The sequence below is a fragment of the Lonchura striata genome, chromosome 4 (assembly GCF_050655825.1).
Source record: "Lonchura striata isolate lonStrDom1 chromosome 4, ASM5065582v1, whole genome shotgun sequence".
Classification (NCBI taxonomy): domain Eukaryota; kingdom Metazoa; phylum Chordata; class Aves; order Passeriformes; family Estrildidae; genus Lonchura; species Lonchura striata.
The window spans coordinates 6128122-6354801 of NC_140706.1; the positions used below are offsets into that span (position 1 = coordinate 6128122).

At 44.4% G+C, this 226680-nt stretch overlaps 6 protein-coding genes, 2 long non-coding RNA genes and 1 other non-coding gene across 25 annotated transcripts; 3 read left to right on the forward strand and 6 right to left on the reverse strand.

The window, feature by feature from the left end:
- Positions 1–343: 343 nt before the first annotated feature.
- On the reverse strand, positions 344–2862 carry MRPL35 (mitochondrial ribosomal protein L35). The gene is made up of 4 exons (XM_021535636.4): positions 2814–2862; positions 2551–2701; positions 937–1081; positions 344–699 (listed from the first exon to the last, which is right to left on the reverse strand). Exons 1-4 carry the CDS (start codon positions 2845–2847, stop codon positions 511–513), a joined length of 519 nt encoding a protein of 172 aa, XP_021391311.4. The 5' UTR covers positions 2848–2862; the 3' UTR covers positions 344–510.
- Positions 2863–4753: 1891 nt separating this feature from the next.
- Positions 4754–25463, forward strand: IMMT (inner membrane mitochondrial protein). Of its 4 annotated transcripts, XM_021535721.4 has the most exons (15): positions 4754–4865; positions 9638–9714; positions 10081–10270; positions 11601–11721; positions 13860–13940; positions 15011–15112; positions 15662–15798; positions 16814–16917; positions 18809–18944; positions 19947–20076; positions 21538–21552; positions 22545–22768; positions 23573–23704; positions 24088–24217; positions 24506–25463. In XM_021535721.4, exons 1-15 carry the CDS (start codon positions 4821–4823, stop codon positions 25111–25113), a joined length of 2232 nt encoding a protein of 743 aa, XP_021391396.2. In that variant the 5' UTR covers positions 4754–4820; the 3' UTR covers positions 25114–25463. The 4 variants fall into 4 exon arrangements, with proteins under 4 accessions (XP_021391396.2, XP_085433618.1, XP_021391397.1 ...); XM_085577492.1 differs by lacking the exon at positions 21538–21552; XM_021535722.3 differs by lacking the exon at positions 13860–13940.
- A 338-nt stretch (positions 25464–25801) lies between these two features.
- On the reverse strand, positions 25802–43435 carry PTCD3 (pentatricopeptide repeat domain 3). Its single transcript, XM_021535720.2, has 24 exons — positions 43303–43435; positions 41484–41533; positions 40793–40832; positions 39752–39797; positions 38997–39065; positions 38457–38561; positions 37960–38083; positions 37160–37278; positions 36690–36763; positions 36300–36387; positions 36152–36212; positions 35786–35868; positions 34969–35113; positions 34304–34354; positions 33384–33467; positions 32430–32458; positions 32053–32156; positions 31299–31377; positions 31117–31207; positions 30368–30453; positions 29142–29290; positions 28242–28283; positions 27192–27350; positions 25802–26487 (listed from the first exon to the last, which is right to left on the reverse strand). Exons 1-24 carry the CDS (start codon positions 43398–43400, stop codon positions 26409–26411), a joined length of 2055 nt encoding a protein of 684 aa, XP_021391395.2. The 5' UTR covers positions 43401–43435; the 3' UTR covers positions 25802–26408.
- Positions 35936–36077, reverse strand: LOC116183626 (small nucleolar RNA SNORD94). Its single transcript, XR_004148288.1, has one exon. It is a non-coding gene; the product is annotated as a small nucleolar RNA SNORD94 (small nucleolar RNA).
- Positions 43436–43469: 34 nt separating the features above from the next.
- On the forward strand, positions 43470–72683 carry POLR1A (RNA polymerase I subunit A). Its single transcript, XM_021535719.3, has 34 exons — positions 43470–43677; positions 44139–44343; positions 45384–45533; positions 45614–45721; positions 46639–46724; positions 46821–46930; positions 48460–48546; positions 49245–49347; positions 49774–49933; positions 50855–51028; positions 51194–51316; positions 52075–52302; positions 53236–53490; positions 53836–54027; positions 54453–54596; positions 55038–55221; positions 56453–56535; positions 56648–56806; positions 57137–57235; positions 58083–58235; positions 58422–58504; positions 59251–59416; positions 59899–60120; positions 61190–61404; positions 62033–62200; positions 62865–63000; positions 63740–63897; positions 64360–64474; positions 65088–65204; positions 65955–66236; positions 66821–67021; positions 67754–67871; positions 69038–69202; positions 71699–72683. Exons 1-34 carry the CDS (start codon positions 43601–43603, stop codon positions 71797–71799), a joined length of 5127 nt encoding a protein of 1708 aa, XP_021391394.2. The 5' UTR covers positions 43470–43600; the 3' UTR covers positions 71800–72683.
- An 11533-nt stretch (positions 72684–84216) lies between these two features.
- LOC146767507 (uncharacterized) lies at positions 84217–90289 on the reverse strand. Of its 2 annotated transcripts, XR_014954612.1 has the most exons (3): positions 85588–90285; positions 85193–85391; positions 84217–84991 (listed from the first exon to the last, which is right to left on the reverse strand). It is a non-coding gene; the product is annotated as an uncharacterized LOC146767507 (long non-coding RNA). The 2 variants fall into 2 exon arrangements; XR_014954611.1 differs by having other exon boundaries at positions 85193–90289.
- Positions 90290–90335: 46 nt separating this feature from the next.
- Positions 90336–120512, forward strand: ST3GAL5 (ST3 beta-galactoside alpha-2,3-sialyltransferase 5). 12 transcript variants are annotated; one of them, XM_077782698.2, is made up of 7 exons: positions 90343–90556; positions 109075–109186; positions 110895–111009; positions 112763–113106; positions 114502–114688; positions 116596–116754; positions 117897–120512. In XM_077782698.2, exons 2-7 carry the CDS (start codon positions 109077–109079, stop codon positions 118158–118160), a joined length of 1179 nt encoding a protein of 392 aa, XP_077638824.2. In that variant the 5' UTR covers positions 90343–90556; positions 109075–109076; the 3' UTR covers positions 118161–120512. The 12 variants fall into 12 exon arrangements, with proteins under 12 accessions (XP_085433625.1, XP_077638824.2, XP_077638825.2 ...); XM_077782699.2 differs by having other exon boundaries at positions 90352–90556; positions 109075–109196; XM_085577494.1 differs by lacking the exon at positions 90343–90556 and adding an exon at positions 90661–90682.
- Positions 120513–122428: 1916 nt separating this feature from the next.
- LOC146767508 (uncharacterized) lies at positions 122429–130634 on the reverse strand. The gene is made up of 2 exons (XR_014954610.1): positions 127108–130634; positions 122429–126954 (listed from the first exon to the last, which is right to left on the reverse strand). It is a non-coding gene; the product is annotated as an uncharacterized LOC146767508 (long non-coding RNA).
- A 41493-nt stretch (positions 130635–172127) lies between these two features.
- Positions 172128–196567, reverse strand: ATOH8 (atonal bHLH transcription factor 8). Of its 2 annotated transcripts, none has more exons than XR_014954614.1 (3): positions 195907–196567; positions 181651–181759; positions 172128–173759 (listed from the first exon to the last, which is right to left on the reverse strand). XR_014954614.1 is itself a non-coding variant. In XM_021535705.4 (3 exons), the coding sequence occupies exons 1-3, from the start codon at positions 196327–196329 to the stop codon at positions 173754–173756; spliced, it is 621 nt and encodes a 206-aa protein (XP_021391380.2). In that variant the 5' UTR covers positions 196330–196344; the 3' UTR covers positions 172128–173753. The 2 variants fall into 2 exon arrangements, 1 of the variants encoding a protein (XP_021391380.2); XM_021535705.4 differs by having other exon boundaries at positions 181651–181842; positions 195907–196344.
- Positions 196568–226680: the final 30113 nt, after the last annotated feature.

Consider the following 226680-nt stretch of genomic DNA (forward strand, 5'->3'; position numbering starts at 1 on the left):
TGGTTTGGGTTTTTTTTCCCCTACACTTTCTAGCATGGACACAAGGCAAGTGTGTTATTGTGACAGGCAACAATGCTAAGATGGACCCTGTCTCCTTTTTTCTGTTCCCTAGAAGACTCCATTCAGTGAGCTACCACTTAGTATGGATACAGAAAAATAGATTCTGGGGTTATTTACACATATTTATTTAAAAAAAAAATAGGATTAAGTATGTTGAATTATTCCTTTTTAGTGCTGTTTAGTGTATTCCTCCATGACAGACAATCACAGGAAACCACCAGACATCAGAATGTGTGGGTGACCAGCCTGACCTCTGCTAAGTAAAACAAACAGCAGATGAAGATAAATTTGAGTATTCCTTTATTGTGGGCATTGATTCCCATAACTCTGCTCAGATGATACGTACATGTTTATTTAAAAAAGCACAGGCAGTACAGATGTATGGTCCAAAACCCAGACCATGCCACAGGACTGCTGCCCCTTTCCCAGAGATGTGCAAACCCAAGATTTCTACACACGGAGATTCGTGCGGTCGTGGTACTTCTGATAGGGGTCATCAACGTACCAGTTCCTTCTTTTCCAGAAGGAAGTGGTCATTTTATCCAGGAGCTTACACTGTGTCCTCGTGCACAACACCAACTCCCTCAAACGCTTCTTCTGGGCAGCTGATTTCTTCCACAGCCTCTTCTTATAACCTGACTGTTAGGAGAAAACACACACAGAAAAATCCCCTTTCTTAGCAGGTCACTGCAAATACACAAACACAGCCACACTGCTCAGCAAACCTGGATAAATCCCTCCTCTTTCAGGAAAATGGGAGTCTCTCTACAGAGCTTGTCTAACTTCCACACCAGCCACTGCCCTCCAAGTGAAGGAAAACAATTTCACTTTATTCTGACTGTAAAGAACAGGCTCTCATTATCTAAAAAATCTCACCATTCTCCTAACCCAGAGGCCGTTGTGCAGCCGGAGAAACCTCTTGACCACAGATTTCACACTTTTCCTCTTTCCCTTCCGTGCGCTGCAGTAGGTGAGGGTCCTCACTGGCTGCTGGAGTAAACTTGGAAGTAGAGGTGTGACACTAAAAAAAACCAAACCAACCCAAAAACGGAGAGGGAATCAGAACAGTAATGAAACACCTTTTTCTAAAAGAAATCACTGCCTTTATCTCACACAGAGAGATCAGCAGAGCTGTGGCTTGTTTGAAGGGTAAAAATGACTCTAATATTACAGCACAGCACCCAATGGGTGCAGAATACCAATGTCAAGGCTGGACTCTTGTCAAAATTCAGCTCAAACTTATTATTCCACACAGAGAACCTTTTTTTTAATCTACTAAAAGCAGTCAAACAATCAGAAGCCAATATTCAGCTGTTACTTGGATTCAGAAATTACTTTTATAATATTAATCACAAAATAGTTTGAGTTGGAAGGGACCTCATAAATCATCTAGTCCAAAATCCATCAGGAGCAAGAGAATCAGTAGTGATTGCAAGATTAAGTGTAAAATACAGCTGCAAAGAATATCCTAATTTAACCCCTGCTTCAAGCATTAATGGTGACTGAAGTGGGAGGCTCTGGGGCTAGACACACACCCACTGCAAAGGTGCCCAAGAGTGTCAGACTGAAGTTTATATATAATACATGTGTTTGTATGTCTGTCTATCTATATAATCTCTGTATGTATTTTATATATATATATATATATATATATATATATATATATATAAATATATATACAAAAGGGTAATGGGGTCAGTCTCTTTTCCCAAGAAATGAACAACAGGACAAGAGAAATTTTTCCCAGGGGAGGTTTGGATTGACTCTAAGGAAAACTTTCTTCACAGAAGGAGCTGTCAAGTCCTGAACAGGCTGCCAAGGGCAATGGACAAGTCACCATCCCTGGACGAATGTAAAACCTGTGCAGATGTGGCACTTGAGGACATGATTTAGTGCTGGGTTAAGGGTTGGACTTGATGATCTTAGAGTTCTTTTCCAACCTATGATTCTACAATATTCATATATATATATGGAGAAATTTCAACATATACACTACACATATTGCATATTACACTATATTATATAACATGTATTGCATATAATACTACATAATTATATAATACTGCATATTATATTATGACATATAACATAGACTATACTAACAACACAATATTAATACACATGATTATAAATTGTATGTGTTATAGGATACATAATACATTCACAGTATATTGCACATAAGTAGTGAATAAAAGATATATTCCTAAATGTATTTATGTATAAATCTATTTTAATATAAAACATATTTATACATAAATACATTTAGGAATGTATATCGTTATATATAGTTATATATATATACATATACTCGAAATGTATAGTATTTAAAATTATTTCGATTTATCTGAAACAACATAATACATCTAAAACATGAAAGGTATACAAATAAAGATATATATTAGGTACATATATATAAGCTATATAGAGAGAAACTCCCCCATATATATCTGAAACCCCTTTTAAGGGTTTTTAGCGCGGGAGAAGCCGCACCTGCTGAGCACCGAGCGTGTCCCTGCGCGGGGCCGGTTCTCGCTGAGCACCCGCGGGGTCCAGAGCGGGGCCGGGGCCGGTCCGTGCCCCGCGCACCGGGCGGAGGGGCCGCCGAGCGGCAGCGCTCGGGGGATACAGCGCCGCAGGATCCCTGTGGGGACACGGGAGAGCCTCAGCACAAACGTCCCAGCCAGACAGCCCCGGCCCCGACACCGACACCGACACCGCCCCGGTACCGACCCCGACCCCGCCCCGGTACCGACCCGCCAGGGCCCCGCGCGCCGCCGCCGCCGCCATGGCCACGCTGCGCCGGGCGGGGCCGCGCCGCGTCCCGCCCACGGGGACTGCGGCCGCCGCGGGGCCGGGATCCGCCCCGGCATCCGCCCGGATTGGGGATCCCGCACCCCAACCGGGATCCGCCCCGCATTCGGGATCCCGCACCCCAACCGGGATCCGCCCGGATTGGGGATCCCGCACCCCAACCGGGATCCGCCCCGCATTCGGGATCCCGCCCCCGAACCGGGATCCGCCCCGCATTCGGGATCCCGCCCCCGAACCGGGATCCCGCAGCGGAGCCGGGGTCGCTCGCCCGAGGGTATCCCGCACCCGAGCCGGCATCCCTCACAGCCCCAGAGTCCTCCTCGTCCGCCCCGCTCCTTCCCCCGCGCTCCCGTCACCTTTAGTGACCGGCACACACCGTTGAAGCCACTAAAGTGCCCTGGAAACGCGCCAGGTGGATTTAGCTCAGTGTTTTTACTGGTTTATTCTCACTTTTTTTTTCTTTTTTACTGGTTTATTCTCACTTTTTTATCTTCAGAAGCCTGGTCGGACTGGTTGAAGGATGAGATAAAAATGGCTTCTGAGTGCTCTGAGCGAGAGAAGGTTTATGAGCGAGCTGTGAAAGGTTACAGCTGTAAATTGTTGATAAATGCTTTAGAATGTGCCGTGTTACACTCAGACTGGGGGACGGGAGCGTCTCTCTCCCAAGGCTGAGCAGCCTCGGGGAGAGCTGAGAGGAGACCTCGTCCATACGCGTTAGTATCCGAAATTCTTCGTACACGGTCGGCGCTCGGAGCAGGGAGCGGCTCTGCTCGGTAGGGTAAGAGGGAACGGGCAGAGGCGGGTGCCCCAAGTGTCACCGGAACACGCGGAGTAACTCCGCAGCGCAGTGACCGCGCGCTTGGGGCACTCCCCAGACGCCGTGTGGAGCCTCCCTCACTGGGGACATGTGAGAACCCCAGCCTTGTTTTGGGGCCACATGTGGTGGTGAAATTCCTCCTCTAACCCGTGTTTTCAAAGAAAAACTCCGCAGGCTTAGCTGTTTGGTCTTAAGGCAGTTTATTGCTAGTTATTTAACAGATTATGTTCTTGGACTGTAGCTATTTGATCAGCGGCTTGGGTAGAGGCACACACACACCTTGACATCCTTTCTGTCTGCTGTTTTTTTCGTTTTTCTCTCCGCCTAGGGTTGCTGCTATCTTTTATAAGATATATTATGTATAACATGTTTACAATTATTTTCCAATACCTACTACCTACGTTACCAAGTGTTTTTCTACTTTAAACCAATCTGTGAGTGCCAACATTACTAAGAACATGGAGGTAAGGAAGAAGAAGGAAGAAGGATGGGTTTAGCCTACTTTCCTCCATCTTAGAACTTTTGACCCCTATGTATAAAGTGAAAACCCTCCTGTACATGTGTTAAAACCCCCCTGTATAGTACTAAAAAAATTTTCCTTCTACTTTGTAACTACTTTTACTATACTATCTAACCTTTTGTGACTGCTTGTTCTACCTCTAAAGTTGGTAATTCATTCCATGGCTTAAACTCAAAATCACAGTTGTTTTTCAGTTGTCTGCTAGGGTTTAGAATGCTTCTGACCAAGGCTTGGAACCTCTAAAAATGTCTGAGAGACATTTTGAGTTCCCACAGGGACATTCCAGCGCTGTCTGGCTGCAGTCCTGTGCCGCGTGCTGCGCTTTGGACCGACTGTGCCCCCATCCCACCTGACCCATTCTGTCATTTTCATTTAATTTAATTTAATTTTATTCTGTCCCGGCCCCCGACAGTCCCGGGAGCGCGCGCGGGCCCCGCCCCGCCGGCGTCGCGCGGCCCGTGCCCGCCCTCCCATTGGCCACGCGAGACCCGTCACGCGCGGCCGCCCCCTGGCGGGGCGGGAGCGCCCGCGCAGGCGCAGTGGCCGCCGAAGGGGGGGAACGGAGGCGGCGCCGGCAGGACCCGCGCACGGCGCCTTCCCGCGGGCCGCGCCATGCTGCGGGCGTGCCGCCGAGCGGGGCTCGCCGCGGCCAAGCAGGTGAGCTTTCCCCGGGGGAGCACCGCGACCCGCTCCCTCTGTGATCAGCGGTGCGGCCGGGCCAGGCCTGCGGAGCGGGGCAGTCCCTGTGACCGCGGCTCGGCGCGCGCTGAATGACTCCGCACGCGCGGGCCGCGATTGGCCGCGCAGCCTCTGACGGACGGCCGCGACCGCCAGCGGAGGCGGGGGGGCGGGCGCTGCTCGTTGCTATGTACTACCAGTCCCAGCGTGCACCGCGGCAGGGCAGCGCGGGACTGGATGCGGCGCCGCCGCAAGGCACGGCGGGAGTGTTAGTCCTTAGCGGGATGGCGGGGAGCAGCGTTGCTTGCTGGGGGCTGTAGTCTCGGCCGCCATGGCCGCGCCGGGCCCGCAGCTCCGCTCCGCCGCTCCCGGCCCGCACCCCGGGGCAGCGCCGGGAGCCGCGGGCGCGTTCCGGGGGCCGGGGGGGCTCGGTGGGGACGCGCACGGCCCGCCGGCCCCGCGCGGACGGGCGGCGGGCGCGCTCCCCGGCGGGAAGGACGTGACCTTGCCTTCCCCGGCGCGCCCGGCCGCCACGAGGGTCGGACCGGCCCCGGGGTGTGACACGAGTGGTGTCAGCGCTCGTGTGCAAGGGGATCCTTCTGTCCCCACGGTGGGACACAACTCGCGATGCCCAGGGCAGAAATGCCTGTGGGACTCGTGCTTTTTACCCTGGACCTTTGCCTCTGCTTATCAGCAGAGATAAGAACGGTGGTGTGCTCTGGAGCCTTTTTAAAGCAGTAAGCCAACTTTAGGAAGCCACAGGGATTTATAGGTGCGGGCGACTCCTTTACCGAGGCTCCAAGTTGTATTTCAGCTGGCTGATAAGAAATAAGCTGATTAGATCACTTTTGTGTCCTGCTTTCCATCCCAGCGTTCACTACCCTGTGTTCACACGATTTAGCAAAGGAGTAGCTGTAGGTTCTTCCCTCTAAAGCTCCAGCCTTTCCTACTGCAGCAGCTTCATTTCCTCTGCTGCTCTGCAGGGCTGGAGAGTCCTTTGGTCACCTGATGCCCGCTCTGGGTTTGCCTGCCTGTGGAAAGTTTCATCTGGAAGTTGAGAAGACAGAAACCAGGCTTTGGCAGATATTTATCACTTGCGCCTATTTGCATTGTGCTCAGCCTTTAGCAGAATGTGTCTGGAATGACTGTACAGCTCCAGAGCAGCCAGGGTGGTGCTTTGCAGCTGGAAGTTGGTCATCAGGCTATAAATATTTGGTGGAAGAGTCACAGAATGGTTTGGATTGGAAAGGACCTTAAGACTTTCTCATTCCAAACTCCCTGCCTTGGGCTGGGACACCTTCCACTATCCCAGGTTACTGCCAGCTCTGTCCAGCCTGGACATGGACATTTCCAGGGACAGGACATCCACAGATTCTCTGGACAACACCACACCACCCTCACAGGGGAGCATTTATCCATGAGAACTGTGCAAACACAGACATGCCACAGCACTCTCTGAAGATTTTTATCTGTACCAGGGAGCTTGTGGTGGAGACTGGGAAAACTTCATTCATTCTTTCTTTCCCTCTTTCCTGTTATTCATTTTTCCTACTTTTATTCTTTCTGTCAGCTCTTTATTCATTCTTTCCTATTGTGAGCTCTGTATGTGGAGCATCACTAAACTTGTAACAAGTAAATTGAAGAGGATTTGAGAGAAGGGGATCTTCATCACTTTCAGAAATGTTTTCTGCTTACATGTGCAGTGCTGCAGAGAGATTTTGCTCTTGTAGTATCTTTGAAGTTTGTTGTGAAAATAAGCAGGGCTTTTAGTAAAAGTATGTGATATTTGGCAGAAGTCTTGAATGATGGAAAATTGGAGTTCTGTGGTCAGATGTTCTTGTTGTACCTGGTCTCTGTCTTAATGAAGAAAAACTTCTCTGAAGCTTCTGGTTAGCTCTTTCTGTTGAAGTGCACAAATCCCACATTACAGAAATTCTGGATCAGGATGCTTGAGCCTCAGAGAGGTTGAGCTGGAACTGAATGAGCAGAGGATGATGTGTCCTGGCCATGGTTATTTGAAGTTACACATAAAGTATAAACCTGCAAGGCAAATTTAATTTGTTTAATGAAGTTCTGCCATGCTGTTCTTGCTCTGAGCGCTGTGCCAGAGTGAGCTCACATGGATATCCTTAAATGTCCTTAAATCACTGGGACTCATTAACCAGAGTAAAGGTGTGATGTGCCCTGCAGAGTGACTCTTGTGGTGATTAAATAGTAGGTAATGAATGCAAGATAATAGGTATTTAAGAAGTTGAATGAAACAGATATAATTTAGAGCTGCTGGAGGAGGAGGAGGAAGAAGTAGAAACAGCTGCCCTACAGTGCCCTTGCTGTAGGCATCCTTGCTGCGTCCATGCTGCCTCATCCAAAGAATTTGCTGTCTTCTGCAGGACAGAAAGTGGTTTGTTTCTGCCTTTTGAAGGGCACAGCAAAGCACATGTGATTAATTTCTCCAAAATTCTTTGAGGCATTATTACAAATAGATGACAGGGGTCTGAAAATTTACAAAGTCCTGGAAATTTTGCAAAGGGGAGATTAGAAACTACCTGATAATCTCCATATTATGGTGGTACAGCAAATAAAAGTAATGTTATTATGGTGGCCAAGAGAGAGCAATACTTCTTTAAAAATGATGTTTTAAAAAATCAGTGATTTTTGGAGGTCTTAGTGTATCTGGATGTGAGGGAGGAAAAAACTGGGCTTCTGTTCATAAAACATGGGTACCTACAGATTTTCATTTGCTGCTTCACTGGCCAGCTGTGGAAATTTGTTGCAGTGACTTGAAAGATGGAGTTGGTGAGGGCTTGTTTTGGGTTTAATTACTGCTACCTGTGTGAGAGTCCCAGTGCCAGAGATGGAGGGCCTGTGTTTTGGTTCCTCTCATCTTGATGAAAAATAAATAAAAGTGAGCATTTGGCTAATTCTAGAACAGTCCAGCTTGGAAGAGATCTCTAAAGATCATCTGGACTAAAATCATTAATCCCTCCAAAAAACCCCTCTTGGTTGTATAAAGCATAAATGCTGAGCTAAGAGAAGCAGGTGTTCTCTGTCTTGGTGATTCCCTGAGCACAGCCTGATCCTGAGGGCAGGGACTGATGTTTGCTGAAGGTGTGGAGCCACATGGGTCCAGTGTTGTTTGCCATCACCAGGTGTGAGTAGGGGTTTTAGCCAACAGGGACAGGGCTGAGCTGGTCCAGAGGGCAAGTCCAGCCCGAGCAAGGATGTGGGAGTGACAGTGGTGCAGGGTGGGATCACCTCCAGAAAGCCTGGCCAGGAGCTCAGAAGTGATGGCTTATTTCCAGGGGAGCACCAGCAAAATACTTAATCCTAAAGTGTTGGAAGGGACTGGAATTTCAGTCTGAATTGATGCATAGAAAATCAGGGTCTTTTCTCATTTTATTGGATTGCGTTGTATGCATAATACTGGATTATTTGCTCCTCCTGTGCTTCATGGTGTAATGGGGACATACTGAGAGTCAAGTTTTGTTATGTTCAAAAATTGGTAACAAAATTATTTGCGAGGCTTTTCTTAGTGAGATTCCCCTTGAAAGGACCGTTGACGCTTCAGGAAATGCTCCTGGGCCAGTCAAGTCAGAAAATCAAAAATGCTACAGAATATATTTATTATTTTGTTGCCCTTTCTGTCCATCACAATCCAGAAAACCACCCACAGGGAGGGCTCCTGGAGGTCTCAGGGGCAAGAAGAGCATGCTTCCTCTTGCTGTACATGTGCTCCTGCTGCTAATTAAAAATGTTTTGGCTGCCTTTGTGGAAAGAATAAGAATGCAGTGTTCCTGCCTTTTCCTGTCTGTGCTGTTGGACAGGGATAGGACCTAAACCACAAGAGTTGTGCATGTTATTGCCATGTGCAAAAGGAAATAGAGAAACTTGTCTTTTGGGGTTATGTTGTAGTAAAACATCTCCCAGTTTTTTTCTTTTTTAAAGAAAAAATTCCCTCTTGGGCAAAATACCTCAGCTGTGGGAAAAGTTCTTTTTGTGCCTTGTGCTTGGATTTCTCATGAGTCCTGTATTTCCCTGTTAGTAATTCCCATGTGGAGAAAAAACCTCTGAGGCCAACAGTGTGTTTTTTTCTCTAAGCTTAGAGTAGCTTAACCAGTCCTTCAGAGAAGATAAAAATCTTGGTAATGTGGATATTGTTAAGTAGAACATAATAAAATATCACTCTTCATATACTAATTTAATTTATATTATAATCTGATGTCTGTCTGGAAAGTGTACATGTTATTAATTCTTTTAAAGTTGTGGTCTTGGAAGCTTTGGAAGCTTAAGGAGAATTGTGTGTATATCTTAAGAATTAAAAGTAGTTTTAAGCATTTAAACAGCTATTGTTGTGTTCTGCCCCACTCACACTGAGCCATTCTAGTGTGTGAAATTGAAATACATCTGAAACTAACCCAGTTGTACTGACCAGCACATAAATCAGCAAAATAAATGCAGAAAGAAGCTGGGGTACGGCTTTGTTCCTTCTCATTTTTCACATTTTCAATTCATTTTTCAAAGAATTTAATGACTTCTTAAAAAGCCCTGAACCTGGGAGCTGGAACCTGGAAGCTGCCCATGGGAAAGCTCTCCATGTGTTCACAGAAGAGTCCAGCATCGCTGTTGTAGTGCCCTCTCAGCTTTCCTGCAGACACACTGAGGCTGTGGCAGAGGAGCCAGTCAGCCCAGTCCTGCTGTTGAGAGGGAGGGAGATGCCCCAGTGTTCCCACTGACCCTGCCTCTCCCCACAGAACAGTCGGAGTGTGAGAGCCTCCCTCCGTCCGTCGCGCCTGTACCGCGGATATGCCACCCACTCCGGGGAGTCCGGGTACGTAGCGGGCTCTGGGGGTGGAACTGGTTCTGCTGGTGCATTGACCAGCAGGGAGTCTGCTCCTTGATTCACATGACAGCAGCCTCCTGGCAGTGGGATTCAGTCAGATTTAGATGGAGAAAATGAAGGTGGTCAGTATGTATCATAGAAGTTGTGGGGTGGCATCTTACCTTTGAGTTAGTTACTGACCAGTGGTGTACCAGGCTGAAGGTGATTTAAAGCAAGTCCTGGGTTTGAGGTCCTGGAACAGAGTGGTGGTACCCAGCTGTAAGCTGAAGACTCACAAACTGTTTGATGTTTGTAATGTAATTAATTAATTAATTTATATAATTTACATCCCTTTCACTCATCTTTCCTCCTCAGTGTTTCCGTGGGCAAAATCATTGGTGCGGGTCTGCTGTTTGTGGGTGGAGGGATAGGTGGAACCGTCCTGTATGCCAGCTATGACAGACAGTTCCGGGAGAGCGTGGAGAAGGCCATTCCCTACTCTGACAAACTCTTCGAGATGGCACTTGGCCCTGCACCTGCCAGCACACCAGTGTCAAAGAAACCAGTGAGTGTTGCCCATCCACCCCCACACATCCATGTCTCTGTTCTTTACAGAGAGTGTCTGCACTTAGGTTTCAAATTCTGATTAATTTTGCTTTGTGCTAAGAATTCCTTTAATTAAAGTTTAAGAATTATGAACTCAGTTCCTACTTGGTGCTGCAAAAGTGGTGCTTGTATGTTTCCCATTACCTACCATCTCATTATTGTGGTGTGTGGGTTGTAAAACTTGTTTTTATTTACACTAAAATAATCTAATAGAATCCCAACTCAGAAATAAAATGGGGAGAGAGAGGCAGGTGACAGGCTGGAATTTAACTGCTTTACTAGAGGCTTAGTATAGTTAGTGGTATAGCAGAATTACAAAACTTACTCTAAATGGACGTATTTTAAAGAAGACTGAGAACATTCTTGAATAAGTCAAGATTTGAATGGTACAGAGCCAGGCATAAGCATCATTCTTTGAAATCTTAGTGGCACTGCCCTGGAGAAGGGAAAATCTGATACTGCCTTTGGCACAGCTCAGAGGAAATTGAAACCTGGAAGTTTCTCTGCTCCTCCATGTGAAAGGAAACACTTCCCAGTAATCAGGAATACTGAAAATCTGCTCTGGCTATGTTTTTTTTTTTCCGCTTTTAGAAGCCGTTTGACCTTCAGGAAATTTAAAATATTTTAAATTTAATTTTAAGAAAGCTGTTCTTAATGAGTGGGGGAATATCAGTCAACAAAGTTTTCTCTCTTGTTTTAGCTACAGTTTATGTGATCATCCAAGCCCTTGGTGCCTCCCAGGCACCAGGGAATTTTGCAAACCAGGTTGATCAGCAGAGTTATCAACTCCCCAGTCATGGCTCTAACTCAGATGGTTTTGTTTTTACCTTGTGGCTTTCCACAATGGATATTAAGGGATTAATATAATGAAATGTCACAATACTCTGTGTTTGAGTGTTTATGTGCCCCAACCACCAGCATCTGAAACCTTTCAAAAGGAAATCAGTGGAGTCAAACTTAGAGTTTCTGCATTCAACACACTCAGAAGTGCTTGGAATATTTGGGGCAGGAAACTATTTGTTTTTTATGTATAATTTAATAAATATTTGTTTATAGTGAAAGCTGCCACAATTCTACCTCCAGTTTTTGGAGAGGAGAAAATCATAAAAATTCCTTCTGAATTAAAAATCAAGTCAAGGGGTTAGATAGCTGTTTTAATTTACACTTTGAAGCTGAGATTTATGGTACAGACACCTGGATATGGGAAAGTTCTTTTCTATTATACTGGAATCGGTGAAATCCAAGCTGTTTGAAAAACTGATGGTATCTCTTATTTCTGACTTTTCAAGATACATCAAGGTCCACTGAAGATCTCATCTGTAGCAGAAGTAATGAAAGAGTCTAAACAGCCTGTTCCCAAATCCCAGATAGGCAAACCAGAAGGTGCTGCTCCTACAGAGGAAAAAGGAGGTAAGTTTATAGAGTGTCAAGAAGAAAATGGTCTAATGATATCCTGTGTCATATATGTCAGAGTAGATTAAAATTGCCCTTTGAATGGTTGAAGGTAAATTTTGTAATTTCTTGAATTTTTTCTTTCCAAGTCATAACATTTGCATGAAGTGGTTTTAGCTTCCCCCCCCCCCTATTTTTAAGGAAATAGATTTAATTTAGAGGATATATGGAATCTGAGATAAATAATTACTAACCTGCATAGTTTAGGTGTGAAACTCAGCAGGAAGAGAACTTCAGGTGCTGGACTCTGAGGCTAACATTAGCACAAGATCCTTAATTTTGGATAATTACTGGGCTACTGTAAAGCCAGATCAAATGGGACTTGTTTAGAGAGGAGCACTTGTGATGTCTTTTTACATTTATCTCTAATGGCTCTGTGTTTGTGTAACTAATATCTTGTTGCTGTTTATCCAGGAAATCATCTTCTTCTGGAAATAATAACATCTGTATCCAATTAATATTTTTCTACAGAGGAAAAATATTGTCTTGCAGCCCTGTTAATGTATTATAGCACTTAGCATGGAATTGTTTGGAAGAGAACTTAAAAATCATCTAATTTCAACCCCCTGCTAAGGGCAAGGACACTTTCCACTAGACCCAAAAGGTCCATCCAAACTGGCCTTGAGCACTTCCAGGGATGGGGCAGCCACAATTTCTCTGGGCAACCTGGTCCAGTGCCTCACTACCCTCAAAATAAAGAATTTCTTCCTAATATCTAATCTAAGCCTGCCCTTTGTCAGTGTGAAGCCCTTCCTCCTTGTCCCCTTGCAGAAGACCATCTCCAGCTCTCATGTACCCCTTGTACGTGTCCCTGGAGCCTTCTCTTCTCCATGCTGAACCTCCCAAGCTCTCCTAGCCTGTCTCCATAGCAGAGGGACTCCAGCCCTCTGTGTATCTTCATGGCCTCCTCTGGACTTGTTCCAACACATCCATGTCCCCCTTGTGTGGGGGCCTAGAGGTGGATGCAGCACTGCAGGTGGGGCCTCACCAGAGCAGAGTAGAGGGGCAGAATCACCTCCCTTGACTTGCTGCCCACACTGCTGGGGATCCAGCCAGGGCACAGGGGGTTTCTGGACTGCCTGTGCACATGACAAGGTCATGTTGAACCTCTCATCCACCAGCATCCCAAAGTCCTTCTCCTGCGGGCTGTTCTTGATCCATTCTCCCCTCAGCCCGTATTTGTGCTTGGACTTGCCCTGACCCAAGTGCAGGATGTTCCACTTGATGTTGATGAACTTGATGAGGCTCACACGCTGCCACCTCTTGAGCCTGTCCAAGTCCCTGTGGATGAACATCCCTTCCCTCCTTCCCTCAGCTGTGTGACTGCACAGCTCAGCTGGATGTCATCAGCAAACCTGCTGAGGGTGCATCAATCCCAGTGCCCAGGTCACTGACAAAGATGTTAAACAGTCCTGGTCCCAGCAGTGACCTTGAGGAACACACTTACCACTGGTGTCCATTGGACATTGAGCCACTGACCACAACTCTTAGAGTACAACCATCCAGCCAGTGCCTTACCTACAGAGTGGTGCATCCATCAGATCCATGTCTCGCCAATTTAGAGATAAGGATGTCATGCAAGACAGTGGCAAATGCTTTCTGAAATCCAGGGAGATGTCACTTGCTCATCTCTTATTCAGCAATGCTGCTCCCTCACTGGAGGGCCTTTTCTACTGTGTCATCCTGCTCAGGCAGCCTGCAGCAGACCCCCAATGCAATGTCACCTATCCCTGCTCTCCCTTTAATCCTGACCCATAAACTCTTGGTTGGATCCTCATCCACTTCCATGCAGAGTTCCATGCACTCCACTTGGTCATTGACAAAGAGGGTGATTGCACTCCCAGTCTGTCCTGCCAGGCCTCCCTAAAGAGCCTTCATCCTTCCAGCACTCCAGTCACCAGTTGCCATCCCACCATGTCTCCATGAAGTGAAGTTCCCTTTTCCTGGGCCCCCTCTCCCAGCAGCTTTGGTTTAAGCCCCTCCTCCCCAGCTCAGCAGGCCCCTGGCTGAAGATGCTCTGGCCCGTCCTTCTCTGGCAGATGGAGCCCATGTCCCCAGCTGTACTAACTGGTGTGTTCTGCAACTGTGTTTAACAGCAGGCAAGGCTGCAGCACAGATCATCTCTGCAACAGGGGTAGCTGTGTCGGTGCCAGCTCCGGGGATACAGACTGAAGAAGGTGAAAAATTCACGTGAATACAATGAAGAAAACCCAAATCCTCTAGCTTCATGTGCATGCATTCTTGCTTCTGTGTTGGTACTTGTCAGTGTTGAACATTGTGAGTTTCTGTGCCTTGTGCAGAAAATTTCCATCATCTGTTACTAGATTTTGGACACGGTGAGAGCTGCAGATGCCTGGGACAGGTATAGGTGTGAGCACAAGAGCAAAGCCTGCCTTTGTGCTGAACTGAACTTGCACATTCCTGTTTGCCTCTGCTCTTGGTGGTTTTGTAATTGCTGTTCAGTAGAGCAGCTCTGCCCAGGGACAAGTGAAGAAACTGTGTTTATTGTTAAACTCAGCTAGAGACACCAGCCTTGAGATAATGGTGTCTTCCAGATGAGATTAGCTTACATTTACTCTAGTTAAGAGCACATTTCATAGAAAGTATGCCAGGGTTAAGTACATGCTGCAGAGTAACATCAGCATTATTCAGAGGTGGCCTGATAGGTTTTGTTGCAGCTTGAGGCCGAGAGCTCTGGGCTGTCTCCTCAGTTCAGATGCAACTTGCTCTTGATCTTGAGAGTGTTTGTTGGGTCAATTCTCATTTCTAAAGGCATTTTAAGTGGCTGTAGGCAAGGGAATTGAACGTAATTGTGACCCACTGTAGCCTTCTCACTCATCCTTCATTGTTTAGTTTGGGCTCTGTAAGCATGCCAGAGGAGAACTGAGAAAAAGTGAGAACAGAGATTCACTTGAAATTTAACCTTGGCTCCATAAGTGTTTCTCACTTCTTGCTTTACCTTTGACTTCTGAGTCTTGTGTAATTTTGTAACTAGACAGTGGAAAATCTCCAAATGCATGTGAGGTGTCCATGCTCTTGTCTGTAAGTTGTGAGACTGGCTTTGTACTTAGGAATATAAAGATTCTTCAGGTAGTTCCAGCATGGCTTTGAGCAGAAGTCAGATCTACAAAGTGATGCCAACTATAAAAATCAATTTTGGTAAAGTTACTTCCCTACAAGTAACCTCTGTACACTAATTTGGAGTCTCCACTTAAGCAGTTTGACACTTTTTTTGGCTTCTGAATAGGTAAACAACAGGAAGGTTCCTATGCTGTAAAAGAACGGCCACCAGAAGAAGTTGCAGCCCGGCTTGCCCAGCAAGACAAAGAGGAGCAAGAGAAGGTGTCAGGTGAGTCCACACTGTCACTGTTCCTGTGTGTGTTGCATGGGACAGAACTGTGGAATTACATTGGCTTTATAGTCCTAAGCTCCTTACACACCTCTTGGATGTGGGAGTGACAGTGAAGCAGTGGAGTTGGCAGTGGGAGTGGTGGTGAAGCTTCTTCCACCCACTCATAAATAACTGAGAATTGAAGAATTATGGAAAAATTGAGGTTGGAATAGACTTCAACGTTCAAGGAAGATAGGAAAATTTGTTTCCAGAACCATGAGAACAAATGAACATGGGATATGCCTGCACCCCCCTGCAGTTCTATGGGAGAGGTCTTCCACTGGGTGGTGTTTTGCTGTAGGTGCAGAGTTGCACATTAATACCCCTCCTCTAAATGAGAGCATTTTGGTGATTTTCTGTAGATTGCTGTTTAAAACTGTTTGAAATTCCCAAACTGACCAGCCCTTTTAGATAATAGAAAATAATATGACATATAGAGGCTGTACTGTGTTATTTTACTGATTAGAAAGTTCTTTTCTTTATTGTTTAATTAACTTTTTTTTCCAGCCCTTGCAGCAACTCTAGAAGGAGCCCTAAACACAACTGCTCGTGTAACCCTTCAGGCTATCACTGCTCAGGAGTCAGCTGTGCAAGCAGTGAATGCTCATTCCCAAATACTGAAGGAGGCCATGGACGATTCTGAGGTAAATTGGACAAGTGCTGTGGTTTTTTTCTTTGTGTTCAGCAAAACTTCAATCTGAATTAAAATAAATTTGGAATCCTTTCTTGCAATGCCTTTACATTTATCACAGTTTTAACTTATCTTTCCACTTATGAAATGTGGTATAGTCAAACAATACAGTGGTTTCAATTTTGAATTTTGTTGTTTGGGGTTTTTTCCCAACTCCTCTATTTTCTTTTAGGAAGAAGAAAATTCAAGTTAATACATGAATAGTTTTCTTACTGTATTTTAATTAGTTTTATTTTAATTCCTAAGACTTTTTTTACCTAGTTAAGATCATGCTGTCCACACCAATAATTCCATTCAACTTTTTCCGTTTTGCCAACATCCTCTTGCTAGATTGTTTGTTTCTTGTCAGAAAATAGGAAGGGGATGAGGGGCTGTACAAGTGATAACATTTGTGGTGTGCTCATGCCAGGGTTTGTGTGGGTCTGCCATGGTCCATTCAGTTCTGGAGCAGAGATAAAATTCAGTTGGTAATCAATTAGCAGGGACATGGGCAAACACCAAGCACTCAAGACTTTACCTAGTAGTTAGTAAAATGACTGCCTTAAGAGGTTGCTTTTAAGCTTAATTACTAGGCTTAATTTAAAATCAACCAACTTTAAAGTATTATGGTTCTCTAAGTATTATCTTGAAAGCAATTTTAAAGTATTAAAGTACTGTAATATATGTGGAGATTTCCCCACTATAGGCTGTGCACCATAGTGATTGTCATGTAAGCTCTTCTGGGTGAATAAAGGTCTGTGGCTCAGGGGAAAAAAAAAAAACAAACATTAAGAATCAAACAAAACCAAAACAAAATGTTGGAAGATAAACATCCCTTGTAAAACTTCCAGCTGTGCTGTTGAAAAACACAAGAATGGTGCTCAGTTTGAGGGAAATGTTCAGCAATGTGTGAATCTCTGCAGGCTTCCACTCTGGGGTAGCTCTTGTTCAGTGATTGTAATGCTCTGATGAGGAGTCTGTGCTTCCAGGAGGCTGGGGGGAAGAAATCCTCCCAGTGGCGCACGCTGGAGGAGGCGCTGAAGGACCGCAGGAGAGCCGTGGATGAAGCTGCTGACGCCCTTCTGAAAGCCAAGTGAGCTGCTGGATTTAAGTCTTGGAGTTAATAAGTTACATTGCTCATCTGAGGGCTGGCAAACACCAGATGAGTTTCTAGAAAGTATGGAGTCGCCTGTGTTCATATTGAATGATCTATTTGCACCAGATCAAAAGATGGTTTAGTACTCATTAGCATGAGCATTTTAATTTAGCATGTGCCTTGTGCACAAAGTCCTCCCTGTACCAGAGAGTCTGAAACAGTCCTGTTCTTTTTAAGAACTTACTTATCTCCTTACTACTAATATAGAGTGTTGGTAAGTTCAAGTAAGATGAAAAGAAAAAAATCCACAGTCCTTTTAGTATTATTGTTGAATAATTTTGTTAATAATAAACCTATTGTAAGGACTTCAGCCTGGAGAAGAGAAAGCTCTGGGGAGACCTTCAAGCACCCCAGCACCTAAAGGGGATACAGGAGACCTGGGGAGGGACTTTTTACAAAGGCAGAACAAGGGGGAATGGCTTCAGTTGACAGGGGCCAGATTTAGATTGGATGTTAGAAAGAAATTCTTCCCTGTGAGGGTGGTGAGGCCCTGGCACAGGTTGCTCAGAGAAGATGTGGCTGCCCCATCCCTGGAAGTGTTCTAGGCCAGGTTGGATGGGGCTCTGAGTGACCTGTTCCAGTGGAAAGTGTCCCTGTCTATGGCAGGGGGTGGAATGAGATGATCTCTGAAGTCCCCTCCAACCCAAACTGTTTGAGGATGAGTCCATGACTTCACTATGTATTGAGTTAGCAACATCACCAGCTTCTTTTAGTTGTAATGAAAAAAATGAAACCTTGCAGTATCCTTTGGTAGTTCCCTGTGTCCACAGAATTGCTTTTAAGCAATTTGATTTTTACTGAGCACATGCCTAAGAAGAACTTGAATTCTGAATGGCAGCACTGCTCATACCCCGGGGTCTGTATGACCAGTGTTGATGTGCCCTGAGTGTGGTCTATGGGCACCGAAATAACAGAAACAAAATGACAAACAGTGTCTCAAACATGCCCTTGTAGTGAGGTTGGAAATAAATTTGAAAACCCTTTGATGCTTCTAAGGCTGAGAGGGCAACATCATCCTTGAAGCTGCATGGTTGCTATCACATTATAAACTTCCCTTATCTTTGATGTTGCTGGGCTGACTAAAATTAGTGGGAGATGTAATTGAGGTTTCATTGTAAAAACAAAGCTAATGCAAACCCCACATGCAGCAGCTTTCATTCTCTATTGCTCTACTGGATATCTTTATTTATTTTCTTAATTTACTTATTATAAAGCTTGTTTCTTATTCTAATGAGGTCATTGGAAACCTCCACTGGTTTGAATGGAATTGGAAAAGGAACATTTTTGCACTTTTTCCTTGATTTCCAATTGTGCTAGAGGAAAGCATTTCTTTCCTAATTACAAAAAAACATAATCTATCTTTACAGAGCTCTATAAATTCTCTCCCATCCTCATTAATCTCCACCAGTCATCATGTCCAAAACACTTCTGCAAGAGTAAGCCATCTATATTAAAAATGTTTCCTTGCTGCTGTTACATGCTGGAAATGTCTGCTGTATAACTCTAACCTATTTTTAATCTCTAATGCTAGTTTTACTAATACTAACTCCTTTCAGTGAACTTCCATCTTCCCTCCAGCTAAATCCTGAATACTAATTGCAGTATAAATAATTCTCATTTTACATGGAATAGCCACACTGACATCTTTAGGTTTCAGGCTTTGGGAAAAAAAGTAATCCTTAGTCAAAGCATCTTAGAGTTGGTAGATAGGAAGCACCACTAGAGTTACGCAGTAGTTGTCCCTGTGAATACCAACAACAGAAAGTAAATTTTCTTTGGAGTGATAAGCCCTGTTTGTGTTACATTTAGCAGCTGCTTCTCTTTTCAGAGAGGAGTTAGAGAAGACGAAGGGTGTCATCGAGAGGGCCAAGAAGTCTCAGCTGGCAGGAGCCAAACCTCACATTGTTGCTGCAGAAGAAAATCTCCATCATATGATTGTGGACTTGGACAATGTGGTGAAAAAGGTAAAGCTTCCTCAGACTGTTTATAACTGCCTCTAGAGCAGGGACTCCTTGGCAGCTTGTGCAGACCACCCATTCCCAAATCCTCTGTAGGGAGTGAGATATTTCATAGAATCACAGAATATGCTGAGTTGGAAGGGACATATCATGATCATTGAGTCCAACTCCTGGTCCTGCACAGGACACCCCAAGATCTGTGTGAGAGTATTGTCTCTGTCCGTGTGCCTGAGAGTGTTCAAACACTTCTTGAGCTCAGACAGGCTCAGTGCTGTGACCACTTCCAGTGCATTGTGAATTGTTAATCCATCCTCTGTTAGCTGTACTCAGGCTTTGAGCTGGTTATACTGTCAATAATCAGACATGGCAAGATCTTCATGAGAACTTGAACTCTGTCTTGAAAGAGGCTGCAGTGGCTTGATGGTGCCAGTCCTTTATGTTGGCAACTTGTAATTCTTCCCGTTTGATTCCAAGGTAATTTACCACAATTTAGGCAGGAGTACAACATGTGGTAATGACTTGGTGGTGAATCACTTTGCTGTTCAAACGACTGGGAAAGAAATGTAAAGGTGAAGTTTAACTCCCTTTGCAGGACAGCTAGTAATTAATCAGGTGTGTTTGGAGTGAATATAGCCTGATAGTGGGAACATCAGAACTCACTGAGGATGCAGCAATCACAGGCATCACTTACTAGGCCTGTATGATGGCTGTGAGCAGAGAAAAGGAGCTGGAGATGTTTAAGATATAAACTGAATTCAAGGTACTCTTGGTCCTGTCCAGGCTAAATACTGGCTGTGTAGTTACAGTGAGGCAAAATTGATTAGTTATAGTTCCAGCAAATAATTACTGTGTAAGAGAGGTTTAATTTGTGCTCTCCCAGCTGAGTTTGACTTGTTTGGGCTGGGCCTTGATATGTGCCAATATCCCAGGGCTTGGTTTTAAATTTTATGTGCCTTCAATTTCAATCCTTGCCTTGAAAACAAATTGATCTCACCCTTGTTTGTTCAGGTTCAGGCAGCACAGTCTGAGGCCAAGATCGTGGCTCAGTACCATGAGCTGGTGGCCAAAGCCAGAGAGGAGTTCCAGAAGGAGCTGGACAGCATCACCCCTGACGTGAAGCCTGGCTGGAAGGGGATGAGTAAGTCTCTCACTGGAGAGGGGTTACCTTGTGCTTGTTGCACTGTGGTTTGTAGTGCATGGCACTCCATGTCCACTTTTCAAATTTTCACAGTATTTGGTTGGTCTGAAGTGAAAGTGATTTCACAACTAAAATAATCTAAAGCAGGTGTTATGAAGAGAATTAGTCCTATCTGTGCTGTATGGGAAGTATCACAAAACATAGCTCTTGTGTGATAAATATCATATTGGTTGTATGAACATCTCTTCCCTCCCTGATATTTCAGGAAGGGAGCCAGGTCATTCCAGATTTCAATCAAATATGATGTTAATCAGTAATCAAATAGTTGGTTGACTCTGTGATTAGAAGTATTATAAAACACCATTGTCACAGGGTGATAAAAAACTTCCTAAGTTTTTCTACATCATCACTGAAATGGAGAAGTTTCATTGCTTATACCCTGCCTGCCCCAGTACATTTCATTTCTGAACTAAACTGACACAGTAACACACCTAGCAACAGCCAGTGCTGCACAAAAGCAGTGAACAGTCAGCTCAGCCCCAGTAATGCTCCCTGCACCCTCCTTGCCACAGGTGCCCTTGCTCACTTTAGCTGCTTTCATTTTAAAGACAAGCAGAGTTGCAGGAGGTGGATTGTGTGTGTTCACCATTACTGTGGATGAGCTCCTGCAAGAACCCATGTGTCCATGGAACAATTACTGTCTGTGGTAGTTCAAAAAATTAATTCCCTAAAACCCGCAGATTTCCACATATTTTCAATCAGGGTCTAATATAAATGTATCAAGTGATCTCTGACTTCTCTAGCTGATGTGTTCAGAGGCAGCTGTTAAGGCTTTATTTCCAAGTTACAGATTATTTTATAGAAGTAATAACCATCACTTGAAAAAATTGGTGTCAGTATTGTCTTAATATTTTTTTTGAAGTATACAATGCAGAATTACAACAGATTTTCTTAATGCTACTTTATGCTTTAGGAATGTGGGCCATAGTCCACAAAATAATTTTCCTGGCTAAATGAACACACCAGACTTTTGGAATGTCAGTTTTCATTTAAAAAACAGCCAACCCTACACCCAGTATATATGGGGTCCCTGACTCTCACTGCCACTGGGAATTTGTTTCTTGACCAACTGCTTCTGTTTGTAAGACCCTAGAAATGGCTAAAATTTCCAGTGTCCTGTTGCACTTTCCTACTTCAGACTTCTGTTCCTTGCTTTGGCTGAATTCAAGTGTCCATCTGTGGGTTTCCAAGGGTGGTTTTAGTGGTTTAATAGTGTCTTGGGCTTCATCTTGCCAGTATTACAGAAACTTTTATACTCCACATACTGTTCTTCCTGAATTCCTAAGGACTTGGTCTCATGTTTTAGGCACTGTAGATAAGCTTAGTTTTCTATTTTACTTTTGCATGACAGCCTTGCTGTAGTGAATGTGCATTAACTTTTCCAACTTCTTTTTATTGCAGAAATAACTGACTTAGGTGAGTTACTGTCATTTGTTCTTGTCCCTTGAAAGTTATTTCTTCTCTTTGTCCTTTTTTATGTTTGTGTGGGGCATGGTTTTAAGTTACAGGCAGTTAACAAAGGGTGAAATGTGGCATTCCTAGAACATTTCAGGCTGAGGTATGCTTTGGGTTGCACACTTGGCTCAAACCACAAACTGATTTTTGTAGCACTGCTACGTCCAACAGCTGAGCTCAGTGCTGCTGCTCAGCTTTCCCACTGGACAATGAGCACCACTGCTCCAAGTCCTCCTGTGCCAGTTCTTTGTCCACTCAACAGCAAGGTGACTGAAGGACTGTGCAAACTTGCTTGCTTGACACCCTTCAGGAATCCTTTCCCAAGTAGTCCCAGCTTTCCAGACAGATGATTTAGCTGGCAGCCAGTGCAAAATGAGCTGCAGCATTTTATAAAGCCCTTCTCAGGTCACCAAATGCTACAGGGCTAGCTTGGGTCCTCCTGTTCCAGGTATCATGTGGTTGTGAATTGTTCTGCCCTCTGAGTAGCCAAACCTGAAAGGTACTATCTGGGGTAAGGAATCTGATTAGGAACAGTTCATCTGGAGAGCTGTTGAAGAGAAAATGTAATTCTGTCTGTCCCTCACAGTGACATTCCCTGCTGCTCTGTGTGCTGGCAGAGGGGAAAATATGTGGTGGTGTAAAAACCGGGAAATGACAGAGCTGTTGACAGTCTCTGAGTGCGACACGGATATTGAAGTGTAAATTACAGCTGGGAATAATTCGGAAGAAACCAAGATAATTTCTCTCCTGGAATGAAAATACAGTTCAGAAAGTGGTCTCAGGTGGGCATTAGCACAAGTCAAGGGCTTGAAGTGCTCAGAGACCTTCCCTAGAACAAGCTCTCTGGTCAATAACCCCTTGGAGCCCCAGAGCACTCGAGTGGGAGGCGGGGGGGCACTGTAGCAGCTTCCCTGAGGTTCCCATCCCCTCCTCATGCCCTGCGTTCCCTTCAGCCGGGCAGTTGTCCACGGATGACCTGAACTCCCTGATCGCGCACGCGCACCGCCGCATCGACCAGCTGAACCGGGAGCTGGCGGAGCAGCGCGTCCGGGAGCAGCAGCACATCGAGTCCGCCCTGGAGAAGCAGAAACTTGAAGATAAAAAAGCGTTTGAGGCAGCAGTGGCCAAAGCGCTGGAGCGTCACAAAAATGAGATTGAATTAGAACAGGAGAGGAAGGTAAAGTGGCCTAAAGCACCTGGTTTAATCTTTGGCTCAAAAGGAAGGTAGAAGAGTTAATGGAAGAGGCCAGATGTAGTGGGAGACTTCACATGGGTGACCCCCAGGCTAAACGTGAAAAGGAGATGTTGAGCAAGGAAATTGCTGCAAAGTTAGAATGGTAAAATCTTACAGGGAACGACTTTGTGAAGTTACTTGGCTCCTGTTGGAAATAGGATTACTGTGTCAAAATAAATCCTAGAATGATTTGGGTTAGAAGGGGCCTTCAAGATCACCTTGTTCCAGCCTCCTGCCATGGGCAGGGACCGCTTCCACAAGACCAGGTTGCTCCAAGCCAGCGTGATCTGGGAAAGGGGTTGGGGCAGCAGTTTCTCTGGGCAGTCTGTGCCAGTGCCTCACTACCCTGAGAATTTCAGTGTTTGATCTGACTTTGTGTGGCCCATTATAGAGCTACACTGGGAAAAGGTAAAGTCTTTTGGGTTTGGAAGCTCATTTATAAACCAGCTTCCAAGTGTTTGAGTGTTTAATTTGACATGTTACTGTATTTTTTATATACTACTTTGGTAGCTGCACTAAGTGCCTACTGAGTAACCAGCAGTTACTCACATGGTGAACCACAAATCTATTCCTTAACATCTCTAGGAAAAGGCTCAGCTGTAAAACTGGGCCTCAGCAGGTCTTTAAGATGAAATACAGGCGCTTTCAGTGCCTCTGCTCTGACATGTACCCTCAGTAGTCACACTGTGACAGTGTGTGACAAGCAGCTGAGCAGTGGTGGTGCATTACATCCTCGTGTGTGTGCAGGTGGAAGAGGTGCGGGAGGTGATGGAGAGCGAAATGCGGACCCAGCTCCGGCGCCAGGCTGCTGCCCACACCGACCACCTCAGAGACGTCCTGAAGATCCAGGAACAGGATCTAAAGATGGAATTTGAGCAGGTAAGGGAGAGGAGTCCCCAGGGGAATTAAAGAGATATTTAAACCCCTGCAAAGCACATGTTTTGTATAAGTGTCCTGAGCCGTGTTCCAGGGGATTGAAATGGGGGCTGGGGAGGGAAGCAGGCTTACCTCGAGGTGCTATAGAGTGCCTCAATGTGTAGGTTTTATTCAGACTGGTCTGAAAAGCTTTTGCTGTAAGTGACAAATTTTTGACACAAGTGCAGTAACTGCTAAATTCACCCCAATAAGGTTTCTTTCTGATATATTGTATTTACTGTATACATTGGCCCTAACAAGGACAACAGATTTAGAGAAATGTGTCTTAAAAATAAGGTAAATACTATTAACCAGCTGTGTCTGTTACTTGTATTGCACTGTTTCAGAACCTATCGGAGAAGCTCAGCGAACAGGAGATACAGTTCAGACGCCTTACTCAGGAACAGCTTGACAACTTCACCTTGGATATAAACACTGCCTATGCTAGGCTGAAGGGAATTGAGCAAGCAGTCGAGAGTGAGCACTGAATTCCTCATTAAGGACTAAAACTGTGTTCCCCAAAGGCCCCTTGGCCAAACTTGGGCATCTAAACCCAGGCTTAGGCACACAGCTCACACTGCTGAGCACAGATGAGCAAGTCTGAGGTGGTTTTCAGGCTCTGAACTGTGGGACAAACTTGCTTTAGAGCACGTGCTGATGGGGTGGCTGCTTTGGAAAGCAGAGGGTAGAAAGGGATGGCTGTTGCTGCTTGTTCTCAAAGCCACGTGTGTCCAACTGAAAGCCCCTTCTCGGCTTCCCTTGCAGGTCACGCAGTGGCAGAAGAGGAGGCCAGGAAGGCCCATCAGCTGTGGCTTTCCGTGGAAGCGCTCAAATACTGCATGAGATCAGGCACGGGGGACAGCCCCACGGAGCCCCTGGGGAGCGCGGTGAAGGCCATCAAAGCCAGCTGCGCCGACAACGCCTTCACGGAAGCCTTAACGGCAGCGCTCCCGCAGGAGTCCCTGACGCGGGGCGTGTACAACGAGGAGGCCCTCAGAGCACGGTTCTACACTGTCCAAAAACTGGCAAAACGAGTGGCCATGATCGACGAGACCAGGAACAGCCTGTACCAATACTTCCTGTCCTACCTGCAGTCGCTGCTGCTCTTCCACCCTCAGCAGCTGAAGCCACCGGCTGAGCTCAGCCCCGACGACCTCGACACGTTTAAGTTACTGTCTTACGCTTCCTACTGCATCGAACACGGAGATCTGGAGCTGGCGGCCAAATTTGTCAACCAGTTACGAGGAGAGTCGAGGAGGGTGGCACACGAGTGGCTCACGGAAGCGCGCATGACCCTAGAAACCAGACAGATTGTGGATATCTTGACAGCATATGCCAGTGCTGTGGGGTTGGGAACAACTCAAGTGGAGTGAGCTAGGATTGGAGCTTTGGAGGCAGTTCAGCTGTTCTGTGCCAGAGAGAAATCCCATGATCTCCTGAGGGTTCAAACAGAGCTGTTGGCAGGGGCTGGAAGCAGTAAATCAAAGCACGGGTACCGTCTTGTTTCCTTGCACTGTATTTAATTTCACCATCTGTTGTATTTTTGTTGGTTTTGAGTTGTCATGACAAACAACTTCAGGAAGCTTCCCTACAATTTGTGTAAGAATTAATGTTCCCCCATCTTACCAACTGGGCTTGTGATCGAACCAAAATAATGTTTGTAACCTGCCATTAATCATTTGCCACTTTGTCAGCTGAATAAAACAAGACTTCAACCACTTGCTCCTGCTGTTTAAGTCTCCTGTTTAAAACATCAACTATAGCTGGGCAGTACAAAACTCAGTCTTCATGACCTGAAAAGTTAAAACTCTAATTTACTTCTTTCAAGAAGCAAGAAAGCAAGAATTCACCGACGTGATTAATTTATACAGCATTAAAAAAAAAAAAAATGAACCCAGCTTTAAGTACAGGATATGTACAAAACTGGTGTAAGAGCAGATCCTGTCCTGGATTTCTGCCCTGGTAGGTTTCTTGTCAGAGCTGCTCTGCTGTAGTTCTAGAATACCAGGTATTTCTAGCAGAAAGGTAAACTTTGGTTCAACCACAGTTTTGGCTCAAGGATTATGAGAATACAGCCAGCTTTAATGTCAGCCATTTATTAGAGACAGTCTCCAGCTGTACAAAGTGTAATTTAACATCTACACTCCAACACCTATCCCAAAACACCAAAAGGATGAGGAATAACACCACAGGTGCTGAGTACTGCATTACTTCAGTGTTTATATACAGAGTAAACTCAACATTTAAGTAGTTCAGCAAAGTTAGATGGAAAGGAGTTACATTTGGTGCAGGGTGGACTGACAGGAGGCCCACAAGAAGTCTTGAAGATGTGAAAGTCTTGTGCCTGCTTGAGCAGCCTCCAGGGTGCACAGCACCCCTCTCCCCTCAGTGATGCTGTTTATCAGGAGCCAGCTCTTGCAGGGTGCTGGGAGGAGACCTGGAGTGGCCAACGCTATGTCCCACGTTACTGACAAGATTTAACAGCTTCCAGCTGGCACGTGAGGATGGTGTCTTGCCAAGCAGGTCCTGTATCAGAACACTGAGCATTCATCAGTGCTGCAGCGCCTCCCAGAAGCCACTCCTTCAGTAATTCCACTCCTTCCAAAGCCTCCTGGTATCATGGCAACAGTTGCTCCCAATTTTCCCCAGAGGAAGGGAAGAGGGACAGCTACTCACGGTCGCTGTCACTACTGTCACTGTCACTATCGCTGCTGTCACCATCCCACTTGATACTCTCCAGTGCCTTCCTGTGATGTCAAAGAGATCAGTCATCAGTCACCTGTTGTGACTTCTGCTTGAAAAGAGAGATCCCGAAACACAAGGCAAAACAGAACATTTATGGGCTGTCTAATGCCTACTGTCCTCAAAGGACAAGTGCACCCAGCATTTGGTGGGAGCACATCCTCTTGGAAAAGCCAACTCCTTCAGCTCTCCTCTGAGTGCTGAGCCAGCTGTCAGGGTGCTGGGCTTGTATTTATTCCCTTGGAGCACCTGTGTCTCCAAATTGTGGTCCCTCAAGCCCCGATCACCATCTGAGGATCATCTGGGCTTGGCTCCAGCAGTGCAGTGAGAGGTGTCCACAAGCCTCAGAACCTGGCAGCCACATGCAGGGCCATCCTGTACCACCCCCTGCTTTCACTGGGCTGCAGCAGTGTCTTCAGGCAGCCAGACCCAGCTAGGAAATGACTCTGGGAAAGGAAGACGACAGCAGGACTGAGCAGTGGATAAGGCTAACCCCACCATGGAAAATTCCCTTCCCTCCTAGGTGGGATGGATACAGCATGGAACCAAAAACGGAGGGGCCATTTCAGTCCTGGAGTCAGCAGACCAGCACATCACTCTGAAGCCAGTTGTCTGCTCCTTTGTCAGAGAAGCCTTTCCAAAGGCACTGCCCCTCCAAGACCCTGTCTACTGTACCCCTTCAGCAGAAACATGAAACATTCCAACTTACTTCTGTGTTTCAGAGAGTTCAAATTCCTCCTCCGTTCTGCTTTTCAGCCTTTGAGATAAAGGAAGCCCAAGGGATGCTGCCAGCTTTACCATCTTAATTGCCTCATCTGGGCAATTGGTTTGCTTAGCACAGTTCAAGAACTCGTCCATCACCTTGTCACTGCAAAGGCAAATGGTGACTGTTCTCAGGGTCACAGGAGAGGTGCCCATTAATTTATAGCCCATGCTTTCAAGAGGGAGAGCAGGTGACATTTTCAGATCAACCAGTTTGTCTTGCTCCTGCCAGGAACTCCACCTCTGGTAGAGGGAAGGCTTTGTGGCAAGTTTGGGAACTTCTGTCCCAGCAGAAGAGAGCAGGCACAGAGTGCCACTAGGTGTGTAAGCCTTTGGTATCACACACCCTTCATGGTGTTCCCTGGGGCAAGCTCCAACTTCATTTAAAAAAATCCCACACCTAAACAAAACCCATTTCTATTCCTTATAAGTTGTGTTCTACTTCAAACAGTACCCTCCTCCAGAATCCCAAGACAAGCAAGCTGGTGTAGCCTAACAGGGAACCACCTAAGATTTAGCATTTGACTTGATAAACTTGTCTTCAGAAATCCAGGTACTTCTGAAACACCTGTGCTTGGTTAAGAGCATACAGGAATATTTCTGAGCATGTGGGAAATGAGATGTTTGTCAGTCCTGCTCAGACTGATTTGCACAGCTGAGTTCATCAGTGGCACTGCTCTCCATGGCCCAGAGCTTCAGACACCAACCACTTCACTCCCTCCCACTTTGCCCTTTCAACGTGTTTGAAACATGTATTCCAAGACAGAAAGCTCTTGGAATATTCTCCACTGGATAAACAAACAGCCATGCTCACAGGGACACACAGACATTCATGTTCTGGAAATAAATGGACCACTAGTATCAGTTACAACTGGAGGTTGGACTACCTGTCCTTTAAAAGTCCCTTCCATCCCAAACTATTCCTTCATCCCATAACAGAAATTCAGGGTCTTAGCCAAAGGGGAGATTCAGTCACTGAAGAACTAAACATACTTACGTGGGAATCCTGTTGATTTTCTGGAAATGTTCCATCATGTTCCTATTCAAAAGAAAACAAAAGAACAATTTTAAAACCACATGTAACAGGAACAGACAGATACTCAACCTCTTGGATGAGCCTCCACTGAAACACAGGTAAGCTCAAATTCATGAAACAATCTTCCCCATAGATCTCATGCTGTATCCTTGGAAAGGCAAGCTGTACCAGCTAACTTCACCGATTAGTTTAACACAAAGCATCTTAAACTCCTGCAGTAAACGGGAAATGTAGCTGGTGGCAACTGCCCTTGAAAATACTACATATTTTTAGTATTTTAAGAGATTCCTTTCTTGTTACTTCTTTGTTCCAAATGAATCACTGTACACTGAGCATCTGTATTTAACAGAAAATTGCTCAGAACCTTAAATCAGAGGCTAGATATTTTAACCTGTACCTCAAGTTTAGAGTATGTAGGACAGTAAATTCTAGCTATTAGAGTTCTAAAAATAGTCTATTTACAGTTTTAACTAGGGCTGCTGCTAATTAAAATTTTAATTAAACTAATTAATCTCTTGATCAGTTTGAATTCCAAAGAGTTCTAAAATAAAAAATGGCAAGTTGTGAGCACTCAGCAGTGCTCAGGGAAGTGATTGTCAGACCACACTTTGCCATAAGCAGCTGTACAAAGCTTTACACCAGATACTACATTGGTTTCTAAACCATTTTTAAGACAGACAGCTGTAACTTGGTGTCAAGAAGGAACAATAACAAGGAAACCCATCACATTCCCTGCAGGCTTTATCCCCTCCCTTTGTCTGCACTGGCATTCCAAGGGATAGGTCATTAGCTTTTGCTTTCTGTGACTAAACCTTGAGCTGCAGTGTCAGCAATCCCAGAGCTCAGCGAGCCCACACCTACCAGGCATCCTGGGTTCTCCCAGCCCTGGAAAACAGCACCACGACATGGCCCAGAGCACTCCCTGTCCACTCCAGGGGGACCTGCCCTGGCCCAGCAGGCTCATGGACAGCTTTGATTTCTTCTGCACACTTGGCAAATGCCAGCTGAATCTGTGAAAACATTGCACTATGAAGAACAAAACCTCTGAAATTAACAGAAGCTTTTCAGTGCCATTTCTCCTGCAGCTCCGCTAGGTTTGCTCTGTATGTGATTTATATTTGTAAGTTAGCAGTTGTTACACTGGGAGACAAATCTGTCACTTCTGTCAGGACAGCTGTCCCCACTAGGCAAGGTCCAAGGTGGCTTTGCAGGCACAGCTCTATTCACCTTCAACACCCTTCAGCTTGAGAAAGCAACTACTGCAACAAAATCATTGGCAAAAATTCCTCAATTCTTCCATGTTCTTCCCAGAGCACATGGGCTGGTTGGGCTGCATTACTTCTCCAAACCCTGGTAGGAAAGGATCCTGCTTCGTTAATATGAGGTTTCTTTATAGGTTGAGCACAGTCCAAAGGGTTAGCAGGCCTGGATAAGCTCACATGGATCTGGAAATCTGCACTGGGAGATGCACTGGAACTGGATCTCTAGGACTGACCAGGGATACAGCATTTACCGACAGTCTGGGGAAACACCACTACTTGCTACTGAGCTTCTGTGCTGATTTTGGCTGGGACAGAGTGAAGTTTCTTCAGTTTCTTCTTTCTTACTATGGGGCTGTGTTTTGTATTTAAGGCAGGAAGTATGTTGATAACACAGGGAAATTTTTGTTATTGCTGGGCAGTGCTTAAAGAGCATCAAGGCTCCCTGACCAGGGAGTGAGCTGGGGGTTCACAAGGTGTGTGGTACAACAAGGAGTTGGGAGGGGACACCTCTCGGACAGCTGACCCCAAATGCCCAAGGGATATTTCAGACCACAGGATGTCATGCTCAGGAGATAAAGCTGGGGAAAGGAGGATTGGGGGATTCATTTGGAGTGATGGTGTTTGACTTCCCAAGTAACTATTATACATGAGCTTTCCAGGAGCCTGGCTTTCCTAGGCATGGCTGAACACCTGCCTTTGATGGGAAATGGTAACTGAACCTGAGCTCTGCCCTTTTACTGTCCCAGTTCCCTCCACCATCTCACACGGGAGGAGTGAGCAAGCAGCCGTGTGGGGGCTCAGCTGTTCATGGATCAGCTTCCTTACCTCACTGGGGTGCTGGTCCCTGCTCATCAAAGACAAGAACTCTTCCAGCAAGTCTTGTCTCCTGCTAAACCCCAGCTGTTTCACATCTGTTTAGAGAAAGGCAGTAGTTGGTATGTGTGACCAGTACCCCTGTTCCCAAATCCTGGTGATATGGTCTGCACAATTTAACAAGGCAGAACCTTTCTCTGTGACTGAGCAGGTCACATTTAGTTCCCTTTCTTTCCCCTCAGTATCAGGTCCTGTGCACCAAATACATGAACTGATCTGATTTCTTCTTCCCTCCCCTGCTGGTCTCAAGATTTCTGGGTGACAGCCCAACTTACTCTCCTTGATAATGGCCTTCAATGTCCCCAACACTGACTAACCAGGTGGTGGTGATGACCCTGTCACAGAGCAGGGAGGGAACAACACACAGAGCACTGTCTGTAACATCAAACACCAGTCCTCAGGGGGAACATGGACCTGAACTGCTGCTGGATAGTGAGGCCTGCAACCCCCCCTACCCAGACACCCCCACCACCATCTGCTGAGGATTAAGGAATCTTCATATTCTTTCTGGTTTTTTGGGGGCTAGATTAAATATTAACCAAGGATCTGCAGAGAGTCCAGTGATTCAATACCAAAGGAAAGCACTGCACCTTATCATGGCTACTCCAAGCAATGGGAAGTTTCCAAACTAGTTTCAACTCTGCACTGCTCCTGGCATTTGTCAGACAAACTGCCTGTGAAGCCATGTAGCCATCACTGACCTTCCCAGACTGAAGGGATCATTTCCAACTGGTTGGCTGCATCCAGTGCTTGAAGGAGGTCCAGTATATTTTTAGGAGTTGGATAGAAGAGCTGATGAAGGAAGATAATAATTTCAGTCACCCGTGACTCCTCCATTTCTCCATAGAAAAGCTCTGCAACTCTCACCCTGGTATACACTTACTGAAGATGACATTTCTTTGTACCACTTCAACACCACTTCAATTTGTTCCATCATGCACAACAACGAAAAGAATTTTGACCTGCAGAGAAAAAAACCCATCCTAATTCAGTGATGGTTAGATCAAGCAAACTATAGAAGTACCAGCAAATGATGGTGTGCTGATCAGATTTATATTGCAGATCAAGGACATTTAGCTGATTGCCACACTCCATGCAATCAGAAAAGCAGCAGGATTTCTTAAGACAACTTAATGCTGACACTACATTATAGGCAGAACTAATTAGACCACTCTGTTTTAAAATACATGAACAAAGCAATCTTCCTGCCTGATGCCAGTTTCAAGGTACCTCAATCTGTCTCAAATGCAGCTTTTGGATATAAAAACTGAACTAAATTAACCATGTTACTTGTGCAAGTTCACAAGACAAGGCTGAGTATTTGATCCAGTGCACTGTCTAGGAAAACATCCTTACACTAAGAAATTATGGTGTTTTGTTATTACCTCCAAAGCTGCCATGCCAGGTACACAAAAGAATGCTAGAACCCACAACTGCTTGTTCTCGGCGTTGGATGGGTGTTTAAGACACTGGATTTCAGTTCAAAGGCCACACACTGAAAATAACTCCTAAGCAATCACTGTTCTCATGAACAATCTAATTCCCAAACTGGACACACGATAACCAGCTGGTGCTCAATGTCTGAATCCTAGTTTGTATTGAAGCTGACAACAACACACAACCTCCACTTCACTCACCAATAGCCATTTGACCGATCCACATCCAAGAATTTCCAGTTGTCTCCCTTCTCCAGGGCTTTATTTAACTGATAGGCAAGCTTGATATCCTTCAGATCACAGCACTGCAACAAACCAGTCAGATTTGAAAGCCATTACCAAATGTGACTCACAAAAGTCACAGAGGTACATGCATGTATCACAGGCATGCAAATTACCAATTAGGGAGGAGTCAGGCAAAGACTGCAGAATTATGGCAGTAAGGAAAAGGTGATGAGAGCAGATGAAAATGGGAGATACTGAAAGCTAAACCTTGTGACAGGATGTAAACTCACAGGCAATTCTCCAACACCTGGAGAAGCTCAAAGGAATTCTGATGGCGAGGAAGAGGCACTTACCACTTGCATGGCGGTGGTAAAAAAGTTGGCTGAAAGGAAGCAAACATAAGTCTGTTAACTTCTAGCTTCCAAGGAGACATAACCCAGCTCATTAACCCACCCGCCCGGAGGATGGATGAGGTATGTTCAATTAGAAACTCAAATCTGTAGCTCCGTTTTACAGTATAGCAGAGCTCTTCACTTTTTTGGTAGCCCTTGGTGTGGGGCATGAGTTGGGTGGGGATTTTTACACACTTCTAGCAACAACTCAGAGCACTGACAGTTTAACACATCTAGCAGGACAGAAGCGAAGGAGGGGTATAACATTCTGACTATTTCCAGGAATCCTTCCAAAGACAAAAAAGAAATGTGATGAAGAGTGGCTTTCAACACTCCATTAACACCAGGTTGTCCAGAGACCTTTCTTTGCCAAACTCATCTTCAGCTGGAAGCTGCATCTGCTTCCAAACCTACAGAAAGGCTTATGAACTTCCCAGGGCAAAGCTGTGGACATACAGATGGCAGAAAGAGCCAGTAACACATGGGACATTCAGGATATTTCCCTCCTAAAGACTCACACTTCTGTTTCCCATGAAGCTTTAATTAATGAAATTTTCTGAACAGGACTAGGAAGAACTAAATTAGGAAAATTCACACCACACCTACAACAAAAACCTGCCATTCACCTGATGTGCATCATTTCATCAAACTGCTCCTCCTTAAACTGCTCTTGTAAATAACCCTAGGACTTTTTATCACATGGACTTAAAATGCTCATTCACACAATCTACACACCTACTTTCACACAGAAGCCAGTGCAGCAATGCACAGCACAGTTCCCAGCACTGGAATTTGCCATTTGTCTCCAGAAATATCAGCAGGGACTGAGAGAAGCAAGCTACATGCATTTATCCTAGCCTAGTAAAACTACCTGACATTCACAGGTGCCTTTTCACATAAGCTTGAAGTCCTTACCATCATCAGGATCCTGAGCAGTGAAATTTCGATTTTCAACCTCATTTAGCACCTCAGAGATGATGTCTGATGATGGAGCATCAACTGTAGTAAAAAGAGACAAAAAACATCACATCTTAGTCATGCCAAGCAGTTCCTTGTGAAGAGCATCAGTCTGCAAATACAGTATGAAATTCAGAACAAGCAACTTAATTTTAAACAAATGTAATTCCCTTGGTGCTCCACACCAGCTGCAATTTAATTTGCTCTAAAATTTGTCCTGCTATTTCCAGATTTCCACATCAGCAGGGCAGATTCAGAAAGATAAAAGTACTTTCCAGCAAGGAATCAAACAGGCCTGGAAGTTTGTCTGTTAGAAGGTTGCACTAGAAAAAGCGAAGTACTTATACTTTATATAATATACTTTTAAAGTATATTATATAATTTGTCTTTTTATATAAGCAAGCATTTAAAAGGGGTAAAACCAAAACTAAACCCCCAAACTCCAGAGCCAAACTCCAGAGCAATCCCTTTACATTTCTTAAAACACAAGGACTACAGTTATGGCTACTTTGCCTATTCTCTTCCTATAACCAAAAGTCTGTGAGCATGGGATCTTAAACAGTTTGGTTCCTGCCTTCTAACACAATTATTTTTCATGACACCTCTAACACACAGAAGAACTGTTGCAGGAAAACAAACTCCCTGTGAGTGGCACAATATGAAATCACACACACTGTGGTCAGACCCAGCCTCCACAGTGACTAAGTAGCATTTGCTCCCTGTAGGAGGTTATCTCTTTTTTTCACCCAAGCAGAATCAGGCAGCACAGGGATCACTCAGATCACACCCATTAAAGGTTGTCCTTCAATCCATAAGTGAGCTGCCTTCACCCATCACATGTGAAAACCATCAAAGCAGCTGCTACAGGAGGCACGTACCGCCTTTGTAATGCACGGAGAGGAGATGTTCATAGGATGCAAGGCTGGGCTCTGGAAAGCAAAAGCACTGCAGTTACTGCAACATTGCTGGCTGAGCTTTGGCCACTGCTCTAATTCACACGCTGCTCCTCCAGTCAGGCAGCATGCATACATTTATTCTAATATCTCTCCCCACCCACCCTAATGCTGGACCAGACCTCAGCTACACACGCCTGGGAGAGGCAATATCCAACACTGGACCACCAGCTGGAGCATCCTATTTCTATGGGGGAGCCACCAAACTTCCCTGCTCTAGAGTAAAATCAGAAACACTTCATAGCTAGTTTCCCTTTTGCTCATGAATGTAACCTTTAGCCTATCAACAAGCATGTTACTGGGGCAAAGCACAGCCCACAGGACATCAATTCTGCAGATATTCTCTGTTTCTGCAATACTTATTTGGAAGAAAAAAAATCATCATCTAGATGAAAATCTTTTTTCTGTAGAGATGTAGAGCTATAGACCTGAACTGGCTTAGGTGGCTTGTGAAGTACATCTCCCCTGGAGTCAGGGAATCACCACCACCATGTTGTGTGGTGCTGAACTCCTGCGTTAACTGTTCTGTTCTGGAGGTGGCACTGGAATATCATAAGCACTGCATATAATAAATGCTTTGCTTCTCTTACCTATATCAAGTGCTTCCATTTCCTTTAATACAAATAAAGACATAGTTCTGCCCACACCACCACATCTTCTCAGACTCTTCAGTACAGAATTAAAAGTTAGCAGAGTTGGTTGCACTTTCTGTTGAGCCATGTGAGTCAGGAGGTCCTTAAAACAAAATTCCCAAATTCTTAAGTGCTTCACATGTTATGGATCACAGTTCAGCTTTCAGGTGGGTTATACATACATTTCCTTAACCTACGCCTTCTCATCCTCTTCAAGTGAACAACTCTGCTTTAATGAATTATTTCATCAGTACTATCTAATTTTTAATGACCAAAACCCAAGGCTACATTACATCAGAATAAATCTTGGAGAATGGTTTCTAAAACATAATGGAAATTTTTTACAATTACATAATATTTTTCCTTACTGATGTGTCATTAAAAATCAAAATTCAATTTCTGTCACAACACCATGAATTAAAATTCAAAGAGTTTTTATCTAAAATTTTTAATTTACTTTATCTCCCAGCAGTAATTTCCCCTATTACTTTCTGTCCAGGCAGTTCCTGGATCAGGTATTTTCTCACAAGGCAAATCACTCTGCAAAGGAAAGGCTGGATTTTTCACATTTGCAACTCCTCCATAGTTACCTTTTCTGTTTAAACTACTATATTTCGTTTACAGCAGAGATTAGTGTCTGGGGACAAAGTTCTTACTTTTGGTCTTCAACAACTGCAAAACTTTACTAATAAGGCAGACCCTTATTAGACCATTATTAATGATAAGAGCCCATACTCTTATCACTTCCCCACCTCTTTTGTTCTATCCTCCTTACCTTGGTTAATTCCCATCTTTCTACGAACCTCTCCTTTAGATATGGGACTGCTCTGATCAGTGCATTGAAAGTGTGCACATCAGCTGGAAAATGTAAGATAATCCATTTTAAATGACAATTTATAGCCTAGAGGAAACAGTTTGTTCTAGCATGGCTCAGTTTCTGGCAAAGTCTCATGCAAACCTGTTTCCAGTGAGCCAGCCACACGCCAGCTGCTCTGGAATTCCCAGTTTGCATTCAGCTCCCATGATCCAGCTGAGGTCCGTACCCCTGCGCCAATCATCACTGCCATGAACAAACACTCCTGTGCCCAAAAGGGGCTTTCTCTACTCAGGAGACCCCAAAGTACAGCCAGGAGACACTCACCCTTGTGCCTTTCATTCAGCAAGTCTATGTACATGTCATAAGCTTTAGAATAAGCCCCGTGCTGCAAAAACACAAAAATAAACAACCTCTGACTACGTGAGATCTCAAAAGCTGAAGAAAACCCCTCAGCAGTGAGGAATAACTTTACCTTCACCATCCCACGGATCATTGTGCAGTAAGAGTGTGCATTCCTCTCTGGGATTATCTTAAATATCCTTTCAGCATGGTTATTCTCCCTAGAACCAGTGAACAAGAACCAATTAAAAGATACTCTTAGGAGAAGGATTCAACATGCAGACCAAAATAAGGGCTGTACCTCCAAAGACTACTTTCACATCTTACAATTGTGATACTTGAAAGTATTCTACAATCACCTACTAGATTTCCATGAACACTTTAAAAGATCAGCAAGCACAGCTTTATTTAACAAGTAACATTGGTGAGTATGGGCTGCTAAAAGACTTGGCAGTCTGCTCTACAACAACATTACAAGTGCACAACCCATGGAATATGGGAACATAGGCAACATTTTCTATACCTCCATCTGGGGCCAGATGACCGTGAACCTCTTTGAAATTGTCTCTTTGGAGCTTTCTGTTCTGAAGCATTCACCTGGAGAGATTTTCGCAAAAAGAAGTTTCTCAGTCTTAAATTATGATTTAATATCAAATGACACGATTTGCTAACAAAACTGAAGTTCAGCAGCATGGACCAAAGGTGTTTTTAAATGGGTTATATATGAATAATTTCTATCATAACAGTCAGGAAGTGATGAATAGATTGAGAATAATGCTTATGTTATAAACATATTAACATCTTTACACAAACTACTGTTGCTACTGGATCAGTCATGGATTTTTATAACAGAAATATCTCCTGGGAATGTTGACTGCATCTGATCCACCTCATGGCATCTCCCATGCAGACAGCACAAAAATCTTGATGTCACCTTGATATACTCCCACTATGTATGAAATAAATAAATAGAAATCAACAAGTTTTCCATACCCCTGGTTCTTCCAAATCCTCTTTTTCTTCCGGCTCTTTTTCAGGAGTAGGTTCACCATCTCCATAGAAGCATAACAAATCTAAAAGGCTGTTTGTGGTCTCTAGAGACACAGGGGTACCTTTAGAAAATGAGAATTTATGACAGTCAGAGAAAGAGAAGAGCTCATCACTCTACAGGCCATGTAGAAAACCTCTGATAGAAAACCTTTGTAGAAACCCTCTGAACACCACTTTGCTCTCTCCAACACAAAGACATTCTCAAGCAAGTCCCTAACCCTGCTGTGACACCAGTACTGCCACAAACCCAATCATCACAAGAGACAATTTTAACACTGTCTTTTAACTAGAGTATGTTTTTCTACTGAGGCCACTTAAAAGGTAAGAGTTTTCCTGATCAAGTAGAAGGAAGTGACAGCTGTCAGCCAGAACTGTGAAGCAGCACAAGCCCAACACAGCATCTGAAATTTCTAGTGCTTTTCATAACTCTTCCTGGGATACACCCTGCTGTAAAGAACACTTTGAATACTTCTGTTGATTTTTAATGTTTCATAGTAAGTGAAACATGCAATCTGCTTCCTCTTCAAGAAGCCAATTGCTCTCCTTATCACCAAAGTGACATGTCAGACAAGCAGTGGCTAAGATTCTCCAGTAATTCTAGAGAACCACTTCATTAGACCACAGTCAGTTGTGAAAGAAGCAATAATCACAAAATTATCTCCACAGTCTGTGCTAGTTACTGAAGTATTTTTGGCACAATTTAAGTAGAGCTCCTCCACAGAACCTGGCAGGTGACCACATACCTGCCTGCAGAAGCTGATCAAACATGTCCACAGACTCTTTCACCATTCTGAGATGGATGCGCTCCCTTAGAGCCTCCTCGCTCATTCCTTCGGTCTGAGGTGTGAGAGACTCGGGCATCAGGCACTAAAAGCAAACAGTGGAAGCTGGTCTCAAGTTCAAACCTTCTCTAGACATCCTTACTCTTTACCCAATACACTGCTTGCAGCCCAATAACAGCACTCCTCTGGTGATGAGAGACCACATACATCATCATCCCTCACTTTGTGCCACGAAGCAACACCTAAAAACCACTGCTTTTCTTACTTTTATGTCAAGAACCTGACATGATACTGAACTCCCAAGGAAAAATGTCCACTACAAAAACATAATGGAAACACGGTACTGCATTCATACTGTCTGCAAAACAGTTTAAATAGTTACTTTTATCTTAGTTTTGGACCAGTTGATTTCACTGACAAAGCACAAATACAATGAAAACAAAGAGCAAAAATCTTACTGGTATGTTGGGCTCTGCAAAAGTCTTGTCAAAATACTGAGGAAAGTTCTTTATGATGTATTTTGCAGCATTTTTCCCAGACTCCTTTGACAATGAATACAGACGCTGCATAGAAATGAGACAGAACAAGATGAAGAAATACACAAATTACAAGGCTGAGAATTGGAAGAAACATTTTAACAATGAACATTCTGATGGGATCAAATTATACTCATGTAATTTTCAACTTATTAGAATCACAGGGACAACATTCCAGATAAACATTGTGGTATTTATACCAGTATAAGAATCTCTATTCTTTAAATGCCCTTGTATTTTACTTCGTTACTGAGTCAAGGGACACAGTTCAGACATCTGAAATGCTACACTACTACCTCAAGCTCAAAACCATGTAATTTTAGAGAGAAGAGAAAATTCTGAAAGCAATCTGATACCTCATTTTCTTTTGGAATCAAAACCAGGCTTCAGTTAGGTAAGAGTATTCACAGTCTAGACAAAGGCAGGAGGGAAGCTATGAAGGATGTGAAAGGAAATACCTACAGAATTAGCTGCATTTCTTGGCATCAGGAAAGGGTCATCCTGGAACATGTAATGAGCAGCAGTAGGATCCTGTAGAAAGAAAAGCCCAGCAATGAAAAGTTTATAATTATGGGCACAACCACAACACACTGCCTCATGGAACTTAAGGCACAATGAATTCTTCCATCATAACCATCACCAATGCATATTTTACAGAAGATCCTCTTGTTCAAAAAGGCTTAGCCTGTTTGAGTATAGTTTTCCATTTTACACACACATTTGCAGGCTAATATGGTGACAAAAAGGGTCCTTCCTATAATAGATCAATCAGAAAGTGCCCTGCAAAGTAGGACTCCAGTGTAACAGTCTTGGGAAGCTGATGGGACTTGGCAAATTTTGATTCAATTCCCAGAATTCAGGGATTTAAGAACAGAATCACAGCATTTCCAGGTTTTGCCCAGCAAGAGCAGACACTCGTTGCCTTTCTGGACTGAGATTGGGAAGGACATTCTGGACAAGCTGAAGGAACTTGCTGCCCATGTTAGTGAAAGCCTTCCCAAGGCACTGCAGCTTTCTCTGGTAACTGCAGCTCTCTCTTAGCACATGAATGAGACTTTAAACACACAGCAAAACACCCTGAGCCGAAGGGAAAACCCTGATGTGAGACTTTCATCTCCCATTTATGGCCAAAGTAGAAATTAAAGGCCTCCTGAGCACAAGGGCATTGCACAAAATGGAACCCCTGACCCATCCCCATGGCCCACAGAACCACTCACCCTGTTCACAGTAGAAGCCAAGGTCTGGAGCACTGCGAGCTTATCCCTAAGCACAAAGGAGTTTGATTAATACTCAGCTGCAGACTTTGAATGCTCTGCTTGTTTGGAGAACAAGCACAGGATCATCCTACCCACAAGGATTTTCAGTTCTAGGAAACAATGTTTTTGCTGCACTAAGAAAACAGCACATCTCACAAAAAAAGAGAGAAAATGCAAAAATTGCCTCAATTCTTAAACAACCCCAGGAATAAAAAAAAAATTGAAGAAAACCAGAAAAGCATATGTGTTTACAGCTATTACTCCTGCCCTTATAATACATTACCAAAGAAAGATCATAGAGATGAGACACAAAAATAATTCTTTGGAATGCTGCTCCTAGAGCATCTCCAGGGAATAAATACATTAACTTGCTCAACAAGACATGTCTTTACAAGAACAAATAGACCACACCAAAAGCAGGTATCTCACAGGACTCCTGTGCCTTTGCAACCTTTAAGACTTTGGTTGTTTCAAGCAAACAAGGAAAGGCCAGTGAAAGTGTTTAGATGAAGATGGCCTTATTTTAGCTTTACATTCTGACACCATTTGACCACAAACTTAATTTTTGCTATACAGTTATGCAATTCCATCTTAAGTCTCCCAACAAAATAGGTTTTGTTCAGTTGTGTCATTTTTAAGCAGGATTTATTCCCTCAGTTATCAATGATCAAGTTTTATTTTGCTGAAGAAACACATTCACATGCAAACAGCCAAATGAACTTGGTTTTACAAATCTTTAGCAAAGAAATAGAACCATGCTTAAAAATGCAGTTATTTCAAGTGCTTTTAAAAAAAATGTCAGGAATACAGTGTACATAATCTGAAGAGAGAGTAAGAATCAAGAATATTCACAGAGCTCCAAATCAGCAGGAAAACCCTGGTGGGATATTGCATCAAGGAATACACAAACCTCAACTTCTTTTTTCAGCTTTGGTGGACAGACTACATTTAGCTGTCTAATATTTTCTTTTCCAAGTGAAGATTCCAAAAGTAAACACTCACCATGTTTTCCTTCGGGGGAGCACAATTTCTTCTTGAGTTACTGTGAGAAACAATATTAAAATGATCATTAGAAACAAAGAGATGCCCAAAGAAAATTCTGACCCCATAAGTTGTAGCAAGGTGGGGTCAATCCTTCTCACAAGTAATAAATGATAGAACAAAGTACAAATGGCCTCAAGTTGCACAAGGTGAAGTTTAGATCAGATATTAGGAAGAAATTTCTTCACTGAAAGGCTTGTCAAGCATTGGAACAGGGGAGTGGTGGGGTCCCCATCCCTGGAGGTTGATGTGGCACTTGGGGACGTGGTTTAGAGGTGCCTTGGCAGTGCTGGGTTAAGAGCTGGACTCCACTAACTCAGAGGTCTTTAACAATCCCAGCAATTCTATGATTCTACAAGAATTGATGAGTTAAGCTGATCCAGCTGAAAGTACTAAAACAAGAATATTAAAACCACAGTCTAACATAGGCTCATGGAGCTGCACAATTCAGTTCATGCTCTTGGAGCATGGAGCTGATGGGTGATGAGGGAAGGAATCAAGATAATCCAGGAAACTTATGCACAATGAAGACAAGGAGAGAGAAAATCCAAGGAGGGGAAAGAGGGTGTTTACATCATCTTTATCTCCTGACACACTGTGTTGTTTGGAGATCAAAATCATCTGCAAGGAACCAGTAATGAAGACATCTTACCTTGTGAATTGTCCACAGTCTTCCCAAGAGCAGGACTACTTGAAGAGCTCCTATAAGCAATCAGGGGTTTGAATTAATGGCAGTTACATTAATACAGTAAAAGCAAAAATTCCATACTACAGGTTAGAATTAACTAAAATATTAGAGGGAATTGGAGTGCATTGGAGTAACTGGCAATATTGCACTTTTACTAACTCCAAATTATTACCATAAAACTTATACTTGATGCTTCTCTTAAGGCCCTTGTTTAAAGAGACAAGAGGTTATATGTGAAAAATTACAGAACAAAAAAAAAAACCTGTGTTTACTTAATATTGGGATATAATGCTTTTAAAGTAGTTTTCATGAACTAGTGCATCTTACAAAGAAAATCACAGACATAAATCAGAAAATACCTTTTTATGCTTTAGAGATAGAATCAGACTGAAAATAGCACTTTAAAAAAACCCCAAAACTTTAGACATGACTAGTGCTCACATAAGAGAAAACCCAGAGTAATGATGCAGGTGAATCAGCCCTGGTGAGTTGCAGATGCCCAGATGTCTCTACAGAGGTGCAGAATCTCCTGACAAAACCACAGCTGCAGCACACATGGACTCACCGTGCTGAGTACCACAAAGCAGCTGCTTTGTGCTCACTGCTTCAAGTCTTCCTCACCACTGTGCACATTTTACTGCCTTTAACAGAAACTAAGGCTCATGTTAAAATACTTGTGCTTGTTTTGCTCTTGAAGCAACCTAACAGTAAAGCTTTACTGCAACTCTGGCCTCCAGTGCCTCCACACTGACCTTAACCCTGAGGGAGAGGCCGTTAAGGTGCAGCTCTGTGCTTTACTGTGGCACTGCACAATTTTGCCATCTCAAAAATGAGTAACACTTACCCAGTAAAGTGAGACCTTTTCATTTGAGACAGCCCCTAAACTAAACCATGGCATAGAATCTTGGAATGTTAAGGCGTCGGAAGAAACCTTTAAGATCTTGTTCCACCTCTGCTGCCATGGGCAGGGACACCTTCCACTGGACCAGGTTGCTCCAAGCCCCATCCAGCCTGCCCTCGTACACTGACAGGGTTGGGGCATCCACAGCTTCGCTAAGAACCTGTGACAGTGTCTCACCACCCCTACAATAAAAAATTCCTTCCCAATAGCTAATCTAATCTAAACTTTTTTCCTTTTCCGATCTGTACGCACTAATCCTTGTTATTCCTGGTGAAAGGTCCCACTCTGGCTCCTTGGCAGGCCCCCTTCAGACACTGGAAGCCAGTCACGGGGTCTATAAGCAAAATTCCCTTCTCCAGGCTCAACAGCCCCAGCTTCCTCAGCCTTCCTAGATTTTCGCGAGACTCCGTTCAGGAATCGCTTAAACGCTCGGACTCTTTGCCGGAGAGGCTCCGAGCCACCCCAAAGCAGGGAAGCTCCCCGGGAAGGGCGTTCAAAAGCAGAGACGAGCGGCACAAGAGAAGAGACGAGCGGCACAAGAGACGAGCGGCACAAGAGACGAGCGGCACAAGAGACGAGCGGCACAAGAGACGAGCGGCACAAGAGACGAGCGGCACAACAGAAGAGACGAGCGGCACAAGAGAAGAGACGAGCGGCACAAGAGAAGAGAAGAGCGGCACAAGAGAAGAGACGAGCGGCACAACAGAAGAGACGAGCGGCACAAGAGAAGAGCGGCTCCCTCCCGCCACGCGGCCGCGCCGAGCCCCGCACTGCGCCTGCGCAGCCTTGCCCGCCGCACTCCCCGCATTCCCGCACCGCCCGGCCATCGATTCCTCCCCGGTGCCGCCGCCTCCCGGCCCTTCCCTCCCGCCGGACCCTCACCGGTAGCTGTCCGGCCCGCGGGGGAGGCGGCACCGCCGGCCCAGCCCCAGGCTCAGCGCCCGCTGCCAACAGCCGGCCCCGGCCCGCCGCGCCGCCATGGCGCCCCGCGCTGCCCTCTGCGCACGCGGACGGCACCACTCCTCCAGCGGGGGGGAGGCCGGTGCCGCCCCTCCGCGGCGGTGGTACCGCCCGGCCCCGCCCCCCCCGCAGCCCGGACCGCGTGGTGCTGCCCGTGGCGCGGCACTTCCAGCGGGAGAGCGGGAGCCGCTGTCGGCCGGGAGAGCCTTGCTCGATCGCCATGAGGCCGCCCAAAGTGGTGCCGTGGCGGCGGCTGGCCGGGGTGTCCTTCGGCATGTACACGGCCGAGGAGATCAGGTGAGGCTCCGTGTGTGAGCGTCCCGAGCTGTGCGTATGCTGCTGGGCACTACCGGTCCCAGCGTGCCCCGCGGCATGGCGCCGCAGAGCTGCGGTGGACTGTGGCGCGCGGCATGCTGGGACGTGTGGTCCGGCTGGGCCGTGGCCCAGCCGCCGGGATGGCGGCAGCCGAGGCTTATACATAATCTCGCACCGCTCGAGGGGACACGCTGACAAAATTATGTGATTTCTTAGTAGAGTGGCTATTCATGTAAAATAAATATTTGCTGCGATAATAATGATTTCGCTCATTGTATCGTGAAATCAACGATAAACAAATTCCCATTGCATTCGCAAAATGCTTTCAGAAAGATGTTCTCATCGCTTGAGAAGATAACATAGATACTGAATGCCCGTGATATTTGTACCATACATGTCGCTCTTCACTGCCGTTGATTTTTGCTCTTTCCTTTCAACCTCAGGAAGCTGAGTGTAAAGTCCATAACAAACCCCCAGTACCTGGACAACGTGGGCAACCCGGCTGTGAATGGGCTGTACGACCTGGCCCTGGGACCCCCGGACTCCAGAGAAGTGTGTGCCACCTGCATGCAGAACTTCAGCAACTGCCCCGGACACTTTGGCCACATAGAGCTGCCTCTGGCTGTCTACAACCCCCTGTTCTTCGATGTATGTACACTGAATTATTGCTGGTGAAAGGGGTGGTGGTGCCTAAGCTGTCATGTCCTGGAAAATAGTAAAGGTGCCAAGATCTGTTTGAAGTGTAATAACAGCAGATGTAGTAGAAAAGCTTTGTTGTGTCATGATAATTCAATAGAAATAGACCTTTCAAAATATATGCACATTGGAGATATTGTTTTACTCAATGTTGACAGGCAGGTGAGGGGGGAATACTCATCCTGAAGTATGTGACTGGCTGTAGGATATTGTGCTTTAATTAAATGAATAGCACAGTAAAAATTATCATTTCCTTTAAACAGCTACTGCACATGAACAGCTGTCTACTCTTCCAGTTTTTAACAAACCTGAGCTGGGATGAATTTTCTTCCTGAGGTGCTGTTCCTACCATTTGCAGTAGCTGCCTTTTGCACGGGCTACTAATTGATAGTCAAAACCTCACTTTCAAGTGACCAAAGGTAGATGAGGTACCTACTTCTAGCCTTGTTCCAGTTTTAAGTCAAATAACTGTATTGACCAAGGATTGAAATCCTGCAGCAGTAACTCCCACTCTTCAGGCCACAGGGGCTGCACGCAGCTGGAGTGAGAGAACTGTGTTAAATAATAACACAGAGCTGTGTTAAATAATAAAACCCACTGATAATTTCCCAGACCTTGAGGAGAAGGTGATTGTGTGAAGGATCTTGTAGGATTGAGACCAGAATGTTTCATTTTACTAGTGTGGGTTGAGCTCTCAGGAGCTGTAGCCACGGTGCTGTGCAAGAGCAGCCTGGGTCCCAGAGCTGCTGTAGATACCACAAGTATTTCATGTACCTGTTATGTAGACAGCCTGCAGAGGGTTTATATGCAGATTGTGCTTTGCATGTGAGTTTGGTTGAAATATTTTTTTTCAAGCAAATAAACCATTTTTCCGATTATAGTAGCACTCTCTTTAAGTCCAAACAATTGCATTGACTTGCTGACTGTGCAAGCTTATACATCTTGATAGCCTTATACATCAGCATAGCCTTTTCTTCCCCCTTCCTTTCCAGAAATTATACCTTCTCATCCGGGGGTCCTGTTTGAATTGCCACATGCTGACCTGTCCTCGAGCCGTGGTTCACCTGCTGCTGAGTCAGCTGAAGGTGCTGGAGAAGGGGCTGCTCCACGCTGTCCATGACCTCGAAATCATTCTGAATAGGGCAAGTACTGTGCAATGCTCCATCCCTTTTGGACTTCATGGTCTTCATGGACTTCATTTCTCTTCTTCTGTTCCTTTCAGTTTGTGGAGCAGTGTGCAGATGCAACAGGCTCAGAAATCGAGGAAGAGTTGAATCGCCACGTTCAGGAAATGTTACAAAGCTCCCAGATAAGAGACCGGTGCTCAAATGTGAGTACAGGCAGTGCTTCTCCTGAGATCCTGGGCTTTTTCCTCTTAAAATAGTGATATGCAGAGCAGGTCCTGTCTTTGTAGGTGTTGGGTTATGTCCAGTTCTGAACTGTGTTATATTTAGTGGGCTTTTTGATGGAAATGTCTGAAATTAAAACAGATTTTATTTCCCATCAGTGTAACTTGTATTTCTGGAAGATAAGGAAATGTCTGTGTAGGGAAATGTTTTGATGGTGTATACTATATTAAAATCTTATACTGTTGTCAGTACACCAGCTACAAATGTTGATACTTGTCTGGTGCTCTGTTTTGAGCTGCAGAACACATTTTGAGAATTTATGCATCCAGCAAACTTGCAGAATTAATTACAGTGACATTTTTTGGAAGACTCATGCAATTGAATTCTTATTTCCATTTAAAAGTAGTTTAATGTGCATGGTTATTAAAGGTGAGTGAAGAAGATATTTATAATCTAAGGTCATTCAGCAGATTTGTTTATAAGGCAGTTTTAATTCCTTGATCACTTGTTTAAAAACTAAGCTTAAGCAATTTGTAAATCATACATTCATGAGCTGTCAAAAAAGTGGTTTTTGTCATTTTTATACTTCCTTAAATCATCATTAGAGAAAAGCTTTCAATTCCAGTACTGACTTGAAAATTAAAGACTTTATGGAATAAATTTAAAAAGGAGCATGGAGAGCACTGAGGGATATGCCTCCAGCAAATGGGAAGATGATGAAAGAACACTACAGATCAAGGCATGAATTAATCAGTACATAGATGTGTGTGCATTGTTACTAATAATGTTCATGTTGAAATGTTAATTGTATAATGTTTAGTGAATTCTTCATATAACATGTTTTAATTTATTTTTATTATATTCATTATTCTTAAGTAAGTTTTTTTTTTTTTACCAGGTCAAAAATGTGCGTGAGTGTAGAAATAAGCTGGTATCACAATTCTGGAAAGCACACATGGCTTCAAAGAAATGCCCAAACTGCAAGTAAGTTTAACTACATGAGGAAGCTGGATTCTAGTTAAATGCTGTATTTACATTAACCTTTATCTGCCTGTCCTGTTTGGTTTTTTCCCCTTCAAGATCCAGGAGATCCCTGGTGCGAAAGGAGCACAACAGCAAGCTGACAGTAACCTATCCTTCTTCAGTGTACCATAAGTCAAGAGAGGAAGGTATTCTGGATGAAACAGCAGGTGAAATATTTGTCTTCTACTCAAATATTTTGCACTTTTTCCCTGCATTTAAGGGGCACAGATTCTTAGCAGTTACTGTGCACTTGGAACTAATTTATAAAAAATACTGATTATAACTAAACCATTAAGCTTGGTAGTCAGAGAGAACACAATTCCATTAAATATCTGTTTTGAGAGCCTGTTGTGCTTTTGTAGTTTCAAGTGTCTCTGTGTCAGGAAAAGAAGTACAACAGCATAATCTTTGTGAGCTTTAGGGTGGTTTTGGAACATTTCATTTTTGGCAGGTAGTTGGTTTTCTGCTGGATTTTGTAAAAAGAGCAACTACAGATAAGATTAATTAGGAGGAAGATGACTGACTTCAGAAAGAAAATCACATAATCCTAACTCTTACACATGAATTTCATCCTAAAGAGTAAAAGACAAAAAAGAAGTAGGTGGCACTTTCCAGGATTAATTAACCTATTAGTTGAACCAATTGAAATATCCTTTTCCTTCTTGTGTCCTTGATCCTTTACACAATGAGACAGAATTGAAGCAGACATTTATATGTGTTATTTAGCTCTTAGGAAAGGTTTCCATAGAGAGTTTATTTTGTTTGCTACTGTGTGATTTAAATAGTAGATTAAATCTCTGGAGCTGTGGCTGAAGAAGCAAAATGGGAAGTATTCTATTTTCTGAACTGGGATGGATCACACAGGTACATTCTGCATAGCCTGTGCATGGTTAAGGAAGTACCTTTAACCTTGGCATTGATGCCTTTCTGTTTAAGGGATGGAAAGGTTTTCTAGGTGAATGGAGAATTGAACTTTCAGTGTGCAAAAATCTGCATTTCTGGACCTAACCCAGAAGAAGAATAGGAAACTGAGGTCACGGGAGAATTGCTTTTCATCGAGTTGTGCAAATTGAGAGCTAAAATCTCTGGCTTTGTTTTGAAAATAATTGATCTTTTTGCTTTTTAGTAGCAAAACCACATGTTTTCCTTCCTCTCCAAAGCAGAGGTAGCCCGGACTCTCACTTATAATATTGATGGTGCTGTTGTCTCCTTCAGTTGAGTATTTCATGGGAACCTTGATACCTCACTGGAAGTACCTGAGCCCCACTGAAAGCTTCCCCAGCTGCAGGCTGACTCTTGATTTGTGTTTTGGTCAGGGGATGAGGTCATTTAAAGAAAAGTTCCAGCTCACTATAAGTCAAAAAAAAGAATAAACTTTAGGTGTTAGAGTGGAGTCTTATTTCTGTTACTTCTGTTCATATTCACTAGTCACAGATATGGTTTCTTTTTTACTTAATTTCATATTCCCGAAGCAAACATTTAAACTATAATTTTGATGTAGATGTCAGCCAGTGTATTTTGTATGTGTATTTTGTATTTCCATTCCTTCTCTGAGCTGGAAGCACCACTGTAAGCAAAAAAAAAAAAAAGAGAAAAAGAAAAACAAACCAAAAAACAAACCTTTCAGAGTAATGTCTTGAGACTTTTTTTTTTTTAAATAAATATTTTATTTTTATTTTATTATTTTACTTTCCAGGTATTGATGGAAGCCAGTTAGGGAAGAGAGGATACCTGACACCAATGACTGCCAAGGAATACATCCTGGCTCTGTGGAAGAATGAAGGTAATGGCTGTGAAGAGCAACACTGTTTTGTTTTCTGTACTATTTAGTGGACAAATCTGCAAATCTTCCAGTATGAACTCCTTGGCAAATCTTTGCCTTTTGCCTTAAGGTCTTCTGGCTGCAAAATAGGTTTTGTGTCACGAGTATTGGCAGCCAGTGAGTGGAGAGACATAGATTCAATTAACACTTTGATCAGTCATTCTCAAATTGTGGCTCCCTACAAATCACAGGAGTTGTTTGCAGAGATTTCCTGATGGTGCTGCAACCCACAGTTACCCTGGTTAAAGACTGAGAATGGATTTATCAGCCTCTTTTTTGGGTTGTACTCTGTATCTGTCTGCAGCTACCAGGAGAAACTGGTATCTGTACTCTGAATCTGTCTACATCTACCAGGAGAAACCAAAGCAGTTTCATGAATCAGTCACAGTCAGTAGCTGGAAACTTTCTTCCTCTTGTTTTGCTTTTTCCATTTGCTATAATATATATTTCTGTCCAGAGTTGTTTCTAAAATAGCACACGTATGTGACAAAAAAAAAAAGGAGTGGCAATTCTTTCTAAACTGTGTCTGAATGCTTTTGTTTTAATCAAGCTCAATAGTGTTAACAGATTCTTTTGACTTGGTTGACCATGTGCATCTGGGGGTTTGGATTCCCAAACAGTGGCAATGAGAATGAGTTTTTTTTCTTTTGTCTCTTTAGGTTTCTTTCTGCGTTACCTCTTCCCTGGGATGGATCCCCATGAGAGTTCAGGATTCAGTCCAGACATGTTTTTTTTAGATCTGCTTGTGGTTCCACCTTCAAGGTAAAATTTATCTCCTCAAAATCTTTTAGATATTACAGGGTTTTGTGCACCCTTTGCAGGGATTGGAGATTGAAAATCCTGTAGTACAGACACTGCTTAAGTGTCAGTAGTGTTTAAATAATAAAAATCAGACTAGTAGTTGATAAGTTCTATTGTAGTGAGTTAGTTAGAAGATTGAAATACTAATTATGGAAGAAAATATATTTTAGTATTAGTATCTAAAAGAATTATAAATGTTGTAACTGCACAGTACTGATAGAATTTCTTATTAAGGATCCCTCATCTTTTATGACTGTCCCAGTAGAAAATACCCACTGTTAGTTTGGATTATATTCCATGCACTGAAGATTTAGCTTAGAATATTTGAGGTTTATCATGCTGCTTTTGAGTTGCTTTATCCTCTGAAGTAATTTTGGTTTGCTGTAGGTATCGTCCTGTGAATCGCCTTGGAGATCGCCTGTTCACAAACGGGCAGACTGTGAACTTGCAGGCTGTGATGAAAGATGCCCAAGTGATAAGGAAGCTCTTGGTTTTCATGGCCAAAGAACAGTGTCAGCCAATAAAAATTACAGAAGAAATTCAAACAGTAAGAGTTGCTGGTTATCTTGCTCTTCGTTTTTCTGGATGGGTGGGTCAAGTTCAGGGAAGCTGTTTAAGCTGTTCCTGTAACAGTTTTTGCCTGAGGTGTTGGAATAAATGGAGAAGTTTTATACCTTGTTTGTTTTTTTCCCTCTGCTCTTTTCTACCTGGTGTAACAATAAAACTTTGTGCTCAGATTCTCTTAGCCATGGATTTTTGGTATTAGATTACTGTATGTGAAGCATAAGGGGCTCCTGTTTCTGGAGAATGAAATACATACAGCACAAATAGTTCACAGTAAAACTTTGCCAGCATCTCAACACATGAAAAGAGGGGGGAAAAGCCACTCAGTGTCTAAGCCTAATGGAGCCAGTTGTGATTTGTGTTTATTTTTTGACAGTTGATGTGTAAGTAGCACACAAAACTTCACAAAGAATATAATGAGTAACAATACTTGTCTGTTACTGACAGTTCACATAGTTGCGTAGTGTAAATAATAATGTCAACTTACCTCTTTCCATATTTGTTCATCAGTTTTATCATTGAGGGGTCTTTGACACTGGACTCAGTTTCAGGGGAGCTTGGTTTATATCTGCAGTGTAAAACATTGTTAGTTTCTCAGAATGTAGCCACTAGATGGAGATCTGTTCTTAAAACATTTGACAGGAGGTCAATGAGTTTTGGATGTGACTGGTTTAGTGGCTTTTAGACTGAAAACAAAGTGATGTAAGTGATAAAATCTCTTGGATTTACATTATTTTTATCTAAGAATAGGATTTTCTAGTTACAGTGATTCCTAACATGGACTGACTACCAGTGCAAAATAACGGCAAATGTTTCTTTTGCTATATTTAATACTGTAATTAATACTATTACTTCAGCTTAGTAAGTAGAAGATATTTTTTGTTTCTAACTTCTGTTTCTGCAGGAGACAGGAGGGGATACTGAACCTCTGGACCGTTCTGTGCTGACAACAATTCCAGGACAGAGCATTGCAGATAAGCTGTACAACGCTTGGATACGTCTCCAGAGCCATGTCAACATTGTGTTTGATAGTGACATGGACAAGCTGATAACAGAGAAATACCCTGGTATTCGTCAGGTGGGTAGCAGGTGGAGTCTTAATTAAAAAACCAAGCTGGTGGAGTAAGAAAAAAGTGAACTGTTTGTGATTAGTACATGGGCATTTTCATGCCTGTCATCATTGCAAGAATCAATCTGATTTTCCATACTTGCAGTTTTTAATTGTGACCTTCTGTTTTCCAAGCTGTTGGAGAAGAAGGAAGGGCTGTTCCGCAAGCACATGATGGGGAAGCGCGTGGATTTTGCGGCTCGATCCGTCATTTGCCCCGACATGTACATTGGGACCAATGAGATTGGCATCCCTATGGTGAGGAGAAATAAAGGGCTGTGTCCTTCTGCTGCAGCTCAGGATTGAGCTGCACTGCTGGCAATTTAGTAGCAGTTTAAAATCTACAGGGTTTCTGACTCGTCTGAGCTCTTTCCTGCCCAGTGTTAATGAGAGAGCACTGAAGAGCAGGAAATTCTTACTGTTACAAAATAAGGACACCACATCTGAGAAAGAGGGGTTAAAGAAAAAAAAGAAAGAAAAAGTTGTAGTTGCTCTGTGGGACTAGGAATTGGTGCAAACTTCAAAAGTAATCCTGTTCCTCCTGTGATCTTTGTTTGAGGTATTGTAGTCTTAAGAGAAGCTGTGATAATGTCACCAATTTCATCCATCCTTAAGGAATTTAGCTACAGAGAGATGACACCAAGCCTGAATTTGAGTTTTTCATTATCACATCTTTGCAGAAAATAGTGAACCTATTGATAATGTGCCTTTTCTCTGTATTTGTTGGCTTATTTGCAGAATCTGAATCCATAATTGATTTCCTTAATTGCTAATTGAATTTTATACCACAGTAGAAAATATAAAAGGGACATTGTTTCTGCCCTTATGGTAGAGGATTTTAAAGGAGAAATATATTTATTTGGCACTAGAGTAGACTGAGGAGATTCAAGACCTTAAAGTAATTTATGCTTGCATTATACTTCTTAATTTTGGATGCTGTTCTGTCAGTGACTTTGAGAGTTTTAAGCCAAAATTGAACAACATGTTATTTCTCTCCTCTATTCCTTCCTGTCTAGGTATTTGCCACCAAACTGACTTATCCTCAGCCGGTGACTCCCTGGAATGTCAAAGAGCTGAGGCAGGCTGTCATCAATGGCCCCAAGGTGCACCCTGGGGCCTCCATGGTCATTAACGAGGACGGGTCCCACACGGTGCTGAGCGCCACCAGCCTGACCCAGCGCGAGGCCATCGCCAAGCAGCTCCTCACCCCCTCCTCAGGGGCACCCCAGACCGGGCTGAAGATTGTGAGTATGGGCAGAGCCCTCCTCCATCTCTGGTTGAGGGGGTAGGAACAAAAACAAGGTGCTTTTTCCAATTCTAAACCCTGTTTTTCCTTCCTTTACTTTCTTCTAATATGCAGTCTGTGGCATTCATCGTGCCAAGATGCAGAGTATTCTTAGTGGTGGCCTTGGCAGTGCTGGCTTAGCAGTTGGGTTCCATCTTAGAGGTCTTTTCCAACCCAATTGATTTTGTGTCAGTGGTTTCTCCTCTGTGCTACAGTTTAATCAACCTTTGAAATTTCTTAACTGTATCTGTCCCTTGCAAGAATTAAAAAAGCACTATTTAGCAACTAAGACAAAAGTTCTGGTGTTTAATAGTGTTTTCACATTGTTATGTACTACCTTGTCTCTCATAAAGGCTTAGCAGAGATTTGAAATTTAAGTCTGAGTATTTCTGTGATGTCAGTTCTTTCAGAACCTGTCACAGAGTTAAACATAGATTGTACAAACAACTTACCATACTCTTGTTGATAATCACTTAAGTGGATATTTGGGTGTTACTAACAGAAAAAATAAAATGAGACTATTCTGAGAGACTCTGTTCTAGATAAGGATATATTGTGTTGTACTCAAAGCTGAAATTAAGAGATTCTTGGCCTCTGCTTCAGCTACTGGGTCATATTAATATTTTACTCTAGGGTGTTGAGGGCTGGGTATATTGTGGGAGGTATCAGTTCAGCCCAGTGGGCTTTGGATGAAGAGCTGATAGATTTGATCCCTTGGTTTGGGGGAATGAATGAGGAATGGTTGTTTGGTGGAGAGCAGAGGGCATTCAGGGCCAAACAGTCTTGCTTCTCTGTGAGTTTTGCACAGAGCATGAATAGCAGAAAGAAGATGTGTGTGTATTTAAAGATCGCTTAGTCCTTTCTGAGGCACAGCACCCAAATCTCGTGGCAGGTGTGTCGGCACATTAAGAACGGGGATGTGCTGCTGCTGAACCGCCAGCCCACGCTGCACAGACCTTCCATCCAAGCCCACCGCGCCCGCATCCTGCCCGGGGAGAAGGTGCTGAGGCTGCACTACGCCAACTGCAAGGCTTACAATGCTGACTTCGATGGGGATGAAATGAATGCCCACTTCCCACAGAGCGAGCTGGGCAGAGCAGAGGCCTACACCTTAGCCATCACTGATAAACAATACCTGGTGCCAAAGGCAAGTAAAACTGCCAGAAAAATTTATTTCTAGAGGCAGTCGATTTCCTTTATTTTGTCTAATGATAAGTGAGATAATTTTTTAGATGTCTATTTACTTACCTCTGAGGTTTATTTCTGTGTTCTTTCTCCACTTGTGGTTCTGTTCCTCTAAAGAAGGCCCAGCACATCCAAACAATCTTGTTCCTTTGAGTCTCTGTGTCCAGAAGAGATTCAGCAGAGAGTTGTGTTGTAATGAGTTCTTTACAAATTACTTAAATGCTTTTATCCAGGGGAAATAATTTTGGGAGCTGGAGGTACATGACTTACTAACCTCACCACCACCTTTTTCTTGTTACTTCTTTAGGATGGGAAGCCACTTCCTGGCTTGATCCAGGATCATATGATTTCTGGAGTCAGCATGACAATCCGGGGCTGCTTTTTCACCAGAGAGCAGTACATGGAGCTTGTGTACCGAGGGCTCACAGACAAAAAAGGAAGAATTAAAACCTTTCCTCCAGCCATTATGAAGCCACAGCGATTATGGACAGGAAAGCAGGTAGTTTATAATTTACTGGGTTAGAGAATGCTGGTGGTTTTAAAGTAAGCAGAATGCTGATAATAAACCAGTGCTGCTAAGGGTGTTTGGAAGGCCAGATCCCATTAACACAATGGCGGTTTTGGTGTGTGTTTCTGAGCGGTAATACCCAACAGACAGCTTTTTTTTCTTTTAATATATCTAAGTACTGGAAAAATCTTTGTTGTTTCATATTTCTGAATAATTGTGTGTCTCAGCTCACTGATCCTTCAGAGGATAGAGTAGCAGGAGGATGTTCCTGCCTTGTGAGATTTTCAGGCTTTCAAACTTTGCTGTCAGTGGAAAGAATATATGCAGGACGTTGCTTTTCTCATTCATGTGAGATTTTTTTATGTTAAGAACTAATTAAAAAAATAATTCCTGCCCCTCATCCTGCTTCTTTATAGGTTGTTTCCACATTGTTAATAAACATTATTCCAGACAGCCATGCTCCACTGAATTTGACTGGGAAAGCAAAAATTGGTGGGAGAGCCTGGGTAAAGGGACCTGCAAAAGCATGTCTGAATCTTGATTCGATGTGTGAATCTCAGGTATGCAACAACTCTGGGGGTTGGGCTGGGTTGGATTTAAATTGTGTGTGTACATTAAAAGAATGGGAAGGGAGCAAGGCAGATGACAAAGTTAGAAGCAGATATTTGGCAACAGTGACTGCCAGAAGTGGGTGATTGAAGAATAGGCTTGGGAGTCAGGAAAAATTCTCAGTGGTCCTGACTTAGGTAGATTCTATCTGGTTTTGTTAGACCATGTCTCTTCATTGTCAGACTTTATAGGTGAAAAAATGCAGATGGTGTTAGAAGTTTCATTTCTGCTACAAATTCTGAAAGTATAGATATGACTTTAACCATTCACCAATATGTAAGCTTTTTAAACTTACACCAATTTCCACATAGATTATACGGAAAAACCTGTAGAGGTCATAGTACGATTAAAATTTCTGTTTTCCTGATTCAGAGCTGTGTTTTATTTTTCAGGTTATTATCAGAGATGGGGAACTACTGTGTGGAGTCTTGGACAAAGCTCACTTTGGCAGCTCTGCCTATGGGCTGGTCCACTGCTGCTATGAGATCTACGGGGGTGAAACCAGTGGGAAAGTGCTGACGTGTCTGGGGCGCCTCTTCACTGCTTTTCTGCAGCTGTACAGGGGATTCACCATGGGTGGGTACCTGCAGCAGTGCAGCACCTCCTGAGGTCTAAAGCAGACATGGTTGGGCATAATACATGCTAATTCTGTTAATGAAATTCTGCAGGACTGCCCTTGAGTGGGATAGCTGCCTGCCAGCCTTTTTGTGGTCTTGTTTTTACGCTGGCCTTCTAAGGATAAAGAGAAGGTGTAGTCTTGAGCATGTCCAACAATTTCTCTTTTCTGTCCTGCCCAGCCAATGTGTACACAGATAATATGTCCTGTGTTGAAATTTTGTTTAGATCAAAACCTTGTGTTTTCCTTCTCTGGAAAGTAATTACTGCATAGAAATCAGAACAGCTGACAAAACAAGATGAAAGAACTTTAAGGGCTTGGTGATCAAGCCTTGCACATCACACTTTATGGTAAAACTTTTGGTAAATGAGTTTGAAAAGCTTTTATTACAGGTTTTCAAACTCATACAAGAGTTATGGAGACACAATGAACTGTCAGCAGTAGAAAGGGACCAACAGATGGCTGTGAGCCAGGGAAAAAAGAGGGCATCTTTTGGAGTGAGGAAGGTGATGATTAACTCACAGGACTCCAGAAAGCCAGGGTACAAAAGCTAGATAGGAAAAGATAACAAGCCTGGGACCACTAGGCAGTTAAAACATCAGAAGAGAAGTGAGACTGGAGCTGCAGTTTGGGATTTGGTGTTTTGACACAGCCATTTAGTGTCTGTGCCAGGACTCCTCACAAACAGCTCACAGGAGTTCAGGTTGCAGTGTTTAATCTGTCCCCTGATCCTGTCATCTCAAGGATCTGTATTTTTAATTTATCTTTTTTAAAGAAGCTAAGAAATGCCAAATTGTGAAAAGTTCAACTAATAGGAAGTTTGATGTGGATGGAAGGAAAAAAGCAGTTTGATGGGGCTGGTCCATAAAGCATTAGTTTGTACAAGTGCACCAACTAAGAGTTTTTAGAGACTCTTAAAGTTAAGACTCCTTAAATTAGGGAGTTTATTTTGCACTCTTACTACCTAGTTGACTTTTTTTTTTTTATGGCTTACAACTTCTCTATCCAGAAGCTATTCAGATTTTTTTTTTCTTCTTGTCAAACTGCAAGCCCTGAGTCTAACCATCATTACAACTTTAGCTGTGACTTTCTTTCCCAGCTCTTCACTCAAAATCCCTGACACCAAATGTGGTTCCTTCCTTGAATTTTTTTTTCAGTTTAGACCATTGTGTTCTGTCTCCTCTTTAACAGGGATTGAAGATATTTTGGTTAAACGTGAAGCAGACCACAAAAGAAAAAAAATCATTGAAAGGTCAAGGCAGAGTGGCATTGAAGTAAGTCTGTTTTGCAGATTTATTTTTTCTTCCATAATGCAAAATTTTTGAAATACGGCCTTGGTCAATCGTGCCTGCTTAACACCTAAAAATTCCTATATTTTACTTTCAGGTTGTTAGAGCTGCTCTTAATTTGCCAGAAACAGCATCATGTGAGGAGGTCCAAGGGAAGTGGCAGGATGCCCATCTCTGCAAAGACCAGAGGGATTTTAACATGGTTGATATGAAATTCAAGGAGGCAGTAAACAATTACAACAATGAAGTCAACAAGGTTGGCATTGAGGCATCTGTGCATACTAATCTTGTTTAACTTTCTCATTAAGTTAATTAATGTGGATGAGCAGTGCCTGACACTTCTGGAGGCTGAAGCTTTCCCTCTGTCCCCAGCTTGGGGCTCCACATGCTCCCTCTCCTCCTCAGCCTTGTCCTCCCTGAGGGAGAAGATGGCTTAATATTCAAGATGCTTTTGAAATTATAAATAGGAATGTATGTGATTACTCGTCGTTTCACTTTGTTAAAGCCTTCCACAGGAATTTCTTGGGTTTATTATTTTATTAATAAAGCTTGGTTTTGTTCCCTTCACTCTCCCACAACTTTGTAGGTTTGCATGCCCCTTGGTCTCCACAGGAGCTTTCCAGAGAACAATTTGCAGTTGATGGTGCAGTCAGGAGCCAAAGGATCCACAGTAAACACAATGCAGGTAATGCAATAACCAGAATATGTTTAGGAGCTGATGTGATGGGTCCTAGAATACAAGCTGTTGGGAGGGGGATATCTGATCCCAGAGCAAAGTTTTTGTTCTGGACTTTGGCATGGAAAAATGTTAGAAGAATGTAATAAAAACCTCAGTGGGTGATGGAAGAGAGTCAGTGTTTATTATAACCTATTTTTGAATTGCTCCTCAGTAATGAGGGTTTATTGAAATAGCAGAACTGCTTTTGAGAAGGAATGCTGCAGTTTATACAAACAAACCAACTGTAGGAGAAATTTCTCCTGGCCTCTGTTGGAGACTGACCCTCTCCTTCTTCAACTTCTGAATAGGAACAACATAAGCTTTGGTTTTGCTAGAAGTGGAAGGATATATTTTCATTTTACCATTTGCAGCACAGGCACCAAGCAAGAGACACTCTATAAAAATGCCATCTAAAATGGAGAGAATGACCACAGCTAAAGAGACAACATTTAGGGTTGAGGTTTTTGTTCTGTTTTTAGTACAGTGCTAAGAAGTGATGCGGGTAATGTAGGGACCTAAAAAATATCTACAGTATTTTTAGTTTCACATTTCTGTGTTCAAAGAAGTATACAGAATGAGGTATTGAGGTAATGTTGAGGATGAGTCAGGGTACTGGAATAACTTTAAAAAACCAGGTGAGCTCTCCATGCCTTTTCTGCCCCTCAGTAGCTGGAACATTGCATGAACAAGTCTACATTGAGCTACAGAGCATTTAGTGAGCATTTGACTTTTTTTTCAGGAAAAATCACTAAGCTTATGTGAACAGAAAGTTGGATGGAAAAGTGATGTTTCCTTTTTTCCTGCCCACGTTTAGATTTCTTGTTTGCTGGGCCAGATTGAGCTGGAAGGCCGAAGACCCCCACTGATGGCATCTGGAAAATCACTGCCATGTTTCCAGCCTTATGATTTTTCCCCTAGCTCAGGGGGATTTGTAACTGGCAGATTTCTCACTGGAATCAGACCTTCTGTAAGTTTAAGACTGCTTGTATTGATACTGAGATTTATTTAAGTCTTTGTATTTTAATAGGAGTATCTGCAATTATAATGGACTTTGTTCACTCTGGTTTCATATGAAGCTTTTGAGGAAGAGCATAAATTGTCAGTGTTGATGCAGTTATTAGCAGAATGCTGATGGTGTTGTGCTTGTGTTTAGGAATTCTTCTTTCACTGCATGGCTGGCAGGGAAGGTCTTGTGGATACAGCTGTCAAAACCAGCCGTTCTGGGTACCTGCAAAGGTAAGAGGCCTGGTTTAGAATTGGAGCCTTTAAAAGGCCCTTTTGTTGGTTGTTTGATTTTTCTCTTTTTTCTGAGAAAGTTCTGTCTACTGTAAGTGCCTGTATTGCTTAGATTAACTTCACTGTATTTGATTTTTATAAAATAGTCTGAATGCTGTTTGTTGTAAGTACAGTTTTTTAGAGATCTACATCAACTGGAACATTAAAATTTCAAACTCACTTCTGGCACATATCAGCAACAGCGTCTCTTTTTGCAGAAATCTTTTTTCCTGGTACAAATACATAAATGTACAACTTCAGGCAGCTCTAGTTTTTCTTGGCCACGTTGAGTGGCTCTTGCCTTTAGTCAAGCAACACCTCCAGTATATATAGAAGAAGATGGGACTTTTTAATTGTGTCAGAGGGTAGTGAGTTCTAAAATAGGGATGCCCCTTTCTGTGAGAAAACTGTTAAAGCATGACAGCAGAAATGGAGGGTAATGTACTGTTTCATTTTAAGTCAGATGAATGCAAGGAAACTGGAGGGAGCAGCATGCTGAAAGCTTTACAAATTAAACATTTCACATTAGTGTTGTGTCTATAGGATTTTGGCTTCCAGAATTCCTGACCAGCCCTTAAGTAGACTGAAGATGTTGATGAAAACAGTGTTTTTGTGTTAGAATTGTATAATTCTTGTTGTTTTTTAGCCTCTTAACAACATTTTTCTTCTCTTTTGTTTTTTCCCCATTTTTTCCCCCTCTGGAATAGGTGTATCATAAAACATTTGGAAGGACTGGTGGTTCAGTATGACCTGACTGTACGAGACAGTGATGGCAGCGTGGTGCAGTTTCTGTATGGAGAAGATGGGCTTGATATCCCTAAAACTCAGTTCTTACAACCTGAGCAGTTCCCTTTCATTGCAGAAAACTATGAGGTAGAACACCTAAATCTTAACTATTTATGAGGGGTGATGGAGAGACTGAAACACATGGTTAACATCTGGTATATCTGTCAGGGATCCAGTGGCAACACTTGTTTGTCTCAGTTACTTTCAGTCTAATGTACAATTTTATTTGCCATTCAATTCAAAATATGGAAGCAGTCTGAAGTCTGCAGCATGATTTAAGCAGTCTCAATTTCAGCAGAGCACCAAGCACTGTCTGTTCTAACTCTGCACTTGAATTCAACAAAGTCTGTTAAGTTTGATTAACTTTTACCAGTGTCACAACTCCTTAAATCACGCTGGTGATAATAGCATAAAGTTATAAGTATTTTGTCTCAGTTTGGTTGAAAACCAAATTTGAAAATTGCTTTACAGCAATGACAGCAGGTGACCTTCTCAGTTTGCTTTGCCTTTTCTGGTATAGTGAAGATAGGATAGAAAGAAGAATGATCATACCAATTACTTTCTTACAGGTAATCCAGAAGACAAACCATCTGGATGAAGCTTTAGCAAGGATGGAGTCTCACCAAGCTAACCAGCAATTCAAAGCCATCAAAAAATGGCGAGCCAGACACCAAAACTCTGTGCAAAGAGAAGGAGGCTTCCTGTTGTTTTCCCAGAAGAAGTTGGCGAGTTTGAAAGCACAGCTTCCAGGAGGTGAAATAAAGAATGGAAGAGATCCTGCTACTTTACAGGTAACACAGAAGCAGTTGAACTGACCAAACCCTTCAAAAGAAGTTACAGAATTCAGTATCTTTTGTTTAATTGCTCTGTGTATCCCAAAGGGTTTCACAGTCTAACTAAACCAGTTACCTTTTAAAGGAATCATGTCAACTATGTGGGTGATAAGCTGAGATGTGTTAAAGTCTGAGGGCCCTAGTGCTGGGGAAAGGGCTAAAAACTGAGATAAATGTGTTGCTAGAAATGTCTTTTTAGGTCATGTTTGTGAATGGATTGGGGTTTTGTTTCTGTTTATTGGTGGGTTATTTGGCTTTTCTTTCATGTACACAAAGTAAATCTCTCTTGCATGGACAGCTGTCTGCTACCTGGATGAGAGCCTTTTTGAATATTATAGATCAGAGAGCTGAGCCAGCCCTGCCTAGTTTTTCCAAAAAATATCTTGCTTAAGCCTCTTGTCCATCACGGCACTGGTCTCTATGACATGGCTTCTAATGAAGATGGTGTATGGACACAAAATGCAGACAGATCCTGCTTCACAGCCTTGCTGTCTTGAGGAATTTATCCTGGTGGAACTTGGGCAGTTAGCATGAAACTCCAGGTTGAAGGTGTTGGGAGATGACTCTGTGAGCTTGTCTGCAAAAGCTGTTTTTCCTAATCAGAGGTTCATTTATTTAGCTGTACTGAATTTGTGTTGCTCTTGACACTTTTTGATAATAAGCTCCTTTTTCATGCCAGCTTTGGATAGGTGAGGTGAGAGTCAGCTACACGCAAAAGTTTAAGTGTATGAGGGTGTTCACTTCCAGTTAAAATCATTCTTTAAGGCCATATTTCATTGCTTTCTGTAGTAATTACTATGGATACATAAGTTGGGGTGTATTTAGGCATGTAAAGAATGTTGAAATTATTTGTCTTCAAAAGTGTTAAGTATCAGAAAAAGGAGAACACCATATTTGTAGCTGAGCTCTTTGCTGTGTTGTGTACACCCTTACATTCTGCACAGGTTTCCTCCTTCACTGCTGCTTGATTGCTTGTGGTCTTCCTGTGGATAAACCAGCCAGCTTAAAAAACTTCTCTTACTTTCAGTTGTTGAAGATGTGGTATGAGCTTGATGAGAAGAAACAAAGGAAGTATCTGAAGAAAACAAATAAGTGTCCTGACCCAAGCCTTGGGGTTTGGCGCCCAGATACTTATTTTGCATCTGTTTCAGAAACATTTGAAAATGGAGTTGAAGGCTATATCAATAAATGGGAATCTGAGAACAGCCGGAGTTACATGCACTCAGCACTTTCTTCTGATAGGTAAAAACCTCTGAGTGTCTTTGCAGTGAGCCAAAACCCAAAATACCCTTTTAGAGCAAGTTTGCTAAAACTGAAAAGTCTTTACCAAGCCTTGTTTCTGGTGTGGCCTTTGTGAATCTAAGTAGAGGGTTTCAAAATGGTTCTTGAAAGCCAAACGTGCTTAGTGTGCAGTGGAGAGGTTCTGGTTATCTCTTCCTTCCAAACCTGAACTTTCCATGCTGCTGAGGGCTTTAGCAAAGCCTCTCTGGAACAACAGCAATGCATTGCTGTCCCTATGTATATAAAATAATAGTTTCATAGTGTTATTGAAAAACAAAGTATGCTCTTGATGCACCTTGGAGTTATCAAGGCTGTTAGGAAGTGCAAGTGGGAGTAAATGGTCTCTCTTTTGACATTCTGGGAATTGGCAGCAGAACTAAAATACAGTTTGGCCAAGGCCCCCAGTTCTGTGTTAATGGGCTGTGTTTGTCAGATCAGATGGAGGTAGACAATTTTATGGTTTCTGGAGCATATTTATCTGTAAGCTACCAGAGGAAATTGTCTCAAAGATGTAACTGAGCAATGATTCATTATTTTCTGAGTTTTTTATTTTGTATGTTGAGATAAACCTCTCATTTCCTGTCTCCAGATTGAAGGATCTGTTGTATTTAAAGTGGCAGCGCTCTCTTTGTGACCCAGGAGAAGCTGTGGGGCTTCTTGCTGCTCAGAGTATTGGGGAACCTTCAACACAGATGACTCTGAACACCTTTCACTTTGCTGGCAGAGGTGAAATGAATGTCACATTGGGTATTCCAAGGTGAGAAGGCTGTGTCCTCAATGGGCCCTTTATTTTAGGCACTTAGGTTTATAATTGTGCTAGATACACTAGCAGGTATATGTGTGAATACTGAGGGTGAGCAGTCCTTCAGTGGCCTTGTAGATTTTGCCTGCTCAGAATACTTTACTGTTTTACAATTTTACAGTTATTTTGGTTCTTTTTCCAGATACTCAGTATCTGTGAAGTATATCTAATATCTGATCTGATATACAGCAAATCATGAGTTTATTTGGAATAATGTGGGTCCTTACCTGGCCTCATGTGGGCATGTGGGATGCCTTAGGTGGGAGGGCATTGTGTTGCTTCAGAGAAGCAGAGTAGGGGAAGAAAATACAAGGAAGCATCCATCATGCATCTGTAGGAAACAGACCTCATTAGTCCTTCTGTTCTTGGAACAATTTATTATCATCTATTCTCATAACTGGGGCAGTAATCCAGCTGAGGCAGTGGGGCTGCTGTTGTGCTGTGCCTGGTGAATCAGAACAGAGAAAAGGAGCAGTGCCGTGTAACCACAGCTCTGGGTGCACATGGCTTTGGTAGAACTGCCAGTTGCTGCATTCTGCCTGATGAAATAACCTAGATAATGACTTGATTTGCATAGTGCTTTTTTGGCTTAATTGGAATGATTGTTCTTTGTTTAAAGGTTGCGGGAAATACTGATGGTGGCCAGCTCAAACATTAAAACCCCGATGATGAGTGTTCCTGTGCTCAATACCAAGAAAGCTCTCAAAAAGGTGAAACAGCTTAAGAAACTGCTCACAAGAGTGTGCTTGGCTGAGGTGAGCCTCCTTTTCAGCGCATATTTTGAGAGTCAGCAAAACAAACTCTCCTCTTTGAGCTCATCAGGAGTTTACTATGCCATAATCTTTGGTCTTTGTCCTTTTGCTCAAGCATATTTTCCTGTCTGTAGAATTGGAGGGATTCTTTTGTGTCTTTGAGACAAGCTAATCTGGCTGTGATTGACATAGAGCTCAGATAAATACCTTTCTATCTGTCCCCCACCCCTTCCTAATCTCACACAGATGGCTGTGCTCAATAGAAGCAGAACATACATCTCTGTGGAGATTTAATACACTGGGATGTGTTCTGTGTTCCCTCTCTTCCTGACTGTGCACCCTTGTGCTCTCCTACATGCCCTCCTCCTTCTATTTTTTCCACTCTTGTGAGTTGAAAGCAGTAAGAATCAGGTTAAGACTTAGCTGTGTGCTGGAATACTGTCCTGCTCTGTGAGCATGGTCTGTAAAATGAAGCTGTAGGCCCCCTGAGAATGGTAATCTCTTGTGAAGGAGTTGGGTGGGAGATGAGGCTGTTCTTCAGTATTGTCTGAGTTAATTGTTGGGAAGACATAAGTCAAGAGGTGCAGTAGGGTACAGTCCTTTTGCCCAGGAGCAAAGCCTCCAGAAAAGTTTGCCCCTTAGCCTTGTGTAATTCTGGTTTCCTGTGAAAACCAGAACTGCAGGAAACAAAGGAAATGTCTTAATCAAAGGAGTAACATTCCTACTTGGGAATGTTTTGTAGGTCTTGCAGAAAGTGGACATTGAGGAATCCCTGCATGTGGAGCACAAGCTGAACAAGCATCGCCTCTACAAAATCAAATTCCATTTCTTGCCCCATGAATATTACCGGGAGGAGAAGTGTGTGAAGCCCAGGCAGATCTTGCACTTCATGGAAACAAGGTGAGTTTGCTTTCAGATACTTTAATATTTGCGCTTCTTTTGCCTTTTTGTGGGCTTTGCATGTGGTTGATTACAGTTGGTGTGGCTTTTAGAGCAACAGTTCCAGCAGAGTTGCTTTTATGTCTTGAATAAAATTGACAATTTTTTTATTCAAGTCCAGTAATGAACCATCTCTTCTGAAGGTCAATTTGATGTGCAGATTTTATATCCAGATGAGTGTATAATTTTATGGTTTGGATGCACAGCTACATCTGTGGCAGTAACAGAGCTCATACCAACCTTTTGATTCCTAAATGAATGAGAAAGGGCTGAGAAAAATTATTTGCATTATCCTATAAGTACTTTTGCATCCAGCAGGGAATAACATCTTGTTATGAATTGACTGGCTTGTTAACAAAAATAAACGTCAGATTTTCTGTGGCACTGCTGAGCTTTGACATTCTGAGTTGCTTCTTCTGTCAGGTTCTTTAAAGTTCTTCTGGAAGCAATTAAAAGGAAGACTACAAAGATGGCATCTTTTAATGAAGTCAGCACTCGGAAGACAACTCGGAAGGATTTAGATGATGACCAAGACAAGGTATCAAAAAACACCACCTGAAAAACACCTCACTTCTTTCACTGTTGTTGAGAACCAGAATTGGAAAAGTGTAGCATGGTTCAGTGCACACAAAATGCGTGAATACTAAATTACTGCTTAAATACTTCATACATAAACTGTCTTTGCATTCTCATAAAATTAAGAAGAAAATTGAAGTTTTTGTGTATTAAATCCTCATTTGCTTAAGACCACTCTGAAAATGCTTGTTCATTTTAGGTTCTTTGGGACAAAATCATATCACTGTTCTTGCTCACAGATCAGGGTCCTGTGGGAGCAGTGGTTGTCAAAACTTTGGGGAAGGTCCTTTGTTTATTGAAATGTTTCTGCATGTTCCTTATGCCACTCATCTCCCATCAAGGACTGTCAAAATAGAATGACAGTTTATCTATCTTGTAGACATTCACCTTGTTAAATCTTGAAGTTATCAGGAGTGTGAGTTCATTTTTTAAAGTAGTGGACATACAGAAATTAATTTGTAAAGTAGAGCATTGAACAAGACATTGTGAAATTCCAGATGTTTGGCTGGAGCCTTTTGGTGCTGTTGGTACTGACTAGCAGTCAGCCTGGTGATCTGTCTGTCATGGATTTTTAGACACTGAATAGTCTGGAAGCTGTAGCAGAGGAAGAAGAGAACATTGTTGATGCAGAAGCTGATGAAGGGGATGGTGATGCTACAGAAACAAAGCGGAGGAAGAACCAGGAAGAAGAGGTAATGACTTTATAGGTGCTCAGCACTGCTCTTTAGTTCCCTATTTCTTCTAGGTTAGACTTGAGAAGGAAAACTTCCATTGAAACAGAATGCTGAAAAAAACCAAACCCCCCTTGAGAGGAGATAGCAAAGTGTCAGCTTTGGGCTGAAGAGTTTTCATTTGGCTCTTTTCAGAAGCCTTGTTCTTCAGCCATTTGAGTGGATGTGTCTGGAAATCAGGCTGTGCTGAAGTTCACCTTAACTTTACCTTTTGCTAATTTCATGCTATTAATTGTTTTTAAAACTTTACTATGGTCCTTAAAAAATAGTCTCCCTGCATGTTTCTCTGTGTTTGGTATATCATAATTAGCTCTTAAAAGATGGAGTGCTGTAATTTCAGCAAGAGGATGGGGTAATTGAAAATCCTGAGGGAATCCCATCATCAGAGTTGGATTATGGGAAGAAATTAGACTTTCTCAGGGAGAGCAAACTAAGTTCTGGTACAGTCTCAACATCCTGTAGCATCCTGGACTGTGCTGAGAAATTATGGTAAGATTATGAAGAAATAAAGACTAAACTGAATTTGTTGCATTATTTTCTTTACAACAAAATCACATTTTCTTTGTGCCATAGGGGCAAGATCCTTGCAACTCAGCAGTGAAGAGCATTCCAGAATCAAATTGGGACTTTATTAAATTAAATTAAATTCATGGTGTGCTGTGTCTCTGTACAGATTCTGGCTCAGATAAACATAATGTTATTTCTTTGCAGGTTGATTATGAGAGCGAAGAAGAGAATGGGGAAGAAAACATTAATGAGAACCCAGAAGATGAAGAGGCTGAATCTGAAAAAGAAGAAGGGACTCCTGGTGTTGAAGAAGATCAGAACAGAGCAGAGGGTGAAGATTCTCAGCATCTTTCCTTTGTGTCTCAGACTAAAAAAGGGAAAGATCGATTGCTTCAGTCAGCAGAAGTGCGAGTGAGCGCTGTTGTGGAGAGCCACCCATCCATACAGGATTACACCTTTGACACCGAAAATGAGCTTTGGTGTGAGGTAAGGTGGAACATCTTTGGGTGGTTGCACAGTGGTTGCCTGTAGCTCCCATAACAAATGGTTTCAGTGCAGTGCTGCTGTTCTGTATCAGCAGAAAGCGTCACTACAAATGTATTTTTGGATGTCATTTTTAGTAATTTCTTATTTTCAGAATACCTCATGTAACTTTTTCTGAGAAGAATTTTTTGACAGGTTTATTGTGTTTTAATCTTCTAGTATATGATGGTCAGCTGTGTAGCCTTTGATGAATAAAAGCAATGGCTGAACTGTTAAAAAATGTAAACATCTTAAAAAACAAATAAAAACCTCAACAAGCATGTACCTGTACCACTCCATAAAAAAAAACAAAAGCCATCCAAAAAAGCTGGTTTTGTAAGTTCAGAGACCTCAAAAGCAATGTGGATGAACAATCCTGGGATAGGGAGTTCACATGACCATCATTCACCTCTAATTCCAGTCAGACATTTCTGTTCCTTAACACACAACGAGGATAATTCCATTTGTCAGCTTTTTGTCTGAAGAGTGCTGGTTATTGAGCCTGGTGTTCAAGCCTCCTTACACTGTGTTGGTTTTTTTCCCATCAGGTTTCCTTGGCATTGCCACTGACCAAGGTATACTTTGACCTCTCCTCCCTACTGGGGTCCCTGGCGCGCAGCACGGTGATCCACGAGGTCAAGGGCATCACACGCTGCCTGCTGAATGAAAGCACCAACAAGGAGGGAGAGAAGGAATCTGTTCTCCAGACAGAAGGGATAAACCTGGCAGAGCTCTTCAAATACTCTGATGTGTGTAATCTATTTCTAATCCCAGACTTCAATGCTCTTTTGAGTTCTGGTGGATGATGGATGTCATTTCAATTTCTCCGGGGTGATGTGTAGCCTTTTCAGCTCTTGAACTGTTTTCCTCCTCCTTTTTATCTCCAGGTGTATTCAGTGGATTCTTTTCTCAAGGGCAACTTGCAAATCAGAGTTTGTGCAGCAGCCAGGGCCTAATGACAGATGATTTCACACCATTCTCTCTCTTGTCTCTCTAAATGTTACTTGAGGGAGTTCTTCCATCTCAATGAATTGCAGCGCTTGGAGATGAATAGTTCTGTTATCCCATCTAGCCCATAGCTCTCCAAATAAAGAATTGTTTTAAGCTGCATCTTCTCTTTTGCTAAAAGTTCTGGCTGTCTGAGACACACTGGGCATTGCATTGTGTTGTTTGGAAGACTTTAACTTATTTTGCTGGTGTATTTTGATAGCTTGCTTTTTGTGATTTCAGTTAATTTTCTCCTGTGGCGAATTTCGACTCCAGTGCTCCTATTCATCTATTTAATGCTGCTTAACACAAATCCTCAGAATAATTTTTCTATGTGATTGACAACTAGGCTGCTGCCTATTTATTCTGTAACTGTTGGTTCTGCTTAAGCTCATGAAAAATGGAGGAAAAAATTATCTTAGCTTAGCCTAAGTTATTTAGAAATACAGAGCCACTGTTGTCCTAACCTATATCTCTGTTTTTTCTGCTTTCAGATTTTGGACCTGAACAGACTTTATTGCAATGATATCCATGCCATGGCTAAGAATTATGGAATTGAATCAGCCCTGAGGGTGATTATAAAGGAAATAAAAGATGTATTTGCTGTATATGGTAGGATTTCTTTGCATTTTTATAGTCTTTAATACCATTAAGATAGGAAAATGCAGCCACATGTTTTCAGTTATGGTTTTGCATGATCTTTTCATTTATGTACCTATTTTTAGGTTGCAGGTTTTCATTGTTTTAATGATTTTAGAGTCTTCTGTGAAGACCTTGTTACTTTTAATAGGTAGAAAATAGCTGAATTTATTCCCCCTTCACCGAGTTCTTCTGTTCTGGTATATTTTTTGCAAGCTGCAAGTTTCAGACCAATTAATTATTAATGTCTGAGGAAGCCAACTGTTAGACTTGTGCAGTGGCCCTGAGAAGAGGATCAATCTTGCCTCACTTTGCCTTTTTAATGATGGGAACCTAGGCTCCTGAGTTTTTATATCTTTCTTAAAATAGCTGCCCTGCATTATCTGAATGTTCTTCTCTGAGATAGATGATTCAGAGAGCCCAGCCAGGGGAGGCTGCATGATTTCATAGCCACTCACTCACTGGAGTGGAGTCTTGCTATGAAATAAACTATTGAAAATAGGGAAGATTAATACAGTGGGAATTTCAGCAAGCAGTTACAGCTGGCAGCCCAGAATGGTCTGACCTTCAAGTTGTTCAAGAACTGCTCAGTAAATGTTGACAGAGCTGTTAATGACCCCCATTACACTGAGTCCACAAGTGTTATTTAGGAATAAGTGCATTATTTTTTTGCCTGAACAGGGTTTTCTGTGAATGCCTGATGTCATGCACAGAGGACATCAGAGCCTTTCTGACTCTGGGGCCCATCTAATCCAGGCCACCAGGTGAGAGGCAAGAGCTCTGTCCCTCCCAGATGGATGGATGTGTGATTCCCTTCTGTGGAAACAAGGATGGTGCAGACATTTGCTGATTTTATGTAGAGGAACTCTGCTGCCTTACCGCATTCTTGACATTGCAGTTTCCCATTCTTTTCATTTCAGTTTGGAGAGATACTGTTTTGTATTAGAGTGAGGTCTGCCTCTCTTGGATATTTGAGGGGAGCAGTTAAGGCAGAGACACACTGCCAGAAGAATGTTAATAGAGATCTTCTCCAAGCTGCTTGGATTCAAAGGGTTTATTTTAGACAGGACTTGTATAAAAAATCCCACAGAAAAAAAGCCCTTGAATGCTCTGATGATTGGTCTTTCTTGTGTTTTAAGGAATTGTGGTAGACCCTCGACACCTTTCACTTGTGGCAGATTACATGTGTTTTGAAGGCTTTTATAAACCCCTGAATCGCATTGGAATTCAGTCCAACTCCTCCCCTCTGCAACAGATGACGTTTGAAACCAGCTACAAATTCTTGAAGGATGCAACCATGATGGGTAAATGGTTTAGTTTGAGATCTCTTGCTGCAGCATTTCACATATGCTTGGTTTCTGTCATAACTTTCCAGTATTTTGAGTAATCCATAATTGTATTAGAAAAAATGCCAGAGGCAGAAATTTTAAATAAGCCCTTGCCTAGGAAAATGTTCCAGATGTTTTTAGTAAAATTCTGTCAGCTTAAATAAAGCCAGCTCCCACATGTAATCTGTGGGGTCTGTGACTCCTTTCTTCAGGAATTAGATGGGTATTTTTACAACAAACCTTAAGCTTGTTAAGATTTGTTATAGCTAAGCTTTATAACAGACTGCTAAATCTGTTTTTTTCTGTCTATAGTATTAAAATTGTCTTCTCTGCTTTGTTTTTGTGCCCATGTTATAACTTCCATATCTTTTCCAGCCTTGCTGTTCAGCATTTTATTTTGAGAACAGACCTGGCTGTAACTCTGATTTAGCACTTTATCTTTGCTTTTTTTCCCCTCAAACACAAAGAATCAGATTCATTTTTCTAATGGTAGGTTTCTGGTGCCATTTGAGATTCCCAAGAGTATCCTTCTGCCCTCTAGTTGCCTCTCTGGAAGGTGTAGAGATCACATGGCTATGTGGGTCATTTAGGATGTTTGGAGCAGCACTAGCCATCTATCTACATTTAAGGCCTTCTATCAAAAAAACTCATGCTTTAAGTCTGTCATTTGACAGCTTTTGTGATCTCAGCCTTTGGATACTAATTACATCTCTCTTTTGTAAATAAACTTGGTTTCTGTCACTTGCCAGTCAGATGTTTGCTTTGCAGATGCTGCTGTGCTGTCTTAACAGAAATGGGGAAAGTTCTCAGTATGATCTCTTCAGCTCCTGTCTTAAACTGCCTTGCACTGACATCAGAAATACTTCTATCACTGAATTCCTTTTTGCTGATGCTGTTTTATGCCTTCTCTGGGAAGGAAGATTGAGTTTGAATTGATAGCATTGATTGCAATTGACTTAATTAATCTGAAAATTGTGAAGGAAAAGTGTAAATCCAGGGTGAAATTAAAGAGGAGGATGTTTCTCACTCAGTTTCACCCTCTAGATTTTTGTTGTATCACATACTGACTTAGAAATTAAATCAGAGGAGTTTTTTTGCCAAGTGAAATGCAATGTATGGATAATATTAAGAATAAAGACATTCATTGCACGCTGACAGAAGGGCAGGGTGGTTTGGCAGGAACTGCACTGATTACAAGCAGAAGGAGTTAATGATTTCACCACACTGGAAATCAGTTGTAATGGGGATTGCAGCAGCCTGGATCTAATTTGCTGTAGTGTAACTGATAACTTGATTGTACAGTTCAAGAGACACTGTGATGGTGCCCTAATCAGCAGGAAGGAAAGGAGCCCTGGAGCCCTGAGCAGTCGGGAGGAGAGGAGGAGGTTTGTGAGGATGGGCACAGCTGAGGTGAGCTGGGCTGGTGGAGCCCAGGCTGCTCAGCGGGACTCCTTGTGCAGGGAGCAAACTGCATCAGCAGAGATCCCCTGGGCTGTTTGCTCAGAGAATGACTCTTTGTTAACATCACATGAGCAAACAGGGCAGCACGACTGTCCTGTTTAACCATCTAACAAAGGGGCTTTTTTTTCTTCAGCTGACACACATTTAGGAGCAGCTTTTTAATTATCCAGCTGTGGCTGAGATCAGAGCAGTGAGCACATGCCATACCCAGTGCTGTCTATGCTTCTGCCCCCACCCTCTAAATGATGCAAAGCTGAGTACATTTTGCTCAGTGGAAGAAAGATTACCAAACTTAGGAGAAGTTTGACAATTTTATTTCCAATTTTCTACTGCTCTGATGATAAACTTTCAGCTTTCTGTAGTTAGGATGAATGAAAACCAGCCTGAATGCTTACAAAAACAGTGGAAGTAAAACAATCCAGCCAGACATGTCATCTGGAGTACTTCCAAATTTCTGTGACACTATTTCGCTACAGTGAGTAACCACAAAATCAGAGGAATTCATGGAATGTCTCTCCAGTGAAAAGTTCTCTTCATATCTAGCCAGGGGGATTTAAAATACACATCAAAGGGATTCATGCTAACAAAGGAAAAAGGCAGCAATGACAAGGGAATCTTTCTGGTTTTGCCTCACATGTATTTTTTGGTGACCTATTTAGTCACCAGGATGTGTTCGCTGAAAGGTCAAGTCTGTGTTCTCTTAGAATTCAGACTTGTTTTGTCTTCCCATGTAGAATCAGGAGATTTTAGTAATATGCGGCCTAATTACTTGCTTGGACCAAAGATGGGGATGAGAGAATAGTTGTTGTGGGAGGATTAGAAAGAGTTCTGTCCTCTAAGCTCCCAGAAATCCCAATTCAGTGTGAACAGCAGGTGGCAGAACCTTTCTGAACTTGGGAGTGCTGAGCCAGATGGCTTCTTGCACATAAACCGAAATGGTTTCTTTCCACACTGACCTCGGAGAAGCCTTTGGGACCCTCCTGACAGGATTTTGTTTGAATTCTGTTGCAGGTGCCCACGATGAGCTGCGATCCCCTTCGGCCTGCCTGGTGGTTGGAAAAGTTGTCAAAGGAGGGACTGGCTTGTTTGACCTCAAGCAGCCCCTGAGATAGAGTTTTGGTGGTAACTGAAGGATCTGGCTGAAATGTTCATCACGAGAGCTGCATGTGCTCCACAGCTACGCAATGAGGGCACGTGCTGTGTCTCCAGATGCCTTTCCTGTGCCAGTAGGTTTCTTTATCTGGATACCCAATGAGCCTTATCTATTTAATTAATACAGGAGCTGTCTTTTGATCCAAAGAATCACTTATTTACAATTCATCAGTGTAAAAAATGAAGTTATTTGTTTACACAGAAAAGAAGAAAGTGCTGGAGTCGGTCTGGGTCTCAGACTGTGCAGCTGTTCTGGCAGGCAGAAGTGAAAGCAGAATCTGTTTATGCTGTCTGACTTCTGTGGGGATCAGAATCCCATCAGGGTAGTGCTGGATGCCATGTGGTCATTAATATGGCAGATTTCCAGTACTGGAAATAGCATTCCAAACTGGCAGGTGTAGCTGGGCACTGCTGTGCTGAACCTCAACTCTGCATTGGAGCATCTGTGCTCGAGGCATTTCCTACTCTTTTGCTGCACTGAGATGAACTTGTATAAACTTCAGAGGATACATTTTACTACTCTGCTCCTTCGTTTATTAAGAAGAATGTGTCTGTGACACAGTTCTTAAATTTCTTTTAGCTGAAGAGTGGAATTCAGAGTTTCCACAGTTTCTATAAGCATTTTCCAATGCTCTTTTAACATCTTTGGGTAGAATAGATCTCACACAGTGAGAGATTTGATTTTTGCTAAAGATTTATTCCTTAAATGCCAACATGAGCTGCTGTAGGAGTGACTATGTGAAAGACTCCTGTAAGAATTACCAAAACAGAGATTGTAAACTATATTTGGTTAAATATTCTGTATCAAAGAGGATATTTAATAAAATAAATATTCTGAATGCTATATTATGTGGTTGTGTTACCAAGGGGAGTTCACTTTTAACTCTGCTGGGTGTTAAAATCATGTGACCCAGGGCTGTTTGCCACTCCTTAGAAATCAGACTCATTTATATATTCTGTATTAATCAGGATGCACTGCACACAAGCAGCTAAAGCTCTCTGGAGTTTGCTTACTGCCATCTAGGCAAGTTTTCTAACAGATCTCAGTGCCTGATTATTCTCACTGGTACCCTGGCACCAGTGGGAGTGCTGGAGCAGAGGAAAGCCACTTCCACTAGGGCTGCACTGAAGAGGATCACATCAGCTAGTGGCAGATGTTGATTTAGGATTGTGAAAGAGCCTCTGTGGAGTCTCTTGACTGACTCTGTTCTGCCTCAGCCCCTTAGAACTGTGTCACATGTCCTGCCAATTGCACTGAAGCTTAACAAATACATTAACTCAGCAGGTGTCCAGTTTCACTTCGGAAATCCCTGTGAAAGATTTTCTCGTGTCTTCAGTCTTAGCACCTGTTTTGTAGTTGTCAAAAACATCATTCAGCAAAGAATCACGAGAGACTCAGTTTGGTACAGTTTAGTAAAGAGATGGGAAAGAACAAACATTGTACAAAAAGGCTTTTACTTCCAGGTTACATCTGTACTGGTACAGACTGTTGAGGGATCCACAAGATGTGTTCACAATCCTGCAGTGAAGAGCATCTATGCTACATTTCCTGTCTGGAGATGTGGCATCCCTTGGTGCTCAAAACAGTTTGATCTAAATAGCTCATTCATTCAAGTGAAGTGGCTACTCAGTGCTGCTCCCAGTAACACTGATGATTCTTTAGCTAGAGCTATTTAGAAAATGAGCTCAGGCTATGGCAGGATGATCCAACTTTCCCTTTCAATGTTGAATTGCCTTTAAAATATTGGCATAGACCAGGATCCAAAACCTGATTCTGGTTGTACAGATTAGCACTGTAGAAAAGTCTCAAACACAGTATCTTAGAAAAAGGAAGCAGGTGGCTGTCTCTGTTCATGGACAAAAGTGATAGGGGAGAAACACGACCTCAGATGAGAGGCCATCTCTCCAAGGCTGGGGAAAGGTACATATTCTGGCATATAAATGGGCTTATTTTATACTGTGAAGGAGAAGCTGAGGTAGCAATTGATCCTAATCCCTTGTGTGAGCAGATTGTCTTTGGAATCATCTAAACTGCCCTTTCTGAGAAAGGAATTTCATTTTGCTTAGAATTCATATGTGTGCAGAAAACAGCTAGAAAAAAGTCCTGCTTCATGTGGTTAGGAACTTTACTTTCTTTTCACATCCCATGAACCTCTGTTGCATCTAGATTTTTGATTTTAAAGTGTCTGTTTTCCTCGTACTCATTGCTCTCACTGTACAGTGCTTTTTTGAGGAAGTGTGAACTACCTACGCCAAACTGTGTTAAAAGGCTGCAGTAATGGCTGGGGCTCTTGCTGCTTTGTGATTATCTGCAATAGACAAATGAGAATCACTTTTGGCACAAAGGACCCCAAAGAGGGAGCAGTAGAGGAGATTTTGTAGAGAGGAGGAGATCATGATTGAAAGGCTGGAAGAATGGAACCATCCCTTCTCTTGGCTGTCTGCTGCACTTCAGGGTACCCAGTGCTGTGAAAACATGGGAGGAACAAGAGAAGAAAAAGCAACTTCCAAATTTTCTCCCTTTCTTTATGTCCATTAATAACAGTGGTTGATCTGTCTGGAAAACTAAAGGGTATAAGCTTGACTGAATGTGCACTCCAGGGATGGGCTGGTGAGTGTATGAAGATATGAAAGCTCGGGAAGAGGATTTTTGAAAGCTGTAATTAGAACTCAGTTACTCAGCCAGAAAGAGGAAGCAGTGATCCTCATGTGCTTTGGCAAGCAGGGCATAAGCTGTGGGTTCTATCCTGCTTGTACAGATGTGCCTGTGTGTCCTATGAAGACAGGCTGAGAGAGCTGGGACTGTTGGTCTGTAGAGGAGGCAGCTTTGGGGAGCCCTTGTAGCAGCCTTCAGTACTTAATGGGGGGTATAAATAAGGGACAGTGATGCTTTACATGGGCAAATAGAGATGGGATAGGAGGGCACAGTTTAAAAGAGATTTACATTAAGTGTAAGAGAAATGCCCTGTGGAGGTGGTGAGACACTGGATCAGGCTGTCCAGAGAAACTGGCTGCCCCATCCCTGGAAGTGTTCCAGGCCAGGTTGGATGGGGCTCTGAGCAACCTGGTCTAGTGGAAGGTGTCCCTGCCCATGGGAAAGGGTTGGAGTGACATGAGCTTTAAGGTTCCTCCCAACCCAAAGGATTCTGTGGTTCACACCCACTTGCAGGTGCAGATTTGTTACCTTCAAGACAGAGATAACAAAGGTTTTCAGTGTGTTGGTAACAGTGAATCAGCTTTTATTTGCTCAGGAGTTGGAATGCAAGCTATGTTCAAGTCCAATAAATCATAATAGAAGGCTTGTTTTTCTCAGTAAATGATTAAAAAAATCCTAAATTGGGCAACGAGAATGGATACAAATAGGAATCCGTTCTCCTTTCATCTCAAAAAGCAAAGCAAAGCTAAACATTAGAAGACAGGGAGCAGAAAAGTTTGTTTTCCCAGGTCACTGGTTCCCATGTTGCTATGCTTGTGTAGGTCAGTAACCAGGCAGTGGCCACAAAACAGCTCCCAGAGATCTTTAATCACTCGGAGCCTTTCTGGACAAACCACTTGATGCTTGCCAGTAAGTGCTGAAATCTGGAAGCAGCCTCATCTGCTGAGGAATTTGGCAAGTGGGAGAGCATGTAGCAGCTCAGGGACACTTCCCACAAGGTCAGATTGTGGTGACCAGGCCGTGCTCCAGGACGTGGCTGGCAGCAGGCAGATGAAGGCAGAACAAAAATCGTTCTCAGGGATTAGGTCAGATGGGAGAGCTTGTGAGGACTGCCTTTAACGGCTGAGATCCAAAAAGTGTTTTGAAGGTTTTGCTGCTGAAAGTGGCAGTTTTGATCTTTGGGGTGGATGTGAAGGTGTGAAGATGGCTGCTGTGGGGTGGGGGAGAATGAGTTCTGCTTCCCACAGCTTCCTGCATCGTGACCAACTCCCTCAGCCAGAGGGGAACAGCAGAAGCTTTGTGCCTTGTCAGTCCCTGCTTTCTTTGCTGTTTTTTATAGCATGGATGATGCTTCAACCTAAAGACCCCTGAGTTTTGCTTTGTTTTGTGCATAAGAGAACTAAAAAAGAGTAAAGGTGAGTTCTTTGGCAGTGCACCCAGGGAAGAGACAGTGACCTGTGTCTGGTCATGCCTGTGAGCCCAGGCAGTCACTGGGGACACAGGAGCCCTGCTCTGGGCTCTCTGCAGTGCCTTGAGGGGCTTCAAACCCCCTCCTGAGTGCACTAACCATCACGACTGGAAAATTTCAATTTTCTTGCTCCAAAACTCCTTGCTGCTGCTGGAAAGAACACACTGTTCACAGGGACAAGGGCAGAAGGAGGTCAGCTCCATTCCCAGAGGAAGAGAGGGGCAGCTAGGGCTTTCTTGGAAGACCAGAGAAACCTTTCTCCTTGTGTTTGTGCAGCCTTGTGCAGAAGGGCGGAGAGAAATTCTGCCTCAAAACAGTATTGCAATTAGGTCTTTTCCAGGACTTAAAGCATTTTCCTGTCATGAGAAAGACAGGGGTGGTAAGTCCTCAGGGAAGAGAGCTCTGAATTCCTGTGAGGACTGTAACTCCCCTGTGAGCTTTTTCAGCACTGCCTTTCTGCATTAATTCTGATTTACAGAGCAATACAGGTATGAGGAGGCCTGAAGATGCTCCCAGTGGGAACTGAACACCAGTACTGTGATACCCAGTCCTGGATGCTGAGCAGGAGATCCACAGGGGTGCAATGGGATGCTCAGAGGGCTGTAGGCTGGGAAATGAAGGTACCTACGGAGCCCTGCTGGCTTGCAAGGTCGAAGGGCAGCTAAGCAGCATTTTTCAGAGTGCAAAATTGATCAGGGAGGCACGATTAGAGCATCCTCTATGGAGGCCTGCACTGCTGAGCTGAGCTGTCAGCCAGAGCCATCCCCACAGTCTGTTCCTGCTGCTGTTACACTGGATGCCACACAGCCAGGATTAAGCAAGCTGCTCATTAATGATGTTTTACAGTTTCCTGGCTTAGATCCCTCAACAGAGCTGACTGTCCAAACTGCCCTGGAAAAGTTCTAGACCTGATCACAGAGATGGAGAGGATGTAGAGCTGTTTCTGCTTTCCTAGGTGCAACATGCCCTGCCAGCTTTGGGAAGATAAATGATCCCCCTCAGTGGAGCTGCTTTCGGTCTGGTGGGGCTGGTGGCTTGGTCTGTAGTAACACTGCTGCTGTTGTTTGGGTTTTGGAGCCCTGCCTGGCACTACAGACAGAATAATGAGTGATCAAGAAGCAACAGTGGAACAGTAATGCAAACTGCAATAAATACAGAGATTCATTATTAATGGGACATTAAAAACAAAAGGATAAGTAGAGCAAATTGTATGCTGGCAGCACAACAGCTCTGCAGAAAAATCCCAGGGCTCTCCCTTAAAAAAAAAAATCAATGCTCTGTGCAACATTTTGAGTTCTGCTTTCTGTTATACTGTATTTGTTCTGCCTGGGAGCCTGGGTTATTTCTGGAAGATGCAGAATTTGAGATGCATTTTAGCCCCAGTAGTCTCCCGAGTGTAAATAAGGCTACAAACCAGAGCAGTGCCCTCAATCAACTGTGACTTAATGGATCTTTAATTTTGGGTTAAGCTACAGAACTGGATTTTACAGGAATGGAAAGACAGCAGAATCTGAATTACTGCTTTTTCAAAGCTCAGGCAGGAGTTTGAGGCTGGACCCAGACTGGTACCATGAGGAGCAGCAACAGGAAGGGCTCATTTCATCCCCTCTTTGCATAAACACTGGCACTGAGGACAAATTTATATAATTTTACAGTAATTGAAGCTCAGGCAGAAGCTTTTGGCTTTGCCTCATGTTTTGGGGCTGGTCCAGAGCTCTGGGGAGGAAAGAGCTCCTGAAACAGCTCTTTTATGGTGCTGATGCTTCCACACCTCCACCCACCATGCTGCAGATCTGCTCAATTATCTCTGGTACATCCAGATCATGACAAACTCATCTTCCTCCATCAGAGACTGAGATCATGACCATGGATGTGCTCCAGCTGAACAGGCCAGCAGCAATGGGGTGACAAAGCATGTGGTGGGAGCACAGAAAGGATCTACCCCTTTACCTTCACCACAGGGCTCTCATTGACCCAACTCTTTGCCACCAAGTGGCTTCAGGTCTCTCTGTTGGCCCCTTGAAGCCGTCCTCCCCAGGCAGTGCTTTTACAGTCTCTCAGCATTACCTTCCCCTTGCAGAGGTTTCATAGGTGTGGCTTTGGCCTGCACAAACAGCTCTTGCAGCTCAGTCTCCAGCCAGGTCAAACCTAACCATATCCAGCTTATCTACATTTCCCTGCTGTATTCTTGGCACCACAGTCTCACCCTTTCTTGCTGGTGATAATCCTTTCCAGAAGGCCATGACAGGGTTTCCACTCCTGTGATTCATGCTGGCCTGTCCAAGCTGCTGCTGGGGCTGCTGCTCTGGGCAAGGGGAATGTTGTGCCCCATGCTGCTGCCAGGGAGGGCATGGGTCACTGCTGCCTTCCCCTTGTGCTGCCCAAAAGCTTCCCCCTCTCTTACCAACACTGAAACCTGTCCCTCCCTTCCTTTGTGTCAAATTCAAGGAACTGAAAGTAGTTTGGTTTTCCTTTTTTGTTTCCTGCCAACATCTGTCATACCACCCAGCTATTTGTGAGAATGATTCTGCTCATTTTGGGGATGAAATGGGAGACCTGCATGGAGAGTGAATGACTGATGGCACATCCACCTGATCAGGCCCTGGAGTGTAAAGCCAGGCTGGGATTCATCCATTGCAGCTAATCCCAACATTACAGCCCTGGGGTCTGTGTTTCCCAGGACCCCTCTGACTGTGACTTCAAGTTGGTGGCTGGGTTTAATTCCACATAATCCTACAAAGCCATGTGAGGCAAATATTTTATCCTCCTGGGACTCACAGGTATTCTTTTAAAGGAAATGTTCAAAATGAATCATAGAATCATTTAGGTTGGAAAAGACCTCCAAGATCATTGAGTGCAACCCTTAACCTTTATTTTTTTTCAGCTTAGATGACTCCAGTGGTGGTAACGATGTTTTATGTCATGTGGTGTTGGGGAAATTCTCTCAGAGTTTTAATTCCTTGAAGACACTTGGGATTTCTCTTTGGCAAAAAGTTTCATACTGTGATGATTACTATTAAGGACTTCACCATAAGAACTCAGATCATTAAAGCCAGAAAACAAAGTAAATTCAAAAGATGTTACCTTTAAGAAATAATATGGTATCAGGTAGCCTCAGAATATGAATATCTTAGATCATTATTAATAAAACGAAGCAAATACTTCATTTAATTAGTAGTAAAGACCTTGGAAAATTGAAAAATACAAAGATGAATGAATAGAAGAACTAATTATCTGATAGGCAAATCAGAAATCAGTTTTCTGATAGACAAATAAGAAAACCTCTTTTCAATGGAAAGATGGAAATCCAGATACCATAGGCTTTCAAAACACAAAAGATCAAACTGTCAAGTGGGTTTGTAGCCATGGGTATATGAGGTAGACTGTCTTGAGCCACTTTTGTGGCCAACAACCTCCTGCTGGCAGTTTTGACAAAGAGATTTTGTCACCTATTTCCTTCCTAAGCCACCCCACCCTGTCCACCACTCTTCTGGCTTGGTGGGAGCTGCCAGGAAAGTGCCTTTCCAAGGTGAGGATTACTTTTTTCCTGCTTGGAAAATCTGCTGCTAAAGATGTGAATGGAAAATGCTGGCTCATCATGGTGAAGAAGGTCAATGTCCATCCTCTCCAAACTCCCCTGCACTTGCTGGGTGAGCCTGCCCCAGCACTCAAAAAGTGGCCAGGCCTTTGTACCCAGTGTGAGGTGAGACAGTTAATGATTACTTTCCAGAACAAAATGTGAGACCCAGAGGTGAGGTTTTACTGTCTGGGATAAATCAATACATGGAATTTACATTGGTAACATCAGAAAAGCCTGGTAGTCAACACAGCTCTCCACAGCATTGGCCAGAGAGGGGTCAGCAAAGGCTGAGCTATCCTGAATTCCCAATGACCCTCAGTCCTGCTGCCTCTGCACCCTCTTTATTGTCCCCCTTGTGACATTTCTGGCTGCATCCCCATCCTTCCCACCACCTCTCACTCAGCACGTTACCCATGACTCAGGCATCTCCTGCAGTGGTGCCTGTCTCCCATTTCTGGGCTGTGAGTTAACACATGCTGAGGATATCAAAGATGTGAAGCTGATTGTCTTGCTGCTGATTTGGCCTCACTGCTTTTCATTAATTAAACTCCAAAACAGCACTCCTTTGTCAAAGCTGTCTGAAATCACTTCCTAGGCCTAAAACATGCCAAGACTGGGGAAAGAACAGGGCTTGCAGAGGCTGTTTTTGAAGACAAATCAAATTAAAAAAAAAAAAAAAAAAAAAAAAAGAAAGATGTGATGAGGATTTAATTCTGGTTTAATCCCGGGCTTAAATGCCAGTGCTGAGTTATGGCACAGCATGGGTGGTGCTCAGCAGGGAAGAAGAAGGGGAAGCTGAAGGGCAGGAAAGCAGGAAGCACCTTTAGAAAGAGCTTTCTGCTCCCATTTCCTCACTGCTGGTCTGGATCCTGATACAAGCAGCTGTGTTAACCTTTATACTTATAATATTATATATATATATATGTATATATAATTTATACATGTAATATAATATGTATAAATATAATATAAGATAACATATATATCTAATAAGAAAAATATACTTATACAATAATATAAAATATAATTATAAAACATATATAATATAATGTAATATAATATTTTATATTATATTAGTTATTTATACATATATATGTATATTATTCAAAATATTTTTTCAGTTGTACCTTAGGCAGGATTTCACCCTGCTAAACCCAGCTGCAGTGAGCAGGGGGTTGATCAGAGACAGCCAGACACACCACCTTGCCCTGCAAGCAGTGTGTGCCAGCTGAGCAGAGCAAAGGGCAGGAGGGCAGCAGAGCTGCTTCTCTTCTTCCCCTCCATGGAGTGTGTGCAGGACAGCAGCACCCCAGTGCTGCTCACAGCTTCACAGTGGCTGTGAAGATGTCCCCATGTGTGGCGGGCTTCCTTGTAGAGGGGCTCCACAGTTTTAAATAAAACCTACTCCTTCCAAGCACAGCTCATGAAAAAGAATCCCAGAATGATGGCAAAATTTGGGTTGGAAGGGACCATTAAAGGTTACCTAGTCTAAACCCCACAATAAGTAGGGATATTCTCAACTAGATCAGGTTGCTCAGAGCCCTGACCCACCTGGCCTTGAATGTTTCTGAGGATAGGGTATCCACCACCTTTCTTAGTAATCTGTGCCAGGGTTTTACCACCTTCATTGTAAAAAGCTTCTTCCTTATATCTAATGCAAATTGACCCCCTTTTAGCTTAAAACAATACCATTACCTCTTGTCCTATCAATGGGGACACTGCCAGTAGCTGACATTCAATTACATGCAAAACTTACAACAAATTACAAATGAGCAGGCAAATCATCTCACTTGTCAGGAGAAGTCCCTAATTTTGCTTTGCTTCCCCTTCCTATTCCAACCTGATTACTTGCTCTGCATCATGCTGTGCTCCAGGCAGCAGGTAGGAGAGATAGGAGGCAGCTGAGAATTTTTCCAGGGACACTTTATGGTTGGATTCTGCCAGGTGCCAGCTCTGAAACATCAGGCAGTTTGCACACAGACTTAGGAATACAGTGAGGACAATGATGTGCTATTTGTACTGCACCATGCTATTTTTGAAAGTCCTGCCCCTAAGCTGAGACACAAACCCTTTGTTATGGCTCTTAGAAGAAAGACTGTGATCTCATGGGTCTATCCTCTTTTTAAAATTAATTATTTTAAAATTCTCAGTGCAGTCCCTTTTTCTTAGCAAAAGTATAACAAGTTATCTCCAAACTATGATCTAAATATATGTATGTATATATATATATATGTATGTATGTCAATATACATATTTTTGATGCATCACTTCAACTTTTCATGGAAGATTGAGATGCAAATAATATTCCTGAGGAAATAAGAATAGAAGCATTGGACCCAGCGATCCAACTTTAAACAAACTGTGCAACTCTGAGCATGCATACAATTATGCATATAAATACAAACAAATAAAAGACTTCTCAATAATGAAAAAGTTAATCACAGTGATTTCTTTGCAGAGCAATAACTCTATGCAAATAATCTTGAAATTTGCCTGAACACCTGTCAGCTCAATTGCTTTGACACTGTGTGCAACAAGTTTATTCATGGTGCCTTTGCAAGTCTGGGAATGAACAGTTGTAAAACACCTGAGACTGATTCCCTCATGTGGATGCCTTTAAATCCAGTTTGACTAAGGGGCAAAGGAGAGAGAGAGCATTAGACTCTCCTGGGAGAGTCTAATGCTGTGGCTTTTCTGGCTCTGCTAGGGATGGAAAATCAGAGCTTTCCATTGGAAAAGACATCTCTGAGTGATGGAAAGCTATGGAAAATGTGATTCATGATGAGTTTTAAATGTTGCAGCTGGAAAGTTTGGCTGGGTGTGGGGAACAAGTTGATCCAACCACCAAAAGAAGAGAGATAAAAATCATCCGGAGTATTTTGCCAAACACTTACTTGGCTGAGAATTCAAAATCGCCAGTTCTGGGGTAATGTTTAATAATTGGCTATCTATAAGGAAAGCTGATATTCCTTCTCTGGTGCATCTGCATTCAGTGGAGAAACACACACCTGAAAAATCATGCAAATTTGACCTGGGATATCCTGGCTTCCCTCCCCAATTCCAGGTTTGATATGAAATGCCCAACCCAAGGCAGATGGGTACACTACAGCAGCAACCTTTCACTTCCCCTGAAATTTGTTCATACTTTGGCCCAAGGGTCAGGTGAATGATTTCCCAAATTCCCATTCTTTTCCCACACAGATTTTTTAACAGCTGCTGAGCACATGGAACTCAATCCTTGCCCTTTGAACATCCTCCACCCCAGCAGCAGCACCGGGGCTCTCATCAGACACTGCAGGCTTTGCCTTTAGAGGATGGTGGCAAGAAACTGCTTTACTCACATAAAAGGAAACCATTTCACACCCCACAACCATTAAACCAAGGAAATCCTTGCCACAAGATCTGTCAGTGATGAAAATTCTGAAGGGGTTTAAGAAGAGATTAGGCCAGTTCATATAGGGCAGAGTCCTCAGGAGCTCTGGGGCCCACAGGCCTGGTCACCTCAGCCTCTGCTTCAGGAAATCCTTCTATCACTTTTGGCTAAGGTTTGGGAAATAACAACAGAGAAGGATCACCCTCTCCCTGCCCAATTTTTCAGTGGTGCTGCTGGAATGTTATACTGGGCTATGGACATTTTTTACTAGACCCAGTGTAGGTATTTTTCATCATTGCCAGATGAAACGCTGTGCCTGAGCTGGTTGTGTGTGGCTGTTTGAAGCTGTGGCGAGGAGACATCAGGCTGATTTTATGGTGGCATTTTACAATTGTTTGATGCTGGCACAATTAACTGGTTTAGGGCAATATCATTTCACCCAATACACACCAACAAGAGTTTCCATTTTATAATACTGCACATCATCTGCACAACAGTGGTGTCAGGGAGCTGCTTCTGCCACACCTTAACCAAGCCAAATGCAGTCCCTGTGCTTTGCACCACCACAAAATACCCAAATCTTTTAAGTCAGGAGTTTGTTTCAATATTTTTTTTTATCTTTTTTCAGTCTTTGGCCATTGACACTGAAAGTGATGAAACACAAAGAGCTGTATCTTTGCTCAGTGGTTTTGGCTCCCAAATTGCTACAGCTCTGGGGGAAGATGAGCTTTCAGAAGGATGTCTCTGTGCTGCGATGCACTGTCTTGGTCTCCCTTTCTGTTTCTGGGGAACATGAACATGCTACAGACCCTTGTAGCCAGCCATGGGGTTTTCCTGTCCCTCTGATGTTGCCTTGCCCCAGGGCTCAGTGCAACCAGTTATTTCACTGACTTCTTTGTCCAGACTGCTGGGTTGGGAGATAAGAGCCCCAGAGTTTCTGCCCAGTGGTCCTCACAGCTTCTCTTTTCCATCACCTTCATCTCCTTCCTGGCAGCTTTAGCTACTCAGAAATGCCATTGCCATAATTAGGCCTGGCTTGAGGCAGGAGGTGCAACAAATGGTCTCTCCCTTTCCTTGAGTCTGAACTATTACCCTTCCTATTTAGGTTTCATGGTTGGGGAGTTGGGTTATCCCTTGCAGTGGAGAGCTAAATTTAGACTAAGCATTATGTGATTGTTTTCCCTACCTCTGGAGGGATCACCAGCATCCAGTGCAGTGCAGGTGATTCTGGAAATGCTTTCCTCTACATCCCCTTCTCAAAGGCCACAAGGCTGCTTTAGGTTTCAGGTCTGACCCTCACCAAGTAACTGAGCCATCAGGCTGCTGGCAGTGTACAAGGCAGGGTGGTTCTTGCTTCAACAATGTCTCAGTGGAGCCAGGTGAGGGCTGTGCAGAGTCACAGGCTGGTGCCAAGGTTGCTGACTCTGTGGCTGCTGGCAACACTTCCAGCAAGCTTCCCCTCAGAAACGGAGACCAAACCCAGCCAGGCTGTAGGTGAAGGCAGCATGGTGAAAAAAGCTGTTTTCAAATTCAGCTCATTTCATTCCCAGCACATATGCATGCTTCAGCACAGCTGAGCTTAAAAAAAACCATAAATTTAGACCATCTAATATCTGGCTATAAAAAAATGATGAATTGATGACTGAATGAATTATTTTGCTCTTTCATCCTATCTGGAGTCTGATCTACATTAACTAAACCAGTTGGTGCGACTTTTCTAAATTGATTTTAAATTGACCTAATTAAAGCAGTAAGAGTATATAATGGAGATGTACTTAACCCAATTTAACCCTTCCTTAAAGCAATTACACTAGAAATCAGTAATTTGCAGGCAGAAGCTGAAACAAATTAAGAGAGTTGGGACAGGTTAAGAACCCTTGTAGTGCAAGTACACTGAAGACCTCAGAGGAATGGAGAGCACACTGGTGCAAACTACCCGTGGCTATAGCTACAAATATTGCCTGAGCTTCCCATTTGAGTTAGTCCAGATTCAGCTCACCCCATTTCTTCTGCTACTCTTTCTTTACCATTAAAGTAGTTAGCGCTTTAATGAAGGGCTTGCTTTTCTCTTCTTCCTGAAAGGAGAGAAGGAATATAAACTTTTTTATCATTTTAAGCAATGCTGCCATCCCTGACTAGTAATTAGTGTTGTTAAAGATAATCCGGAAAGTCAAAATTATCATTACATGGCAGTGAGTGGGCTGGATGTGAGAGTGCCAAAACATCATTAATTAGGGTTTAATAAGTACCTTTGTTGAGGGATGCATGTCACTTACAGAAGATTAGGTTGAAGGGATGGGGAAATCCTTGTTGTGTTGCTCAACCCTCCAGAAGCAGCAACTCCATCACTCATTGCCTCCTTGTTCCTTTGATGAACTGAATTCTTCTCCAACTGGTCCATAAAGGCACCACCTCCAGTTCCCTCCTGGCCTCTTTCCAGCCAAGTATCAACTCTCTCTTCCAGAAATCAGTGAGCTAAACATAAATCCAAATGAGAGGGAGAAGGAGAAAAGGAAGAAAGAATTTACTAAGAAGCCAAGCATGCGGAAATAAAGTCCCAGGAGAAATAGAAACAGGCAATGAGTGAGGAAGAGATGGAAACAGCCACTTGGCCACTCCATATGGACACCAAACAGACAAGTATTTGCTGCTGCCCTGGGCAGGAAAGCACCTGGGCAGAAACCACAGCCAGAAGAAACTGCAGATCATGCCCATGGTATCAACCAGTGGTATGGCAGGCAGAGCATCTCCAGGTGCAGAGAGGAAACCTCATCCTTATGAAACCACGTGGAAAAAGGTCATTAAGGGAGAATAAGTGGCAGCAGAGCCTTTTACAGACCCAGTACTGTTAGGGAGATGAGGTTATGTGTCTGTTTGTGCTGTTATCAGAAGCAGTGCCAGGTCACTGTGCAGTCAGCTGAACAAAGTCCTGCTACTGAGAAAACAGGTTCTGGTGAAGATTTTTAGTTCACGAACAAAGAGAACTGAGGGAAAAGAAGGTGGCAGTGAGTTGCTGCTGTGATAGTCCTAGAAATGGTGCCTGGGAAAGGAGGATTTAAGGAACAAGGTGTTTGTGGCATGTCTGCTCAATACACCTGGCTGGCAGCCAAAGTGTGGAACACTTTCTGCTTCACCTGTGTGCTGCATCCATTGTACAGTGTGACACATCAAGCAGGCTGAAGGCCAACAGAAGGCACATCCAGAAAGCTGCTGGAAGCAGGGCCAGGTGTGCATGGTGGTCTGAGCAGAGCTGGGTGCACCGTGCAGGCTGGGAAGCAGCATGATTAATGTAGGGGACAGTCACATGGCAGGCAAACCAGAGGGATGCTGCCAAGCTGTGAGGAGAAAGTAAATCACATCAGGAAGGTAAGATTTCTTGTTCCAGTTGTACACTGAAATCTCCACAGACATTCTTCCAGTGCCTGCAGAGACAAAAAGCTGTAGATGAGTCAAAATTGAACATCAGAGAATGGCATGTGGCCTACCTGGCAGGTCTGAACAAAGTAAACTCTATCCTTAAAGGCTTATTTCTGAATTATTTTTATTACCATAGAAGCCACAATAACTGTTGTGGAACAACTGTATTTCACAAGGACTACCACTGATGCCTAGGGATACCACAACTTGCCCTCAAAATGGGGAACAGAGAAGGCTCTGGCCACCTGTATGCAAAGCATGAGGTAAAAGCAAGTGTAAAACAATGACATGATTGTTGAATTAAATGACAAACCAGTCTCCCAGCTAAGACTTGTTGCAGATATTTTTTGTGGTGTCATTTTAAGAAGACAGCCAGAGGAGCAAGGCACTGGTTTGTCTCAATTTGCTACAGGATATCTGGAGAAATGTCACTTAAAGGGACATATGCAATACCATTTTTAATATGTTACTGATGATAAAGGGTCATAACATTTTTAAGCTTTATTTTTTTTTCCTTAGATTACCTCTGTTTAATCAAAACCAGTGCACATTTACTGCAAAACAAATTGTAGTCATTAGAAGTTAAAAAGAAAATGGAGTTGCTGCTCTCAGGTGGTAGAACAAGACCTATACCAACAGCCACGGTCTTTACCCAACCCTTCTTGGGGGTTATGAAGCTGGTGCTGAGAAGTTTTCATGATTTGAGACTTCTGGGACTTCAGTGGAAGTTCTTTTTTGTCCCAGCTTCATCCCCAGTGAAGAATGGGATTACACAAGCAATATCAAACCAAGTTATTTGCAAAGTCAGGAAGCACCAAGGGTGCTTACACTGAATTAGATGATATCTTCACCAGATATTTTATAAGAGTTGCTGCTGTATTAAAACTCCAGGTTTTTTTGGTAGGGATAAGTAAAGGTGGCTGATAAGTAAACTGGGCTCTATCTTCATACCACTAATTAAATAATAGCAATATTGATTGAAAGAGAGCCAAATACTTCATTTTCCAAGAGAGTTATCCACCTTAGTCTCCCAGTTTTTCACCAGAAGCAAGGAACACCTTCCCCAACACAGAGTAAGTCATCAGCAGTACATAGATATGAATATAATTACTAGAGAATACAATTACTGTATCATTGACCTTTATAAATCTAATCTAATTTAAATAACCATATTCTATGGCTCTTCTGTGTGGTTTGCAAACTGGTGACTCCTTATGAACTCAGATTAATTTTTACATCTCTGCTTGCTGCTGAAGAAAAGCTGTGATGAGGTGACTCACTGCCAACTCATGCATGAGCCATCTGAAACATCACATTTTTCATCTCCAGTTCTGCAGATCCCTTTTCCTGTAATGACTAGTTAAATTAGCTTTTTTTTTTTCTCTCCAGTTTTCCATTCTAGTCTATTAATACTGTTCAACCTTGCTCAAGGCTTAAGACAAGGTCTGCATATCTGCTTGCCTGACCTTGTTTATCTGAAATTTGATGCTGGTTTCTCTTGAGGTTTATCTGACCCACTGTCCAGGCCTCCCACAGTGATGTGGATATTTGAGCCAGGCATCCTGGGCTTCCTTTGGCAGCAGCCGAGAGAAATAGGCACGTTTAAGGTGGGATTGACTCTCCTTCATGTAGCAAGGTTTGCAGCAGGGTGATAAGACTCCACAGTATTATTAGAATCATATGTGTTGCATCAAACATCTCCTAAAATCAAGGGGGACATTACCAATAAATTTTATAATGTCTTTCAATTACTGGCTATGGTAGACATGTTTGTCAACATAATCACAATGAATGCAGTCTGTTAAGGGACAGCAAATGCTTTGGGAGTGTGTCCCACTAATATTTCACTCAAAGTAATTCACAGAAAACATCTTTTCATTTAAAGACTGAGCCTGGCCTCTATGGCTACAGTGGTGGTGAATGTCTTTAGTGCTTGCTGTTCATAAGGGAACAGAAAATTAGGATAAAAAGCAATTCTGGATTTCCCCTGAAGCCACTTCACCCTTGTGCTTGTTAATGCATTGCTTTCACTCTAATGCTTTTAAACTAGTAAACTTCAGAACAGTAAGTTTTTAATAGTGACATAAGTGCACTTCCATTTGGGGAGGGAAATAAACTATAATGATGTCAGGATGTTTATACTAAAATATTTGTGGCTTTCCTGGTAGGATGCCTCTGCAAAAAAAGAGAAAGAAAGAAAACCTCATGCAAATAGAAGAGTTCATACCCCTAATTAAAGCAGTAGTATTCTTTACAAGGAATTATAACACCAAAGGCCAGGCTGACATCCCTAAAGTCCTACTGATAAAGCAGTTGCCTAGCTTTCAGCTGTGCCAGAAAAAGTTCTGACAAGTGAGCTGGAAGCTCTTTCAGAGGCACAACTGCAGTGTCATTCAGCTGCTCTGGTGCCTGTTGTGCTGCGGTACCGGCACCACCACAGCGATGCTGCCATGGCTTAGCTCTGCTCTGCTAGAAGTGTTAAACACCACCCTAGGCCTACAAAAGGAATTCTTTATAAAAACTAATTTTAGGGCTAAGAAAGGGCTCACTGGTCCTCTTTCAGAGGAATGAAAGAAGTATGTAAAAGGGCATTTTAGCAAAGAGTATCTCCTCTCATTAATATCTCCCACACATTTTGGAGACTTCTCTTTCTGCTACCATTCTTAGCAAACAGATTCCTGGCCAGTTAAAGTCTCAGCTCAAAATAAAAAGGGCTTGGGTTGACCTCGGGTTGCATCCCAGAGAAGGAAATTTCTTGACTCAGCTCAGAGTGCCACGGGAGGAAGCGCTGCAGGCAGAAAGGGAATATAAGAGGGAAACAGCAATACTGATGGAGGGGATGATACTGCAGCACTGCTGGGGGAAAGGAAAAACCAGGAAAAGCTCAGGTCCTTCTGTCACACTTGGTGCTTTGATGCAGGGCAGGGATGGGCAGCCCTTGGGGTACATTACAAGAGACTCTGTGACATCCCTCTGTATCTGCAAGGCAGAGAGCTCTCAGCAAGGCAAGGCAATGTGAACTGCTGCCAGAGTATGTCAGTCTATCCTAAGTATTCCCCATGTTCCTGCAGAACTGGTGTCCTGTAGTTGTCAGCTCATGAAGATCACGTGCTACTACGCAAGGCTTAAAAATAATATTCAAGAGACATGAATGAGCTTTTTTCTGATAACAGACAATGCAAAAACAACAAAACGTGTTTCTGCTTGTGTTTTAAAACACAGCATGCTTCCTACAAATTATTTTTATGGTTTCTCATTCAGCCCATCCTTGAAAGCAAAGAATAAACCTGCAGTATTTTCTCTTGGTCTGGCCACAGAGCTGTATTTGCATTGCTGCTTCATTAAGGCAGCATCTAAACACCCAGGACCTCACAGCATTTAGCCACAATCTCTCAGCAGCAAACCTTGCAGCAGAGAGTGTTCAAAACCAACACACATTCCAAAGATGCTTTTTGTTTGTAAAACATAAATAAAATCAAAAAGGAAACAAAAATAGAAAAAATAGACAATGCAAATTTAAGTCAAAGTAAAAACAAACAGATGGAAATCCAAAGCAAGGAGAAGGTCCAAAGATGCCTCCAAGTAATCCTGCGATTGAGTTTTCAAGTTACATGCTTTTGCAGGAAGAATTCTTCATAAATCTATTACAGCATCAAAACCACATATGTCTGCTTCTCCATCTGAAATGCCACATCTTAAACAAGTCATTTGGCAGCAGTGGGAAGGGGAAAACTGGCATGTGTTGGCTCAAGGCACTTGGTTTTGAACTGGCTCACCAGCCCAGCTGGCAGACAACGCTCCTCTCATCTTTCAGTGCTGATTTATCCTGGCACAAGCACAACTCTGGCAACAACTCTTCAGTGCTTTTACCGAGTGAGCATGATTTAACATTTGCCCTTTTCTAGGAAGAGCAGTTTCATTTCTGCTCTTAGGATAAGATATCTTCCACATGCAGGAAGTGTTGGTTGTCTTACTGCAGTGGAGAGGATGGTGGGTGAGTCCATCCTCCAAAGGGGGATCCTAGAAGCACAGCTGAGCCCCCAACTCTAAAGGCACACCTTGCCTCCTACCTCTGTTGTTTTAGGGCAAGACATGGGCACCCACTGGTCCTTGCTGTAACATCTCCCCAGATTTACAGAGAAGAAGTGGATGGACATTATTTTCCCCAGAGCTGTTGAATCAAAATAATCTGATTTAACAATGACTTGGAGTGGCCTGTCTTGGTAAGTACTACTTAAAAGCAAACCTGAACCTGAGAATGGGGAAAATAAAGAAATAACAAAGAAGATGATTTGGACCTGAGCAGAAGATGATCTTGCCATGCATGAGCTACATGCACGAGCAGACAGGTAGGTCCCAGACCATGCTGCCCTCGTTTGGCTTGGCACAGGTGGTGGAATGGAGACTTTTGCTGGGGCAAGACTTCGAAATAATAGCCTTGTTTCTGGAGAAGAGGGATCACTTATGGTATTTCTATGGCTGGTATATGAGAAGTGCCCAGTGCTGCACCAATAATCCCATGCTCTCAGAGATTGTGTCCTTCCCCTCTGGACACCAGAGAGAAGCCTTACATCTCCACAGTATTTGTTCTGATTTGTTCTTCACACTGTCTCCATTTTGCTTGTTCTTTGTCAAGAATTTTAATTGTTTTGTCCTGCTCCGATTCCTATTATGGCACAGTAAAATTGTGTGATGCTATATTTAATTCGCTATGCAGTTCAGAGAAGTAAAAGAAACTCTTCAATAACAGATCCTCAGCAGATCCTGAAAACCCTGCATAAACTCTTGACACGGCCAGGCACTATTTATTCACAACATAACACAAAGCAGGACCCTGTCTGCCTGTGGCACATTGTCAAAATACACTCTTCACACTTTCTGCAGCTGAGAAAAACCTTGATGGGTTCTGGTAATTGCTCTTGCATCTGTCAGACAATGCTAAATCAGCTCTTTCCTCCTCCTCATTACTCCTTTGGGCTTACAGAAAGCAGAGAAAATGCAACACATGTCAACAAAAACATTGCTGCCCAGTTATGCATATGTTATGCCCAGACAGAGTTAACTTAGACTTTATATGAGAGAGCATACACTAATGCAACCAACAGCTTGCACATCTGCTCAGTGCTCCAGATCTTACCAATGCCTGAAAAGAAACTCTTCCAGCCCTGCAGCAGAGCTAATAAAGCACTTTCCTCTTCTACAACAGCTTTACATCCACATCAGCATCCCAGTGTTTGGGCAGGGCAGCTGTAGCCTCAGTGCAGTTCTCTGTTCTATCCATTCACTGTCTGTGGCAGCTCAGCTGTACTCACAGCAAGCTGCCATTCTGCTCCTCACACTAGGGAAGTATCTTTTGCCTCTGGCTCATCTGGAACCCAGCTCAGGCAGCAGCAATGCTCTTGGAGGCTGCCAAGAGGAAGGCACAGGAGTTTTCCTTCAATCACAGCCTTGTTAGGCTCTTCACTGTTCCAATCACTGCAGATCTGGTTTACCTCAAGCAAAGCTGCTGTGAAGATGAGAGTGATGGTTTTCACACCAGTGCTTTTCAGCGGTTCACAGGAGGCTGAATCAGTAAGACACTGGTTCTGCCCCGTGAAACTGGTACCACAGATTGGCTGTGTTTTGTGTGTCTGAACAAGGGCACAGATGAACACAGGCTTGCCATGACTTAGCTGCAAGATACTAACCTATGACATTTAAATGTACTAAGGAAAGGAAAGGATGAAGGTCAAAGTAAGGGATTGCTTGAGAGATCTGATTGCAGCCCTCCTGTGAGGAGGTCATTGAAAAGAAGGAGGGCTGTTCTTGGGGTCCATGGTGGGAGGATGAAGAAATAATGGGCATCAGTTGAAACATAAGAGATTCTGACCACATATAAGGAAAAGCTTTTTTAGTGTGACAACAGTCAAGCAGTGGGGCAGCTTGCCCAGGGAGGTTGTACAAACTCCATCCTTGGATATTTTCAAGTCACAGCTGGATAAAATCTTGACTAATTTCGTCTGACATCAGAGCCAGCCCTGCTTTAAGGAGATTGGAGAAGAGACCTCCTGAAATCCATTCTAACACAAATTACCATGTGTTTCTACTGTGCCTCATTTCTCTGCAGAGTAGCTTATCTACAAAATGGTAAACAATGTGCCTTGAAAGTTTGCTTAACTGATAAAGAATGGCACAAAACAGAGTGTGGTCTGTGGTGTGTACATACTTCCTAATCAAGAATTCTTTTTTTAGGTCCCTGCTTCATATATACGATATATAGAGGATGTACTAAGCAAACAGGATGATCAAAATCACAGTGTTGAAATTTAAAACAGCAGGCGATAAGTGCTTACACTTCATTCTGAAGAAATCTACTGATTTGCCTAAACCAAATGCAGGAACAAACTGACAAACTGTATCAGTGATTTTTGTTGCATTTTAAAGATAACTGCTGCAGAAACTGCACAGGAATTAGTCATGTTCTAGAACAAGAAAGCTAAAATTCTTTTAAATACAAAAGAAAGCTTGCTGAACAAATATACAGTTCTTTTTACTTGATGCTTTAGATTGATTCAGTTTTCTACTTTAATGTGGACATTTCCAGGAAGGGCTGTGGCAAGGGAGAAAGAAGGAGAAGAAAGAAGCTAGAAAAGTCTTTTTGGCTCAGGCTGCTATGATAATATTTAATATTTCTGGAAGTGGCAGACCACAGACAGTCTTGTGGCCATGGTTCACTCCCTGGCCACAGAGGAGGAGCTGTGACAACCTCTGAAAGCTGTTTGTCACAGTCGGCTGGATGTTTCTCTCCTCAAAGTCTGCTTCACTCCATGTGCGCCTCTCTTAGATTTCTTAGAAAAACTCTTAGACATCTACAGTATCATAAAACAATTTAAGATTATACTTGCTTTCTGTTACTAATGCTTTGTGGAACTAGGTAATTGTTTAACTGAACATTTAGAAAAGCATTAATATATTTTTCTCTGCAAATGCATTATTAATATATACATTACAATCTCTGCTGTTAAGGCTTTGTATACAATTATTAATAGACTTAAAACATTGAACGGCATGAAAATATTTTCTGCTAGGAAAAAGAAACTCAAAAGGACACATATCTGGTCTACCATCATTATAAATTAAATATTTATATTGATACTTCTACACTCCAACAATCCTAAGCCACTGTCTGCACCAGTTGAAATGGAAAGTATAAATATTTCTATTCTATTATGCACGAATTCACAAAGCCAACTTAGATGGTTGAAGAATAACAACCTGCTTTGCATCCACCCCTTTAGACCACTGACTTCTCCACCACACAATGTATTGTTTTTCTACAGAGCAGCACACTACCTATAACATCACTCCTCCCATGTAGGTTGTATTTAGAATTGCGCTGACAACTTGCATTCTCCCAGAAATGAGGAAGGCACTACACCTACAGGGATAATTTGTTTTTAATGCTTCTGGGAAGAACACATTAAAGATTTTAATGAGATTGTTTTTTCTCAAAATAGTAGGCAGTGCCAAAAATCCATGTGGGCTTAAGTATAGTACTAAAAGCAGTGAATACAGTGAAAGGCAAAACAAAAAGGGAGTGCAAAAACCCTATGCAATTACTTAACAATCAGAAATAGTTTGGGGACATTATGACAGCTGGATGATCTGGGGTTGGGAAGTAATAGTAATCCTAAATCTAATATAAAAGCTGATATTGGGTTGGCTGAAAGCTCCACACATCCCAGCAGTTTCAGACAGATGTGAGCAGGAAGACAGAATGAACTGGGAAAACATGTTCTATACTTCTCCAAAATGTATTTCCAGCTCCAGCAATTTACAGTTCAAGAACTTGCTGAGTTAGATCAAGTCTTTGATGATTTTCCAGTTGCTTTTAAGCTCATGCAAAGTTTTGGTACCCACTATATCGTGAAGCAAAGACTTCTGGCTTAACTATAGACTGAATGAAGCACTATCTCTTCTTGTTTGTTTTGAACTTTCCAAGTTCCCATTTAATTTGCTGTAGCTCAGTTCTCGTGTCTGATAAGTCAGTGAACAGTCTGGATTCCTGGTTCTTATTTGGATCTCTGAAGATTTTACATAGACTTTGATATTATCTCCCCTTCCCTGGAGACTGAAGAAACCCAGCTGAGTCAACCATGATCCCTTTCAAAGCCCTCCTACTATTTCTGATAATTGTATTGATTTTTATTTAATCCATTTCAGTTCTACCATACTACTTTTGAACTAGAGCTGCACAGGCAATTAAAGATGCAGGTGCAAACAGGGATTGATACAATGACACTTTTTATCTATATTTCTGTCTTAATAAATTTTAACAATAATCTTAAAAGTACTCAGTTTCCATTTTGATCACTGCTGAGCCCTGAGTTGATGGTCTCACAGAACCAGTTTTCACAACCTCAAGGCCTTTTTTTTCACTCGTAAAAATCAACTCAAAGTTCCTCAGTATATATGTGAAATTCAGGATTGTGGTTTTTTTCTCATATGTCAGCCTTTAATATTTATCAGATTTAATATCATCTGCCATTTTGCTCTGTGAGTAGCATAAAGTAATTAAGTTTTTCACAGTTAGCCCTACCCTGAATAGCTCATTATCAGCAACATATTTTGTAAATCACTACTGGCCTTCATTTCTATCAGTTATTTGTCCAAGTTTCATATCCATTAGCAGCCTTGCTTTTTACTTCCCTTGGGGAAGGAATCTTACTGATTGCTTTTGGAAACCATCATAGACAGTTAATTGAATCTTTATGGTTTGTGAGCTTCTTGACTTCCTCAAAGAAAGCTTTCCTGAGACACTACTTTGCTTTAAAAAAGCCATAATGGCTTTCCTTAATATGTCACCTTTTCTATGTGGCCACTAAGTTTTTTCTATTCTTCAGCATAATTTCTACTTATTTGTCTGTCAAAGAGATTGGGCTTCCAGGTCTACAGTTTCCACAATCTTCTCCAAAATCCTTTAAAAAATCTGATGTCACATGAGCAACTCTCCAGACCCCTCTGATGCTGAGGTAACTTTAAGTGAGAAGTCAGAGACAGCAGTTAGTACCTGATCCACTTTGTCTCTGAGCTGCTTGACAACTCAGGGTTGAACACCATCTGGTCTCAGCAGTTGGCTGCTGCTCACTTGTTAATGTATTCTTTCATCTTTTATACTTGCACTGTAATCCAAGACATGTTTTCCTAATTATTCCCCTTAAAGAAGCTTCCCATTATTGGAGTTTATCCATGCTCATCTATCCTATTCATAAATGCAAAAATAAATTCTGCCTTTTTTTCCTGTCTGTATCTTCTCCAGATGTTTCTTCTGTGTATGAAACAATTTATTTGCCTTACAGAGCTGTCAAACTCCAGCAGGCTCCCTGATTTGTTCTAGAAAGACTTGTTATTATTTCTTATAACTTTTGCAAGCGGACCCTGAAACTTCCTTCTGTATCCTTCTCATAAATTTGTACTTAACCCACCAGAGGTTACAAGTCCTTTCTTTTACACCCTTTTAATGAAATGTGTGTCTTATTTTATATTGTTCCTCTGTTTTTGAAAAGGAAGCAGAACACTGCTGATTTTCTTTGTCATGGTGCTACAAGGGTGTTGAAACCAAGGATGCTGCAGTTCCTTCTACAGTGTGGGTCTTTGTCAATAATATGGCACTCTTTAGGGATTGTTTTTCCTCTTCTGGCTTTCCAATAAGCAGTCACAGTTACTTCCTGAAACGTTAGATCCAGCCCTACTCTCTCCTGTGACATTTATCCAACTTAATTTGAGTTACTGAAGTTACTTATGATTGTGTTTTCTGCCTCTCAGGCTCTGATCTCCCTGCCTTGTTAGTTGGACTGGTGATGTACTCCTGGTACTGCATTTTTGCTACTTATTTCTGGGACTTCAATCTACTGAGACCTTATTTATTGACAGAATTAACTGCTAACTGGAGAATCCTCTAAGCTTTTTTAAAATACAGCATCACTCATCCACTGTCATGCTTCATCCTGCCTCAAAAACTGCATCAAAACTGATTGTTCACTTTTCCTATCAGATTTCAAAATATGAAGATAGTGCATATCTTTGATGCATCTTTGCTGCAGCTGCTTGCAAAGCCTGATTGTCTCCTGGCAAAGCCAAATGTGACAGGCCCTGTGACCCCTTGTTCATGCCTGGCTGTACAGTCAGGGTCTTTATTTATTTGGCTTCATCTGAGAGTCCAAATTAATGAACAGTTGCTTGCAATTATGGAGGAGGACTAAAGATAAGAGCTAATCCCCAATTGTGCCAACAGCTGAAATAACAGAGCAGGGAATATTTTGTTGCTGACTTGTATATGTTTTCTCTTGAATCATACCGGAAGTGATCAAGGATCTGCCCTGACTACAACTCAAACCATCAAACAGCTGACAGAACAGAGAAGCAATTTTTCACCCACCACAGAAAACAAGAGGTGTGGTTTAAAGGAACGTGAAGAAACGTCCATTATAAGGATAAAAAAACATATCTTGTATAAAATTTGAAAACATCGAAACTATCCTGCTTCAGGGCATGAGCTCATCTATCATTTACAGTGAGGGAATATTCATACACCAGAAAATGGTGGTTGTTTTCAGATCTCCTTGTGCAGCAGTTTTCTCACTGAACCATATCACTCCTTTTTAACTGAGAATGGCACCTCAGAGCCAGTTTTATCCCACCTTCTTTAAGGGCAAGCTTTTCTCCTGTCTCTCCTGACACGGCCTCTGCACTGTGTTATGCACTGTACTTCCAGCACTAATAATTAGCAGCTGCTATGCCTGGAATCGCTGATTGTTTTGCATCAATCATCTAGGTTAGGGAACCATTTTTAGATACCATAGCAATAAGTCAGATATTTAAAAAAAATCCGAGCATCAGGCAGACTGTAATGACTTAATCCATTTTCCTGCTTCATCAGCTTTCCCCCATCCGGTGCGCACAGCTTCGCTCCAGTGGTTTTCCAGCTCTTCATTTCGTGGTGCAACTTGTGACTTGTAAGGCCACGGTCAGATGGGTTTGCAAGGTCGTTTCCTCTCCCTTGCAAGTCAAGCAGCTGCTTACACAAGTGTAAAACTAAATCAAGACTTTTTAGGGTTTTTTTTTTTTTACATATCCTGCGGCGCGTCGTGTCATGAAAGGGATGATTCCCTAGAACAGCTGCGGAGAGGCCTGAAAGCCCCAACGCACCAAAGCTCCTGGGAGCACAAGGCGCAATAAAAACAGCTCAAACGCTGTAACTTGAGGGGATCGACTCGTTTTTCCACAGAGGGCGAGCGCAGGCACCGGCAGCGAGACGAAGGCGGCCGACATGAGGAGGGGGCGGCGGGCGGGGGTTTCTTGTGCGTGTGGGAAAATCCCCAAACCCACGACTCATTGCGAGGGTGGGGGTAAAAAAAAAAAAAAAAAAAAAGGCGAAGAAAGCGTTTATTTGTAACACCGGCGCGGCACAGAAGCGGCGGGGCGGGGCAGGGGCCGCGGCCCTCCCGCATCCCCTCAGCGCGGGCGGTGCCCCCGCCCCGCGCGGCGCCGCGCTCGGCCCCCATTGGCTGCGCGCCGCCACGTGCCGCCCCCGCCGCGCGCCGGCTCCGCTACCTGCGGCGGGGCCGCCGCGGCCGCGCCTCAGAGCGCCGGGGCCGCCCGCACCGCCCGCGCTGCCCGCGCTGCCCGCACCGCCCGCTCCGCCCGCGCCGCCCGCGCCGCCCGCGCCCTGCGGGGACAGCGCCCGCCGGGGCCCATGCGGCGGCGCGGGGACTGCGGGCTTGGGCTGGAGCAGTCGGCAGGATGTGCCCCACCGCCAGCGCCGGAGCTTCCAGGTCTCTCCCTCCCTCCCTCCTTCTCTCCCTCCCTCCCTCCCAGGCAGGGATGGGGAGGTGGGGGCTGCGAGTTCTGGAGGAGATGGGCGGTGGAAGTCGTGTTTGCCTTGAACTGGAGGGAAAGGATGTCTTAGCTCGAATTGTTCCCCTCTGCAATAAAATCTATAGGTTTCTGCTTCTCTGCGGGTTCCGGTAGGCGTTTTGTGAGGGATTCTGGCTCTGCATGCTTGGAGTGATGTGAATGCAAAGCAGATACGGCTTCTGCTGTTACTGCCAAAGCCTTTCTATTTGCTTCAGCGCTACTCACTAAAAGGACTTTCCTTCCTTCCCCCCCCCCCCCCCCCCCAACCTTTGTGCTGAGATTTGTTTTGTATCTATTTTTTCTATTTAAGTAGGTAAGATCAAACTATAACGCTGCTAGAGGAGGGATGTTTATTTTGCAGCTCTCTATAGTTAGGGAAATAATTAGGAAATGTTCTTTAAATTACTGGATATAAACAGCTGTGCGGTGGAAAATGACTGACTTTGTCTCCTTCTGGGGAGAAGGGTAGATAAAGATATATATTCATTATTTCTCTAAAAAAACCTCATTGAGATAAGTGCTCTTTTATGCTTCTGGAATAGATACGTCTTTTTAAACTGCAGCTTACAATGGGACTACGCAGATTCTGTTCAGAGGGGCTGTTTTCCGTGCAGACTGTGTTATTCCATCTGTTCTGCTGCAGTGAGGTTACGGTCTCCCTTTTGGATCATGCAGCAGGAAACCTTGAGCTATCTCTCAGGCACTCTGCTGGCCAAACTCAGGGAATTTCTTTCAAGAGGTCAAAATGCAGCTGGAGAGTTAGGGCATGAAAGCATTTTGGTTTATTGTCTGCTTCTGTGGGGTCGATGAGAAATGAGTTAATCCTTCTGGTTTCCTGCAACTTTTTGAGGTTTAGCATCTTTCCTTCCGTAGAGTTCCAGCAGATTGGCTAAATAATTGACAGGCAGTTAGGAGCAGGATGTAGGAAGACAGTGTGGTACCAGAAACTTCCTTTTATTGAGGAGAATGGGCTAAAAATGTTCCATTTTGTTTCCTTTGCATACATCAGTTGTGAAACATGCCAAGACTGCTGCAGAGTTGGAATATTTGGTGGGCAGGTTGTTTGTTTAGATTAAGGGACCCTGGAAGACTTCAGTAGTTTGTGAGTTATAGTAAAGGCTAAATAACCGAAAAAGACTCAGATAATGATTCAGATTTGTCATGTTGTAGTTTTCAAATTCCATGGGAGTCTGAATGGAACTTGCTCTGACAGAACAGATTAAAGCATCCCCAGCAGGCATACCCAGTACTTCAAAACAAGCTAGACAGAGGACTTCGGGATCATGGAGGAATCTTCCCTGTCACAAGCAGCTCTCACTGATAATGTAATTCATAAATTATTAAAGACTTCCTTAAAACTTGTGTAGTCTGTTATTTTCCATTACTCCTATGCCAAGGCTATTCCTTTGCTGCTCAGGAGTCTTTTGCTCGTAGTCCCTTTTTGTTTATGTCCACTTTTTCCTGTGTGCTAACATTATAGTTTTGTTTGAAAGGTTTGGTTTTGGCTTTGGTGTTTACATGTTTGGTGTATCTAAGGAAAAACTCTCAATTCTTGTTTTGCAAAGCTGGACAAGCCAAGGTCTCTGTTCTCCTTGGGAGAGGCTCTTCCTTTACTCATCCCATCAGCACTCTCTGCAGCCTGTTAGGTCCTGAAGTCTTAGGTTCAGAACTTAAGCATTAAAATTGTTTACAGCAATATTTTTTGCTGTATTGCAATTTTAATTTTTGCCTTTTCTTTAGGGGAGGCTTTTGGCATCTCCTCTCTAGCTTCTGTAAGCTCAAGTGTGATTTTACCATGATGCCTTGGAATGTTAGATGATAGTGAGGTAAAAATGCTGCTGTATTATTGACATTGTTCCATAATCATCAGTTGTTTGGTGCTATTCTGCTGCATAATTCAGATGTCATATGAAACATCTTGGCTGTGTAAGTCTGCTGTTTCTTTCACCCAGTAAAGATTAATGCTATGCCCTGCCTTTTCAGACCATTTCTTTTAGGAAAGATTTTTTTTTTTTCCCCTCAAATTTCCCATGTAAGGGGAAAACCTAATTTGTTTTGGCTTTGCAGGGGCTCAGAAATCTCTTCCATTTGTGCAGGATGAGCTCACACCAGGTGATGTCCTGGTGCCGTGGGCTTTCTTCCTCCCTTCCTGGCTGGTGTGGCTCTTCCTCTGAGTGTTGCAGTGGTGCTTCCTCAAGTGTGCATCTGTGGGCTGGGGAGGAGGATGAGGAAGGGGAGATGTGCAGGGGGGGGGTTTGGGTAGCAGCTGGCTGTTAGGCTGCAGCTCATTAACTCTGCATGTCTGTGGGCTTCAGCAGATGCTGAGGAGTGGCTGACATCAGGCTCTGAGCATCCAGAGCAGACAGCCACTGTTTCACTGAAAGAATAATAAAGTACTGGAATTGTCTTCCTAGAGATGTGGTAGAATCCCCATCTCTGGATGTGTTTAAAAAAAGACTGGACATGGCACTTGGTGCTATAGTCTAGTTGAGGTATTAGGGCATAGGTTGGACTTGATGATCTTAAAGGTCTCTTCCAACCTCATTATTCTGTGTTTCTGCTTCTAAGACCAGTAGCATGGAAGGGAAAACGGATTTGCTCCAAAAGGAAAAGGAACAAGAGGGTCTAAAAGCCTCCCTTGTAAGAAATAAACATAACTTTTTAATAGCACACTGTTCACAACAGCAGTACTTTAGGTTACCTGTTTCTTCCTGTTTGGCTGGGACACTGACTTATTGTGGTTCATTGTGAATCAGAAAAAGTCAATATTCAGATGCTGCTTTTGTCTGTTACAAAGCATCAGCAGCCCACTTAAGTGTTGAAGCACATCTTGTTGATGTTTCTTATGCTTGTTTTATGTTTTTTTTTTGCTGTTACTCACTTGAGAGCACCTGAAAGAGGATTCACAGAAAGGGCTGCAAAGTTTGACTAGAGAAAGAGGGTGCTAAGACAGATGTGAAATAAAGAGAATACCCCTGCTTTGAACATTGAACTATTTAGAACCTCATTAAGAGTTCTTTCCCTATAATATTATTTTAGCAGGCCTGTTTTGATTATTTTGGACTGCTAATGTTCAAAAAGCTTCCTGTGAATGATGCTGAGAGGAAGTGATGGTGTTACACTCTGAATATGTCTAGTTAAGCTGATAATTGGACTGTATTTGAGCTGAAACAGTTTTTTTTATGTTCTATCTGGATGATCCAATGTTAACAGCAAATTGTAGTCTAACTATGTGTATCCTTCCTAAAGGAAAAGAGTGCTCAAGTAGACACAATTATGTAAGGTTGTTAATGACTTTGAGTTGCTGGATGATGTTTCAAAGAGGATGCAGGATTGACCCATTAAACAATTAGAGGAAAACAAGCAGAGTGTCACAAGGCAAGGACAGAAGAATCATCATGCCTCTAGGACACTAATGTTGCTTGGTGGTGTTCCTGGCTCCAAGAAAAATAATTTTCACCTGTCATCCTGTTGGTGCCTTTGAGAGTTTCTGTCAACTGCTCTGAAATTCTCATTTGCTCCTTGTTTCACTTATTACCAATTGTATCCACACAAATAGGGTTCAGTAATAAGTTCTCAATTTCTGAGGAGACAGATCTTGACCTAATGAACCACAGATCATACAGACAGCATTATCTTAAATTTTAATTGTCTGATAAAAAGGCCTTTCTGGTCAAAGCTCATTTTGTAAGATGCATATTGTAGGTGCTTATAACCATATTATGGGCTAAATTTTTTTCTGCTGTCACAGATGTATTCTTCAATTAACCAAAACAACTGACTCTGTTCCTTAAAACGGATGTCAAGTGATTATTTAATTCAACAGTAATAGCCATTAAGCAGATAATATTCAAGGAAAGTTTCTCAAGTGTCTGAATATGTTGAAATGCCAACTTTGCTGTGGGATTTATATAGTGGCAGATGAAGAAATAATTGGTAGTAAGTCTCTAATTTTTTAATTTAGCTTCATATTTTTTCTGTGGTGAGATGTCAGTCCCTAATCTGCCACAGCTCCCTGGATACTGTCTCATTGTGTCTTGTGATAGGAAGTGGTTGGATGGTGATCAGGAAATTATTTGATAAACATCTAAGAGTGAATATATTGCTACAAATCATAACACAAAAGTCTCTCATGCTTTAGCATGTTCCTAGTAAATCTCCCTTGGATTATTAATATCACTGGAATTTTTCTTCACGCTTGTGGTTTTAAGCTATTTTCATCATGCACTATTGAACAAAAAATCCTTTAAAGAAGGTATTTCCGTGTTCATTATGTCATAGAAGGATATTTTCCAATTGGACACAATTCCTTTAGGATAACTTGTCAATTATTCTTTCCTCACTTTTCCTGGGTATTTTGTCAATATGGGCAAATGAAGCCAGATGAGGGGCTTTTTACTTTCCTTGTATAGATTTTAAATCCAATTTCAATGTGTGGGCAGGTTGTTAGCTTTCTTGATCTGTTAAAATTCAGCTGAAAAATTTGGATTCATTTCTGCAGAAGTCATTGGAAAGTTAACCTCATGAAGTCCATCTAGGTCCTGTGCCAGGGCAATCCCAAGTACAAATCCAGGCTGAGCAAAGAATGAACTGAGATTAGTCCTGAGGAGAAGGACTTGGGGGTGCTGGTGGATGAGAGGCTGGACATGACCTGGCCTTTGACCAGGGTAAGTGGGAATGACTTTAAATTGACAGAGAGCAGGTTTAGACTGGATATTAGGAAGAAATATTAACACTGTGAGGGTGGTGAGGGCCTGGCACAGGTTGCCCAAAGAAACTGTGGCTGGCCCATCCCTGCAAGTGTCCAAGGCCAGGTTGGAAGGGGCTGGGAGCAACCTGGGATAGTGGGAGGTGTCCCTGCCCATGGCAGGGGGTTGGAGCTGGATGATCCTGTGATTCCATGAAAGCCAGGCAGTCCTTTACTACACTGCAGTTTCTGGAGTGCCTCTTGCTAGAGGATGTTCTTTTATTTTCCATATTGGTTGTTTTGTAATAACGAATTCTTCATGTCACAAGAGAATACGTTTCCAAATTGTTTTTGTATTAAGAAATACTGTGTTTTGGATGGATAAAAATACCTTGGATTGCAGTTGTAAGACAGCAGTTTAACTGTACAGCACTTGTAGCTGTGCAGTCCTTTGTGTACCATGGGGTGCACAAGTAACTCTCCTTCAGCATTTTTTCCATCTTCAGCATTTTTTTCTTTGCAGTACCATTCTCCAACCTAATTGTTACTGGGATGAGGCTTGATTCACTGTTGGCTTAAGATTTGCCTGTCGTGTTTTATGTAAACAGAGGTTATTTGAGAAATTTCTTGTTTGATATATTGTTTCCAATGAAGAGATGGTGATGTTTGAAAGCATGGGAGGGATCTGAAGGAATCATGTTTTGATAAGGAGACTTGGGAGGGAGAGTCCCTGATTAGGGACACCTTGGGAGATTTATGGGCCTCCTATGCCACAGTAGATAAGTTACTAAGAGACCATGTTTACTCATCAGTTATTTTGTTCTTACCAATATTAGAATAGATGATTAGCAGTTGTATTCATTGACAAAAATCCTATTACTTCAAAATTCCCTGAATCAAGACTGGTTTGCCCATTAAGGCGAATTGAACAGATTGTGGGATGGATGTAGGAGGGAATTGGGAGAATTTTATACTGATTTTTGAATCAGTTTTGTAATGATTTGTCATATTCTTAGGTATCATCTGAGAGTTTCTGCTTAGTGACTGGCTTTGAAGCATAAACCAAAAAACTGCCACCTAATTTAATCATTCCTTTCATTCCCTTTTTTAATGTCTCAGCCCTTACATTTAGATTGCTGTGGATTTCGGTCCTGCAGAAGCACAAAAATCAAATCCTAGCAGTAGATGTCACCAAACTGTTTTTCATGTTGACATAAATTAATAACATTCTCTTGAAATATTGTATCAGTTTTGAAAACAGTAACTTGTCTGTTTGGTCAATAATGAGGATAGATTGAAATGTGTAATCTTTTCATGGGCTCAACTCTTGCAAGTAGTCACAGACATTAATGTTGGAGTTGTCAGTTTTTTGCCATCTGTTTTCTCCAAATGTGTCCAAAACTAATGTGTGATTAGTTTAAGTTTTCTTAGTTACTCTCTTCTAATTTCTTGCATAAAGTTTTTTGGTATATCTGTGGGATTTTTTTTTTGTCTTGTTTAAAAGCCACAGAACAGGAAATTCATACAGAATTCATTACTAGATAATAACCACACCTCAATAAAAAGTGCCTTGCTCAAGTTTTTTGTGTCAAAAAACCTTCTCTGCTGTTCAACTTTTTGTTTCTCTTTTGAAACAAGTATTGCTCAAAACCAAGTAGCTTTCTCTTATCCTTTACTGATTTTGGAAATATGTTCAAATAATTTCTTTGTCTCTGATTTAGGGGAAGAATGAAGTGAGCACGTGCCTTTTGGGTATTTTTGCACCAATTTTAGCTTCTGTTTCAATGCCTGCAGGAGCCTCACCATTCATGATTTGTAATTCCTTTACGTAAGTGTGACTTTTGGGATTAACTTTCTGGGGGCTTTCCCCTACAAGCTTCTTCATCTTGTTACACAACCTTCAAAGGCTGCTTTGTGCAGCAAGATCTTGCTATTGACTGCCTGGTAAAGCTGGGTGTTCCCACTGCTTCTGGTGGTACTGTGAGAGGGGAAAAGTTCAACTGGAGGCATCACCTGTGTGTGGTTGTGGTTTTTTGGGCTTGATGGGAGTGTGGTGAGGATGCAGGTGTGTGCCATCATCCTGCACTCACATGCAGGCTGTCTGCTCCTGTCCCCGTGCCTGCTGAGAGACCTTGGCTTTCTTTGGGTAAATCCAGGTGCTGAAATGCATTTTCTGGGGTGTGGCAGTGGTTGTGTACAACTTGATCCATGCTGCTTTTTAGCTTTTGGCATTCCCACATGAAAAGACTTCCTGAAGGCTTAAATGAATTGCTTCTGAAATACTCCAAGTGTGGAAATCATGTCTACATAAGAATAACAATGAGGCAAAAGTAAAGCATGGTGAGAAGAATAACACCACAAAAAGCTTTGGAGTAGATTGTATTAATGGATAATTTAGCCTTAGTAGCAGATTTGCACAGATCACTTAAGTTCAGTAGATGAAACAAATTTAAATCCCTTGAGTCCTCACTAATTACACCACGGTGAGTAACTGTAGAAATGTCAATGCAAAATGTGGTTATAATACCACAACACTACTGAGCTGTGTGCTGTACACAAATTGAAACATTCGCATTTATGGCTCTCAAAGCGACTGTAGCAGGGCCCCTTCCTGAAAGAATGTAATGGTCTTTGTATGCAACATCCCTTTGGTCCTCTGGGATCTTGACTGTTCTGGTTCTTTCTGCAAACTCAAAGATTTTAATTGAGGAAGACTGTGGGAAAGGTGCACTCTAAGGTGCTTGTTACTTCCACCTTGCTCTTTTGAGCACTCTTGCACCAATGAAAGGGCTTCCAGCCAGTGAAAGGGCTCATTCTCTTGAATAAGAGTGCAGGATCCAACCCTGAGTAATTTAAAAAAAAAAAAAAAAATGCCATGCTGGACATATGCATTTTGACTTGTGTTGGTCTATATTTATTGACTTGTTTGAGAAAGGAATAATCTGTCATGATCATAACTGACAAGAGTCAAACTGAAGTAAACTGTTGCAAAGGAAATGAACATTGGCATGTCACTTGTTATTATAATAAAAAATAAATCATTGTGCATACTAAGAGTTGGACTTGGAAAGGATGTGTTGAGGTGATTAATTAAATTCTGTTTCATTGTTTCTTTTTGCACATCCAGGATGACTGAAGCAGGGAGCAACTGGAATTTATTTTGCTCAGAGGCAGGGATCATTTTCTGATAGCACTAGCTATTGCAGTCTTGCTTTCCTGTTTGATTCCCTTCTGTGTTCATGACCCTCCACCTCTTCAGTTCCTTCTTTGTCTTTTAGATCTCTTGCAGGCTGGTACCAAGTTCGACTGATTCCTTTGTGCAAAATCCATTCTGACCTAGGTTCCTATGGACTATGATCAAGTTACCTCTTTATGTTTACCTGAGAAAGAATTAGTACCTGCTTTGTTCTCTAGTGAAAATAGGTGAAGCTTGTTTCCTGCTTTCTCAGTTTTAAAAAGGTCCCATTTTATGGTTCTCCCCAGCTGTGTTTGTGGAGATCTGTGGGGCTGACAGATGTAATTGCTGCCTTGTTTTGTGCTGTAGCAGCTTTCAGCAGTCACGTCCCTGCTGTGAGCCATTGGTGTTGGTGAGTGATCCCATCCCTTTCCCAAGCAGTGCTGAGTGCCTCTTGTTTGTGCTGGTGTGAGGCAGTCTCCTCTGAGGTGATCTGATTGAATGTCCCCTCTGTTCTATGTGGAGCAGTCCTGGAGCTTCCACGTGGTCTCCAGGCTGTGTTTACTCTGTGCAGCATCCTCTGGTCAGCTGCTGTTGTGTGCTGGTGTGATCTTGCTCCATGAGCTGGGGCTGCTCCCTGTGCATCCAGGCAGTGTAATCCCTGTGGAGAGCTGTCACCTCCAAGCTGTGTTAGTGTCAGGTACTGGATGAGAGCTGCTGAGTTGACTTCTCTGTGTAGTGTAGCAGGAAGGATGTGTGTCGTAAAGGTGACATTACCAGTCTTGCTGGGTTGGCACTGAATGTCTCAAGGTAGAGCAGTTCACGTTGGTGATCTGACCCTGGGATATGGTCCTTGTCACAAATTTGAAATCTTTACCCATGTGAGGTTGAATGATTTTCTGCCAACAGTAGCAGAGAGGAAACAGATGTGGATGACTCGGTTGGTGGTGTCAACACCCAGTTTTGCACCTCAGTGCTGGTTTTATTCAGCCAGTAAAGATGAGGTATTGCTCTGTGAAAATGAGCTCTGAAGGCTTCATAGGTTCCCTGACCTGCTGTTTTGTCCTGTGTCCTGACAGGTTGTGTGGTAGACGAGAGCTGGGTTTGATTTCCAGCTTAAACTGCTAGAATTGTGGGGGGATATAACTTAGCCCTTAAATTTCAGTTTACCCTTTTTCAAGACAAGTTTACCCTTCTCATGTTGGTACTGACTTCAGATTTTATAGTGCTTTCAGATCTCAAAGGGATTGTAACAAAGGTCAGCAAATGGGTGTGACAGCTCAGAGTCTATGCAATTAATAAATAATCAGGTGGGGAATTTAAGGTTCTTAGTGATGCCATAATAACCATGTTAATTATGTTTGAGGTAAGTGGTCAAGTTTCCTGCTGGCAAAAACCATTAGGGTTTTCCTGCCTTGCTCTGCTTTGTCGGTTGTAATCATTTGCATGTGACCTTGAAAGCGTGACTTGACTGTAGCCTGCTCTTCAAAGTGCTTCAGATGCTATTGTTGATCTTTGTTGATCTTTATCTCTGTCCCACCTTCACAGGGTTTTTTGGCATTTGACCTACTGCGATTATCAGTAATAATTTCTTTCTGTGCAAAGAGACTGACTTTGAGTCATCTTCTGAGCTGGATACCCTTGAAGTTGCAGTGGTCTGGATTTGATATCTGGAGGGAGTACTTCTGTCTCCTCAGCTCCTTCATCCTGGTGTTTAAGAACATCAGTTGTTTGTCCAATCAAGCAGTGTTTTCAAGTGGTCATAAAGGCTGGTTCAAATGGGTCATATCACCATAAGCAATAAAAAGAGGTGGAAAAGAGAACGAGGAAGATCATCCTTAGAGAAAAGCCTTCCCTTAGTCTTGCTATTTTTTCAGAAGTTCTTGTGACAGAACCCTTGGCAGGAGAACAGAAGAGGTGAACACCTTTGTGGTGGAGAGCAGAGAGGGTCAAGCACTGAGATCAAAGGAATGAGCAGGGCTGAAATCCTCCCCTGTGGAGGAGCAGGCTGCACCTTTCCATGGTTGGCTGATCAAAGGGAGTGCTGCTTTGGGTGAGGAGGACAGGAAAAACCCTTCCCTGTGTTCCTTCTCCCTGGGAAAACCAGCAGGCTCATACAGGTGGGCTCTTCATGGGGATTCCATTCTCACATCTTTGGTTACTGGCAGCAGCCTGGGAAAAGACGATGTGCCAGCCTGTGTTTTTCTTCCCAGAGTGAATATTGGAAAGTTCTGATAGAAACTGTGGGAGCAGCAAGATTGCTTCTTGTCAGCTAAGGATCAGTGCCTTGCCCATCTGTGAGGGAGCACTGTGCTGTCCTCCTGGGTTGTCCAATGTTCATGCAGGGAGCTGTGCTGTGCTTCCCTGGTGCTGGCAGCCTCCTGGTCCTGCAGTGGGCCAAGAAGAATTATTCCCTCCACACCCTCTCTGGTGCCTGCTGTTGAAGTTGCTGCCCATGTTGTTGGGGCTGCTGAAGAGTTCAGTGGTGGATTCAGAGCAGTGATGATGAGATAAGTTTGGCCTTGTGGAAACTGGGGAGATGATTTAAAAGATGAGCTCCTATTTTGGGGATGGCTTGTATGGGTTTTGTATGCTGAGAGCATCCTTGAAGCCTAAGGGGGGGCATAGCACAGGGATTTGATTTTGAGTCTGGTATCCTGCATACCCTGAGCATATTGTTTAGATTGTTTGATTAGATCAAACAAAAGTGCTTGGCAGTAAATGCTGTAATCAGCAATTGTTAGACTTCAGGCTTATGAAGAGTGCAAAGACCTGGGCAACATTTTTAGAATCATGTTTTGGTGATGCAGCTGAAATGAGTGAGTTATTAATCACAAGGATCTCAGGAGCAATTCAGTGTTCCTGGCACCATAACTAAAAATTGCAGTCTTCTCTGGGAAACAAAATTGTCACTCTATGGGTGTCCTGTGAAATTTTTTTCAATTCAGCAAAAGTTATGATCTCTTTTTCTTTCTTTTTTACAGCAATGCTGAGTGACAATAACTCTGTGAAGCTGAAAAGTGATCATTCACCTCCTGTGCAATGGTGTAAGGTGGCTGCACATGAAGATGAGGAGACCAAGCTGGTTTTTAAAAGGTACTCGCAAGTAAGTGTCATTGTCACAGCTGCACAGAGAGCAGTTGTTCTAACCCCAGCCTGGGCAATTGCAAAATGGATGCAGAAATCAAGGCATGGGATTACCACAGGCTGTGAATGGAGGGTTGAGCACACAGCTTTCTGTGGGACACTGAAAACATATTGTGGAGCCCACGATAACTTGTTGTAGTACCTGTCTTCCCAAGCCAAAGTGAGATCCTAGTACTTTACTCACAAGTATTTCCAATCTTTTTTGTATGCAGATAAATAACAATGCTGAGACTTCTGTACAGTCTGATAACTGAGGAAATGGAAGGCCAGTGGATGTTGAGTGGGTATCCTGGGGAGGTATTTTCATTTAGTTATTTTGTTATGAAGACTTCTGGAATGCTGCATCAAAAACCTTACTCCACTGTTTATAGCTTGACATCAAATTAGAGCTAAAAGGGTGTGTGCACATGTAGATTCAGGACCATATTTTATACCTAAAACCTTCACTACTGTGATGCCATGTGAATTTTTAGGTCTGAAAGCTAAAAAAACCCAAACTGTTACATACACAGGTGGATATTACCCGAGTGATGCAACCCCAGCTGAATCTGAGGATACTTGATAAACTCCTGGAGGAAAACCAGCCTTGTTTGTCAGCTGTGAATCTCCTGCTTTCTGCCTGTTGGCTGATCTCCAGGGGTTGCTGCCTAACATGCTAATGAAGCTCTTAGATCACCTATCAGTGGAAAATGTAATTTAGTTAAGTGAGATGTGAGAATAGTCCTACTTTTCCAGTGGTCACCTTGTTTGCAGCCTGTACTGCACACTGACTGCTGGGATTGCATCTATGAGTTCATATAGTACAAGCTTTTTAAAAAAAAAATATTGGAAATCTGTGTTAACTTTATCTGAGTTTCAAGAAGCATTGGGCATTTAATAACTTGTACATTTTTAAAGACATTTAAACAAATGTCCAATCTTTAGGAAACAATAGGAAATTAAAATCATTAAGAGAGCTCAAACTACATATTTGAGCAACAACCACAGCTTTAATCAAATAATGATATAAATATTCTACAGATGGATATACCATGAAATGAGCTAAGTGACTTCTTGGATATCAACAGTGATATTCTTTAGGAATGAGAAATTAGTAGGTCAAAAATATGAATAGTCTGCGTTCTTCAATCTTAAAGCTGAGACTTTTTCTGCTGCGTGTTTTGGGGGTGTAAGTAACTAAGGCTTTTCAGCCTGAGTGTCTGAGTTCTGCATTCTGGCCTGCCAGCGAGATGAAAGTTTTATTTCAGTGGTGGCCATTGGCCCAAAATTCAGCAGTTTGAAGTTCCAGCCTTTTTTTCAGCTTGCATGGAAATATGTTTTCTAAGATATGACCTTTAAAGAAGAAAAAAGTTACTCTTGGTTTCGTTATTGAGGAGAACTGCTTGACTCATCAGATATGCATTTAAAGTATATGAGGCAGGCATTTTCTAAGCATCTACATGTGTCCATGCTTTTGTGCAGATAACTTTGAAGAGTTATACAAGACTTGAAGTGAACAAAGCAAAAGGGGTTTTTATTTTGTTTGATTCAAATGCAAGTATTCACATAAAGTTCAACTTAAATTTGCTTTAAAATACTGCTTTAATAGTTGATTGAACATTAGAAAAAAAAAATTTTGTTTTTCTCTCCTACCTGTCACTGTCCTGTTGATTTTTAGAGTTCTTGCACTATTTGTGGTTGGAGGGTGCTTCCTTTATATCCTCAAATTACATCTTGACCCTGAGGAATGCGACAGAACAAAAATGCCGTATGTGGACCTCGATCGTGTAAGGGTTGGTATAGTTTGGCTTTCTTTTCCACTTGGCTTAAAAAACAAGTTATTAATTGACAATACAAGACTTACAGGGCTCTACAACAAAGAACTAAAATGCTGAAATGATCTATTGAGCAGAAGTATATTTTGCCTCATTTCATGCCATAGACGTTCTGGTTTTTGTTCTGGTAAAATGACAGCAGAAGCACTTAGAGAAACAGAGTTTATAGGGGTAAAATTAGATAACTCTGGCTTTAAAATTTGAAATGGACATATCATCATCCCATTTTGTCAGTGCAGTTGACACTGGTTGCAAATGTCCAAGAGGGTGCTGCTGTTATTTCATTTATTCATTCAAGGTAGCAACTACTTACTTTAACTACAGTTTTGCATGCGGCTTTTAAAGAGGTGTAACAGAAACCATTAAAGCCTTTGCTACTTATGTTATTTGCACTTTATAACAGAACTTACCTGGTTTAGGACTGTTACATCCTATCTTTGAATGTCTCAAATGCTGAAAGGCAACTTCCAGCAGAAACCCTGCCTTAGGACAGTCTAATCTTAGCATTACTGCACGTGCATCTTCCCCCACTTGCCATCATCTTCAGTGCCCATCTTTCCCCTTCTGAGCCTCTTTGCCTCCCCTTTTTTCTCATTTGACTTTTTTGTTTTTTTCAGTAACATTCCTGATCCTGAAGAACAAACATATTAAACCAAGCATACCTGAAGGCTTAATGGACTGTGTTTATTGCTATCTCAAAAAGTACATGCTTTGCCTACTGTGGTGTTTATGCAGAAACCTTCATAATGGTGGTAGAGGAAGTTCTGTAGGTTAATCTTGGTTAAAAGATTAAAAAAAATGCCAAAACAACAGCAGTAGAACTTCCCTCTCTGCTCTTTCAGATACACACTATTGTTCCTTAAGAGTAGAGGAGAACTAAATTAACAGTGGATTTGAGTCTTGTGCCTCTGACCCCTGTGTTTGCTCATGGGTTTTTTTAAATTACAGTGGAGGAACTCTTGCTGTTTCTTTTTTACATCAGATGCCAGCTTGCCACTACAGATTTCTAAAAATGTACACTAATAGTGTTTTGTTTTTATTCTGAGATGGATCAATGTGTAGTTTTGTCTGTCACTTTAATCTTTTTATGCAATATGGAACTGTAGTCTCTTATTTTGATGACTAGTCTTTGAGAGAAGGCCCAAAACATCCCCACCTAGCATTCCTTTTAAAATCATTTAGTGATTAGCACTTTAGCAGTATTTATGGAAGAAGTGTTGCATCATTCTGATGAGTAAGTCCAGCTGTTCTTGCACAGAACTTTTACCCAATGAATGAGTCTCTGGTGGAATCTCAGAGCAGAACTCAGGTCATGCAGTTGAGCAGAGTGCAATTCCACTTGCTGCTAAATTAGACAGGTAGAAGTAGGTGTAGGTTTTTTTAATTTGGTGTTGCAAATGGTGGTACAAAAGGCTCATTTTCACTTAGCACTTCTACTAGCCTAATATATTCTTTACAAAACCTCGTGTCTAGATTTAAGTGATTGAGTGAAGAGGAATTCCTCTGCAGGTTTTTGCTGTGCACTGGCTCATACCTACATCTGAGTAAATGCTCCAAATTTGTTGTACTTCCACACTGAAGTTTTCTTTATAACCCTTGTGTTTGCTAAACTGTTGGTGGTCAGCTGGTGGCCCACATTTTGAGGATTTTCACATTTTGAGGATTTTGTGCAGCTGGCTTTCCTGGCTGAATCCTGTGTGTTTTGTTTCAGAGGGCTCAGCAATTCACCAGCGCCGCGCTGCAGGAGCAGTGCCGACCTTCTTACGCGAAGAAAGAGATGAGGAAGCTGTTTGCAGAGAAATACAGCATGGACATATCACCCTTTGTAAGGAAAAATATGAACAAAGATGAAGCTTTATTTAAATATGAACCCCCATTTGGATTTCACAAGTTCTCTGATAAACTTAAAGATCTCCTTGAACTCTTACCTGAGCACGATTTACCTGAAGATTTGAAGTCAAAGCACTGTAAGCGCTGTGTTGTTGTTGGCAGTGGTGGAATTCTTCATGGATCAGAGCTGGGTCACTTATTGAATCAGTTTGATATTGTTATAAGGTATGTCCTTTCCATTTAAGGAGTCCAACTACATCATTACTTTATGAGCCAACATTATTTTTTAAGGGGAAAATGTCTCCATCATTGATACAACTTATAAGACTGTTTCTGAAAGTGCTTTTGATAAATTTGCTTGGGACTGGGTGGAATTTGAAGTCTTAGGAGCAAAATAAACTGTCATGTTTACAGGAAAGGAATTCAGTATAATTATTTGTGAACTTCAGGTACAAAAATCACATGGGCAGAAACTAGATAGAAACTAGTGACATCTTAGACAAGTAGACACAACTAGATTTATCCCTTCACATTTTAAAGCTTTCAAATCTTAAACTTCAGGACTTAAGGACTCGCCTCTGCTTTTTTCCCCATGGCTAGTTTGGATGCTTATTTGAAAGATTTTTTTATGACAGCTATTTCAAACACAATAAAAATAAATTGGTGTTTCAATACACAGTTTGCTTAGACATTTTATAGCACACTTACCTTCCCTTATCTTTATGAGGTCATTGGCTGTTTTCTGTGATTGCCATAATCTCTGACAGCTGAATTACATGCTCTGTATTTGTGCCTTCTGAACATTACAGTTTGAACAACCTTGTTTTGAATCACGTGAAGTCACAAATAAAATTAATACCAGCATTTTCCCAACTTGTTTTGTAAACTGTGGCTTGCTCATCTTAAAGGGAATATTTCATTGAATCAATAGCCCTTATTCAAAGGTAAACAAACTTGTTAGCATGTGGAGGGACAGAGAACTTGGATTAGCTGTCCTCTGAAATAGGGGCTGGCAGGATGAAGGTGATTTTTCTGTCGATGTAGAAAAGTTTGCAGGACTTGAGCTATTCTGCAGAACTCATGGAGGGAGATGATGCCTTTCTTGCCAGCAGTGTGCCATCTCTGATGTTTTTAGTGAGCTGGAAATGATATAAACCCACAGGATGCATTACATTGCATTGGAGGGATAATTGAATGATTTTTTGTGTGGAATACTTGTTTATATATATATATATAAATATAAATGTATGAAAAGGATTGCAGAGGCAATTTTCTGTGTGTTTTCTTCCTCTTCCATTTTTAAGCCTCTTTGAGTTGAAACAAAGCAAGAGATACAAAGTTCTGCAATGCTGTCTTAAGTCACTTTATTCTTCAGGCTTTTCTTTCCCAAGTACTGCACTTGTGCCATTTAATCTAGAAATAGAATTGGCTTCCCCCCAAAGATAAAAGGGCTGGAAGAGTGCACTAGGCAAGAACATGGGGGTTGTGAGAAAACACTGTAGCCTGTTCTGTTCAAAACCTCTGGGCCAAATAACAAGTTTTTGCTTAGTGTCTGATATTTTAATGAGATTTTAGCCTGTTTATTTAGTGCCTCTCCATTGTGGGTTTCTTTTCCCCCAGGTTAAATGATGCACCAGTTCAAGGCTACACGGATCATGTTGGTAACAAAACAACAATACGGATGACTTACCCTGAAGGAGCCCCCCTTTCTGAGCATGAGTATCCTCCTGCAAGCTTGTTTGTGGCTGTTCTGTTTAAAGGAGTTGATTTCAACTGGCTTCAAGCCATGGTAAAAAATGAAACCTTGGTATGTAATGTCTCATGTACCTGTATTTTTATTTGTTTGTTTTTTTTTTTTTTCTAATGCTTAAAGAAGCTGATTGATCTGTTACTTCCTGGCTTATCATGCTGAGGATCTTTTATATAATCTTGTAGGGTTTTTTTAGCTCTGTCTCCTAGTTACAGTTGGACCTGCATTTGTGTTGAAACCCCATGCTGACAGTAACACTTCTTTTGTTTGTGGAGATATTGGTGGTTTGCACCAGGCTACGTGACACACTGAGTGTTTGCTGAGGTGGAATTAATTTCACATTCGGTTTAAGTGACTTGAACAAATATGCAGAGCCCAAAATAGAAATCGGGTTTCTGAATGCTAGTCCATTTTTCTAGCAGCTGAAGTCTGTACTGCTACAATGGGCATACATGAAATTAATGTGTAATTGAACATTTGTCTGAGGTTCCTAAATGATGAGTTTGCTTATTTTTCACTAAACATTTACAGACATTCCTAAGGAACTGAAATTCTTTAGTGCTGAGATTCCTAAGGGTTTGATGTTTCCAAATCAATGTGAGTTGGTGGCTTTCACCTCTTTTAATCTGCAGGCAGATAATTTCAGCAAGTAAAAATTACTGAGAGAGATTCAGAAGGCAGCCTGTCAAGTCTTTTAGCAGTTTGATCTCTGCTAGTTTAGGTACTCCAAATTCCTTTCTTAATTCTGTGAATTTTACAATATGAGAAGGTCTATTTAATCTTGTCTGTGACTGTCTACTACTACACTGAAGAGTTAGGAAGATGCTTAAGGGACTGGAGCATCTCTACCATGAAGGAAGGCATAGAGTTGGGAGTGTTTAGCCTGGAGAATAAAAGGCTTGGGGGGATCTTATTAGTGTACATAAATATCTGAGGGGAAGGTGCAAAGAGGATGGAGCCAGGCTCTTTTTGGTGGTGCCCAGTGATAGCACAAGAGGGAAGTTGTCAAGTTGAATGTCCAGGGACATCTTTCTTAAAATCATCTAGACATGGTCCTGAGCATCTGGCTCAAGGTCTGCTTGAGCCAGGGGAGTTGGACCTTGTGATCTCCAGAGGCCCTGTCTAAATTCAGTGGCTCTATGATTCTACTTTTATTTGCAGCCCTACTTTCAAATACTCAGCTGTCAGTTGGCTCAGCTCTCTGTTCAGGCACTGGTACTGAAGTAAACTGATCCAAAGCATGGTTGGGAAAATGGGAGCACTGCAACCTCTATTTGATCAGTTCAAGCTGTTGTTCCTTAAAGGCTATTTAAAAAAATACAGGCCTGTGTTGGAGTTGTATCAGTTTTATCAATTGCTTAATGTTGCCCATTTCTTGGAAAAACGTGTAGAATCAGTGTGATGTAGTATTTCTTCTTCCATTAGCAGGCATCTAACTGACTGCAATGGCATGAGATCAGAGTCTGGGTTTCTGAGTACTGTGTAAATCCTCTTCTGAAGGGTTGCATTTATCATAGGTGCATGCTGTCAAACAACAGCTCTTCACTTCAGGGCTTGAGCACAATTGTTTTAAATCTGGTGCTTGCTCCAGAATGTCTGGTTAATGTTTGTGGGGAGCTGTGCTTCCCATCCCCCCTTCTTTAAATACTGTTGCCTGCTCAGCTGTGCTGGGGTAGCCTGAAGAACCCATGGGTGCTGGTGAATATGTTGACTGATAAACACAAATTGCAGTCAAATGTTCAGAATAAACATCTATTCCCTCTGCTGTCCTCTCTGCAATTCCAGATACTTTGAAGGTTTTTCCTCTTTTTGGGTCAGTCATTTGATCTGGACACTGATGTTTCCAAACCACCTTAGTTATAAACTGTTCTCTAAATTTTTCAGGGTCACTGGTGAATTCTGTAACTTGCATGCTGTGTTTGTCTCAGAGTTTCCCTCTGAACTGGACTTGTTATTTCTTTTAGCATCTGTGGGTACGACTCTTCTTTTGGAAGCAGGTTGCTGAGAAAATTCCTTTCACACCAAAGCAGTTTCGGATTCTGAATCCAGTCATTATCAAAGAGACAGCTTTGGACATTTTACAGTTCCCTGAGCCTCGATCAAAATTCTGGGGTTGGGATAAGGTAAGAAGTTTCCTTTCACCAAAAGGAGACAGTAATTACAAGGTAAATAAAATAAGAAACTGAAAAAAGTTTTGGGCTTTTTACTTTCTCTATGCAGTTTCAGAGCTGGTCTCAGGTTATAGGGAAATCAATGTGCTTTCAAAAGACTCTTGTATTTTCTTGTACAAAATCAAAGATTTCAGCTCACCTTTTTAGATGAGGTATTTTGCCTGGGTATGCTGACATGAAATGGCATTCAGATGCAGTGAGACATAAACTCATTTCAGGGTTTAAAAACATGCATTTGATGTATGTTAAGCCTGCTAAAAACAGCCCTGTTAAGCTAAAGCAGCCATCAGCTGCAGCCAGATGTCTCCAGCTGCAGGGAGAGCAGAGAGCCTGGAAACCAGACCAGTGTGAAGCAGCCTTCCAGCTGCTGGAATTGCTGTGTATGCCAGAGAATGCTCAGTAGCAGCTGATGGGCATTTCCTCCCTCCATGTCCTTTGCTCTAGCAATGGTACAGAGTGATGAATTGCCTAGTTTAATTATTCACTGTATTTTTGTTACTTTAATTGCATGTTTGAGAAATTTGATATCACTAGTTCTCTTGAACTACAAAAAATACTGACTAACCACCATCTTTTTACCAAAATGTAAAAACACTTAAGATTATTGTGCAAATATTTTAAGGATCTTCTTAAATTTATTTATCAAAGTAACATAATATACCAAGTTGAGTATCTTAATGGTACTGTAGTATATTTGCCTCTTTCACAGGTTGTTCAGTGAAAAGTCATATTGTGAAGAATACTGTTAGAGAGCCTGTTATTGCTCAATACTTAAGAAAGTGTACATCAAGAAATGTCAAGTTTAGCTCTGTCAGGTATTTTACTGTTTGAAGTGAAGGTTCACTTGCAGTTTAACTACACAGTGATAGGGCAGGAAAAAAAAAATGTTGACAGTCAAAAGCCAAATACTTAAATTGTATTGGCATTTTGCCCTGGAGTTTTTAGTTTTAATTGATCATTGAATTGATTTTTACTTGTAGCTTTAATTGATTTCAGTTTAAATAGACAAGTTATTAAACTGTGTAAAGTGTTTATAAACCTGGTAAAGATCAATATGTGTGAACTGAACAAATTTCACTTTTCTTCCTTTTTAGAATGTGCCTACGATTGGGGTCACAGCAGTTGTTCTGGCCACACATTTATGTGATGAAGTGAGCTTAGCAGGATTTGGCTATGACCTGGATCAGCCCAGCACACCTTTGCACTATTACAACAACCTCTGCATGGCTGCCATGAAAGAACAAACTATGCACAATGTGGCAAGTGAAACAAAATTCCTGCAAAAACTGATCAAAGAAAAAATTGTCAAGGACCTCACTGGAGGGATATACTGTGAATTCTGCAGCAAAGACAGCTAGTGACCGACTTGCAGCATGGATAGGAATTGTTACATTTGCAGAGGTTCAGCTGGATCAACCCCTTTCCCTCTCTGTAGCTCTTTCAAGTGTACATGAAATGGATGTGGAATCCCTGCTGCCTTTTTTAATGTCACATTCAAGTTGTTGGACTTTTAAATGAATTTTCCTCTGAGACTACTTTGCACGTTTCTGTGAATAGCTATGTAAATATCTCATAAATTCATCTCGGTGTTGAAAGACATCCATTTAAAGTATTTAATATTTTAAGCTGTCTGAATAAAAGCAGGTTTTTTGTTTTCAAATGTATATGGAACACATGTGGCTGGCCTGAATTGTCTAACAGAGTGTGCAAGAGTTATTTTTCCCTGATCTGCTGTCTCTGTTGATCCAGTTCTTGGTATCTTGACTCCTTTTCATGCATGCCATGAAAAGAAAGGCATATGCTTCTCAAGTCTCGCATGTCTTGAACTTGAGCATTGCATTTACTCCTCAAATATTTATAATCTTTTACTGATACATTTTTTGGGGGGATGGAGGACAAACATAGGAGTGGAGTTGAAGGAAAAGGAATTGTTGTGGCAACAACTGAGTAATATATACTTTGATGTTCATGATTAATATTAAAACCATTGATGTATTAATGTTTTTGGGTTAGAATCCTGCTTTGTAAAGCACATTTGGGCCCAGGGCACTCTAGAAGAGGATTTAGCCAGGAGGAGGCTTTAACCCAAACCAGGTCATTTGTCATTTCCATTCCTGAAGACCTGCCTAAATATTTCTAACTAGATGATTTGCAGCAGAGTTCAGCTACCCCAATTAAAAAAGTGGCATTAATACAAAATCTGCCCCTTTTTTTAATTTTTTGAGTGACTTGGGAATTGCTGGTTTTATACCATATTAGTTTGTCTCAATCATTTAGCAATTCTAAAATCTATGACTAGGTTATAATTTCCACTGGTTAATTTTATGATCCTTAAGTAGTTAATCATAGATATTGTCATCTTAATAGTTTGCAATGCTGATAACTCTTGTGAAGTTCAGTACTGACTATTTAATTGGAGAGGTAGAGTTGTTTTCCCCAAGTCAGTAACTGGGTGAGTGTATAAGTTAAGAAAAAAATCGCTTTGAGAAAGTAGCATAATCTAGTAACAAGGTAGATAACTGCTGAAAACAACAAATTTAAAAACAGAAAGAGAAAGGAAAGCTATAGATATATGTTCAGCGGGTGGAATCCGTGTACTACAAAGGCACTGGGCTGTGCAGATCTGTTAGCAGGTTTTTATGTTTATATTTTTGTTAGTAGAGTATCAGGTATGGCTATTTGCACTGTGGAGTGGTGTTACTCAATCTACAGTATGAGAAAAAAGCTTCCTGTGGTAGTGGAAGCTTGTCAGAAAATCAATCAAAGGTTGGCCTAGAAATATTGTTCTTAGTCATGGACTCTTCACATGGTGAATGTTCCTACTTTTCTTTGTTATGGACAGAGATATGAATGAAGTTGTAGTTCCAAATTTTAAAAATACTTCTGGAAATGCAAGATTAGTGTGGTTGTGTTTTGGGTTTTTATTCTATAGAGAGATGATCTACTGAATGATGATGTTAGAATGTAGAAGCAGCAGACTGATGCTCACTGTTATAATTAGAGGGAATTAAAGGACATCAGATCATAAAGCATAACTGAAGAAAATTGTGAACCTCAACTTTCCTAAATCCTACTTGTCTACAGGTCCTTTTAAGTCAATTTTGGGGGCTGAACAAATTTGAAAATCAGGAATTCTTGTTTCTGGCACTGTCTGTGTTTATAGCAATAGTATTAATCTAGTCTCCTCTTCCATGAAAAGCATTAATTTTTATATTAGTAATAAATTTCTAGTATTTTTTTGTAAGTATGTTATATTATTTAATTTAAAAATATTTCATGTGTGAAGAGTTTTATACAAATAGTCCTTTAGTTAATATATTAAAATGTGGTAACTATTTTCTCCTGATATTTAAACTGGAAGCAGAATATGTTCATTTAGTATTGATGAAATTTTGGAAGATTTCAGAATATGTGTGTTGGGAGGCTGTTGAATACACCAGAAGTCTGTATTTCTGAGCATTTGGTCCCTCACCACTTTGTTTTATTCAGCAACTTAAAAATAATCAATTTATTGATTTAAATGCCAGTAGCTTTTTGGAGATGCTGTATTTACTGTCAAATTTGCAAATTGTGTGGATGTAGGATTTGATTTCCTACCTGTTTTATGGCTTGTGATAAAACCTTGTTCTCCATGGTAGCCTGTGCAGACTCGACACTCCGTGAAATGGCAACAAAAAGCAATAAACTGATGAAACCACTTTCTATTTATATATTTGTCACTCAGTGTGGCATTTGTTCTCCCTCCTTTATTAAGGATTTTGCATGTCTTGCTGATCCAGTTGAAAGTCTTGATGCAATCCCACATACCCCAAAACAGGGGAGATGGTAGTTGGTAACTTTTTCTGTTTATGCCTTTTTAATGCCTGTCACTGGAATTATCTGTCTGGTGCTTGGAAGAGAGAAACCCTCTCAACACTGACCAATCTTGGGCTTACAAGATTTTGAAGTTAATGTGGATGAGAATATTTTGGACTGGGTTATAGCATTAGCCTTAAAATCAGGGGTGTGTTTCCTACAATGGTGTAAACATTGCAGCTTCTGATCTGTGCCTCAGCCTTGCTGGAAGTGAGATAAGAACAAAACTCTGTCTGTTCTGTTACTGCATCCTTTGTAAATAGGCCTTAATAGTGTTTGGTTAAAAAATCACCAAAGAGTTTGGGAGCTGTGATAAAGCCATTGTGTTCTGCATTGAATTCCTCTTTGTAACTCTCTTTGAAGGAGCTATCACAGCCAGGGGGTATGCCTTATCTAGTCTGGTGCTGAATTTTTTCATGGTTCCTGTGCAGGAAGTTGCACAAGGAGACATGAACAGCTGCCTGACTGTGGAGTGGGGAAGTGTCAAAATGGGTGACTGCAGCCTGTGATAGGTTGGCATTGAAACTGGGTACTAAACTCATGGGGACTGCTGAGATACTGATGAAGAACTGAAGAGTTCAGCCTCTCCAGTGCATGGATGTGTGTTGGTAGCTCCAGCTCTTGTGCTGCAGTTGGAATTCCTGCAGGAAATGGGAGGACACCAGAGGAGGCAGCTGTGTAGCATAAGTCTGATCCTCTTGCCTGTGCAAGGGAGGATGAAGGAAGAGCACCTCTGTTAAGAGCAGCTCAGATGTGATGCTGTGCCTTCCTTCCTCCAGCCTGCCAGCAGCAAAGTTCTGTACAAATGCTTGATTTTACCAGCTTAGGAAAAGGTTCTTCCCCCAGAGGGTGGCTGGGCACTGAACAGGCTCCCCAGGGCAGTGGGCACAGCACCAGCCTGGCAGAGCTCAGGGGGTGTTTGGACAAAGCTCTGGGGCACAGGGGGACTCCTGGGGACGGTGCTGTGCAGGGCCAGGAGCTGCACTGGATCATCCTTGTGGGTCCCTTCCAACTCAGCTTGTTCTGTGATTCTATGAAATGTATGTGCCTCCTGGTCAAAGGTGTTTTGACAATTTGGCATCAGCGTTGTCCCACATCTCCTGAGGGGCTGGAAGATCAAACAACCCATCCCTAGAGCCCTTAAGGGGCTAATGCCTCTAATGCCTTCTGTCTCTAATTGTCCTTTTGAGCTACACAAATGGTTCTTTTCTTGTCACTGTGATATTGTTTATTTTTCGCAAAACAACCCTGTGAGCAGAGACTGAAGCACCCACCCATGTCCCACAGGTGATGTGAATTACAAATGGGTACAGAGTGTTGCACTTCAGTATGCCCCCAGCCAAAATGGAGGGATGCTGCAAAGCTTCCTACATTCTATAGATGTACAATCCTCCCCACCATTCCCTGGGAAGGAATTGCAGTGGCTCAGCTCTGTGCTGGTGTTGGACCTGTGCATTGCCGGGGGGAGTCCTTTTGCTCCAGCTCTACCTGTATTCCTTACTCCTCTCTGTACAGCTTACTCCACCTGTATGCTCAAAGCAGCAACATCCATAATTTAAAAGAGTACAATAAAATGCCTTCCTTGAAGGATGACAAGGGATCTTTTGTGTGGGAGGCCTAGTATGTGTTCCTCACAAGCTGCAGTCTAAACTATCACATGTGATTGACTTTCTCAAGGACATGACAGCATCAGTGGTTGCTCTGATGTTCAAGGTAGGAAGCAGGAGTTAAATCAACTATGCAGTGACTGCTCCTGTGGTTTATGTGGATGTGAGAAGCCAGGAATTGCCAGCACTGGGTTTTCAAGTGGGAGAGCTTGTTCCAGCAGATTTACCCTTTTCTTCTTGTCCAAGCACTTGTGCATCATCTCTTTGTGGTTTAACAAAAAAACCCAAATACACCTGTCACTGAATCTGATGCCTGTCAACACTTGTGTTTTCTGTTCTGTGAACTGGAATTAAAGCTGCTCATGCTTGGAGAGTTGAGCAGGGCTGACCATCCATAGTTTGCCTCCCTTTGGGGTCATCTGCCTGATCATTTGTTTTCACAGCCTCCCTCTCCTGTGCTTGGGCCAAAACCAACTTCTTCCCAAGTTCCTGCATATGCCATAGAGGAGAACAAAGGCTCCTTGTTCAGTGCAGCCATTCCTGCTCCCTCCTCATGGGCAGCGAGGAGCCCTGACCTTTGCAAGGAGGCATTTCCAATTGCAGGGGATGGCTTTGGCTGTGGTCAGGCACTGGAGCTGCTCCTTTGAAGGAGATACCAAGGTTCAGAGTGTGGTGGGCAAGTTGCAGAAAAACCCATTTCCACAAGCTGGAGTCATCTCTCTGAAAAATGAAAATTTGAAATCCAAGCAGCTGTGATAGTGCTGAGCATCAGACACTTCCTTCCCAGTGATCTTTGTGTTCCTGCTGTGTAGCTAAAATAATTATTCTGTAGCTCAAGGAAGTCTTGAGACCTAGCTCGGGCCTTCAGTATATAAACCGGTTTGGAGGGAAGCAGAAACACTGCTATTTGCAAATTTCCCCCTTTTCCTGCCTGATCTGAGCTTATAAAACCCCAAACAAACCCATTTTGTAGAAGCTGGAATTACTTTCCCACTGCCTTAGGCTGAGTTAAGGATGAGGAGATGTGTGAGGAGCTGGTGGAGCAGATAGAGAAGCTGCAATGGAGTTTTGTACTCAAGTGGTGTGAAGGCATTGGCTGCTGGGTTAAGGGGCTGCAGCAGAGAAACCTGAGAAAAGGACTTGGGGGGACAGGGGATATGGTGGGGAGGAGGTTTGGGATAAGCAGGTGTGGAGAGGCAGGAATATACACACATCTCATTTGACCACCTGAGTGCAGCCTTAGGATGTTTGCAGCAGTTCTGTACCTGCCAGGATCAACCCTCTGTGTCATTGTGTGCTTGGGCCTCTCATGCTGATGTCACATAAATGACCACAAAATAGCTCAACAAAAATTTCTGACCAACTTTTCCTTTCCACTGAGGAGAGCAGAAGCCCATGAAAAGCAGCTGGTGTGGCTTTTCAGGGCTTGGTGTTACTGTGTGTATAAAAAGATAAAGATGTGTGTCCTGGACAATTTTATGACCCTCACTGTACTGCTCTGCCCAAGAAGGAAGTGTACTGGTTACCACAGTTGTTCATATTGTGCCTTTTTAATGCAAAATCTTCACAAAGAAAGAAGGGCTGGTTTGCTCTATCATTGAGTAACAACATTACCACGAGCATTTTCAGTTCCATGGCTGGGTAGAGTGGTCTAGGGTTATTTTTAAGCAAGCCCTTTCCTATTTATAGACAAAACCCCAAGGAGTTTTCCTCTGCATGGTCATGAGAGTCTGAACCCTGTCACCATTTCTGCTGCCTGGTTTTATCAGGCTAGGTTTCTAATCCTACTCTGTGACCCATCTAGTTCCTAACCTGTGCTCTCAGCTCTTCTTGAAACCCTGATTTAGACTGATTAGTGCTATGCAAAGGATACAGGTGCACTTGGACACCCAAGTGAGTCCCTCAGCAGCTCTCAGATACCTTGGTCCATCTCTCAGACCATCAAGGGAGGCTTTGTCTCAGAAGAAGGGGAATTTAGGACTGTTATTAGACACAGGTTTTGCTATGTTCATGCCTATGCAGATGAAAGGACCTGAATGTGAGTTTGTAGCTCTGCAGCTGTAAGTTCCTGCTGCAACGGGATATCCCCAGCCACTGCTTCTAACAGCTTAGGCTGCATTAGAAATTGCAATTATTTTAAACACCTGGGTACCAAAAAGCTGCCCTGGTACCTGACAGCAGACTTGGGGGCTCACAGATAAGAGATGCTGAATTTCATGCAGTGGAATAAAAGCAGATCAGGTGAAATGCCCATGAAAATAGCACCAAGGAGGGCTCCCCTTGTGTGGTATTTAAATGATCCCGAGATTGTAGAAAGTCTCTTTCTGCCCAATTGCCAAAGCAGAAGCCATAATTGGTCTGTGCTGGTTTCCAGGTTGTTTATTCTGTTTCTCTCTAACATGTTCTGCTGCCCTGCCCAGCTCTGTCCTGCAGGGCAGCGTGTGGGGCTCTGCCCTCAGTGGGATGTGACAAACATTAAATACCAGAAACTCCCTGGGCTGGATTTACAATAACGTGCCAATATCTGTCACCTACGTTGGACAGTGTGTCCCCAGCCTGAACCAACAGAAAAATGCCAACACCACAGTGAAACATGGAGGGCATGAAGAAGGAGAAAAAGGACAAGGCACACCCAATTTCCTCCATCTTGTCCCCTTTGGACCCCTAATCTAGAATCCTAAAATTTTACTTTTGCACCCGTGCCACACTTAATTATTACTTATATCAAACACTCAGAGCTTGTAATTCATCCTGTAAGATTGAAAACTCTTTTCCATGGACAGAGATCACAGACAGTGTCTCTGGGGGCTCTGTCCAGGGGGGTTCCTGGCCCCTGCCAGGGTCCCAGACCTGCCAGGGCAGCCAGGGATGCTCTGGACTCGCACACCCTCGGTCAGCAAACGCAGCCCGGGCTCCGCTCCCGGCTGGAGTTCTGGGAGGCGATTCCCGGGCGCGCAGCCCCATCTAGCGCCGCTCCGGGCTCTGCCCGCGCCGCCGCAGCCCGGACGGGAAAAACGCCGAGGAGCGCGCAGAACACGCAGGCTGGACACGGAATGTAAGCCTGAGGTGAAGGGCGTGGGGATGCGTCGCTTAACACACAAGCGGAGCTCAAGATCAAGCTTTTACCCCGTGGGTTGTACAGCTCGTGGAAGGGAGCAGCCTCCAGCCCTAGAGGCAGTGTTACTGAGCGGGCTCTTGGTCGTCCCATCTCCCAGGGAGCTGCGCTGATCCACCGAGGTCTGTCCAGCCTGACTCAATCCTCTGTGTCAGTCTGGAGTGCAACAAAACCCCTGAGATGTCTGAAATCGTGGCTGGCGAGGACATTTGGACAAGCAGAGATCAGCTAGTCCAGAGAAGACCATGCAAAGGGTCAATAGCTGTGATTACCTTCTTCCCTCTGCATCATTCTGAGGAAAAGACAAGAAATAACAGACAAAAAAAAAAAAAAAAAAAAAAAAAAAAAAAAAAAAAAAAGCAGCATCCTGAGAAGTTTAAGTTCAATAAGAAGATTTTTCTAGCATCAGATTAGAGAAGCATTAGTGTGAATTGTGCTGGGAGGCCTTCCAGCATTGGAAAGTTTGAAGACTGTACTGGATAAGCTCCAGCCAGGACTTTTTCAGCTGCAGCTGATCCCACTGTGGGCAGGGGATGGATTTAGCTGCCCTGGGGGAGGAAGGGAGTATTCTTTCCAGCCTCTCTTTTTGCCCTTTCAATTTAATGCATGATATTAGACACTGATACTGGGGCAGTGGTTACTTACCCTTGCTCCTGAGGCATTTTTGGATCTCTCCTTATAGGACATGTCACAAAAAAGTCATAGAACTGGGGATAGACTCTTCTCTGCAGCTAAAGCTGATGCTGGGGCAGAGGGGAGGGAATGCAAGTCCTTGATTCAGAAAGAGCTGTGAGCTGAACCCCACCATGGCTGAAATGAGAGCATTTCCTGGACTGATTGAAAATGTACCATCTTGGAAAAAACACCTTATCAGCTTGAAGAAGTTGTTATTTAGTTGGAGATGTGTCTTCAGGTATATTTGAGCACTGGGGCTAGAGCTTCACTATCTTATTGAGTGGTGATTGGGAGTGTCAGCTTAGGAGAAGAGGTCTGGGGACAAAAGAGGTTCCCCATTGTGCAGAAATAAAGAGAAGGCTCAGAAATTGCAGGAAACCTGTTCTCTGCGCTTCCATTGAATTTCTCTCTCCTCCTGTGAAAAGAATGTGTGAAATCTGGAGAAGCCAGTTGGAGCCAAAGGATGTAATCGACCCTGACACTGTAAAACACTTCCCTGTGAAATCCTGCCTGCAGCCTGTCCAGGGAGGATTTGCTCCGTGCCTCATTGCATCTCAGCTGGCATTTTGCTTCAGCTGCCTCTTGCACCTGCAGCAGTGGTGGCAGTGGGAGGAGCTGCCAGTGAAAGCTGCAGCACAGAGGGGTGGGGTGGCACAGGGCAGATGTGTTTCAGTCTGTGTGCTACATACACCTGATGAAGCCACCCAGGTGAGGGGAGGGGTGGGTTCTTCGCAGGCACAAACTTGCACAGCTGGGAGCTGCACTGAGGGATGCCCCAGCAGGGTGTGAGCTCACCCATCAATATCCACTGCAGCTGCTTCTGCCACGTCTGATGTCCCTGGGGAATCTCTTCCTTGTGTTTGTGGAGCCTCTGCTTTGTCTCTCCAAGTTTTCTGATCACTGTATCCATGAAGAGAGAAAGAGAAGTAAAACACAACTGATTAGGACACTGGCCTGGAAATCTCAAGCATTTTTCCCAAGCTCTGCTTATCTCTGACCCTCAGCCCAGTTTGTGTGCATACCACTCCTGCTCTTGTTTTGGGATATACTTACAAGCATGACTTGTTCTTGGCCCCTTAGCTAGTCTTGTGAGCCTGTTCTGACTCTTATTAGGGGATGTAATGTCCCTGATCCAGCCCATGTGACAGTGAAGTCTCCTCCCCCATTCTGGGCTGGTTTGCTGGCTGCTGGTGACGCCTGCAAGGTTAAGGCAGTGCAATGACATCTTTCGGGCCCCCGGTCCAGCTGACATTGCCTGGAGGTCTCATCCTTTTTAACCCTAAGCAGATGTGAGCCAGACAGGGAGAGAACACCACTGCTCTCTGTCCAAACAGCTTCGCTGTCAATTGCCTCTGCAGTCCAAAAAAAGCCAGAGTTGCCATAAAATGATCACACCTGGTAGTACAACTTCCTGATGTATCTGTGAAGATATCCTGATGTTTGGCCCAGCAACTGGCAACCATCAACATGCAGAGTTCCAAATGAAATACATTCCTGTGCAGCTTTCAATCCTTTGACAGAGATATTTCCCAGTGTAAAGCTGCCATGAATATGTAAGCCAAAAACATATCATTTCTCAGCCAGTGGTGCTAGGAACATGGCTGCAAAATCCAGGAATGAAGCACATGCACCTGGAGTGATTTGATTCTTGTTCTGACTTTTTTCCCCCCATCTGTACTAGCTGTTAGGCAAGAACTGAATGGTGCTCAATTCATCATCTCAAAAAAGGGCAGGAAGAAAGGAAGAAAAGAATGGGAACATCACAGGGAGATGTAATATGCACGTTACCCCAGCAGGTGAAACTGCAAGCCTTCAGTCACCTCCTGTGTTCCCAGTTCCCTGGAAAGAGGGATGAAAAGGAAAGAGGGAGGCAAAGAAAGTGTGCTCTGATACAGAAACAAGAAGGTAACTGAGTGGCGAGGCCCTTTATCCAGCTGATGTGTGCAGACATTGCTGCAGGAGGACCTGCAGGTCCAGCACTGCATTCCTGTTGGAGCACCATGTTGGAATCCCTCCAACCTTTGAAGAACACAAGGGGAAGTTTTAAATGGATGGATCTTTTAGCAGGTCAAATTTTGCTTGTTTCTGGTTTTGGTGGGTTTTAAAAAAATTATTTGGGTTATTTGTTTTTGGCTGCTCATTTGTTTCTTTTTTGATATCTGTGAACTCAGGTTGACTTGTGACTCTTGGGCTGGGTTCCAATTCTAATATGACAGCACTTTGCTTTTTGCCTGCAGGCAGGGATGCCCACAGCACGCAGGGCAGGTCAGAGGGGATGTGGCTGCCACTCAGCATCTTGCCTTTGCTTGTAGTCTGCATCTGGCTTTCACTTTGTCCTTGAACAAGTCATTGGTAAGCTGAATGACAAGTTTTGTTTTGGTTTTTTTTTTCATTAGGTTTACTGAAGAAATAAAGATGATGTACTGTGACCTCTGCCTGCTGATCCCCCAGCTAGCTCATGATCATTTTAAAAGAAGCTTTACATATGGGGAGAGTTGTTAAAGGTATTACAAGTTCATAAACAATGTAAAAATATCTGTCTGGGCAGGAAAGAAATAAAGGTAAATAGTTTCCCACCCTGGTGGGAATCCAGGCTTGCTTAATCCTGCTGCACACAGACTTTTGGTTTTTGCAGTTTTAGGAGTGAATTTAGGGTTACAGAAGCATGATCTATGGGGTTTTCAATTTGCTAGAAAAGAGGATGCTTGAAATTTCAGCAGGGAGTCTTTGCAGGTAAGATTTCCATCCTCACCTGATAGAACTGATGGATTTGATGGCTTCTTTGGTAGCAATGGGCAAGGAATCATGTTAGGGTTAGGAAACACAGCCCAGCCTCATCTCTGGGTTGAGCTGAAAGGAATGGAAGGATCAGCAGAAGTGGGTGTATTCTCACTAATGCTCTCACTGCTGTGGTTATCCAGCTTGTGCTGCTTCTCCTCCAAAGATCCTCCTGAAGGAAAATCCTGTGGACAGTTGCACTCTCCTTGGGGAACCTCACTTGTCATTGGCTCTGCTTTTCTTCCAACAGACAAAGCTTGGTGGACATAAATCAAAAGGGACAAGTGGAGTGTGTGAAACAGGCTACTTCACTATTGGGGGAATATGAGAAATTCCTTTGCAGCAGCCAGGAGATTCCAGGTTTGGCTACAGGACTATAGTCCGTAAAAGTTGCTGGGATAGCTCTGGTTCTTTTTCCCCCAAGAGAGAGGAAACCTTTTTCTCTGTCTCATTTGCTGCTTCTACTGATGCCAGATTTCCCAGTGTGAATGCATTTATTTTCCTTCACACCCTCAGATAGACTTTCTATTGATTGCAGCCCAAATTGTGGCCTCTAGATCCTGGAGCTCAGCTCTGAAATAGCCTCCTTCCAGATGAAAGGAGGGGTGAGGAGCTAAAAAGCAGTGGGTTTCACTTTTTTATCAATTACAGTGCTTCCCAGGCTATGTGGTTAGAGAAGTGCAGAGCTTAGGAAAAACCCAGGCTGAGGACCTGGCCCCGGCATCAAGGATTTCCTTTCTGAGATGAGCTGTTGCTCTCCTCTCCAAAGTGAGGATCTCCCACTGTTTTATGTGATTGTATTGGGGTTTTTTATGTCACACACCTCATTCAAGGGGCATCTGCACAGAATTTTCTCATGGAAAGTGCAATCATTTTCTGGAACAGGTTGCTGCAGAGTATTGCTGAATCCAGGCACTTAACAAAATTCAAAGGGAGGTCAGATACTTGTATGGATCACAGCACTAGTCCAGACCCATAAGGGATCATGCTAACAGGTTTTGGAGCAGACCTGAACAGTGCTTTCAGCCCTTAGCTGCTCTCTTGTGCTTAGAGTTTAGGAGGAGGCCCTCATGTTCAAGAAGTTGTAGTCCTTCCCCAGCAGAGCCTTGTGTTGCACATGAATCAGTCCATCCATCCATCCATCCATCCATCCATCCATCCATCCATTGGTCAGTCTCCAGCACTCCCATACCCACCAGGGTAAAAGCACACAGCTGGTGAGGTGAGTTCTGGTGGCTTGGTGGCTTTCAGTCACCCAGGTCAGGGTGGCCAGGCTTGAGGGAGCAAGTCAGAGCCAATATGCTCATTTTCTTTTTTCCTCTATTTTACAATTTATGCCTGATTTGCTACTGCCCAGTCCTCATAAAGGGGAAGGGTGACGATGGTGGTGTGTTCCCTTGCTCCTAATACTGTTTACCTAATTTTTATTGTTTTACCAGCCATCTTCCTTGCATTTTGAGGGGATGTTCTGCCTTTTTCCAGCCCCTTGTGTTTATCTTGGCTTCCCTCTGGCAACATTTGTTACTAGGGTGCCTCCTAAGTGTGCCTACATCATCTTTTTCTGCCTTTTTGGTAATCACAGCACTGATATATGTGAAATTGCTTCTGTCTGTGTCATCCGTGCTAGAAAGAACCCACATGCTCTTGCTTGCTGTGCTGTTTAAGTAAGCTTATATTGTGGCTCAAGAGAAGTTATTACCAGTTTTACACTGCCCAGTGTGTTTATAATTTATGTGTGCCATAGGCATCTGTATCATCTGAGCAGGCTTTTGTGTGTGGGTGCCTCGGCATCACTCTCTGCTCCGGCTTTGGGTTGCAGCAGCAGCAGCAGCAGCTGCAGCAGGTTTGCATCCTCCACTGCGCACCCCCAGCGCTGCAGCCAAACACTGACAGCAGAGGGCAGTGCCAGACAGACGGACGGACAGATGGATGGATGGATGGATGATGGATGGATGGATGGATGATGGATGGATGGATGATGGATGGATGATGGATGGGTGGATGGATGGATGATGGATGGACAGATGGACAGATGGACAGATGGACAGATGGATGATGGATGATGGATGGATGATGGATGGGTGGATGGATGATGGATGGATGGATGGATGGATGGATGGATGGATGGATGGATGGATGCACAACCTACACCAAGCACTGCTCTGCTCTTCTCCCAAAGTCTTTAGGCAGGATCATGAGCCAGTTAAGCTGCAGCACAAGCCCCCTGTGTGCTGGAGGACGCCAGGCTGGCGCAGTCCAGGCTCCATCTCCCCTTTCCCCAGCCTGTAAAACCTGAGCTTGGTGTGGGTCTTTGCTAGGATGGGGTGTCGGGAGGAGGGAAGGGTTTAAAGAGATCCCTGCATGACACTAATCCTTGCACATTTCTTAGGGTGGATTTCTCTTTTTGGGATAATTTATTTTGAATCAGTGTTTCAGTGTGGGCTGGGGGAGAACACAGATGAAATCCCATATTCTGACCATAGATTTTTGCCTGAACAAGTACACTGAGAGCAGATTGCAGACTGAGATCTTGCAAGATGATGCCAGGAGAAAACTGCCACCTTACCATATGCATAAATGTAATAACATATTTTTTTTCTTTGATTAGCCACCTCCTCCTCCCTTTACATTCCCTGGTCACAGACTCTGTGCCTCAAAGCATTGCACTCAGGCACCAATATGAACCAACAAAACCTGTGTGTTTTGCCCAGCAACCCACTGATCAGTGAAATTTGAAGCAGGAGGGCTGAAATAAAATGTTCAATATTAACCTATTAAAAATTTCAGGAGGGTCCTTCTACAAATTGACTGCCTCCCAGTTTGTCCCAAATAGCACAGTGTCCTCCTTATACTGCAGCTGCTCTTGTGAGGTCTCAAAAGACATGCAGCTCCAGGCCTGGTTAGCATTTAGATGGGAGACCTCCAAGAGCTTTGGCTGATTGAGAAACAAGTACTGGAGTTTCAGTAAGTGGCATTTTCCTGTCCTGAGTCATTGTTGAACGCATGCCTGTTCCAGCAGCAGAAGATCTCATTCTTCAGTGCTGTCATTCTGGCACCCAAGAGCTCTCCAAAGTTAAAGCCCATCTTGTCAACACCAGATGCACTGAGATACTCAGGGTGTTTGCTAAAGAGGAGAGACACATGTGCAGGACACGGTCCTGGCACCCATCACAGTGTTCAGCGATGGATGGGACCTTGGAATTCAAGAATTGAGCAAAAATTACATTTTTAATACTGCAAGGGTCAGGTTAGGTGATACCAGAGGAAGGAACTTTTGAAGGAGGGGTTCAGATCTCCCTGTGCTTCTCCCTGTTGCTTGATAGCATCAAATTGACAGTAGCTGGTCCTGACCCTTCCCTCCAAGGGTTGCTAATGGCAGCCTCACTTCTCTCACTTTGCCTGTTGCTCTTACAAATATATCACTTGCTGTCTTCTGAAAGCAGAACATCTGTCCAGTCTGTGTTTTCCCCAGACTCTTCCCAGGTGGAAATAATTACTGCTGATTTACACCTGATAATTCAGAGCAGAAGATGGAGAAGATGAGGATGTTCTCAAACAGGAGCAGGACAAACTGCACCTGGAATGAGCTGGATGTCTGGAAGGGGCCAAGCTCCATAAGCAAAGGGATTCATCTTAGTGAGACAAAAGAAAATGTTCTATTGCCAGAAATGTATTGCATGGAATCTTTCCAGTGACACCCTGAAGGTCACCAGAAGCTTCACACAAATTCACAACTGGTTGCAGGGAACAGTATGGAACAAAGGCAGGTTATTATTTTAGAGCAAAGCAGCTGTATGACATGGATCTTTCTTTTCTTCCTGTGGTCCTGTGTCATCCTAAGGGCTTACAGCTCCAAGATGGCAGCGTGATGGCTCTGGGCAGGGTGTCACACAGGCAGAACACACCATGCACACAGCAGATATGGAGCTGGGTGCCTTTCTCTGAAATACACAAAGCAGAGGGGAGAAGAGGGTGATTCTGGAGACAGCCTGGCCCCTGTGGCCTGATCCTAATCACTCTGTACTCCAAAGTGGTGCATTGAACAGAAATTACACTCACCAGTGTGTTCACCTGCAGAGGCTTCCCACGGGTGGGGATTTACCTGGTGACTGCTGGTGCTTCTTGGGGGGGTGCAGTTTCAGACCATTTCCATGGGCTATTTGCCAGGTTTTCCATCTTCAGCAGAAACAAGGAGCCAAATAACAGATTTTTCTCTGATTTCATCCTCAGACTGATGTGGGTGGAGAGGCTGTACAAATTACTGAGGACACAGCTGATGTTTTGTGGGGTTCCCAGGAATTTGGCGTGGGCGCCTTCAGCCAGGGCTCTTTTAGTTTTAAAAGCAAACGTGAGCTCTTGGACCTGGTCCTGTGGGATGCTGACACCACCTGGCAGAAGGGCTGTGCTCAGATCAGGGTGACTGTGTGTGTTTAATTTTGAGCTGGAGGAGGAGAACTATGGTGAGTCCTGGGTCAGTGACAATGAGGTCTGGAGTCCAGATGTGCAAAGCCTGGCAGTGTGAGACAGGGAGGCTGTTTAGAGAAGAACATTTTGGAAGTCTGGGGGAGTGCACAGTGGGATACTAGATCTCAAATTAAATCTTCAGCCAAAAAGGGAGGAATCTAGCAGCAGTTCTATCAGGCTGGGCTACTGCAGGAATTGCTTTAGTTGCTGGCCAGGAGTGTTGCTGAGAAATTGGATCCTGCAGCAGCCTTATCTGATGGGTCAAGGGAACAGCTTCCAGATTTTGCAAAGTGGTTCCTCTCAGTATGAAGCAATGGGGCAGTGAGTTGTCTTGGGAGTGCTGTGTGAGCTTTTGAAGGTGCCCAGTGCTGAGCAGTGCTTTTCACTGGAGGTTGTGCCTGTCTGGAAGGAACAGTGCAGAGACAGCAGAGCCACATTACTGCTTAAAATCTGCAGAGCTTCTGTTAGTTTTGAAAGCTGAATTATGCTCACTGGTTTGCCCCCATGGATGGGGTTGGTGAGGCACTGGGACTGGTTGTCCAAAGAAGTTGTGGATGCCCCATACCTGGAAGTGTTCAATGCCAGGTTGGATGGGGCTTGGAGCAAACTGGTCTGGTGGGTGTCATCTCTGTCCATGGCAGGGTTGCTGGACCTGGTGATCTTTAAGGTCCCTTCTGACTCAGGACAATGGAGTCTATGATTCCATTGAAAAAGGGAAGGAGGTTCTGCAAATGGTGCTCCTCAGATACAAAATCTCCTGCTGCAGAGTTGGTTAGTCACACAGTCAGCTCCTCAGACATGAGTGCTGACTGAGGTGGCTGGCTGCAGCAGCAGGAAGCATCTCCTGTTGCAAGGGACGCTGCCCCATCTGTTGCTGTTGCTCTTGGCAGGTGTTTAGTGACACCTCCTGTGACAAGTATTGTCATGGCTGCTGTGCCATGGATGAGGGATCCATTTCCAGAACAAAATCCAAGCACTTCCCAGCACCATGACTTTCTTTGAATGCAGTGTGAGAAACGAGCAATGCCAAAATGAACAATGTGAAAATGTGTCTTGAGCCTTTTGCAAGGACTGTGGCCGTGAATAGGCAAACCAGACATTTCTAGTGTGCTTTTCTTTCTGCTTATGCTGCTCTTGGTGTGCCTCACATCGTGAGAACCATGCTCATTTTTAGATTGGATATTTAAATATTTTGTTCCATTAAAGAAGGAGTAAAAGGTAAGTAAAAAAAAAAACCCAAAAAACAGTGGTACAGAGAAAGACACTGCCCACTAACAGGCAGGAAGGCACCGTGCTGGTGGCAGCCATGTCTGTACAAATCTCAGGCATTTCCAGGAGTAAACAGCAGCTGGGTGGAATTGAGGGATGTGAATTTTGAATTAAGCACTGAAAGTTCCTGCTGGGTGTCTATCAGGTGCTCAGTGTCTTTGGTGGATACAGACTGTGGGAGGAGATGTTCCCTTGGAAAGCTCAGCTGGGAGAGATGGTGAGGGGCCTTGAGGGGAAGCCGTGAGAGGAGAGGCTGAGGGCACTTGGTCTGCTCAGCCTGGAGGAGACTGGGGGGAGACCTCAGTGCAGTTACAAATTCCTGAGAGGGAAAGAGGGGGGACAGACACTGATCTCTGCTCTGTGGTGACAGGGACAGGACTGAGAGAATGATCTGAAGTTGTGTCAGGAGAAGTTTAGGTTGGATGTTAGAAAAAAGGTCTTCACCCAGAGGGTGGCTGGGCACTGGAACAGGTTCCAACAGAGAAGTGGTCACAGCAGCAGCCTGGCAGAGCTTAAGAAGTGTTTGGTCAGTGCTCTCAGGCTGGCAGAGTTCAAGAAGTGTTTGGTCAGTGCTCTCAAGCACATGGTGTGACTCCTGTGTCCTGTGCAGGGCCAGGCACTGGGCCCAATGATCCTCATGGGTTCCTTCCAACTCAGCATATTCTATGATACTCCCATGGCAGTAATTTTGAATATGATCCCCCATTCAACAGAGGTGACCTGCAACGGGTTCTCTGTGGAGGTTGCAGCTTCTCCCTGGTCTTGAGGTGTTTTCCACAGGTCAGCACTATCAGACATCTCTGTGTTACAGGGATGTTCATGTAGGAGCTCTTTGGTGCTAAACTGAAGGTTTCAGCTTAGGTTCACCCACTAAATCAGGTCCTTAACTTTGAAGCAACATCTAAGTTCCCTCTGAAGTCAATAGAAATTATTTTCTCTAGACCTAAGGTTTGAATTGTTGCCACAGGCTGTAAAGAAAACACAGATCAGTGAGACACCTTACTAAAAATACAGAGGGATAGGATGACTCCAGTCCCCAGTCCTCAGCTCTCTTGACACATGTAAAGCCTACTATTTATCATTTTTGCCCATTTCTCTTTCAAGATTATGTCATTAGCAGTGCTTACCACTGCAGGCCTTGGTGAGGCTCAGAATCCCATCTCACAAGGTGTTGCACATTGTTGCCATCCTGTTCCTCAGAGATATCACAGTGCCTCTGTGACTCTTGTAAAGGTTTGGGTTTCTGTTATGGATTGCTGACATCAGTGATGATACACCCAGCTCTAGGATCTCTGATGGATAACTGAGCTGGAAGCTTGCTGAACCTGGCTCCATGTCACCCTCCCTCCTCCCTCACCCTAGTTCCAGGCCCTGGCTCACTGCAGAGGACCTAGAAAAGAAAAGTGGGTTGTAAAACAGAATCCTCTAGAGAGGCATGGCTTCTGCATGACCAGAGAACCACACCCTGCCCCACAGGACCACAGTCCAGCATCTCAGCTCTGCCCTGGGAGCACCTTTTGTTCAAAGCCATTGTATCCTGCTAGGGAGCTCCCAGGAAAGTCTTGGGAGGGGGATTTCAAGAGTGGGTGTTGTGGGGACCTTCCTGCCAGCAGGTGTGGGGCAAAGGGCCAGATGACACCTCAGAGCAGAGCAGGGAATGGGGCAAGCCCTTACAAGGGAATGTACAGTATGCAGGGCACACACAGGCAGCCTCCAGCAGCCAGTACAGTAGCAGCCTGGAATACTTTGGCTGGGTAGCCCTGCATGAGGGAAGGGTCCTGAAATAGGTTGATAGCCCTGATGTTATTTTTGTTGTGCTGGAAACCACAGCCCTGGCGTCCTGGGTGGCTGCTGGCTCCCAGGTGGCTGTGCTGGGGTGGGTGCACCCTAAGGTGGGAGGTGAGGAAGTCACCTTCCAGCTGGGAGGAAGGGGATTTAGAGGCAAATGGTGGAAGATTTGTAAAAATGAGCTTGCAGTGATCTGTTGAGGAGCAATAAGAGCATGGCTTGGGAAATCAGTAAGTTAGGATGCTGAGGGCCAGGGATGGAGGAGAGAGGCCAGGAAGGAATCCCTCCTCCCTTCTTGCATTGCTGCAATCTCCTTTGTCTCTAAAGTCCATACAACACAGCAGATGCTTCTGTCAGAGCCACCATCTTGAAATACACCTCAAATTGTAAAATATCTCCTAAAGTGACAGTCTCCACAGGGAACTGACCAGCGGCCAAACAAATTACTGGTTCAGTCAAAGACTGTCCCAAAAGCAATCCCGGGGCTGTAGCCTTAAATCACTTAGGACCATGGAGTTTATGAGGTCTGTAGAAACTTTCTGACCTCAGTGATTCATTTTTAGCCAAAAAGCTCTGTTTTTTAGATCTCAGCATGAGGCAAACCTTAGCAGGAAAATAGTTCAACACTCAAAAGCAAATTTTGCAGGAAAAAAAGGTGTTAAGCCTAAAATTTCATATAGCAAAGTTGGGAGGAAAGCTGTGCCAAGCTCCACGTATGAAGCAGGCTCTGACTTACTGGGTCCTCAAAATAAGTGGCCACTTTTGTAAGGTGAAAATGATTTCCAGATTGCATGTTCCTGCCTGCTGTGAGTGGGGATGAAATGGGCCAGTTTGCTGTCACTGGGCCCCAAGGTGGATCCCTCTTTCTCACTGCATCTGAAAGGCAAGCAGAACAAAGAAATTTATTTTGAATTTGAGAGGCTTTTGTGTCATCATATGGCTTTAAAGAGCTGTGCTTGAAGGCATGGCAGTTCTAACTACTGAGGTGCCTGCACAGTGACAGCAACGTGACACATGATCATAAAGTGGAGAAATATCTCCAGAAATAGAAGCACATTTAGCTGCAGAGCTCTCTTCTCCCATGCTTCTTTACTTATGGAAAATGAAAAGCATGGAGGGATCACCTCCCTTCCTCCTTCTTGAGACAGTTCCTTAGGCAGATTTGGGGTTTGTTGTCCTCTCTGGGAGGGTATGGAGAACGGGATGTCCTTTGGATGTGTAGGAGATGTTCCCATGCAGGAATGTTTGAGGATCTCATGTTTGTGTGGCTCCCTGGTGAGTCAGGCAGGCAGTTCCTGTGCTAGAAGAGGGAGATGAAAAATGAGTGTTTCAGATGAATACTGAGAGAGGAGGAACCTGTAGGGAACTCATAGTTTTCATGATATCCCATCTATGAATTCCCCATCTACAGTTCTTGGAATGAAATGTCATGGCCCATTTATTCTTGTGACTATTCTGGGCTGCTGTGAACACTCTCAAATTCAATTATACTTTGTTAAAACACCATTTACACGGGCATAACAAGAAAAAAAAGTAATGGTTTTGTCCTGTCCTGTTTAGTTCCTACCTTTGCAACCAGCATCCAAGTTTCTCTTGCAATTTCTCATCCTCCTTAGAAAGGACAAAACCCCTCCTATGGCCCTTCCAGTGAACTTTCTGCCTGGAAACCCCAAAGCTGTGACTTTATTTAGAGCCTGAAGGGGCCAGCTCTGGATTTTGTCAGACAGGATGTCCTGGGACTTGAGGTCTTGAGAAGAATTGATGGATAGGGCAAAAAACAAAAAACCAAAAAAACCCAATTAAAAAAAAATCAAAAAAGGAAATAAAATTCCATTTTTATTTCCTTTCCCAGAGGTCTCCTTAACACCATTTCATTTTGAAACAAAATGTACAATAGCCATGTGCTGGAATGGGAAAATTGTCTCAATTCACAAGTGTGGAGTTAGCTCCTGGCCTCACACATTGTTTTCCCCAGGGCACACGATGAGGAGGAGAATGTCTTTGGGCAACCCAGAAGGGAGAGGACTTGCAAATATTCCATTCCTTCATCTTTCTTGAGAGGAGTGGGAGCACATTCCTGATGTCTGCAAATCGAATACATCTGAGATGAAGATGGTTTTGGAATAAATATTAAGCTAGTCAGACATGGGCTATTGCATGGTGGATTATTGCACAGCTGCAAGAGTGCATTTCTCTATGTTTTCAAAGTGAAGAAAATTCAGTTGTTTTTCTCTAGATGCACTTGTAGATGTGGTGGAGCTTTTTGTGGCTCTTTTGGAATAAGGAGAATGAAACAAAACAATTTCTCTCTGATGGTTCCATATTCACTCTCTCCTCACATTTCCAGTCTCCAATGGTCAAAAGGTCCTAAAAAGACTTGTAGATCACAGAGTGGAAAAAGAGCTGGTGGGGTTTTATGTAAAATGATTCTGTGCTTGTGAGAACAGCCATGGATTCTTATTGAAAAATACATGTAATCAGTGCTACGTTTGGTAACAGCATCCCCAAGATTGAACCTAAAAGCATGGAAAAATATGATAGGGGGTGTGGTGGGAAGGGTTTATTTGATGACTGGGATAATACAGCTGGAGCAGATGTGAAATATAATGTAGCCTAGAAGTGTTTACAGAATGAATTTGAGTTACAGCACCTGAGTTAACCTGAGTATGGTTTAGGTATCTCAAGGATATCAGGGAACCTGTCTTTCTAATATGTTTATGCAGCATGTACAAGCAATCTCTTTGTAACAGAGTCCTGACAGGCATGAGCACAAAATTGGTTAAAAAAATTGGCCAAACTCATGGAAAAATTTATAGTGGGCTTTTTACCCTTATCTACATTTCCAAACATGGACACTCTGATGGGACCTCAGCCTGGTGTTGTTGACACACCTAAAAGATGGGATGCCATCCAGAGGGACCTCCCCGAGCCCTGGGCACTGCACACACTCAGCACACAGCCCATGGGAATCTCATACAGGTTATCAAGGCCAGGTGCTGGTGTTACACCTGAGCCAGGCAATTCCTGGTATCAGTCCAGGCTGGGGATGAACAGACCAAAACCAACCTTGCCAAGAAGGCCTTGTGGGTGCTGATGGATGGAAAACTGGACGTGAGCTGGCCATGTGCACAGGCAGCCCAGAAACCACCCGTGTCCTGGGCTGCATCGAAAGCAGCATGGGCAGGGTGAGGGAGGGGATTCTGCCCCTCTGCCCCATTCAGGTGAGACCCCACCTGCAGAGCTGTGTCCAGTCCTGGGGCCCAGCACAGGAAGGACCTGGAGCTGCTGGAGTGAATCCAGAGGAGGCACCAGGATCAGAGGGATGGAGCGCCTCTCCAAGGAGGAAAGGCTGAGAGAACTGGGATTGTCCAGCCTGGAAAAGAGAAGCTTCAGGACCTAAATCCCTCCAGTACCTGAAGGGAACTTACAGGAAGGATGGGACAAGACTTTTGACAAGGGTATATAGTTATAGAACAAGGGGTAATGGCTTCAAGATGAAAGAGAGCAGATTTAGATTAGATATTAGGAAGAAATTCTTTGCTGTGAGGGTCAGGAAACACTGGAACAGGCTGCTCAGGGACACAGAAACAGTGTACCCCATCCCTGAAGTGTTCATGGCCAGGCTGGATGGGGCTCTGAGCAACCTGGTCTAGTGGAAGGTGTGTCCCTGCCCAAGACAGGGGGTTTGGAATGAGATAATCTTCAAGGTCTCCTTCCAACCCAAACCATTCAGTGATTCTGTGATGACATCGGGACATCTTAGGTCAAATCTAACATGTATATCTATGTTTCTGTATTTGCCTGTGTGTCCAGCATATTGACACCTCTGCATTCATACAAGAATAGGATGTAGGAGTAGAAAGGATCACTTGGATTCATGCTGTAATCTTTGGTGTTTCAAACAGCAGTGATGTACAGCCCCCATGCCCACCCCACATCTTCATTAATTTAGCCAGGTCCATCTGACTGAAAACCACTTTTTGTCATGTAGTCCCTATTGGACGCTGTTCCAGGCAAGAGCTTCTCAGAGGGTTGTTTTCTCTCTCTAATTTTTTGCTTAATTTATTCCTGGCCTCTTCATACCCGTTTGTTCCTGTGCCAACATTGTCTTTTAGCTTCAATAGCTCAGCTGCCTCTCTGATGCTTGCCCCAATGTATTTATAGACAGCAACCGTGTCTCCTCTCAGCTTTTGTCCTGTGGCCTAAATGAGCTTTTTTGGCAGATGGCTACCTAGGGAGCAGAGCTGTGTAGACACATCTCAGCTGGCCTGACAGTGGCTGGCACCCAGGGTGTCAGGACAGAGTGATCTGAGTGTGGCAGGAGCAGAACCAACAAAGAGCTGCAGGGCAACCTGAGCAGCTGCTGTCCCTGCTGGCATGTCCCTGCTGGAGTCACTGCTGTGCCCAAAAGTTGTTGCTAACAACTGAGGAAGGAGCTGTGCTGGTGCTTCAGGAACTATGCACAACCCATTGGTGAGAGTCCCCAAAGCCCTGTTTTACTTTTTCTCTAAGAAGTTTAAGAAATGGTGCAAGCATGAGACTAAACTGATATTTCTATTCAGAGAAATATCTCTTCCTCCCAAATATTCTCTTCCTCCCATGTCACTCACTGGAGAGGTGTGCACTCTCTATCTCCAGATGGCTTTTAAAAGAATGTACTGAAGCCTGTCCCACTCTCTACAGTCTTGGTGGGACATGTGGGTGGAAAAAGAGGCACAGACTGTGGGAACAAGAGGTTTCTGCCCATCCTTTACTCATTCTGGTGTCTGCACAGAGTTCTCCAGACAGGCTGTGAAGAGATGGAGAGCATGGCTTTGCCCTGCTGCATTAGGTGACCCTGTGACAGCCATTGCACCTCTCACTGCTTTCTCATCACACCTTTGGCCTGTGTCCCCCCTGGGGACTGCACACTCAGCACACAGCCCACAGCCCCACAGGGACTCTGCTCCTGGGCTTCCTATGACCTCTCCAGCAATGCCAGCAATCGCTTCCTGCCTTGTTTATTGTTCCCCTCTGCCTCTGAACCAGCTGCTCACATTGCAGAATTTACAAGGGCTGATGGTATTCCACGGGAAGGAAGTAGAGCTGCATTTTAGTTCATATTTATGTGGTTCTTCTACTTCACCTATGCTTAGGGCTTCTGTGAGATCTGTCATCACTCAGCAGAAAGGAAGGAAACAATGAGTCCTTGCCTGAAAGTGATTTTTCTTTTGCAGACACTTTTGATGAAAACAAAAATCTCCTTGGGTCTGTTAAAATGGAACTGAATCTGCTGCAGCTGAGGGTAACAGCAGTAATTTGTTTTTCCTGATCCAGCTTGTTTCAGCCACCTGGTTGCCCATCCTGCTGTCTCCTTTTTGGTCTCAAACTGTTCTTCCAGCACAGTCTGACTGCACCTCTTTCCCCTGCAGAAAATGGAAACCCCAGGAGAAAACTGAAGCTCCCATAAAGCACTGCAATGTGCATTTTAGGTCTGATGGTTTTCCTGTGGTCAAAAAAATTTCCATTATTAAAAGTATTTATTTTGAGGGAAGGTTAAAACATCAATGGAAATGTGACCGCACATGGACAAGAAAATCCACACTAGTTATGTGCATCCAATGTTTGTTGCCATGTTGTAGGAGTATTGGATGCAATCACTTTGCATGTGATGTGCTGCTTTGAGGTTTGTCTGTGCCCTAATACACAGGCAGTAACTTTACATGCTTTATTTCAGGATATATTAGAGAGTTCAGGTGAGGTTCTCACACACAGCTCTAAGAAATATCACAATAAAGACCAGCTATAGAAAAAGCTTTCACCAGTGCAGAGTTTTTCCTAGCAATAGTACTTGGAGAAGATGATTTCCCTTTTTCATCTGTGTCTCATATCTTCCTTTGACAGCCAGTCTGATATTGCCACACGATCCTGAACCAGATCAGAACTCTTCAGTTCTGCCCTTCTTGCCCAGACCAAGTTAGCAAACTTTTGTTCACCGACCAATTTTGTGAGATTTGTTTTAGTCTCCTTTGGCAGAAGGGTGAACTTCAGAAACATTTTAACATGTGGATGGAGAACAGGGATTGCTGGAGATCAGTACAGCAGAGCCAAAGCCTGGTGGTGTGAGGTAGGACAGATGAGCTCTTCTTCTCCAGTCTGGTGGCATCAACATGAGGACAAGCTGCAGCACTTTAACATATTAGCACCAATGGGAGCTACAGCTACTCAAAATGAAATAAAACGATCCTGTTTTTTAAACAGGAAAGGACCCCACTCAGCAGGGTCAGATGTTTGTTACAGGGATGGACAACAAGATGGTTTGGCCTGTGAGGGTCTGGGGCCATGCAAGGAGTCATGGGGTCTGGGGACATGCAGGGGTGTGAGCTGCAAGCACCCACGGTGCCAGGGGCTGCTGTGAGGTGCCCGTTGTGGTGCTGTGACCCACGGGGCCGTGTGTGTCACTGCTGGGGCAGAAGGATGTGGCATTGCTGGGGCAGGCTGAGCGCTGCATCCTGCTGCAGCCACATCAGGGTTTCCAGGCAGAAAGCAATTTATCAACCTGTTGTGCTTACTTTCTCCTGACCTGTGTGATCAAGAGCAAATTGCCCGGGACAAAACAAAAAAAAGTCAAAGAATGAAGGGGGGATGGAGGTTACAACCTTCCTGCTTGCAAAGGGAGGCTGTAAAATGGCATTTGAGGGAATTGCTGAGTCTTTCCCATTGTGCCTGTGCTCACTCAGATTTTCAGTGTCTGAAAATATGTGCTAGAGGGAGTTGACTCTTGCATTTTTTTCAGCTCCCTCCTCAAAGGCAGAACTTGACATCCTGCTTCTCTTTCCCTCTTATTTGTCTCCTCCCGCCTCCCCTTTCCCCTTGTCCACATGACAGTCATAAAAAGATAATGGAAACAATATGGGAATAGTCCTGGTTAGAGCAGCTTCTTTTGTGGATGAGAGCCACGTGCAGTAGCTGGGGAGGCTGTGAGGTCCCTTTGGAAAGCCAACAAGGGCAGGTCATTGTGTCCTTGTTTCCAAAATCAGCGCTGTGCTAGGACTGTGCCGGTGCAGTGGAGCTATTTGGATACCAGGCACTGGGCACTGCACTGGCAGGATAGGAAAGCCCAAGATGAGGTTATTATATTTGAATTGGGTTTTGTACTGAAATGCTCTTTAGGGCAAGGCCATCAGAGGGTGATAAAAGCATCCTGAACTCTCTCCCCCTCCCATGCTGGCCATGGGCTGTCCCAGTCCCTGCCAGGCAGGAGCTGCTGTGGATGGGCCTGTTGGCTGTAGCCTGCTGGCAACAGTTTGCAGCCAGGAAGGACAATATGCTGATTGCAGAATCCGGTTTAATTACTCACAGCACATGCCATTAAGAGAAATTGGCTCGGTTTTCTCAGGAGCAACACATCTGAACTGACTCACCTTCATAAAACTTGGCTCACATGCTAATTAGATGGCCTGGCTTAAAAAGATTGAGCCCCTATTCTGCCACCAGCTCCTAGGACACAGTGTTATTTAAAGATCCTGGATTTCCTTATATAAGAGTTCAATTGTTTTTTCAACAGAAAAAAAGAGAGAAAGACTCAAAAGAGAAAAGAAAAAAGAAAAAAACTCAACCCACCCTTTAAACAGAATATAAATTTATACATCATTGAGTTCTTAATTTTCATGGAATTTCTCTCCCCCTCACAGACAGAAGTTGTATATACAGGATTTTAGTATTTCCTCTCCGGCTCCAGCCCCAATTTGAAGGACTGTAAAAGTTTGAACCGATTCCAATAGTGCGCGGTTTGCATGGTCTGTGCTCTGCTGCAGAGTCAAAACAGCCCACACAGTAACAGACATGCAGTAAATCTTGGGAGAAGTGTTTCCTTTCTTCACACACACACACACACGGAGGATTGAAATTCAATTATAGTTTTAAAATAATACTGAATATTTGGAGGCAGAGGATAAAAAAGCAAGCGGCGCTCCTCCCAGCGAGGAACCCGGCGCGTTTTGAAGCACGATCAGGTTTCAGGGAGCTCGGAGCTGATGATAACGTGTTCAGCACATTCTGCGGTCAGGCTAGTTTGCAAACATGAACTCATTATTACTGAATGATCATAGCAGTTAATTGTCTTTGGAGAGAGATTTAGAGTCCCCTTGCACTGTGTTTTTTGCCTATCCCATGTACTTTTTCACAGATCTTGGGAAGAACAGAATGTAAAATTATAGATCATCAAATTAACCTTTAATAATGCTGTGAGACCTGCATGCACCACAAATACACAAAATCCTTCCTTCTCCTCTTCTTTTTCTCCCTTGCACATATTATAAACAAAGGAAGAGAGCAGCAGGCTCTGTGCCAGATCTACCAATGTTTTCTCTTTATCTTTGCTTCCATCACGTTTTTGACTAATTATATCATCCTGCTTGTAGGAGAGGGGCTGTGTCATCAGATATTTGCAAAATGCTCAGCAGCAGCAGCAGCAGTGACTGGAACCCAAAACAAGCCAGGACTTTGCTGGCTGAGCGTGAGGCACGTTTTAGTAACAGAGTGACACTGGGTCGGGAGTTTGCCAGCGATGCTCGCACCAACCCCGCAGCGTGAGGATGGGCTGGGCACCCTGAGAAGGGATGTTGTCCTCTACTGAAAAGGACGCTGAGCAGTGATTTTGGAGAGGAGAGCAGCCCATTTTGGGGGAACTGCTGCTGTCTCCCATGCAGGAATGAGCCCAGAGACTGGATGTAAAAGATTTAGTTTCCCTTCCAGGTCAAGAAAGGCTGTGAAAAGGATCCAGATGAGAGATAAACATCACAGAATCATAAACCAGTTTGGGTTGGAAGGGACCTTAAAGATTATGTAGTTCCAAGCCCCTGCCATGGGCGGGAAATCCACCCACTAAGCCAGGTTGCTCCAAGGCTCATCTAACCTGGCTTTGAACACTTCCAGGGATGGAGAATCCACAATTTATCTGGGCAATCTGTGATAGGGTCTCACCACTCTCACTGTAAAGAATTTTTTCCTAATATCTAATCTTAACCTGCTCTCTTTCAGTTTGAAGCTGTTCTCCCTTGTTCTGTCACTACATGCCCTCATCAGAAGTCCCTCTCCAGCACTCCTGCAGCCCCTTTAGGTACTGGCAGGTTCTAGAAAGTGTCCCCAGAGGCTTCTCCAGGCTGTCTCCATGGGGTAGATGCTCCCGTTCTCTGGGCATCTCTGTGACTTCCTCTGGATTTGCTCCAACAGGTCCACATCCTTCTTAAGCTGGGGATCCCAGAGCTGAACACAGCACTCCAGTGGGGTGTCACAAAAGCAGAGCAGAGGGGCAGAATCCCCTCAGTCACACTTCTTTGGGTTCAGTCCTTGTTTTGATGCAAACATGGGAGTTGGGAATGAGACTGGGCTGGGGAAGGGGAACACAAGGAGGGATAGCAAGAACAAGGAGGGCAGCGAGGAGGTAAAGCCAAGGAAAGGCAAACACAGCCCTTGAGCCCAAGAAATCTGATGGGCTGAAATGTTTCCAGCTCTGAGATTTGGTGGTTAAACTTCTCCTTGGAATTGGTTGGATCAGGTGGAAAATCCATGGGGATTACATCCTTGCTCTCTTCCAGCAGGAATCAGCATTTGTATTTCCAGGGGTAGCTCAAGTACTGCTTTCCCCACAGTAGCACAGTGGGATTTTTTTTACAGATGTTCAGTGGCAAACCCCAAAACACAAAAAGCCCAAAACCAGGAGAGCTGGGCTGTGGGGGACTGAGGTTCACTCTCTGTCACAGAGGCTTAAAAAGTGCCTTTGGTTGATGCATTTCTGGAGCAATAAGAAAACTAGCCAGGAGATAGGAGCAGATGAGCAACATCTCTACCCACCACGTGAGGTTTGCACCTCCACTTGAAGTTGCCTAACTGAAGCCTATGCTACCCAGAATTTCAAAATCTGGTCCTGATTCGCAGTGCCTTTGCTAACAGAATTTGGGTTTGGGCTTGTAGCCGAGCGCAGTTCAGTCCTGCATCCCTGTAAGTTTGGATAGAACAGGCTGGAGGGTTGCACATCAGTGAAACATTACTGAAATGTGTCCCTGCCCATGGATTTCAGTACTGTCTGCTCTCATAAGCAGCCTGTTGCACAAGCCACATTGCCTGTGGTTTTCCACTGGTGGCCAGATCAAAGACCAAGGGTCTTCCCAAGTATTTTGGGTGTGTTTCATTCCACCTTTGGTCCTTTCTCTTTCCTCAGCAAACACTCTGCCATCCAGCCATTACTTTCACCTGAGTCACTTGGTTAATGAAATTTGGCAAAGGGAAGGTGGCCTCATAAATAGTTTGGGTTTTTAATGGATTTGTGCAAACTGCTGGTGGGGAGAGCAGTGACTTGGCCCCCAGAATGAGGTCACAGCCTCCTCCACTGCTGGACAGCACAAGTGTACTGCTGGTCACATCTTTCCTGTCCTGGGAAAAAGGGGAAAATCCTCAGAAAAATAGATTTCATTAGGAAAATAGGTTTCTTTAGTCCTGCTACTCTTTTTTTTTTTTTTTCTGCACAGTTCAAAATCCATTGTTGCACTACATTTTAAAATATATTTGTCTGGGGGATGGTTTTACTTTTTTTGTATCCTCTTTCCAATAATCCTTCGGCCATGCTGGGGAAGGACTCCAAAAGATGCTTTTCCCAAATTGCTGATGTATAACCCGAGGTGTGGCTCCTCTCTAAGACCAGCTTACATAATATACTGTTATACTTGGGTGTGCTGACACATGACAGTATAAAGCATTTTCCAGTTAGTAACCCTATTTCGGGGTCTTTGAAGAGACATCATCTCCAGCTGCACTGGAGCTGGCACACAGGAAAAATGAGCCTGCACCAGCATGCCTGAAATTTAAGTGTTGTGTCCAGCTGCTGTCAGTGACATACCCAAAAACTGAATTGAAAATGCCATAATAATTGGAAAAACACTGACCTCACTTCCCCCCCTCCCCCCGGTTCATTCACATATTTAGGAGTGAAAATGCTTTCACAGCTGATGGCTCAGTGTAGAGTGCTTTCCATGCTCCCCACAGCTCTGAGAATCCCTGTAGATGTGTAATTGTCCGGGCCATTTTGTGTTACCAAACAGACAGGTTATTTCAGTCACTGCACATTAAACTTCTGGGAGCCTCTAAAGTGAGGATTTGCTGCCACATAAAACCGGTGTGGGATGGGCTGGGGAGCCAGGATTTGCTAGTATTTCATCAGAGCATTTGCAAGAAAGGACACTAGAGCCATTAGGGGGTTGGGACAGATCAGATCAGAGTGGTGAGTAAAACAAGTCCCTTTGCTAATGGAGCAACTTTATTATTGCTTCCTGTTCAGAATGATGCCCACAAGACATTGCCTGGGGCCAGAAGCTCTCATCTACCACATGGGCAGAACAAGAGAAGAGGGCTCTGTTATTCAAAGTTCATTTAAAAATACTTCAATGACTCACAGGGAAAGATAAATTAGCTAAATCTTGCCAACTCGTAGTGGCTTTTGGTATTTTGTTTTGGGTTTTTTTGTTTATTTGTTTTGTTTTGTTTTTCATCCTAGGAGTCTTCAACGCTCATCCAAAGGTGTGAGCTGGGCACCCTGGGGAAAGGTTTGGGCAAATTAGAGGGACCATGCGGGGTGGAAGCTGGGGATTTCTCTTCCAGAGAATCTTTTGCCTGTTAAGCCCTTTCATGTAACCTGCTCCAGCTGAAGTACAGCATCACAGCCTCCCATTTTGCCTCCTTTTGACTTAAAATAAGTGAGATGAGGGCTGGATGCTGGTGCAATGACTTTCACCATTATAAATCCTGTCACAAGCTGCCAACTGAAGGTGCAATTATGCACCTGTTGCTTTTGCTTTTTGTGCCAGAAACATGGGCTTTTTATCACTAGGGCAAATTTCTTCTTGCTTTTAAGCAGATGTCCTCTGGCCTTCAAATAAACAAATACCAAAGGTGGTATCTCATACCCACTAAAATCTACTTGTTTGGAGAAAGATCTATAATTGGGATGAGAAGCTGAGCTGTGAGAAACAGATATTTGTTTGTTTATTTGTTTGTTTGTGTGCCTTAGCTACAGAACCCAACATTTGTAAAAAATTTAGGTCTTCCTCTGGCCAAGCTTAAATATGTAGCTTTCTTTCAATAACCCAAGAAATAAAAAAACCCATTCTTGTGTCAAGACAAAATGTTCCTTCGGTTTAAAGAAAAATGCTTTATCTTCAGGCAGAGGATGTTTTTCAAATCTACTTCTTAGAGCTTTTTATGCTGAAACCCTAAAAATCTTTTCTGCCACAGAAGGAGAGCCCACAGCTTTCTCTCCAGCCTGTAAATTAACTTTCCCAATATTCATAGAATCAAGGAATGGTTTGGGTTGGAATGAACCTTAAAGATCATGTAGTCCCAACTTCCCTGCCACCAACAAGGATGCCATGGAAAGGGACAGCCTGTCCAGGGCATATTCATGTTGGTGTATGAAAGGCTTAATAGTGTCAGTAAGAGAAAATGAAAAATCCCACCAGAGGCCCTTAACGGGGTGACTCAGATGGCACATTGCAGCCTGTATTTAGACTGGGAGTATATTTTGCACAGAGCTCAGCAAACCATGATGCTTCCCACATTTCTGCAACTGCTTTTGTGTCTCCTACAGCTCACCTTCCCCTGGGGGCAGCTGAAGCTGGGTCCTGTCATCCCCAGCAGCAGGAGGTGGTGTGTGGCTGGTTCAGGGGACAGCACACTGTCCCTGCAGTGCTGACCTCAATAATTCAACCCATGGGGCTTTGGAAATGCTTAATTGTGAAGCTCTGTCCTGTGGTCTCGTGGTTTGAGGCAGGAAGATGGGAGATTTTCAGATGGCCCCAGGAAAAGGAGGAAATTAATGCAAGGTCCCTCGTAGCCCAAGTGAATGTACTGCCCATGAAACTGCTGGATGAAAGAAAGGGGTGTTGATGTGTGTAAGGGAGAAACAATCATAACTGCATTTTTGGGTAAACTTATTCCCCACTGAAGATAAATAGTCTGGCCTTCTCTGCTAAGTCACAGCATCCCATTCAAATCTTTGGGTTTTCTGTTGACAGAATGACCTTTAATTGTGTTAAAGGCTCTGCAAATCTCTGTTCTGGAGAGACTGGTAGCAAGAACGGAATGGCTCCTTATGTAAAGCCAAGAGACATGAATAGTTCAAGGCAGCTGCAGGGATTAATGCTTTGCAGGGCAGCTCTTTGTCTTGGGCCATGGAGAGGACTGGTATTTGGCACTCTGTTTTGCTGCATATTTTATGGTCTGGAAGAGGTCTTAACAACTTTTATAATGCAGCCACTCCACAATGGCTCTCTTCAGTGGGGCTGAGAGCTCACTGGTATGAAAACATGCCCTATTTCCCTTTTTGCATGGGCATATGGGACAGGGTGCTCTCCACCGAGGAATTCCTTCCAGGTGGAGGTAAAGGACTTGCTGCTAGGATCTGAGGTTCCAAAGTTCATGGGATTTAGGGTGGAGTTGTGAGTTTTGGCAAGATGACACATGGCTTTGGTTTGGTTTCTGCTTTCAGAATGGGAACATGCTCATGTGCTGGGCACAGGGCACTTGGGGTCTGAGACCATGACCAGTGCTCTGGGATGCCAGACCTGGGGAAACAAAGACAGCCCTTAAGAGACACCAGCTCAAGACATTCAGTGGTAAAAGAGGTGACCTTGAGCCTTGGAGGATGATTTGATCTCTAAGGCCAATTGCTATTGTATGCACTAAACCACTGCTGGTTGCTGCATTTTAGGAAAAGAGAAAACACTTTGCTCATACCTACTAACTACAAAACCTTGCTGCTCTACCAGTTATGATACCACATTTCCTTCATGCTGCTTCTTGCTTGCAGTTCATTTCTTCTTTCCGGCATATATTTGCTTTCCACTTGTTTATTATGGCAGCATTTCTCACTCCTGGCTCAACCATTGCTTCCTAAAATCTTGCAGCAAGTCCAGCCACCGCTCTCACTGAGATGGAGGGACAAATCAGGTGCAACCTCCTTCTAGGTTATAGGAAATCTGTAGGGAGGTGGTCCCACTTTGAAATTTAGTAGAGAGGAAATGCACATTCCGTGAGATCATCCACTGTGATATCTGCTGGGAGGAACTAGAGATGCCATGTGCAGTGCTCAGCTCACCCAAACCCTGTCTGACAGGAAAAGGAATTCCTGTGTAATAAAAATTAAGATAATTGCCTAAGAAGAAATGTTTCATTGTTGAGGGTATTTTCATACACATTAGTGGAGAGGAGGTCAAACTGAGAGAACATAAGATCAAGTCCTGGAAGAGATGACTTTGTTTATGTTTAAATTACCATTTTGTGTTTTTTTTCACAGATGTTATTGGGTTCTGGTGTAAGTCTTCATTTATTTTTCTGTGGAAAGCTTTAAAGTCCTAAAACTGTGGAAGCTCTGAGCAAAGAGAAAATCACTGTTCTCTCAATTTATTCCACATCTTTTAAGGAAGACATTCCATATATATTGAAGAAAACAGCTTTTTTCTTCCAGTATCTCAAAGTGCAGAGCTGAGCAGTTCACCTGGCTCCATCTAAGCCCCCAGACCAGACTTGCTCATCTCTGAATGTATTCCTAAATACTAGGAATATGGAATTTAAAGAAGTCCACATCTGGCTGTGAAGAAGTACTTGGTCCTCCCTCATTATCTGTTCTGATCCTGCATAAAGAAACTCCTTGTCAAGGGACAGTGAAAGGAAAATGTGATTTTCATGTTAAAGAGAGGGAAAATTAAGAAAGGGACAAATGTAGGAGGAATAAGAACTGTTACAGATTTCTGGGCTTTTGCGGCTGGAGTAAGGGCAGTTGAGTGGAGGATGAGGACAGAGCTGTGCAGGAGATGCTGTTTTACTCTGTCTTTCTCCTCCCTATAAATACATGTAAATTCAGGACTATTTGGATTGGATTTGTAGTGAAGTTTGCTAGAAGTAGTGGGGGATGGACTTGGGCGGGGGGGGGAATTATGAGAAGATGGCTTCAAAATATTCAGAATGAGGAGAGATGCTTTTGCTGATGTTGGTCATGGGCTTGGAAGATCTTGGGTTTGTTCTGAGGTCAACCATAAGACACCATGCAAAGGTTTCAGCTCATACATTAGCTTTGCAGTTACATACAGGCTTAGGAAAATGTTCTTCCCAGAGAATGGCTGGGCACTGAACAATCCCCAGGGCAGTGGGCACAGCACCAGCCTGGCAGAGCTCAAGGAGTGTTTGGACAATGCTCCTATGCACCTTCTGGCCTTGCAGGTTTCTTCAAGGTCAGGATATTCTATGATTCTATGATCACTGTAGAAATTCATTTGGGAGTGCCTGTACACCTCCATGGTCTTGGATATGCTGGCTGCATCATTTCTTCACAGTGGTTCAGAGAAGCCAGAGTCTGTACAAGCTAAAAGACCCTTTGACTTTGTGCATTAGAGAGCCCGTTCTAGCAGACTGAGGTACCACATGAAATACATAATTCTGTCCTTCTACCAAAAGGATCTAAGAGAGATAAGCAGGATGCCTTTGCACCAAATACATGATCTCATCTACTTTGGCTCAGCTGAACATCAGCAGTGGCATATTTAGAGCAAAGATTTGAAAGAAAATCTTCCTGTCTGCAAGCAAAGGGCAGTGATTGTGGGGTGGAACAGCACCTGATGGTTGGGATCCTGATAGGATTAGCAAAAGCCCAGAACTGAGGCAACATACTGACAAGCAGGATTCACAAAGGCTCAGATTCTGATCTCAGCTTGTTTTGATGCAGTAGTCCAAGGGGTCCTTGGATGAACATGCTCCACCACTCTGTCCTTCCAGAGAGACCTCATGTCACTTTGATACTGAGGGGCCTTGGACTGAGTGGCTGCCTCTCTGCTCCTCTCCTTCAGCTGCACTCTCTGGGGAACTCTTTTTCCCCCTGTCTTTGTCTCCTGCTCAGTAACATCTCTTTCCCTTTGTCCGTGATTTTAACAACTGAGAATGTGCCTATGTGTTGTCTACACTGGATTTTTGAATGAGTGCCTACTGGGCAGCTGGTGTTGTTGGCATTTTGGTCTAGACTGATGAGAAGAAAGGAGAAGGACTTGGATTCAGGACTCCAAAAATTGAAACCACTTCATTTTTCATCCCCTTTGATTAACTCACTGGTTTATTTGCCTGTAACAATGACAAATGACACCACCAGCTGATGCTATCACATTTGGCAGAGTCATCCTGGTTTTGAACTCATCAATTAAAAATCTACATTTTATGGTAATGCTTCACAAGCTCTTGGGGGAAAAATGTGTCTGACAGATACAAGCTAAGTAGGAATCTAAAAGGTTCCCAAGAGTATGAACGAATAGTTTCTTCATGTCTTACTATTTATTCAGAACTACTAATATTCACCAGTGCTGCTCACTACCATGATTGTAGGATGTCTGTGTTTTTTTCTCATCAGGTTTTTTGTCTGCTTTACTGTGAGTCTAATGTTGATGTTATTTACACCAATCTAAACTGGGAGCACTTTCACAAAAACTGACTGCGCTGGCTTTACAGTAGTACAGGTTCCAGAAAGGCTAAAAATGCCTCATCCAAGCAGCTGAGGGCAGGTGGTTGCTTGTTGAAGTAGAGATCTCACCTTTCACTTAAAATCTGGTTCCTGCCTTCCTGGCTTTTAGGAAAGGCTTTCTGAATGCAGAAGTCTCAAACCAAGAAAGCAAAGTAAATCAGCAAATGTATTCTTCCCCTCACAGCCTTGTGGTTGTGGAGTTTTCAGGTCAGACACTGCTGAATGTCAGGGCTGAAGTCACCCCATGCCTGCTGCATCCATTAATGACAACAACAGTTTTGGTCTCCAAGATGTTCTGCTTGTGGAATGGACCAAACCCTCTCCTGTCCTGTATCACATCTGAAAGATTTTACATCCAATGGAGAGGAACACACACCCCAAATCCCCCAGACTACCTGGCATGCTCCATTAGGGGATCATGAATCCTACCTACTGCCTAAAATCCAGTTTAATTGCCATCATGAATTTAACAAGTGAATTTCAACTTGGACCCTGCAAAGTCTGTACCCAAATCCTCATGTCCCTGCAAGCCACAGAACATGTCCAGGAAGAGGGGATAGGAGGAAATCTTCAGGAGAAGCTCCAGGCATGGCTCACAGGAGAGTAAATTGTTCCTTTGAATGTTTCCCTGCAAGACAGGAGCAAGAAAACAATTTGGACTTTTTTTCTACTTACCCAGGCACAGGGGAATGGGGGTTGTGTTCAGACCCACTTTTCTGGGGAACATCTCTAATAAAATCAGGAATGTGATGATCTGTGCTTGCTGCTGTGAGCTCTGCAGCACGTGGATAAGGAGGATGAGTCAAGAATCACACACCTGGAGCTGTGGGGGAGACACAGGTAGACTTAAATGGCCTTTCATTTGACATGAAGTTTAATTTTTGCAGGCAAAGCCAGCAGAATGAGTGGCTGTGTTGTAAGTCTGACCTGTAAAATGTGAAGTACTCACCCCCCTCTCCTCCTGTGGTTCTGTTAGTAATTAATTCAGCACATCTGCTAATGCTCCTTGTCTCTCTCCACTGCCCATGGCTCTTGTTTAAGTGTTAATACTGCATGTGCTACCTTTTATCTGCAGATGAAGATGGATTGCTATGTCAGACTGGATTTAAATTCATTTTGCTGTTAAAAATTTGTAATTATATTGAAAGGTTGTATGAAGTCCAAGACCTCTCTGGGCTACTGTGGTTAATTAGTTGCTACAGATATTGTGCATTCAATCGAATTGTTCTCACTGCATTAAATTTGGTTATTAAACACTTGAAATAGTGAGATATTAGCAATGCTTGATGGCTGGAAGGTCACACTCCCCGTTACGCATCCAGGCCCTGTGTCAGGCAATTTTAGTGTAAATGGATTTGTGGGTTGAAGAGCCCTCTGAGAAGGGATTTGATAATGTTGGCAGATTTGCACAGACACTGAGGGTGTAGTGGGAGGCTGGGGCTGGGACATTTGCAATGAGATGGGTTCTTCATGCAGCAGATCAGGTGAGATCTGTCCCTGCTTGCAGGTTCCACCAAGCAAACAGTGTTTGTGAGGGACCTGCTGAAAAGGTCCTGTCAGGCTGTTTGTAGGAAGGGAGAGGATTGCTCCAAATAAATTCAGATGTGAGTAAAAAGGAAGTTTTCAATGATGATATAAAATTGGGAAGGGAGTTACCACACATAAATGGAAAGGAATGCTTTTGTGCGTTGGCTTTTGACAAAGCCTTGTGACCACAGACAAGGAAGACGTCTCTTGAAGGTGCATCTGGTGGCACCAGCAGACAGAAGAAATCTCCTGAGTGGTGGTCTGGGTTCTGCCCAGTTTGTTTGAAGGCATCATGGCATGTGGGGTACCTAACACAGACACCTTCACCGCAGAGATGGGGGCAATGGGGCAGGAGGTTCATCAGAGTCACAGACAACAGAAATCTTATCTTTTCTAGAGATAACCCAAAGCTTCTCCACTGCTCAAACTGCACTGTGAGCAATGTGCCGTCCTTTCAGTGCTTTATTGGGGTTATTAAAGCCAGCCCTCAGCCCCTCTGACGCTGCAGCATGGGGTCCACATTTCAAAGCAATGCAGCAGATCCTCCCTCCTTGGCAGCTCTCATCTGCCACCTCCACGCCCCTAAATGAGGAAGGCGGTGAATATCCAGTTCCCCCAAAAAAAGTGCAGCAAGCTTGACTCTTACTCCAGGAGCTCCCCAGAAATCATTATTGCCATCTGCTCCTCCGCAGGAATGCGTGTGCTCGTCTTCGCTGGCCTTTCTTTTGGTAAAATGACACAGAAGAGGTTATTCTTTCGCTCTCCGCTGGCCATGTGCTATCTCCCGGCCCCGCAGCCTGCAGCTGGCTCTCTTCGCCGGAGGATTTTGGCCGAGCTGCGGCGATAATTGCGCAGCTGGGCAGGGGGAGATCCCGCCCAGTAGCTGCCGCCGCTGCTGCGTTCGGAGCCTCCAGGACCTGCTGGAATAACACAGCCGCTTAATTAGTCTTTTCCTGACCAAAGGCTTTGGAAAGCAAAGCAATCGCAGCTTCCTAGATCCTCTTAACTATGTGAGTGCACAATGGGTGAAAACAGCCCTGATAAAGGGCCACAAAAGGAGCTTGTGCAGCTGGGTGCCAGGTCTTCGCCCTGCCTCAGTTTCCCCTTCTTGGCTTTCTTGCTATCTCGTGTCGGGACAATCCGAGTAACACCCATGCCTGGGGTGTGGTTTATTACGAGGACATCAGTTCAAAATGTCAGAATAAATCAATATAAACATTTCCTTCTGTCCCAGGGCTGTCTGGCATTTCATCCACCTCTCCATTTGTGAAGCTTTCACCACAAGCAGCTCCAGCTCACCACCCAAGCTAGCTGCTCCATGTAAGTGTGTCTGAAACCAGCCTGTGCTGTTATTTTAGCTTGTTTCTAGGTTTGCATCAATGACAGAGTGTCTCTTCTGTGTTTGGAGAATTTAGACGCTGAATTAACAGCGAGCTGAACTGCAGTAATTTACTGTGCCTGTGCTTTCACCCTGTTGCAACTGGGAAAACTTTGCAGAGGTTTAAACTAATTTATTCCCCTTGCCCTGCTTGCCTTGGGCTTAGGAGACAGCATTGTTAACCACGGCTCAGCTGACAGCATTGCACTGTGTCAAAGCTTAAATAAACTTCGCTGAAAATCAGAGTTAAAAGAGTGTAAAGGGCCATTATTATCCAAACGTGAAAAAGGAAAAGAAAATCCCTTATCTGCTCCTCTTCCTCATTGACCACCCAGTCCCCTCATAATCCCTCATTACTCCTTTATTGCCTGGATTATGAGAATTTACCAGCCCCTCAAACCCTCCTCCTTATCCCTGACCTATCCTCAAATCCTGACAATACCTCCATCCTCATAACCAGCTGATGACCTCTCTCCTCCTCCTCACCCGCACATTCTTTATTTCTTCCCTTCTCCAATCCACCCCAAATCCATCTCCTTCTGTCAGCAGCTCTCATCTTGGCTGATCTCTCCAAACATCCTGCTCAAAGTCCTCCAAATTGGCATTTTTGCTGTGTGGCAACCCCAGTTTTGCCTAAATTTGAGACTCTTCACCTCTCCTCTTCCTGGCACACTCTTCACCTCGCCACTGATGTGTGGCTGTCTTCCCTGTGCTGCCTTCCTTCTCCTGGTCTTCATCTGCCGCTCTGGCAGGGCACCAAATAACAGCCACAGAGAACATCCAAACAGGCCTTGAAAGCAGAAAAAATAGGGTATTTAATGGGGGAATGAAGCCATAAGATGGCTCTGTTTACAAGGACTCCAAGATCTCTTGGGTTAGATGACTGAAATTCAAATCCCGGTCCAAATTTTTATTGTGGTTTGCTTTGTAAAGGTGCCCTATTAAACTCTGGCACTCAGACTCCAGTCCAGATTTCCTCCTCTTCTGTGCAGTTTCTGGTTTCAATGTTGGGTCAGATCAAAGTTGTCCCTGGAGTTGGGGTACCTACACCTTCTCCATTCTGAGCTGGGTTTGCTCTTCAGTTCTACCTCCAAGTTCAGTGCTCAGAGCAGACATATATTAGTGTTTTTCATTTTCTGTTTAGTCCCTAGCACTGTATTTATGTCAGGAGTTCATAATACCTGATTTTTCTTGTCCACCTTTCGCATCCACATGTTTTGTGCCAAACTTTGAACATTAATACAGATTGTACCAGTTCTTTGTGGCAGACCCAGGGCCAGCAGCTTAACAAACCTGTGGGTAATTGACATTTAGGTACTTTGGAGGACACGTGCCAGCACCTTCTTCTCCCAGAGCCACACACCCAAATATGTTCCCAAATAGTACAAACACTGCTCAATCCAGACTCCAGTTATTATTTTCCTTTGCTGCATTTCTTATTTCCTGAGAGTTGGTATCTCACAGAAAAAGCTCAAGCCATTCCCAGCTCAGAGTTTTCTGTTCTCCAAGGCAGCTCTAAAGCTTGGCCATGCAGTGGTCAAAACCAGACCAGGATCACTACTCTGAGTCCCCTGGGTGGGAGAAGAGAGGAGGGGAGAGGAGATAAAAATGAGGATATGATAGTCCCTCCAATGGATCTGCTTACAGAGGTCTTGGGTGAAATTGTTCATTCAAAACATTCTTTTTGCTGAAAATGCCTTTTTAAAAAAAATCAAAACAAAAATCTGTGGGAAATGTCCAATTTCAACAACAATTTTAAGGTTTTCATTGAGGAAAAAAAAGCTTGAAAAATGTGCAGTTTTTTTGGCAAAAGTAAGCTAAGGAGTTTGGCAAAAAACCAAATGAAAACCAAAAACCAGAAATCCCAAATTGTTTTGGTTTCTGGCCAGTGTTTCCAGTTTTTGATTGCCAGGAACCAAACATTTTTCAGCTTTTACTTCTTGAATGAAAACCCCTGAACTTCTGCAGAAAAATGTTAAGATAAGCTTTTGTTTTCACCGATTGTCTTTCATAGGAGCAGAAACAATTTCTGCCTTTTCCCTTTCTCCTCCGCAGATGGATGTGTGTGACTATGGGACTGTGATGTTCGGTTTCTGAGCTCCATTTGCCTGTCAACCTGAGCTGCAGCACCTTCCCTGCCTGGCTCAACTCCTCCAGCCCTGGCTGTCTGCCCATCTCTCGCTGTTCGTGGGCAGGTTTGAGCATCCTCTGCAAAACACTTCAAGCCTTCATCTTCCAGAGATGCCAGGAGTGTCTGAGGATTGCAAACATATAATGGGACTAGCTGGGCATTATGCAGGATCTGGCCTTCAAAAATCTACCTTGGTGGGGAAGCCTGGATTAGGCAACACATTTTGGCTTCCTAATTGTGCTTTTTCAGCCTTGCTTACCACCCACTGTGCCTGGGATTACACCTGTCTAAGTGTGCATGTTCTACATCGCTGTGTTCCAGCTTGGATACACTCCCTTAAAAACAATTACTTCATGTGGTGGATCTAGTTAACACTCCTTCCAGCTCTGAGCTGCCTCTGACCCTGCAGATGCTAAGTGTTAGCAGTTGTGCTCTAGTTGCTGTAATTCTCATTACCTCAGTGTAGACAAGACCTGTTTGCACCTTAAAAGCTTTAAAATCTTCTAGGGGAATCCCTACGGTGGGTTTCATGATGGGGGTGTCTTTTTCTTCCCAAAAATGCTGAATGCCAGTATCTGCCTGCTCCTTCACTGGAAGTATGCGAGATGGGCACGTGTGGTGGCTCAGCCAAATTTTTGCCCTTTACCAACCTGCTGAAGTCATTGCCAAATATAAAGCCAGGCCCTAGTGGGTTTTCTTCTTGGTTTCAAATGTGAAGGTGACCAGCTGTTGATTGAGTGTTGCAGAGATCTTTGGAGAACAGTGTGCATTCAGCTTGGAGATGAAGGGCTAAATTCAGACCATTTGTGCTCTTGGCATGCTGCTCCTCCTCATCGCTGTGTGTTTGCTTTAGAAGTCTGACTGGCTGACATGCCCCGGCCGCCAGCTAATGCGGATTAATTCTGACTCTCTTCAGGCTTCAAGGAAACAGATTGTGCAGGGGTTTTCATCACAAGGGGAATGAAAGAAGCTAGCAGAGTATCTTAACCCAAACCACGTCACCCATTGCTTTCAATCAGAAAGGAGGACAGATGAGATTAACCTCAAAACCCCCCTGGCTTCCTGCAAACCACAGTGCCAAGTGAGAGAGGAATGCAGGAAGAGGATGATTTTTTTTTGTGGACATGTAAGGAACTGGAGTTAGACCACCAAGCCCATTCCACACTGGCCACTGAACAGTCATCAGAGGGTGTTGACTTTTGACCACTACTGTTTTTGTTAACAGGAAAAATAAAACCATATGTTGCCTAAGTAGATGCACAAAACTTTTCTCCAAATCCCCACAGACAAACTGTCAGCAGCAAAAGTATTTACTTTGGTAATGCAGCTGGGCTTAATCCCAGCCCCATTGTGTTTGTGCATGCCTTTTCACCACGGAGCTCAATAACATGCTGTTTGTGAAGAGGGTGAATGAATGCATGCAGTATGATCTCGGTTATTAGGCCTATCGGTTACAGCCCGAGACAAAAGGCTGGAGTCGACAATGGTAGCACTACACAGGCCCTGCTCATGCTTCGAGTTAGGCTAAATGGAAATCTCAGTCATCAGTCACGTCAACTAGCCATCAGCTTGAGGTAGGACAGCAGGACTTGGCCCAGTGGTGCAGATCCTCAGCTGGCTTAAATCAGTGTAAATCCAGTGTAGTCCAAGGAGCCACAGCTGAGGATTTTGGCGCCTACTGTCTATTTTTGAGTTTAGTGGTTGTTGAATGCTTAATTCTCTGGGCTGCAGGCTCCTGCAGCTGAGCCGTGGATGTGCTCTCAGGCTGCTTCCTCCTGGCTGGGGGTCACAAATGTCAGTGAAGTCCCTGGATGGCACCTCCGTACCTGCCAGCCCTGGGGTGATCCCAAGCACAAACACAGGCTGAGTGGAGAATGGGCTGAGACCAGCCCTGGGAGAAGTGTAGCAGCATGACGTTTACAGAGAATGACTTAGGGGTGTTGGTGGCTCAGGAGCTCAGCATACCCTCTGATGAAGATGGTCAATGTGCACATGAAGCCCAAAAAGCCAGCTGTCTCCTGGGCTGCATCACAAGAAGGGTGACCAGAAGGTCAGGGGAGGTGATTCTGTCCATCTACTCTGCTCTCATGAAGCCCCACCAGCAGTGTTGTGTCCAGCTCTGGGACCCCAGCATAAGAAGGATTTGGACCTGTGGAGAAGGTCACAGAGGTGATCAGAGGGCTGGAGCTGTGGAGTCAGGCTGAGACAGCTGGGGGTGTTCAGCCCGGAGAAGAGAAGGCTGCACCTTCCAGTACCTAAAAAGGCTTCAAGAGAGGGACTTTTTGCAAGGGTATCAAGTGACAGGACAAGGGAGAATGGCTTCAAACTGAGAGAGGGCAGGTTTAGATTCTCAATATGAGTAAGAAATTGTTTACTCAGCAGGTGGTGATGCACTGGTACAATTTTCTCAGAGAAACTGAGAAATGATGGCTGCCCCATCACTGGAAGTTCTCAAGGCCAAGTTGGATGGGGCTCTGAACAACCTGGACTAGTGGAAGGTGTCCCTGTCAGTGGCTGGGAGCTTGGATAGAGATGTTCTTCAAGGTGCCCTTCTATCCCAAACCACGTGAGGATTTTATGACGTGGCTTCATCAAAATTTGTGTGCAGAGTAACTCCATTTTATTGCGTACCGTGAACACTGAATGTTTTCAACAGGTGCTTGGGAAGGTCAAACCAGGCACCAAATCTGTTCTCTTGTGAGAAAACTTTTGCAATCAAGGACAAATCCTACAGCAGCAGGTCCATGCCTGGTGCTGACACTGATTTGGGCATGGGTCCACTGGCAATAGGAGAGTGCTGCCAGCGTGCCCTGGTCCCCACTGTGCTGCACCCTCATTACAAACTTGCCAAAAGGCAGTTTTACAGCCTGAAAAGCTGGAGCAGTTGCAATTATAGTTTGGAAAGGGGATGGAAAGCCACCTGTACTCATTGTCACCAGAAGAGCTGTGATATTTCAGAATTCAGCTGGAGGTGTGAAAGTTGTCCAGCTCCCACAAAAAAAAAACTGTTTTGATGCCTTTTTCTTGTGCTGGAAGTGCTGCATGGAGATGAATTTGTAGCAAACAGAGTTGTGCTTTAATTTTGAGGAGACCTGACTATGGTTAGCTTAATGCAAATTATCTGTTCCAAAACACAAAATAAGTGAGGAAGAGGCCAAATTTCTTTTTGTAAAAAATACAAAGAACTGCTTTTCTCAGGGTAAAGGTTCATAGATAAATCAGATGTTCCCAGATAAAAAGAAGATCTGGATCTGCTGACACTTCCAAACCCCTTTTTTCTAATATAATAAACTTGAGCAGATTGCTGATAGATCTATGTAACACTGTTGCTATAGAACACGTGAAAGCATAATGTGAGCTACTTGTTATTTGCAAGGTAAAGAAGAAGGTTTATTTTCTGATTCTAACTTTTATACTTTTCTAAAGGTGATAGTGGATTGGAGAGTGAATGGGCCACCTCTCCAAAGATATTGGATAAACTACTAGTATATCAAGTTTTTCTACTCCTATGAAGGAATGCAAAACAATATGTTGTTTATAGAAATTGTGTGGGAAAGTTTTCTAACAGAATGTAAACTTATAAGGTTTTAGAAAATCTTAAGAATCAGGGTGACACAACACAAATCATTCAGACCTGCAAAAAACCCATGACAAGATGGGTGATTTAAAATATCCTTTGTAGACCTGCACAGCAAAGTAAATACCTGATAAAACTTAGGGACAGTCCCTAAAATACCCCTGTAAAATATGGGACACTGGTGTTGAGGCTGTTTGACATAATTTGCTTCACAAAAAATATTACAGTGCCACCAGTAATTTCCATAACACCAAACCTTTGAGGTGAGAAGTTGACATATTATGGGGCAGAGGCAGAGAAAAGCAAGAAGAAATTGAAACAGAGAGAAAGCCCAGAACCTTGGACATGCTTTGGTAACACACACTTTGAGCATCACAAAGCTACAAAGCTATGGCAGAGTATTGACACCTGATTAAAACACTGACACTCTGTGCTGTGAAATGCACAAAAGAAATCTTCTGTTCTGAAGAGCTGATGGGCTCCAGCAGGCCAGGGCAGGGCTTTGAGGCTTTGCAGAAGGAACATTGAAGACAATAAGGCAACCATTAAAATGGAAAATGCTGGTATTTTTTCTGTTTTTTTGGGGAGTGGCAAGATGACTTTTTTGTGGAAGAATTTTAGCTTTCAGCAGAGAAAATGATCCTTTTGATATTTTTTTTCCCCCAAAGAAATTTTCCTCTCTTTATTTTTTATTTAGGTTGCTGTTGCCACTGAATCTCAAGATTTTCTTCAAAATTTCCTGTGGGGCATGAGACTGGGAATTAATTTAAGTATTTCTTTCTATATGGAAGTTCTAAAACTCTTAATGATGCTCTCATCTTTTTTCTTCTCCTCCTTATTCAGGACGCAATTCCCTATTCAGGACTGTTCTTGAGCAAAGCTGCTTGAAGGGACTCCCAATGCCTCTTAGCCCCACAGATTTTCTTTCTGTTGCTGGGCAGTTTTCTGTCCTGCAGCCATGCCAAACCAGCTGCTCATGGGTCTTACTGCAAATGGGGTCTGTGCAATTTCTTTAAATCTCACTTATTTTGTTTCTCCCGCTTTGGTGCCAAGTGTTTTCTTTACAGATGATTGAGCAGGTCCTAAGGAGGAAAGCATTCAGGGACCTCTTTATCTGGCTTTGCCTCTGGAAAAATGTCACGTGGAAGATGTTAGGGGAGCATTTTCTGGCCGGCGCTTTGTGTCATTGAAGCAATCGGGTCTTTGAGCTCAGTCATGGGCGGAACAAGGTGTCCTCTGCTGATCTCTGTGCTGTGTCTTCCTGTGCCAAATTATTCCAGGTAATGAAGGTCTGAGCAGCACATCCAGGGTGGGTATTGCTTGGGAAAGGACACGAGCACGAGCACTCCCAGAATGGTCACGGGTTTTTGGTTAAAGCCATTCCCATGCCTTCGCTTGGCCGTGGTGCCCAGAGCAGGCTGCTGTGGGAGAGAGGGTTGAACCACAGGAAAATTATAACTGAGTTAAAATGTTCGTGGCCTCCTCAAGCCAGCCAGGATGCTATTTAAAGGACTGTATTATTCCCTGCTGCATCTTCTGGCCTGCACAGGGAGCTTTCATTAGCATGGCTGGCAGAGAGAGAGAGAGAGACAGAGAGAGAGATAGTGCCTTGGAGAGCTCACGTGGCTTTCCACAACATCTCGCCTTGAAAGAGCCTTTGTGCATCTTGCAAAATGTTTTCTCTGAGCTGTCAAAATATGCATCTGTCAAACCAGAGGAGTCTGGAATGTGTTACATGTGCATTGGTGCACTGTGGCCAACAGAGCTGGAGCCGTGGTGGGGGTGTCACAGCAGGGGCTCCCTGAACCCCAGTGAAGACACCGTGCTCCATGGGGCAGGTATGGGGTCCTAGGAAGTATCTCAATCCCTCAAACCCAAGGGGGATTATCTCCAGGACCCTCTTAAGTTTGCAAGCAAGTGGCATTTTGCTACCCCATCCTTCAGAGAAGGGCAGGTCCCTTGGTTTTCTTCTCTTCCACATGGGAAGAGCCTCCCAGAAGTGTGCACAGGGAGGGACACAGGGTCGTGTGTCACAGCACACAGTTACAGCCTCCATGGACTGAGCTGAGAACCCTCACAGGTGACAGAGCTTCCACAACTGGTGTGGTCCAGTCTTGCCCCAGAAGAACTTTTGTGGGCTGAAGACTCTCCTGCCCTGCTGTGTCTGAGCTGTTGAGGAGCAAGACGGTGGCCATCACTCATCCTTGAAAACAAGTGAGGTGCTGTTGTAATTTGGGATTCAGCTCTCAGGAGCCCATTTTGTGTGTCTCATGCCCAGCTCTGCGGACATGAAGCTGTTGAAGGGGGCTGTTCCAACATCCAAATTTTCATAAGGAGAAGGAAAGCACACCACAAAGCAAACTCTGGTAACACAGGGATGGAGAAGCAGGCAAGCTGCTTTCAGTAAAACTCCTGAGTAAAACTCTCTGGAGCCTGTTGGAAGCTGTTTGGAGGCACTTTTATTTCGAGAAGAGATTTTGGTGTCCTGTGTTGTCAGAAAAAATCCAAGTGAGTCCTGATCACGGCCAGAGGGTGTCCTTCGGAGCATGTGGGATTTCTTGGCCAGGCTTGGTGGCTTGCTGTGCTGCTGGAGCCCTTGTGATGGTGCCAGGCTGACTCTGGGACAGTGCCAGGTGCCAGCCATGTCCCCAGGGCAGCCCAGGGAGAAGGTTCCTCCCGAGCTGCTCGCTGTTGGGAATGCAGGCATAGTGTTTCCATGAGTAAGCCTCGCTTGCAGGGGTGCATGTTTGCAGGATGAGGCCATGGAGCAAATTGGTGACTGAGCTCCTGCCCTGCTGCAGAGCTGACGAGGTACATGTGATGTGGGGCTGGGCAAATGCACGCCCGAGAGCTTTTAATTTCACGCTTCCTGAGCAAGCATACTGTTCTCTGCGACAACTGTAGGACTCTTGGTGGGTTAATTTCTGTATTAAATCTAGCTTTTCTTTAAAAGTAGAAAAGGCTTAAAACAGGGGTGACACAGAGATGGGGTGGATTTTCCAGTGGGCTGGGGCAAGTGGCATCTTTCTGGTTTGCACAATGTAGTGTGGTCCTGCCCTGTGGATGAGACACTGCACATCACTGAACATTCGAAAATACACATTGCAAACATCTTGCTCACTTTGAGCTGTGGCCTTTCCCTTCTAAGCACAGTGGATAACAAACGAGGTGTGAGGTAGGGGCATGCAAGGAGTCCCCAGGAAAAGTCAGAAAGGTTTAGTACCCCCAAGCAGCAGGTCCCCATTCAGGTCCTGATTGCAGGCTCATGTCATGTTAACATCACATAACTGGAGCTGATGTGCTCCCAGAAGGACTAATTAGTTTTGATTTTGGATGATGCTGATGTGGCCAGACCATTTCCAGCCCTGAGGTCACCTCTGGGATCTGTGCAGGGTGCTTTGTGCTGCTGTGCTCCCAGGTGTTCACAGAAAGACACTGCTCCTCCACTTAGGGAAGTGCAAGGGAAGAAAGGTAGTAATGAATGTAGCAAAACTGTTGGGTTTGTAAATGTAATTTTTTCCTTTCCTCTAATTCACTGACGGTCCTACAGCCCTAAACACCACCCTGGAACTACAAATCCTTACCAAATTTCTAGTCCTTACCTGGCTTCTAATCCTTTAAGCCCATTTTCCCCCATCTAGCAGATAGCACATGGAAAACTTGGTGTTCACGGTCATACTCCCTGCACGGATGTGAGTGCAGTCCAAGCAAATAAATCCTGAGTGCAAGCATTCATACATGGAGAACTTCACACTCGGAAACATGACCACACAAAATTGCTGCCAGAGTTTTAAAGGCAGCTTTTGAAAATATTGGCCCTACATCTTGTTTTTCTGCAGCGAATGGCTTGATTCATCAGGGAAACACCAGCTAAGTGCTCATCAGACTGCATCCTGGAGATGCAGGGAGCAGGGAGGCTGGGATGGAGACAGCTCTGCTTGTACATAAATACACCCTGGACTGATTATCTACCAGAGCAAAAGGAAATCTTTATGATTTCTGCCTTTATTTGCCATGTCTCTGTAATTACAAAGACTTGATATAGAAGAATATCTTTCAAGTATATGAAGCATATGCTCCCCAGAAACACTCAGCAGCAATGTTTTTGGCTCCCGTGACTAATACTTGCAGAAGGTTCAATTTCCTGACCGTCAGCACCAGGTTTTACTCAGAATGAACATTTTCCCTTTATTTTTCCCCCAGTTCCCAAAGTATTATTGATAGTTGATTATTACTATTTTATGTGAGGTCACAGCAATTAGCTTTGAACTGCAGACCTGCAAATGTGCAGTCTGTAAAACTCAGGTCAGTGTTGGAGTGCAGAGGTAGTATATGTCTGCAAGTCACCCTGAGGCTATAAACTCCATCGTGGAGAAGTCAGGAGATCCCAGAGTGAAGACTTCATCTGCAATGTTCCTTTAGCTTTAACAGACATAAATCTCATGAAGGACTCATGACCATTCTGCAGTGTTTTTGTGCAGGATCGGCTCCTTTCAGCTCACCAAAGAGGCACTGCTCTTGCAAGGAGCACCCACTCAGCATTCCATGTCAGCCTTGGGGTTGCTCCAGTGTGTTCTACCAATGAGGTGGGACAGCTCTACCCCTCTCAGCCTTGGCTGCTTGGGGCCCTGCTCACCCCACAGCTCCTTTCTCTCTTCTGCTGGCTCAAGGCTGTCCATGGGTCTTGCCAGCTTGTCTCACTTTCAGCCCTCTCAGCCTTCGTCCAAAACAACTCCCTTGCTTTCCTCTGTACAGCAAGCCCAGGAGTGATTTATGGGGTAATTAATGAATTATGTACTATTAAAATGCATATCATGGAAAGGGGTAGAGCAATGGGATCTTCTGCTGTGTTTCTAAACTTAAGCCCATGGTTGTTACTCTCTTATGTATTTGGGCTGGGGGCCAGGATATTAGGAAAAAGTTCTTCAGTGAAAGAGTGGTTAAGCATTGGAATAGGGTCCCCAGGAAAGCGGTGGAGTCTCCATACCTGAAAGTGTTCAGAAAACAAGTAGGTGTAGCATTTTGTGATATGGCTCATGTTGGTATTTGGGAAAAAGTTGGGCTAGATAATCTTGATAACCTTTTCCAACCTTAATGATCCTATGATTCCATGATTTTATCAGAGATAACATGCTTATGGGGACAGGACCTCAATTTTAATACCTACCAGTGTTTGAAGTAAATGATCTTTCCTGACACTGTCACTAGGACACCAAAGTGGTTTATTGTGCTTAACGCTATGAGAAATCCTTTGGGCTTCAGAGAGATCAAGCACATTGATGCTCCCAAATCACACTTGTTTCAATATTGATACAAAAGGACACCAATTTTATAAATTATTGGCGTGTTGTGAGTTAAAATTCTGCAGCAGTGTCTTGGGCAAGCTTATTCTATGTGTAACTTTAGGTTAAATTATATATCCCCCCAGCCCTTAACTTTTATAGCATGCTTTGATTCAATCAGGATTTGCCTGAATGCACTTGGTTATATCTGAGGGCAGCATTTGTCCTTCTCTGCTGCTAAGTGTGGTTACACTTAAAGTGATCCTTGAAGGAAAAGGTACTCTAATAACAGTAAAATTAAATTACCAAATAGCTATCAATGACAAAGTGTTGTGGAAAACACTTTGATCTGAATAAAACACTTAGCCCTACACAAAATGAAATATTGTCTGATACCTAGGCCTTTTCATAAGCAAGTGGAAATAAATGTAATTATGATAGGCAGAGAGAAAAATCAATGTTTTGATTTGAAAATTAGTCTTTTCTAGATTGTTTTTTCTGGCTGAGACAATCTGACAGCATTTTATGACATATTTTGATCTGCTTGAAATTGTCTCTCTACAGTCTTATTTTTTCCTTTTTTTTAACCAAAAAGTTGTATTTTTGGCTGAAAATTTTTACTGTATCCAGAAAGGGAAATTGTTCTGTCAAGGGTATTGTAAAAGGCCCTGTGTTTCATTGCCTTTTAATGGAACCTTAATAGAAGTTGGCAGTGCAGATGACGAAGCTGGAAGGCTGCAGTGAAATTTGAACAATCAGAAATTGTTCAGAGGTTCATGACCATGAGAGAGCCCTTGAAGCCCATAACTGTTCACTGGGCCATAAAAGTGGCTGATCTCATTTCTTCCCATCACGTCCCATCCTCAGCAGAAACTCTCACAACTGCAAGGAGCCCATGGGGGACCATGCTATGGCTGTTGATTTTAGATGGAAGATGTGCAGATACTGCAGTGAGGACGGGAAGGATCAGCTTCACCAAAAAAAAATACATTGAAATCTGGAAAAGCTCTTGGGCCTGTGAAGGAGAGGATAAATTTAATCAATGTCAATGTTCCTGCTGATTCAGAAAAGCCTGACTATGCATTAAGCTGAAATGACCTCTGGCAGACTTTTAATTTAGACGTGAGCATTTTAACTTCCTTTGTAATGTGGAGCATGGCTTCTAAATCCTTTGAAACAGTTGCATCTGAATGGGTTTGTGCTACTTGCAGCTTACATTGCACCCACTGGAAGTTCCTTGGCTTTTTGCTGGAGTATTCCTGAAACCAGAGTTAGAAGAAATATTCCTCAGGGATGACACTACCTGGACTGGTGCTTCTCTTGCTCTCCTGCACTGGTTATTTGTTTATCTTCATTGCTGCTACATATCAAAAGGCTTTTAGCTCTTAGTCTATTGGTTTGTCTATTGCAGAGCTTTTAGTAATGGTTATTTCCTGGTAGTGAATGCTGAACTTGGTCTAGGGGGACCTGTTTGTAGCATAGTTTTCCGCAATTTCCCAAAATTTACACAGCAATTCCAAGCTTATTATATGGGGCATAGTATGTAATTACAGGCATAACATATTAGGTCCTAATAACAGCAAATATATCATTACACAAATCATTCATGTTCCTGTGCTGATATTTTTATATGGAGCAGTGAATACAATTACTAATAATGACAATACCCATCTTACAGCTGCAGTGTAATTGCTGCCACCGTGACATGAAGCAGGGCAGGGGCAGAAGTAAGGAAACTGCCACTGAAATATGGTTGAGTCCATGAAATACCACGTCCAAAAAGGTGGAAACCCTCTCTTTATAGTTTATATATGAGAATTTGATTCATTAACACCCAGTAAGAAGGTTCCACATTTTCTTGCTTAGATGATGGATCTCCTAGTTATTTATGGGAAGGGGAGATGGTTTTCCAGACCCCAGAGTTGTGGAGGGAGGGAAGGAATCCTGTAAATGCAACAGTTAAGATAGTTGAGGCAGCAGGTCACCAGTGAGCTGTGCACATGATGTGTCTCACCTTCCAGCTTGGAAAAGCTGGGCTCAGCCCAGGATTTGTAATAAAAGTGCTTTGAGTCACAATAGACCTCCCCTAAAAGGTGATCCCAGCCAAAGGTACATAGCTTGTAGGGAGAAGGTGTTAGTGCTGGCATCTGTCAGACAGCCCTGGGTGGGAATTAAGGACACAGAAGGGGTTAAAGGCCAGTCCTGACCTTTGCATGCAGCTCTGTGAGGGATTTGTGTTCATACATGTGGGTTTATGAGGATTTATGAGTGATTTGGGTTGATGCACATTGGTTTATGGGTTGGTAAAGCACTGCTGTCCCAGCACTCCAAGATGCACCATCTCAGCCCTTGGCACGAGGGCAGCTTGGTGGAAGGTAGAAACAATGGAGATTTCTTTTTCCTGTACTACTATATCTAAAAGTTCAGGCAGTGACTTTTGTTTCAACATCTACATATTTATATCTGCTGCGCAGTTTAGGCTGAAATTTGTTTCCTTTGCTGACAGGTTAACCTGCTTTCTGGGGTCTGTCTGCAGCAGCCCACCAGCACCTTTGCCAACACTAACCTGGATTTACAATGCTGAGCCCCCATTTTCCACAGCAGCAGGACAAGGGTCAGCCACTCTCGTTCTGTTTATGTCTCCAGAGCACTTCAAAGTGACAACAGGAGGAGAAAAAACCAATAGGCTTGGGTCTACCCTGAGGTGTATCCTCGGGGGCACATGGTTGGGTATTATTAACAGGAATTAGTTTGTACTTGGCCACCTTGGTTTGGGCAGAAAGTTTCTGTTTTGGCACCCTGTTTTGGTATGGAAATATCCCAGTGAGAGCAGAGATGATGAATGGGAACCATGGCAGCCAGAACCAGTTTGCCAAAGTGATTTTACCCAGCCACGCAAAGACTGCTGGGTTAGCCTGAGTGGGAGCATTTCTATTGATGTGGGGCAGAGGGAGGAGATGCTCAGCTGAGCCTGGTGAGGGTTGTCCTGCAAATGTGGTTGTGCTGGTCTAGAAATCATATAATCATAGAATATCCTGAACTGGGGAGGACCCACAAGGACCATCAAAGCTCAACTCCCAGCCCTAACACAGGAAAAGCCCAAAAATCACACGGTGTGCCTGACAGCATTATCAACAGATCTCAAACTCTGTCAGGCTTGGTGCTGTGGCCACTTTGCTGGGGAGCCTGTTCCAGTGCCCAGCACCTTCTGGGTAAAGTTCATTTTCTTAATATCCAACCTAAACATCCCCTGGCACAACTTCCTGCTGTTCCTTCAGGTCCTAATGGTTACATCCAACACTGAAAGCCACTTTGAGCTCAGTGTTCAAGGGTAGAAAGGGTAAGAAAAGGTCATATTACTCCCCTGCATCTCTACTAACCCCACCAACCACAAGCAACAGGAAACCCTCAAAATAAAGGAATGTGGCTTTATGGGACTCTTTATTCCACACATTTGAGACCTCATAGACTGCCTTTCAAGCCCTGGCAACTTCAGGTGTTATATAAGTGGTGATACAAAACCTGGCTTGAAGAAGTTTGGATTTAAAGGTGTCTGCAGGACAGAGCTCCCTGTGCAAGAAGGACTTGGCAGCTGCAAGGACATTATTTAGCAAGCAGGTAAAAGGTGACTGCTGCTGGAAATCCTGTGCAGGACTTCGAACAAGTCTGGCAGTGTTGTCACTTTTATAAGAGGATCCTTTGGTATCCTTTGGTTTGGTATCAACTTGGCCACTGAATTCCTTCAGCAATTGCTAGATCAGAATTAAAGGGAAGAGCTGATGCCCTTCACCACCACTGGCACCTTTGCAGTGGATGCAGTATGAGCAGTGGGTGCAGTGCTTTACTACTAGGAAAGGTTACTGTGTTGGTGTGTGATTTCTGATTAAATATAGCATCTGGGTCTAATGTGGCATTCAGCATCTGTGAAAAACCCGAATATCTCCTCTTTACATAGCGAACATCATCTCCCCCCAGTCCCATGGTGGGTCAGGGTCAGCTGAGCAGAGCTGTCATCCTTTGTGGGGGCTGTTTTTTCCAAGGCTCTTGTGCCCTCCCATCCAGTACGTGGAGCTGGGAGTTGGCGCCAACTGGGAGCAAAGGTTTTGGCTCTGCTGACCCCAGGGAGGTGACAGCACGAGGGCTGTTTTGCTTTTCCAGCATGATAACAAACATCATTCCCTTGTTATCTTCAGAGAGAGAGATCTCTCAGGGAGGGCAGGAGTGAGGCAAGGTCAGCTCTGTACCTCAGCTGACACCACTGTGTGCCCGCCCATGAAAGCCTCCACGGCAGTGCCCAAACTCACATGTTTGCCACCCTTTGGTAAACATTTATCCTTCTTGTTGTTGTCAGGGCTGGTTGGTGGAGCTGGGCTGAGATGCAGGGGCAGTGGCAGGGGTGGCATTGCTGCTCCTCTCACCTTGCCTGACCTCCCTGTGATTCAAAAGCACCCACACAGCCTCTTCAGAGTCTCGCTCACTTGAATCAGGAAAAACCAGTTTATTTTTTTAGCTTTTAGGGACTTTTGTTCTGCCATCTCGTACTGGAGGATGGGAATAGCAGGGAATATTTAAGGAAAGTGAATTTGGGAATTTTTAAGTGAGCAATGTAACCCCAAGGGTTAATATTTCCCTAATCAGGGGGACAAAAAAATACTGTGTGACCTCAAGCCCCAGTTGTAACCCAGTGATGATGTCCAGCTTGTGACTTACGTATTTGCAGCAAATTCCTTATCTATAACGGGCATTGAAAGGAAAAAAAGGGTAAATAAAGCCTATCAGCAGTATTGTATCGTTGACCCTCCCTGCAGACCTTGCTCTGCTGATAATTATTAACTCAAACGGAGAGCCATTGCAGAACTCATAACTAAAATATGATGGTACTTCTCAAATTAAAAATATTCAGTGAATACTTCACTCTGCTCAAAGAAAGAAATGCCCACAGGGTTTCTTGTGTGTACCAGGACAACTTGGGGTTATCCCCATTACTCTTGCTCAAAACCCAGGTGGGAGAATTGCAGCATGGCCATCGCAAAACCTACTGCTCTCCCTTTAGGTCATCCTGTGAGGTTGTTTTGTTTTGTTCTTTTTTTTTCCTACTGTCTTCCATTTCCCTTTTTCTCACTGTTTTCTCTGGCTGGGCCACACACACGAGGTCCAGTTGCTTGCTGGTTCTTGAAAGCAAATGCACTTTAAACCCAGTCCTTTGACATGAGTGCAAACAGCCCTGGAGCAGTTCCCGCAGTCAGTGAGCTCAGCCCCTCTCCCCATTATAAGCTAAAAAGTTGGCTTTAATGTATATCATAAAAGACATTGTTAAAAACTGTGCTTTAATAAAGAAATACAAATGACAATCTAAAAATGTATTTTATTGGGCTGCTAATAATGACCAGCGGTGAGAGTGGAGGGGGGAGCAATATAATGAGCTCCTGGGAGGGGTTTTGGACACAGCTGACCCAGAAATCTGGTAGAAGACATCTCGAGCTCACTGGGAGCCAGGGGACTTGGCACCGAGCAGCCTGGCACCCCAGACTCAGGCTTTGCACAGCAGCTCCCCAGCTCGGGGCTCACCAGCCAATTGCTCAGCTTGGGAAATAACCAGGCAGGCACTGAGGAGTTCAAGTTTTGTGTATTCACGTCAGTAAAACAGAGACTATTCCCTCCCCTGCCCAGTGACTCTGGCCTGCCCCATCCCCTCTCCCGCCCCGGTGCCGGGCGCTGCTTGGCCAGACCCACGCTGGAGTAAGTCAGACCCACGGGAACCTGATTCACACTGAGTGCCAGGATGTGAATCTGGCCTCACAGTATTTCCCCTTGAGATTAACAAAACATGTTAATCTTCTTGGTTTGGAAACTCGTATTTTTTTTACTTGAACACAGAGCTCTGTCCCTCCATCATTAGCAGATGTCCTGCATATGAACTGCATTACCTATAAAGTCTGCTTACTCCAAGCAAATGTTTCTCCATCTCTTCTCCTTTTTTTTTTTACTTCAATTTGAAGTGAAAGGTACAGTATAGGATTCAAATGCTTTTGCATTACATGGGTTTCTGACCACTTGTAAAACCCCATGGAAAAAATGACTTCACAAACCTGAAACACTGGCTGAATCATTTTGCTGCACTTCTTTCTGCCTGGCTGAACTTTCTTGTGATTTCTTTTTTTTTTTTTTTTTTTTTTTGTCTCTTTTTGCTTTACATGGCACTTTGCTTTTGCTTGTTTAATTTTATTTCTTTATTAAAAAAAAATCATAGCTCCTGTTTCAGCTCTCACTTCGTGTCAGTATTTCTACCCTGTGGATGTGTCGCACAGGAAGGAACATCAGGAAATTGCCCAAAAGGCAGAACTACAGAGTAGCTCAAAGGAAGAAGCAAATCTGAACGCCAAAGCATGGTTTGGTGCTGTCCCATCTCTTGCCCACACCAAATGCTGGCTCCAGGGCTGCAGGCAGGGAAGTGCAGGCTGAAGAAATAAGAGGTAACTCACAGAAGGGTACAGAAATTGGGCTTTGTCACCGACAGCTGGCTGGCCTGCTTGCCACGATCTGAATGGCTCCTCTGACTTTTCTTTGGCTCAAAGATTTAGCATTAAGGCAAAAATAAGACACAGTGTAGAAGCTCCATCAAATCTTTGGCACAACAGCAACAACAATAACAACAAAAAATTACTGTACACATGAGCTGAGAGGGTAACATTTCCCAGTTAAGCAAAGGGAAAAGTGCTAAATAAATTGCACGTACGAAAAGGTGGCTGGCTTAACAACAATAAGAAGCATCCCTGTCCTTTCGTTTTTCCTTTTCTTTTCCTTTTTTCCTTTCTGTTCCAGAGATTAAGAAAGTTCCTCGGCCAATCGTCATCTCCAATAGGGGTTTCTGCAAAAAAGCTGCTTTCAGTCTTCATCTGGATTGTGCAACCTTTGCCAAGACCAGATGTAACTCTGTCTGGAAGCTCTTCTGAATCCTCCCTTCCTGGTTGTTACTCCTGGAAAGAGAGAGATGCACCATGAGAACCGTGAACACATGGTGTCCCTTGCATGGGCTGTTGCTGACGTACGTGGGACCATCCTTGGGGACTGCTGGCCAGGGATCTGCAATTTTCAAGAGCTGGGCTCACAGTGGAACCATCTGTAGGTGCCACAATGGAGGCCAGAGCCTGCACAGAGGCGAGGGAGTGGCAAACAGGAAGAGGAAGGCTTGGGGAAGAAAAACAACATAGTAATTTGGTGTTGGGTCCAACTCCTGCTGAAAAAAAAAAAAAAAAATAGAAGTGATGGCAAATACCTGCTATTTTCAGTTCAGGAGCTGATCTCAGAAAGAAAAGGAGTTGCAACTAGATGGGTTTTTGCAGGAGATGGGCTTTCCTTCCACATTTTAGTTGTTGTATTGAGTTTTCTGCAGGCATGGCTGCTCAGTCTGTGGGACTGCAACTTGTCCCATGTGTCTGTGCATTCCCCTGTGAGTCACAGCTGTGGCAGATTACTTGGGAAATTACACTGGGCTACAGAATATTATGGCCAGATCCATAGGAAAATTGTCAACTCCAAACCATGGCAGCTTTAGGCAAGGAAATCTCATCTAAACCCCCTTCAGCATTAAAATAAGCCCCACAAATATCCCACAAACAATCGTTAACATAGTTCAAAACAGAGGAAAATCCTCAGGGCCTGAGGATTTCATGAGATCACATCTCTATTGTCCAAACTGCCTTCATCACGTGGGCTCTAAATCCTCTTTTAAATAACTTAGGAATTAGAAACTTGGAAATGAGATCACATTTTGCTAGTGCTACCAGCGTTTCTTGCTTTTTGCCAGTGGATTTAAGAACGTTTCAGGGTGCAGTACAGCTTCTGAAAGTCCTTTGGACACAGTCGCCAATGCCCTGAATAGGTCAGCCATATTTCTGTCAGTCTTAATAAGGTCAAACTCCTTAAAACCTGGCCTCAAAAACTTTCTTCCCACTCTGTTTTGTTTTTGTACTGCCTCTCCTTTTCCATCACTGGATATTGTAACATCAGGGTATAAAATACTAGTAACCTACTGGTATTTATTTGATTTATGATTATCATTAGGGCAGCTGCTGTGAGATCAATGATTACAGCTGATCATCCATGACAGGCTAAGGGACAGGGGAACCTAAAATCCACCTTTTCACCCCTTGCTGTCAAGTGCAGACCAGGGAAACTCAGGACTGCCCCAGGATCATCAAGGTTTCTCTTGATAAGAATATTTCACTAAAAACACCCAGATCATCCTCCATGCAATAAATGCTGGTGTCTGTTGGACGTCTGGAGTTGTCTCTGGACAATCCTACCTAGTGCTGCTCAGAGAAGTTAGAAAAACTTGCTCTAATTCAAGGCCTTATTTGGGATTTTGAATAAATGAAGTTCAGGTGGAAGAATGACAAACAGCCTTGTGTATTGCCAACGTTTCTGTTGGGACCCTTCAACAATATGTAATATATATAAATAACCTGTAATAGAAAAGTTGGTTGTTTTAATTTATCCCACATTTACCTATGGACAGAAAATGTAAAAGAAGGGAAGTGATGATTGCTCTCATTAATTTTAAAAGACAGCACAGAGATCAAAAGCATTTGTGGGTTTGGGAAAGCAGGATGGCTTTAGGAAGAGGAGTCACAGTGCCAGATCTCTGCTCTGAAGTCTCTGCAGTTGGGGAAGATCAACCATGGGGGGACAAGAGGGAATATGCACAAACCAGGCAAGGGCATTTGTGCTGTACCTTCCAGACACAGGAGATGGAAAGGGGAATGGATAGATTCCCCTGCAACACGATGGAGATGCTCAGCACACCTCACTGGCACCACTTGACGAGTCCCCAGGCACTTCCCAATGCTCGGCCATGGGTTATGTTTGGTGGCAACAGGCTTTTGTTTCCCCCTCCACCCTTTTTCACTCAGCCAGGAGCTCTGAAGACAGATTTATGAGCCTGGGTCTGCTTTAAACTAATAACATCAGAACTCCCATGGCTCTTGAATTTGACAACTGGCCCAATGACCTTGGTGAGTTTGCAGCATCCTGGAGCATTTCAATCTCCATAAATCAAAGCACTTCTGGAATTGAGTCAGCCTTTGTTCCAGGGCTTCTCCTGTCTCTTCTACTCAAATCTTCCTTTTGCTGCAGTTACCCAATATGTGTGGGGTGGATCTTACCCTATTCTTGGCAACACCCTTGCTCCAAAGGGCTGGACCCTGTGCTGGGATCCTGCTCCCACCATGGGAGCAAATCCCTGCTCCCATCCCTGTGCTGTGGTGTGACTGTTCCAACACTCTTTAAAGGAAAGGGGGTTTTGGGGTGATACAACAGGGGAGTCCCACATCACATCTTTTTGTCAAGAAAAGCTTTGGGCCCTGCTCTTTGGGGTACTGATGCTCAATGCCCCAGTGGGCCGATGCTGGGTGTGCAGTGCCCTTGGGGATGCCCCTGGGGTAGCTGCTGCTGCCTCCCTGTCCAGAGTTGGGTGATTTTGCTCATGAACTTGTCACAAACCTTAGGACCCGTGCCCCACCTGCAAGCCTTGTTTTGGGCTGCAGGGACATACAAGACACAAGTGATAAGCAAATGAATCTCACTGCCTTGTTTTTAACCAGGTCCCTGGGGTGGGTAATCCTTCAGCCAGCAAGCAGCAGGGATAACCCATGGCCAGGCAGACCCAGGTCCCCTCTGTCCCCCCAGGGATGCTGTCCCATGGCAGATGGACAGATGGACAGGCAGCTCGCTGCTCTCCTGTGGTCCAGCTCCTCCTGGAGCCCGCGGAGCTGGCGGCCGTGGGGATCAGACTGGCTGGCTGCCCGCTCCCGCCGGCAAGTCCTAGCAGGGAAATGAAGCTATTTTTAAAGAGGAACCACTGCTAAGTCAAACTGCAGGGGAAAGGGAGGTTGAATCTCATTATGAGACCCCCCTCCTCCCCACACAGGATGGGAAGCCATGAGGAAGAAATGCCATGCGGATCATCAAGGTTTTACTGTGCTGGCTCTGAATGGTTCTGATAATCAATATCAGATGATCAATAACAGCAAGACCCTGCAGCCAGGATCATCCACACAAACCAGGGGGTGGCAGCTGTGGCTTTATCTCGGGGCTTTGTTGAAATAAATCACGAGTCATGATACGGTGTTATCAAAAAAATATGCTCCAAGCAAATGGTTTCAGTGCTGTACAAATCAAGTCTGCCACTACCATTTCTCTTTTATAATATAAACCCTTAACTTGTTCTCTCCTGCAAGTAAGTATGCCTGCAGAATGCCCTCCTTCCAATTTTTTCAGTGGGAATAAGTGTTACCTACAGCAGGAGCTCTGCTTTTAGCAAAGTAGCAATGAGGGGGCATCAAGGCATGGCACAACACCACAATAACTATTTTATATAATGCAATAATTACATACATAATGTCAGCTCTTTTAGTGCAGCAGGCTGCAAGAAACAGAAAAGCTCTTCATTCCATATATGTTTCTATATAATTCAATTATCTGGGAAAAGATATATGTACAGCGTATTTTTAATTTTTAATTTCTTGTGTCTGTGCTCATCCACACACACAGGCACAAAAACAAGCAACTAAATTCCAGCCGAAAACTTTTATTGAGCTCCAACTGCTCGCCTGTTATTCATAACCCAGTTTCCTCTCTCACAAAGAGACCTTTCGCATGTTTTTTTTTTTTTTAATGTGTGAGTGTGTTTCTTTTTTTTTTCTTCTTTTTTTTTTTTTTTCCCCCTTCTGCCTCGCTAACAGCTGCTCGCAGTGTTGTATCCTGAGTGATGATGAGGTTCTGAAAGTGTTTTTTTGGAACAGATGGCCAGGAGAGAGCTGGGGAATGTGCCAGCAGCGAGCTGGGGAATGCGCCAAGTCCTGCAGTGACTGAGTACTCCGGGTTCCAGCTCGCGTGCCTTTCCCCTGCCCTCTGCCCCAAGTGGCGCCAGCAGGACTTCCCAGCTCGCGCTCCGAACATCTGGAGTCTGCGACTGCCAGAAGAGCCGGGACGGGGGGAGGATGAAGCAGAGAGAGGAAAAAAAATCCCTCACCCATCCCTCCCTGCTCGGGCTGAGCTCCCATGGCCACGGCGATGGTGCTGCCTAGCACGGGGGGCTAAGCGAACCTTGCCATGGGTTCTTGGGGTTTTGGGTGCTGGGTGTGCTGTGCAGGGTGTCTGTCCGCCCTTGGATCCTGCTCTGCGTATACTGAGCGACTGTGGTGGTGCTGATTGCTGGGGAAATCAGTTCTGCCCCACAGCTTTGGGGCCAGATCCTGTGGGGCTGGAGGTTTAGGGGGCTGGGATGCACAGCTCTGCACCCCTACAAATGTCAGTCGCCAGGGAGGGCCCCCAGCCATGCACCCTCACAGCCTTGTCCTGACCCTCAGCTGCTTTCCTGCAGAAATTCCCCCAGAATTCAGCCCTCTGGAGGAAAAGCTGGACAAAAGGGAGAGTGGGACCAGTAAGCTGGGCCCCAAACACTACAGATCCCTGTGAGGCTTTCAGATAACCCCTGGCCACTGAGGAGCACGTGCCATGAAGAAACAGGGCACCTCGGCAGTAAGGAAAACTTGGATTTCCCTTTCTCTTGCTGTTCCATCCTCTGTACTCCTGGCTGGAGCTGAAGGCAGTTCCCCCCTCCTTTTTCCAGGACATCAGTGTGGCAGGACTTGGGGCTCTGCTGAGGGTGTTGCAACCCAGATCTCCAACATGGTGAAACTCTTTGGTGCACAGTTAAAGACAAGGCTTAGTCCAGAAAATTTATAACCAAGCAAGAGGCAGCTTTAAAGAATGAAAACTATCATCAGAATTCACCACCACCACCCCCCCACAGTCAACTTTTTTTTCTTCTTTTTTAAGAAAAGGCATCTGAAGCCTCCTTTGTTGCTTATAAATGAGATCTCCCATCACCAAACACCCTTGGTTAAGTCTCAATTGCAATAACTAAAATCACCTTATAACTGCAGTTAGGACAGAGAAGGGGATTTTTTTTCCTAGTCAAATTTGAAAGACTAAAGCCAACTTTTATAATTAAGAAAATGGGAATAGAAGTGGGGTGGGGGGTAAAACCACTCAGTAAATTTCCTATTGCAAAAGCAAAATCTGAACAACAACCTAGCGTTAGGGACACAAGATAATTCACCCCCAAAAACAAAGCAAAAGGCAATGCACAATCCAGCAAATGCAACATCTGGAGTCTCTGCCTGCCAAAACAAACTCCAACCAGCTACTTTTTTGTGTGAAAAGATCACGGTGCCACAGCACATTGCAACCAGAGCGCTGAGAGAGTGAGAGAGGCAGACACACAATAAAATGGAGATGACAGGAGATAAGGGTGGTGTGGACCTAACGTGGAGCTCAAGGAGTGGAGGGCTGCGCTCAGGATCCTGTGATTTTTTAAAGGGAGAATATAAAAGGAAGCTCAAAAAAACCATTAACAAAATAACAACCACCCCAAAGTCGATAATTCACAGGAACTGCTCAGTGAGTAGTGGTTTCAGAGACCTGATTAAAAACACACAGAGCTCACAAAAACGTGCCGATTTCAACATTAATGAGGGCGCGGCGATTTTGGGCCAAGCCATTGTATCCTCATCCAGCCGTCCGTGTGAGACCCCCCAGGAGAGACATCCCTTCACACCACCTGACATCCAGAGCTTGGATTGGCACTGCACAGCCATCCTGGATCTGTAATTTCCCTCTGACAACAGCCTTTTCCTCCTCTGTGCTCACGACTTGCTTGGCTCGAGGAGAAAGGGAGACATGCAAGATGAGTCCTCCCAACCCAGGCTTTGCATCCCCACTCCTATCGACTTGGATTTACCAGAGTTACTTAGTGGTGCCTGCTGGTTTTGGCTTCACCAGCAGCTGGATGTGCTCTTGCCATCACCTGAGCAAATACTGCTGGAAATAAAACTGTACTTGTCATCCATAAGGGAATCTATGTGCTCTGGGACTGCTCTAAACTTGCAGCAGAACTTTAATTTCCAGCATGACAAGCAAGCCAGAGCAGGGATTAAGACCCTGCCTTGGGTACCAAGCCGGGCTTGCTTTTCTGAGAGGGTTTTTGGAGAAGGTTTAGGGTGGATGTCCTTCAAGAATATGGAGAAAGGGCAGATTTTCTCCTGGTGATGCTGTTTCTGTGGGTTGGTGGTGCCTGGGAGGCAGGAGGTGCTCTGGTAGAGTTCCATTGTTCAGGCACTCTCGACTGGCTTGGGGCTTTTCTCCACACATCCGCTCTGGAGTAAACCACCGTAAATGGAAAGCTTTTAATTCTTAATTAATTTTTTAAATTAAGGACGGGCGCAGCTCTAACCCTCAGATGTGAACACCCTGGGATTTGGAGCCATTCAAAATCTGGCTCCTTGTTTCCTCTCCTTAAGCCTGCACTGGTTTACATAAGCCAAGACAATGGGTCTCAGCCCACTGGGCACCCAAAGCTTGAAGAGCAGCCCAGAAATGTGCTGAAGCCCCATGAAGGATGCTCATTCTCTTCTTTCCCTCCATTTTGACTTTGGGAGGGGACCCAAGACCTAACTAGCAATCTACTAAAGCCTCACAAAGGATGCTCATCCTCTTCTTGACATGGAGAGGGGTTCCAAAACCCAACCAGCAACCTGCTGAAGCCCCAAAAATTATGCTTTTCTCCTCCCCCATTTTTACTTGCAGAGGAGACCCAAGAACCAACTCTGATATTGCCTCAGGGTTTGTAGCACCTCTTCAGTGTCCCTGGGACACCACTGCCTGTGGCACTACAAAGCCCAGAGTGAACCCCCAGTTTGGGGCTGTGCCCAGGAGCTCCCCCACACCTCCCAGTCCCAGGCAGTGCTGTCAGCTGTGGGCAAGCGGTGCCGCGTCCCCGCCTGGCACTGCTGCTCCGTGGGCATAAATACTGCCCATGACAGCCAGAGGAAGCAACAGGGAGTCTGCTATTGTGTTTATTTATAAACTGAATTGCTGCAGGATGATTTGTTGGGCTAAAGAGGAGGAAAAGTGAGGAAACCTGCGGAATCAGAGGCAGATCTTAACAACACTGGGGAAGGAGCCTGCTCCCCAGCTTAGCTGCCCATTCATCCATTAAAATCCTGCTGATTTATTATCCTGCCTGACAAGCAAGCTCAGAGAGCAGGGGGAAGTTCAAATCAAGTTTACAAAACTCTTTTTGTCATAAAAGCCTGAACAAAGACATCAATCACTCCTTTAATTCACCCATGTCACTCTCTGAGAGGAAAACTGGCAGAACGCTCTGCTTCTTCCTCCCTCCGCTTGACGATGATTTCACCTAATTGGTTCAGTGTTAAGTAACCTAAAGGAATGCAAGGCGTAATTAGATTTAACGTTGTTTCCTCAAGATACCCACATGTCCTTCAGGTCATACATCTTACTAATGTGTTTATACATATATTGTCTCCATTAGCTACCTTTTTTTTTTGTTGTCGGGTGATTTTTCTCAGAGATAAGTGTGAGATTAAAGAAAACAGAAAACACAGGCGGGCGACAGTGTTTTACAGGCTCCGAAAGGCGACTCAAGGTTGGTTTGGTTTAACAAGTAACAGTCCCAAGATGACTCTTAATAGGATCACGCTCGTGTTGAAACACACGATGGGCGACTAACGAGGGGAAGAGCCTGGCACGGAGGATGGGGAGGAGAGAAAAGCTTTTGATTAGGGAGGAATGTGGTTATTACAAGATCAGATGGATAGAGGAGAAAAAGAGAGAGAGAGAAAGGCGAGGGATAAAAAATCAGGCAAATTTCACAAGGTTCGGAAAGGAAGGAAACCACTTTGGATTTTTTTTTCTTTTTTTTTTTTTTTTTTTTTTTTTCTGTCCCTTTTGTAACTTTTACCATTTTTTAGGGGGTGAGTTGGGGGAGAGGCTGTAACATACCTTCCTTTTTTTAGATCTTCCTTCTGCTTGTAAGGTCCTAGTGCACTGCTCCACGCATTCAGAGAAGCTCATGTTACTGTGGTCAGCGCTGTAATCCAGGTCTGCTAGTCTGGCCAGGGAAAGGATATAGTTACAGGCTATTCTCAAGATGGCCAGTTTGGACAACTTTTGACCATAAGAATAGCAGGGAACCTAGAAAGGGTAACAGGGAAAAAGAAATAATTAAAAATTAGGCCAGATAAACAAAATATCTTGCTTGAAGCATGACAAAACAACTGTGAGTTATTTTCTTAGCAGTTTTAACATAAATAGAAACTCCAGTGATAAAATGCCATATGGTCCCAACAGGTTTTTAAGAAGAACTCCCCTGCTGATCTCCATGGGGATGAAAGCAGCACGAAGCCTCTTGATTTCAGCAGGGAAGTTCTGCTTAAAATGTGATGGCAGGATATGGCCCGGGACGTGTGCCTGCTGCTCTGTTCACTTCTTGGGGGCCCTTTTCCTTAGAAACCTGCATCCCCATGCCTCCCAGTAACTTGTCTTGAGTAACTTACTCCCCACAATTAGCTCCCATGTCCTCACAGGTCTTGCAGAATAAGGCAATAAGAAGGTACGAACAACTATGTCACAACCCGTTGTTTTTGTGCTCAAACAACATTAATTGTGGCTTTCAGCCCATGTAAAAACACGAGGTTGTTGAGTAGCAGGACCTTGAGCAAGCAGTAATTTCTGCCTGTTTAAATACTCCACAAAAAAGACCAAAACAGTGCCCGTTTCAGGGAGCTGGGTGTATCTTATGCAATTTATTTCTTCACCCTTAAAGATTTCTACTGTAATGTGAACCATTTGAACAATTCAAACTAAACTGAATGTGTCTCAATAACTGAGCAGTATATGGTTCTTCCTGCAGAGGAGTGGGTTGCTTTTCAATCATGATCTAGAAAAACAGTATATCTACACTCGATTTTAGGCATACAACTTTAATATGTCCAGCTTTAAGAGAGGTCTTCTGAACTCGATAGGCACCCCATTTTCTAGTTTGCAAAATTGCTGAAGGTCGCTCAGCCTTTAACAAACAAGAGTCTCTTGCTTATGGGAAACTGAAGCTGTACATTCATCTGAAATCCATCTGAGCCCCTCAGGTTGTCTGGCCACCTGTCAAAGTTTTCACAGTCATCAATCACTGGAACACCTCAATGTTTCTCTACCACCTGCCTCCGTACCAGTCTGCATTCTCCACACCCCTCTAGAGTGTCACACTCAGCTTAGGGCTGGAGATTTTTGTTTCCTCTTGCCATGCTCATGCCTCAGCTTCTCTCTCCTCCACAGGGACACAAAGATGGGATCACCCCCATCAAGTGAAGGAATGCTCTCCTTGACTTTACAGAAGGTAAAATGGGTTCAGCCCCACAGCAGCCACAGATGCCAAAGGAGGAGCAGAACAGCTCAGGCATATATAGGATTTTTCCAAGTATTCTGTCAGGTTCCAGCTACCATCACCTCCATCACTTCAACTAGATGTGCCATCCCCAAATTTAACAACCCATGATAGATCTTTTCTGTCATGAACTTGGTCTGGTAAGCTGAACCAATCCTGTTGATTTTGAGCAGCCACAACATCTTTTTGCAAAGCATTCTCTCCAGTCTATATAATTTTTTTTTCTCTTTTTGCTTGTTTTGAACTTGGCTCCTACTGTCTTCCCTTGAGGTACTACAGTTCTGTATTAGAAGAGAAGACAACAGATATTTATTCACCTCCTGTGTGACATATGTTTTTTAGTTCACCATCATCTCTTCAACCTATTTTCCAAAAGAAAAATATTAATCCTCCTTAGCAGACAGTTCTATGGAAGCCATCCCATATCTTTGATGACCCCTGCTGCTCCTTCCTGAACCTTTCCTAGTCCCTTTGGAGATGATCAGAACACAAAGTGTTCATGTTGTGCACATATCTAACAGATGCTTATGTTCTCTGTTTTCTTTAATATTCCTTTCTTCCTAACTCCTTTGATTTGATTTGTGACTGCTGCCAGACACTGACCTGAGACTTTCCTTGAGTCTTCTTGAGAAATCCCAAGGTCTCCCTTCTCTGAAATAATGGACAGCTTAGGGTCTATCACTTCATATGTGGACTCTGGTATGGCTTTTTCCATATGCATCACTTCACTTTATCTGTGTGGTATTTATTTCATTGGCCATATGATTACCTAATCACTCAGAGTCATGAACTTCAGCACAGCTCACACAGTCACAATTTCAGGTGGTGGAACCTGACATTCCCTGTTTAAAGCAGAGCTAAGCTCAGAATCAGATCGTGGTTTGTCCACTCATGATGTCCCTCACTGCAGGAACTGGCCCTTTTCCCCTACCCACCATTCCTTGCCTCTACACTAATCCACACTCCCATCCAAGCTGTTTGGTTTCTTCTTTCCTTGGAAGACCTCTGCCATGGTGCTTATGGAAATCCAAACAAATTGCTTGGCTCACCTTTACCCAAGAGCACAAGGATTTTAGTACAGCTGGTCCTATGGGCCATGTCTTGTACAACACATAGACTCCTTTAGGCTGGAAAACACCCCTAAGGACACAGACTCCATCCATTAACCCAGCACTGCCACCACTAAACCATGTCCCCAGGCACCACAGCTACAAATTTTCTGAACACTTCCAGTGATGGCGACTCTACCTCCCTGGGCAGGCTGTTCCAATGTTTGACCACCCTTTTTAGTGAAGATATTTTTCTAATATCCAATCTAAACCTCCCCTGGCACAACCTGAAGCCATTTCCTCTTGTCCTATCACTTGTTACCTGTAAGAAGAGACCAAATCCCACCTGGTTGCCCCCTCCTGTCACGGAGCTGTGCAGATCCAGAAGGTCCCTCCAAGCCTCCTTTTCTCAGGCTGAGTCCCCCAGCTCCCTCAGCTTCTTCCCATCAGACTTGTGCTCCAGACCCTTCCCCAGCTCTGTTGCCCTTCTCTGGACTTGCCGCAGCACCTTAATGTCCTTCTTGTAAAGAGGGACCCAAAACTGAACATAGGATTGGAGGTGTGATGTAGCTGAGGTGCCTCACCAGAAACCAGCCATAAAACTTCAAATGCCTTTTTTTAATAGTCACCATCTACTACTGATACCTCTGAAATACAAGGAATCACAGAATAGCTTGGGTTGGGAGGGACCTTTAAAGGTCACCTAGTCCAAATACTCCCCTGCAATGAGCAGGGACATGGCAGAAAATCTGCTTAAGAGCCCCTTTTTATCTGACAAAACCTCTCTCTAAATCCCTGCCTTCACTTTTTTTTTGCCAGCATTGTACACCCAGCAATGCCCATGCCCTCAGTACCTGGTCCCCAGATGCAGTGAGCTGACTTATTTTGAAAGCAAGAGCTTCAGGCAGCAGAAATACCCAAGTCTCTTTCGACACCAACGCAACGAAAACAGATCAAACGGCATCAGGAAAGAACAAAGCAAGATGGAAACTAAAATGGAAAGATTCAGTGAAATGTGGGAGTAATTTCAGAATTAGAGCAAGAAGGAAGTTAAATTGAGTGGAAGGAAAATAGACCATGAAATCCTTGAGGCTGATGCACAGACGCTGTCCAGTTACAACACGAGAAGGCAGGCTAGTGTCTCTTTTCCTCATCTGTTTTGCTCTTTCTTTTGTGTTTTAGGATTTTTATTTTTTTAAGGAAACAAAAAGAAACAAAACAAAACCCGAAGTATTTTGTAGGACGTGTTTGCTACAAAAGGCAAGGAAGATCTCAGTGCTAACACAGCTGACACAACCCTCATCTGGGACTACACAGCACTTTTCCCACACTAGTGCAGCAGAGTCCAAACTGGAGCTGCCCTGTGTGCCCATGGGAAGAGGTTCACCTTGAAATGTTCAGATACTCCTGTGATGGGTGCAGGGCACCAACATTAAGAGATAAGAGTTTTTTTTGCCATGGTAACAGTGTTAGAAAAACTATTTCATAGGAACCCTCCCTGTCTTGGCTCAGCTCCTGCCATTTTAATGTTTCCTTTTGAATTAAACATGGGAAATTAAGAGAGGAATGAGCCACTTAGTTCAAATCCAGAGCCAAAACTTCCCCAAGTGCGTCTGTGTGTAACTTTGGTATTATCTCTTCTTTAACACAAAGTCTACAGGAAAGAGGGGTCACATTTGTACAAATTGCAGTATAGGGTGTCAGTGACACACCTGGATGCCAAGAAATCTTCAAAATCCAACTTAAAAAAAAGAGAGTGTTGTAGAGGTGGGAAAAATGCCTGGGGCTGCTGTGGCCCTGCAGGTGTAACCCTCCCAGCTCCCACAGTGTCTCCACACAGATCTCTGGCAGGCAGTAACGTGAGCAGGTATCTGTCATGCTCCTGGCAAGGACCAAACCCTTTCCTTCTGTCACCTTCTTGCTCCCCATGCCTGAACTGAACAGACTTCAGTGCTTCAATGGGGCAGCTGTGAGCTGAGCAAGTCCATCCAGAGCCAGGGGGAACCAGGCTTGAGTTCCTGGGCAGTTAATGAAAATATTTCCCTTATCTGACCTCACTGGTCTCTGCCGAGCAGCAGCACAGCTCACCATCTTGCCTGCAATATTTGCAATGATTAAAAGGAATTAGGAAGGAACTGCAACTGAAATTTCACACCAGTCCTGAGGAATGCAGCTGTCTGCTGGAAGGGCAAGGACAGCAGCACCATCCTCGGCTTTGGGACATCAGCACAGAGTGAGCTGGGATCACAGGAACCAGAGCTCCAGCCAGAGGATGTTTGCAAGTTGTGTCTGCAAAGGGCTCTGTGGAGTCTCATGGGTCTTATCGGTGATCCCCAGGCTGGCAGGAATTGAAGCAAGGCAAGATGAATGCTCCTGGGACATATTCCTGTGCAGAAGAGCCCTTCTTTGGCAGGAAAATAGAAAGGGATGTGACCTAACAGGTCTGTTCTATCCTTGACGTCTTAAGACTCAGAGGCAGGGCCCTTGGAAAACCAGAGATGCTCCCTTTGAAGTCCGTGGGAAGTCTGCCATGCTCTTGACCTGCAGCCAGCCCTCTCAAGGAGGGCAGGGATCCACTGCAGCTCCCCAGAGCATCACTGTCAACTACCAAAGCCATGGTGGGAGCTGGTTCTGACAGGGCACAGGAGAGAAGGCTGCAGGATGAGTTTGGGGAACAACCAGAGATGGGTGAAAAGGTACAACTGTCACCTTTCCATATGAAGGTACAGAGAGTGTTCACTGTGATTGGTCTGTAGGAACAACAAGGAGCATCTATGCACTTTAGGAGCATTAAGCCAGTTCACATCACTGAGATTCTGTCTTTGTAGCTCTGTCTTTTTAGAATAGATAAAATTTCCATAAACACCCTCTGGACCTGTTCAGATGACATCTGTAAAACCAAGTCTGCCTTTACACTGCAAGAAAATGCTGGGGTCAAGAAGGCTGTTGAGTGCTGGGGGTCCAGATGTCTCTTTTACTGTGTTCCAAACGTGATCTAGCAGCACAGATGTGCACAGATCCCCCCCCCCAAAGGTCACACAGGGCAGAATTGGGCCCCCTGGGCACAGCAGGGAGGATGGGACAGCTCTAAGACAGCGTTTGTGATGCAGCACAAGCCAAGCCCTCCTGACAGCTAGTTCCTCAACATGACACAATAAGCTGCTGAGTTTACCTGTCTGCTAATTCGTCTGCTTTGTTTTTATGCTGGGAGTTAAAACACATCAGGGCTCCTCTCCTTGCCCCCCTCCCCCAGGAAAACATTTGGCTGCCTCTCCCCTGCATCCCAACACGCAGCCCAGCGGCGCTGTCTCATTGTTTGTGCTGCACTTCCTGCCAAAAATATTTCCAGAGGTTCATATAAATGTCCAGTACTTAATAGTTCTGGCTGTTGTACATCCCTTTCTAGCCCAGGGTGAGTCAGACACTTCCTGGGGCCAGGACACCTCGGGGGAACAGTGGCAGGGTGGGGCAGCAGGACTGACAGTGTCCCTGGCTTGTTGGCCCTGAGCACAGGGGAAGCCCCTCTCTCATGATCTCAAATTATCTCCAGGCTGGCATCTGCAGAGCTACTGTGGGTGTGTGCATGCCTCATCCCTGAAAGGATGCTTCATCCCAAGGCCAAGCTGGATGTGACTTTGAGTAACCTGGCCTAGTGGAAGGCATGCCATGGCAGTGGGGTTGGAGCTAGATGATCTTTAAGGTTCCTTCCAACCCAAACCCTCTGTGATTCCATGAGTAAGATCCTTAACAAGCTGAAGGCTTTGCCCAGAAGATCACTGCCTCTATTCAAGATGTAGTGTTTTTGGGAAGGGTTTGGAGCCAGCCTTTTTCCACCCAGCTCTGGGGGTAAAGTGAGCACATATGGTCCTTTTGCTTCTTGCAGGACTCATTTGATGACTTGGTTGGTGTGTTCAGGTTCACCAGCAAGGTGACTTGGCCTCCTTACATTGCTCTCAACAGCTGCAGGCCCTAAGTCCTTCTAACATTCCAGGTGGGACAATGATGAATTACACAGCTGTATGATGGAAAAGCCTCCTGGGACATCCTTTTCACAGTGCCAGATCCCTTCAGACTTGATTCCCAAATATCCCTCCTGCTGCTGCCCGCAGCACAGCAGCATCCAGATCCACCAATGGCTCCTCTGTGCCACTGTGCTCACTACACTGACCTGGACCTTTGGGGCAGCACCCTTGGCTGTGAACCCAGTGAGGCCAGATCCTGCTGTGTGGATATATGGCATGGCTCCCAGGAGACTGCTTCTGGAAAAGGGCCCCACAGAATCACAGAATAGTTTGAGCTGAAAAGGACCTTTAAAGGTCATCTAGACCAACCCCCTGCAGTGTGCAGGGACATCTTTAACTAGATCAGGTTGCTCAGAGACCTGCCTAGCCTGACCTTGAATGTTTCTAGGGATGGGATATGTATCACCTCTCTGGGCAACGTGTGCCAGTGTTTTACAAGCCTCATTGCAAAACCTTTCTTCCTTATATCTAGTCTAAATCTACCCTCTTTTAGTTTAAAACCATTATGTCTTGTCCTATGACAACAGGGTGTACTAAAGTTTGTCCTCATTTTCCTTATAGTCCTCCTTTAAGGAGAAGGGGTGAGAGTGCTGAAAAAAATCTCCCAGAACCTTCACTTCTCCAGATGAACAATCCCAACTTTCTCAGCCATTCATTTGATCAGCTTGGTGGGTTCCTCTGTGCTTGCTCCAGAAGATCCACATCTTTCCTGTCCTGAGGATTCCAGAGCTGGATGCAGCACTGCGGGTGGGACCTCACCAAAGCAGAGTGGAAGAATCACCTCCCCTGACCATCTGTGGTGTCACAGTGTCAGATGTTCCACAGAGCTCTATTCCAGCCAGCAATGGGCAGCTATTCCACACCATGAGGCTGAGAGGCTTTTGTTTTCTCTGCCACCAGAATGCAGTGGCAGAAAATGGGCAGCCCTGTGCTACCAATGCAACCCCAGCAATTTAAAATAAAGCCTCACCCCTGCCTCACCACGGGGAGCAAAGTGCTCAGCCCAGGTCCAAACCCAGCTGAAAAATGCCAACAAGAACAAAAGCAGCACCACTCAGGAGTCCTGACCGAGGTGCCTTTGCCTCTTGGGTGGGTCCATGCTGTCAAACAACCCAGCTCCTGGTTCCCTCCCAGCTCCTGGCTCCCCCATTGCTCACATTACAAAAACATGAGTTCACTCCTTGGAGCGAATGAATTGGCTTCCTCCAAACAAAACCTAGGTGTGGTGCTGGGTGAGTTCACCCCAGGAATCTCTTCCAAATGGCAGTCTGGTTAATGCTGCCCCAGGCCTGGCTCCATGTCGTTTTAGACAGTTGTCCTGCACTTTCTGCAGATGTTTTGTACCCCCAAAGCCTCCTGCACATCCTCAGAGCACACAACACACCCCCTCAGTATCATGCCTGAAAGACACCACATTGCTGGGCTGCAGCAACTTTCTTACCTTATTGATGGTTCTTTGAACCACTTCCCAAAATAGTAACTAGACAGACAATTACTGGGATTATCAGAGGAGAAATCCCAGGGCTACTGGGCACAGAAAATCTCTGAAAGGAGCTGCCTTCCAGCACTATAGCAAGGAAACACTTTTTGGGGTGGCAGTTTAGTAGTGGCCATCTGCATCTCTGAGGTTTAAAACTCCTGGTAAATAGGAAAGCAAGCTCCAGTGGAGATAATGGCATTACCTCAGCTTGGCCTTGGTGACTCTTCAGCCACCAGCCACTGCTGGACACCACGGGGTTTTGCCTTCCCTCGCTATCACTGCTGAGCCCCAGGAGCTGTCATGAGCCCATGGCAGCTGCAAAGGAGCACAACCTCCCACAGCACACACGAGGCTCTGCTTGCATCCCTGCATGGCACAGGGGACAGTGCAAACCAGATCAGGATGGGATATATTGCTTGGGGAATACACATGGCACAGACCAAAGGAGCTGCAGGCTGGGAACAAAGAGCCTGGGGAGCTCTGCTGCAAGGTACTGAAAAGTGTCCCACCTCCCCACTGCAGCCCGGAAAGGAATTTGACAGTGGATTAAGGCAGGCAGCAGAGGCTGGATTCAAAGCTTGATGGAGAAAAGCAGACTCTTTTCTCCAATTTCAGTGGGAGCCATAAGAAAACACAGAGGTTAACTGAGGGTGGCTGCAGCAGGCAGAGCAAATACCTCCAACAGAAGCAGGATTTGTAGCAAAGGATAAAATGAGCTAGACAGCAGCCAGGGGAGCAGAAAAGCCCTGTTCTTGGTGACACCCAGCCATTGTTTGCAGGATTTTTGTCCTTTTGTTTGGTTTCTCCTTTATTTTCTTTCCTCCTGTGTTGCTTCAGGCCGGTATTTTGTCATCTTCTTTAGCTGTTAAACCACAGGGCTGCCCCACTCTGGGTTTCAAATATCCATCAGCATCACTTGGGACTGGCAGCAGCCACAGAGATGCTCTGGTTAATGCTGGGTGTTCAGTGACAACACGCAGCGGTGGCACTGCACACTGTGCCTGGAAGATGCTCCTGCTCTCCTGAAGTCCAGCTGCATCACTCCAACAGCCAAACCTTCACCCCCAGAGCTCAATGGGTGGCTTGTCTTCAGCAGCTGGGTTTTAAGACATCTTAGGGTTTCCTGCTGGTGGGATCGCAGAGGGCTGAATCACTGGGAAAAGGGCTGGGAGATGCCAGCAGGTGACCGAGGATAGCTTTCAGCCTCCCCACCACACAGAAAGGACATGTCAGTGACACTGGTCACATGCAGGGTCCTGCCTGCAGAGGTGACAAACCACAGCCACCCTTGGGATGGCACACAAAGGGGGTGAGCACGGAATGGTGCATCTGCAGAACAGCCTCAGCCTCTGCTGGCTTGTGGCTAAGGCACCGCTCAAGCCACAGCTCCTGCCTCCATTCACTGCTGGTTTGTCCCCTCAAACCCCTGCAGACAGTTTGTCCCCACAGCCACAACATCTCCTCCTATAGCCTTGAGGCTTCTGCCCCTGATGTCCCACCATGCTCCCAACGGGAGTGAGCAGGGTCTTTTCTGCACTGATTTACCAAAAAGCCACAGCAGCCATGTGCATGCCGGCAGCACAAAGTGAAAGGATACTAGCATGTGTGGGGGGAAAACCTCCACTCCAGCAGCTAATAACCCCTATAAAACCATAAAGTATCTCCAGAACCCACATGAGTGCAGAGAGCAAGACTGTCAGCTGCTGAGGCAGAAAATGTCCTGGCAACGTGGTGGTGAAAAGATTTAGAAAAACGCCAGTGCACTTCAAGGGAAGATAAATGTCTGTGAGCACATTTGCTCCCGGCACAGGCTCCAGCTCACTGTGGCTCAATGCATCACTTTCTTCAGGAGGAGCTGGACAGCAGTGCTCCAGAGAGAAACCAGATGTGCAAGCCCAGGCAGGCTCCAGATCAGGAAGGCTGCTGTGGTTGTCTCCATCCATCGAGGGAGAGTTTGCTGCCACCTTAGGGTCTGTCAGCACAGCTGAGGAGCTCGATCCCAGCTCCTGGGAGTGCAATATACTGGTTTGCCTGGCTGTCCATGCAGTCTTATGGTGAAGAGCACAATTCCCTTCTGGCCAAGGCCTCCAGCAGAAAACCTGTGGGCTAAGGCCATACTGCAAAAAAAGTTAAAATAGTTCAGCTTCACAGTTGGGATTTGCTGGAGAATGAGTCTCTTGCTGCCAATAGAAATTTGCAGACAAAAAAAAAAAAAAGAGACAGAATTGCATTGCACGGAGAATGGTTGCTTTGAAGATAGCCAATGTTGTTGTCACATCTTGGTGACAACCTCCAGATGGTTGCACCACTCCATGAATTTGAACACCCACCAGCAAAAGGCCGGGTAGGAGTCTTCACATGGAGGCCAAGATGACCTCAGGTCCTTGTGAACTCAGTGCTATGTCTCTGTCTGCATCAGAGATGTTGTGGTTCACTGACCACCCACCTTGGCAGTGAGAGGAAGATGAAAAGGATGGAAGTGACAAGCCACCATGTCACACGTGGAGGGTCCTGCAGCAGCCAGGGCAGTGCAAGGACTTGCTGACCAGCACCTGCCAGGGCATTTGAGGGCAGGAGACCAGTGCTCCAGACAGGAGCTGCCCAGCCACAAGGACAGGAGCAGCCCCCAGGAGGGACACCAGGAAGGCAGCAGCAGAAGGACAGCCAAGTGCAGCAGAAGTATCTCACCACCTCAAAGTGTTTCAGAGCAGGTCAGTGTTTTCCAAGGAGAACTACATAGTTTGCCTCAGGAGTCTGCCGTCAGTGGAAGGATCACTTGGACAAATGATACCTGGGGGACTAAGGGGGAGAAATCTCTTCCAGGCTTAAGAGCTGAAGACCACAAGTACCAAGATGAGGGGGAAGGAGATGTTTCTGAGGAACATCTGCTCTTTAGTCCCATTTCAGTGCTATGGCCATATAGCAAAAGCTCAATACAGAGAGGGAGAGAAATCCTTGATCCTGGTGGCTGTGACACCAAGGGGTGAACACAATGGCACTGACACGTCTCTCCCAAAACCAGGCAGCTTCCCAGAGCTGGCAGCTGCCCACCTACCTCCCACCTCTGAGGGGACCCTGGCCTCTGAGGCAAGCTGGGGACAGCTCAGTCCTCAGGGACATGGTTGGGTTAGCCTCTCCTTGTGCGAAACAACTGTGTTTGGCTCTTCCTCCACCAAGAACTGGGAGAAAAAAAAAAAGAACCCACACCCCTTCCTGCCATCTGGAGAGTCAGTCGACACAAGCCAAAACATGTGTGCCATATGTACGCAGCTGTGGAGCGCAGGGCCGCCGCCGCCAGCCCATCTGTCCGGTGTGCTGCGTGCCAGGGGCTCACCCTCGGGTGGGCTGCTGAGACAGGGAGAGTGTCCCGCAGAGAGGCACGACTTCCCTTTCCTGCCCACCTCCTCCTCCTCCTCAGCAAACATGGATGGGCTCCCTACAGCGTGGCCGCGGTGGGTGTGATCCTGCAAGCAATGGGGTTTTATCTCACATGTGCCAGTGAGGATTGGGTATCTCCACTCACGCATCCAAACAGGGACAGGGATGACACCTGTGGGTGTTGGGTACCAGTGGCTGAGGAAGGCTCCTGCTTCCAGCAGCTCCACATCCAGCACCTGACCCCCCACCCAAAGGAGCGTGGGGCCAGGGTCGGCTGTGTGCAAGCGCGGCACAATCCCCCGCTCCTCGCCTGCCTGTCTGCAGGGATGTATCAGTTTCAGCGCCTCAGGAAAAGCCTCCCAGCTGCTTAAGAGCCTGATATGTGATGACAAGGAGGGAACAGAGGACTAACCAAGGAACAAGAAGGGAGGCCTGCAGCAGACAGCACACAGGGATTGCCTCTTGCAAGGGGCTGAAGGCCCTTTGTATGCCCTGGCAAGCGGGAAGACGGTGCTGACCTGAGGCAAGAGAAAGCTTCCCTACTGCATGTACCTCCACCAGGGCATCTCCATGCCCCTGCTTCCCACCCGCTGGCCAAGGTGAGACAGAAAGGAACCTACTGTCTCCTGATCTGAGCTGCCCCCCAGAAACCCCTCCGCTGTCACCGCTGTGACGACGTGAGTGACAAGGCAGCGCCGTGCGTATGTGCAATGAAGATGACTGTCACCTGATGTCACGCACGGCACCAGGCACGCCGCTGGCAGCCCAACAAGGAATGAATACAAATGTCATCCAATGATGGTCGGGACAGCCAGCCCACCCCTCAGCAAATTGCTAGGAAAACCTCGCGGCAAACATTTCCCGGAGAATGATTTCTTTCTCTCTGCAGAGTGAACACAGCTCTGCCAGTATGTTCCTGTGCTGACCCTAGAGACCGGCTTTCATGGGAAGAGAGGACGGCAGCTTGTTCTCCAGGCTCTTTGGGATCCCAGCTGAGTCCACGGCTGAAGTGATTTATAGAGACAGGGCCAAGGCCAGGAATCTGAGGCTTTTCAAGAGTTGCCCATTTCCCAAAAGAGTGCGGCTTTAATTTGTTGCCTGCCTGACTTCTGCTTGAGACTCAGCCTAGAACAAGATTGCCAGTGATTTGGGAAATCAGTGCTACTTCCCCTTGCGGTTTTGGTGGTGTAGATGTCTGTCCATGGAGAATCAGACTGACACTTCCAGGCGTGTTACACACAGTCACCAAACAACCGAAATATGGAAGCAGCTTACAGAAACAAAATATATCAAGTCTGGAGTTTGCATCTACAAGGGGCAGCCTCTCAGCACTGGGGGACAGCACCCAGCACACACTGGTTTACTGGGATTATAACAGGAGTACTGAGATCCCACCACTGCACAGTGATCGAAAACGCTTTAGTTTAGTTGTTCACCAGCGATTCTCTCCTGACATACAGCCCTGGTCTGTCAGCTCCTGAAATCTGTTTGCCAGAGTAGATGATGGGAAAGAATTAACTCTTGGGGTGCAACTACCCAGGCCACAGCAGTAGTCATTGAGAAGGGCTCCAGGCAGCATGCTGAAGATAGGAACAAGCAGATTTCCTCTAAGCAGGAGAGAGGACTGAGTCCTAAAGTGAGCACACTTGGGGAATGGCTCAGATTAGTGATGTCCAGAAGACGACAGGGAAAAAGCCTGTGTGTGTGATCTCCACTGCAAGCAGAGCACGCTGCTCCCACCAGGCTGGAGGGACCATCCTGGGAGAGGTGATGCTTAACACCTCTCACAGGCAGACTCATCTGCAGCTTACAGCCCTCTGAGCCCTGTGCATCTCCTCCTTCCTGCACACCTGGAATAGTCCCATCAACATTTAACAGAGAGGCAGAAAAGCCAGCACAGCTGGGTTTGCACAATGTGACAGTACATCTTTCTCTGTGTCTATCACTGCACTCTACACGGTGCCTACATGCAGAGAAGGCTGAGTGCAGGGGCCAGGGCACTGATTTATCCTTGTGCAGAAGATACAAGAGCCTTGCAGCTTCTATGCATCTTTCCTCGTCCTGGGGAGGTAATGAAAAGATTTTGACCAGAACCTTTCATTTATCTTTCAAAAGTGCCACCCTGACACTGTGAACATATACTTTACAGACAACCATGAGGATTTTCAAGTCCTCTCATCAAGAAAGCGCAGCACCAGACACACTTCAAACACACACTACAGTAAAAACCATGGGAAGCTATCTGGCGGAGGACCACAGCTCAGCTTGACTGTCCTTAGCACACAGGGCACATAGAATGTTTCAGAGGCTGCTGCAGGAACCCCAGGGGCCCTGAAGGATCAGACACCCTGCACCAAAGTCAACAGGAGCACGGTGCTGCCCAAATTCCCGGTGATCCCTTTGGGGCAGCTCACCGCAGCTGGACAGCTGGCAAGTACACGTGCTCTAGGTACAGGAGCATCATCCCAGCTCCCAGCTTGACCAAGTGCCTTCCTACACACTCAGCTCTCCCTCGGAGGGATTTATCGGGTTTATTTTTTGCTATCTACACCGCTCTCCCTCCGGAGGAAAAAAAAAAAAAAAAAAGTCCAAAACTTTCTAACTGCAAGCAAATTAAAAGCCCTTATTTATTTATCTTGAGTGTTAGCACACTTCTAGGGTTGGTACTTCCAGGCATTTTGAACCGACTTCCCCTCCTGTCAGGCGGCCACTCGGCTCCTGCCCTTCACCTCCCCTGGCCCGGGCGCGGGGCAGCGCGGGCGCTCGCCCATCCCCGCGCACCCTCAGCGCCCGCGGGGTCCCGACGTGCGGAGCGCGGGTCGGGCCGGCCGAGCGCTGCCCCGCCGGCGGAGCGGCCGGGCGGAGCGGCCGGCGGCGCCCAGCAGGTACCTGCTTGCGCAGCGCCTCGAAGGCGGCGCTGATGGTGTGGACGCGGGTCCTCTCCCGGGCGTTGGCCAGCAGCCGCCGCGTCTGCTGCAGCGCTTTGATCTCCGGCGAGACGCCGGACGCCTCGCCCGGCCGCGGGCGCGGGGAAGCGGCGGGCGGCGGCGGCGGGGCGGCGGGGAAGGCGCCGGCGGCGGCGGGGCCGAGCGCGGCGCTGCGCGGCTCCCAGGCGGGCGGCAGGGCGGCGGCGGCGGCGGGGGGCGGCGCGGCGGGGGCGCGGAGCCCGGTCCGCCGCCCGCTCAGCACTTTGAGCTCCACGCGGAAACTTTTGCAGCCGCCGTGCTTCCGCCGCAGCCGCCGCAGCCCCCCGAGCTCGGCGGGGCAGAGGCGCGGCCAGGGCTCGCCCTCGGCCAGCGGCGCGCTCCGCATGGCGCGGGGCGCTGCGCGGCGAGGCTCAGCCGCGGCCGCTCCGCCGTCGCTGCGCTGCTGCCGATGCTGCCGCTGCTGCTGCCGCCGCCCCGCTGCCGCTGCCGCCCATCTGCGCCCGCCCGGCCGCGGCGGGCAGCGGAGCCCCGGCTCCGTCCGTCCGTCCTCCGAGCCGCAGCTCCGCGCAGCTCCCCGCAGCCTGCCTCCCGCCGCCGGCAGCCGGCCGCCGCGCAGATGAGCGGCTTTAAAGAAACAGGAAGGCTGGCCTTTTTTTTTTTTTTTTTTTTTTTTTCTTCCCAAAACAGCTGTGCTGCCAATCTCCTTTGTTCATCCCCCCCACCCCCCCTTCCCTTCCCTCCCCTCCCCTCCCACCCCACTCCCACTTTCTTCTTTAATCTCGCTCTTCCATGCGATGGAAGAGAAATCCTGCCCCCCGGAGACTCGCCGCTACCCGCCGTGTGCGCTTCTCCCCCAGCCCCCTGCTTTGCTTCCCCAGGGAAATCCGTGATTTGCTTTGGTTTCCAACCCACTTCATTCCGCTTCTCCTTCCTTATCACTGGTTTTCCGCATCGAGACCCTCATCTGCGAGGCACGGGGTGCCTGACTTCACGTTGCCTTCCTGAATGTGCCGGTGAGCACAGCCGGCAGTCCGGCGGGATGGGAAACTGGGGGAGCTCCGGCGCTTCTCACACATCCCTCCCGCCGCCCGCGGAATCCTTCGGTTGCTGCTCCGCCACCGACTCGGATCCACTAGGAAGAATTATTCCGCAGCAACAGTCTGCCCTGTTTTTCACAGGGCTAACAAGGGAGTCTGCACTCGTGGGTTACTGCTGCCAGCTTTAGGATGCCTTCTGCTGGCACCCCAAAGCCCCTCAATTCCCCTTACCTCAGCCTCGGGGGAATCAGGGCCAGGGGTCTCTGCAAAGTGGGCAGACAGAGGGATGGAGAGGTGCAGTTCACAGTCAGAGCCGTGGCACAGCTGAGAATAAACTGCATTTACCAGAATCGTAGGAAAATTTTGGGGTGGAAGGGACTTCAGGAAATCCTTTGTAATTTTTAAAAATATCTCTGTTATTTAGGCACCTAGCTTTTCAAGTCATCTAAACCCCTTAGACATTAAGTTGCACTGAGAATCAACGGGATGCAAGCTGTGAGATGCTTGAACCCATAACAGTGCAAGGGATGTTGGTTCCTTACCCTCCTCCTCCTCCTCTTCATCCCATGGTATGTCAACCTAGCAGCCATCAGCAGTGTGTAGGGTGAGGAGAAGGAGCTTCTATTGACCTTGTGCTGGTCTGTGATGCAAGACAAGCTCTGCAGCTCTGCCTGATGACTAATTTCCTCTTGCTACTGTGGCCAGGCTGCCCCTGAGCAAACACTGAAAGGTTTCTTCATGTGGAGAAAGCGGAGGCTGTGGAGAAAGTACTGGAGAAGATGTGCTGAGTGCTGGTTCAGCACCGTATCTGTGACAGCGGTGCTGCCTCCTCCATTGCATCCCATGTCCCAAGTGTCACTGTGGGTTGGTTTTCCTTCACAGAAGGACTTTAGGTGAGTCAGTTGAACTCAGAAGTGCCTGACTTCCCAGTGTGGGTAGCAGCACTCCCCTGCCTTGTGGTGGTGCTGGCAAACTGCCCTGATATCCTCTGCTAGAGCCTGTGAATTATTGCTGCTAATGCTAGGGCATGCCTTAATGACGATTTTCTCCATCTTTCATCTTAGTTCCTCTAACTCTCAAAGTTGAGAGCCAGCAAAGGGATTTTCAGTTGACCATGTTTCTCCCAAGCATCCCAGGGAGTGGCAGTAGCACCAGCCCCTCCAGCAGGGTCTATCCTTCAGTGGGAGCCTCTGCTAAAAATTTGGTGGCTCTTCTCACAAGAGGAGGACCTTGGCCCAAAATTGCAGTCTCAGCCACTAAATTCTGCCTCCCTAAAATCCCTTCACTTTTCCAGCTTGACTCAATGAACCAAATCCATTTGGGCAGTAAACAGATGAAGGCCATTAAAGCCAAAGGCATTTGCAGCCATTTACACCATTTTCCCCCCCATTTTGCCCCTAAGACATGTTTATCTTCTCAGTGCTGGTTATGTAGCTGCTCCCTTGGCGGTCGCTGCGTTACGGAGTGCTTCCAAGAAGAAACCTAAACCTGAGTGTCCCTAGTCACATAACCCCCTGTCAGACCTTCCCCTTCTCTCCTTTTAGTATCCCTGTGGTTATGGGTATCACAGGATGGCCGGGGTGGCCCGGCTCAGGGCTGAGTCACGATGGGCCCATCCCTGAGGTGACGCACGGCGCGGTGCACGCAGCCCGTCCCTGCCTGTGCCCCGGCCACGGAGGGTACAGCAGTGACAGCTGCCAGCCCAGAGCCACAGAGACTCTGTGAGCACAAACCTGCTCCCACCGTGCTCACCTTCCTTTGCTCCCACAGTTAAAGCAGGGCAAATTTTGTAGGGACTCTCTGTCACCACCCAGTTAGGTTGCTCCTGTTTGCCTTAATGGAGATTGAAACTGAAACTTGCTTGGGACTAGACTGAAGGGAGAGAGGTTTAAACTGCAGTGAAAGGGTTCATGCAACCTTTTCTACCAGCTTAAGTTGTTTAGATGAGGGTTTACTCTTGCAATCAGACAAAGGTGAGTTTCCTGAAGAGCAAACCCATCCCTTCAGTGCATGCCATGGTAGCCCCAGAGCCACTGGTGTGACTTCCACATGCAGTGGAGATGGGCCGTGATGCCTGAGCTCACCACCTGGCCTCTGGAAAACAAAGCACTGTGGCTGTGCTGGCATTGGAATTTGGGCTGGGAGCATATGTGTCCTCGTGCAATGCCACCAGAGAAACATGGCTTTTGGGAGCAAGTGCAAAAAAATCTGCAGGTGGTGCTGACTGCTCTGTGCCACATGGATGCAGCAGCTCGTTCTGCTACCTAGTGCCTGCATGCCAAAATGATGGCATGAGGTGAACAGCAGATGGAGGGAATCACCTGCAGAGTGACAGGGCCATGGCTATGACTTATAGTGAAATTTTGACCTCTCCTTTCTGCAGATCACATTGTGTCAGCCTTGTCTGCACTCAGAGCAGTCCTGCTGTGTGCTATGGGTTCATTTTTTTTAACAGATATGGGTAAGGCAGGTGCTTGCAGGACATAGACACACTCCAGGGAAGGCTTCATCTCTGAGAGACAAGCTGATAGTGCCACTGTCCTATTCCATTGCCCTTTCTTGCTGTATTCCCATTTCCTCCCTTTGCAGCTCTAAGGTTCTCTGTGCTTGGGTGAGCAAAGCTAGCCCAGACCAGCCCTGTTTGATATGCCTGGCATTTTTTGATGTGGTGATGCCACACCACATCACCACAGTGCTACACACTGGTGAGGTGGGAAAGGGGCTGCTCCTCTGTTTTGAGACCAACTAAGAAAATAACTTCAGCATAAAAACCAACACCACTTTTCATGCATCTCTGCTATCTCTGCTTTCATTGGTAGATAAAGGACGAGAAGAAATGGCCTCAGATTATACAGGGTAGATTTATGTTGGATATTAAGAAAATTGCTGTGACCAAAAGGGTTGTCAGGCATTGGAAATAAGGAAATAAACCCTTTGACAGTCCCCTGTGAAGAACATAAGAGTGCTGGGTAAAAATCACTGGAGAAGTGTTAACCTCTCCTCCCAGCATCCTCTGTCACTGAGCTACTCAGTCATGGTTGAACTGCACCCATGCAGGGTCAAACTCTCCCTCTCACTGCAACACCATACCCTAAATCAGACTCTGCCTTCTGCCAGTGGGTGACACACCCTGTTGAGTGGCTCTCTGCCCTGATAAAAACTAATGTGGTTATAAGAAATTACTGTGAAATCCCAGAGTGTGTCTTCAGACAATATTTTTTAAAAATAATAAATAAGTAGTAAGGAAAAGGACATTTTCCCCAGGAAAAGCATCCTGACCATTTCTGAAAGATGATTCAGCTGGTGACAGCTTTGCACTTCTGAAAACCAGAACACGCTCCAAACCCAGTGAAAACCCAGAGCTCTGCACTTGTTAAAAGGAACAGCTACTCTCATGTACAGTTTCCAACATCCTCCTTAGGCAAGAGGAATTATTTTAAAATGCTGTTGAAGAGCAAAACCAGAAGTCTGATCGCAAGTGGCATGTTGAGGATATCAATATAAAGTTGAATCATCAAAGTGAGACTGAGATGCAGCCTTAATCCTTCTTCTTCTAAAGTTTAAATATGTGTCATGTAGTCTGACATTATCATTAATAGTCTGACAGCATGTGAGCAGCCGTCTTCCTCAGGAGGTTTCAGAGTTTCAGTATGTGTTTCAAAATGTACAAAATATAAGAAAGAAGAAAGGGAGAACTTTTTGCAGTAAAAATTCCATCGGGAGCACATTCTTTTATTGTGAAGTATTTAAATAACAACCAAAAAAAAAAAAAAAAAAGAAAGAAAGAAGGAAAGAAAGCATAAACTTGGCAGGCTGAAAATTTTGTCCAGTCCTTAAGCTGAGGATTAAAAAAAAAAACCAACCAAACAAAAAAAAGAAAATAGACAAAAATGTCTCTGGTTTATAGTTCTATGAAAAATAAATCTTAAAAAGAAGCAATGTGAGAATATAGGCAGGCGAGGAGAGGAAAAGTGAGGAAAGGCTGCTGAAACACATGTCTATTATTAGTGAAGAGAAGTGAAATTTCTCCAGCATTAGGAAAACCCTGTAGCATTTCTAAATACCCATAAAATGTACAGTGGGAGCTGTAAGAACCCGTAAAGTTGGTGGTCTCTCATCAGTGGGTTTTATAAAAGCTATTTGGAGACTTGGCAAGTGTGCATGGGCAGGATTATGTGAGTCCTTTTGGATAATATGAAACTGAGGAAGGATAGTGAAATGAGATAGGAAATGAGAATTATTCATACACAACGTAAATTGGAGTCATATCTGTCATTGACTTAAAATTGTATTTCTTTTTAAATGCAAATTTTTTACTTGACACAGTCAATATGCTTTTAGAGGAAAAAAGTGCTTATGACACTGCAGCTTAATTTTATTCTCTTAGCCTGAGTGATGAGATTTGAGTCTCCTCTCCTCTCCTCTCCTCTCCTCTCCTCTCCTCTCCTCTCCTCTCCTCTCCTCTCCTCTCCTCTCCTCTCCTCTCCTCTCCTCTCCTCTCCTCTCCTCTCCTCTCCTCTCCTCTCCTCTCCTCTCCTCTCCTCTCCTCTCCTCTCCTCTCCTCTCCTCTCCTCTCCTCTCCTCTCCTCTCCTCTCCTCTCCTCTCCTCTCCTCTCCTCTCCTCTCCTCTCCTCTCCTCTCCTCTCCTCTCCTCTCCTCTCCTCTCCTCTCCTCTCCTCTCCTCTCCTCTCCTCTCCTCTCCTCTCCTCTCCTCTCCTCTCCTCTCCTCTCCTCTCCTCTCCTCTCCTCTCCTCTCCTCTCCTCTCCTCTCCTCTCCTCTCCTCTCCTCTCCTCTCCTCTCCTCTCCTCTCCTCTCCTCTCCTCTCCTCTCCTCTCCTCTCCTCTCCTCTCCTCTCCTCTCCTCTCCTCTCCTCTCCTCTCCTCTCCTCTCCTCTCCTCTCCTCTCCTCTCCTCTCCTCTCCTCTCCTCTCCTCTCCTCTCCTCTCCTCTCCTCTCCTCTCCTCTCCTCTCCTCTCCTCTTTTTGGTCTGTGAAATGTTTTTTGTCAGTGTATCTCAGCCAAGAGCAGAGGGTGAGATGCTTCTGTTGCCTGCCCATATCTCCATGAGGAGGAGGTTGCTGCAGTCCCAAGGCTTTCCTTGTCCCAAGTCCCAAGCCTTTTTTTTTTTTTTAATCAGAAAGAAGTGCAATGATACCCAGAGGCAGAACAAATGAGGCTTGTGAGAAGACCAATGCAGTTATGCCAAACATGATTTTAATAATGCAATACATAAAAGAACAGTGGAGTCTATACTGTTTGAATTGTATAAATAAAAACTGGACGCATTTCAAAAATAGGTGTTACATTTTAACCTGGGGACATGATGCAGGAGTTACTGTATGAATTTGTGTGGAAAGCTGGACTAAATAATCATACATGATTCCTCTTGCCTTACTATCACTGAATCCCCAGCAGGCATCTGGCTTTCTGATGCATCACCACACTCCTTGGTGGGACACACTGGGTCCTTGGCAGTCTTGCAAATCAGTTTGGATGCTCTCTGCTGCAGGTGGAGAGGCTCAATTTTACAAAGGAGCAATGTTGTTTAAAATTGAAAGAAACTGAATTTCTCAGCCTAGCCCTAGTGGAAGCACTACCTTACCCAAACCAGTGTCTCAGTGCCTCCCTGCAGCAGGGCAAGGCCAATAGAAGTGTCCCCAGTGACCTGCCAGAGCTGTGGCAGCTTAGACAGTGACCTGGGGCCATCGAGGCCAAGGACAACTCTCCCATGGACTTCAGCAAGAGCAGTGCTGGCTCCAAAATTTCTTGGGTGTGAGATGTATGGGAGGTTGAATAGCTGGGTAAGGACCTGCAGAAACCTCAACTCTTTCTCCATCTGTGAGCCAATGCACTGATTTATGCACAGTTGCACTGGCAGCTGGTCTGGCTTCAGCTCCATCTGACCTCATACATCATTAAAACCAATAAAAATCCTCCCATTTGTTTGCTTAGGACCTGTCTGAGGCTGGGAGGTTGTTCCTGTGGTCAGGAGAGGGGTTGTGTGTGGAGATGGACATGAGGTATAGTCTCAGGTCTGCCAAAATGCCCTAGTGGGCTGCTCCCTGTAGTGTTCCTGGTCTCCTGGATGCTGGCAGCAGTAACTTATCCTTCCTTGCCCCAGCCCACCTCCTCCCTGTGCTCCCTGGCCCCTACAGCACCAACAAGATCCCCAGGATCAATATTAGCTCAAACTTAGTTACCCCATGTGCACACAGCATTCTTTAGGTTTTTCTCTTTTTAAAAAAAAAGGAGAGAAATGAAAAGGATGAGGTATGACGATATTAAAGTATTTCACTTAATATTCTTTTGTTTTAGGAAAAGGACAGTTGACATTAAATAGGACATAGGTATAGGACAGACTCTCTTTTAGTTAAAACCTATAAATTTTGGGTGGAAGTTTACTTTTGTGGGTGAGGGCAATGCAAACATTTGTTTGCCAGATTTTTCAATGGTGGCTGTTGACTGTGGTCTGCAAGGTCCCAAGAACTCCCAGTGACTCTTAGTGGTTATGTAAAGAGTGTGCAATTAGAGGCATATTTATTCCAAATGCTCAGGTCAGATTCTCCAGGTGTAAAAGAGCTTTTCATGGTGAAAAGGGAAGAGTGCTACCACTCACAGCTTCACTTACATGGGCTAATGTGCCCACATCTCCAGTGGGCTGTTCCCACCATGATGGAGAAATTGAGATTTTGGAAAGGTAGAGGATGCTTAGAGAGGCTTGTCTTCATGGAGGTCTTACCATCTGCTAAAGTTTATTATTTTCTTCTATTAATCATTCATCAGAAAGGCTGAATTTATTATTTGAGTATACCAGTTGTGTATTTTCCCACAAAATCTCATGTAGCACCTTGTCTCTGGTTAAGTTTGAACTTCATGTTGGGACACATTTCTTTAGTGACATATTAGTGAGTAAGGACATGGGGTCCAGAGTCATACTGCTGTGACTTACCTGGAAATCATAAAATAGAAAGATTACAAGAAACTGGAAAAATAAAAAAAGTAAGAAGCACATTGATTGCAGCGTGGTGCTACCTGTGGTACACCATTCCAGCTTCTGACAGCAGCTAGGGGATCTCCTGAGGTTGAATTTGGATTATAGTGTTCAACAGCCCTGCTGGAGCTAGCCACCGTTACTGTTTTAAGCCCATTTATACTAATTTGTAATTTTTAGTGCCCATGACAGTCCCATAACTCATTTGTCAGAGTAATATCCTTTTTTTCTGTTCTTAACTTGGTCTCTCATAATTTCATTAGTTAGTGTCTGTCTGTCCCTTGAAGTTTTGAGAAACAGTGCACTTATTTTGGATAACAATTTGCAGTTATTTCCTGTTCACCTTCTCCATGTAAGTCATGACTTCACAGACCTCTCTCAGATCCCCTCTGCTGTTTTTTTCTCCCAAGATGAAGGGTTTTAGCCTATTCTGCCTCTTTTGTCTGGAAACTGTTCCCTGTTTGGTGTCTTGTTGCCCTTTCTTGCCTTTTGTAGTTCTGCTCTATCCTCTGTGAGATTGGTGCATTGGAGCTATGTGCAAAAATTTGTGATATTGCTCTGAAGTATATTCCCACTAGTTTTTAATTTTCTCTTTGCATTTTTTAATTCCCATAGAGCACTAAGTCCTTATTTTTAGAAAACCATCCAGGGTAGCTCTTACCATGAAATTTTTCTTAGGTTCTCACATTTGCAAAGCCAAGTGAATGGCATCACTCACATCCCCATTCCCTCAGTGATAGCCCCAAAAAACTCAATTTGTGGAACAGAATTTCTTCCTACCGATACAACACTTGGCTCTTCCCCATTACACCTTGCTCTCTGATGTCCCTAATGCTCTTTTTTAGAATGTTTATCAGCTTGCCTTACACAGAATCACACTTGCCTCCATTCATTCTCTGGAAACTGCTTTTTCATTTTGTATCACATTTACTGCTTCTATTCTTTTGGCATAGGCTGATTTAAACAGCAGGCTGGCTCTGCACCATGGATAACCATTCAGCAATTTCCTCTTTGGATTTCCATAGAGCTCTTGGGTGAATGGTGTCTGGTCTTGCAGACTGGTCTTATTCATTTTATCAGTTTGTTTGAAAATCTTTTCTACTGATGCTCCTTTGGGGTATCTCTTCAGATGTGCTCTTGAGAAGGAAAGGCTGCAGTGTGGGATGCATCCTCAGTATTTATTTGACTTTGTCATCATGAGATAATGTGTCTTGAGTGCTCATCTATCACATATTGATCATCTATCAGTCTGAACAGCTGTCTGGAAAACTACTTGCTGTGAGGCAGTTTTTGTTATGAGCTTTCAGAGCTTTAGAAAATTGCTTTCAGAAGGATTTTTAATACATTTATATTGACTTCTAACACTGGCTTACCTGTGTGCATGTTTCTTCCATATTCCCTTTCTGAACTTCATTCCCATACTTTGCTTCTGATAGACTTTCTTCTGTTGTTCACTCCACTAATATTTAGGTGCTGTTCAAATAAAGTCTGTGAGTCCTGAAACCATTTGACTCCTAACTTTCCCTTTTAGCTTCCTTTCAGTACAACTCTTCAGTTTTGTGTTACTGCCTGTCAGCATCCTGAAAGTGGAGAAAAAGCTCAATTACTTAAAATATGAAAGATGTGACTGGTAACCAATACGTCAGTTTAATGCAGGACTTGGGTTAGTACTAGTCAGTAAATGTCTTCCTACATTTAATATGATATAAAATATGACCCCTGCCAAAATTCAAGGCAGTTCTGCAATGCAGTTTCTCCACTTTGGCCTCCTAACATGTTTCACAGCATATAAATGCATACTCTGTAGGCATTATCAACTTTCTGCCAGTTTGGTCTGTGAACTTCTCACTTCTATCCTGATCAGGGCCCTGCTGAACACTGTACCAAAAGAATACAGGTGAAGAGAAATTAGACTGAGGGTCTCAGCAAGGTGGCCAGGATTGGGCAGGGCTCAAAAGAAGTGAATGAGAACAAATGTGATCAATGGATATAAATCTGAAGAATACAGTGGTCTGGATAAGCAATATGATGGGCTGGAAATTTGGCCAAAATACATCTAGGAACTCTTTCAAGAAGAAAATAGAAGTTTAGCCTGGGATAAAGTTGAAGATTGGGAAGAGCAATGACACAGGGGAGAACCCAGGACAAGGACAGATGGAATGGGAATGAAGTCAGGGAGATGTGAATCAGGGGTAGGAGAGATCATGCTCAGGAGATACCATCACAATCCAGAAGGATGGTGAGGAGCAGAAAGCAATGAAAATAACTCCTTAAACAGTGACTGGTTGAGGCAAACCTGCAATCAAATCTTCAAGAAAACACCCAGGTGCTTAAGCACTTCTTTATTTTCCCCTCTGGCTGCAGACTTCAAAACTAAGGCAGAAGTCAGCACTGGTATGGGAAATATTTTGGGACACAGCCAGAGAGGACATGAGAGGCAGTGACACAGAGACTTCAGGTTCCATGAATAACTCTGAAAATGGGCTGTGAGTAGTCCCTTGCTGTACTTGCCTATGTTTGTGAAACATGTTGATATTTATTCATGGTATCAGTGGTGTCACCCAAAGCAAAAATAACCACAGAGCTAACACATACGAGTTTGAGCAATAGCTTATCAGTGATACTTCTGGGCTTCTCTAAACGTAATGAGACCAACCTTTTCCTAGGTGTCCAGATGTTTTTTGGAATGTGTTTGCTGCTGGTTAAGTGCTTGTTCAAAGGAAGAACACCTTCCAGCAAAGCTGTAGAAAGCAGTTTTCTAAATAAAGTCTTGCACTTTTAGGCATGGTCCAAAACTCTCTTCCCATTGGTTTTCAGAGGCTTTTGGATTAAGCTGCGTATGCAGATTTGCCAATGCTCTCAGATGATAAACAGTGAAGGATATGAAGTGCCAGATGGCACTGAGTGGATTTCATTGGGCTTGGAGGTAACACAGAAACCTCTAAACTGAGTGGACCCAGAAATTCTGGCTGTTGGACTGTGATTTCCCATCTGTACTGAACATCAGGGTGGCTCAAATAAAGGTCAGGGACCCACATTACCATTCTCTGTTCCACTGGTGGCTTATAAAATATTTTAGGATGCACTGAGTGGGCTGTATAGGAGCAGACTGACTAGTTTAGCAGATGTTAGCACTAGAAGAATGTCTGCCATGATCTGGTGTCTTGTCCTTTGATAGCTGTTCAAAGAGCAGGCAGGAAATTGCACTGCTGAAAAATAAATTGGATATTAGCACACCAGAAAGAGCTGATAATGTTTCTCTTTGTGATACTGGGGCTGAGCTGATCAGAAAGCCAACCTTGGCTGCCCTGAAACAGGAGCCTACTGAAATATGTGCTGTGGATATGACTCCAGTTTTCATGTGGACATTTTTATTCCTGTGCTTTCCACCCACCTTTGAGCACAGCCAAACATGATGCACAGTCAAACAAGACATTGAGGCTCTTTAATTTTCACATTTACCCTAACTTAAAACCATTTTCCTGCTACTGATTGCTCCTAATGGCATTCAGAGCCCCTGATACATTCCTGAGATAGCAATTTGCTTTCAAATCCACAGATACATCATGATAATTATCAAACCTGGTCACAATCAAAGTGGAAATGGGATGGGAGGAAAGCATAGAATCATTATAAGGATCTATTACGGAGCTTACCTGGAAGGGAGGGTAATAAAGATTTCTCTTTCTAAAGGTCCAGATATCAGTGTTCCAACTGAGAGTTAAAATAGGCAATGTGCACTGCACTGAGCCAGGTAAAAGAATATTTCCAGGGCTGCTCAAATATATTTACCTCTCAAATGCTTTCTGTCAGAAAATATCTTTGTGCATTAAGCATTTTTTTTCCTTGAAATGTGTCTCCTTCTGGCATGAAATTTCATGTTTATTGAAGTTGTATATCTAAAAGCATAAAGTTTGTTTTTAGCTATTTCTATTTATTTTAAGTAAAAGTCAGAATTTTTGTGGGAGAAGAAAACTCAATTTTCAGACAAGCTGTAGTCCATTCACTCTTCCAGATGAAGAAGACCCTGAATAATGTAACTTTGTTGTGTCAAGCACTGTGTGAACATTGGAAACTCTTAGTAGGGTCTTGACTGTCACAAGACTCCATTCCCTGTCATGGGAGAGACTGAAGAAAGACAAGACATGTGCAAAGTCTCTAATAATAATTTCTGACAAGTTCCTAAAACTTGTCAGAGTTGAAATAATGTGTACATGTTAAATGTATGGCTGCCTTTAGTGTGAAATATTTTCACTCATGAAGGCTCTTGGAGAGGTTGGTTGAGTGACTCCTGTTCTTTTTGTTGGAGATTTTATGGGTTTCCAAAATTTGCCTTGCTCTCGTATCACAAGCTCTAGGTGCCTGCTGTTGTTGCTGCTCAGCCAATTCACCCTCTTCAGTGCCAAATCCCATGAGGGCTGGATGAACCAGAAAATTAGTTTGGCAAGGCAGATACTGCAAGAATTTGAGAGCATCTTTCTCTTTGGAGATAAGGGTTTGTTCAAGGTACAAGGCCACGTGGTGTCTGTGGGGAAGGGGAAACCCAGTTCTGCAGTGGAGAGGAGTGTTTTGCACATCCTCATATGATGGTGGATGTGTCATTTGGGGCTGCTCAGTCACAAATCCCGGGGCAATTCAGGCTTTTAAGAGCTCCTTGTGGGAGTTAAGCCTCCAGCCTTGAGGCTCACAGTTGAGATTTACCTGAGAGAATGACTGCTCCTTTTCCCTGTCACCTCTGCTACCTTCAAGCACAGACAGCCCCACAGAACTGCCCCATGGGGTCCCAGCCAAGCACTGACTCTGTGCCCTCAGGGTTGGGGTATGTGTCTCCAGGCATGGCACGTTTGAAGTGCTCAGAGTCATTGTTTGGTCATTTGGTTCCACAAACAATCCTGCTCCCTCTGCAGGAGGAGTTATCATGTTTTCCATCAGTTGATTTTGGATCTTCCCACTGCAAAGCGATCCAAGCAGTGAAGAGCTTCTTAATCCCATTACTGCAGAGCTCTTCTGAACAAATTGACCCATAGGGTGGAATCTGTTCATGCTGAAAGGCTCTGCATAAAAAGGAGAAGTTTAGCTTCTCCTGGGCTTGATGCACAGCCTGTTTTGCTGTTGAATTCCCATGTGCCACGTGGGGACCCAGCTTTGTGCTTCTGCCCCAGAGGCTGAGGAGGCAGCACCTCTTGGCTCTGCATTGTGCAGTCATCTTGGCCACTGACGTGTTGGATCTGCGGGGGGAGCTGCTGGAAGTGATGTGGGAAGCTCAAACCTGAAGTCATCCTTCCCTGCTTGCCAGCATGAATCATTAAATCATTTGCTTTTGCAGGCTGTGGCCAACTATAAGCACCCGTGGAAAGGGAGAATTCATTCTCCTTCTGCCTCTGCAGCCACATGGGGCCAGATCCTAGCCTGGTGCCAGTGGCTTAACACTAATGATATTCATTCTTTTCAAAACGAAGGAAAAAGTGGTTTTTGTTTGTTTATTTAGGTTCCCCCCCCCACCCCCCCCCCCCCAAAGATGGTCTCACCCAAAATTTCTTCAAGGTATTTTATGAAGTGCTATTTGGGATGGGTCAAGAACATCTCTTGACATGTCTGAGTATCTTTTCAGAGATTCCTCTCACTTGCCCACCTTGGCAATGTGGGGTAAGAAGGGCAAAGAGAGCAAGAAGGAAGTACCTGCATGCAGCTGGAATTCCCCCTTTAATACAGAGGATCTTTCCTCCCTGGCACCTGATGGTCTGCCAGGAAGTGTCCTGTGTCTGCTAAATGTGAGGCTGGGCTGCCACAGCTGGCTATGGGTGAGCTAAAACTGTCAGACCTGGTTTTGGTTTCTGTTGGATGATCCTTCTGGCAGTGGAAAGGAGGAAATCATTGAGAAGATGATTTTGTTTAGATTCAACAACTTTCCTAAGCACAAGTTCCTTCAGAAAAGCCGAAGATGATGGCAAGCAGAGGCTTTGGTTGATTCTCTCATCTCATTTCCTATTTTTGGGTGGAAACAAAATGATTGTTTTTCTCTCAATTAACTGAGACAACCTTCTTTGAATGTGGAAAGATGCAACAGTGACAAAACATAAAAATACCCCAGCAGGCTATGGACACCAAAATACAGAAAAATGGCTTGAGGTGTAGAATAACCACAGCTGGCACGTGACTTATGGATTACACCCGTCATATGATCAGCCCTTAGCTAGTTATGAATATTATATTAGAAATATTAGTGAAAACAGATGGATTGCAACCAGTCCAAAATGTGGTGAGCCTGTGGCCTGACATAAAGAGAGATGAAGCACAATGCTTTGGCATTAAAAATCATCTTCATGCAACAACCAAGAACTGATGAAAAAAAAGAGGAAAAGTCACACAGCCGGCTGTGCTGCACACATGATGCTTGGGAAATCATTTTTCTGTGTCTCAAGGCACCAAATATATTTCCTAAGACTCTACAGTCCATGTTGGATGTTTCATCCTGATGGTAATTAAGTCTGGTAATTAGTCAGATTGCTCTTACTTTGGGAGCAGTGAAAGGAGAGAGAGAATGTGAAGGCCATCACCCATTGAGTGTTTTCTGCAAAGGGGCTGGACATGGCAGGACCTTTCCTCTGGATGCACAAGGATTGCTCAGTGCTGGTGCTCAGGTTGTTGTGGAGGGGGTGATAAAATATATAAATGCAGCTTTGTCCTCAATGCCTCCTTCTCTGACCCTTTCAGATGCTATTCCCCATGTCTGAGAAGATTTTAACCCCTAAACAGTCAGTGCCTGCTGCAGCTCTTGCCTTTGGGTACTAAACACACTTCACATCTTGCGTTAGTTGTCCCTGTGTTTGAAATTTCAGCTCTTCTCCCTGAAATTGATGCCAGCCTCATCTTTGCTTGGAGGATCCCAAACATTCAGCAACTGCGAACTTTAGAGCCGCATCGGCTCCAGGGTCGAGGAGGCTGCTTCATGCCCGGCGTCAGAGCGCTGTCGCCGGCTGCGAAGAGCCGGGCGGCTCGGGGTCGCGCAGGTGCTCGGCCAGCCCCGTGTGACAGCCCGCAGCTGACAAAATATGCCCGGCATCTGGCACTGTCCCCGTGTCTGGCCTGCGGGCCGGCATGCCAGCCCCGCGCAGCCGGGGCTGGATCCTTACACAAACACACCGGGGCGGCTGCAGGGGAGCGGTGCCAGCGGCGGATTTGGCCCTGCCGTGCAAAGCAGCTCTCGGTCGTGCTTCCAGCCCTGTTTGTGAGGTCCTCCTCGCCTGTGCCTGCACCTCGCCTGCTTCCCCCAGCCAAACGCCAGCCACCCACCTGGTCCTCTAGAGATGCCGAGCTCTCCAGCTGGTCCCCAGGCAGGTCCCTCTGCCTGCCCTTGTCCCTCTCCAGTCCCACCGGGAGGCTCATGGAGGTGCTGGGGCTTGCAGGCTTGGTGAGGTCTGGTTGCATCCGTCCTGCCCGAGCCGTCACGGGGAAATTACCTGGCAACTTCTCCTCATCCCCCATTGCGAGGTCGAGCTGCTGGCTTAGGTGACTTTAGGCTGTGCCCTTGCTTTGGTGGGTTGTTGAGGGCTGTACACATTTGCAGCAATACATGGATACAAATGACTAATAATAGGAAAGCATGTGCTGGGTCTGTGTCCACTCCTTTCCATCCCAAAAAGGAATGGGCTCTCACCAAGAGCCCTAACCTTGTCTTGAAGGCCAGGTCAACATGCTTTGCTGATGAGGTGGCCTGAATTTCATCTCCCTCATATCACTTTTGGTTCTTGGCAGACATGAGAGTCCGCTGCTTATAATACAACTTACCTCTTTAAAAGGGCTGTTCATGTGAAAGGCCTTTAAAAAGAAGCCAAGACAATTATTTCTCTGTTCCAGATGGGGAAACTGAGGCATGGGAAACAAAACCTATTTCCCCAAGTTAGACAGCAGCACTGAGGCAGGAGAAGCAAACGGTTCAGTCCTGCCTGTCTCTGTTGGCCACACTGGCTGAACACAGTGCTGGGTGTCAGAAGTCACCATGACATTTATCCTTTGGGGTGATTGAGTGTGTCCTCCCTTTCCTCCTCACTGCCCATCAGGGCTCCCTTGGACCACACTGAGGGTGCTCTGGGAAGAGCAAGGCACTTGCAGGCAATTAAGTGTCAAGGTTGAACAGACAGCTACAGCACCTAGAGCAGTTGTGTGAGCTGGACACACCAGTGTGATATGATACTCTTTACAAGAATTAATCATGTGAGAAAAGAGTTGGTGAATTTTTTTTTTTTCCCCAATACATTGTGAAGAACTTGGGCATTTTGTTAAATAATGTTTAAAGATACTTTACAATGTAACTGAATAATTGTCACTGTTTTGCTGCATGGAAAAGTTACAATATCCACTTTATAGTAGCAGTATCTGGGGAAAGGAAATTCTTCTCAAGATCACACAAGAAACTGGTGACTGACCTGAGAATGCAATCCATTTTAAATAAAGCCTTGGTCCAGTGATCTAATGACAAGCTCTTGCTCAAAATATGAATCTTAATAAGATGAAAATGGACGCAGAAAAGGAGAGTAATGGAGACCTTGAATGCTGAGGGCAGTTTAGTTCATCCTTCCCCATAGCTGGATCAAGAGTAAAAAGCAGGATGAAAATGTAAAAAGAAAGGTGTTGATGGAGAGATAAGAGTGATCGAACTAAAACCATCTTTGCTGGACCAATGACTCTGGAAACCAAAATTTGGGGGCGGGGGGGAAGCTGTACTTCAAGTGGGCATCGTGTCCTGAGCTGATGTTGCAGTTCAAAGCTGATGGTCTTTGGACTTGGGCGGGCTGGTGGCTGTCACTAGGCACCACAGCATGGCAGTGCAAGGGCAGGAGACATCAGAGGAGCACAGGTACAAACCCTGCTTAGGAGACCCCTCAGGGATCCCTACCTGCTGACCATAGCTATGGTCTGCCTCCCAACATCTCTGTTTCCTCTCCAGTTTTTTCATGGCTTGATAAGATTTGTTCTTGCAGTAGTTTGCTTCTTCTCCCTCTGCAGCCTCAGTCTCCTGGGTGACTTTTTCCTGTGGAGTGGTGAAATTGTGGTGGGAATTGGGTGGGTGTGGTGGTGCTGCTTAAGTGTGAAAATGCTTCAGAGTGGGACTGAACCCTGCAAGTTTGGAGTCTCTTAGTCTTTGGGTTTGCTTTCACAAAGGTGCCCTCCCTCTCACACATTGAGTTTTATTCATATGGATGGAGAAGGCAACAACGAGGGCAATTTTACTGCTCCTTTTTACCTCTGGAGAGCTGCCACAGTCGACATCAGCCCATCATGTGCTGGTGACTGCGCTGCATTCATCTGCTAGCTGAACACTGATTTCCCGTGTTAGCAAAAAAGGCAGATCCCTAATGCTGCTGCTTGCTGCAAGTCAGGCCACCACCTCGTTTAGAGCCTCTCCTGCTGGGACACTTTCCCTCCCTGGCTTATTTGGGCTCTGTGTGCAGCCTGGCACTCTGCACAAACGATATAGCAGTGAAAAACTACAGATGTGCAGACAAAAATGCCTGTTGGGTCTTTCCCTCCTCCTGTGCTGTGGGGAGTTAATGGATATTGTTCATTAAGGAAAATTTTTCTTTTTCTCTTTTACCTAATTTCTCCACTCCCATAAAGCTTATTGACCTTGAAAAAAATAAAAAATCTTACTGCTTCCCAAAAATATAAACAAAAGTTTCCTCTATAGCGTTTGGTACTTGCAACTGGAGGAAAAAATATTATATTTTAGAGGTGCTGCTGCCCCATCTTCCTGCCCCATCCCCTCCCTGGGGCTGTTCAGTGCCCAGGCGCTGTGCTGCATCTGCTGCCTTGTGCGTGGAGGCAGCAGCAGGCAGAATTCAGCCTCATCCATCCCAAGGCAGCCACTTCTGCCAGATGTCACCGCTGTGCAGCCGAGCAGACCCGCGGGGGTATTCCTGCAGGAACGTGCCTTTCAGAAATGCCATTCTCCAGCTCCCCAGCCTCAAAACTGCTGGGGCTCTGTTTGCCTAGAGAAAAAAAAAAAAAAAAAAAAAATAGCAACATGCACACACAAGGAAAAAAAAAATCTGAAGGCATCCAGTTGCTCCTGGGCAAATTGCCAGTGATTGAGTGACCTGCTGCTTCCCCAATATTGCATTCCGCTGGCATGTCTTTAGCCCTGGCTGACGCCAGCCATCTAACTCACCCCCAAAGCAAACATTTCCAGTTGGCACCGCTGCCTTGTTTTTCTGAAGAACCGATTCATGCCTCCCTTAAAAAGTTTTACTATATCCATTTTTTTTTTTTCTTTTTTTCCACCCCCCCCCCCCCCCCCCCCCCCGATGTGTGGAGCCACCGGGGAACAGCTGCCGCTTCAGGGATTTCTCCTTAAAATATAGAAGAAAAAGAAGGGGAGGAGGAGGGGGGGGGGGGTGGGGTGGATTTTTTGCCACATCCCTTTTTTAGCGAGCATGATAAATCCATTCAGAGCGCTCCTTGTGCGCGAGTGTGGAAACCTTCTGCTAAAAGAGTTATTCTGTTCTCATTCACAGATAATTGCTCCCCGAGGGGCCGGGCAGAGAGCGAGGAGGAGAGACTGATAATCCGGGAGGACGTGGATACAAACATCGGGCTGCGGCGCTGAGTGCCTGCTTAATTTATTGGGAACGAGCTGTAGCTCAGCACTCCGCAGGATTAGCCCCGCTGCAATTCTGTTATTTAAGGAGAGGCAGAGCCGAACGACAACAACAACCCACCCGGGGCCCTTGTGGAGACGGGCGGCCTTGGAGAGGAGCACATGCTGGTTTATTTTTTACGCTATGGAAAGAATGAGCTTTTAGGACACAAAGTCCTGGCGGCCGGCGAGGCAGAGGTGGGAGGGGAGTGAGGGGACAGCCCGGCTCCGGACCGGCCGCCCTGGCGTGCGGACCCAGCCCGGGGCTGGTGCCGGCCCGCCGGGCTGCCGGCTGGCAGCAGCGGGGCTCCCCCGAAAAGGGCCCGGAGCTGCTGCCAGACACGTGGGTGACAGCACCCAGCAGCACCCAGGTGACAATCTGTGCCACCACCAGTGCCTGCTGCTTCCCACTTAGAGCTCAGGGTGGGGGTTGTGGTGTTTGCATCTAATTGTGTAGTCAACCAGCAACCCTCTGGTGGGCAATTCTTAGCTAGGACTTCACTAAAAAAGTGAGAATTCAGCTCCCTTCCATCTTCAAGTTTTCCTTGGGCTGCCTCTGCATCCTCAAAATGGGGGTAAATTAGCCATCAGGATGCCAGCAAGCTTGAACAGAGTAATGAAAGGTGCCTTCTCTTTGCCTTCTCTTTGCCTTCTCTTTGCCTTCTCTTTGCCTTCTTTGTCTCTTGTCCTGATGGACCTCTTCTTTCATTCTGGAATCCCAGTAATATTTGATGCAATTATCTGAATTTTCACTATCTAGTGAAAAACCCCCACCTTCTGGGACACCAAAGGCCTGGAAAGAAGTGTTTAGACTTTCTGGCCCAATTGGAAGTTGCAGTGACAATTGGAAGTTTCAGTGACATTAGATGTAGTGGCCCTTTGTGCAGAAGGTTTCTTTCTTTGAGGAAAATAAATGTATTTATCTGATTGTCTATTAAAGCATCTAACAGAATGAGCTTGAACATGACATGCTGGTTTTTCATGGGATGGTCAAACAAAGCTTCTCTCTGTAGTAATTTGTGCTATTTAGTTCTCCCAGGTTCTTGGGAATGTGTCTCACCAGACTCTATATGTTTGAGTACGCATTCAGCTTGGGAAAGGAAATCAATGAGCTCTTAGAAAACTCATTTCTCCTTGGACACATCTTGACACACACTGTCAAACCAGAAGCTCCCACTCTGTCCATTTTATAGGTGGGGAAACTGAGGCAGCATGGATTAAATTAATTAATTAAGGAAAATTCTGCTGGATAAGGCAGTCACAGAGCACTGTCAATCTCAGTCTTTGTTTAATACAGCTGTTGCAATGAGAGAACTGAATGACACTTTAGGGTTTCTCCACATATCAAATTATTTCGGAATAGGTTTCTTTGTGACAGAAGGATTAGAGAACCCTGGTGATGCTGGGATAAATACTTATAATTCCCTTGAAAGTATTATTAGGTAAGATTAATGGTGATTTTCGATCTGGAGGCTGAGGGTTGCAACACTCATTTGAGGATACTTTCCCAGCTTTCTCCAGTTTTCCCTTTGAAGATCAGCAATTGCTCCCCTCCTCCTCTACTTCTTGATTCTCGAGTGGTTTTTGGCCAAAACGACCCTGTGCTCATTTCATAGTAGCAGCCAGAAGAAAAGCTGACAGCTATGAGGTAGTAAAGACAAATGGTGGAAGGGAGACTTTGGGAAAGTGGGTCTCAGGCTGTGCTTATGAGGAGTGATGACAGCAAGCCCGTTTCTCCAGCAGAGTGAAATGTGAAGGGGAATACTTTGCTCTTTCAGACTGCTAATGTAAATAAAAGGCACACAGAGGGACACGGGTAGGTTAACAATCAATTAAAAGCAAATTTCCCTCCCTGTGTGATGTTAGAAGGTTGTGGGTAATAGAACATGAGACAGGGATGAGACACCATGACACGTTTCTTCAGCAGTGCAGAGACTTTAAGCAAATTACTGAACTGGGAGAGCCAGCCCAGCAGTGGGGTTTCCCCTTTGGTTTGCAGCTTCACCTTCTGTGAGTGCTCAAGGGATGCCTTTAAATTCATACAAACAATTAATTTGATTTCAACAAGAAGAAAAATTATAATGATTCCACTGATGTCTCAGAACAGGCTACAGGCCTCATGTGATCTGACTGTGTCCCTTAAACACCTCAATGGTGCTGAAAACACAGGTTCAGTTCCCTGGGTATGTCATTCTTTAGCTGTTGTCTGATTTGTTTAGTGATGATGTTGTAATTCCATGACATCATATCTAAGTTCTTCAAAGCATTTCCGTCTGGTTTCAATGCCATCATCAAGCAGGAGCAGAATGGGAGCATGTGTCATCAAGGAAACCAAGGTGAAATGAGCCAAAAGAAGTTGTTGCTTTCAGTCCGTGATATCAGAGGCACATAAGTGCAGGGCCCATATTACCCACCTGGATTTTCATATTTTACAGGCCATGGTTTTTACTCTGCACTGCTCCTCGTTGATACTCCAGGTGGGAAGAGGCAGGGCATGGCCAGTGGCTGCACTCCGGTGTTGCATGAACACGTGGTAGTCCCACCACGTTTAGGAAGAGCAGCCACAGGAGATGTGCCCACCATGTGATGGGTCCCATCATGCCTGATCCAACCTGCCTTGGGAGCTGTGGTTTGGATGGGTCCCTGGGCTACTCCTGCAGCCTGGTGGGATGGGGGAGCTGCAGCTGGTGTAGGGTTCAGCCTGTGCTGCATGGGCAGGAGGAGACCGAGCCTGTGCAGAGCCAACTCCTGGGGAAGCTGCTGTGCTGCCATTGCAGCTGCCCTGCAGGCAGCAGGAGGAGGGGTGCTGGCTGCCAGCTGTGCCCCCAGGACTAACCCAAGGCTGCCCTGTGTCCCTGTGTCCTGGTGGCTGCTCCAGCTGTCAGCAGCAGTTGCTGTCTGCAGCTCGGTGTTGCCTTGTGCCCACCCCGTGGATTGGCACAGCTGGGCAGCACCTCACAGCACCAAAGCCATGAAATATTGCTGATATGGATCACAGCACCACAGAATATTCACAGCTGGGAGGGACCCACAAGCACCATCAAGTCCAGTTCTGAAGTGAGTGCCCCATAGGGGGATTGAACCCAAAGGTTGGTGTTAATAGCACCAGGCTCTGTGGCTGCCCTGTGAGCATCTGGGTGTTGTGGAGCCCATGTGCAGCCTCACAGCTGAGCTGTCACTGAGGGAAAGTGCCGGTATCACTCTTGTTATGCTGCCAGTATCTCTGTGCCTTGGTTCCCTGGCACACCCCACGTCCTTGAGCACCTGGCAGGAGAAGGACCAACACTTGGCTTTCTCTCGAAGAGCCTGTCCTCACGTGGTGCAGCTGCTGGTGACAGAATGACCCACTGATGTTGATGCCAGGGTCATCTCTGAGGTGAAGAGCAGCTCACTTGCTTTCCTGTTCTGCACATCACAGGACACATTCCCAGCCTAACACTACTGAACCAGCTAAAGATTCCCTCTGCCCTCAATGACACAAGAAAATCTCTTGCTGGGTGCAGGCTGCCCTGGTCTCCCTGAAACCCTCCCCTCCCAGCATATGTTCCAGTCAAAAAAATTACTCTAGTTGTTAGAAGACACAGAACTCTGCAACTCCCTGCTCTGTTTCTTAATTGTCTTTCTCATCTGGTGTGAAAGGGTGGTTTCCAAGGGTGGTTTCCCTCTAGTTTCTAAGGGTGATTTCTTGAATTTGGATGGTTCAAAACCAAACTTCCCTACTGCCCTCAGTCAGGTCTGAGCTGTGGTTTGAACTTTGTTGCTCAGACCCGTGCCTGGCTCTGATTTTTTAGTGCCCAGCCCTGCCATGCCTTCCTGGGGGGCACATAAATAGCATCAGAACAGTCCTCGGGCTCAGGAACCAGAGTGGAAACAAAAGTACACGTAAAAAAAATTATGTATGCCCTGTTTTTGAAGGCAGTGTCACGACCTGGGCACTTGACTGGTGAGGGTGACAGCTTGTCCCTGGCAATAACAAGCAACTTCTCATCACCCAGTGAGGAAGAGTGATGGGCAATGCCAGCAACCCGACTAAAACACTGCTGGGAATGAAGACGCTGGATGCGGCTGTGTACATTGCACAAAAGCACATGGTACATGGAGGGAATTTATGGGGATGCAGCCCCGGAGCTGGCTAAGACCATTCTCTAGCACCATCTAGTGCTCTGAGAGCCCAGGTTCTTAAAGAATGCTGAGGCTGAATCTTCATATAGATCAATTCCATAGGCAATTCGAGTGCCGTGGAGCAGAACCGTGAGGTGATGCATATCTTGCAATATATTACATGAAAGGGTGAGCATTAAATTAAGTATCAGCCTTGAACCAAGGTAATAAAATGTGGCATATATATTGCAGTCAATGCAGATCTGTGATTTATGCTGGCTGGGCTCTGAAAGCAGGAATCCATATTGTTAAAATACGCATTCCATCATTTCAGGAAATCAGAATGGATTAGTACATTTAGACTTCAGGGGCTGAACCTGAATGTCCCTGAAGTATTAAAATGTCTCCTCCCTTTTCCTCTGGGCATTAATGCTTTTTTCTTTATGTATCTTAATCCCTTTCCAAACACATCCTATCTCAGCATCATGGAAAGGTTTGGGTTGGATGGGACTTGAAAAACCATTTAGTTTCAACTCCTCCCCATGGACAGGGACACTGTCCACTAGACCATGTTGTTAGAGCACCTTGAACACTTCCAGGGGTGTGTAAACCCCAGTTTCTCTGGGAAATTTGTTCCTTAATTTACATAATTCCTATTTTTGCAAGACTACCTTCAAGACTGATGAGATTAATTCCCAGAGGAGAAGAGCCCAGTTGAAAGGAACAAAAGGAAAAGCAACAAACAACCATCAACACCTCCAGCAGCTGAGAGGAGGGTTGCACTGTCTCTGGCTGTTGAACTGGACAGGACTGGGGATAATTAATTCTATAGAGGATACCAGCTGTTTACTTAAAAGCCCAAAACTCAATTGAAGTTTGTAAGACACATTTTCAGTAGTCAATGAAATGCACAGTAGATCTGGGGCCAAGTTTTGAGTGCCTGAAAGGGAAAACAAAGGCCCAATGCTTTTCTTCAAGTATTTTATTTTCCTGATTTGTTTGGTAGATGAGTCCTATGGAGGTGTTGTTGAGCTATGAACCAAACTTGTGATGCTTTCTGTTTGGTTTTATGCCTGACTACCACTTATATGATGTATCTTAGCTCAGTGTTTCCTGGACTTGTCCAGCTCTGATGGAGGAGATATTTTTTATTAACATTTGTAATTTCTCTGGCATAGTGTTTACCCAACACCACCATTTTGAATGTAAAACTGGTAGGAGGGAGATGGTGCTAATGGTTTTTATAACAAATCTTGTCAGATATCAGGTTTTCTTTCCTGAGAGTCCTTGCAGTAACAAAGGTAACCAAAAGCCAAGGACAGGTGGATCTTGTCTGCCAATTTCCTGTGTTCAGCTGGTCTTTCTTTCTTCTCCATCACCACAGCTAAGCCAAAGCAAGAGACTCAGAGACTCCATTAAGCCATTACAGTCCTAACCAGTAAGTTAGTTCAGCTCATCTGCATTCACTTCTCAGACTTGTGTTTCTATATTCATTTTTTCAGGGTCAATGGCAGTGAAGTTTTGGTTGGAAAGTTATGACTGAGAGTTATTAAGGCTTCATGAAATTTCAACACAAAAGCAAACCAGCCTCTATGGCAAGCACAGCAGCTTGCTGAGTGATTTGTGCTGGTGCCAGGGGTTACAGGAGGACAAGCAGCCTGTACTTGAGATGTAGCCCACAATATTTTGGCATGGAAGTAAGGATGGGACACTGCACCTCCTTATGGCATCCCCATCACCAGCACTGCTGAAAGTCCCTCTTCAAGGAAAACCCTCCTGAGCCAAAGTGGCACAAAGCAAAAGAAGTAAAAAAGACACCAAGAGGTGTGTGGTCATGCAGGTCACCCTCCCAGCATGGGTTAACAGTATTTTACATAGCATAGTAAAGAGTACAGGGTTCTCTTTATTAAAGTAAGGTGCCAAAATTATTTGTATGGACCCACACGATCATGAAAAAAAAAAATGGTAATAGGCTCAGCACACAAAATCCTTGAATGGTTTGGGTTGGAAGGTATCTTCTAAACTAGATGGGACAAAATGCATGAAATTGTGCTGGTGGGGAGCAGTCAGAGATGAGGAACACATGGCCAGGCAGCATCCCATGTGGTACAGTGGGTCTGACTGGCTGCACTGAGGATGGGACACAGAGCTCCAGATTTTGCCTTGCCAGCACTGGATAAGTGGGATCACTGCTCTGGACCTGCTGGCAGTGCTTTGTTTAATGCAGCCCAGGATACCACTGCCCCTAACCCAGCTCATGCCCAATTTGGTGTTCAGCAGCACCCACAGGTCCTGTTCCATCAAGCTGCTTTCCCACTGGGGGGTCTCTAGCAGGTCCTGGTGCTTGCAATTTTTCCCCACCAGGTGCAGAATTTGGCACTTCCCATTACTGAACTCCGTGGGGTTCCTGTTGTCCCATTCCTGCTGCCCACTGAGGTCCCTCTGGATGGATACACATCCCTCTGGCACACCAGCCATTCCTTCCAGCTTGGCAAACCTGCTGAGGGTACACTCTGCCCCATCATCCCAGCTGTTAATGAGGCTGTTACACAGGGCTGGACTCCATGTGTGACCCCTGGGTGCAATTACTGATTGCTGCCCTCCAACCAGACTCCATGTCACTGGTCCCAGCCACCCAACCAGGTTCTCAATCCAAATCACTGCCTGCTCATCCAGTACTTAAAACAACAGCTTCTCTATGAGGATCTTAAGTGAGGCTGTGTCAAAACCTCCCTGAAGTGCAGGCAGACAATGTCCACTGTCAGTCCAGGCAGACAATGTTGATCAGTAATGCTCTTGAAACAAGGCTTTCTGTTTTAGGGGTAACTTTTCAGAAAATCTGATTCAGAGCTGACCCACACTAGCTGTGGTTTAAGAGAATTCCAGTGCTATGGGGATATAAGCAACTGCAGGAAAACAAGCACCATCAGAAGTGCCCAGCAGAAAACAAAATGAAAAAAATTACAGTCTGAATTGACCCTCTGTCAGGGCAATTGTATTACTGCAATAATGCACATTTACTTGTAATGGAGTGCATGCTTGTTGAAACAGGTGCCAAAAAAGAACATTGTCAGCTTTTGAGGCTAGACCTTCCTATAATGTAAAAATTCTCATTGAAGATCTGGGACCCAGGATTTCTCCTCTTGTGCCTGGCTCTTCAGATGGAGAAGGACCATCACCATGAGAGAGCAGTCCTCTGCAGACTGTGATTGCTTATTTCATTTAAAGAACAATCTCCCAAATATTTAAAAATGTTTATTAAAAACAAAAAGCAAAATGACAAAACCTTCAAATCAAAATAATTGGATTTTCACTTACTGGAAAAAAAATTTCTTGTAAACAGTTTATTTCTGGCTCCATTTTAGCAATATGCGTCACCAAAAGCTATTTGAAAAACTTGCCAAAAAACCAAAAATCAAATCTGTTTAAAGCCATTTTTATTCTTGTTCTGCTCTAATTCATTGTCCCATTTTCAAACATTTAAAAACCAACATTTTTAAAATACATTTAGAGATGCAGGATACAGTGAAGCAGGTAGAATATTTTACAGCAATGGACTTGACCTTGGCTAGAAAACCTTGAGTCTGAATCTAAACAAGAATGTCTCCAAAGCTGTAGGGTTTGGGCTTTCTTGAAATAGCAGGTGGCTGTTCAGATAAGAAATGCTGGTTCTGCCCATTACACAGACAGGAACCAGGTGCAAGGTGCAGATCTGCACTGGAACTTCCTGAAAATTTGGGAGTCTGCGGCCAAAATGCTTCTTGGATCTGATCGCTGCTGCACTTCCAGTTATAATTATTGTATTATAGTGTGTCAAATTGCAACTGAAAGCAGAGTCTGAAAATATACATACTTTATTATGGCAATGAAAACTGTGCTAATGAACAATTAATAATAAGCAATGCTGTACTTTGGGTATTGTTTGCCTTCAAAGATGAGTGCTGCTGTTGTGCCATGGGCTGTTGCAGAGTCACAGAACCATGGAGTGGTTGAGGTTGGAGGCAGCTCTTGAGATCAAGTCCAACCCCGAGATCTAGTCCAACCTTGAGATCTAGTCCAACACTGCCCAAGCAGGGTTATCCAGAGAGGGTTGTTCAGAACTGTGTCCAGTCTGGTTTGAATTATCTCCAGATCATCACCAGGCAACCTGGTCCAGTGTTTGACCTTCCTCACAGTAAATATTTAATGTGTTTTAATTGGTGCCCAGTCACTCTTGTCCTGTCAGCAAAGTCTAATCCCTCGTCTTTATTCTCTTCCACTGGGTATTTATAGACATTGATAAGATCCTCATGAGCCTTCTCCTCTCCAGGCTGAACAGTCCCAGCTGTCTCAGTATCTCCTGATATGAGAGATGCTCCAATCCAGTAATCATCTTTGTGATCCTGTGCTGGGTCACAATAAATAAAGCTCCAATAAATCCGTGTCACTCTTGCACTGGGGGAGCCCAGAACTGGGCAGAGCTCTGGGACACATCCTTGGTGATTTTCCTCCTCCTTGACTTTATGTCACTGGTCACAGCTCAGCCCACAGCCCCCTGGGTTTAGTGGTGCAACTAGTTTTTAATCCATTTTACTGTCCACATATTGAACCCATAATTTGTCATTCTATCTTTGGTGATATTATGGGAGACAATGACAAAAGATATACTAGTTAAAGAAAACCACATCCACTGCTGTGCCCTCATGCATCAAGCTGATCACCTCACTGTGGGGGAAATCTGGTTGGTTAAGCTTGATATCCCCTTTGTAAATCATTGCTGACTACTCCTGAATACACTTCATGTTTTGAACCCAACATGTGGGGGGAGAGAAAAAAAAGAATGTGATCTCCATTGGGAGACCTTTGGAAATGGAAACACTCATTTGGGCCACTGGAGAACATCAGCACAAGCCCACTATGACAAGGAGTTAATGCAAGGACAATGTATGTCTAAGAAAAGACCCACAGAGTAGGGAGGTGACAGCATTTCTGTCTGAAAAGGCTGGCTGCCAAATAAGCAAAATTGGGCTCTGGACTTCTGAGGACACATTTATCCTTGTGCATTCCTTGCCATGGTTTGAAATACTGGTGAGTGCTGGATTCCTCTGCTGTCAGATCCACACCTGCTCCAACACCCAAATACTACCTGGCAACTCAGTCTTACACTGCCCTTGATTTGTTTCATTGCTCTGTTTGCTTCAGTCTCATCACCCCCAACTAAACATCAATTTGCATGCGGAGAACATTTTAATTATCCTTCTTTCAGCACTCACTCCACACGTTTAATCAGGACAAACATTCAGAGGTGTAAACTTTCCAGTACCCTGTGCTCCTTCTGAGTACAGGGAAATCAACTCTGTTACCTGTCAGGGAGGAGGAAGGAGTAAGGTCATGAGCAGCTAAAAATGTGCAGGGGGAATTCTCAGCTGGTGTAAGCTTGTTTTCTCCTGTATTTTTACGACTTATTTTTAAATAAATAATGAGATCTTTGCTGTGGGCCAAGAAACTCATCTTTGTAAACAAATCATCTATTTTCCACTTGGAATACACACTAGAGAAATCAGATGGTGTCTGGTTAAGCTGCAGTATATATTTTTTTAGAGAAGACATTAACAATCTGAGTGGGACAGCAGAAATCTCTGTTGTTCAAGGTGTAGTTACCAGCTGAGGATATGCAAAAGCCTCATCTGCAGTAGATATTAGGTGGTGGTGTAACCCAGATGGCCGATCAGAGCCCCACTGAAGTCTCCAAGAGGAGTGTATTTATAGAATATATCACAAAAAATCACTGAAGATGAAATGTGAAGAAATAGTGGATTTAATTCTGAGAAAATCCTGCTGTGACATTGGATAGTCCATTTCCCAGCCCATCCCCAGAGCTCTGCACCACTGAAGCAGGCAGCCACAGCCTGTCCTTCAGCCTCTGCCTCCAGATGGCTTTCCATTGCCTCAAGTGTATTTAAAGAGTTCTTCTGAGAAAATGGAAAAGCAGTACATGACTGACTCATTGCAAGAGCTTTCCAGAAATGGCCAACACCTCTGTTATGGAAAAATTCACATCCCTGGAGGAGATAATATAAAAAGCTTTGACAGGACTTTATCCAGCTGAGATAAACTAACTCATGCAGTTGGGTGAAAGTACTACAGATTTATACCACTTGTTTAAAATAATGTTTTCTTTAGGTTGTTATATATAATTTCACACTTCATCTCACTTTTGTACATTCTGCCTTTAACACTTTCTCATGTTTGTGGGTCTGAATTTACATTTACTGAAAATCAGACATTTGAATTTTCATCTAAACAACTGGAGCAGCTTTTCCTTGGGTTTCTGAGGCAAAAATCTAACTACCTAATTTCATTCTGCACTTTGCACAAAGATCTGACTTGTTGTTATAGGACATGAGAAAGCACGATACGAGCCACTGCGATGGCAAGGTAAAAAAGAAGAAGGTTTATTTTCTGACTTTAACTTTTATACTTTTCTAAAGGTGACAGTGGATTGGAGAGTGAATGGGCCACCTCTCCAAAGACATTGGACAAACTACAAGTACATCAACTTCCTCCACCTCCATGAAGGAATGCAAAACAATATGTTGTTTATAGAAAATGTGTGGGAAAGTTTTCTAATAGAATGAAACTTAGAAGGCTTTAGAAAATCTTAAGTATCAGGGCGACACTGACTCACCTTGCCATTCAGGTGAATGAAGGAGTTTTAAGACACTTTGGAGCTGGGTCACATATAAACTCAGAAGAAACTTGCCAATTATACCTGAATCCCCTCAAGAGTGTACCCAGTATACATTTCTTTTTTTAAAAATGGTTATTCCCCATTGAGCTGGGGGTGAAATTTGAAGCTCTGAGCTACTTTGCACATCTGCTGTAGAATCTGAAGAGGGAAGGGACCCCATGAAATGTGCTGGGCAGAGTTATTTTATTAACAGCTGTGAAAAGCAACCTCAAAAATCCAGTTAGTGATTGCCAGGTTTTCTCTTCTGCTCCATTCTGTTGCTGACCACATCACATTTATGGGGTTATCTTGGACGCCTTGATTTCAAAAGCAGGGCCAGACCCTGCTCAGCTCAGGAGGGGAAGCTGTTGACCTTCTACAGGTTTGAAAGGCCTGGAAATAAGCAGGGCATGTAGTGCAAGAAAACTTGCTTTTCCATGGTGATCTGCATGGCTTTTTCCCCCTTAACTGCCTGCTCTCCTGCCTGCTCTCCAGGGCAGGTTACTGTGCCCCATATCGGTTCACATGAAACTAATGAAATCACAGCATAATATTTTCCATACCTCATATTGTGTCCTTGCTACAGTGACTTACATGTTGCTTGTAAAATGTTGGCTCCGTCTGCTTCAAGGGGAGCAATGGGGGTGGAGAGAGAGTCCCTTTCACTTGCCTGATTTATATGTCAAATATAAAACTGAAATGAAACATGTGGCTGATTGCCTACAAAGTTTTATGTCAGGTGTAGAAGTCAGTGGCCCCACTCATAAATCAAGCTGCTCGTTTGTAGCTGTTGCAGCAGATTTATACGATTTATAACTGGGTTATTGAGCTATGTCATCAGTGCAGGCATTTTCTTATTAATAAAAGCACTGCTAAATTGTGAGATGGTTTGTAAAGCAATTGGCCATAACTTTTTTGATGGGAGGAGGGAGACACCTTATTGTTTGTAATCTATTAAAGCAAAGTGTCTGTGGAAGTCCTGGGCCCCTCCCTGATCTCCAAGGGCTTTTTGTCTTCTCTGGGGACCTGCAAAACAAACTCCTTATTCATAACTGTGAGATGAAGCTGTGAGGATGATGTTTCCGCTGGTGATTCATGTGATTTACTCAGAATGTTTGATTCATCTGTGAAGAAAAACAACCTCTGGCTGAGGGACAGATGCTTATGGGGATTTGGCATTTGATTTTAGCTGGGTTATACAGGGTTATGAACAGAGGTGGCTTTTTTCTATACAACAACTTTCTCTCTAGCAGGGAATTAGA

Coding starts and splice junctions, on each gene's coding strand:
- ATOH8 (XM_021535705.4), bottom strand. CDS start 196,329: ATGCGGAGCGCGCCGCTGGCCGAGGGCGAGCCCTGGCCGCGCCTCTGC. Junction 181,843..195,906: donor TCGAGGCGCTGCGCAAGCAG/GTACCTGCTGGG, acceptor TACCCTTTCTAG/GTTCCCTGCTATTCTTATGG.
- MRPL35 (XM_021535636.4), bottom strand. CDS start 2,847: ATGGCGGCGGCGGCGGCGCGCGGGGCCCTGGCGG. Junction 2,702..2,813: donor GGCGCGCGGGGCCCTGGCGG/GTCGGTACCGGG, acceptor GTGTCCCCACAG/GGATCCTGCGGCGCTGTATC. Junction 1,082..2,550: donor ACACGCTCGGTGCTCAGCAG/GTGCGGCTTCTC, acceptor GGTTTTTTTTAG/TGTCACACCTCTACTTCCAA.
- IMMT (XM_021535721.4), top strand. CDS start 4,821: ATGCTGCGGGCGTGCCGCCGAGCGGGGCTCGCCGCGGCCAAGCAG. Junction 16,918..18,808: donor GACGCCCTTCTGAAAGCCAA/GTGAGCTGCTGG, acceptor TTCTCTTTTCAG/AGAGGAGTTAGAGAAGACGA. Junction 22,769..23,572: donor AATTAGAACAGGAGAGGAAG/GTAAAGTGGCCT, acceptor GTGTGTGTGCAG/GTGGAAGAGGTGCGGGAGGT.
- PTCD3 (XM_021535720.2), bottom strand. CDS start 43,400: ATGGCGGCGCGGCGGGCCGGGGCCGGCTGTTGGCAGCGGGCGCTGAGC. Junction 39,066..39,751: donor TGGCTTCTACTGTGAACAGG/GTGAGTGGTTCT, acceptor TTCTTTCTACAG/GATCCTACTGCTGCTCATTA. Junction 38,562..38,996: donor CAAGAAATGCAGCTAATTCT/GTAGGTATTTCC, acceptor ATTTCTATGCAG/CGTCTGTATTCATTGTCAAA.
- POLR1A (XM_021535719.3), top strand. CDS start 43,601: ATGAGGCCGCCCAAAGTGGTGCCGTGGCGGCGGCTGGCCGGGGTGTCC. Junction 54,028..54,452: donor GATTATGGACAGGAAAGCAG/GTAGTTTATAAT, acceptor GCTTCTTTATAG/GTTGTTTCCACATTGTTAAT. Junction 55,222..56,452: donor GTACAGGGGATTCACCATGG/GTGGGTACCTGC, acceptor CCTCTTTAACAG/GGATTGAAGATATTTTGGTT.
- ST3GAL5 (XM_021535707.2), top strand. CDS start 98,068: ATGCGGCGGCGCGGGGACTGCGGGCTTGGGCTGGAGCAGTCGGCAGGA. Junction 113,107..114,501: donor CAGTTTGATATTGTTATAAG/GTATGTCCTTTC, acceptor CTTTTCCCCCAG/GTTAAATGATGCACCAGTTC. Junction 116,755..117,896: donor AATTCTGGGGTTGGGATAAG/GTAAGAAGTTTC, acceptor CTTCCTTTTTAG/AATGTGCCTACGATTGGGGT.